At 43.0% G+C, this 288,358-nt stretch overlaps 1 protein-coding gene and 1 non-coding gene across 3 annotated transcripts; one reads left to right on the top strand and one right to left on the bottom strand.

The window, feature by feature from the left end:
• Positions 1-29,191: 29,191 nt before the first annotated feature.
• trnak-uuu (transfer RNA lysine (anticodon UUU)) lies at positions 29,192-29,269 on the top strand. Its single transcript has one exon. It is a non-coding gene; the product is annotated as a tRNA-Lys (tRNA).
• Positions 29,270-63,197: 33,928 nt separating this feature from the next.
• Positions 63,198-280,576, bottom strand: cntnap3 (contactin associated protein family member 3). Of its 2 annotated transcripts, XM_064977502.1 has the most exons (24): positions 280,367-280,576; positions 250,628-250,738; positions 232,264-232,457; positions 221,104-221,251; positions 201,781-201,990; positions 178,195-178,376; positions 175,296-175,436; positions 173,056-173,356; positions 172,700-172,849; positions 169,248-169,419; positions 154,462-154,568; positions 151,244-151,363; positions 150,467-150,664; positions 148,803-148,959; positions 144,110-144,237; positions 139,285-139,455; positions 122,302-122,523; positions 106,612-106,851; positions 91,050-91,274; positions 83,563-83,696; positions 78,086-78,173; positions 67,754-67,972; positions 66,562-66,633; positions 63,198-65,534 (listed from the first exon to the last, which is right to left on the bottom strand). In XM_064977502.1, the coding sequence occupies exons 1-24, from the start codon at positions 280,488-280,490 to the stop codon at positions 65,335-65,337; spliced, it is 4,014 nt and encodes a 1,337-aa protein (XP_064833574.1). In that variant the 5' UTR covers positions 280,491-280,576; the 3' UTR covers positions 63,198-65,334. The 2 variants fall into 2 exon arrangements, with proteins under 2 accessions (XP_064833574.1, XP_064833575.1); XM_064977503.1 differs by lacking the exon at positions 66,562-66,633.
• Positions 280,577-288,358: the final 7,782 nt, after the last annotated feature.

The raw sequence follows: 288,358 nt of genomic DNA, 5'->3' as shown, positions 1-288,358 counted from the left end.
ACGAGGAGCAAGCGGTGGCTGTGCGCTCGTGGCTCTCATTCAAGCCACTGCTCCCTCTGTTTGCAAAAAATATATGTTGTAACTTGCCACTCTGATCTTTAAGGGATAGTGCAAGATTTTGGCAATGAAACCCTTTTTTTTACTTTAACAGTGTCAGATGAACTAACTAATGGATGCCATTTTTATGTCTCTGCATGCAGTTTGAAGGAAGTTGAGCCATTGCGAACTAGCGGTAGCACTGATAGGTTTGGATTTCTGAACTTTAAATGTTATTAATGATTAGCTGTAATAGAGACCTGAGGGGTGCCATAGCCGAGGGCTACACCAGACGTTAATGGTTATCTGTAGGAGGAAAGTATATAGTGGGTGCAATTAAGCATGGGATGTACTGAGTGTAGGGAAAGTGATCACGTAGCAGGCATTGATAAAGGGAGAGAGCCATGGATTAGTGATGAAGGGGGTCAAGGTCAGGTCAGGTCACGTTAAGGGAGAAAGAAACGTTTATGGCCCGTATCACTTAGTTTTCTGCATAGCAATAAAGATGCAATGTTTGTTCAGATGTGTAGGAGGAGACTCATCATAGAGAAAGGGTTAAATATCAGTGCTTGTGTGAACAATGTCCTTGTCTAATGCAGCTGTATTGATCCTCTGGGAAGAATAAACCTGATTTGAGCTTTCATAGTGTCCGTTGAGTTTATTAGAACCGAACAGCACAATGACTGAAAGTGTTTGGTAATAGCTAGCAAGCTAGCTGTTCCAATATACTTCCAATCATTGCACTAGCTTCCTTTAAACTGCATTCAGAGACATACAAATTGTATCCATTAGTTAATCTGACTCGAGGTAAGTAGAAAAAGGACTTCCCACTATCTCTTTAAAAACACATCCCGGGGGAGCACCGCTGGTAAGTTAATCTAGGGGAAACACAAAATGTTTGACTTAGTGTGGTCTAGGAAATAGACCTATGTCAAGAGCTTTATTCTGAAAATCCTGCTGTACTCTATCCTGAGTTAATGGCACTACTTACATTGTCAACATTGTGTTCTGGTCATTTAAGGCAGTGATTTATGTTTGCTAAATTACATAATGTTTTGGGATTTTTAAATATTTTTTTCTTGTCCAGGACTGAACTTTTCAAGTTGTGGGGGAACCCTATATTATGGATTTCTTGGAAAGGCAAATAATAAAATATAATATTTTATTTTTCTGTTGAAACACCATGGTGGTGCAGATTGTTTTCTCAACAATGAATTGAATGAACATTGACATCTGTATTGTTGTTCCCTCTGCAAACATCCAGTCTCTATCTGAAAATTCTCCATATGCAGAATGACATTTTCATAGTCATTTATACGCAACAGTCTGTGGAGTCATGATAAAGTAACTGCCTATGCTTTGAAGCAGAGCACTGTGTGCCACAGGGACTCTAGACTGAAAACGGTTGACTAGTTTCCTGTGAAGACAGAAGTCACAGTCTCCTTCAGTTTGAAAAAGGAAATGCCAGTGATTACACAGCAATCTACTGCATGGCATAATCCCCTTCTGTGCTGAAATCAGTCGTGAAGTGGGGTCGAAGAAGTGACCAGAGACCTAGAAAACTAAATGAAACCATTTTCAGTGAGAGGAATGTCTTGTCTTTTACATTAATTGACACCAACGTGTATTTATTGATTTGAATAAAGGTATTTCAACCAACTGTGAATTTTCAAAACATCCTTTTGCTAATTAGTGTGGTTGATATGACTTATTCTGCATAAACAGCTAACATGCAACTACACATAAACAATATCGCACAAACACGTGTAAAAAATGCTACTTAAATATGATCCCCAATTAGAGACGATTATCAGCTGCCTCTAATTGGGAGTCATACCAATCACCAACTTAGAAAAACAAAACTAGAACCCCACAGAGAAATAATAAATTAGACTAATCCCCAGTCACGCCCTGACCTACTCTACCATAGAAAATAAGGGATCTCTATTGTCAGGACGTGACACACGTTCATCTATACAAACAATAGTACGCAAGTATAAACACCATGGGACCACACAGCCATCATACCGCTCAGGAAGGAGGCACGTTCTGTCTCCTAGAGATGAATGTACTTTGATGCGAAAAGTGCAAATAATCCCAGAACAACAGCAAAGGACCTTGTGAAGATGCTGGAGGGAACAGGTGCAAAAGTATCTATATCCACAGTAAAACGAGTCCTATATCGACATAACCTGAAAGGCCGCTCAGCAAGGAAGAAGCCTCTGCTCCAAAACCGCCATAAAAAAAAGCCAGACTACGGTTTGCAACTGCACATGGGGACAAAGATCGTACGTTTTGGAGAAATGTCCTCTGGTCTGATGAAACAAAAATAGAACTGTTTGGCCATAATGACCATCATTATGTTTGGAGGGAAAAGGGGGAGGCTTGCAAGCCGAAGAACACCATTCCAACCGTGAAGCACGAGGGTGGCAGCATCATGTGCTTTGCTGCAGGAGGGACTGGTGCACATCACAAAATAGATGGAATTATGAGGGAGGAAAATTGTGTGGATATATTGAACATCTGGAACAACATCTGAAGACATCAGTTAGAAAGTTAAAGCTTGGTCGCAAATGGGCCTTCCAAATGGACAATGACCCCAAGTATACTTCCAAAGTTGTGGCAAAATGACTTAAGGATAACAAAGTCAAGCTATTGGAGTGGCCATCTCAAAGCCCTGACCTCAATACTATAGAACATTTGCGGGCAGAACTGAAAAAGCATGTGCCGAGAAAGAAGGTCCTCAACCTGACTCAGTTACACCAGCTCTGTCAGGAGGAATGGGCCAAAATTCACCCAACTTATTGTGGGAAGGTCGTGGAAGGCGACCCGAAATGTTTGACCCTAGTTAAACAATTTAAAGGCAATGCTACCAAATCCTAATTGAGTGTATGTAAACTTCTGACTCACTGGGAATGTGATGAAAGCTGAAATAAAAGCTGAAATAAATCATTCTCCCTACTATTATTCTGACATGTCACATTCTTAAAATATAGTGGTGATCCTAACTGACCTAATACAGGGAATGTTTACTTGCACTAAATGTCAGGAATTGTGAAATACTGAGTTTAAATGTATTTGGCTAAGGTGTATGTAATCTTCTGACTTCAACTGTACCTGTATATTGTCAAGTCCTTAAATAAACTAAATTCACATAATGACTTTTACACAGCTCTTACTGCTAAACCTGAAAAGACTATGTGCTTGTGCTGTAAACTTCCAAGAAATACATTATCAACAAGCACAGACTAACAGTAACTTTTGCAATACATTAACTTTCTTCCAAAGTCTTTCACAGTCTGTCAGATTGCTTGCCCATCACATTCTGTTGCCTATAAATACTGTAATGTATAATAATCTAATGTTGAGTAATCTGCCATAGATTAAGTCTTGTTTAGCTGAGGTCAGTGACAGAGAAGAGTTCAACTGAGCTTGAAAGACTTAAAATGTCAAAGACATTGACAGTATGTTGAGAGGGGAAATAATTTGTGAATCATGAGAGAAGAAGGGATGATACTAGAACCCCCCCCCCCCCTCTCTCTCTCTTTATAAAGAGGTTTTCCAGAATGAGAAGTGGCATAATTATGCTATAATGGTCCCCTGGGCATTTCAGGGGTGACGTATAAGTGCCCTTATGGAAGAAATAGGGATAACACTGAGGAACACTTTGAATGAATTAACAATCAGTCATTATGCATACATTTCCTGAGGTGCTCAGAAGCACACTACCCAGCTAACACACCATATCCTGAGAACCATACAGCATGTTTCTTAAAGCTTGGGGATAGTTTTGTTGTCTTGTGATTATTTTGCATACATCCTTCCCATAACTGTCTGGGAATGGTGCATGATAGTTGCTTGACTTTGGAACATTCTCAGCACATTTAAGGAACTTGACAAAAAATGTATAAAAATCGTGTTATTTAATTACTTTAACAGAACGTTTACTAAAAGCTCAAACATGGTTACATTTAATCAAATGTTTGGTAATTTTCTAGGAACGTTCTCTAAATAGAGTGACATTGAGAATGTTCTCAAATAGTTCAGAGTATGTTAAGAAACAATGTTCGTGTGTGGGAATTTACTTTAGACTTTAGCATAATGTTTCCTATAGGTTTTTTTCATTTTTCTATTTAAATTATTTTTGTTAAATGGTTCAGAGAACTTTATTAAGACACAATGTTCTTCTGTAGGAATGTCAGTACTTCATCATAACATTTCCAAAAGCTTTCCTTGTGGTTCTATTTAAAGTAATGTTCTCAAATTGTTCAGAGAGCTTTAGAAATCAATTATATTCTGTGGGAATGTCAGCACTTCCCCAGAACCCCCCAATTCCCATGTTTTTTTTTAATGTCACATTTTTTATACATTCTGGGAACATTCCCCTATGGTGTCACATAAGCGATGTTCTTAAAACATTCAGAGAATGTATGGTTCTCTTTTATGTTAGTATTTGTCAATATTTTGGGAATGTTCTATATGATGGAATTCTACATTAACATGAATAAGCTCTAAATTCCTTTCTCAGAACATGATGAAGGCCTTCCAAAAAAACCTCAAGAACACTTTAGTAACGTTGTAAGGTTGCATTTACACAAGCAGCCCAATTCTGACATTTTCTTCACTAATTGGTCTTTTGACCAATCAGATCAGACCTGAAAATGATCTAATTTGAAAAGATCTGATGTGATTGGTCAAAAGACCAATTAGTGTAAAAAATGTAAGAATTGGGCTGCCGGTGTAAATGCAGCCTAAGATTGTTATTTAAAACATATACATTCAGTTTCAGGGTCATCAAAACTCTCTCTATCCTCTATCTTGTTATGGGTGTTCAGGTGTGTTGTCTGTGCCACTAATTGGCCACACCTGATATTAATCTTGTTTCCTTTTAAATGGAGTCTGTTTGAATCGACTAAAATTAACAGCTTTATATGATTGATATGATTGACTAACCAGGTTTCAACCTTTTTATACGAGTAGTACATGTCGGATAAATAATGCTGCGACAGGCCTGACGGAAACAGCAAATTTGTTGGTAAACTTTCCAAATGTTGACAAAACAAAATACGTTAGTAAAGGTGGGTTCTTTTCGTGTCAGTAAGATTAATAATGCACGGAAATGGTGATGGAAATGCCTTTATAAACAAATATTGATATAATAACCATCATATCGAAGTAAACTTGGTGTCACGCCTTGGTCATTGTATTTTGTGTTTTCGTTATATATTTGGTTAGGCCAGGGTGTGACATGGGTTTATGTATTGTATTTTCGTATTGGGGTTTGTAGTATTTGGGATTGTAGCTGATTAGGGGTGTGTGTTAAATAGGTTTGGCTGCCTGAGGTGGTTCTCAATCAGAGTCAGGTGATTCTCGTTGTCTCTGATTGGGAACCGTATTTAGGTAGCCTGGGTTTCACTTTGTATTTCGTGGGTGATTGTTCCTGTCTCTGTGTTAGTGTTCACCAGTCAGGCTGTAATAGGTTTCACGTTCCGTTTTGTTGTTTTGTATTTATTCGTTATTTCATGTATAGCTTCGTTATTTGTTTTCACTATTAAACATGAGTAACAAACACGCTGCATTTCGGTCCGACTCTCTTTCGACAAACGAAGAACGTCGTTACACTTGGTCACGTTTTGATCTGTTGTGTCGTCCTCCCACTACGACTTGTCGGGAAAGAATGCAGGTTTAGGCAACAGATCAAATGCTACATGAACTTCAGAGTGGTGAAAATGCATGTTGGGATTGACGATCCTTTCCAATAAATATCTAGGGTCTTATTCTGGAAACATTATGATTGATGCTTGGCTGCCTTTTGAAAAATAAAAATAATCTTGCTATTTTGTCTTTAATAATCTCATCATTTTGGCTATCCTACCCTATCTGTGTTTGTGAGCTCTTGGCTGGAGCGCACATGCCAACACCAGAGTGGGCATATTTGCAACACAACTTATTTTTTGAGAAAACTGACAAAACCATCTGTATTGTTGAAAATGCAATGGAAACCCATTTAACTTGTATGTTTTATTTAACTGCCAAAGTTTTGTAATGTGAACTATGTCATCATGAACAGTCTTTGATCCACAACTGGTCAATTTCATGGAAACACATCTCTGGTAGGAAAATGTGCATGTTTTTATTCACATGAAATTGGATGGAATCCTAGCTACTAATATTATTTAAGTGTCATACACCTACCTGTGCCTAGCCCACACGGGCTTGCAAGTTACTTTAAAAAATATATGTATGTGTAAAAAAATATTTCACCAAGCTCCATCCCTTGTGGCCCAGTGGACTAATTCCAGGGACAGAAAACAAGATCATAGGTTTGAATCTCACTGATGTCAATATATATACTTATACAGTAACGGTAAGGTCTAGACACTCATTCAAGGGTTTTCTTTATTTTGACTTTCTACATTGTTAGAATAATAGTGAAGACATCAAAACTTTGAAATAACACATGGAATCATGTATTAACCAAAAAAAGTGTTAAACTAATCAAAATATATTTTAGATTCTTCAAAGTTGCCACCCTTTGCCTTGATAACAGCTTTGCAAGCTCTTGACATTCAACCAGCTTCATGAGGAATGCTTTTCCAACATTCTTGAAGGATTTCCCAAATACAGTATGCTGAGCACCTGTTGGCTGCTTCTCCTTCACTCTGCAGTCCAACTCATCCCAAACTATCTCAATTAGGTTGAGGTCGAGTGATTATGGAGGCCAGGTCATCTGATGCAGCACTCCATCAGTAGTTTGACTAACCGCAAACCAGATGGGATGGCGTATCACTGCAGAATGCTGTGGAACCCATGCTGGTTATGTGTGCCTTGAATTCTAAATAAATCACTGACAATGTCACCAGCAAAGCACCCCCACACCATCACAGCTCCTCATCCATGCTTCACGATGGGAACCACATACAATGGGGCAAAAAAGTATTTAGTCACCCACCAATTGTGCAAGTTCTCCCACTTAAAAAGATTAGAGAGGCCTGTAATTTTCATCATAGGTACACTTCAACTATGACGGACAAAATGAGAGAAAAAAAACCCAGAAAATCACGTATGTGAGCTCACGTCCTGACCAACACTAAAACAAGGAAAACACAAAAGAACTATGGACAGAACGTGACAAGTTCTCATATTTCTGAGTAATATTCCTTTAATTATTATTTGATGTATGGTCTAGTGGTAAATGTTATTCACAATACACATAGCATATGCTTGGCTTCTAACTGTGCATCTCTGAGAAGGTTAACTCAATAATTTAATGCTGGGAATATATCACATTATAAAAATATTAAATATAACCTACATGGGTCTGTAGCATTTACAAGGAAATTGAGTCAGATTGAATATTATATTATTGTCGTATTCAGGGACTGATTAATGTAGGGCCTTACAATGGCTGAAGCCCCTGGGCCCATGCCTATAGACAGAAAAAAAGTGGGAACATTTGTAATTAAAAATAAATATCCAACCACAGGAGAATACTCTCAATGTTCAAAATACACCAGAGAGCATCATTTAGCCACAGAGGATCAATAGTTAATAAAAAAATAACTGTAGATTAAGTTTTATCACAAGCGCATACAGGTAACTGCCAAAATAAAGTGTCTTCATAGAGAGTTGGGTCACCACGAGCTGTCACAAGTGTTTCCTTTATTTTGGCAGTTACCGTTAAGCCTACAGTCAGGAAGGCCGCAATTTGGGCAGCATGTGCGCCAAATATACAGCTTGCTGCATTGTGGCCATAGACATATAATCCATGGAAGAGTTTTGGAACCTCTTACAATTTGACTGTTAAAGTCGTACACTAGCAATCACTGCCAGTCTGACTTTGATGTTGTGTGTCTAGTTTGTCCGTTTCTATGTATGGCCTGATATGGTTCTCAATCAGAGGCAGGTGTTAGTCATTGTCTCTGATTGTGAACCAGATTTAGGTAGCTTGTTTTGTGTCGGGGTTTGTGGGTGGTAGTTTCCTGTCTTTGTGTCATTGCACCAGATAGGACTGTTTCGGGTTTTGCCACGTTTGTTATTTTGTATTTGTGTAGTGTTCAAGTTATCGTCTTTTATTAAACATGTTGAACACGAACTACGCTGCATTTTGGTCCTCCTCTCCTTCGATGGAAGAAAACCGTTACAGAACTACTGTTCATATCCATTTAAAAGAAATCAGATGTATTACAGTTATGCAATAAGAATAGTATAGTATTTTATTAGGATGCCCAACTAGCCTCTGCCAAGGCAGTGGCTACTCTTTCTGGGGTCCAAACAGGAAACAAAACACAACTAAAACGCATAGTATACAATACAATACAAAATACAGTACAATATACAGTACACAATACAATGCAAATTACAATACATAATACAATACACAATACAATGCACAATACACAATACAAATCAAATTTAAAAAATGTAAACAAATTGTATTTGTCACATGCGCCGAATACAACCTAACTGTGAAATGCTTACTTAAAATGCAGTTTTAAGAAAATTGAGTTTCGGAAATAGTTTTTACACTGCTGCTATCTTTCCACAGTCCCCGTCATGCTGTAACGTCTTCTTTTATCTGGTTTTTGGATCAGGTTTTGTTGCTAGCTTTAGTTACCTGGAGTGGCATGGAGTTCCATCCAGTATTCCATTTATGTAATACTGTGCATTTCCCAGCCTCTGTTCTGGATCTGGGGACTGTGAAGAGACCTCTGGCTGCATACCTTGTGTTGTACCGATGAATATCTTAACTGTGTGCCAACTGCTTGAACAGACAGTTCTGTACCTTCATCACATCAACACAGCCAGGAGAGATTGGCAGGCATACCACTGACATTCGTCCTCAGTGTACATCTAAGTGCAATATGTGCTGCTCTGTTCTGAACCAACTACAATTTACCCATGTCCAATTATCAAATGGTACATACTGTACCAGAAGTCTTTAATATCAAAGGATACAACATATCCAACTACCTTTCACAGTCTTGCATCAGAATTAGACGTTCATCCATGTTTCTCAAATATCGAATTTAGAAGTTGTTGCAAATGTAAATTGTTGAAGTGTTTATGGTTAAGTTTAGGCATTAACTCTGAATGGTTAAAGGTAAGGTTAAGTTTTGGGATGGGCTTAAAGTACAAATCTCAAAAACACCTTTCTATTGCTGAATTTAAAATGGCAGACTTTGGAATCAGATGCTTATGCTCGTCCACAATCCCGAGTAAATCCCAAACCTACTTGAATGTAACAGTGCTCACTGTTGCCCCTAGTGGCCGGATTCTACATAATCACCTGACGTCCTCAGACATGGGTGGATTTCCAATACCGACTTGTATCACAGGTAACCTGGCTGAAATATCTTTAGTATATAAGTATCAAAAATACACTGTAGTGTAAAGAAACCTATACCAGGAGATATTTTGGTTGTCCCGCAGATTATTTGGAAATGTTAATCTTTCTGCTTTGTATGCCTACGCCTACCTATTGTATTGAAACCACATATTTTTGGCATTATTCACACACTCAGAATTCCTGTCTGTTTAGCTCTGTCCAGTACCTGTTAGTTTAGCTCTGTCCAGTACCTGTTAGTTTAGCTGCATCCGGTACCTGTTAGTTTAGCTGCATCCAGTACCTGTTAGTTTAGCTGCATCCAGTACCTGTTAGTTTAGCTGCATCCCGTACCTGTTAGTTTAGCTGCATCCGGTACCTGTTAGGTTAGCTGCATCCAGTACCTGTTAGTTTAGCTGCATCCAGTACCTGTTAGTTTAGCTGCATCCTGTACCTGTTAGTTTAGCTGCATCCGGTACCTGTTAGGTTAGCTGCATCCAGTACCTGTTAGTTTAGCTGCATCCAGTACCTGTTAGTTTAGCTGCATCCAGTACCTGTTAGTTTAGCTGCATCCAGTACATGTTAGTTTAGCTGCATCCAGTACCTGTTAGTTTAGCTGCATCCAGTACCTGTTAGTTTAGCTGCATCCAGTACCTGTTAGTTTAGCTCTGTTCAGTACCTGTTAGTTTAGCTGCATCCAGTACCTGTTAGTTTAGCTGCATCCAGTACCTGTTAGTTTAGCTGCATCCGGTACCTGTTAGTTTAGCTGCATCCAGTACCTGTTAATTTAGCTGCATCCAGTACCTGTTAGTTTAGCTGCATCCGGTACCTGTTAGTTTAGCTGCATCCGGTACCTGTTAGTTTAGCTGCATCCGGTACCTGTTAGTTTAGCTGCATCCAGTACCTGTTAGTTTAGCTGCATCCAGTACCTGTTAGTTTAGCTGCATCCAGTACCTGTTAGTTTAGCTGCATCCAGTACCTGTTAGTTTAGCTGCATCCGGTACCTGTTAGTTTAGATGCATCCGGTACCTGTTAGTTTAGCTGCATCCAGTACCTGTTAGTTTAGCTGCATCCGGTACCTGTTAGTTTAGCTGCATCCGGTACCTGTTAGTTTAGCTGCATCCAGTACCTGTTAGTTTAGCTGCATCCAGTACCTGTTAGTTTAGCTGCATCCAGTACCTGTTAGTTTAGCTCTGTTCAGTACCTGTTAGTTTAGCTGCATCCAGTACCTGTTAGTTTAGCTGCATCCAGTACCTGTTAGTTTAGCTGCATCCGGTACCTGTTAGTTTAGCTGCATCCAGTACCTGTTAATTTAGCTGCATCCAGTACCTGTTAGTTTAGCTGCATCCGGTACCTGTTAGTTTAGCTGCATCCGGTACCTGTTAGTTTAGCTGCATCCGGTACCTGTTAGTTTAGCTGCATCCAGTACCTGTTAGTTTAGCTACATCCAGTACCTGTTAGTTTAGCTGCATCCAGTACCTGTTAGTTTAGCTGCATCCAGTACCTGTTAGTTTAGCTGCATCCGGTACCTGTTAGTTTAGATGCATCCGGTACCTGTTAGTTTAGCTGCATCCAGTACCTGTTAGTTTAGCTGCATCCGGTACCTGTTAGTTTAGCTGCATCCGGTACCTGTTAGTTTAGCTGCATCCAGTACCTGTTAGTTTAGCTGCATCCAGTACCTGTTAGTTTAGCTGCATCCGGTACCTGTTAGTTTAGATGCATCCGGTACCTGTTAGTTTAGCTGCATCCAGTACCTGTTAGTTTAGCTGCATCCGGTACCTGTTAGTTTAGCTGCATCCGGTACCTGTTAGTTTAGCTGCATCCAGTACCTGTTAGTTTAGCTGCATCCAGTACCGGTTAGTTTAGCTGCATGCGGTACCTGTTAGTTTAGCTGCATCCGGTACCTGTTAGTTTAGCTGCATCCGGTACCTGTTAGTTTAGCTGCATCCGGTACCTGTTAGTTTAGCTGCATCCGGTACCTGTTAGTTTAGCTGCGTCCGGTACCTGTTAGTTTAGCTCTGTCCAGTACCTGTTCGTTTAGCTGCATCCAGTACCTGTTAGTTTAGCTGCATCCAGTACCTGTTAGTTTAGCTGCATCCAGTACCTGTTAGATTAGCTGCATCCAGTACCTGTTAGTTTAGCTGCATCCGGTACCTGTTAGTTTAGCTGCATCCGGTACCTGTTAGTTTAGCTCTGTCCAGTACCTGTTCGTTTAGCTGCATCCAGTACCTGTTAGTTTAGCTGCATCCAGTACCTGTTAGTTTAGCTCTGTCCAGTACCTGTTAGTTTAGCTGCATCCAGTACCTGTTAGTTTAGCTGCATCCAGTACCTGTTAGTTTAGCTGCATCCTGTACCTGTTAGTTTAGCTGCATCCGGTACCTGTTAGTTTAGCTGCGTCCGGTACCTGTTAGTTTAGCTGCATCCGGTACCTGTTAGTTTAGCTCTGTCCAGTACCTGTTCGTTTAGCTGCATCCAGTACCTGTTAGTTTAGCTGCATCCAGTACCTGTTAGTTTAGCTCTGTCCAGTACCTGTTAGTTTAGCTGCATCCAGTACCTGTTAGTTTAGCTGCATCCAGTACCTGTTAGTTTAGCTGCATCCTGTACCTGTTAGTTTAGCTGCATCCGGTACCTGTTAGTTTAGCTGCGTCCGGTACCTGTTAGTTTAGCTGCATCCGGTACCTGATAGTTTAGCTCTGTCCAGTACCTGTTCGTTTAGCTGCATCCAGTACCTGTTAGTTTAGCTGCATCCAGTACCTGTTAGTTTAGCTGCATCCAGTACCTGTTAGATTAGCTGCATCCAGTTCCTGTTAGTTTAGCTGCATCCGGTACCTGTTAGTTTAGCTGCATCCGGTACCTGTTAGTTTAGCTGCATCCGGTACCTGTTAGTTTAGCTGCATCCGGTACCTGTTAGTTTAGCTGCATCCGGTACCTGTTAGTTTAGCTGTGTCCAGTACCTGTTAGTTTAGCTGCATCCGGTACCTGTTAGTTTAGCTGCATCCAGTACCTGTTAGTTTAGCTGCATCCGGTACCTGTTAGTTTAGCTGCATCCGGTACCTGTTAGTTTAGCTGCATCCGGTACCTGTTAGTTTAGCTGCATCCAGTACCTGTTAGTTTAGCTCTGTCCAGTACCTGTTAGTTTAGCTGCATCCAGTACCTGTTAGTTTAGCTGCATCCAGTACCTGTTAGTTTAGCTGCATCCGGTACCTGTTAGTTTAGCTGCATCCGGTACCTGTTAGTTTAGCTGCGTCCGGTACCTGTTAGTTTAGCTGCATCCGGTACCTGTTAGTTTAGCTGCATCCGGTACCTGTTAGTTTAGCTGCATCCGGTTCCTGTTAGTTTAGCTGCATCCGGTACCTGTTAGTTTAGCTGCATCCGGTACCTGTTAGTTTAGCTGCATCCGGTACCTGTTAGTTTAGCTCTGTCCAGTACCTGTTAGTTTAGCTGCATCCGGTACCTGTTAGTTTAGCTGCATCCGGTACCTGTTAGTTTAGCTGCATCCAGTACCTGTTAGTTTAGCTGCATCCGGTACCTGTTAGTTTAGCTGCATCCGGTACCTGTTAGTTTAGCTGCATCCGGTACCTGTTAGTTTAGCTGCATCCGGTACCTGTTAGTTTAGCTGCATCCGGTACCTGTTAGTTTAGCTGCATCTGGTACCTGTTAGTTTAGCTGCATCCAGTACCGGTTAGTTTAGCTGCATCCGGTACCTGTTAGTTTAGCTGCATCCGGTACCTGTTAGTTTAGCTGCATCCGGTACCTGTTAGTTTAGCTCTGTCCAGTACCTGTTAGTTTAGCTGCATCCGGTTCCTGTTAGTTTAGCTGCATCCGGTACCTGTTAGTTTAGCTGCATCCAGTACCTGTTAGTTTAGCTCTGTCCAGTACCTGTTAGTTTAGCTGCATCCGGTACCTGTTAGTTTAGCTGCATCCGGTACCTGTTAGTTTAGCTGCGTCCGGTACCTGTTAGTTTAGCTGCATCCGGTACCTGTTAGTTTAGCTGCATCCGGTACCTGTTAGTTTAGCTGCATCCGGTTCCTGTTAGTTTAGCTGCATCCGGTACCTGTTAGTTTAGCTGCATCCGGTACCTGTTAGTTTAGCTCTGTCCAGTACCTGTTCGTTTAGCTGCATCCAGTACCTGTTAGTTTAGATGCATCCAGTACCTGTTAGTTTAGCTGCATCCAGTACCTGTTAGTTTAGCTGCATCCAGTACCTGTTAGTTTAGCTGCATCCGTACCTGTTAGTTTAGCTGCATCCGGTACCTGTTAGTTTAGCTGCATCCGGTACCTGTTAGTTTAGCTGCATCCGGTACCTGTTAGTTTAGCTGCATCCGGTACCTGTTAGTTTAGCTGCATCCGGTACCTGATAGATTAGCTCTGTCCAGTACCTGTTAGTTTAGCTGCATCCGGTACCTGTTAGTTTAGCTGCATCCGGTACCTGTTGGTTTAGCTGCATCCAGTACCTGTTAGTTTAGCTGCATCCGGTACCTGTTAGTTTAGCTGCATCCGGTACCTGTTAGTTTAGCTGCATCCGGTACCTGTTAGTTTAGCTGCGTCCGGTACCTGTTAGTTTAGCTGCGTCCGGTACCTGTTAGTTTAGCTCTGTCCAGTACCTGTTCGTTTAGCTGCATCCAGTACCTGTTAGTTTAGCTGCATCCGGTACCTGTTAGTTTAGCTGCATCCGGTACCTGTTAGTTTAGCTGCATCCGGTACCTGTTAGTTTAGCTGCATCCGGTACCTGTTCGTTTAGCTGCATCCGGTACCTGTTAGTTTAGCTCTGTCCAGTACCTGTTAGTTTAGCTGCATCCGGTACCTGTTAGTTTAGCTGCATCCAGTACCTGTTAGTTTAGCTGCATCCAGTACCGGTTAGTTTAGCTGCATCCGGTACCTGTTAGTTTAGCTGCATCCGGTACCTGTTAGTTTAGCTGCATCCGGTACCTGTTAGTTTAGCTCTGTCCAGTACCTGTTAGTTTAGCTGCATCCGGTACCTGTTAGTTTAGCTGCATCCGGTACCTGTTGGTTTAGCTGCATCCAGTACCTGTTAGTTTAGCTGCATCCGGTACCTGTTAGTTTAGCTGCATCCGGTACCTGTTAGTTTAGCTGCATCCGGTACCTGTTAGTTTAGCTGCGTCCGGTACCTGTTAGTTTAGCTGCGTCCGGTACCTGTTAGTTTAGCTCTGTCCAGTACCTGTTCGTTTAGCTGCATCCAGTACCTGTTAGTTTAGCTGCATCCGGTACCTGTTAGTTTAGCTGCATCCGGTACCTGTTAGTTTAGCTGCATCCGGTACCTGTTAGTTTAGCTGCATCCGGTACCTGTTAGTTTAGCTCTGTCCAGTACCTGTTAGTTTAGCTGCATCCGGTACCTGTTAGTTTAGCTGCATCCGGTACCTGTTAGTTTAGCTGCATCCAGTACCTGTTAGTTTAGCTGCATCCAGTACCTGTTAGTTTAGCTGCATCCAGTACCTGTTAGTTTAGCTGCATCCGGTACCTGTTAGTTTAGCTGCATCCGGTACCTGTTAGTTTAGCTCTGTCCAGTACCTGTTAGTTTAGCTGCATCCGGTACCTGTTAGTTTAGCTGCATCCGGTACCTGTTAGTTTAGCTGCATCCAGTACCTGTTAGTTTAGCTCTGTCCAGTACCTGTTAGTTTAGCTGCATCCGGTACCTGTTAGTTTAGCTGCATCCGGTACCTGTTAGTTTAGCTGCGTCCGGTACCTGTTAGTTTAGCTGCATCCGGTACCTGTTAGTTTAGTTGCATCCGGTACCTGTTAGTTTAGCTGCGTCCGGTACCTGTTAGTTTAGCTCTGTCCAGTACCTGTTCGTTTAGCTGCATCCAGTACCTGTTAGTTTAGCTGCATCCAGTACCTGTTAGTTTAGCTGCATCCAGTACCTGTTAGTTTAGCTGCATCCGGTACCTGTTAGTTTAGCTGCATCCGGTACCTGTTAGTTTAGCTGCATCCGGTACCTGTTAGTTTAGCTGCATCCGGTACCTGTTAGTTTAGCTCTGTCCGGTACCTGTTAGTTTAGCTGCATCCGGTACCTGTTAGTTTAGCTGCATCCGGTACCTGTTAGTTTAGCTGCATCCGGTACCTGTTAGTTTAGCTGCATCCAGTACCTGTTAGTTTAGCTCTGTCCAGTACCTGTTAGTTTAGCTGCATCCAGTACCTGTTAGTTTAGCTGCATCCAGTACCTGTTAGTTTAGCTGCATCCGGTACCTGTTAGTTTAGCTGCATCCGGTACCTGTTAGTTTAGCTGCATCCAGTACCTGTTAGTTTAGCTGCATCCTGTACCTGTTAGTTTAGCTGCATCCGGTACCTGTTAGTTTAGCTGCATCCGGTACCTGTTAGTTTAGCTGCATCCAGTACCTGTTAGTTTAGCTGCATCCGGTACCTGTTAGTTTAGCTCTGTCCAGTACCTGTTAGTTTAGCTGCATCCAGTACCTGTTAGTTTAGCTGCATCCGGTACCTGTTAGTTTAGTTGCATCCGGTACCTGTTAGTTTAGCTGCGTCCGGTACCTGTTAGTTTAGCTCTGTCCAGTACCTGTTCGTTTAGCTGCATCCAGTACCTGTTAGTTTAGCTGCATCCAGTACCTGTTAGTTTAGCTGCATCCAGTACCTGTTAGTTTAGCTGCATCCAGTACCTGTTAGTTTAGCTGCATCCGTACCTGTTAGTTTAGCTGCATCCGGTACCTGTTAGTTTAGCTGCATCCGGTACCTGTTAGTTTAGCTGCATCCGTACCTGTTAGTTTAGCTGCATCCGTACCTGTTAGTTTAGCTGCATCTGCATCCAGTACCTGTTAGTTTAGCTGCATCCGTACCTGTTAGTTTAGCTGCATCCAGTACCTGTTAGTTTAGCTGCATCCTGTTAGTTTAGCTGCTGTACCTGTTAGTTTAGCTGCATCCAGTACCTGTTAGTTTAGCTGCATCCAGTACCTGTTAGTTTAGCTGCATCCATGTTAGTTTAGCTGCATCCAGTACCTGTTAGTTTAGCTGCATCCAGTACCTGTTAGTTTAGCTGCATCCTGTACCTGTTAGTTTAGCTGCATCCGTACCTGTTAGTTTAGCTGCATCCAGTACCTGTTAGTTTAGCTGCATCCAGTACCTGTTAGTTTATCCGCCTGTTAGTTTAGCTCTGTCCAGTACCTGTTAGTTTAGCTGCATCCAGTACCTGTTAGTTTAGCTGCATCCGGTACCTGTTAGTTTAGCTGCATCCAGTACCTGTTAGTTTAGCTGCATCCAGTACCTGTTAGTTTAGCTCATCCAGTACCTGTTAGTTTAGCTGCATCCGGTACCTGTTAGTTTAGCTGCATCCGGTACCTGTTAGTTTAGCTGCAGCTGCATCCAGTACCTGTTAGTTTAGCTGCATCCAGTACCTGTTAGTTTAGCTGCATCCGTACCTGTTAGTTTAGCTGCATCCTGTTAGTTTAGCTGCATCCAGTACCTGTTAGTTTAGCTCTGTCCAGTACCTGTTAGTTTAGCTGCATCCAGTACCTGTTAGTTTAGCTGCATCCAGTACCTGTTAGTTTAGCTGCATCCATCCAGTACCTGTTAGTTTAGCTGCATCTGCATCCGTACCTGTTAGTTTAGCTGCATCCAGTACCTGTTAGTTTAGCTAGTACCTGTTAGCTGCATCCAGTACCTGTTAGTTTAGCTGCATCCGGTACCTGTTAGTTTAGCTGCATCCACCTGTTAGTTTAGCCTGTTGTTAGTTTAGCTGCATCCAGTACCTGTTAGTTTAGCCTGTCCAGTACCTGTTAGTTTAGCTGCATCCGTACCTGTTAGTTTAGCTGCATCCGTACCTGTTAGTTTAGCTGCATCCGGTACCTGTTAGTTTAGCTGCTGTCCAGTACCTGTTAGTTTAGCTGCATCCGGTACCTGTTAGTTTAGCTGCATCCGGTACCTGTTAGTTTAGCTGCATCCAGTACCTGTTAGTTTAGCTGCATCCGTACCTGTTAGTTTAGCTGCATCCGTACCTGTTAGTTTAGCTGCATCCCTGTTAGTTTACCTGTTAGTTTAGCTGCATCCAGTACCTGTTAGTTTAGCTGCATCCAGTACCTGTTAGTTTAGCCTGTTAGTTTAGCTGCATCCAGTACCTGTTAGTTTAGCTGCATCCGTACCTGTTAGTTTAGCTGCATCCCTGTACCTGTTAGTTTAGCTGCATCCGGCCTGTTATTTAGCTGCATCCGGTACCTGTTAGTTTAGCCATCCAGTACCTGTTAGTTTAGCTCTGTCCAGTACCTGTTAGTTTAGCTGCATCCAGTACCTGTTAGTTTAGCTGCATCCAGTACCTGTTAGTTTAGCTGCATCCGGTACCTGTTAGTTTAGCTGCATCCGGTACCTGTTAGTTTAGCTGCATCCAGTACCTGTTAGTTTAGCTGCATCCTGTACCTGTTAGTTTAGCTGCATCCAGTACCTGTTAGTTTAGCTGCATCCGGTACCTGTTAGTTTAGCTGCATCCAGTACCTGTTAGTTTAGCTGCATCCGTACCTGTTAGTTTAGCTGCATCCAGTACCTGTTAGTTTAGCTGCATCCAGTACCTGTTAGTTTAGCTGCATCCGTACCTGTTAGTTTAGTTGCATCCGGTACCTGTTAGTTTAGCTGTCCAGTACCTGTTAGTTTAGCTCTGTCCAGTACCTGTTAGTTTAGCTGCATCCAGTACCTGTTAGTTTAGCTGCATCCAGTACCTGTTAGTTTAGCTGCATCCAGTACCTGTTAGTTTAGCTGCATCCGGTACCTGTTAGTTTAGCTGCATCCGTACCTGTTAGTTTAGCTGCATCCGGTACCTGTTAGTTTAGCTGCATCCGTTAGTACCTGTTAGTTTAGCTCTGTCCGGTACCTGTTAGTTTAGCTGCATCCGGTACCTGTTAGTTTAGCTGCATCCGTACCTGTTAGTTTAGCTGCATCCGTACCTGTTAGTTTAGCTGCATCCAGTACCTGTTAGTTTAGCTGCATGTCCAGTACCTGTTAGTTTAGCTGCATCCAGTACCTGTTAGTTTAGCTGCATCCAGTACCTGTTAGTTTAGCTGCATCCGCCTGTTAGTTTAGCTGCATCCGGTACCTGTTAGTTTAGCTGCATCCAGTACCTGTTAGTTTAGCTGCATCCTGTACCTGTTAGTTTAGCTGCATCCGGTACCTGTTAGTTTAGCTGCATCCGGTACCTGTTAGTTTAGCTGCATCCAGTACCTGTTAGTTTAGCTGCATCCGGTACCTGTTAGTTTAGCTCTGTCCAGTACCTGTTAGTTTAGCTGCATCCAGTACCTGTTAGTTTAGCTGCATCCGGTACCTGTTAGTTTAGCTGCATCCAGTAACTGTTAGTTTAGCTGCATCCAGTACCTGTTAGTTTAGCTCTGTCCAGTACCTGTTAGTTTAGCTGCATCCGGTACCTGTTAGTTTAGCTGCATCCGTACCTGTTAGTTTAGCTGCATCCAGTACCTGTCCATCCGGTACCTGTTAGTTTAGCTGCATCCGGTACCTGTTAGTTTAGCTGCATCCGGTACCTGTTAGTTTAGCTGCATCCGTACCTGTTAGTTTAGCTGCATCCGTACCTGTTAGTTTAGCTCTGTCCAGTACCTGTTAGTTTAGCTGCATCCAGTACCTGTTAGTTTAGCTGCATCCAGTACCTGTTAGTTTAGCTGCATCCGGTACCTGTTAGTTTAGCTGCATCCGGTACCTGTTAGTTTAGCTGCATCCGTACCTGTTAGTTTAGCTGCATCCGTGTTAGTTTAGCTCTGTCCAGTACCTGTTAGTTTAGCTGCATCCGGTACCTGTTAGTTTAGCTGCATCTGGTACCTGTTAGTTTAGCTGCATCCGGTACCTGTTAGTTTAGCTGCATCCAGTACCTGTTAGTTTAGCTCTGTCCAGTACCTGTTAGTTTAGCTGCATCCAGTACCTGTTAGTTTAGCTGCATCCGGTACCTGTTAGTTTAGCTGCATCCGGTACCTGTTAGTTTAGCTGCATCCGGTACCTGTTAGTTTAGCTGCATCCGGTACCTGTTAGTTTAGCTCTGTCCTCTGTCCAGTACCTGTTAGTTTAGCTGCATCCGTTGTTAGTTTAGCTGCATCCGGTACCTGTTAGTTTAGCTGCATCCAGTACCTGTTAGTTTAGCTCTGTCCAGTACCTGTTAGTTTAGCTGCATCCAGTACCTGTTAGTTTAGCTGCATCCAGTACCTGTTAGTTTAGCTGCATCCGTGTTAGTTTAGCTGCATCCGTACCTGTTAGTTTAGCTGCATCCAGTACCTGTTAGTTTAGCTGCATCCTGTACCTGTTAGTTTAGCTGCATCCGGTACCTGTTAGTTTAGCTGCATCCAGTACCTGTTAGTTTAGCTGCATCCAGTACCGTTAGTTTAGCTGCATCCGGTACCTGTTAGTTTAGCTGCATCCGTACCTGTTAGTTTAGCTGCATCCGATACCTGTTAGTTTAGCTCTGTTCAGTACCTGTTAGTTTAGCTGCATCCAGTACCTGTTAGTTTAGCTGCATCCGGTACCTGTTAGTTTAGCTGCATCCAGTAACTGTTAGTTTAGCTGCATCCAGTACCTGTTAGTTTAGCTCTGTCCAGTACTTGTTAGTTTAGCTGCATCCATTACCTGTTAGTTTAGCTCTGTCCAGTACCTGTTAGTTTAGCTGCATCCAGTACCTGTTAGTTTAGCTGCATCCAGTACCTGGTTAGTTTAGCTGCATCCGGTACCTGTTAGTTTAGCTGCATCCGGTACCTGTTAGTTTAGCTGCATCCAGTACCTGTTAGTTTAGCTGCATCCTGTACCTGTTAGTTTAGCTGCATCCGTACCTGTTAGTTTAGCTGCATCCAGTACCTGTTAGTTTAGCTGCATCCAGTACCATCCAGTTAGTTTAGCTGCATCCGTTAGTTTACCTGTTAGTTTAGCTGCATCCGGTACCTGTTAGTTTAGCTGCATCCGGTACCTGTTAGTTTAGCTCTGTTCAGTACCTGTTAGTTTAGCTGCATCCAGTACCTGTTAGTTTAGCTGCATCCGTACCTGTTAGTTTAGCTGCATCCAGTACCTGTTAGTTTAGCTGCATCCAGTACCTGTTAGTTTAGCTGCATCCGGTACCTGTTAGTTTAGCTGCATCCGGTACCTGTTAGTTTAGCTGCATCCGGTACCTGTTAGTTTAGCTCTGTTCAGTACCTGTTAGTTTAGCTGCATCCGGTACCTGTTAGTTTAGCTGCATCCGGTACCTGTTAGTTTAGCTGCATCCGTACCTGTTAGTTTAGCTGCATCCGTACCTGTTAGTTTAGCTGCATCCAGTACCGTTAGTTTAGCTGCATCCGTACCTGTTAGTTTAGCTGCATCCGGTACCTGTTAGTTTAGCTGCATCCGATACCTGTTAGTTTAGCTCTGTTCAGTACCTGTTAGTTTAGCTGCATCCAGTACCTGTTAGTTTAGCTGCATCCGTTAGTTTAGCTACCTGTTAGTTTAGCTGCATCCAGTAACTGTTAGTTTAGCTGCATCCAGTACCTGTTAGTTTAGCTCTGTCCAGTACTTGTTAGTTTAGCTGCATCCATTACCTGTTAGTTTAGCTCTGTCCAGTACCTGTTAGTTTAGCTGCATCCAGTACCTGTTAGTTTAGCTGCATCCAGTACCTGGTTAGTTTAGCTGCATCCGTACCTGTTAGTTTAGCTGCATCCGGTACCTGTTAGTTTAGCTGCATCCTGTACCTGTTAGTTTAGCTGCATCCTGTACCTGTTAGTTTAGCTGCATCCGTACCTGTTAGTTTAGCTGCATCCAGTACCTGTTAGTTTAGCTGCATCCAGTACCTGTTAGTTTAGCTGCATCCGGTACCTGTTAGTTTAGCTGCATCCGGTACCTGTTAGTTTAGCTGCATCCGGTACCTGTTAGTTTAGCTCTGTTCAGTACCTGTTAGTTTAGCTGCATCCAGTACCTGTTAGTTTAGCTGCATCCGGTACCTGTTAGTTTAGCTGCATCCAGTACCTGTTAGTTTAGCTGCATCCAGTACCTGTTAGTTTAGCTGCATCCGGTACCTGTTAGTTTAGCTGCATCCGGTACCTGTTAGTTTCGCTGCATCCGGTACCTGTTAGTTTAGCTCTGTTCAGTACCTGTTAGTTTAGCTGCATCCGTACCTGTTAGTTTAGCTGCATCCGCCTGTTAGTTTAGCTGCATCCGGTACCTGTTAGTTTAGCTGCATCCGTACCTGTTAGTTTAGCTGCATCCGTACCTGTTAGTTTAGCTGCATCCGGTACCTGTTAGTTTAGCTGCATCCAGTACCTGTTAGTTTAGCTGCATCCTGTTAGTTTAGCTGCATCCAGTACTGTTAGTTTAGCTGCATCCAGTACCTGTTAGTTTAGCTGCATCCGGTACCTGTTAGTTTAGCTGCATCCGGTACCTGTTAGTTTAGCTGCATCCGGTACCTGTTAGTTTAGCTGCATCCAGTACCTGTTAGTTTAGCTGCATCCAGTACCGTAGTTTAGCTGCATCCGTACCTGTTAGTTTAGCTGCATCCGTACCTGTTAGTTTAGCTGCATCCGATACCTGTTAGTTTAGCTCTGTTCAGTACCTGTTAGTTTAGCTGCATCCAGTACCTGTTAGTTTAGCTGCATCCGTACCTGTTAGTTTAGCTGCATCCAGTAACTGTTAGTTTAGCTGCATCCAGTACCTGTTAGTTTAGCTCTGTCCAGTACTTGTTAGTTTAGCTGCATCCATTACCTGTTAGTTTAGCTCTGTCCAGTACCTGTTAGTTTAGCTGCATCCAGTACCTGTTAGTTTAGCTGCATCCAGTACCGGTTAGTTTAGCTGCATCCGGTACCTGTTAGTTTAGCTGCATCCGGTACCTGTTAGTTTAGCTGCATCCAGTACCTGTTAGTTTAGCTGCATCCTGTACCTGTTAGTTTAGCTGCATCCGGTACCTGTTAGTTTAGCTGCATCCAGTACCTGTTAGTTTAGCTGCATCCAGTACCGGTTAGTTTAGCTGCATCCGGTACCTGTTAGTTTAGCTGCATCCGGTACCTGTTAGTTTAGCTGCATCCGGTACCTGTTAGTTTAGCTCTGTTCAGTACCTGTTAGTTTAGCTGCATCCAGTACCTGTTAGTTTAGCTGCATCCGGTACCTGTTAGTTTAGCTGCATCCAGTACCTGTTAGTTTAGCTGCATCCAGTACCGGTTAGTTTAGCTGCATCCGGTACCTGTTAGTTTAGCTGCATCCGTACCTGTTAGTTTAGCTGCATCCGGTACCTGTTAGTTTAGCTGCATCCGGTACCTGTTAGTTTAGCTGCATCCGGTACCTGTTAGTTTAGCTGCATCCGGTACCTGTTAGTTTAGCTGCATCCGGTACCTGTTAGTTTAGCTGCATCCGGTACCTGTTAGTTTAGCTGCGTCCGGTACCTGTTAGTTTAGCTGCATCCAGTAACTGTTAGTTTAGCTGCATCCAGTACCTGTTAGTTTAGCTCTGTCCAGTACCTGTTAGTTTAGCTGCATCCGGTACCTATTAGTTTAGCTGCATCCGGTACCTGTTAGTTTAGCTGCGTCCGGTACCTGTTAGTTTAGCTGCATCCGGTACCTGTTAGTTTAGCTGCATCCGGTACCTGTTAGTTTAGCTGCGTCCGGTACCTGTTAGTTTAGCTGCGTCCGGTACCTGTTAGTTTAGCTCTGTCCAGTACCTGTTCGTTTAGCTGCATCCAGTACCTGTTAGTTTAGCTGCATCCAGTACCTGTTAGTTTAGCTGCATCCGGTACCTGTTAGTTTAGCTGCATCCGGTACCTGTTAGTTTAGCTGCATCCGGTACCTGTTAGTTTAGCTGCATCCGTACCTGTTAGTTTAGCTCTGTCCAGTACCTGTTAGTTTAGCTGCATCCGTACCTGTTAGTTTACCTGCATCCGGTACCTGTTAGTTTAGCTGCATCCGGTACCTGTTAGTTTAGCTGCATCCAGTACCTGTTAGTTTAGCTCTGTCCAGTACCTGTTAGTTTAGCTGCATCCAGTACCTGTTAGTTTAGCTGCATCCGTACCTGTTAGTTTAGCTGCATCCGGTACCTGTTAGTTTAGCTGCATCCGGTACCTGTTAGTTTAGCTGCATCCGGTACCTGTTAGTTTAGCTGCATCCAGTACCTGTTAGTTTAGCTCTGTCCAGTACATGTTAGTTTAGCTGCATCCAGTACCTGTTAGTTTAGCTGCATCCAGTACCTGTTAGTTTAGCTGCATCCGGTACCTGTTAGTTTAGCTGCATCCGGTACCTGTTAGTTTAGCTGCATCCGTACCTGTTAGTTTAGCTGCATCCGGTACCTGTTAGTTTAGCTGCATCCAGTACCTGTTAGTTTAGCTGCATCCAGTACCGGTTAGTTTAGCTGCATCCGTACCTGTTAGTTTAGCTGCATCCGTACCTGTTAGTTTAGCTGCATCCGGTACCTGTTAGTTTAGCTCTGTCCAGTACCTGTTAGTTTAGCTGCATCCAGTACCTGTTAGTTTAGCTGCATCCGGTACCTGTTAGTTTAGCTGCATCCAGTAACTGTTAGTTTAGCTGCGTCTTTTACCTGTTAGTTTAGCTCTGTCCAGTACCTGTTAGTTTAGCTGCATCCGGTACCTGTTAGTTTAGCTGCATCCTGTACCTGTTAGTTTAGCTGCATCCGGTACCTGTTAGTTTAGCTGCATCCGGTACCTGTTAGTTTAGCTGCATCCGGTACCTGTTAGTTTAGCTGCGTCCGGTACCTGTTAGTTTAGCTGCATCCGGTACCTGTTAGTTTAGCTGCGTCCGGTACCTGTTAGTTTAGCTGCATCCAGTACCTGTTAGTTTAGCTGCATCCGGTACCTGTTAGTTTAGCTGCATCCGGTACCTGTTAGTTTAGCTGCATCCGGTACCTGTTAGTTTAGCTGCATCCGGTACCTGTTAGTTTAGCTGCATCCGGTACCTGTTAGTTTAGCTCTGTCCGGTACCTGTTAGTTTAGCTGCATCCGGTACCTGTTAGTTTAGCTGCATCCGGTACCTGTTAGTTTAGCTGCATCCAGTACCTGTTAGTTTAGCTCTGTCCAGTACCTGTTAGTTTAGCTGCATCCAGTACCTGTTAGTTTAGCTGCATCCAGTACCTGTTAGTTTAGCTGCATCCGGTACCTGTTAGTTTAGCTGCATCCGGTACCTGTTAGTTTAGCTGCATCCAGTACCTGTTCGTTTAGCTGCATCCTGTACCTGTTAGTTTAGCTGCATCCGGTACCTGTTAGTTTAGCTGCATCCAGTACCTGTTAGTTTAGCTGCATCCAGTACCGGTTAGTTTAGCTGCATCCGGTACCTGTTAGTTTAGCTGCATCCGGTACCTGTTAGTTTAGCTGCATCCGGTACCTGTTAGTTTAGCTCTGTTCAGTACCTGTTAGTTTTGCTGCATCCAGTACCTGTTAGTTTAGCTGCATCCGGTACCTGTTAGTTTAGCTGCATCCAGTAACTGTTAGTTTAGCTGCATCCAGTACCTGTTAGTTTAGCTCTTTCCAGTACCTGTTAGTTTAGCTGCATCCGGTACCTGTTAGTTTAGCTGCATCCGGTACCTGTTAGTTTAGCTGCGTCCGGTACCTGTTAGTTTAGCTGCATCCGGTACCTGTTAGTTTAGCTGCATCCGGTACCTGTTAGTTTAGCTGCGTCCGGTACCTGTTAGTTTAGCTGCGTCCGGTACCTGTTAGTTTAGCTCTGTCCAGTACCTGTTCGTTTAGCTGCATCCAGTACCTGTTAGTTTAGCTGCATCCAGTACCTGTTAGTTTAGCTGCATCCGGTACCTGTTAGTGGGGTCCTGTGTGGCTCAGTCGGTAGAGCATGGCGCTTGCAACGCCAAGCGTCGTGGGTTCGATTCCCGCTGGGACCACCCATATGTAAAAGTAGTGGCCCCAGCCGACTTGTAAGTCGCTTTGGACAAAAGCGTCTGCTAAATGGGATATATTATTTATTATTATTATTTAGTTTAGCTGCATCCGGTACCTGTTAGTTTAGCTGCATCCGGTACCTGTTAGTTTAGCTGCATCCGGTACCTGTTAGTTTAGCTCTGTCCAGTACCTGTTAGTTTAGCTGCATCCGGTACCTGTTAGTTTAGCTGCATCCGGTACCTGTTAGTTTAGCTGCATCCGGTACCTGTTAGTTTAGCTGCATCCAGTACCTGTTAGTTTAGCTCTGTCCAGTACCTGTTAGTTTAGCTGCATCCAGTACCTGTTAGTTTAGCTGCATCCGGTACCTGTTAGTTTAGCTGCATCCGGTACCTGTTAGTTTAGCTGCATCCGTACCTGTTAGTTTAGCTGCATCCGGTACCTGTTAGTTTAGCTGCATCCGTACCTGTTAGTTTAGCTGCATCCGGTACCTGTTAGTTTAGCTGCATCCGGTACCTGTTAGTTTAGCTGCATCCGGTACCTGTTAGTTTAGCTGCGTCCGGTACCTGTTAGTTTAGCTGCATCCAGTAACTGTTAGTTTAGCTGCATCCAGTACCTGTTAGTTTAGCTGCATCCGGTACCTGTTAGTTTAGCTGCATCCGGTACCTGTTAGTTTAGCTGCATCCGGTACCTGTTAGTTTAGCTGCATCCGGTACCTGTTAGTTTAGCTGCATCCAGTACCGGTTAGTTTAGCTGCATCCGGTACCTGTTAGTTTAGCTGCATCCGGTACCTGTTAGTTTAGCTGCATCCGATACCTGTTAGTTTAGCTCTGTTCAGTACCTGTTAGTTTAGCTGCATCCAGTACCTGTTAGTTTAGCTGCATCCGGTACCTGTTAGTTTAGCTGCATCCAGTAACTGTTAGTTTAGCTGCATCCAGTACCTGTTAGTTTAGCTCTGTCCAGTACTTGTTAGTTTAGCTGCATCCATTACCTGTTAGTTTAGCTCTGTCCAGTACCTGTTAGTTTAGCTGCATCCAGTACCTGTTAGTTTAGCTGCATCCAGTACCGGTTAGTTTAGCTGCATCCGGTACCTGTTAGTTTAGCTGCATCCGGTACCTGTTAGTTTAGCTGCATCCAGTACCTGTTAGTTTAGCTGCATCCTGTACCTGTTAGTTTAGCTGCATCCGTACCTGTTAGTTTAGCTGCATCCAGTACCTGTTAGTTTAGCTGCATCCAGTACCGGTTAGTTTAGCTGCATCCGGTACCTGTTAGTTTAGCTGCATCCGGTACCTGTTAGTTTAGCTGCATCCGGTACCTGTTAGTTTAGCTCTGTTCAGTACCTGTTAGTTTAGCTGCATCCAGTACCTGTTAGTTTAGCTGCATCCGGTACCTGTTAGTTTAGCTGCATCCAGTACCTGTTAGTTTAGCTGCATCCAGTACCGGTTAGTTTAGCTGCATCCGGTACCTGTTAGTTTAGCTGCATCCGGTACCTGTTAGTTTAGCTGCATCCGGTACCTGTTAGTTTAGCTGCATCCGGTACCTGTTAGTTTAGCTGCATCCGGTACCTGTTAGTTTAGCTGCATCCGGTACCTGTTAGTTTAGCTGCATCCGGTACCTGTTAGTTTAGCTGCATCCGGTACCTGTTAGTTTAGCTGCGTCCGGTACCTGTTAGTTTAGCTGCATCCAGTAACTGTTAGTTTAGCTGCATCCAGTACCTGTTAGTTTAGCTCTGTCCAGTACCTGTTAGTTTAGCTGCATCCGGTACCTATTAGTTTAGCTGCATCCGTACCTGTTAGTTTAGCTGCATCCGGTACCTGTTAGTTTAGCTGCATCCGGTACCTGTTAGTTTAGCTGCATCCGGTACCTGTTAGTTTAGCTGCATCCGGTACCTGTTAGTTTAGCTGCGTCCGGTACCTGTTAGTTTAGCTCTGTCCAGTACCTGTTCGTTTAGCTGCATCCAGTACCTGTTAGTTTAGCTGCATCCAGTACCTGTTAGTTTAGCTGCATCCAGTACCTGTTAGTTTAGCTGCATCCGGTACCTGTTAGTTTAGCTGCATCCGGTACCTGTTAGTTTAGCTGCATCCGGTACCTGTTAGTTTAGCTCTGTCCAGTACCTGTTAGTTTAGCTGCATCCGGTACCTGTTAGTTTACCTGCATCCGGTACCTGTTAGTTTAGCTGCATCCGGTACCTGTTAGTTTAGCTGCATCCAGTACCTGTTAGTTTAGCTCTGTCCAGTACCTGTTAGTTTAGCTGCATCCAGTACCTGTTAGTTTAGCTGCATCCGGTACCTGTTAGTTTAGCTGCATCCGGTACCTGTTAGTTTAGCTGCATCCGGTACCTGTTAGTTTAGCTGCATCCGTACCTGTTAGTTTAGCTGCATCCAGTACCTGTTAGTTTAGCTCTGTCCAGTACATGTTAGTTTAGCTGCATCCAGTACCTGTTAGTTTAGCTGCATCCAGTACCTGTTAGTTTAGCTGCATCCGGTACCTGTTAGTTTAGCTGCATCCGGTACCTGTTAGTTTAGCTGCATCCGGTACCTGTTAGTTTAGCTGCATCCGGTACCTGTTAGTTTAGCTGCATCCAGTACCTGTTAGTTTAGCTGCATCCAGTACCGGTTAGTTTAGCTGCATCCGGTACCTGTTAGTTTAGCTGCATCCGGTACCTGTTAGTTTAGCTGCATCCGGTACCTGTTAGTTTAGCTCTGTCCAGTACCTGTTAGTTTAGCTGCATCCAGTACCTGTTAGTTTAGCTGCATCCGGTACCTGTTAGTTTAGCTGCATCCAGTAACTGTTAGTTTAGCTGCGTCTTTTACCTGTTAGTTTAGCTCTGTCCAGTACCTGTTAGTTTAGCTGCATCCGGTACCTGTTAGTTTAGCTGCATCCTGTACCTGTTAGTTTAGCTGCATCCGGTACCTGTTAGTTTAGCTGCATCCGTACCTGTTAGTTTAGCTGCATCCGGTACCTGTTAGTTTAGCTGCGTCCGGTACCTGTTAGTTTAGCTGCATCCGGTACCTGTTAGTTTAGCTGCGTCCGGTACCTGTTAGTTTAGCTGCATCCAGTACCTGTTAGTTTAGCTGCATCCGTACCTGTTAGTTTAGCTGCATCCGGTACCTGTTAGTTTAGCTGCATCCGGTACCTGTTAGTTTAGCTGCATCCGGTACCTGTTAGTTTAGCTGCATCCGTACCTGTTAGTTTAGCTCTGTCCGGTACCTGTTAGTTTAGCTGCATCCGTACCTGTTAGTTTAGCTGCATCCGTACCTGTTAGTTTAGCTGCATCCAGTACCTGTTAGTTTAGCTCTGTCCAGTACCTGTTAGTTTAGCTGCATCCAGTACCTGTTAGTTTAGCTGCATCCAGTACCTGTTAGTTTAGCTGCATCCGGTACCTGTTAGTTTAGCTGCATCCGTACCTGTTAGTTTAGCTGCATCCAGTACCTGTTCGTTTAGCTGCATCCTGTACCTGTTAGTTTAGCTGCATCCGGTACCTGTTAGTTTAGCTGCATCCAGTACCTGTTAGTTTAGCTGCATCCAGTACCGGTTAGTTTAGCTGCATCCGTACCTGTTAGTTTAGCTGCATCCGGTACCTGTTAGTTTAGCTGCATCCGGTACCTGTTAGTTTAGCTCTGTTCAGTACCTGTTAGTTTTGCTGCATCCAGTACCTGTTAGTTTAGCTGCATCCGGTACCTGTTAGTTTAGCTGCATCCAGTAACTGTTAGTTTAGCTGCATCCAGTACCTGTTAGTTTAGCTCTTTCCAGTACCTGTTAGTTTAGCTGCATCCGGTACCTGTTAGTTTAGCTGCATCCGGTACCTGTTAGTTTAGCTGCGTCCGGTACCTGTTAGTTTAGCTGCATCCGGTACCTGTTAGTTTAGCTGCATCCGGTACCTGTTAGTTTAGCTGCGTCCGGTACCTGTTAGTTTAGCTGCGTCCGGTACCTGTTAGTTTAGCTCTGTCCAGTACCTGTTCGTTTAGCTGCATCCAGTACCTGTTAGTTTAGCTGCATCCAGTACCTGTTAGTTTAGCTGCATCCGGTACCTGTTAGTGGGGTCCTGTGTGGCTCAGTCGGTAGAGCATGGCGCTTTTGCAACGCCAAGCGTCGTGGGTTCGATTCCCGCTGGGACCACCCATATGTAAAAGTAGTGGCCCCAGCCGACTTGTAAGTCGCTTTGGACAAAAGCGTCTGCTAAATGGGATATATTATTTATTATTATTATTTAGTTTAGCTGCATCCGGTACCTGTTAGTTTAGCTGCATCCGGTACCTGTTAGTTTAGCTGCATCCGGTACCTGTTAGTTTAGCTCTGTCCAGTACCTGTTAGTTTAGCTGCATCCGGTACCTGTTAGTTTAGCTGCATCCGGTACCTGTTAGTTTAGCTGCATCCGGTACCTGTTAGTTTAGCTGCATCCAGTACCTGTTAGTTTAGCTCTGTCCAGTACCTGTTAGTTTAGCTGCATCCAGTACCTGTTAGTTTAGCTGCATCCGGTACCTGTTAGTTTAGCTGCATCCGGTACCTGTTAGTTTAGCTGCATCCGGTACCTGTTAGTTTAGCTGCATCCGGTACCTGTTAGTTTAGCTGCATCCAGTACCTGTTAGTTTAGCTGCATCCAGTACCTGTTAGTTTATCTGCATCCAGTACCGGTTAGTTTAGCTGCATCCGGTACCTGTTAGTTTAGCTGCATCCGGTACCTGTTAGTTTAGCTGCATCCGGTACCTGTTAGTTTAGCTCTGTCCAGTACCTGTTAGTTTAGCTGCATCCAGTACCTGTTAGTTTAGCTGCATCCGGTACCTGTTAGTTTAGCTGCATCCAGTAACTGTTAGTTTAGCTGCATCCAGTACCTGTTAGTTTAGCTCTGTCCAGTACCTGTTAGTTTAGCTGCATCCGGTACCTGTTAGTTTAGCTGCATCCTGTACCTGTTAGTTTAGCTGCATCCGGTACCTGTTAGTTTAGCTGCATCCGGTACCTGTTAGTTTAGCTGCATCCGGTACCTGTTAGTTTAGCTGCGTCCGGTACCTGTTAGTTTAGCTGCATCCGGTACCTGTTAGTTTAGCTGCATCCGGTACCTGTTAGTTTAGCTGCGTCCGGTACCTGTTAGTTTAGCTGCATCCGGTACCTGTTAGTTTAGCTGCATCCAGTACCTGTTAGTTTAGCTGCATCCGGTACCTGTTAGTTTAGCTGCATCCAGTACCTGTTAGTTTAGCTGCATCCGGTACCTGTTAGTTTAGCTCTGTCCAGTACCTGTTAGTTTAGCTGCATCCAGTACCTGTTAGTTTAGCTCTGTCCAGTACCTTTTAGTTTAGCTGCATCCAGTACCTGTTAGTTTAGCTGCATCCAGTACCTGTTAGTTTAGCTGCATCCGGTACCTGTTAGTTTAGCTGCATCCGGTACCTGTTAGTTTAGCTGCATCCAGTACCTGTTAGTTTAGCTGCATCCTGTACCTGTTAGTTTAGCTGCATCCGGTACCTGTTAGTTTAGCTGCATCCAGTACCTGTTAGTTTAGCTGCATCCAGTACCGGTTAGTTTAGCTGCATCCGGTACCTGTTAGTTTAGCTGCATCCGGTACCTGTTAGTTTAGCTCTGTCCAGTACCTGTTCGTTTAGCTGCATCCAGTACCTGTTAGTTTAGCTGCATCCAGTAACTGTTAGTTTAGCTGCATCCAGTACCTGTTAGTTTAGCTCTGTCCAGTACCTGTTAGTTTAGCTGCATCCAGTACCTGTTAGTTTAGCTCTGTCCAGTACCTGTTAGTTTAGCTGCATCCAGTACCTGTTAGTTTAGCTGCATCCGGTACCTGTTAGTTTAGCTGCGTCCGGTACCTGTTAGTTTAGCTCTGTCCAGTACCTGTTCGTTTAGCTGCATCCAGTACCTGTTAGTTTAGCTGCATCCAGTACCTGTTAGTTTAGCTGCATCCGGTACCTGTTAGTTTAGCTGCATCCGGTACCTGTTAGTTTAGCTGCATCCGGTACCTGTTAGTTTAGCTCTGTCCAGTACCTGTTAGTTTAGCTGCATCCGGTACCTGTTAGTTTAGCTGCATCCGGTACCTGTTAGTTTAGCTGCATCCGTACCTGTTAGTTTAGCTGCATCCAGTACCTGTTAGTTTAGCTCTGTCCAGTACCTGTTAGTTTAGCTGCATCCAGTACCTGTTAGTTTAGCTGCATCCGGTACCTGTTAGTTTAGCTGCATCCGGTACCTGTTAGTTTAGCTGCATCCGGTACCTGTTAGTTTAGCTGCATCTGGTACCTGTTAGTTTAGCTGCATCCGGTACCTGTTAGTTTAGCTGCATCCGGTACCTGTTAGTTTAGCTGCATCCAGTACCTGTTAGTTTAGCTGCATCCAGTACCGGTTAGTTTAGCTGCATCCGGTACCTGTTAGTTTAGCTGCATCCGGTACCTGTTAGTTTAGCTGCATCCGGTACCTGTTAGTTTAGCTCTGTCCAGTACCTGTTAGTTTAGCTGCATCCAGTACCTGTTAGTTTAGCTGCATCCGGTACCTGTTAGTTTAGCTGCATCCAGTAACTGTTAGTTTAGCTGCATCCAGTACCTGTTAGTTTAGCTCTGTCCAGTACCTGTTAGTTTAGCTGCATCCGGTACCTGTTAGTTTAGCTGCATCCTGTACCTGTTAGTTTAGCTGCATCCGTACCTGTTAGTTTAGCTGCATCCGGTACCTGTTAGTTTAGCTGCATCCGTACCTGTTAGTTTAGCTGCGTCCGGTACCTGTTAGTTTAGCTGCATCCGTACCTGTTAGTTTAGCTGCATCCGGTACCTGTTAGTTTAGCTGCGTCCGGTACCTGTTAGTTTAGCTGCATCCGGTACCTGTTAGTTTAGCTGCATCCAGTACCTGTTAGTTTAGCTGCATCCGTACCTGTTAGTTTAGCTGCGTCCGGTACCTGTTAGTTTAGCTGCATCCGGTACCTGTTAGTTTAGCTGCATCCGTACCTGTTAGTTTAGCTGCGTCCGGTACCTGTTAGTTTAGCTGCATCCGGTACCTGTTAGTTTAGCTGCGTCCGGTACCTGTTAGTTTAGCTGCATCCAGTACCTGTTAGTTTAGCTGCATCCAGTACCTGTTAGTTTAGCTGCATCCGGTACCTGTTAGTTTAGCTGCATCCGGTACCTGTTAGTTTAGCTCTGTTCAGTACCTGTTAGTTTAGCTGCATCCAGTACCTGTTAGTTTAGCTGCATCCGGTACCTGTTAGTTTAGCTGCATCCAGTAACTGTTAGTTTAGCTGCATCCAGTACCTGTTAGTTTAGCTCTGTCCAGTACCTGTTAGTTTAGCTGCATCCAGTACCTGTTAGTTTAGCTGCATCCAGTACCTGTTAGTTTAGCTGCATCCGTACCTGTTAGTTTAGCTGCATCCGGTACCTGTTAGTTTAGCTGCATCCAGTACCTGTTAGTTTAGCTGCATCCTGTACCTGTTAGTTTAGCTGCATCCGGTACCTGTTAGTTTAGCTGCATCCAGTACCTGTTAGTTTAGCTGCATCCAGTACCGTTAGTTTAGCTGCATCCGTACCTGTTAGTTTAGCTGCATCCGGTACCTGTTAGTTTAGCTGCATCCGGTACCTGTTAGTTTAGCTCTGTTCAGTACCTGTTAGTTTAGCTGCATCCAGTACCTGTTAGTTTAGCTGCATCCGGTACCTGTTAGTTTAGCTGCATCCAGTACCTGTTAGTTTAGCTGCATCCAGTACCGGTTAGTTTAGCTGCATCCGGTACCTGTTAGTTTAGCTGCATCCGGTACCTGTTAGTTTAGCTGCATCCGGTACCTGTTAGTTTAGCTCTGTTCAGTACCTGTTAGTTTAGCTGCATCCAGTACCTGTTAGTTTAGCTACATCCAGTACCGGTTAGTTTAGCTGCATCGGGTACCTGTTAGTTTAGCTGCATCCGGTACCTGTTAGTTTAGCTGCATCCGGTACCTGTTAGTTTAGCTGCATCCAGTAACTGTTAGTTTAGCTGCATCCAGTACCTGTTAGTTTAGCTCTGTCCAGTACCTGTTAGTTTAGCTGCATCCAGTACCTGTTAGTTTAGCTGCATCCAGTACCTGTTAGTTTAGCTGCATCCGGTACCTGTTAGTTTAGCTGCATCCGGTACCTGTTAGTTTAGCTGCATCCAGTACCTGTTAGTTTAGCTGCATCCTGTACCTGTTAGTTTAGCTGCATCCGGTACCTGTTAGTTTAGCTGCATCCAGTACCTGTTAGTTTAGCTGCATCCAGTACCGGTTAGTTTAGCTGCATCCGGTACCTGTTAGTTTAGCTGCATCCGGTACCTGTTAGTTTAGCTGCATCCGATACCTGTTAGTTTAGCTCTGTTCAGTACCTGTTAGTTTAGCTGCATCCAGTACCTGTTAGTTTAGCTGCATCCGGTACCTGTTAGTTTAGCTGCATCCAGTACCTGTTAGTTTAGCTGCATCCAGTACCGGTTAGTTTAGCTGCATCCGGTACCTGTTAGTTTAGCTGCATCCGGTACCTGTTAGTTTCGCTGCATCCGGTACCTGTTAGTTTAGCTCTGTTCAGTACCTGTTAGTTTAGCTGCATCCAGTACCTGTTAGTTTAGCTACATCCAGTACCGGTTAGTTTAGCTGCATCGGGTACCTGTTAGTTTAGCTGCATCCAGTACCTGTTAGTTTAGCTGCATCCGGTACCTGTTAGTTTAGCTGCATCCAGTAACTGTTAGTTTAGCTGCATCCAGTACCTGTTAGTTTAGCTCTGTCCAGTACCTGTTAGTTTAGCTGCATCCGGTACCTGTTAGTTTAGCTGCATCCGGTACCTGTTAGTTTAGCTGCGTCCGGTACCTGTTAGTTTAGCTGCATCCGGTACCTGTTAGTTTAGCTGCATAAGGTACCTGTTAGTTTAGCTGCGTCCGGTACCTGTTAGTTTAGCTGCGTCCGGTACCTGTTAGTTTAGCTCTGTCCAGTACCTGTTCGTTTAGCTGCATCCAGTACCTGTTAGTTTAGCTGCATCCAGTACCTGTTAGTTTAGCTGCATCCGGTACCTGTTAGTTTAGCTGCATCCGGTACCTGTTAGTTTAGCTGCATCCGGTACCTGTTAGTTTAGCTGCATCCGGTACCTGTTAGTTTAGCTCTGTCCAGTACCTGTTAGTTTAGCTGCATCCGGTACCTGTTAGTTTAGCTGCATCCGGTACCTGTTAGTTTAGCTGCATCCGGTACCTGTTAGTTTAGCTGCATCCAGTACCTGTTAGTTTAGCTCTGTCCAGTACCTGTTAGTTTAGCTGCATCCAGTACCTGTTAGTTTAGCTGCATCCGGTACCTGTTAGTTTAGCTGCATCCGGTACCTGTTAGTTTAGCTGCATCCGGTACCTGTTAGTTTAGCTGCATCCGGTACCTGTTAGTTTAGCTGCATCCAGTACCTGTTAGTTTAGCTATGTCCAGTACATGTTAGTTTAGCTGCATCCAGTACCTGTTAGTTTAGCTGCATCCAGTACCTGTTAGTTTAGCTGCATCCGGTACCTGTTAGTTTAGCTGCATCCGGTACCTGTTAGTTTAGCTGCATCCGGTACCTGTTAGTTTAGCTGCATCCGTACCTGTTAGTTTAGCTGCATCCAGTACCTGTTAGTTTAGCTGCATCCAGTACCGGTTAGTTTAGCTGCATCCGGTACCTGTTAGTTTAGCTGCATCCGGTACCTGTTAGTTTAGCTGCATCCGGTACCTGTTAGTTTAGCTCTGTCCAGTACCTGTTAGTTTAGCTGCATCCAGTACCTGTTAGTTTAGCTGCATCCGGTACCTGTTAGTTTAGCTGCATCCAGTAACTGTTAGTTTAGCTGCGTCTTTTACCTGTTAGTTTAGCTCTGTCCAGTACCTGTTAGTTTAGCTGCATCCGGTACCTGTTAGTTTAGCTGCATCCTGTACCTGTTAGTTTAGCTGCATCCGGTACCTGTTAGTTTAGCTGCATCCGGTACCTGTTAGTTTAGCTGCATCCGGTACCTGTTAGTTTAGCTGCGTCCGTACCTGTTAGTTTAGCTGCATCCGTACCTGTTAGTTTAGCTGCATCCGGTACCTGTTAGTTTAGCTGCGTCCGGTACCTGTTAGTTTAGCTGCATCCGTACCTGTTAGTTTAGCTGCGTCCGGTACCTGTTAGTTTAGCTGCATCCAGTACCTGTTAGTTTAGCTGCATCCAGTACCTGTTAGTTTAGCTGCATCCAGTACCTGTTAGTTTAGCTGCATCCGGTACCTGTTAGTTTAGCTGCATCCGGTACCTGTTAGTTTAGCTGCATCCAGTACCTGTTAGTTTAGCTGCATCCTGTACCTGTTAGTTTAGCTGCATCCGGTACCTGTTAGTTTAGCTGCATCCAGTACCTGTTAGTTTAGCTGCATCCAGTACCTGTTAGTTTAGCTGCATCCAGTACCTGTTAGTTTAGCTGCATCCGGTACCTGTTAGTTTAGCTGCATCCGGTACCTGTTAGTTTAGCTGCATCCGGTACCTGTTAGTTTAGCTGCATCCGGTACCTGTTAGTTTAGCTCTGTTCAGTACCTGTTAGTTTAGCTGCATCCAGTACCTGTTAGTTTAGCTGCATCCGGTACCTGTTAGTTTAGCTGCATCCAGTAACTGTTAGTTTAGCTGCATCCAGTACCTGTTAGTTTAGCTCTGTCCAGTACCTGTTAGTTTAGCTGCATCCGGTACCTGTTAGTTTAGCTGCATCCAGTACCTGTTAGTTTAGCTGCGTCCGGTACCTGTTAGTTTAGCTGCATCCGGTACCTGTTAGTTTAACTGCATCCGGTACCTGTTAGTTTAGCTGCGTCCGGTACCTGTTAGTTTAGCTGCGTCCGGTACCTGTTAGTTTAGCTCTGTCCAGTACCTGTTCGTTTAGCTGCATCCAGTACCTGTTAGTTTAGCTGCATCCAGTACCTGTTAGTTTAGCTGCATCCGGTACCTGTTAGTTTAGCTGCATCCGGTACCTGTTAGTTTAGCTGCATCCGGTACCTGTTAGTTTAGCTGCATCCGGTACCTGTTAGTTTAGCTCTGTCCAGTACCTGTTAGTTTAGCTGCATCCGGTACCTGTTAGTTTAGCTGCATCCGGTACCTGTTAGTTTAGCTGCATCCGGTACCTGTTAGTTTAGCTGCATCCAGTACCTGTTAGTTTAGCTCTGTCCAGTACCTGTTAGTTTAGCTGCATCCAGTACCTGTTAGTTTAGCTGCATCCGGTACCTGTTAGTTTAGCTGCATCCGGTACCTGTTAGTTTAGCTGCATCCGGTACCTGTTAGTTTAGCTGCATCCGGTACCTGTTAGTTTAGCTGCATCCAGTACCTGTTAGTTTAGCTCTGTCCAGTACATGTTAGTTTAGCTGCATCCAGTACCTGTTAGTTTAGCTGCATCCAGTACCTGTTAGTTTAGCTGCATCCGGTACCTGTTAGTTTAGCTGCATCCGGTACCTGTTAGTTTAGCTGCATCCGGTACCTGTTAGTTTAGCTGCATCCGGTACCTGTTAGTTTAGCTGCATCCAGTACCTGTTAGTTTAGCTGCATCCAGTACCGGTTAGTTTAGCTGCATCCGGTACCTGTTAGTTTAGCTGCATCCGGTACCTGTTAGTTTAGCTGCATCCGTACCTGTTAGTTTAGCTCTGTCCAGTACCTGTTAGTTTAGCTGCATCCAGTACCTGTTAGTTTAGCTGCATCCGGTACCTGTTAGTTTAGCTGCATCCAGTAACTGTTAGTTTAGCTGCATCCAGTACCTGTTAGTTTAGCTCTGTCCAGTACCTGTTAGTTTAGCTGCATCCGGTACCTGTTAGTTTAGCTGCATCCTGTACCTGTTAGTTTAGCTGCATCCGGTACCTGTTAGTTTAGCTGCATCCGGTACCTGTTAGTTTAGCTGCATCCGGTACCTGTTAGTTTAGCTGCGTCCGGTACCTGTTAGTTTAGCTGCATCCGGTACCTGTTAGTTTAGCTGCATCCGGTACCTGTTAGTTTAGCTGCGTCCGGTACCTGTTAGTTTAGCTGCATCCGGTACCTGTTAGTTTAGCTGCGTCCGGTACCTGTTAGTTTAGCTGCATCCAGTACCTGTTAGTTTAGCTGCATCCAGTACCTGTTAGTTTAGCTGCATCCGGTACCTGTTAGTTTAGCTGCATCCAGTACCTGTTAGTTTAGCTGCATCCGGTACCTGTTAGTTTAGCTGCGTCCGGTACCTGTTAGTTTAGCTGCGTCCGGTACCTGTTAGTTTAGCTGCGTCCAGTACCTGTTAGTTTAGCTCTGTCCAGTACCTGTTAGTTTAGCTGCATCCAGTACCTGTTAGTTTAGCTGCATCCAGTACCTGTTAGTTTAGCTCTGTTCAGTACCTGTTAGTTTAGCTGCATCCGGTACCTGTTAGTTTAGCTGCGTCCGGTACCTGTTAGTTTAGCTGCATCCGGTACCTGTTAGTTTAGCTGCATCCAGTACCTGTTAGTTTAGCTCTGTCCAGTACCTGTCTGTTTAGCTCTGTCCAGTACCTGTTAGTTTAGCTGCATCCAGTACCTGTTAGTTTAGCTCTGTTCAGTACCTGTTAGTTTAGCTGCATCCGGTACCTGTTAGTTTAGCTGCATCCAGTACCTGTTAGTTTAGCTCTGTCCAGTACCTGTTAGTTTAGCTGCGTCCGGTACCTGTTAGTTTAGCTGCATCCGGTACCTGTTAGTTTAGCTGCGTCCAGTACCTGTTAGTTTAGCTGCGTCCGGTACCTGTTAGTTTAGCTGCGTCCGGTACCTGTTAGTTTAGCTGCATCCAGTACCTGTTAGTTTAGCTCTGTCCAGTACCTGTTAGTTTAGCTGCATCCGGTACCTGTTAGTTTAGCTCTGTCCAGTACCTGTTAGTTTAGCTGCGTCCGGTACCTGTTAGTTTAGCTGCATCCGGTACCTGTTAGTTTAGCTGCATCCAGTACCTGTTAGTTTAGCTCTGTCCAGTACCTGTTAGTTTAGCTGCATCCGGTACCTGTTAGTTTAGCTGCATCCGGTACCTGTTAGTTTAGCTGCATCCGGTGCGGTACCTGTTAGTTTAGCTGCATCCAGTACCTGTTAGTTTAGCTGCATCCAGTACCTGTTAGTTTAGCTGCATCCGGTACCTGTTAGTTTAGCTGCATCCAGTACCTGTTAGTTTAGCTGCATCCGGTACCTGTTAGTTTAGCTGCATCCAGTACCTGTTAGTTTAGCTGCATCCGGTACCTGTTAGTTTAGCTGCATCCGGTACCTGTTAGTTTAGCTGCATCCGGTACCTGTTAGTTTAGCTGCATCCGGTACCTGTTAGTTTAGCTGCATCCGGTACCTGTTAGTTTAGCTGCGTCCGGTACCTGTTAGTTTAGCTCTGTCCAGTACCTGTCTGTTTAGCTCTGTCCGGTACCTGTTAGTTTAGCTGCATTCAATACCTGTTAGTTTAGCTGCATTCAGTACCTGTCAGTTTAGCTCTGTCCAGCACCTGTCAATTTGCTGGACCTCAGCTAAACTGTCAGGTACTGGACAGAGCTAAACTGACAGGTACTGGACAGAGCTAAACTGACAGGTACTGGACAGAGCTAAACAGACAGGTACTGGACAGAGCTAAACAGACAGGTACTGGACAGAGCTAAACAGACAGGTACTGGACAGAGCTAAGCAGACAGGTACTGGACAGAGCTAAACAGACAGGTACTGGACAGAGGTAAACAGACAGGTACTGGACAGAGCTAAACAGACAGGAAAGTTAATAGTTACTAATGGGTAGAAGAAACATCACAGATTAATATCATTACTTCAGTATATTAGGAGATAGTCACAACACCTCATAAGGAGCTAGAACTACACACCTGATAAAGTTATGGAACTACACACCCATAACCCTAACCTTAGCTAACCCTTCACATAACCCTAACCCTGACCTTAACTCGAACCCATAACCCTAACCCCTAGCTAATGTTAGACACCTAGCCAACTAGCTAGAATTTGTAACATATCATACACTTAGTAATTCATAACATATTGTATGTTTAGCAAATTCATGACATATAACGAATTGTAATTCGTTACATATCGCACGAAATGGGTGATGGACATCCCCAAATTGATACATACGATTCAAAACGTAATACATCATACTAAATGGAGGGTCTCGGATTTAAGTACAGAATAATACGAAATGCTCTGAGACCAGATTCGATAAGGAGCTGGAACTACACAGCTGATAAAGAGCTGGAACTACAAACCTGATAAGTAGATTGAACTACACACTTGATAAGGAGCTGGAACTACACACCTGAAACTTCAAACCTGATAAGAAGATGGAACTACACACCTGATAAGGAGCTGGAACTACACACCTGAAACTACAAACCTGATAAGAAGATGGAACTACACACCTGATAAGGAGCTGGAACTACACACCTGAAACTACAAACCTGATAAGAAGATGGAACTACACACCTGATAAGGAGCTGGAACTACACACCTGAAACTACAAACCTGATAAGAAGATGGAACTACACACCTGATAAGGAGCTGGAACTACACACCTGAAACTACAAACCTGATAAGAAGATGGAACTACACACCTGATAAGGAGCTGGAACTACACACCTGAAACTTCAAACCTGATAAGAAGATGGAACTACACACCTGATAAGGAGCTGGAACTACACACCTGAAACTACAAACCTGATAAGGAGCTGGAACTAAACACCTGATAAGGAGCTGGAACTACACACCTGAAACTACAAACCTGATAAGTAGATGGAACTACACACCTGAAACTACAAACCTGATAAGTAGATGGAACTACACACCTGATAAGGAGCTGGAACTAAACACCTGATAAGGAGCTGGAACTACACACCTGATAAGGAGCTGGAACTAAACACCTGATAAGGAGCTGGAACTACACACCTGAAACTTCAAACCTGATAAGAAGATGGAACTACACACCTGATAAGGAGCTGGAACTACACACCTGAAACTACAAACCTGATAAGGAGCTGGAACTAAACACCTGATAAGGAGCTGGAACTACACACCTGAAACTACAAACCTGATAAGTAGATGGAACTACACACCTGAAACTACAAACCTGATAAGTAGATGGAACTACACACCTGATAAGGAGCTGGAACTAAACACCTGATAAGGATCTGGAACTAAACACCTGATAAGGAGCTGGAACTAAACACCTGATAAGGAGCTGGAGCTAAACACCTGATAAGGAGCTGGAACTACACACCTGATAAGGAGCTGGAACTAAACACCTGATAAGGAGCTGGAACTAAACACCTGATAAAGAGCTGGAACTAAACACCTGATAAGGAGCTGTTCATCAAAACAGTCTGCAAAGAAAACAATATGTCCCTTATTCAAAGACTGAAATCTGAACAAAACTCTTAAAATATTGATCAAAATGAATTAACTGTTTTTCTTCACTAAATGCTACAATGAATCACAAATATGTATACCCGTTATATCTATAGCTACCTCATCCTTCAAGATGAAGTAATTAACCACCCCAAGAGCACATAAATATGAATCCCAGCCCAGACAGGGCTGTGTCCCAAAGTGCACAACTTTTGATAGGTCTCTGGTCAAAATGAGTGCATTAAATAGGGAATATGGTGACATTTGGGACGTAGCCCTGATTAAGGGATTGGAATGTGTGACCAGGTAGAATTGGAGGAGGCATACATACGACTCTAATCAATAATTGGTCACAGTGTACTCTAACGGAAAATTGCTGTCTTGGAATGTGGAACGTAGCAGTCTTATCTGGCTCAAGGTAAACTGTGCTTAATTGCTGTTACACTTGATTATGCTCCAAATATTAGGCAGCCTAAGAAACCTGTAGTGTGGTGCATCTTAAGCAGTATGTTGTAACAGTGTATGCATAATATGCAGATTTCTGTTCACATTCCGGGATATCTCTGCTGCCAATATACTATTTATATTCCAATAGCGCTCATCCATGCAAAGTCAATTTACTCATCTGAAATCATATTGTCTTTACACGCTTAATATAGGTTACTATGGTTATGAATTAAGGAATAAAACCACATATTTCTCTGTTTTGCATATGTGACAGACCGGCTCTATTCGGTCTTAAGTAGCAAAATTTGAAATAGTGTTTTTTACATTTTTACAAGCCATGAGGCCGAAGGAATTGTCTGCAGAGCTCCGATATAGGATTATGTCGAGGCACAGATCTGGGGAAGGGTACCAAAACGTTTCTGCAGCATTGAAGGTCCCAAAGAAGACTGTGGCCTCCATCATTCTTAAATGGAAGAAGTTTGGAAATACCAAGACTCTTCTTAGAGCTGGCTGCCCAGCAAAACAGAGCAATTAGGGGAGAAGGGCCTTGGTCAAGGAGGTGACCAAGAACCCGATGGTCACTCTGAGAGAGCTCCAGATTTCCTCTGTGTTGGAAGAACCTCCCAGAAGGACAACCATCTCTGCAGCACTCTACCAATCAGGCCTGTATGGTAGAGTGGCCAGAAGGTCAAACACAGATCAAACATGTAATGTTAGCTAGCGAGTCAGCCAGCTAATGTTAGCTTGCTAGATAACAGTACGCTTTAACTTGAAAATAAAATGACTTCCTGACAAATTAGAAAAGTATAATATCTGAAAATCTAGCTAGCTAGACGATCTTACCCACATGCATGGATGGATGTTTCTCCCTCTCTGTCACGGATGCCATGGTTGCCCTTAGTTTGATGGTAATACAGAGACAGGCATTTTATACAACAGCCTTCTGTCTGTTCTCTTTTCGAGTCCCTCTACATATTTGCAATCAAATGCCATAATTTTCTCTATCTCCTTAGCTATCGTACTCTAATTCCACTGGGCATCCCACTGATTTCAAAAGTCGGTCCTTTAGAAAGTAGAGAGCAACACTTTTGCAGTTCTACTACGTGACGTCTTTCAGAAAGAAGCTTCAGAAAGGATTACCTACACATGCTGACTAGCTCATGTCATAGACAGAAGCGTGCTACATGGCAGACCAATCCCAACTCATCTCTCGACATCTCCAGTCCATCCATTACCTCAGCGAATCATGGCCAATGGAAATTAACTCTTGGAAGGAAGATAGTCAGGAGGACATATTCTTGGACGAATGGAGCAGTATATGTACCAAGGCTCAGACACAGACTGTGAATACTCGGCTAAAACTATTGCAATACAATTGGTTGATGCGAACAGATGTTACCACTGCTAAGTTAAATGTGCTTAATAGTACAATTCCAGATATATGCTACAAGTGCAATCACTCTAAAGGGATTCTGTTTCATTGTCTGTGGGACTGTGAGAAAATTCACAATTTTTGGAAGGAGGTATCACATATGATATCCCAAATAGTATCAGTAAAATTGCCTCTCCATCCCAAAGTGTTACCCTGGGGTTGTACCCAATCAATCCTCATCTAAAGAACCAAGAATAAACTCTTATAGATATGTGATTGTTGCAAGCAAGAGGCTTGATAGCTCTTGCCTGGAAAAGTGTGAACAGACCTAGTATTGCCCAATGGCATAGGGAAATGTTGTCTTGCCCAACAATGGACAAGATAACATACACGGTTAAGGGTAAACAAGACACCTTTGTAAAGGTTTGGGGACCATTTTTGGATTTTGTTGAGCAGCGTGATGTGGGTGAAATATTGGCTAATAAAGGACACTCAGGGTAGTGTGTGCATGTGGTGTGGTGGGGAGAGATATCCAATTGGCTTCTGGCGCTGTGTTTCATCTTACATTTGCACCAAATATGTTCTATCCTGTTGGATCAGACCACTGTAATTGTGGTGGTTTTATGCTTCTGTAACACTTTTGTTTTGTCTTAGATGTTTCATAACATATCTAATCTAATAGATACCATATATTTTTTTGCTGTAAACTTTTGATGTGGTTTTTGCTGTTATATTTTTTTCATGTAATATTTCTTCTTATATATGTCTTGTTAAAGAATAAAAATAAATAACTATATTGTTTAAAAATAAGATATAATGGCTAATGGGAAGGTTTTATTTTTTTCCGCGGCTAATCCAACTAGGCTCGTAATTTACCAATTCTATTCGTATTTACATATGGCATACTAGTTTGTTATTAAGGCAAATGAAAGCTTAAAAAAAACAACGTTAAAATGCCTCTCCTGTGAAGTAGTGATGCTTGACATACAGTACCAGTCAAAAGTACTCATTCAAGAATTTCTCTTTATTTGACTATTTTCTACATTGTAGAATAATAGTGAAGAAATCAAAACTATGAAATAACATGAAATCACGTAGTAACCAAAAAGGTGTTAAACAAATCAAAATAGATTTTATATATTAGATTCTTTAAAGTTGCTACCCTTTGCCTTGAAAACTGCTTTGCACACTCTTGGCATTCTTTCAGCCAGGTTCATGAGGACTGATTTTCCAACAATCTTGAAAGAGTTTCCACATATGCTGAGCACTTGTTGTCTGCTTTTCCTTCACTCTGCGGTCGAACACTTTCGAAACCATCTCAATTGTGAAGGCCAGGTCATCTGATGCAGCACTCCATCCCCATCCTTGGTCAAATAGCCCATAAAAAGCCTGGGGGTGTGTTTTGGGTCATTGTCCTGTTGAAAAACAAAATGATAGTCCCACTAAGCGCAAACCAGATGGGATGGCGTATCACTGCAGAATGCTGAAGTAGTCATGCTATGGTAGTCATGCTTATTAGGTGTGCCTTGAATTCTAAATATATCACTGACAGTGTCACCAGCAAAGCACCCCCACACCATCACACCTCCTCCTCCATGCTTCAATGTGGGAACCACACATGCAGAGATAATCCGTTCACCTACTCTGTTTCTCACAAAGACCGAGAAGGAGAGTGATGGAGTGCTGCATCAGATGACCTGCCCTTCACAATCACCCTATCTCAACCCAAATGAGATGGTTTGGGATGAGTTGGACTGCAAAGTAAAAATGCGAAGAGTGTGCAAAGCTGTATAATCAAGGCAAAGGGTGGCTACTTTGAAGAATAGAAAATATATTTTACTTTTTTTAAACACTTTTTTGGTTACTACACTTCCATTATGTTATTTCTTGTTTTGATGTCTTCACTATTATACTACAATGTAGAAAATAATACAAAATAAAGAAAAACCATAGAATGAGTAGGTGTGTCCAAACTTTTGACTCGTACTGTATATGTACATTTGAAGTCGGAAGTTCACATACACTTATATCAAAGTCATTAAAACTCATTTTTCAACCACCACAAATTTCTTGTTAACAAACTATAATTTTGGCATGTCGGTTAGGACATCTACTTTGTGTATGACATAAGTCATCTTTCCAACAATCGTTTACAAACAAATTATTTCACTGTATCACAATTCCAGTGGGTCAGAAGTTTACATACACTAAGTTGACTGTGCCTTTAAGCAGCTTTAGAATGTTATGACTTTAGAAACTTCTAATAGGCTAATTGAAATCATTTGAGTCAATTGGAGGTGTACCCGTGGATGTATTTCAAGGCCTACCTTCACACTCAGTGCCTCTTTGCTGGGAAAATCATGGGAAAATCAAAAGAAATCAGCCAAGACCTCAGAAAAAAATTGTAGACTTCCACAAGTCTGGTTCATCCTTGGGAGCAATTTCCAAAACGCCTGAAGGTACCAAGTTAATCTGTACAAACAACAGTAGGCAAGTATAAACCCCATGGGACCACGCAGCTGTCATACCGCTCAGGAAGGAGATGGGTTCTGTCTCCTAGAGATGAATGTACTTTGGTGCAAAAAGTGAAAATTAATCCCAGAACAACAGCAAAGGACCTTGTGAAGATGCTGGAGGAAACGGGTACAATGTATCTATATCCACAGTAAAACAAGCCCTACATCGACATAGCCTGAAAGGCCGCTCAGAACCTCCATAAAATGGAGACAAAGATCATACTTTTTGGAGAAATGTCCTCTGGTCTGATGAAAAAAAAATAGAACTGTTTGGCCATAATGACCATTGTTGTGTTTGGAAGAAAAAGGGGGAGGCTTGCAAGCCGAAGAACACCATCCCAACCATGAAGCACGGGGGTGGCAGCATCATGTCGTGGGGGTGCTTTGCTGCAGGAAGGACTGGTGCCCTTTGCGAAATAGATGGCTTCATGAGGAAGGAAAATTATGTGGATATATTGAAGCAACATCTGAAGACATCAGTCAGGAAGTTAAAGCTTGGTAACAAATTGGTCTTCCAAATGGACAATGACCCCAATAATACTTCCAAAGTTGTGGCAAAATGGTTTAAGGACAACAAAATCAAGCTATTGGATTGGCCATCACAAAGGCCTGACCTCAATCCTATTGAAAATCTGTGGGCAGAACTGAAAAAGAGTGTGCGAGCAAGGAGGCCAACAAACCTGACTCAGTTACACCAGCTCTGTTAAACCATTTTAAAGGCAATGCTACCAAATACTAATTGAGTGTGTGTAAACCGCTAACCCACTGGGAATGTGATGAAAGAAATATAAGCTGAAATATATCATTCTCTTTACTATTATTCTGACATTTCACATTCTTAAAATAAAGTGGTGATCCTAACTGACCTAAGACAGGGGATTGTTAATAGGATTAAATGTCAGGAATTGTGAAACACTGAGTTTAAATGTATTTGGCTAAGGTGTATGTAAACTTCCGACTTCAACTGTATAAACAATTATATACGTAAGGAGGTCCTAAGATTCTAATAGCTAAATGATCCTTGGTATGACCATTAACCTTTACCAGCACTCCACCCATGGTACAAACACAGTATTTCACCTCACAAAGTCACAATGACTGTAGTGTACCATCATCATGATTGTTTTCAGTGGAGGTTACTCAGAGTAGGAAAGGGATTTTCACACACCCTGCCATAGACATAAACAATAATTATTGTTGACTCAAAGAAAGAGAAAGACAATAGTTTAACAGATTTTAACAATTTATTTAAAAATGAAAGGGAAGCAAGAGAGAGAGAGAGAAAGGTATATTACTCATTTTTTTCCCACTCAGCTAGCAAATACAGCTAGCTACTTTAGCCTACTCAAACACCTGGCTCAAGCGGATAGGGAAGCTATTCAACGTTATAACTCTTCCAAGTCAAGGTAAGCTTTTGGTTTTATAAATGTATTTTCACCAGGGCATGCCAGTGTAACTGCTAAACTGCTTGCTGACTGTACACTGTACTGCAGGATTGTTGTGAGTTTACTAATGCATTAGCTGTAGTAGCTGCGTTATCTATTACATTTGCTTATGTGGTGACAACGATGTAGGCTGAGTGTAGTGGTTATGATATGAAGGTTTGACTTGGAAAGGTTTTTTCACCTGGTCAAAGACAGCTGATGTGTTGAGCACTGAAGTCCACAAGCGAAGGGAAAAGGTGAGAAGGTGAGAGCACGTAGCAAAATGATCATGCTGTTTGTATGTGGCTGCTATGAAAGTGAACTGTGTTTTGGTGTGATCAAGGGTGTATTCATTCCAACTGATTCTTTTGGAAAACATAAAACGGAATCAAATGGAACAAAACGGGGAAAAACAAGCCTGAACATCGTTTGCAACATTGGACTAATGATTACACCTTAGATCAGCTAGTGTGTGCAAGGTGGTACTGAATGTGTCACTGTCTGTCACCGTGATTACACACATTTTTCTCAACATGTGCACCTACGTACGTTGTAAACGTTCATTCATAGGCTAGCTAGAATGTCGGAACCTCATGATGTGTAAAGGGAAAATTTGCGTATCACGTAGTAGACTAAACCTATCGATGTTATATTGAGCTGGGTGAATAGAATATGAATGACAGTCATCCAATATGCTATAATAGAAATAAGGCCATGCTCATAAAAAATACAACCTTCCTCCCTCATTTTAAACGTCACCGACTGCCACTGATTGTATTTAACGTGCTCATGCATGACAATGTCCTAACAACAATGAAATTTATTCAAATGAACACTTTCCATGTTCAATGAAAACCCAGAGATGAGTATTACCCCTCAAAATAGAATCTGAGTGTTTGAGTTTCTTTTTCTTTTTCGGGAACCAGAATCACTGAAGGTTGGGCCTGATTAATTTACTGTAAATTGGAGTCTATAATTTCCATGCGCTTTGAGTGTATCCAGGTAATTGTGTGCCCATGTGATGTCATAGTGGTAATGCTGACTTGCATGAGATCAGCATAATTAAGTAATAATGCCCGAGAAGCCGGTGTGTGGAGGATATATTGGCACGGGTGTTGTTAGGTCCGAGACTAATATACAGGTTACCAACATATCCAAATAATTATATTTTCATAAAAAAAATTCATTTTGATGAATTTATTCGTACTATTTCGTACATAGTCCCGATACTAATCTAGGGTTGCTACCAAAGCAGGCTGGTCTTTCGTTCTATGGGTTCAGTTGCTAGAGACGCTACCAAGTCGTTCAGTCTTTTTGTTCTGTATCTATCTATGGACGCAACCCAGTCGTTTGTTCTAAATGATCCATTTCCATACTGGATGGCAACATTCTCATCCCTTGCTTGCTAGCTAACCAACTACAGCTAACTTACAGTCAAGTAAATAAAAAACAGAAAAATGCAAAGTAGTTGCATTTGAATAAGTTGTTTTCCTCTGAGATTTATTTGGATACATCCAAAACAATGAGCTAATGAGGCGCAATTTTGCGTGGCATAGAAAATGTGCTTACTCGTCAGGACACTGTTGTTTAGAGCAGAGGAGCAAGCCAACCACACAGCTAACAAAATTACTTCAAATTGATGCTGTAAAAACTGAAAAGTAGCTTCAGTTAGTTTGACCTTTTTTCCAATTTATATTTCTATGTATCCATAAAACATTTGTCAGCTGATTCATGATTTAGACTGGCTGAGAAACGCTGCCATGAACACTGTTCATTAGTATGGGACAGCTGGAGATTGAATTTTAATATTGAAACAATGTTGCAAATGTTGAAGAGACAGACAGCAAGGTTTATTCAAATGTTTGCTGTTGAAAACAAAATGTTAGTCTTAAAGAAATGTGAGATAATGCCTTGATGCTTTTTATAGTGGAGACCAAGTTTTCACATTGCTTTGCTGATGAGACAGTGGATTGCGCAGTCAGATGGAACAGTAAATAGAGTAAATAGGCATTTTAACTTCATAGATTTAGCCGGTGGAATAGACACTGGATGGAAGTCGATTTTAACCAATCAGCATTCAGGATTAGACCCAGCCGTTGTGTAATGATCAGTTACCAAGTTCTAAAGGTCTGACAATGGCACCGAGGGAACTAGTCACAGAGGCATATACAGTGGGGCAAAAAAATATTTAGTCAGCCACCAATTGTGCAAATTCTCCCACTTAAAAAGATGAGAGAAGCCTGCAATTTTCATCATAGGTACACTTAAACTATGACAGACAAAATGAAAAGAAAAAAAAATAATAATAAAATAAATCGAGAAAATCACATTGTAGGATTTTTAATGAATTTATTTGCAAATTATGGTGGAAAATAAGTATTTGGTCACTTACAAACAAGCAAGATTTCTGACTCCCACAGACCTGTAACTTTCTTTAAGAGGCTCCTCTGTCCTCCACTTGTTACCTGTATTAATGGCACCTGTTTGAACTTGTTATCAGTATAAAAGACACCTGTCCACAACCTCAAACAGTCACACTCCAAACTCCACTATGGCCAAGACCAAAGAGCTGCCAAAGGACACCAGAAACAAAATTGTAGACCTGCACCAGGCTGGGAAGACTGAATCTGCAATAGGTAAGCAGCTTGGTCTGAAGAAATCAACTGTGGGAGCAATTATTAAGAAATGGAAGACATACAAGACCACTGATAATCTGCCTCAATCTGGGGCTCCACGCAAGATCTCACCCCGTGGGGTCAAAATGATCACAAGAACGGTGAGCAAAAATCCCAGAACCACACGGGGGGACCTAGTGAATGACCTGCAGAGAGCTGGGACCAAAGTAACAAAGCCTACCATCAGTAACACACTACGCCACCAGGGACTCAAATCCTGCAGTGCCAGACGTGTCCTCCTGCTTAAGCCAGTACATGTCCAGGCCCGTCTGAAGTTTGCTAGAGAGCATTTGGATGATCCAGAAGAAGATTGGGAGAATGGTCAGATGAAACCAAAATATAACTTTTTGGTAAAAACTCAACTCGTCGTGTTTGGAGGACAAAGAAAGACAAGTTGCATCCAAAGAACACCATACCTACTGTGAAGCATGGGGTTGGAAACATCATGCTTTGGGGCTGTTTTCTGCAAAGGGACCAGGACGATTGATCCGTGTAAAGGCAAGAATGAATGGGGCCATGTATCGTGAGATTTTGAGTGAAAACTTCCTTCCATCAACAAGGGCATTGAAGATGAAACGTGGCTGGGTCTTTCAGCATGACAATGATCCCAAACACACCGCCCGGGCAACGAAGGAGTGGCTTTGTAAGAAGCATTTCAAGGTCCTGGAGTGGCCTAGCCAGTCTCCAGATCTCAACCCCATAGAAAATCTTTGGAGGGAGTTGAAAGTCCGTGTTGCCCAGCAACAGCCCCAAAACATCACTGTTCTAGAGGAGATCTACATGGAGGAATGGGCCAAAATTCCATTAACAGTGTGTGAAAACCTTGTGAAGACTTACATAAAATGTTTGACCTCTGTCATTGCCAACAAAGGATATATAACAAAGTATTGAGATAAACTTTTGTTATTGACCAAATACTTATTTTCCACCATCATTTGCAAAAAAAATCCTACCATGTGATTTTCTGGATTTTTTTTCTCATTTTGTCTGTCATAGTTGAAGTGTACCTATCATGAAAATCACAGACCTCTCTCATCTTTTTAAGTGGGAGAACTTGCACAATTGGTGACTGACTAAATACTTTTTTGCCCCACTGTACCTAGTACTGAAAGGTCAATGGTATGGTTTCATGGGCGGAGCAAAATTTACAAGTACTGCACAGAGCCAAAACTGCAGGAGAGTTAGTAGTGAGTTTTACAAGTACTGGACAGAGCTAAACTGGCAGGAGAGTAATGAGTAATGGGTTGGTAATGGGTAGGAGAAACATCAGGGATTAATATCATTACATCAGTATAGTGGAGTTAGTCACAACATCTGAAAAGCAGCTGGAACTACACATCTGATAAGTACAGGAATATACATTTGCTTAACAAGTCACATAATATGAAGCATGGACTCACTCTGTATGCAATAATAGTGTTTAACATGATTTTTTAATGACTACCTCATCTCTCCACCCCACACGTCCAATTATCTGTAAGGTTCCTCAGTCGAGCAGTGAATTTCAAACAGATTCAAGCACAAAGACCAGCGTGGTTTTCCAATGCCTCACAATTAAGGACATCTATCGGTAGACAAATAAACAACCGAAAATGAATATCCCTTTGAGCATGGTGAAGTTATTAATACACTTTGGATGGCCTATTGATACACCCTGTCACTACAAAGATACAGGTATCCTTCCTTACTCAGTTGCCGGAGAGGAAGGAAACTTCTCTGGGATTTCACCATGAGGCCAATAGTGATTTAAAACAGTTACTGAGTTTAATGGCTGTGAAAATATCAAACTGAGGATGGTTCAACAATGGGCTCCCGAGTGGCACAGTGGTGTAAGGCATTGCATCTCAGTGCAAGAGGTGTCACTACAGTACCTGGTTCTAATCCAGGCTGTATCACATCTGGCCATGATTGGGAGTCCCATAGGGTGGTGCACAATTGGCCCAGCTTCATTAGGGTTTGGCCAGGGTAAGCCGTAATTGTAAATACGAATTTGTTTTTATCTGACTTGCCTAGTTAAATAAAAAATACATTGTAGTTAATCCACAATACTAACCTAGATGACAGAGTGAAAAGAAGGAACACCTTACAGAATACAAATATTCCAAAACATGCATCATGTTTGCAATAAGGCACTAAGGTAATACTGCAAAAAAATGTGGAAAAGCAATTCACTTTTTGTCCTGAATACAACGTGTTATATTTAGGGGCAAATCAAATACAGCACATTACTGAGTGATGGGTGATGGACATCCACAAATTAATACATACAATATGAAATGTAACATATCACTGAAAGTGTCTCAGATTTACATACAGAATAATACAAAATGCTCAGAGAACAGATGGGATTAGGAGCTGGAACTCACACCTGCAAGCTGTGCTCATCAAAACAGTCTGCAAAGGACACATTGTACCACACATATGTCCCTTCTCCAAAAACTGAACAAACCTCTTACGATATTGATCAACATTCTACACTAAATGCTTCAATGAATCACAAACATTCATATCCATTGTATCTGTATCTACATCTTCCCTCAAGGTAAAATAATTAACCACCCCAAGAGCACAGAAATATGAACGCCAGACCTGGACTGGGTCCCAAATGAATGTACTACTTCATGTACTACTTTTGATAGGTCTCTGGTCAAAACGAGTGCATAAAATAGTGAATATGGTGACATTTGGGACGTAGCCCTGATTAAGGGATTGGAATGTGTGACCAGGTAGAATTGGAGGAGGCATACATACGACTCTAATCAATGATTGGTCACAGTGTACTCTAACGGAAAATTGCCTCCCCGGAATGTGGACCCTAGCAGTGTTATCTGGCTCAAGGTAGTCTTCGCTTAATTGCTGATACAGTAGATTATGCTCCAAATATTAGGCAGCCTAAGCAACCTGAAGTGAGGTGCATCTTAAGCAGTAAGCTTTAACTGTGTATGCATAATACAGATTTCTGTTCACATTCCTGGTTATCACTGCTGCCAAAGCCAATATAACATTTATATTCCAATAGCTCTCATCCATCCGTTTTACATATATTCATGTGAAGTCACCTTGTCTTCAAACGCTTAATGGTGTTAACCTGTTACATCTATGGGGGCGCTATTTCATTATTGGATAAAAAACGTGACCGTTTTAAGCTCAATATTTTGTCACAAAAAGATGCTCGACTATGCATATAATTGACAGCTTTGGAAAGGGAACACTCTGACGTTTCCAAAACTGCAAATATATTGTCTGTGAGTGCCCAGAACTGATGCTACAGGCGAAACCAAGATGAAACTTCAAACAGGAAATGAGCAGGATTTTTGAGGCTCTGTTTTTCATTGTCTCCTTATATGGCTGTGAATGCGCAAGGAATGAGCCTGCCCGATCTATCGTTTCCCCAAGGTGTCTGCAGCATTGTGAGGTATTTGTAGGCATATCATTGGAAGATTGACCATAAGAGACTACATTTGCCAGGTGTCCTCCGTCGAAATTGGTCCGTCATCTTCAACTGCACGTCTTTTTCCAAGCGATTCACAGGAGAAAGTAGACATTCACGAACGATATATCAATGAAGAGATATGTGAAAAACACCTTGAGGATTGATTCTAAACAGCGTTTGCCGTGTTTCAGTCGATATTATGGAGTTAATTTGGAAAACAGTTCGCCGTTTTGATGACTGAATTTTCTCTTCTTTTTTGGTACCCAAACGTGATGTACAAAACGGAGCGATTTCTCCTACACAAAGAATCTTTCAGGAAAAACTGAACATTTGCTATGTAACTGAGAGTCTCCTCATTGAAAACATCCGAAGTTCTTCAAAGGTAAATTATTTTATTTGAATCCTTTTCTGGTTTTTGTGCAAATGTTGCCCGCTAAATGCTACGCTAAATGCTACGCTAGCTATCAATACTCTTACACAAATGCTTGTTTTGCTATGGTTCAAAAGCATATTTTGAAAATCTGAGATGACAGTGTTGTTAAGAAAAGGCTAAGCTTGAGAGCTAGCACATTAATTTCCTTTCATTTGCGATTTTCATAAATAGTTAACGTTACGTTATGCTAATGAGCTTGAGGCTATAACTGGATACAGTTTTTTTTCATAGCCAAACGTCAACAAAACAGAGCGATTTGTTCTACGCAAATAATATTTTTTGAAAAACGGAACATTTGCTATCTAACTGAGAGTCTCCTCATTGAAAACATCTGAAGTTCTTCAAAGGTAAATGATTTTATTTGAATGATTTTCTTGTTTTTGTGAAAATGTTGCTGGCTGAATTCTAGGCTTATAGCTATCTGAATTCTAGGCTTATAGCTATGCTAGCTATCAATACTCTTACACAAATGCTTGTTTAGCTATGGTTGAAAAGCATATTTTGAAAATCTGAGATGACAGTGTTGTTAACAAACGTCTAAGCTTGAGAGCAAATATATTTATTTCATTTCATTTGCGATTTTCATGAATAGTTAACGTTGCGTTATGCTAATGAGCTTGAGGCTATAAATAGGATCCCGGATCCGGGATTGCTCGACGCAAGAAGTTAAGAATTTACTAAAATTCAGAAGAGAGGACCAGACTTGAATGCAACACTTAACTGGTTACCTTGAACGCAGCTCCCTACTAACTCAACAAGCACCAGCTGCTACTAACTTCCAATCAGCTTCCACACCTGATGCAACTGATGGCTGCTCCGGAAGTGGCTCACCTACCCTCTCTGCCAGCAACAGCCGATCTCTCTCAGCATACTGCTTCCTCTACCCCCCCCATATGCTCCGTCTCTGCCGTAGGTGCAACTTTTCCAGTTGCCCGCTCTGGCCTCCCGGCTCCCTTGCCAGCTCGATCTTCACAGCCTTTGGATCCTCTTGACCCCAGGTCTCACTTGTGCTTCTCTGGCAACAGCTCACCCTCTTTCTCTGTCAGTGTTGACCGCTTTCCTTCAGGTCTTATTGACCTCCTGGCTTCCTTGCCTGCTCCTTCTTCATAGCCTCTGGCTCCCCTCCCCCATGCTGGCCCCATCTCAATCCAGTGATTCACCCTCTATCTGCCAGTGTTGACCACTTTCACTCAGGCCCCGCTGCAACCACTGCAATGTCTCCTCTGCTCTCTGCCAACAACGAATCCTCACATCCCCCACCTACTCAGCCAGTTATGTGCGCACTACCACCACAGCAGTGCGGCCCCTGGCCTTCCCAGCTGCAACCCTGTCCCAGTTCAGTGAACCAACTGCTTCGCGGTTCATCATAACTGCTGGCCGTCTGGCCCTGGCTACAGCCACCAGAAGCTCTCCCCACCTCAGAACCCGCTGGCCCATGTCTGTGACACACAGTGGTGGATCATCCCCTCTGCCAGTGACGACTTCTCTTTTCATCGCTGGTCCCATAACTGCAATCCATGCAGTGCATCACCTTACATCCCTACCAGCCATGAAATCCCAGACAGTTACGTGCCAACTAATCCTGCAGCGGTTTGGCACCTGGTTTTACCAGCTGAGACCCTCTCCTCGATCAGTGAACCCTCTGCCTCTGTTCAAGTCTTCAACTGCCCGCCACAGCCCAGCCGTGCCAATATCCCCCAATCTCCTTTTTCATCCTCTCTGTATGCATCCAGATGCTGAGGTTATTTCTCCATCGCAGTCTCTACGCTGGGATTTGTTTATTTTGGTGTTATTTGGCTTCCTGCAATGTTCTGAGTTTATATTCTCATTTTCTACCTACATCCCTTCTCAGTATATCAGACCGACATCGCCATCCTCGACAAAGATACCTTCAACATCACACAGGAAACTGACCAGTTTGGCAGAACCTCAAGTATACCTGTTCTGGCTAACTTCTAGCTAACATCTGCCCTTACCAACCACTCACCTACTTCCTACAGCTCAGACAATTTCAACATCTGATCCACTGTTCATCACCAAATGTGGTTTTATCGCCTCCCCAATGGATCCATTCCCATCTGAGACAAATATGATCACTGTATGGCTATCCTGTTGGTCAATTCTCCGGACACTACTTCCACATCGGTGCTGCATCCATGGAATCTCGACACAGCGTCCCAGACCATACCATACAATTCCTTGCACGCTGGTCCTCTCAAGCTTATCATCCAATAGCGCACAAAGTGTTCTTCAATGGAAGCTTTGAGAACCTTTTCACAAGTGAGTTCCAAATCAAACTTTTTATTTTATTTATGCAGAACATTTCAAACAGGGAATGCAATGCAGTGTGCTTAACAGGAACAAACTATGAAAATAAAAGCTGAAATATTTACTACACAACAAACACAAGATAAAATAATGACAAATTGAACAACTTAAAAACACCCAAAGGAAAAGCAAAGCTACAAATCTTAAGATGTTTTGTAAATATGTCCAGTTTCGGCCCCACTCAGGTTCTCTGGCAGGGGGCATAATAACTCAAGGCTGCCTCTTGGTCCTGTGGGGTAGTTAAAAGGCCAGTGCCAGATGACCTGAGAGAACAGTAGCAGACCCAAAATGTAACCTTGTGGAAGGCCACATGATATGTATTTTCTGAGGTCCTAAACCAATCTTAAAACTGGACCGGCGATGCCAACCCACCTCTCCAGTTTGTCCCGATGGACATGATGGTCAACAGTGTTAAATGCAGCACTTTTTAAATCTCAGAGGACAAGGACAGAGAGCTATTTGGTATCAAAGCTGTTTGTTATCTAAGAACATTTACCACTTTAAGTAAGGCTGTCGCTTGGCTGTGATGGGCACAGAAATCAGATTGGAATTTTTCTGAAATACAGTTGGCACTTAAATCATTTAGCTGTTTGAACCCCGATTTCTCCAGACTTGTGCTTAAGAATGGAAGGTTGGCGATTATTCAGCTTTAAGCAATGTTCGACCAATCTAGATTACTTTTCTTCAGAAGGGATTTCACCATAGCATTTTTTTGTACAGTGGGGAAAGTGCCTGTGAACAGGGAATGATAAACAACATTTTGCACTTCAGATATGTAATTAACCCCTTTGAAGGTGGTGGGGATAGGATAGAGAAGGCAGGTAGAAAGCTTAAGTTGTGATACCACTTTCCTGAGCATGTCTGTGTCAACCAGGGAAAATTAAATCCATAGTGCCTGTGTGGTAGGCTAGGGCACATAGCAAACCTTTCATCGGGTCTTGCTTGACTGATACCCAGCCTAGTGTTGGTTATCTTATCTATGCAATATGCAGCAAACTCATCATATTTAGATGTGGAGGAAAGTTTGTGAGGGTAGGCTTTATCAGGCCATCCATGGTTGAGAAGAGCACTCTTGAATTAGTCTGATTAATAATGATCAAGTCAGACATCAACATCAGGAGAGCACACATGCTCATCTCTCAGAACCTGCATTAACTCAAGCAGTGTCCTCTAGTCCCTGCCTCCTATCACGGACATAATTTACCTCACACACTGAATCCTACCCATCCAGCCAAAAGAGGATCGGCTTCCTAGCTGAACCTGGTTCCTCAAAGTTCTCTTCCTTCAAGGGAGTTTTTTTTCTTGCCACAGTCACTTCTTCTTGCTCTCCTGGGGTCTACACGCTGTACTACCTCAACTGTATTGCCAACCATTCAGCACCTGCAGTCCAGAATGCCTCACTTCCTCTCCAGGGTCAGAGTAACTTGGTCTTCTCTTCTTGGGGATTGGCACCGCATCTGCCTCATGCACAAATTCATGTTGGTCCTATGACCAGAAAATGTGAAATATTCCTCTAATAAAATGGACAAGACACCCTGCTAATAATAATACAAATGCAGGGCTATCGATCAACTTGGCTACTTATCCATTGCAACTGCAGCGCGAGTGGAAGCAGGGAGAAGTGTTTCTAATGTTGTAAGAGTCTTGAATAAAAACTGTGACAATGCTGAATAAAAACTTAGACATGAACTCAATAAAAACAGCTGTTTGCTGTATTCTATTCGTCTCTCTCTCTGGTCATGGTTTTAAAAGTTACGAAATCTCACAGGCTAGGGGTTATGGAAGCTGTAGGAACAGTGATATGAGCTATCCGAGTAGGCACACTAGATGTCATTTATGTAGAATAGCCTGGTCAATTTTCTAGGAATGCTTTAGAGATTGACCAGTCAGTTGGTGACCACTGGATTAGTGTCCGACCTGAGATTAAAAGGTTGGGAGTAAGATCCCCAACTGAGTCATACCAAAGACTGTAAAAATGTGACCTGGTGCTCCTCTGCTTGGCACTCAGTATTACGGAGATAGATTGGGGGTAGGGCCCTGCAATAGACTAGCATCTTGTCCAGGGGCTGTACTTGTGCAGCAAGCTGCATCACACTACAGAAACACTAGATATGTTCCTGCTCCTATTGGCTCTTCCGATTGCAGAAGCTAAGGCTTGTGCAAGGCTACTTAGTATACCTATTCTAGCCTTTGTCTTCAATTCAGTGCCTTTGAACATTGAATTAACTACTGTATAATATTCTTTGTGTTCACAGTTGGCAATGCATATAGTAGTTGGTCCTACCAATAGAAGTCTTAATGCCATAGGGAAATTCATATAGATCAAAGAGTACTATTAAATATTTGTAGCCATAGAAATGCTGGGTAACTATTCTGTGATGCTGATGACAGATCATTTAAAGAGGGTTGTATTCTGGGAAATGAGTCCTCGGGGGAGGGTTGATCCCATGGGTTCAAGATTTTATATATAATTCAAATGCAAATCTCATATCAATTGGCTGTTCAATAACAGTAAGTACCGGTGGCTTAGTAATATTTTTGTAGGGGAGAGAGCAATTTTGTAATAATACAATGTTTAATACCCTCAAACACCAAGTTAGATATAGGCTACCTAATTTCAAAATCACTGTTCATCAATGCCAATCGTGAATTATAATTATAATTTTTAAATCCAGAAATGTTTTACTTATTTTCCACCACAATTTGCAAATAGATTCATTGAAAATCCTACAATGAGATTTTCTGGATTTTGTTCTCATTTTGTCTGTCATAGTTGAAGTGTACCTATGATGAAAATTACAGGCCTCTCTCATCTTTTTAAGTGGGAGAACTGGTGGCCCAATTGGTGGCTGACTAAATACTTTTTTGCCCCACCATATCAGTTGTTTTGCATGGGCTTTGTCTCAATTGATCCACCGATGTCAGCCAGATGTCAGCCAGATGTCAGCCATCTGCATCTGTGGTGAAGGGTAGCAAAGCTGCAGCGGTGTGTCAAACCATGAGACATACACAAATAATCAGTCCTATCGCCAAAACGTCTAGCGTTTCTGAGCAGAAAGATGAGACGCTCACGAACACCATGGTGTTCTCCGTTTTGCTCTACACGCTGTGAAGACTCCCTTACTCTTCGCCAATGTACACGATGGCACGTTGCTCTGAGACTTAATTTGATCATTCTAGCGCACGCATGGGACATCCTTGCCTTAATGGTGCTGACTTTCTGGTCTAACTCTTCATCTGACATACCAGAATAGCATTCCCTGACAGACATATCTATTTTCATCCTTATGAAAAAAGGCTAACGGTTACACTGTCATGAAATATGATTATATATCGACTATAAAACAAATAGGACATGGCCTGCTTATGAGTTGCCATGAAAGAAAGTTTGGTTAATTCAACTGAAAATGACAAGAACAGGCATTTCTAGCTAAATGCTTTTGGTAAGCTTGAGAATAAAAATGGCATGATTTATCATTCTACGGTGTTTATATGTGTAATATAGTAGAATGTTATGAACCGACACTGAATCGTAGGAGCTAACTACCTGCTATGTAAAAGTTGGATGGAAGAACGCCCAGTGCTGCTTACCTGAGATGCCATCATCACACAGTCCTTCTTCGTAGGTGCCCGCTATGACTTCCTTTGTGTTGGAAAAAAATTGCTTTCAGAAAAAGTATTTTTCATTGAAAATAAAGAAGTTTTGCTCTCGACAAAAACACACAAATGGACCTCCATAGCATATAACAATTTGCCTGTGATTAACCAGACCGTCATACAAACTTGCTCTGCTGAATTCTGGACGCATAACTGAAGGTGCTGTCATAACCTGCCACCACACCCACAAGCGAGCCACTCAGGCACAATATGACGTGTGGAAGAGGGCGAAGAACAAGTTGGGAGTAACAACAATTTTTTTGCAAGTTGGGGAGGGGGGCTAATAGCCGAACAATAGACTATTCAACCTTTAGTACAGACCAGTCTCAACGTCAACAGTGAAGAGGCAACTGGCCTTCTAGGCAGAGTTGCAAAGAAAAAGACATATCTCAGACTGGCCAATAAAAAGACAAGATTAAGATGGGCAAAAGAACACAGACACTGGACATAGGAACCCTGCTAGAAGGCCATCATCCTGTTGTCGCCTCTTCACTGTTGACGTTGAGACGTGTGTTTTGCGGGTACTATTTAATGAAGCTGCCAGTTGAGGACTTGTGAGGCATCTGTTTGTCAAACTAGACACTTTAATGTACTTGTCCTCTTGCTCAGTTGTGCACCAGGGCCTCCCACTCCTCTTTCTATTCTGGTTAGAGCCAGTTTGCGCTGTTCTGTGAAGGGAGTAGTACACAGCGGTGTACGAGATCTTCAGTTTCTGGAAATTTCTTGAATGGAATAACCTTCATTTCTCAGAACAAGAACAACATTTCTCAGACATGTTTCAGAAGAAATGTCTTTGCTTCCTGCCATTTTGAGCCTGTAATCGAACCCACAAATGCTGATGCTCCAGATACTCAACTAGTCTAAAGAAGGCCAGTTTTATTGCTTCTTTAATCAGGACAACAGTTTTCAGATGTGCTAACATAAGAGTTTTCTAATGATCAATTAGCCTTTCAAAATCATAAACTTGGATCAGCTAACACAACATTCCATTGGAACACAAGAGTTGTGGTTGCTTATAATGGGCCTCTGTACACCTATGTAGATATTCTATAAAGAATCTGCCATTTTCAGTTACAATAGTCATTTACAACATTAACGATAACTACACTGTACAGTGGCTTGCGAAAGTATTCATCCCCCTAGGCATTTTTAGTATTTTGTTGCCTTACAACCTGGAATGAAAATAATTTTTTGGGGGGGTTATCATTTGATTTACACTCCCTGCTTACCACTGTGAAGATGCAATTTTTTTAAATTGTGAAACAAACAAGGAATAAGAAAAACAAGGAACACTTGAGCGTGCCTAAGTATTCACCCCCCCCCAAAGTCAATACCTTGTAGAGCCACCTTTTGCAGCAATTACAGCTGCAAGTCTCTTGGGGTATGTCTCTATAAGCTTGGCACATCTAGCCACTGGGATTTTTGCCCATTCTTCAAGGCAAAACCGCTCCAGCTCCTTCAAGTTGGATGGGTTCCGCTGGTGTTCAGAAATCTTTAAGTCATACCACAGATTCTCAATTGGATTGAGGTCTGGGCTTTGACTAGGGCCATCCAATACATTTAAATGTTTCCCCTTAAACCACTCGAGTGTTGCTTTAGCAGCATGCTTAGGGTCATTATCCTGCTGGAAGGTGAACCTCCGCCCCAGTCTTGGGGGGATGAGAGGTGTTGGGTTTGCGCCAGACATAGTGTTTTCCATGATGGCCAAAAAGCTCTCATCACCCCGAGTACCTTCTTCCATATGTTTGGAGAGTCTCCCACATTTTTTTCTTGAAGCAATGGCTTTTTTTTCTGGCCACTTCCATTAAGCCTAGCTGTGTGGAGTGTACTGCTTAAAGTGGTCCTATGGACAGATATTCCAATCTCCGCTGTGGAGTTTACAGCTCCTTTGTTATTGATCTTTGGTCTCTTTGTTGCTTCTCTGATTAATGCTCTCCTTGCCTGGTCTGTGCGTTTTGGTGGGTGGCCCTCTCTTGGCAGGTTTGTTGTGGTGCCATATTCTATCCATTTTTTTAATAATGGATTTAATGGTGCTTCTTGGGATGTTCAAAGTTTCTGATATTTTTTTTATAACCCAACCCTGATCTGTACTTCTCCACAACTTTGTCCCTAACCTGTTTGGAGAGCTCCTCGGTCTTCATGGTGCTTGGTGGTGCCCCTTGCTCAGTTGTGTTGCAGACTCTGGGGCCTTACAGAACAGGTGTGTGTGTGTATGTATATGTGTGTATGTATATGTGTGTATGTATATGTGTGTATGTATATGTGTGTATGTATATGTGTGTATGTATATGTGTGTATATATATATATATATATACTGAAATCATGTGACACTTACATTGCACACAGGTGGACTTTATTTAAATAATTATGTGACTTCTGAAGGTAATTGGTAGCAACAGATCATATTTAGGGGCTTCATAGCAAAGGGGGTGAATACGTATGCATGCACCACTTTTCCGTTTGTCATTTTTTTTAATTTGTTTTTAAATAAGTTATTTTTTTTTTTCATTTCACTTCACCAATTTGGACTGTTTTGTGTATGTCCATTACATGAAACACAAATACAAATCCATTTAAATTACAGGTTGTAATGTAACAAAATAGGAAGAATGCCAAGGGGATGAATACTTTTGCAAGACACTGTATTTCTGATCAATTAGATGTTATTTTATGGACATAAAATGTGCTTTTCTTTCAAAAACAAGGACATTTCTAAGTGACCTCATACTTTTGAACGATGGTGCTTATATATAAATAAATATATATATATATATATATAAAACAATTGGCTAATTAAAATAAACTGAATAGCAACTATAAGGCGTTAGCAATAGGCTAATATGATAAACATAGCACACAATATATACAGGGCCAACTAGGTAATAAGTTAGCATGCTAGACTAGCAGGCTGGAAAAGGCCATGGGAGCCGTTATCTTAGATTGCATAACAACAACACTGGCCGGCTGCCATCTTAGGCCAATGGCAGGAATGGCAATCAGATAGTTACATACTAGCTTACAGTACAACCAGACATAAAGTTCCCAGAGTGCTCCTCACTCTGCTACTCCTTGATGAAGACTGTCCTGCCACCCCAATGGTGGAACCAGCTTCTCCCTGAAGCTAGAACAGCAGAGTCCCTGCCCATCTTCGCAAAAACTTGTGAAACACTACCTCTTCAAAGGGTATCTTAAATAATCCCCCTTCTTCACCTTGACCCCCCCCCCCAATACATTTTTTTATGTAAAACTGAACCTCCCCTACCCCTTCTAGTTCTGACTTTGCTGATAGCTACTTTGAGGAAATGTATACTTACTATGTGGTGTACCTACTATGTTGTCCCACCTAGCTAGAAGATGAAGGCACTAACTGTAAGTTGCTTTGGATAAGAGCATCTGCTAAATGACTAAAATGCAAAACGTAACAATGAGATTTATTCAATTGAGCACTTTCCATGTTTGATGAAAACCCAGAGATAAATATTGCCCCTCAAATACAATCTGAGTGTTTGAGTTCATAGATTTATTTTCGAGAACCATACTGACTGAAGATTGGGCATGATTGATTTACTGTGAATTGGGGTCTGTAATTTCCAATACGATTTGAGTGTGCCCTGGTGATTGTGTGCCTGATGTGGTGGTGGTCAGCATAATGAGCAGATAAGGAAGTTCTAAAGGTCTGACTATGGCTCTGAGGGAACTAGTGACAGAGACATATACCTAGTACTGAAAGGTCAATGGTATGGTTTCTTTGCAAATCAAAAGATTTAAATTGGGGTATTTCTTTATCCTAACAGCTGCCCTATATGCAAAGAGAAGACCCACCAAATCCGCCTACATATCGTGTTTCTGAATTTGGAAGCAAAGTGCTTCACCGTTTTTTATCAATGAGCTGCTTCCTTTGGCACACAGTTTCTTGCATATCAATAAAAGAGCTGATTTTCCTGCAATTGTAAAGATCAGCGCTGTACATGAGGATATACTGAACATATGCCAACACTATCTGTGTTTTCCTCTGAACAGACCCATCTGACTGGCCCTCAGTTTGTTCCTGGAGTCTAGCTCTCAGCATGTGGACTGGGTGACAAAGTCAAGCATTTAGCCATCTGTTCTTGGTTATTGTCTGCAGTGTCAGGCCAATAACCCAGCATTCAGCAGCAGATGTATGGGCGGGCCACAAAGCCTGGGAAATGTAATCTCACTGCTCAAAAGTGTGAATTGTTACAGAATGGATAAGAAAAAAATCTGTGAGGAGAATGAAGCCAAGATTTTTCCATCTGTGTGACACACCAGACAGGTATATGGGCAGAGCTAAAGTAGCGGGTCAAATTTAGAAGGATAATTCCTTGAACAATGAGAGATCCTGTTGAAATGCTTCTCAGAATAATGTTGCATTGTCATATCTTTTCTTGCATGGACATATACATTTTTGGAATCGATTTTACATACATAAAGACAAACACCAACATAAACAAATCTTAAGCCTTGTGCCATAGGTTTCTCAATATTTAATTCAATGCATCTCGCCATAAAGTTACACAGAATGAGTTCCATTATGGACAGTGGACAGGAGTTTGATATTGAATGGAAGCATTAGTAGTGACAGAAGTGGTGGATGGTTTCAATTGTCAACACTTCCTTTACAATCCTTTACACATATATGGTGTATCATGATTTGTCTATAGTGCATCAAAAACATGTTTCTCATTCAACACTATTCAATAACTGATCAATTTGAATTTTATTGAACAGGATATACTTGTTAATCAAAACAACCTGAATATAATGAAAACAGTCACTGACGTTATACTGTTAATCACCAATAAGCATCATTCCATTATAGTTTCATTGAGTAGTGTTCAGTTCAATCCCAATTTGTTCTTAACTGACTTGCCTCGTTAAATATTTAAATATTGTGCAGCGTCATTTCTGTGACTCTGAGGGCTGTAGAAAAACCTCCGTATGGTCACCTGTCTCCAACCAACATATAGTAGATCCATACAATGATTACAATGGGAACATCTCATCTGACCAGGAAAAAAAGCAATGTGGAAGAAAAGAATGTCGTAGAAATGGTCAAAAGTCTTCCATTTAAAGTACTAGCTATGTTCTCCAGGGTTCCAACGAACACAGAGAGCAGAGCAGTGTTTGTGTGATGAACAGCAACTGATGACGACAATCCTCTCCTCTTTACCTTCCTGATCTAGTCTGTACTGTTGTTTGAACTGAATGAAGACACGCTGACAGATAGACAGGTTGACATTCATCAGATCCATCTCCTCTTCTCTGACTCTGTCAGCGTGTCTCAGATGAACTTCCTCTGATTATCATTCTGCTTCCTATGAATCACCAATCCCACCAAACCTGTCTGTCTGTCTGACAAACCAAACTGCGTATTCTCATAAAGATTAGCACCTTGTGAAAGGAAGGTTGTGATTAGCCAGAGTGTTTTAGAGTGAGCCTAATGTTGTGAGTTCCGTTCAAAGCTTTTCTGAGAATTCGGTCTGTCAAAGTGTTCTAGCTGTGGGTGGTAAGGAAGCAGTGTTTCAAAGAAAACCGTTAAATGGCTATGCTTTTATTTTTTATCAAGGATAATGCAGAGCAAGCACACAAAATTACAGGTTATGCTTGCCACAGAACTTTCTGAAGTACAGTGAAGTAAAAAAACAAAAAACATTTGGAACATAATACTGTATTTACATAAGTTTTGTCAGTGGGATGTTCGATTCGATATGTTTGTTCAATACATGTTCTCATGTATTTTGGTCAACAGATTTTGAGATATTATTACTGTAATACACAGTACAGTATATACTGTGTGTGCTGTAGAGGTAATCTCTATGGCTAAGACATCTAAATCTCTCAATAAAGCAATTGCATCATCATAATACCAAAATACTTTCAACTCAATAATCCAAACATGTATTGTATCATCTTCATAACCGTACTGCAAGTACACACAGTATAAATCCATCCAGGCATTATTATTATATTTTCAGTACTGTACCACCGGAGAGGAATATTAGACAGCGATTGTTATAAAGACATGAATTAATTCAACATTTACATTTTCAAAGAATATTTACACCCCCATGAATGACAGTATCAACACCTTTCAAAGTCTATCATCTACACTTGTGTCATATTACCAGTACAAACAGTGTGTACAAAAAACAGTAAACAATATGTGGTCATCACTAGTTACTACAGCCACAAAGTCTTCAACCCAGTCTATTGCTACAATTTCTCTCAAATATGATTCTCTCAAACCTAACACAATCCGTACCTACACTGCTAACCTTATGCCTAAACCTAACCTTAAATTAACACCGAAAAGCAAACTTTAGTTTCCATTATTGTTTACGATATAGCCAATTTGGTTTTGTGGCTGTGGTAACTACTTGAAACCACAATACATGGATGCATTTACAGATTATTTGTTGTCTTCTTCAAATCTTGGTCAGCCATCTTGTTTTGACAGTTGCTGATGGTCTTTTACTGCATGTACTGTGTGTGTAATGTACTGTGAACATAATTAACGTCTCTAGGGCTTGGCAAGGCTTGTCCTTCCTTAATCAGATTCATTGGATTAGTCCAACATAGAGAAGGTTGAGATGTGGATAGTTGGACTTATATGAAATACTCCTTTTGGTTTTCACTTAGTATGTTCTGTGAGTTGGGCTCGCTGTGGAAAGGGTATTCAGGACTGTCGGCCTCAGGTTTGATTCCCTGGGGTTCTTGGGTGTGGAATGTCTCTTTCCGTCGATACAGGAACCTTGCCATTATTGCCAACGCACACAGAATCACAGATATCACCACAGCAATCACACCTGCAAAAAGGAGTACAAAACATTAAGTCAGGAAACAACAAAACAGCACTCATTTGAAAACAGAAAGAAACTTTAACAGAGTGCTTTTTTAAGACGGAAAACACTGAAGACTTCTAACGTGAAACCAATTAACATCATTTCACATAGTGACATCTCTATGGGTTTCCTTTTTCAGAAGCAAAAATAGAGAAAGCACAGTGGCTTTCAGAACACATTAACTCCTTTCTCAGCATTCTCAAGTTTAGTTCTGCGACATTTTGTCTACGGCATAGAAGCCTTAAGATAAATAATATGCCAATTTCTCTTGTGGGTATTTCATTGCTATTACCCAGCCTGCCTAATTTCCGTTGCTAATCTAAACTCTAAAAGGCATTACACACAAGCTTCTAAAAGCTGTAAATTCATCTCTGTACAAGGCACAGCACAAAGATCTCCAGTTCAATTCTCACAAACGTAGCAGGCATTAATTTCATAAACCTTAGCTACAGTCCTTGTACACTGCAATGCTATGTACGGTGCATTTCATTATCAAGAGAAAATGATACATCTTATTGGGAAACCAGAACACACCCGGACTCAATTTAATGGTAAATTACAATGGTTCTAAAATGAAAATATATTTGAAGATAGCTGTAAAACTTCCTTAATCAGCAAATAATTTCTTTAAACGTTGAATTAGTTTTGGTGTCCTTTGTGCATTTGGCACTGAGTACGCCTGTATAAGGAGGACTTTAAACTACTTTCTATGTTCCAGCAACTGAACCAACTGGAACCTAATCAACCACCGCTTCAAAGCTTTGTGATGTGATGCTGCAAACATGCCATATCTTATGTTGAAATATTGTATATATTTATTTAACTTTTATTTATCCAGGTTTGTCTCATTCAGAAAAACATATATTTTGCAATTGAGAAGTTTTGAACAGGATCATTTCTTGTCTGACATGTTGTTTTACTGAATACAATATAAGTATGGTTTATTATGACACTATAACAGTGAAACACATGAGAAACATGTTCCCGTTACCTCCAATCAATGCAGAGTCACTCTTGATTGCATTGACTATAAGCTCACCAGTACCTACTGTACCTAAATGATCTACAGTGGAGAGAGACAGAGATTGAGAGAGAGAGAGAGAGAGACAGAAAGACAGAGAGCGAGCAAGAGAAACACAGACAGAAAGAGAGATAGAGAGAGAGAGAGAGAGAGAGAGAGAGAGAGAGAGAGAGAGAGAGAGAGAGAAAGACAGAGAGCGAGCAAGAGAAACACAGACAAAGAGAGAGACACAGAAAGAGAGAGACCGAAAGACAGAGAGAGGGAGGGAAACAGACAGAAAGAGAGAGATACACAGAAATAGTGAGAGAGGCAGCAGAAAGAGAGAGAGGCAGCAGAAAGAGAAAGATACACAGAAAGAGAGAGAGGCAGCAGAAAGAGAAAGATACACAGAAAGAGAGAGGCAGCAGAAAGAGAAAGATACACAGAAAGAGAGGCAGCAGAAAGAGAAAGATACACAGAAAGAGAGAGAGGCAGCAGAAAGAGAAAGATACACAGAAAGAGAGAGAGGCAGCAGAAAGAGAAAGATACACAGAAAGAGAGAGAGGCAGCAGAAAGAGAAAGATACACAGAAAGAGAGCAGCAGAAAGAGAAAGATACACAGAAAGAGAGAGAGGCAGCAGAAAGAGAAGGATACACAGAGGAGTAGAAAGAGAAAGAGAAAGATACACAGAAAGAGAGAGAGTCAGCAGAAAGAGAAAGATACACAGAGGAGTAGAAAGAGAAAGAGAGAAGAGAAAAGAAAGGGACAGAAGAGAGAGAGAGAGTCAGTAACATCAAGGGTCATCAGTCCATGCAGGATTCATTTAACACTACGCCCTCAGTCCTAAACCGCATGAGGACCACAGAAGTAATATTATGCAAATGAGAAATGCCTCTCATCCAAATGAATGAACTCATCTGTCACAATGTAATCACTTTCATTCTCATCTAATTAACAAGGAAGATGGTGTATGTATTAAATGGGCCCTTGATAAAGTATGAAAAAGCAGTTTGGAACAAAGTGTAGATTCTCAAGTGGAATTAAAGAAAAACAAAAGGCACTCAAGCAGAAGAGAGAGCGAGAGAGAGAGAGAGAGAAAGAGATGGAAAAGGGGTGACCATAAGTCCCCGCTATTACCACAGACTCCGCCCATCATAGGGAACTTGACACCTCCCCTCTTACCTGATAGGGAGTGTGTAGTTTCAGCTGGGTAGGGATTGGCTGGAGATGAGGAGCCACAGGTGGACTCTGCTAGGGATCCAATCACTATAACTGGGCTGGTGTTGGGGTAAAGCAGCGCTGCCTTCAGTGGGGCTACGGAGTTAAACTGGACCACCGACAGACAGCCACTGAAACCTTGGGAGTTCAGCCTGGCAATCTCTGGATCCAGCTCACCAGACTCTAAACACAAACGCACACACACACCCATGCACACAACCAAAAACACAGAAACAGTCAGTGAGATCAGAGGTAAGTCAAATCATTACGTACTGTAATGGATAATGGTATATATTAAAATAGATCCCCTACATCAGGGGTGTCAAACTCAATCCATGGATGGCCTATTGTCTGTTGGTTTTAGTTTTTTCCCTTTCAATAAAGACCTAGTCAACCAGGTGATGGGAGTGCTTACTAATTAGTGATCTTACTTCATCAATCAAGTACAAGGGAGGAGCAAAAATCCGCAGATACTCGGCCCCCCACTAATGTGCAGTATACTGATCAGTCTAAGGTAAAAGAAGTAGGATTCATTGCTCTCAGAGTAATATTGATTGATTAGGCAGAAAGTTCAGCTCACAATAAACAAAGTAGATAATGAGAGACCCCAGTAACACTGCATCCATTTGAAAGTAGATAATGAGAGACCCCAGTAACACTGCTTCCATTTGAAAGTAGATAATGAGAGACCCCAGTAACACTGCTTCCATTTGAAAGTAGATAATGAGAGACCCCAGTAACACTGCATCCATTTGAAAGTAGATAATGAGAGACCCCAGTAACACTGCTTCCATTTGAAAGTAGATAATGAGAGACCCCAGTAACACTGCTTCCATTTGAAAGTAGATAATGAGAGACCCCAGTAACACTGCTTCCATTTGAAAGTAGATAATGAGAGACCCCAGTAACACTGCTTCCATTTGAAAGTAGATAATGAGAGACCCCAGTAACACTGCTTCCATTTGACTGGCTAATATCCAGTAAAACCCTACATTTGCCAGGGTATCTGCCTCACTGGCTCTTCAGAATGATCAAGTGACTATGCATTTAATGGTATGAATTTGCATGGTTATCAGTACCCTTGAGCAAGTCAGTTAACCCACTCTTCACCGAGCGCCCGAAGATATGGATGTCGATTAAGACAGACACATTTCAGTTGAAGGCATGCAGATGTACAACTGACTAGGTATCCCCCTTTCCCCTTTCTTAAAGAAGTCAGTGAGCCGATGGCATTGTACTGCATCACACAAGCTACTGTATCCTGACTGTAACTTTCCCTTCTTGCAACAGGAGAGCTATTCCTCCTCAGTCAGGCCTCATCTCTCTGTCTCTCTCTGTCTCTGTCTCTCTCTGTCTCTCTCTGTCTCTCTCTGTCTCTCTCTCTCTCTCTGTCTCTCTCTCTCTGTCTCTCTCTCTGTCTCTCTCTCTCTGTCTCTCTCTGTCTCTCTCTGTCTCTGTCTCTCTCTGTCTCTCTCTGTCTCTGTCTCTCTCTGTCTCTCTCTGTCTCTCTCTCTCTGTCTCTCTCTGTCTCTCTCTGTCTGTCTCTGTCTCTCTCTGTCTCTCTCTGTCTCTCTCTGTCTCTCTGTCTCTCTCTGTCTCTCTGTCTCTCTCTGTCTCTCTCTGTCTCTCTCTGTCTCTCTCTGTCTCTGTCTCTCTCTGTCTCTCAATTCAATTCAATTCAATTCAAGGGGCTTTATTGGCATGGGAAACATGTGTTAACATTGCCAAAGCAAGTAAGGTATATAATATGTAAAGTGAAATAAACAATAAAAATTAACAGTAGACATCACACATACAGAAGTTTCAAAACAATAAAGACATTACAAATGTCATATTATATATATATATATATACAGTGTTTTTACAATGTGCAAATGGTAAAGGACACAAGATAAAATAAATAAGCATAGATATGTGTTGAATTTACAATGGTGCGTGTTCTTCACTGGTTGCCCTTTTCTCGTGGCAACAGGTCACAAATCTTGCTGCTCTGATGGCACACTGTGGAATTTCACCCAGTAGATATGGGAGTTTTTCAAAATTGGATTTGTTTTCGAATTCTTTGTGGATCTGTGTAATCTGAGGGAAATATGTCTCTCTAATATGGTCATACATTGGGCAGGAGGTTAGGAAGTGCAGCTCAGTTTCCACCTCATTTTGTGGGCAGTGAGCACATAGCCTGTCTTCTCTTGAGAGCCATGTCTGCCTACGTCGGCCTTTCTCAATAGCAAGGCTATGCTCGCTGAGTCTGTACATAGTCAAAGCTTTCCTTAATTTTGGGTCAGTCACAGTGGTCAGGTATTCTGCCGCTGTGTACTCTCTGTGTAGGGCCAAATAGCATTCTAGTTTGCTCTGTTTTTTTGTTAATTCTTTCCAGTGTGTCAAGTAATTATCTTTTTGTTTTCTCATGATTTGGTTGGGTCTAATTGTGCTGCTGTCATGGGGCTCTGTAGGGTGTGTTTGTGAGCAGAGCCCCAGGACCAGCTTGCTTAGGGGACTCTTCTCCAGGTTCATCTCTCTGTAGGTGATGGCTTTGTTGTGGAAGGTTTGGGAATCGCTTCCTTTTAGTTGGTTATAGAATTTAACTGCTCTTTTCTGGATTTTGATAATTAGTGGGTATCGGCCTAATTCTGCTCTGCATGCATTATTTGGTGTTCTACGTTGTACACTGAGGATATTTTTGCAGAATTCTGCGTGCAGAGTCTCAATTTGGTGTTTGTCCCATTTTGTGAAGTCTTGGTTGGTGAGCGGACCCCAGACCTCACAACCATAAAGGGCAATGGGCTCTATGACTGATTCAAGTATTTTTAGCCAAATCCTAATTGGTATGTTGAAATTTATGTTCCTTTTGATGGCATAGAATGCCCTTCTTGCCTTGTCTCTCAGATCGTTCACAGCTTTGTGGAAGTTACCTGTGGCGCTGATGTTTAGGCCAAGGTATGTATAGTTTTTTGTGTGCTCTAGGGCAACAGTGTCTAGATGGAATTTGTATTTGTGGTCCTGGTGACTGGACCTTTTTGGAACACCATTATTTTGGTCTTACTGAGATTTACTGTCAGGGCCCAGGTCTGACAGAATCTGTGCATAAGATCTAGGTGCTGCTGTAGGCCCTCCTTGGTTGGTGACAGAAGCACCAGATCATCAGCAAACAGCAGACATTTGACTTCAGATTCTAGTAGGGTGAGGCCGGGTGCTGCAGACTTTTCTAGTGCCCGCGCCAGTTCGTTGATATATATGTTGAAGAGGGTGGGGCTTAAGCTGCATCCCTGTCTAACCCCACGACCCTGTGTGAAGAAATGTGTGTGTTTTTTGCCAATTTTAACCGCACACTTGTTGTTTGTGTACATGGATTTTATGATGTCGTATGTTTTACCCCCAACACCACTTTCCAACAGTTTGTATAGCAGACCCTCATGCCAAATTGAGTCGAAGGCTTTTTTGAAATCAACAAAGCATGAGAAGACTTTGCCTTTGTTTTGGTTTGTTTGGTTGTCAATTAGGGTGTGCAGGGTGAATACATGGTCTGTTGTACGGTAATTTGGTAAAAAGCCAATTTGACATTTGCTCAGTACATTGTTTTCATTGAGGAAGTGTACGAGTCTGCTGTTAATGATAATGCAGAGGATTTTCCCAAGGTTACTGTTGACGCATATTCCACGGTAGTTATTGGGGTCAAATTTGTCTCCATTTTTGTGGATTGGGGTGATCAGTCCTTGGTTCCAAATATTGGGGAAGATGCCAGAGCTAAGGATGATGTTAAAGAGTTTTAGTATAGCCAATTGGAATTTGTTGTCTGTATATTTGATCATTTCATTGAGGATACCATCAACACCACAGGCCTTTTTGGGTTTGAGGGTTTTTATTTTGTCCTGTAACTCATTCAATGTTATTGGAGAATCCAGTGGGTTCTGGTAGTCTTTAATAGTTGATTCTAAGATCTGTATTTGATCATGTATATGTTTTTGCTCTTTATTCTTTGTTATAGAGCCAAAAAGATTGGAGAAGTGGTTTACCCATATATCTCCATTTTGGATAGATAATTCTTCGTGTTGTTGTTTGTTTAGTGTTTTCCAATTTTCCCAGAAGTGGTTAGAGTCTATGGATTCTTCAATTACATTGAGCTGATTTCTGACATGCTGTTCCTTCTTTTTCCGTAGTGTATTTCTGTATTGTTTTAGTGATTCACCATAGTGAAGGCGTAGACTCAGGTTTTCCGGGTCTCTATGTTTTTGGTTGGACAGGTTTCTCAATTTCTTTCTTAGAATTTTGCATTCTTCATCAAACCATTTGTCATTGTTGTTAATTTTCTTCGGTTTTCTATTTGAGATTTTTAGATTTGATAGGGAAGCTGAGAGGTCAAATATACTGTTAAGATTTTCTACTGCCAAGTTTACACCTTCACTATTACAGTGGAACGTTTTATCCAGGAAATTGCCTAAAAGGGATTGAATTTGTTGTTGCCTAATTGTTTTTTGGTAGGTTTCCAAACTGCATTCCTTCCATCTATAGCATTTCTTAATGTTACTCAGTTCCTTTGGCTTTGATGCCTCATGATTGAGTATTGCTCTGTTTAGGTAGACTGTGATTTTGCTGTGGTCTGATAGGGGTGTCAGTGGGCTGACTGTGAACGCTCTGAGAGACTCTGGGTTGAGGTCAGTGATAAAGTAGTCTACAGTACTACTGCCAAGAGATGAGCTATAGGTGTACCTACCATAGGAGTCCCCTCGAAGCCTACCATTGACTATGTACATACCCAGCGTGCGACAGAGCTGCAGGAGTTGTGACCCGTTTTTGTTCGTTATGTTGTCATAGTTGTGCCTAGGGGGCACACGGTGGAGGGAATGCTGTCACCTCCAGGCAGGTGTTTGTCCCCCTGTGTGCTGAGGGTGTCAGGTTCTTGTCCGGTTCTGGCATTTAGGTCACCACAGACTAGTACATGTCCCTGGGCCTGGAAATGATTGATTTCCCCTCCAGGATGGAGAAGCTGTCTTCATTAAAATATGGGGATTCTAGTGGGGGATATAGGTAGCACACAGGAGGACATTTTTCTCTGTTAGGATAATTTCCTTTTGAATTTCTAGCCAAATGTAGAATGTTCCTGTTTTGATTAATTTAATGGAGTGAGTTAGGTCTGTTCTATACCAAATTAGCATACCCCCTGAGTCCCTTCCCTGTTTCACACCTGGTAGTTTGGTGGATGGGACTACCAGCTCTCTGTAACCTAGAGGGCATCCAGTGGGTCTGTCTCCTCTATACCAGGTTTCTTGCAGGATGACAATGTCTGTATTACCGATTTCTTTGGTGAAGTCCGGGTTTCTGCTCTTCAGGCCAAAGGCAGATGACCTCAGGCCTTGGATATTCCAGGATGAAATAGTAAAGGCTTTTGTTCCATAAAGTGTCCAATGTTGTTGGTCGTGGTTTGGCCTCAGGCCAGTAAGTGTGAGCAGAGCCTGCTGAGCATCTGGTACATGCCATTGGCTTGGGCGAGTGTGAGAGTGGGGGTTGGGACTGTTTGCCCGCTCACTACCTGGGCGTATGTGTGGCTTCCATGTTGAGGCCCTCTTTGCGGGGGTGGGGTGCATGGGGTGGGCAGGAGTGGCATAGGTCTGATCTGAGGGGGCCTAAATGGGGTGTGGGCATGATTGACGTGGGGGGTGTTGATTGGTTGGAGTAGGGGTGTGGATGTGTCTGGGTGTGCGGTGGTCTGGATGTAATTCCTCTTGGCGTGGGTCCTCTATGTGTAGGTCCAGGGGGGTCCTGCAGGTCTGGGAGGGTGTCTCGCTGGTCTGGGTGGGGTGTCTATTGATCTGTTGCTCCTGTGTGAAGTGTTGGGGATACGTTTGAGAGCGATGTCCTTTAGAGTTCGGGCAAAGATGGGCACTGCTGCCTTGTAGAGGTGGACCTGGTCATAGAGGCTGTTCAAGTCCAGGGTGGAGTGGTGGGCCAGGAAAACGTTTGGTTTTGAGGCACAGTCACGGGAAATACTTGCGTTTACCCGCTGTATTGTGGCAGGGTGGAAGTCTTTTCGTGGTAGCAGGGTGGAGATAACCACTTGTGCGTTGGGGAAAGTAGAAGAAGCCTTTTCAATCACTCCCTTCAGTGCTGTGGCCACTCTTTCCTGCTGGGCCCTCAGGTCGTTTGTGCCTGTGTGTATTATTATGTGGCTAGGTGAGCCTAGTTTGGCCTCAGACAGAAGGTCTATGGCGCTCTGGGTGTTTGGACACCAGAGTTTAGACACACTGTGTTTGGGAAAAAAGTTTTTTTTTTTTCTTCTATATATTTCCCATTTGAGTCCATAAGTAGTACAATCTGTGTCTTGTGTTTGTCCTCAGTGGGTGTGGGGGTTGTCAGAAGGGCTATCAGGGTGGCTGACAGGGGGGGTGCTCAGAGGGGGTGAGAGCCGCTGGGCTTGGGGTTCTTCATTTGTCTGTTCTGCTGTGATGTCGAGATTTTTGTTGGGTGATGAGGTGGGCTGTTCTTCTGGCTTCTCTGTGGGGGTGGCCACCTCTCTAGTGGGTTGTTCTCTGTCACACGCCATCCCCCTCAACCTCTCCTCCATCCCCCTCAACCTTTCCTCCATCCCCCTCACCTTCTCCTCCATCCCCCTCAACCTCTCCTCCACCAGCAGTCTGATACTCTCCTCTAGGGCTCTGTTCTGCTCCTCTTTCTCCTGTTGTATTTGTCTCACCACTGTCCAAAGTGCAGATATGTCTCTGTCCACCTCCAGCTCTCCTGGTCTGGTTAAGGGGCTGTTGTTGTGCTGGGCTGTTGTCTGGGTCTGTGCTGACTGAAGTGTGATCACCTGCTGTTCCAGCTCCACCTGCCTTATCTCCAGCTGGGTGAATTTGTCTTTCATTTCAATGAGGGAGTGGTAATCTGTGCTGGGAGGTTGACTCTCCGCTGGGGGTTGCTCGTCTGTGGGGTTACATAGTGAAGAGGTCTGGTCTGACCCACTCGGTGTGGGGGTATCTTTATCAAGGGAGAGCTTCTCCTGCTGGGCTAATTCTTTGATTAGGTGAAAGTCTCTCTGTCTCTGTCTCTCTCTGTCTCTCTCTGTCTCTCTCTCTCTGTCTCTCTCTGTCTCTCTCTCTCTGTCTCTCTCTGTCTCTGTCTCTGTCTCTCTCTCTCTGTCTCTCTCTGTCTCTGTCTCTCTCTGTCTCTGTCTCTCTCTGTCTCTCTCTGTCTCTCTCTCTCTGTCTCTCTCTGTCTCTGTCTCTGTCTCTCTCTCTCTGTCTCTCTCTGTCTCTGTCTCTCTCTGTCTCTCTCTGTCTCTCTCTCTCTGTCTCTCTCTGTCTCTCTCTGTCTCTCTCTGTCTCTCTCTGTCTCTCTCTCTCTGTCTCTCTCTGTCTCTCTCTGTCTCTGTCTCTGTCTCTCTCTCTCTGTCTCTCTCTGTCTCTGTCTCTCTCTGTCTCTCTCTCTCTGTCTCTCTCTGTCTCTCTCTGTCTCTCTCTGTCTCTGTCTCTCTCTGTCTCTGTCTCTCTCTGTCTCTCTCTCTCTCTCTCTCTGTCTCTCTCTCTCTGTCTCTCTCTGTCTCTCTCTGTCTCTGTCGCTCTCTCTCTGTCTCTCTCTGTCTCTCTCTGTCTCTGTCTCTCTCTGTCTCTGTCTCTCTCTGTCTCTCTCTGTCTCTCTCTGTCTCTCTCTGTCTCTGTCTCTCTCTGTCTCTGTCTCTGTCTCTCTCTGACTCTCTGTCTCTCTCTGTCTCTGTCTCTGTCTCTGTCTCTCTCTGACTCTCTGTCTCTCTCTGTCTCTGTCTCTCTCTGTCTCTGTCTCTCTCTCTCTGTCTCTCTCTCTCTGTCTCTCTCTCTCTGTCTCTCTCTGTCTCTCTCTCTCTGTCTCTCTCTCTCTGTCTCTCTCTGTCTCTCTGTCTCTCTCTGTCTCTGTCTCTCTCTGTCTCTGTCTCTGTCTCTCTGTCTTTCTCTCTCTGTCTCTCTCTGTCTCTGTCTCTGTCTGTCTCTGTCTCTCTCTCTGTCTCTCTGTCTCTCTCTGTCTCTCTCTGTCTCTGTCTCTCTCTGTCTCTCTGTCTCTCTGTGTCTCTCTGTCTCTCTCTGTCTCTCTCTGTCTCTGTCTCTCTCTGTCTCTCTCTGTCTCTCTCTGTCTCTCTCTGTCTCTCTTCAATTTTAATTTAGAGGCTTTATTGGAATGGGAAACATATGTTAACATTACCAAAGCAAGTGAAGTAGATAATAAACAAAAGTGAAATAAACAAGAAAAATTAACATTAAACATTACTCACAAAAGTTCCAAAAGAATAAAGGCATTTCAAATGTCATTTTGTTTGCAAATAGTTCAAGTACAAAGGGGAAAATAAATAAACATAAATATGGGTTGTATTTACAATGGCGTTCGTTCTTTACTGGTTGCCCTTTTCTTGTGGCAACAGGTTACAAATATTGCTACTGTGACGGCACACTGTGGTATTTCACCCAGTAGATGTTGGAGTTTATCAACATTGGGTTTGTTTTCGAATTCTTTGTGGAATATTTGTGTAATCTGAGGGAAATATGTGTCTCTAATATGGTCATACATTTGGCAGGAGGTGCAGCTCATTTTCCACCTCATTTTGTGGGCATTGTGCACATAGCCTGTCTTTTGAGAGCCAGGCCTGCCTACGGCAGCCTTTTCAATAGCAAGTCTCACTCTCACTCTCTCTCTCTCACACACACACACACACACACACACACACACACACACACACACACACACACACACACACACACACACACACACACACACACACACACACACACACACACACACACACACACACACACACACACACACACAGACACACAGACACACAGACACACACACACACACACACACACATTACATTTCAATTTGTTAGCGTGATTGATGACAGGCGTCGCTGGGAATGACACAGAATCCACTTTCATGCCAGCTCTTTGATCCTGATATGACACACATACTGTGGCGGGGTTAGAAAAGAGAGTATGGGGAGGACCCGGTCACGCTTTAACATGGTCCATGGCATCTGAGATTACATTCCACTACCACAGAGCAGTTTGTTTGTGTGTATGTGCCGGATGACCGGAGAGCCAGAGGGCAGACCCCTTAGCCTCACAAGTCATTATACCCTACAGCTACTGGATTAGTCTGACTTTATACTAATAGAGCTTTTGGATTAGTCTGACTTTATACTAATGGAGCTTTTGGATGAGTCTGACTTTATACTAATGGAGCTTTTGGATTTGTCTGACTTTATACTAATGAAGCTGTTGGATTAGCCTGACTTTAGACCAATGCGCTGTTGGATTAGTCTGACTTTAGACCAATGGAGCTGTTGGATTAGTCTAACTTCAGATTAATGGAGCTGTTGAATTTGTCTGACTTTAGACCAATGGAGCTGTTGGATTAGTCTGACTTTAGACAAACAGAGCTGTTGGATTAGTCTGACTTTAGACCAATGGAGCTTTGACTTTAGACCTATGGAGCTTTTGGATTAGTCTGACTTTACAATAATGGAGCTTTTGGGTTAGTCTGACTTTAAACTAATGGAGTTTTTTAAAAGTTCCTGAATAAATCAATAACAATATCACAGTAGCTACTGTTTAACTTGTTATTGTGACATTCTTGACATTGTTACATATGGATAGACATGGATTTGCATCTGAAATGAGTAGCAGTGCATTGTGTATTTTTGTATACAGGCATAGTATGGGAGTATTATTTCCACTTGACATGGAATATTTTGTTAATTATATTGTATCAGAATCTACTGTACAACTGTAACTGCTGTATTTCATGTGTCTGTTTCCTTTAATCATTCCTCATTACAACTGAAAGCAGGCCTCCTATTTTAAAACAAAGACATTAGCAATAGGCCTTCATAAAGTGGCCTATTTCCAAAGCAGGGGATAGACAATAATTACACATAAAGACGATATTATTCAGATTTTAAGTAAACAGACACACAACAACGCTCCGATGATAACATGTCATGTCGAACTGTGATTACCTGAGTGAACAAAAAAATAAACATAATAATTGATAATTATTACATACGTATGGGAGCAATTCTATCTCTATTTGAGCTAAAGAAGCTCTGTCATCATATTTTCATTTGAACAATCTTTATGTCTTTTCAACAAGCTTTATGTTATTTTAACAAGCTTTATGTAAAAGCTTCAGACAGGAGGGATCCTCACAAGCTCTCCAGTTCTGTGATTGAAACATACAGCGAAACACCTCTGAGCTCTATATTAAATCACAATTTCTTTGCAAGTTTTAACTTAAACGACCTTCTTCGTCATTTGAATGGAGTCTTCTATAACTCACCATGCACTTTCCCCAGGACAACTGACTTGATAGCATTGAATTCTGCATCAGATGTGAGATTGAAGTCTTCCCTTTCGTGCTGGTCAATCTGAAACAAATTGCAGAACAGGACCTGTAAACACTTTGTCGAATGGTCAAATTGGGGATTTAAAAAAGGACAATTAACACTTTCAGATGATGGAGAATGCACTCTTTCATGTAGACTGTTTAATTAAATCCTGCTCTTCAAAGTACTTTAAACACATTATCACTTGGCTGTTTAGTATCTGTCATTCAACTAAAAAAGGAAAGTAGTGAAATAGCTTGGAAAGGTTTTCTCGTTCAAATCAAATCAAAGTTTATTTGTCACGTGCGCCGAATACAACAGCTGTAAACCTTACAGTGAAATGCCTACTTACAGGCTCTAACCAATGGTGTGAAAAAAAGGTATGTGTGTGTGTGTGTGTGTGTGTGTGTGTGTGTGTGTGTGTGTGTGTGTGTGTGTGTGTGTGTGTGTGTGTGTGTGTGTGTGTGTGTGTGTAGGTCAGTAAAGAAATAAAACAACAGTAAAAATACATTTGAAAAAAGAGTAGCAGGGCTATATACAGACACCTGTTAGTCAGGCTTATTGAGGTTGTATGTACATGTAGGTATCGTTAAAGTGACTATGCATATATGATGAACAGAGAGTAGCAGAAGCGTAAAAAGAGGGGTTGGCGGGTGGTGGGACACAATGCAGATAGCCCGGTAAGCCAATGTGCGGGAGCACTGGTTTGTCGGGCCAATCTAGGTAGTATGAACATGAATGTATAGTTAAAGTGACTATGCAAATAAGACAAACAGAGAGTAGCAGTAGCGTAAAAGAGGGCTTGGGTGGGGGGGGGGGGGGGTACACAATCCAAATAGTCTGGGTAACCATTTGGTTACCTGTTCAGGAGTCTTATGGCTTTGGGGGTAAAAACTGTTGAGAAGCCTTTTTGTCCTAGACTTAGCACTCCGGTACCGCTTGCCATGCGGTGGTAGAGGGAACAGTCTATGACTGGGGTGGCTGGGGTCTTTAACAATTTTTAGGGCCTTCCTCTGACACCACCTTGTGTAGAGGTCCTGGATGGCAGGCAGCTTTTGCCCCAGTGATGTACTGGGCCGTACGCACTACTCTCTGAAGTGCCTTGCGGTCGGAGGCCGAGCAATTGCCGTACCAGGCAGTGATGCAACTGGTCAGGATGCTTTCAACGTTGCAGCTGTAGAACCTTTTGAGGATCTCAGTTTAGTTTCTTGAGGGGGAATAGGCTTTATCGTGCCCTCTTCACGGCTGTCTTGGTATGTTTGGACCAATCTAGTTTGTTGTTGATGTGGATAACAAGGAATTTGAAGCTCTCAACCTGCTCCACTCCAGCCCCGTCGATGAGAATGGGGACGTGCTCGGTGCTCCTCTTCCTGTAGTCCACAATCATCTCCTTAGTCTTGGTGATCAGGCCTACCACTCTTGTGTCGTCAGCAACCTAAATGATGGTGTTGGAGTCGTGCCTGGCCATCTAGTCGTGGGTGAACAGGGAGTACAGGAGGGGACTGAGCACGCACCCCTGGGGAGCTCCAGTGTTGAGGATCAGCGTGGCAGATGTGTTGCTACCTATCCTCACCACCTGGGGGGAAGTCCAGGACCGAGTTGCAGAGGGAGGTGTTTAGTGCCAGGATCCTTAGCTTGGTGATGAGCTTTGAGGGCACTATGGTGTTGAACGCTGAGCTGTAGTCAATGAACAGCATTCTCACATAGGTGTTCCTTTTTTCCAGGTGGGAAAGGACATTGTGGAGTGCAATAGAGATTGCATCATCTGTGGATCTGTTTGGGCGATATGCAAATTGGAGTGGGTCTAGGGTTTCTGGGATAATGGTGTTGATGTGAGCCATTACCAGCCTTTCAAAGCACTTCATGGCTACAGACGTGAGTTCTACGGGTCTGTAGTCATTTTGGCATGTTGCCTTTGTGTTCTTGGGGACAGGGACTATGGTGGTCTGCTTGAAGCATGTTGTTATTGCAGACTCAATCAGGGACATGTTTAAAATGTCAGTGAAGACACCTACCAGTTGGTCAGCACATGCCCGGAGCACACGTCCTGGTAATCCGTCTAGTCCCGCAGACTTGTGTATGTTGACTTGTTTAAAGGTCTTACTCACGTCGGCTATGGAGAGCGTGATCACACAGCCGTCCAGAACAGCTGATGCTCTCATGCATGCCTCAGTGTTGCTTGCATAGAAGTGATTTAGCTCGTCTGGTATGCTCGTGTCACTGGGCAGCTCGCGGCTGTGCTTCCCTTTGTAGTCTGTAATAGTTTACAAGCCCTGCCACACCCGACGAGCGTCGGACCTGGTGTAGTATGATTCAATCTTAGCCCTGTATTGACGATTTGCCTGTTTGATGATTCGTCGCAGGGCATAGCGGGATTTCTTGTAAGCTTCCGGGTTAGAGTCCCGCACCTTGAAAGCGGCAGCTCTACCCTTTAGCTCAGTGCGAATGTTGCCTGTTATCCATGGCTTCTGGTTGGGGAATGTACGTACAGTCACTGTGGGGACGACGTCCTCAATGCACTTATTGATAAAGCCAGTGACTGATGTGGTGTATTCCTAAATGTCATCGGAAGAATCCCGGAACATGTTCCAGTCTGTGATAGCAAAGCAGTCCTGTAGTTTAGCATCTGCTTCATGTGACCATTTTTTTATAGGCCGAGTCACTGGTGCTTCCTACTTTAATTTTTGCTTGTAAGCAGGAATCAGGAGGATAGAGTTGTGGTTGGTTTACCAAATGGAGGGCAAGGGAGTGCTTTGTACGTGTCTCTGTGTGTGGAGTACAGGTGATCTAGATTTTTTTCCCCCTCTGGTTTCATGTTTAACATGTTGATGGAGATTTGGTAGAACTGATTTAAGTTTCCCTGCGTTAAAGTCTCCGGTCACTGGGTGAATGGTTTCCTGTTTGCTTATTTCCTTATACAGCTGACTGAGAGTGGTCTTAATGCCAGCATCTGTCTGTGGTGGTATATAAACAGCCACGAAAAGTATAGCTGAGAACTCTCTAGGCAAGTAGTGTGGCCTGCAGTTAACACAATATACTCAAATTCAGGCGAGCAAAATCTAGAGACTTCCTTAGATTTCGTGCACCAGCTGTTGTTTACAAATATGCACATCAACTGAAAAGTGTCTACTGCATTTAACCCAATCCCTCTGAATCATATTGCTGTCCTGTCTGAGTATTCAAAATGTAACAAGTACTTTTGGAAGTCAGGGAAAATGTATGGAGTAAAAAGTACATATTTTCTTTAGGAATGTAGTGAAGTAAAAGGAAAAGTTGTCAAAAATATAGATAGTAAAGTAAAGTACAGATACCCCCAAAAACTACTTAAGTAATATTTCAGATAGCCTAATGGTTAGAGCGTTGGGCCAGTAACCGAAAGGTTGCTGGATAGAATCCCCAAGCTGACAAGGTAAAAATCTGTCGTTCAACCCTGAGCAAGGCAGTTAACCTAATGTTCCCTGGGTGCTGTGGATGTCAATTAGGGCAGCCCCCCCAACCGCTCTGATTTCAGTTGAAGGCATTCAGTTGTACAACTGACTAGGTATCCCTTTTGATGTATTTTACTTAGTTACTCTACACCACTGGGTGTGCGTTATCATATTCCTTTTACTAGACTAGTCAGACTAGTACATGTTGGGTGGTTGGAAACATGGAAGTAAACACCTCTAAGTGTGCGGTCCACTAAGTGATTACTATGGAAGGGAAGTGCATTAAAATTGTCCAACATATTGGACTCACCCACTTCTCTAAGAGGTTTATAAATGGGGTGTCTAAATTTGGGCGTTTGTATGGCCTTGCTGTTACAGTTGGGTTGCTGTATTGTAGTTCAAATCCACAAAGAAGGGTTAATACAGGATGATCCCAAGCGAAATAGACTTTACCTTGCTTCAGCAAATACCCAGCAAGCCATGACCTTCCATTTGTATTGCAGAGCACTTAGTTAAGAACATTACACTGTAATTAAAAATAGCTACGGGTGATGCGGTGGGGTTAATATCATGTTAACTAGTGGCAGTTTCAGATCACATCAGGGCAATGCTAAACAGGAATTCAGAATGATCTAAATAATAGATTTTACTATATGGGGTAAAAAACGCAACTTGCTTTCCATGTGTCTGTCGAAGAATGGCTGAAAAGAAGAATGTCGACCACCTTTGTTGTTACAATTCTTGAAATATGTGTTCAGTCTCCTCACAGATTTCAGTCCATTAAAACTAAAACTTTATTGATTTCTCTCTACTGTTCTCTTGTTTGCCATCCTATTCCTTTAATTATTTAGAATCATTCATGTTGCCTGAAATGTCTCTGAATTGTGAATGAGTGGGCCTACTTAACGACTGAGAGTTGGAATGTGTCTGTGCAATCTGAGTAAGTACAGCTCTGGAGCAATGCCTGGGTTTGTGTCCTGCTGTGCAAAGGGCTTGGACTTGATGATAGATACATATGTAGGATCTTAATTTGATGACCCTGTGGCAGGAGAACATTCCTGCAATGCAGGAAAAACTTGTAGTGTTTTGAGGTTTAAAAAGTATTCTGATGTTTTTCATCAATGACCATTACACATAATCTGAATAATTATTTCCTGTTGCTGTAGGATTATTTCCCTGATATCGCAAACTGGCTCAAATTAAGATCCAACATCTGTAGGGTTGGCTTCTCATGTGAGGTTAGCAAAGAACTTGGACTCCATGATAGATACAGAGTCCCAAGAGGTAGAACTACACTATAGAAAGAACCTGCATCACTCTTTATCCACTATCCTCAAGTGGTATCACATCTCACTGTATATTTAAATCTGTTGGGAGTAATGTTACTTTCCTTTTGAATTAGTTTTACTCACCATGATAAATATCCCACACTGCTAACATGTATACACGTACATGTACAGCTCAGCAGGTTAGTTACATTACATATAGGCCTACTTGACTTTAAATACCCCTTGCTGACATTCAAGGCAGTGATTCTCAATATTTTTATTTTATGCTACACCCAATTACGTTTTTTTCTGCCTGCAGAACCTCCTCATGTGCAACCAATTTTTAGGCCTATGTTTTTATTACTATTCCCAAGTGCCCCTTGTGGATAGGCCAGGTATCCCCAGGGCTACAAGTACCTAAGGAAGAGATCCACTGCACCAAGGTAACTGCTCAGCTTTACTTCATTTTGAATGAGAATAAATGACCTGAACAGTGGCAGAAAAAATTACCTGCACAGTGACAGAAAAAATTACCTGCACAGTGACAGAAAAAATTACCTGCACAGTGACAGAAAAAGTTACCTGAGCCGTGACAGAATAAGTTACCTGAATGCTGACAGAATAAGTTACCTGAACATGGACAGAATAAGTTACTTGAATAGGGACAGAATAAGTTAAATAAGTTACCTGAACAGTGACATAATAAATTCCCTGAACGGTGAGGGAATAAATTACCTGAACACTGACAGTCTCTGAAAGCCTTCTGATGGAGACTCTGTGAAGTTGTCCGTTGGCCAGGTTCCTAACGCTGGTCCTGAACACCTCAGCATCTCTACTGTTCTGCAGCTTGTATTTAACATCCAGGCAACCTTTGAGAGATATAGAGACAACTGTAATACCAGGTAACTTTCAGAAACATTATGGGACAGTTGTCCAGAAACAGATTAAACAGACTCCTGCACTGAAAACATTCTTAACTGATATTCTCATTTGAAAGCCCATTTTAGTCCAGGACTAAAGTTAACTGAAACTCCCATAGAGATGAAACTTGAACAATAATCAACACCATTTAAATGCAGACAGCCACTGAACAATCTCACTTCTACATGTGCAGCATTCACAATGAACCCAGAAAATATATATATATATATATATATTTTTTTACATCAGTACAGATGTAGGATCTTAAATTGAGCCAATTTGTACAACAGGAGAATAATCCTGCAGCAACAGGGTATGGGAATTATTATGTTGATTATAATTAACTGACATTTTATGCTAGGGCAAAAACAAAAATGTGCAGCCTTGTGGTCCCCAGGACTGAGTTTTGAAAACCCTGTACTAAGCGGATTAATCTTTAATTCCCTATCAATAACAGAGATAATAAATCAAATTAATGTTCATAATTTGCAGGGAATTATGTATCTGAGGGGCTCTGAGTAATACACGGTTGTGTTTGTATTGTCAGTCAGCACCAAACTAATCATTCACATTCAGATGAATGGACAAATTGGAAATGTATTACATCGCTTAAAAAACACATTCTCACTGATGCTGCAGCACACAAATTATTACTTCATACAAAGGTGTCTTTTTTTATCATTAAGCCAACATGAAAGCCCTTCATGATAATTACAATAACATTCTTCATGGAGGGATTGGGGGTACAAATAATATACTGAACGAAAATACAAAAGCAACATGTAAAGTGTTGATATCATGTTTCAGGAGCTGAAATAAAAGATCCAAGAAATTATTCATACGCACAAAAATGTATTTATGTCAAATTTTGTGCACATATTTGTTTACCTCCCTGTTAGTGAGAATTTTTCCTTTGCCAAGATAATCCATCCACCTGACAGGTGAAGCATATCAAGAAGCTGATTAAATGGCATGGTCATTACACAGGTTCACCTTGTGCGGGGGACAATAAAAGGCCACGCTTAAATGTTTCGTCACACAATGCCGCAGATGTCTCAAGTTGAGGGAGTGTGCAATTGGAATGCTAACTGCAGGAATGTTCACCAGAGCTTTTGCCAGAGAATTGAATGTTCATTTCTCTACCATAAGACACCTCCAATGCCGTTTTAGAGAATTTGGCAATATGTCCAACCGGCCTCCCAAGCACAGATCATGTGTAACCATGCCAGCCCAGAACCTCCACATCTGGCCTCTTCACTTGCGAGATCGTCTGAGACCGGCCACCCGGACAGCTGATGAAACTGTGGGTTTCCACAACTGAAGAATCTCTGCACGAACTGTCAGAAACCATCTCAGGCTAGCTCATCTGCGGGCTCGTTGTCCTCACCAGGGTCTTGTCAGTCACTGTCTGTAATTAAATAGTGTGGATTATTGTTGAAGTTGACCTGACTGCAGATCGGCATTTTAACCAACTTCAGTGGGAAAATGCTCACCTTTGATGGCCACTGGCAGGCTGGAGAAGTGTAAGAGGTTGGCACGCTCTTCACGGATGAATCCGTTTCAACTGTACCGAGCAGATGGCAGAGAGCGTTTATGGCGTTGTGTGGGCGAGTGGTTTGGTGATGTCAACGTTGTGAACAGAGTGCCCCATGGTGAGGGTCGGTTATGATATAGGCAGGCATAAGCTATGCACAACGAACACAATTGCATTTTATCAATGACAAATTGAATGCACAGAGATATCGTGGCAAGGCCCATTGTAGTGCCATTCATCCGCCGCATCACCTCACGTTTCAGCATGGTAATGCCCGGCCCCATGTCGCAAAGATCTGTACACAATTCCTGGAAGCTAAAAATGTCCCAGTTCTTCCATGGCCTGCATAGTCACCACTGAGCTTGTTTGGGATGCTCTGGATCGATGTGTACGACAGCGTGTTCCAGATCCCACCAATATCAAGCAACTTTGCACAGCATTGAAGAGGAGTGGGACAACATTCCACAGGCCACAATCAGCAGCCTGTTCAACTCTATGCGAAGGGGATGTGTCGCGCTGCATGGGGTAAATGGTGGTCACAACAGATAGTGACTGATTGTCCGATCCACGGCCTTACCTTTCTATCTGTGACCAACAGATGCATAGCTGTATACACAGTCATGTGAAATCCATTGATTAGGGCCTAATGAATGTATTTCAATTGACTGATTTCCTTATATGAACTGTAACTCAATAAAATATTTGACATTGTTGCATGTTACATTTATATGTTTGTTCAGTGTTAATAAAACATGAACTAGTTACACACATCCATGTGAAAGAAAATCATATCTGAGAGGGTAAGAGTGTTAACACACATCCATGTGAAAGAAAATCATATCTGAGAGGGTAAGAGTGTTAACACACATCCATGTGAAAGAAAATCATATCTGAGAGGGTAAGAGTGTTAACACACATCCATGTGAAAGAAAATCATATTTGAGAGGGTAAGAGTGTTAACACACATCCATGTGAAAGAAAATCATATTTGAGAGGGTAAGAGTGTTAACACACATCCATGTGAAAGAAAATCATATTTGAGAGGGTAAGAGTGTTAACACACATCCATGTGAAAGAAAATCATATTTGAGAGGGTAAGAGTGTTAACACACATCCATGTGAAAGAAAATCATATCTGAGAGGGTAAGAGTGTTAACACACATCCATGTGAAAGAAAATCATATTTGAGAGGGTAAGAGTGTTAACACACATCCATGTGAAAGAAAATCATATTTGAGAGGGTAAGAGTGTTAACACACATCCATGTGAAAGAAAATCATATCTGAGAGGGTAAGAGTGTTAACACACATCCATGTGAAAGAAAATCATATTTGAGAGGGTAAGAGTGTTAACACACATCCATGTGAAAGAAAATCATATTTGAGAGGGTAAGAGTGTTAACACACATCCATGTGAAAGAAAATCATATTTGAGAGGGTAAGAGTGTTAACACACATCCATGTGAAAGAAAATCATATCTGAGAGGGTAAGAGTGTTAACACACATCCATGTGAAAGAAAATCATATTTGAGAGGGTAAGAGTGTTAAATAGACATTAAAATGATTTGTGCCATAGGACAAATTAAACAACTATTTTATAAATGAGGGAGAGGGCCCATTCTTCGATTAAAGCAGAGGGCCATCATATCAGAAAGTCTACAATTACTGAGGCACTGTAAGGTACAGGAGTATTTGAGCCATTTTATGATTTGTGCCCTAGGTAAAAGAAACTCTTATGTAAGTGGAAAGGGCCCATTCCTATTTTCAAGTAGAGGACCATCACATTAGATTACTGTCACACATTGACATGGGCAGAGTGTAGACTATCTGCCAGTGGGGCGTCGCTGACCACTCGGAGAAGAAGCTATCCAGGGTTTCCGAGAACAACCGCTCACTGAGCTCTAATTGGACGATCGTTCAGGAAGAAGTGCGTTAACTAACTGGATGACTGTACACTCCACAGTAACACACTTGGCAGTCCATCACACTTCTCAGGACCATCAAAAAAATGTATCAGAAGCAACCTTTTTGAATTGCACATTCATTAGACATACAGCATAGCAGTGGAGGCTGGTGAGGGGAGGCCGCCTTATATTGATGGCTGGAATTAAGTGAGCCATCCCCTCCCTCACCAGCCTCCACTGCAGTACAGTACATGGTAATGTAGAGGCAGTCTTACTGCAACTTCTATACAGTAGAGAATATCAAACTTCTTAAACACCCACTACACTTTGAGTTTATTTAACCTCTGCAGTTAGTTTTTGAACATGTTGTAGCTAACCGTATCTACTTAACCCTTGCATGGTGTTCATGTTTTTGTTATTCACCCAATGTTCGCGGGTTATTTTTGATAAAATGTGATTTTTGTAAACAAAAATCTATTATAATCAAGACACGGGTGGAATAAATCATGTTCATCTCGAACAAATATAAATAAAACATGGTTTTCATCACTATTGATGTTTATTGTTTTGAACTGAACAAATTGGAAGAACAAATTTTACATTCAGTATTTTATGGAAATGATAAATGAGCCCCGGTCTACAACACATGAGGGACAGAGGTTTACTGTGTGTGTGTTGTAAATGTATTTATTGCACTTGATGCATGTGTCATTGTCTTCCTGTCCTTCTTGGGTCCACACAACGCTTCATCTTGTTGGTACTGGCTGCAATCTAGAATGATAAAAACACTTAGTTCAGGAATTTTACTAACATCTCAACTCACTCACATATATAGTTATAGCAGGCCAAGGTAGGAGAGTCAGACACACACACATGCAACAACATCACTCACACTTACTTCTGGTATTGAAGTTGTTGGTCCTGTGGGTTGGGCAGATGGGGCACCAGCATCCTCCTCACAATGGCTGCAGAAGCTGGGGTCCTTGGGATATGTTGCCTCATCTGAATTTAAGGTCTTACCAATGCCTTGCCCAGCCGTCTCCTGTAGAACTTCCCTCTGTTCCAATCTGGGTTCAATGCCATCCAGTTGACAAACGCGTTGTACGCCGAGATGTCCAAGATGTTGAAGAATATGACAAGTGCCCAGCATAGGGTTCTTCTTTTGCAGCTGTAGCCAGTCACCAGCTTTTTGAAATTGTCCACCCCTCCTTTTGTGGCATTATGATTTCTGATTTTATGTTCCTGGCCACAGATTCTCCCATCGATATGCAGCGTACTCATGAGTACCACATTTTTGCCTTTCTTTGGCATGTAGGACACGAGGGACGTGTCGGCCGTGAACACAAACTTAGAGGAATTGATAGGCCTGTTACATGTATTCAACAGCTGAGTTGGGAGCTCTGACTTGTTTTTTCGTACTGTTCCTACCATCGTCAGCTTCCTCGAGGAGCTCCTGTCCCAGCTTGTGCGAAGTAAAAAAGTTATTGCATGTAATGTTATGGCCACGGAGTCCCTGTTACGTCCAGGACAAACTGCATCCCTTGGTTCTTCTCAGGGGCTCCTACATCTAGCTTCCCTGTTCTTAACTGACTTGCCTAGATAAATAAAGGTTAAATAAAAAATGTATAAAACAATACACTTGCAAGTTCCACGCATATGAGGAAGCAGCATCACAGGCAGCCCAGATCTTGAATCCATATTTTCCGGGTTTAAACAGTTTGCACTGCCTGAAGAGGCAGCGGCCTCTAAATGGCATAAGCTGCTCATCAACAGTAACGTTGGGCCCAGGGTTGTAAAACAGGGGAAGGCGGTCCACCTACTTGTCCCACACTGACCTGATTGCAGCTATCTTGTCTCTCTGCCACCGAGCAGGTCTGGTGTCTTGATTATCGAAGCGCATAATCCTGGAAATATTGTGGAAGTTTTCCAGAGACATTGTTGCATGGAAAGGTTCTGTGCCAGTTTCTGCATCCCGCAGGGATTCTGTGGATTCCCCGCTGGATCTGAAACCACCAGCAAGGATAAGAACCCCAAAGTATGCATGTAAATGAGTTTGGTCCATCTCCTTCAATTTCTCTCCAAAAACACCAGTCCAGAATGATTTTCTGGATGGTGTCTCGGATGAACAGTTCAAAAGAAGACTTTATGTCCTGCACATTAGTAACCATCATCCGCATCGGCCCTGGTTGCATCCTTATCACATTGGCAGCCATGCAGGGTGGCTCACTCCTTAGGCAGGCAGACCATTCAATTTCACAATTTTTTGACATCCATATTTCTCCTCCTGCACGCTGTTGATGAGCTGGTTGCTGACGGGCTGGTCCTGGGGCTGGCTGAGGGTCAATCTCATCCTCTTCTTCAAGCTCACTGTCAGACTCTGAATTGACAGGGACATTAGCTTCTCAGTCTGCAAAAAAATTCTAAGACCTCTCTGAGTAGAGATTATTTTTTCCATACTGATTGATTGTTGTAAGGAGCCACAATTGCAAAGCTATTTATTTTTTGTGTCCCTCCCCCAATTTGAACCTGGTTGGGTCAGTGTGGGAAAACACTTTCTTAAAAAAAAAATGTATTTAAATAATGTATTGTAATAACATTGTGCAGGTTCCCGCAAGACATTGTGTAGTTTCACACACTACAAAGGGTACAGAGTCTGAGAAAAGCGGCAGACAGGCAGGGAGACAGACATGCAGGGAGACAGACAGGTTCTTGGTGCTATGTTGAAACAGCAGGGCCAGGGAGGAGGACGACAGAGTGAAGGCACACAGCAAAACTTTGTTTAATTTTTACTTGCTTTCACCTACACACACACTTTTCTACACTTTTATTATGAACACCACATACGTAAAATAAATGTTTAGGGGCGTGCACAGTATGCACTTAATACAAATGTGTTGTTTTACATGTTCTTCACAGAAAATGAGCCAAGGTCAATGAGTCTCAAGTCTCAAATAATGAATTGTGTCATTTTTATTTGAGTAAACATTGAAAATGGGTCCCACAGACCCGAGCACCAGACAAGGGTTAAAGGAATTTACTGTGTAGCTGGAGACACTAGTAGTAGCCTAGCTACCAGGCAAAATATATTCATTTTATATTCAAACTCTCCTCATTAATATCACATCTAACACAGGACAAACGGAAGATCCAAATCAAATCAAAAAGAGGCCTGGCAAGTTGATAAACTGTCCCTTTGTATTTAGATATGTTGACTATATTTACTATCAAGAAAGATATATTTTGCACTTTCTTACTCTTACTGAGATATCTTGCATATGCTCTCTTAGAACAACCGACAATGCCACACATGTTACTGTGGATGAATTAAGAGGCAGTGGTGTCTGACAAGCCTGGTGTCTACAGGGACTTGGAGACTCAAATTAATCCAAATGAATCTGCTAGTGGAGGAAAATGAGCAGCGAGATGAGGACCTGCTCAGTTCAGCAGCTGTTTCCAACCATGCTCTCTCTATCCCCCCATCTCTTCCCCATCCCCCCTATTTCTATCCCCCCCTCTCTCCCAACCCTCTTCAGCCCACGCCCCTCTCTCCTCTACCAACCCTCCATCTCTCTATCTCCTCTCTCACTCCCCAAACCCTCTCCCCACCCCCTCTCCATCTCCCATCTTCCCCCACCCCTCTCTATCTCCTCCCTCTCTCTCCCAACCCTCTCCCCACCCCCACCCCCTCAACATCTCCCCCTCTCCCAAACCTCTTCCCCCCCACCCCCTCTCTCTATCTCCTCCCTCTCTCTCCCCCAACACCCCCCCTCGCTCTTACAGTCATTGTTAATAACCTGTCTAAATATAGTAATACGACATAACTAATATCACAGGTTGGATTTTGAAATCCCTCCGCCTCTTACCATTCCTATTGAGCAGCACAGCCAGGTACTCTCTATAGTAGGAGCTGACGTAGAGGAGCAGCGCGGGACTCTGGGAGCTACGGAAGCTGAATGACACATTCTCTCCCCGTAGCTTGAGGTCAGAGTAAATGGAGGAGGACTGGGTGCTGATGTTCCTGTTCAGCTCATACGGCTCCTTGAATGTGTACTGGACCGATGTCCCAGGTTTGAAGTCAGCCGAGACCTCTGGAGGACAAGGAAGTAAAATAGGGGGGGGGGGTTCTGGGTTGAATTGAATGGTTTTGCTGTTACTCTTATGTGGATGATGTTAAAAACATTTGTTGGTCTGATGTGATTAATAAGGAGCATCCAGACGCTGCACTTAATGAATTTATGAAATTGATTCTTCCAAGTATTGATAAACATGCACCTTAAGAAACTGACTGTTAGAACTTGAGAAATTATGTAACTAAACTCAACAAAAAGAAGAAGAAACTGTATTATGAAGCAAAGATCAATGATATAATGAATGATGAAAAAAAAACTTTGGAGTACTTTAAATGTAATTATGGGCAGAAAGACCAATTCAACTCCATCTTTCATCGAATCAAATGGCTTACTAATAAAAAAATGGTTACTTCATTAGCAAAATGGGAGGAAATGCCAACAACGAACAGTGAGCCATTCTACTCATGAATAAAACAAATAATAATGAAAGAAAAGCATTGCAAGTTAAAATGTTGTAAGGTTAGGTGGACAGGTGGAAAAATATTGTTATCGATCAATAATGACAAACCTCCTGCCATTGACAACTTCGATGGAAAGCTACTGTGAATGGTAGATGACTCTATAGCCACTCCTATCTGTCATATCTTTCATCTGAGCCTAGAGGAAAATCTTTGTCCTCAGGTCTTGAAGGAAGCCAAAGTCATGACGCTACCCAAGAGTGGTAAAACAACCTTTATTGGTTCTTACAGCAGACCTATCACCTTGCTGCCAGCTATTAGCAAATTGTTGGGTAAATTAGTGTTTGACCAAATACAATGCTAATTCTCTGGTAACAAATTAACAACAGACTTCTAGCATGCTTATAGACAAGGGCACTCATCATGTCCTGCACTGACACAAATGACTGATGATTGGCTGAAAGAAATTGATAATAATATGGTTTTGGGCGCTGTACTGTTCGATTTCAGTGCATCCTTTGATATTATTGACCATAACCTGCGATGAGAAAACTTGTGTTATGTATTTTCAACCCCATGCCATATCATGGATTCAGAGCTACAATTGAAGTCGAAAGTTTACACACACTTAGGTTAGAGTCATTAAAACTCATTTTTCAACCACTCCACAAATTTCTTGTCAATAAACTATAGTTTTGGCAAGTCGGTTAGGACATCTACTTTGTGCATGACAAATAATTTTTCCAACAATTGTTTACAGACAGATTATTTCACTTATAATTCACTGTATCACAATATTTCCAGTGGGTCAGAAGTTTACATACACTAAGTTAACTTTGGCTTTAAACAGCTTGGAAAAATCCTGAAAAATATGTCATGGCTTTAGAAGCTTCTGATAGGCTAATTGCCATAATTTGAGTCAATTGGAGGTGTACCTGTGGACGTATTTCAAGGCCTACCTTCAAACTCAGTGCCTCTTTGCTTGACATCATGGAAAAAGCTAAAGAAATAAGCCAATACCTCAGAAAAATAATTGTAGACCTCCACAAGTCTGTTTCATCATTGGGAGCAATTTCCAAACGACTGAAGGTACCACGTTCGTCTGTACAAACAATAGTTCGCAAGTATAAGCACCATGGGAACACGCAGCCGTCATACCGCTCAGGAAGGAGACGCTTTCTGTCTCCTAGAGATGAATGTACTTTGGTGTGAAAAGTGCAAATCAATCCCAGAACAACAGCAAAGGACCTTGTGAGGATGGTGGAGGAAACAGGTACACTTCACAAAATAGATGGAGTCATGAGGAAGGAAAAATATGTGCATATATTGAAGCAACATCTTGAGACATCAGTCAGGAAGTTAAAGCATGGTCGCAAATGGGTCTTCCAAATGGACAATGACCCCAACCATACTTCCAAAGTTGTGGCAAAATGGCTTAAGGACAACAAAGTCAAGGTATTGGATTGGCCATTAAACAAAGCCCTGACCTCAATCCCAAGGAAAATGTGTGGTCAGCACTGAAAAAGAGTGTGCAAGCAAGGAGGCCTACAACAAACCTGAGTCAGTTACACCAGCTCTGTCAGGAGGAATGGGCCAAAATTCACCCAACTTATTGTGGGAAGCTTGTGGAAGGCTACCCTAAATTTTTGACCCAAGTTAAGCAATTGAAAAGCAATGCTACCAAATACTAATTGAGTATATGTAAACTTCTGACCCACTGGGAATGTGATGAAATAAATAAAAGCTAAAATAAATTATTGTCCTGACATTTCAAATTCTTAAAATAAAGTGGTGATCCTAACTGACCTAAAACAGGGAATATTTACGAGGATTAAAACCTCTTGATGCTATGGGGGCGCTATTTCATTTTTGGATAAAAAGACGTGCCCGTTTTAAGCGCAATATTTTGTCACAAAAAGATGCTCGGCTATGCATATAATTGATAGCTTTGGAAAGAAAACACTCTGACCTTTCCAGAACTGCAAAGATATTATCTGTGGGTGCCCTAGAACGGGAGCTACAGGCAAAACCAAGATGAAACGGCATCCAGGAAACCAGCAGGATTATGAGGCTCCGTTTTCCATTGTCTCCTTATATGGCTGTGAATGCGAGAGGAATGAGCCTGCCCTTTCTGTCGTTTCCCCAAGGTGTCTGCAGTATTGTGACGTATTTGTAGGCATATCATTGGAAGATTGACCATAAGAGACTACATTTTCCAGGGGTCCGCCCGGTGTCCTCCGTCGAAATTGGTGCGTCTTTTTCAGCTGCTGGTATTTTTCCATGCGATTCTGAGGGGAAAGCAGGCTTCCACGAACTGCATATCAATGAAGAGATATGTGAAAAAACACCTTGAGGATTGATTCCAAACAACGTTTGCCATGTTTCGGTCGATATTATGGAGTTAATTCGGAAAAAGTTTGACATTTTGGTGACTGAATTTTCGGTTAGTTTCGGTAGATTTCTCCTACACAAAGATTCTTTCAAGAAAAACTGAACATTTGCTATGTAACTGAGAGTCTCCTCATTGAAAACATCCGAAGCTCTTCAAAGGTAAATGATTTTATTTATTTGGTTATCTGGTTTTTGTGAAAATGTTGCGTGCTAAATGCTACTCAAAATGCTAAGCTAGCTTAGCATACTCTTACACAAATTATTGATTTGCTATGGTTCAAAAGCATATTTTGAAAATCTGAGATGACAGTGTTGTTAAGAAAAGGCTAAGCTTGAGAGCAGACGCATTATTTTCATTTTATTCGCGATTTTCAGAAATCGTTAACGTTGCGTTATGCTAATGAGCCTGAGGCTTTATTCACGATCCCGGATCCGGGGTGGGGAGTATCAAGAAGTTAAATAGGGGGCAGTATTTTCACTTTGGATGAATTGCGTGCCCATAGTGAACTGCATCCTACTCTGTCCTAGATTACTAATATATGATTACCTCTTCAAGGAATACCTAGGATAGGATAAGTAATCCTTCTCACCCCCCCCTTAATGACTTAGATGCACTATTGTAAAGTGGCTGTTCCACTGGATGTCAGAAGGTGAATTCACCAATTTGTAAGTCGCTCTGGATAAGAGCGTCTGCTAAATGACTTAAATGTAAATGTAAATGTATTGGATAGAAAACACTCTGAAGTTTCTAAAACTGTTTGAATTATGTCTGTGAGTATAACAGAACTCATAGGGCAGGCAATCTTCCAAACACAAAGTGAAATTCTGAATGTGGGTCTAATTTCAAGTCAGTTCCTCTTCACTTCCAAACAAGATAGGGATCTGTTAGTACTTCCTACGCCTTCCACTAGATGTCCTCATTCCGCAGAACGTGGAATGGAGCCTCTGGTGTGAACTTTGACCGAATGGGAGGGGAATGAGTCACTGTCCTGGCAGAATGCAATTTCCCTTTTGCGCATTTGTCTGTTGATATCACCATCGTTCCATTTGGCTGCAGATGAAAACGTATGCTCCGGTTGGAACGTTATTGGATATATATGAAAATAACATCCTGAAGATTGATTCTCTACTTAGTTTGACCAGTTTATTCGACCTGGACTATAACTTTTTGAAGTTTTCGTCCGAGTTCGTCTGGACCAGCGTCAGCTTTTGGGCACGTGAGCTGAAAGTGGTAGCAAATACAGCTAATTGGACACGAGTAATGGACATAATGGAACAAAACAACGATTTATTGTGGAACTAGGACTCCTTGCACTGCATTCTGATGAAATATCATCAAAGGTAAGGGAATATTTATGATGTAATTTCGTATTTCTGTTGACTCCAACATGGCGGAGAAATATATTTACGTCTTAGCGCCGTCTCAGATTATTGCATGGTAGGCTTTTTTCGTAACGTTTTTAAAAAATCTGACACGGCGGTTGCATTAAGAACCAGCGTATCTTTAATTATATGTAAAACATGTATCTTTCGTCAAAGTTTATGATGAGTATTTCTGTTATCTGGCGTAGCTCTCTGTAATTACTCTGGATATTTTGGAGGCATTTCTGAACATGGCGACAATGTAAACCGATATGTGGATATAAATATGCATATTATCGAACAAAACATCAATGTATTGTGTAACATGATGTCATATGAGCGTCATCTGATGAAGATTATCAAAGGTTAGTGACTCATTTTATCTCCAATTCTGCTTTTGGGACTCTATCTGTGGCCGGGAAAAATGGCTGTGTTTTTTGAGGGATTTGGTGGTGATCTAACATAAATATATGTTGTGTTTTTGCTGTAAAACATTTTAAAAATCGGACATGATGGGTAGATTAACAAGATGTTTATCTTTCACTTGCTGTATTGGACTTGTTAATGTGTGAAAGTTAAATATCTCTAAATAATATTTTTTCAGCTGAATGGGGGAGGGGGGGGGGGTCCCCTAGGGGAACGCTAGCCATAACAGGTTTACTTCTATGTGGTACCCCCTTTTTCTCAATTTCCGCCTAAAGACATACCCTAATCTGACTGCCTGTAGCTCTGGCCGAGAGGCAGGGATATGCATATTCTTGGTATCATTTAAAAGGAAACACTCTGAGTTTTGTGGAAATGTGAATTGACTGTAGGAGAATATAACACAATAGATCTGGTAGAAGAAAATACAAGGAAATAAACATAAGTTTTCTGTTTTTTATTGTTGCTGCATCATATTTCAAATGACCAAGAACATCCAAACATACAGATAGGATGCTGTGGATGATTTGAATGAAGCACATAAGATGGCAACAATAGCTGAGCAAAGGTTGGACAGATAACTTCAAAAATGAGCGAGCTACATGACATTGAGCATGAAGTCACCCAGGTGTCCCACACAAATGTACCCAAATGTACCCAAGTGGCCGAATTGTTACAGTGATACATTTTGAAGGAAAGAAATATATACAAAATACATAAATGCTATTCTAACACATCTCCCATATATATAGATATATATATATTATATATATACAGTGGGGCAAAACAGTATTTAGTCAACCACCAATTGTGCAGGTTCTCCCACTTAAAAAGATGAGAGAGGCCTGTAATTTTGATCATAGGTACACTTCAACTATGACAGACAAAATGAGAGAAAAACCCCAGAGAATCACATTGTAGGATTTAGAATTTATTTGCAAATTATGGTGGAAAATAAGTATTTGGTCACCTACAAACAAGCAAGATTTCTGGCTCTCACAGACCTGTAACTTCTTCTTTAACCTCTTACACTTATGGTGGCGCTATTTCATTTTTGGAAGAAAAACGTTCCCGTTTTAAACAAGATATTTTGTCACAAAAAGATGCTCGACTATGCATATAATTGCTACTGTTCGAAAGAAAACACTCTGACGTGTCCAGAAATACAAATATCTTCTCTGTGCGTGCCCTAGAACGTGAGCTTCAGGCAAAACCAAGATGACTTGGCATCCAGGAAATGACAAGGATTTTTGAGGCTCTGTCTTTCATGATCTCCTTATATGGCTGTGAACGCAAGAGGAATGAGTCTGCCCTTTCTGTCGTTTCCCAAGGTGTCTGCAGCATTGTGACGTATTTGTAGGCAGATCGTTGGAAGATTGACCATAAGAGACCACATTTACCACGTGTCCGCCCGGTGTCCTGCGCCGAAATTGGTGCGCAAAGTCACCTGCCAGTATTTTTCCATGGGGCAGAGAGAGAGAAGCAAGCTTCCAAGAACTGCATGTCAATGAAGAGATATGTGAAAAAACACCTTGAGGATTGATTCCAAACAACGTTTGCCATGTTTCGGTCGATATTATGTAGTTAATCCGGAAAAAGTTTCACGTTGTAGGTGACTGCATTTTCGGTTCGTTTCGGTAGCCAGGCGCAATGTAGAAAACGGAACGATTTCTCCTACACACAGACGCTTTCAGGAAACACTGCGCATTTGGTATGTGGCTGGGAGTCTCCTCATTGAAAACATCAGAAGCTCTTCAAAGGTAAATGATTTTATTTATTTGGTTATCTGGCTTTTGTGAAAATGTTGCGTGCTACATGCTACACAAAATGCTATGCTAGCTTTGCATACTCTTACACAAATTAGTCAATTTCTATGGTTCAAAAGCATATTTTGAAAATCTGAGATGACAGTGTTGTTAAGAAAAGGCTAAGCTTGAGAGCAAACGCATTATTTTAATTTTATTTGCGATTTTCAGAAATCGTTAACGTTGCGTTATGCTAATGAGCCTGAGGCTTAGTCACAATCCCGGATCCGGGATGGGGAGTTTCAAGAGGTTAAGAGGCTCCTCTGTCCTCCACTCGTTAACTGTTTGAACTTGTTATCAGACGATACAAAAGATAGGTTGAACATACTGGTAATAGGGGTTGCAACGATGGCGGCAAATAATTTTAGAAAGAGACGGTCCAGATTGTCTAGCCCAGCTGATTTGTATAGGTCCAGGTTTTGCAGCTCTTTCAGAACATCTGCTATCTGGATTTGGGTGAAGGAGAAGCTGGTTAACCTCCACATCACCCGAGGAACAGAGGAGGAGTAGGATTAGGGTACGCCAAAGGCTATCAAAACTGGTTGTCTAGTGCGTTGGGGACAGAGAATAAAAGGAGCAGATTTCTGGGCATGGTAGAATAGATTCAGGGCATAATGTACAGACGGGTATGGTGGTGTGAGGGTACAGTGGAGGTAAACCCAGGTGCTGAGTGATGATAAGAGAGGTTGCATCTCTGGACAGGCTAGTTATGCTGGGTGAGGTCACCATATGTGTGGGAGATGGGACAAAGGAGGTATCTGAGGCATGTTGAGTGGGACTAGGGGCTCCGCAGTAAACTAAGACAACAATAACTATCCTAAACAACAGTATACAAGGCATATTGACATTTGAGAGAGACATAAAGCGAGGCATAAAGCAATCACAGGTGTTGATTGGGATAGCTAGTTAAGGCACCAATGGGTAAGACAACAGCTGATCAGCTAAGACAACAACAACAGGTAAAATGGCGATGAATGGGCAGAGAGGGTCGGTTAACTACACACATGGCCTGAGTTGGGGCCGACAGATTAACAAAAAATAAACTAAATTAAGTACCGTGATTAATGAACAGTCCGGCAGGCATCAGCTATGTAGCCAAGTGATCATAGGGTCCAGTGAACAGCAATAGATGGAACAGGGAAGCCGTGGGGTAGTCGTTACTACACTAGAACGCGGGACACACAGAGTTTAAAGTTAGCAGGCTTGGGTAAATAGAAGCGTCTGCTCTGACATCCGGCAAAGGCCGGTTGAGGCACAGCGGATGGAGTTAAGTCGGCGGACCAGTCGTGGTGGTATGGCGGGGTGCCATGTCGATAAAGGGTCCAGACCAGATGGCGAAAGAGGTAATTGTAGTTGTAGTAATTTAGCTTGCTAGCCGGGAGATGTGCCTGAGATTAGCCTCAAGGTTAATTGGTGCTAGCTTCGGGGCAGGGGCGTTAGCCACTATAGCCACTTGGTAGCAGCTAGCTAGCAGTGATGATCCGATGCAAAGGTCCAGAGCTTACGGCAAGGATCCAGTGGAGTAGTGAATTCTAGCCATGTTGGGATAGAGTCCGGAAGGCATCGGCTGAGTAGCTGGGTGAACACAGAGTAGGCCGGGAGGTGGGTCTGGCTCAGGGCTAGCTTCGGGGCTGGGTCACTCGGTGGCAGCTAGCTAGCGGTGATGATCAGGAGTAATGCTCCAGGGTTTACGGCAGGAATCCGGCGTTGTTGTGGAGAAAACAGTCTGAGGCTGGCAAGTATTATCCTGGCAACAAAAAAAAACAGCTGGTGTCTGTGCAGAAGGAAAGGCCGCTAGCAGTGGCTAACAATGGCTAAAATAGCTAGTAGCTAATGGCTAGTCTCTGATGGAGGTTCTGGCTATTAGGTCTAAAACAATAGCGGATCCGTGTCACATTGGGTGAGGCGGGTTACCGGAAGGTATATTTAATTTAAAAATGGAAAAGAGATTGAAAAGAGATTTTTCAGTTTTTGATTTGTTAAAAAAGTTTGAAATATCCAATAAATGTCGTTCCACTTCATGATTGTGTCCCACTTGTTGTTGATTCTTCACAAAAAAATACAGTTTTATATCTTTATGTTTGAAGCCTGAAATGTGGCAAAAGGTCGCAAAGTTCAATGGGGCCGAATACTTTCGCAAGGCACTGTATACAAAAAAATGAAAAAAATACAAAAGTCCACGAGAGGACAACACTGCTACGCCATCTTGGATTTAAAATCCCCCATATGGTGGGAGCAATTAAGTTTGGAATGTACTGAATGTAGGGAAAGCAATCACGTGGCAGGCATAGATAAGGGGAGAGAGCCATGGATTAGTGATTAAGGGTTTGAGGTCAGGTCAGGTCACGTTAAGGGAGAAAGAAAAGTTTATGGCCCGTATCACTTAGTGTCCTGCCTAGCCGTAATGATGCAATGTTTGTTCAGATGGTTGGAGGAGACTCAGCCTAGGAGAAAATGTTAAATATCAGTGCTTTTGTGAAAATGTCTTTGTCTAATGCAGCTGTATTGATCCTCTGGGAAGAATTCAATTGGTTTAAGCTTTCATAGTGTCCATCAAGTTTTTACTCTGAGAATTAGAACCATGCGGATGATTCAACCATGCATGCATCTGCAACCACAGCTAATGAAGTCACTGAAATTATTAACAAACAGTTGCAGTCTGTTTTGGAATGAGTGGCCAGTAAAAAACTGGTTCTGAACATCTTTAAAACTAAGATAATTATATTTGGTACAAATAGTTCCCTAAGTTCTTGACCTTAGCTGAATCTGGTAATGAATGAATGGTATGGCTAAACAAGTTGAGGAGACCAAATTACTTGGTGTCACCTTAGATTGTAAACTTCCATGGACAAAACATATAGATTCAATGGTTGTAAAGATAGGGAGTGTCACGCCCTGACCTTAGAGTGACTTTTTCATTCTCTATTGGCCAGTGATGATCCATGGCCCGGAGCCTCCAGTGATGATCCATGGCTCGGAGCCTCCAGTGATGATCCATGGCCCGGAGCCTCCAGTGATGATCCATGTCCCGGAGCCTCCAGTGATGATCCATGGCCTGATGCCTCCAGTGATGATCCAAGGTCCAGAGTCTCCAGCTACGGTCTGCAGTCCAGAGCCTCCAATGACGGTCGGCAGTCCAGAGCCTCCAGCGACGGTCGGCAGTCCAGAGCCTCCAGCGACGGTCGGCAGTCCAGAGCCTCCAGCGACGGTCGGCAGTCCAGAGCCTCCAGCGACGGTCTGCAGTCCAGATCCTCCAATGACGGTCGGCAGTCCAGATCCTCCAATGACGGTCAGCAGTCCAGAGCCTCCAATGACGGTCGGCAGTCCGGAGCCTCCAGCGACGGTCGGCAGTCCGGAGCCGCCAGCGACGGTCCCCAGTCCGGAGCCTCAAGCGACGGTCCCCAGTCCGGAGCCTCAAGCGATGGTCCCCAGTCCGGAGCCTTAAGCGACGGTCCCCAGTCTGGAGCCTCAAGCAACGGTCCCCAGTCCGGAGCCTCCAGCGACGGTCCCCAGTCCGGAGCCTCCAGCGACTGTTCCCAGTCCGGAGCCTCCAGAGACGATCTACGGTCCGGAGTCCGCGACAACGATCTACGGTCCGGAGCCCGTGACGACGATCTACGGTCCGGAGTTCCCGGCGACGATCCCCGCACCAGAGGCGCCACCGAAGTGTCACGCCCTGATCTTAGAGGGCCTTTTTTATTCTCTATTTGGTTAAGTCAGGGTGTGACTTGGGTGGACAAATCTATGTTTCGATTTCTTTGTTGGCCTAGCATGGTTCCCAATCAGAGGCAGCTGTTTGTCGTTGTCTCTGAATGGTGATCAAACTTAGGCAGCCCTTTATCCCACCTTAGATTGTGGGATCTTGTTTTTGTGTAGCTGCCTGTGAGCAGCCCAGAACGTCACATTTCGCTTTTCTTCTGTATTTGTTTTGGTGAGTTTCATTGATTAAAACATGTGGAACTCTAAGTACACTGCACCTTGGTCCACTCATTGCAACGCACGTGACAGGGAGAGGTCTTTCCGTAATAAAGAGATGCTCTTCTTTATTGATACCATACTCCACAAAGCAAATCCTGCAGGCTCTAGTTGTATCTTATCTTGATTATTATCCCGTATTCCTGTATGGTCAAATGCAGCAAAGAAATACCTAGTTCAGCTGCAGCTGACCCAGAACAGAGTGACACGTCTTGCTCTTGATTGTAATCAGAGGGCTAATATTAATACAATGCATGCCCGTTTGTCTTGGCTAAGAGTTGAGGAAAGACTGACTGCGTCACTTTTATGAGAAACATTAATGTGCTGGGAATTCCAAATTGTTTGCATAGTAAACTTACACACAGCACTGCCACACACACTTACCCAACCAGACATACCACCAGGGATATTTTCACAGTCTCCAGGTCCAGAACAAATTCAAGGAAACGTACAGTATTAAACAGCCAAGAGTGCATGGAACCCCCTTCCATCTTATATAGCACAAGTGAAACGCAAACCTGGTTTCAAAAACAAATAAAGCAACACTTCGCGGCACAACACCTCTCCCCTTGTGACCTACTTGTGTGTCAGTACTGACATGTACAGTATCAGTCAAAAGTTTGGACACCAAATCATTCACACATTTTTCTTTATTTATACTATTTTCTAAATTGTAGAATAATAGTGAAGACATCAAAACCATGAAATAACACATATGGAATCATGTAGTAACCAAAGTGTTAAACAAATCAAAATAATTCTTCAAAGTAGCCACCCTTTGCCTTGATGACAGCTTTGCACACTCTTGGCATTCTCTGAACCAGTCCAACTCCTCCCAAACCATTTCAATTGGGTTGAGGTCGTGTGATTGTGGAGGCCACGTCATCTGATGCAGCACTCCATCACTGTCCTTGGTCAAATAGCCCTTACATAGCCTGGAGGTGTGTTTTGGGTCATTGTCCTGTTGAAATACAAATAATAGTCCCACTAAGTGCAAACCAGATGGGATGGTTATTGCTGCCAAATGCTGTGGTAGCAATGCTGATTAAGTGTGCCTTGAATTCTAAATAAATCAGTGTCACCAGCAAAGTACACCCACGCCATCAACCTCTTCCTCCATGCTTCACGGTGGGAACAATACATGCAGAGGTCATCCGTTCACCTACTCTACGTCTTACAAAGACACGGCGGTTGGAACCAAAAATCTCAAATTTGGACTCATCAAACCAAAGGACAGATTTCTATCGGTCTAATGTCCATTGCTCGTGTTTCTTGGCCCAATCAAGTTTTCTTATTGGTGTCCTTTAGTTTTGCAGCAATTCAACCATGAAGGCCTGATTCACGCAGTCTCCTCTGAACAGTTCATGTTGAGATGTGTCTGTTACTTGAACCCTGTGAAGTATTTATTTGGGCTGCAATCTGAGGTGCAGTTATCTCTAATGAACTTATGGTGTACAGCTGAGCTAACTGCTTAGATTTGTTCAACAATTTTTGGTTACTACATGATTCCATATGTCTTATTTCATCATTTTTAAATCTTCAGTTATTATTCTACAAAGTAGAAAAGAGTAAAATAAAGAAAAACCCTGGAATGAGAAGGTGTGTCCAAACTCTTGACTGATACTGTATGTAAATTGTCAATTATTTGGTCTGTAATGCATTTTTGTTATATGTCGGACCCCAGTAAGACTAGCTGTCTGCATTGGCATCAGCTAATGAGGATCCTACTAAAGCAAATCAAATAGCAATCAATGGTATTGTGTCTTTCACTTTGCTTTGTATTTTTGTCAAAGATTTTGTCAACTCTGTTAACATTCTGTCCTTGCGTTAACTATTATTAAGCCAATGCAGAGTTTTGAACATGTATTTAAAACGTCAATATATTTAATAACCCACTTCTTTGTTCTTCTATAAAATGTTCTTCTTACAGACATAATTAACACTATTATGACCTTGTTACTTACAGAACAATACACTCTTTAACTGACAAGAGCTAGCCTGTGGAGTAGTAGAGCATCTATAACAAGAACACTAATTAAGAACAGTCTTCAAGTGTTGTGACCAGCGGCTTGGCATGCGGTAAAGAGGTCAATGGAACTCGACCCCAAAATGTGGAAATGCCATGGAAATGTGTGGGGGAAATGGCCATGAGGGAAATATCACTTATCTCCTCAATGCCTCCCAGTAAAATTTGCTTACATTTAGGCTATTGTTTATATGTCTATTTCACGCTATGTTGAGGTAGAAATCGGAGTACAATGCTTGTATGGGTGTCAACCCCAATACATGTTCATGTCATCGTTACCAATCAACTGCATAATAGTTAAAACGACTTTGACTACCATCAATGATTTCCGTATGCTAGCTTTACTAACCAGTTTATGAGAACGGGTTTTAGCATTTAGCAGTCACTTCTTTTAAACCTGAAAAAGTGACAACTTCTAAATGCTATGCAGTGAAAACAGCCAAATATATCCAAATTGGACTTACACTACATGGCTAAAAGTATGTGGACACCCCTTCAAATGAGTGGATTCAGCTATTTCAGCCATGCCTGTTTCTGACAGGTGTATAAAATCTAGCACACTTCCATGCAATCTCCATGGACAAACATTGGAAGTAGAATGGCCCTTACTGAAGAGCTCAGTTAGATTCAACGTGGCACCGTCATAGGTCACCACCTTTCCAACAAGTCAGTTCGTCAAATTTATGCCCTGTTTGAGCTGCCCTGGTCAATTGTAGGTTTGTTATTGTGAAGTGGAAATGTCTAGGAGCAACAATGTTTCAGCCGTGGAGTGGTAGCCCACACAAGCTCACAGAACGGGATGAGTGCAGCATGTGTGGCACGTAAAAATATCTGTCCTCGGTTGCAACACTCACTACCGAGTTCCAAACTGCCTCTGGAAGCAACTACAGCACAAAAACTGCTAGTCTGGTTCTTCATGAAATGGGTTTCCATGGCCGAGCAGCCACACAGAGGCCTAAGATCACTATGCGCAATGCCAAGTGTCGGGTGGAATGGTGTGAAGCTCGCCGCCATTGGACTCGGGAGCAGTGGAAACACGTTCTCTGAAGTGATGAATCACACTTCAACATCCGGCAGTCTGGTTGACCAATCTGCCACAATGGATAGTGACAACTGTAAAGTTTGGTTGAGGAGGAATAATGGTCTGGGGCAGTTTGCATGGTTCGGGCTAGGCCCTTTAATTCCAGTGAAGGGAAATCGTAATGCTACAGCATACAATGACATTCTAGACAATTCTCTGCTTCCAACTTTGTGGCAACAGTTTGGGGGCGGCCCTTTTCGGTTTCAGCATGATAATGCCACTGAGCACACAGCGATGTCCATAAAGAAATGGTTTGTTGAGATGGTGTGGAAGAACTTGACTGGCCTGCACAGAGCCCTGACCTCAACTCCCTCAAACACCTTTGTGACGAATTGGAACGCCGACAGCGAACCAGGCCTAATCGCCCAACATTGTTGGCTGAAGCAAGTCCCTGCAGCAATGTTCTAACATCTAGTGAAAAGCATTCCCAGAAGAGTAGAGGCCTTTATAGCAGCAAACTGCATACGCCCATGATTTTGGAATGAGATGTTCGATGAGCAGCGCCGACAGCGAACCAGGCCTAATCGCCCAACATTGTTGGCTGAAGCAAGTCCCTGCAGCAATGTTCTAACATCTAGTGAAAAGCATTCCCAGAAGAGTAGAGGCCTTTATAGCAGCAAACTGCATACGCCCATGATTTTGGAATGAGATGTTCGATGAGCAGGTGTCCACATACTTTTGGCTATGTAGTGTAAGTAACCACATTGTGGGCCTGTTACAATGCATACATCATGACAGATTTGACGAATATCGTCTTTGTTAGAAGAGATTTGAATGTGCTCAAGTCTGGTCAATGGAACCTCTGTATTCCGTTGACTACGTTACCACATCTACTGTTTCAGTCAGCACTGCCACCAATAACTACTGACCGCTTCTACCAGGAAGTGGTCCAAGTCATTCTTATTAATTATTCAACACATCCAATTTTCCAGCCTGCGTCATACAGTTGACCTGCTGATGGCGATGACTCAGAGACATCAAAAGGTGTACAGAAAACACTCCTATATTATTAAGCTCTTGATGTAGCTAACTCACACAGCTGGTAAGTGCATGTTAAGTCGTGTTTTAACTCAAGCTCACTAAGAGGGTCCTCAGAAATACTATGGATTCTTCACTTTTTGATAGTCATCGTTTACTATGTAAAAATTCTAAATGGCTGTTCTGGAAAGAATCGGAGCCTCTAGAACATTTCAGAGGGTTGCTAGGGGACCTTTTTACCAAATAATGTGTTTTTTTATGATTGTGTTTTGCTTTTCGTGTACTGTTGTGTATAATAACGTGCTGTCTTATTGTGTATGTGACTGTGTAGTTTAACGTGTTTATTGTATTTTGATGTGTATTGTGGTGCTATACAGGGCTCATCTGGAAAAGAGACCTTGGTCTCAGCATAATAAAGGTTAAATAAAATGCCCACTCCTTGGTAGGAAGCTACTAAGGGTCAAAATCAAATGACTACAAAAAATGTAGCTATAAATATGTTCTGCAGAGCTAACCGTATGTTAGCCTTCCAATAAAGGAATTAAAAACAGTAGGCTAAACCTCATTTGTTTAATATGGTTATATTTTTTAAAATGTTTATTTAACCTTTATTTGACTAGGCATGTCAGTTAAGATACTGTAACCATGGCGATGGTTTAGAATAGATTGTAGTGTAATAACATATAAACATGTCTTCTGGTGTTGTGTTAGATTGTAGTGTAATAACATATAAACATGTCCTCTGGTGTTGTGTTGACTGCATCAACATGAACACCACATCCTCTCACGTGGCTGATGAGATCATCACCAGAACATCAGAGCTTAGAGGTCGATGTGATGCTCATGGTCTATTTACCTCTCTGGCAGAAGGGGCCTGCATAGGCTGAGAGGCCACAGTCGCAGGAGAAGCCGTTGTACATCTCCACGCACCTCCCTTGGTTCTGGCACAGCTCCCCGTAGCTGCTGCAGTGTCCCGGGCAGCCCGGCCTCACCCCGGGCGTGATCTTGGCCCTCTCCTCCAGGTCCAGTGTCCTCCCGTTCAGCTGCAGCGAGCGGATACACCCCAGGAAGCCTTTCATTCTGGAGGCTGTGCCACCTGTCAAACCCAACACAGCACACAGTAAAAACCCATTGTTCCTGTTTCTCTATCTGAAATTCCAAGGGTAGTGGAAGTAAGATCTCCTATAGGTTATGTACAGTACATACAAACTTCTGTATCTCCTGCCAACACACAAAGCAGAGCAGTCAACCGCTTTGTTCCCATTTCTTTATGCTACTTTCTCTATTTCTTCTTAGTCTGTGTGACGGGGCACGTACAAGAGCTATGTGACACGTCACCCAGCCACCCTGTGACGGGGCACGTACCAGAGCTATGTGACACATCACCCAGCCGCCCTGTGATGGGCCACGTACCAGAGCTATGTGACACGTCACCCAGCTGCCCTGTGATGGGGCACGTACCAGAGCTATGTGACACGTCACCCAGCCGCCCTGTGACGGGGCACGTACCAGAGCTATGTGACACATCACCCAGCCGCCCTGTGACGGGGCACGTACCAGAGCTATGTGACACATCACCCAGCCGCCCTGTGACGGGGCACGTACCAGATCTATGTGACACGTTACCCTGCCGCCCTGTGACGGGGCACGTACCAGAGCTATGTGACACGTCACCCAGCCGCCCTGTGACGGGGCACGTACCAGAGCTATGTGACACGTCACCCAGCCGCCCTGTGACGGGGCACGTACCAGAGCTATGTGACACGTCACCCAGCCGCCCTGTGACGGGGCACGTACCAGAGCTATGTGACACGTCACCCAGCCGCCCTGTGACGGGGCACGTACCAGAGCTATGTGACACGTCACCCAGCCGCCCTGTGACGGGCCACGTACCAGAGCTATGTGACACGTCACCCAGCCGCCCTGTGACGGGGCACGTACCAGAGCTATGTGACACGTCACCCAGCCGCCCTGTGACGGGCCACGTACCAGAGCTATGTGACACGTCACCCAGCCGCCCTGTGACGGGGCACGTACCAGAGCTATGTGACACGTCACCCAGCCGCCCTGTGACGGGGCACGTACCAGAGCTATGTGACACGTCACCCATCCGCCCTGTGACGGGGCACGTACCAGAGCTATGTGACACGTCACCCAGCCGCCCTGTGACGGGGCACGTACCAGAAAACACATTCAGAGAGCTGACTTTTATCAGCTGTCTGTCTGTTGCCACTGCTCTGGCTGCTAACCTCCCTCTCCTCCTTGTCTTTTCTTTCTCTTCTCTGGAATCTCCCCATACTTCAGAGCTGGCTGTTCATATTGTTCTTGGAGTTCAGGCAGGGCTTTTCACAACAAAGAATCAATGAGCCTCTCCCCCTGCAAAGCAAGACTCTGGGTCTGTCGGAGTTCTCTTCGAACTGAAAAACGTTTTTTTGTTTTGTTTACAAAGCAGTAACACAATGTTGAAGCATTTCCTAGGCAGGCTGTCAAATCTTTAGTCAAATATAATGTAAGAAATCTTTCCTTTCAGGGACCGTTGAATAAAATGTCACTTTCTCATTGTAGACTAACTGATGCTGCAACTGAAAAACATTTTTTTAAACAAATTCTTATTTACAATGACAGCCTGGCAAGTGTGCTACATTGTTAAAGCATTTCTTATGTATGTGTCAAATAAAATATTATTGAATACTCTTATGCTACAATAGTAACTGTTGAGTTGGAATAAACTGTAATTTGGTCATTGCAGAGCGGACTTTGGGTAACTGCCCGATGGGATATAATCAAGTTTGGGTAATTGTACATCAGAATAGGCTCATGATTCTGAAGTACTGAGGTGTAGAGAGAGTATAGAGAGAGTGTAGAGAGAGCGAGAGCGAGAGAGAGAGAGTGCGAGAGAGAGAGAATTATCAAATATACAGACAACAAATTCCAATTGGCTATACTAAAACTCTTCAACATCAGCCTTAGCTCTAGCATCTTTCCCAATATTTGGAACCAAGGACTGATCACCACAATCCACAAAGGTGGAGACAAATTTGACCCCAATAACTACCGTGGGATATGCGTCAACAGCAACCTTGGCAAAATCCTCTGCATTATCAGCAGACTCGTACATTTCCTCATTGAAAACAACGTACTGAGCAAATGTCAAATTGGCTTTTTACCAAATTACCGTTCAACAGACCATGTATTCACCCTGCACACCCTAATTGACAACAAAACAAAACAAAGGAAAAGTCTTCTCATGCTTTGTTGATTTCAAGACTCAATTTGGCATGAGGGTCTGCTATACAAATTGATGGAAAGTGGTTTTGGGGGTAAAACATAAGACATTATAAAATCCATGTACACAAACAACAAGTGTGCAGTTAAAGTTGGCAAAAAAAACACACACATTTCTTCCCACGGGGCTGTGGGGTGAGACAGGGATGCAGCTTAAGCCCCACCCTCTTCAACATATATATCAACGAATTGGCGCGGGCACTAGAAAGGTCTGCACCACCCAGCCTCACCCTACTAGAATCTGAAGTCAAATGTCTATTGTTTGCTGATGATCTGGTGCTTCTGTTACCAACCAAGGAGGGCCTACAGCAGCACCTAGATATTCTGCACAGATTCTGCCAGACCTGGGCCAGGCGCCAGGGCCACAAATACAAATTCCATCTAGACACCATTGCCATAGAGCACACAAAAAAACTATACATAGTGTGGCCTAAACATCAGCGCCACAGGTAACCACAAAGCTGAGAACGATCTGAGAGACAAGGCCAGAAGGGCATTCTATGCCATCAAAATGAACATAAAATTCAACATACCAATTAGGATCTGGCTAAAAATACATGAATCAGTCATAGAGCCCATTGCCCTTTATGGTTGTGTGGTCTGGGGTCCGCTCACCAACCAAGATTTCACAAAATGGAACAAACACCAAATTGAGACTCTGCATGCAGAATTCTGCAAAAGTATCCTCCGTGTACAATGTAGAACACCAAATAATGCATGCAAAGCAGAATTAGGCTGATACCCACTAATTATCAAAATCAAGAAAAGAGAAGTTAAATTCTACAACCACCTAAAAGGAAGCGATTCCCAAACCTTTCATAACAAAGCTATCACCTACAGAGAGATGAACCTGGAAAAGAGTCCCCTAAGCAAGCTGGTCCTGGGGCTCTGTTCATAAACACAAACACACCCCACAGAGCCCCAGGACAGCAGCACAATTAGACCCAATAAAATCATGAGAAAAAAAAAAGATAATCACTTGACACATTGGAAAGAATTAACAAAAAAAGAGCAAATGCTATTTGGCCCTAAACAGAGAGTACACAGTGGCAGAATACCTGACCACTGACCACTGTGACTGACCCAAACTTAAGGAAAGCTTTGATTATATATATAGACTCAGTGAGCATAGCCTCGCCATTGAGAGAGGCCGCCGTAGGCAGACATGGCTCTCAAGAGCAGACAGGCTATGTGCACAGGCTATGTGCACACTGTCCACAAAATGAGGTGGAAACTGGGATGCACTTCCTAACCTCCTGTCCAATGTATGACCGTATTAGAGACACATATTTCCCTCAGATTACACAGATCCACAAAGAATTCGAAAACAAGCCCAATTTGGATAAACTCCCATATCTACTGGGTGAAATTACACCCAGTGTGCCATCACAGAAACTTCTGTATGTGTAATGTTTACTGTTAATTTCTATTGTTTATTTCACTTTTGTATATTATCTACCTCACTTGCTTTGGCAATGTTAACACATGTTTCCCGTGCCAATAAAGCCCCTTGAATTTAATTGAATTGAGAGTGTGTAGAGAGAGAGAGAGAGAGAGAGAGAGAGAGAGAGAGTGTGTAGAGAGAGAGAGTGTAGAGAGAGAGAGTAGAGAGAGAGAGAGTAGAGAGAGAGGGTGTAGAGAGAGAGTGTAGAGAGAGAGAGAGAGTGTAGGGAGAGAGAGAGATATGACCATATGAGGGAAATTAGAAATGAGAAAAATTAGGGAAATTAGAAATGAGAGAAATTAGGAAAATTGGAGAGAGATAGAGACATGATCAGATGAGCTCCTGCATTTTTCAGCATTTTCTTTAAAAAAAGACAGATTTAGACAGAATTCCCTCGACAACATAACCTTCACTTCAAATCAAAACTCAAAACCTACAACCTGATTTTGGATGGAATTACAGAATCACCTGGAAGATTTACAACTACCAAGGATTATTATTCTATACAGCAAATTCTCTGGAAAACAACAGAAACCTGAAAACACCATCCAACCTCAAACTGAGTGAGTAATGTTTAGTCTGAAACTGTTTTTTATTTCAAAAAGCCAAGAAGAAAAATACACTACATTACTTTATAAGGACTGAATGCTAAATGAAGACTACCAAACTTGATACAACTTCAACTAGCACTGACGCGTCAAGTGAGAGGTGTCAAAGATCTTTAGCACAACAATGGCAGGGGGGTCAAGCAGTCTACTCCAACCAAATGCAGAGGCCTTAGAAGCTGCCTCCTGCTGTTCAGAGGTAATTAAAATACACTACCCTGTGTATGTAAAGAATGATAAGGCAAGAAAAGATTAGAAAATGAAGCTCCTTATGAAAAATCAAGCAACATTTTTTGCTGACTATTACAAAAATGGGAACATCAGCAACCTCATCTTCCACACAAACCATCCCCTGGCATGGCACAGTGCTACATTAGCACACTACCCTTTTGTTAAGAGAGGGGGGGTTAACGAGGCGTGGAAACCCCACAGACGAACCACCCCCAGCGGAAAGTCAACCTCCCAGCACAGAGACCTACCCTCTCATTGAAATGAAGGATACATTTACCCAGCTGGAGGTAAGGCAGGTGGAGCTGGAACAGCAGGTGATTACACGCCAGTCACCACAGACCCAGACAACGGTCCAGCACAACAACACTCTCCTTACAAGACCCTGAGTGCTGGAGGTGGAGAGAGACATATCTGCACTCTTTACAGTGGTGAGACAACTTCAACAGGAGAAAGAGCAGGAGCAGGAGAAGAACAGAGCACTAGAGGAGAGGATGAGACTGCTGGAGGAGAAGTTGAGGGGGGTGGCGGGTGACAGAGAACAACCCACTAGAGAGGTTGCCACCCCAGCAGAGAAGCCAGCAGAACAGCCCACCTCATCACCCGACAAAAGTCTCAACACCACAGCAGAACAGTCCACACCAGACCCTGACCATAGCGTCGACATCACAGCAGAACAGACAAATGAAGAACCCCAAGCCCAGCGGCTCTCAACCCCTCTGAGCACCCCCCCTGTCAGCCACCCTGATAGCCCTTCTGACAACCCCCCCCTCCCACACCCACTGAGGACATACACAATAAACAGATTGTTCTCCTTATGGACTCAAATGGGAAATACATACAAGAACAAAACATTTTTCCCCAAACACAATGTGTCTAAACTCTGGTGTCCAAACACCCCCTAGAACTTCTGTCTGAGGACCAACTAGCCACATAATAATACACACAGGCACAAACGACCCGAGAGCACAGCAGGAAAGGGTGGCCACAGCACTTAAGGGAGTGATTGAAAAAGCTTTTTCTACTTTCCCCAACACACAAGTGGTTATCTCCACCCTGCTACCACGACAATACTTCCACCCTGCCACAATACAGCGGGTAAACACAAGTATTTCCCATGACTGGCCCACCACTCCACCCTGGACTTGAACAGCCTTTATGACGAGTTCCACATATACAACGCAGCAGTGCCCACCACTCCACCCTGAACTTGAACAGCCTTTATGACCAGGTCTACATATACAACGCAGCAGTGCCCACCACTCCACCCTGAACTTGAACAGCCTTTTTGACAAGGTCCACCTATACAAGGCAGCAGTGCCCACCACTCCACCCTGAACTTGAACAGCCTTTTTGACAAGGTCCACTTATACAAGGCAGCAGTGCCCACCACTCCACCCTGAACTTGAACAGCCTTTATGACAAGGTCCACCTATACAAGGCAGTAGTGCCCACCACTCCACCCTGAACTTGAACAGCCTTTATGACCAGGTCTACATATACAAGGCAGCAGTGCCCGCCACTCCACCCTGAACTTGAACAGCCTTTATGACAAGGTCCACTTATACAAGGCAGCAGTGCCCACCACTCCACCCTGAACTTGAACAGCCTTTATGACAAGGTCCACCTATACAAGGCAGCAGTGCCCACCACTCCACCCTGAACTTGAACAGCCTTTATGACAAGGTCCACCTATACAAGGCAGCAGTGCCCACCACTCCACCCTGAACTTGAACAGCCTTTATGACCAGGTCCACATATACAAGGCAGCAGTGCCCACCACTCCACCCTGAACTTGAACAGCCTTTATGACAAGGTCCACCTATACAAGGCAGCAGTGCCCACCACTCCACCCTGAACTTGAACAGCCTTTATGACGAGTTCCACATATACAAGGCAGCAGTGCCCACCACTCCACCCTGAACTTGAACAGCCTTTATGACAAGGTCCACCTATACAAGGCAGCAGTGCCCACCACTCCACCCTGAACTTGAACAGCCTTTATGACAAGGTCCACCTATACAAGGCAGCAGTGCCCACCACTCCACCCTGAACTTGAACAGCCTTTATGACGAGTTCCACATATACAAGGCAGCAGTGCCCACCACTCCACCCTGAACTTGAACAGCCTTTTTGACAAGGTCCACCTATACAAGGCAGCAGTGCCCACCACTCCACCCTGAACTTGAACAGCCTTTATGACGAGTTCCACATATACAAGGCAGCAGTGCCCACCACTCCACCCTGAACTTGAACAGCCTTTTTGACAAGGTCCACCTATACAAGGCAGCAGTGCCCATCTTTCACCTTTATTTAACCAGGTAGGCTAGTTGAGAACAAGTTCTCATTTACAACTGCGACCTGGCCAAGATAAAGCATAGCAGTGTGAACAGACAGCAACACAGAGTTACACATGGAGTAAACAATTAACAAGTCAATAACACAGTAGGAAAAAAAAGAAAGAGTCCATACACTTTGTATGCAAAAGGCATGAGGAGGTAGGCGAATAATTACAATTTAGCAGAATAACACTGGAGTGATAAATGGTCAGATGGTCATGTGCAGGTAGAGATACTGGTGTGCAAAAGAGCAGAAAAGTAAATTAATAAAAACAGTTTGGGGATGAGGTAGGTAAATTGGTGGGCTATTTACCGATGGACTAAAGGACATCACTCTCAAACGTAGCCCCAACACTTCACCCAGGAGCAACAGATCAATAGACACAACGCCCAGACCAGCAAGATACCCTCCCAGACCTGCGGGACCCCCCCCCCCCTCTGGACCTACACATAGAGGACCCACACCCAGACCACAGCACCACCAGCCACATCCCCACCCCAACCAATCAACACCCCCCCACATCAACCATGCCCACACCACATTTAGGCCCCCTCAGATCAGACCTATACCCCGCCTGCCCACCCCATGCACCTCACCCCCGCAAAGAGGGCCTCAACATGGAAGTCACACATACGCCAAGGCAGTGAGCGGGCAAACAGGCCCAAACCCCACTCTTACACTCGCCCAAGCCAATGGCATGTACCAGATGCTCAGCAGGCTTTGCTCACACTTACTGGCCTGAGGCCAAACCACAAGACCAACAACATTGGACACTTCATGGAACACAAAGCCTTCACTATATCATCCTGGAATATCCAAGGCCTGAGGTCATCTGCCTTTGGCCTAAAGAGCAGGAACCCGGACTTCATCAAAGACATCGGTAATACAGACCTTGTCATCCTGCAAGCAACCTGGTATAGAGGAGACGGACCCACTGGTTGCCCTCTAGGTTACAGAGAGCTGGTAGTCCCATCCACCAAACTACCAGGTGTGAAACAGGGAAGGGACTCAGGGGGTATGCTAATTTGGTATAGAGCAGACCTAACTCACTCCATTAAATTAATCAAAACAGGAACATTTTACATTTGGCTAGAAATTCAAAAGGAAATTATCTCATTAGAGAAAAATGTCCTCCTGTGTGCTACCTATATCATTCCACTAGAATCCCCATACTTTAATGAAGACAGCTTCTCCATCCTGGAGGGGCAAATTAATCATTTCCAAGCCCTGGGACATGTACTAGTCTGTGGCGACCTAAATGCCAGAACCGGACAAGAACCTGACACCCTCAGCACACAGGGGGACAAACACCTGCCAGCAGGTGACAGCATTTCCTCCCCCATATGCCCTCCTAGGCACAACTATGACAACATAACCAACAAAAACAGGTCACAACTCCTGCAGCTCTGTCGCACGCTGGGTATGTACATAATCAATGGTAGGCTTCGAGGGGACTCCTATGGTAGGTACACCTATAGCTCACCTCTTGGCAGTAGTACTGTAGACTACTTTATCACTGACCTCAACCCAGAGTCTCTCAGAGCTCAGAGCGTTCACAGTCAGCCCACTGACACCCCTATCAGACCACAGCAAAATCACAGTCTACTTGAACAGAGCAATACTCAATCATGAGGCATCAAAGCCAAAGGAACTGAGTAACATTAAGAAATATATTGCAATGGAATGCTGTATTTCACAATTTCACAAAATGTCACAATTTCTTGGCTTGCAATGTCTCGCAACTTCAGTAAAGCTGGGCCCATCGACCATCAATGAATAGGCTAGGATATTCTACATGCAACAGAACGAAGACCGAATACACACTTGCATCATTAGCGAAGAGAAAGAGCAGGAGAGCCAACTGAACTGTGATTTAAATTTTGTAGTGAAAAAAACAAAAAAAACATTGTTTTTCCATCACAGATTTTTCTTGAAGTTAAGGATACCAAATTCCCTACACGCCTTGTCACCAGATCTCAACCAAATGTAACACTTATGGGAGAGTCTGGAGCAGCGCCTGAGACAGAGTTTTCCACCACCATCAACAAAACACCAAATGATGGAATTTCTTGTGGAAGAATGGTGTTGCATCCCTCCAATAGAGTTCCAGACACATGTAGAATCTATGCCAAGGTGCATTGAAAGTGTTCTAGCTCGTAGTGGCCCAACGCCCTATAAAGACACTTTATGTTGCTGTAGTGAGGTGCGTACTGGCGGCAGAGAAGTCAGGCACAGGAGAGCGAAAACTGATTTACAACGGTGTTGTTTAATATCCATAAAGCACCGGCAACAGAACAACACAATAAATGGGTCAAACAAAACCCGGTAAATACCAGCATACCGTTGCATAAGCACTACAAGAAACAATTACCGACAAGGACATGGGGGGAACAGAGGGTCAAATACACAAATCCGAACAAGGAGAGAGACCAACTTCGGCGGAAGTCGTGACAGTTGCGGTTTCCTTCATTTTGGCAGTTTGGCTAACTGTAGTTGGTGTGTTCATCTCCTGGCATGCCATTATAACATTATAGCAGCAATGAACATGGCATAGTATACAGCCAGTAGAAGGTATTAGCATAACATCATATTAGGCTGGTAGCCTAGTGGTTAGAGAGTTGGGCCAGTAAGCTAAAGGTTGCTGGATTGAATCCATGAGCTGACAAAGGTCAAAATCTGTCATTCTGTCCCTGAACAAGGCAGTTAACCCACTGTTCCTAGGCCTTGTCATTGTAAATAAGAATTTGTTCTTAACTGTCTGGTTAAAAAAAAGGTTAAAATAAATAAAAAAACACAGTATGTACAGGTCAACAAGAGTTAGTGAGGTTCGCAGTATTGGCTAACGTAGCACACAGTATTATAGCAATGTATATATACACTGCTCAAAAAAATAAAGGGAACACTAAAATAACACATCCTATATCGAAATGAATGAAATATTCTTATTAAATACTTTTTTCTTTACATAGTTGAATGTGCTGACAACAAAATCACACAAAAATTATCAATGGAAATCAAATTTATCAACCCATGGAGGTCTGGATTTGGAGCCACACTCAAAATTAAAGTGGAAAACCACACTACATGCTGATCCAACTTTGATGTAATGTCTATTAAAACAAGTCAAAATGAGGCTCGGTAGTGTGTCTGGCCTCCACGTGCCTGTATGACCTCCCTACAATGCCTGGGCATGCTCCTGATGAGGTGGCGGATGGTCTCCTGAGGGATCTCCTCCCAGACCTTGACTAAAGCATCCGCCAACTCCTGGACAGTCTGTGGTGCAATGTGGCGTTGGTGGATGGAGCGAGACATGATGTCCCAGTATCATTGCCTTCCTCTTGCAGGAACTGCTGACACACTCCAGCCACATGAGGTCTAGCATTGTCTTGCATTAGGAGGAACCCGAGGCCAACCGCAACAGAATATGGTCTCACAAGGGGTCTGAGGATCTCATCTCGGTACCTAATGGCAGTCAGGATACCTCTGGCGAGCACATGGAGGTGATGTGCGGTCCCCCAAAGAAATGCCACCCCACACCATGACTGACCCACCGCCAAACCGGTCATGCTGGAGGATGTTGCAGGCAGCAGAACGTTCTCCACGGCATCTCCAGACTGTCACTTCTGTTCCATGTGCTCAGTGTGAACCTGCTTTCATCTGTGAAGAGCACAGGGCGCCAGTGGCGAATTTGCCAATCTTGGTGTTCTCTGGCAAATGCCAAACGTCCTGCACGGTGTTGGGCTGTAAGCACAACCCCCACTTGTGGACGTCGGGCCCTCATACCACCCTCATGGAGTCTGTTTCTGAGCAGACACATGCACATTTGTGGCCTGCTGGAGATCATTTTGCAGGGCTCTGGCAGTGCTCCTCCTGCTCCTCCTTGCACAAAGGCGGAGGTAGCGGTCCTGCTGCTGGGTTGTTGCCCTCCTACGGCCTCCTCCACGTCTCCTGATATCCTGGCCTGTCTCCTGGTAGCACCTCCATGCTCTGGAAACTACGCTGACAGACACAGCAAACCTTCTTGCCACAGCTCGCTTTGATGTGTCATTCTGGATGAGCTGCACTACCTGAGCCACGTGTGTGGGTTGTAGACTCCGTCTCATGCTACCACTGGAGTGAAAGCACCGCCAGCATTCAAAAGTGACCAAAACATCAGCCAAGAAGCATAGGAACTGAGAAGTGGTCTGTGGTCACCACCTGCAGAACCACTCCTTTATTGGGGGTGTTTTGCTAATTGCCTATAATTTCCACCTGTTGTCTATTCCATTTGCACAACAGCATGTGAAATGTATTGTCAATCAGTGTTGCTTCCTAAGTGGAAAGTTTGATTTCACAGAAGTGTGATTGACTTGGAGATACATTGTGTTATTTTAGTGTTCCCTTTATTTTTTTGAGCAGTGTATATATATACCGTGGGGAGAACAAGTATTTGATACACTGCCGATTTTGCAGGTTTTACTACTTACAAAGCATGTAGAGGTCTGTCATTTTTTATCATAGGTACACTTCAACTGTGAGAGACAGAATCTAAAACAAAAATCCAGAAAATCACATTGTATGATTTTTAAGTAATTAATTTGCATTTTATTGCATGACATAAGTATTTGATCACCTACCAACCAGTAAGAATTCCAGCTCTCACAGACCTGTTAGTTTTTCTTTAAGAAGCCCTCCTGTTCTCCACTCATTACCTGTATTAACTGCACCTGTTTGAACTCGTTACCTGTATAAAAGACACCTGTCCACACACTCAATCAAACAGACTCCAAACTCTCCACAAAGGCCTTGACCAGAAGGCTGTGTAAGGACATCAGGGATAAAATTGTAGACCTGCACAAGGCTGGGATGGGCTACAGGACAATAGGCAAGCAGCTTGGTGAGAAGGCTACAACTGTTGGGGCAATTATTAGAAAATGGAAGAAGTTCAAGATGACGGTCAATCACCCTCGGTCTGGGGCTCCATGCAAGATCTCACCTCGTGGGGCATCAATGATCATAAGGAAGGTGAAGGATCAGCCCAGAACTACACGGCAGGACCTGGTCAATGACCTGAAGAGAGCTGGGACCACAGTCTCAAAGAAAGCCATTAGTAACACACTATGCCGTCATGGATTACAATCCTGCAGCGCACGCAAGGTCCCCCTGCTCAAGCCAGCGCATGTCCAGGCCCGTCTGAAGTTTGCCAATGACCGTCTGGATGATCCAGAGGAGGAATGGGAGAAGGTCATGTGGTCTGATGAGACAAAAATAGAGCGTTTTGGTCTAAACTCCACTCGCCGTGTTTGGAGGAAGAAGAAGGATGAGTACAACCCCAAGAACACCATCCCAACCGTGAAGCATGGAGGTGGAAACATCATTCTTCAGGGATGCTTTTCTGCAAAGGGGACAGGACGACTGCATCGTATTGAGCGGAGGATGGATGGAGCCATGTATCGTGAGATCTTAGCCAACAAACTCCTTCCCTCAGTAAGAGCATTGAAGATGGGTCGTGGCTGGGTCTTCCAGCATGACAACGACCCGAAACACACAGCCAGGGAAACTAAGGAGTGGCTCCGTAAGAAGCATCTCAAGGCCTAGCCAGTCTCCAGACCTGAACCTAATAGAAAATCTTTGGAGGGAGCTGAAAGTCCGTATTGCCTAGCGACAGCCCCGAAACCTGAAGGATCGGGAGAAGGTCTGTATGGAGGAGTGGGACAAAATCCCTGCTGCAGTGTGCTCAAACCTGGTCAAGAACTACAGGAAACATATGATCTCTGTAATTGCAAACAAAGGTTTCTGTACCAAATATTAAGTTCTGCTTTTCTGATGTATCAAATACTTATGTCATGCAATAAAATGCAAATTAATTACTTAAAAATCATACAATGTGATTTTCTGGATTTTTGTTTTCTGTCTCTTGCAGTTGAAGTGTACCTATGATAAATATTAGACCTCTACATGTTTTGTAAGTAGAAAAACCTGCAAAATCGGCAGTGTATCAAATACTTGTTCTCCCCACTGTATATACAATAGCAGCTATAAGGTGTTAGCAATAGGAAAATAAGATAAACATAGCACAAAATATATATAGGGTCAACTAGCATAGGTAATAAGTTAGCATGCTAGGCTAGGCTAGCAGGTTGGATCAAGCCATAGGGGCTGATATCTTAAGGCCTATGGCATGAATGGCTATCAAATAGTTACATAAAAACTTACAGTATAACCAGACATAAAGTGCCCTATCCCAGTGCAGTGCACTTACATAGGTCAGAGACGCACTAACACTACAGTGTGTTGGGAGAGTCCAGGGCTGCAGGATAATTGGTCCGTGGGTTGTGGCCCAGATGTAGGGCAGAGATTTATGAGAGAGCTCCTCACTCTGCCACTGCATGCTGAAGACTATCCTGGCACCCCAATGGTGGAACTAGATTCCCCCTGAAGCTAAGGCTGCAGAGTCCCTACCCCCCAGCTCTGACTTTGATGATAACTACTTTGAGGAAAGGTGTACTTACTATGCCTGTGGTATGTGGTTGTCCCACCTAGCTATGTTAAGACGAAGGCACTAACTGTATGTTGCTCTGGATAAGAGCGTCTTCTAAATTACTAAAATGTCAAATGTAAAAAAGTGAGACTGAGCCCAGACTGGGTTGGACTGTGCTTTTATACATGTCCCGGTCCCACCTGCCTATTGGATAGATGCCCTGAGGTCACTGCATGTGGCATGTAACTAAAGAGCCCCAGAGGGGACACAGAGTAGCCTGTAAACAATGGGGATCCTTCCCCACCTCTGCGCTCTGCAGGGTCAGGGAGTCAGGCTTAAGGTGTCCGCTTGCTTCCCAACCGAAACAGTTCGGTAGAGTTTGTGCATATATTATGACAAAAAAATGATGTTTTTGTTTTTTTGGACTCCCATGAGGGTTTTTGAGATTGTTCAGACACATCCATTTTTTTCTGGAGGCAAGACGGACTTCAGAGCCGAAGTCTATGCACCTTTGTCGGAGATTGGTCAACAGTAAGGATTTTTCAATAAAGTCTTTGTTGTCATTCATCGAGAGAAGACTCGTTTTAATGCATATTTTTTATAAAAAAATACTGCACAAAACATCTTAGTTAGATGTAAAAAAAAAACCGTCAAAACAGATGACAGATTTCTTAGAAAAATGTTGACTATTTTGAGGAAGTGTATACTGGCTACGACACACTAGCAGAACTTAAGCATGCTGACACCTTGTTGGGGGTAGGTAGGCTACTTTTTTTAAGAGTTAGAGAGGGCTGGAAGTGTTCAGGAGAGGGGCTGAAAGCGTTTTCTACATATACATTCTGAATATAAATCACAAAATGTGTATTTATCAAACCGTGACACATAATACCAATAGAGGCCAACTTCCTATGAACCCCAGGACAATCTGTAGGTTTTACATAGAGTATGGTCCCTCACAAGCACTGTAAGGGATTACTGGCTAACGACATCCAACATATCAATATTCATTCTCTCATTCTGACTCTGCCTGCATCCACTGTTTGTTCGTTTTTCCAGCAAAGTGGATGTTTGTGGATATAACAGACCGAAAGAAGCATCCTCAATATTTGCTTGTAGATAAAGTGTTATACAACAGCCTGTTTTTCCTAGTGTTTTTCCTAGTGTTTTCCTGTCTTTAAATCATTGGAATAGTCTGGGGCAAAAACAGACTGAAAACCAGCACAATGGTACTGATAGGCTCTATATGGCAAAGAATTTTCCCAATATAGATGTCTGACGTAGGTACAGAATAGATTTATTAAACCTAGCTTCAAGCAAATGCATATCAATGGACAGATGGCCTGAGAGTAAGGTTGTTTGAGAATGCTGCTTCTTAAGGGTGGTGCATCCACTGCATCTTACTGTTGGAAGCAGGGCCTTCTCGTTCTCTTATTAACTTACCTCTTGAACTATGCTGTACTGATCAAAACATTTAAAAAAGGAGAGAAATGTCACAATATTTCAAACACCAATTCCATCTGGAATTACCCCTACCTATATTTGCAAGCTATGGATTCAAAGTCTCTGTTCACCACCGGCAGGGGAAACAGAGAAAACAGAAAACGGCCACAAATGGCTTAATTTCTCTGAATTGCTCTCTGGCACACTCCTGAAGGAGGGAGTGGAGACAAACAGGAAGAATCTCAGGGTGCCCCAACTCAAAGGCTGTTCCCCAACTGGGATCCTATTCCCTATGTAGAGCAATACTTTTGACCAGGGGCCATAGGGCTCCGGTCAAAAGTAGTGCACTATATAGGGAATAGGGTAGCTTTTGGAAAGCCGACAAAAACGGCATTATTACAAATGACAGACGTGGATAGAGCTGGTGAATGTAGGAAGCCTAGCACCTCTCACTGAGCCATTTATATCTCGCATGCTTATTCCTATTAATGGCAGACCTGAGTTCAAATGCTATTGAAATTCCCTTCAAATACTTTATCTGTGTGTGCATGAGCCTGCCTATATGAACTGATATAGTAGTCCCACAATTGCAAACCCCGCCCAACAGGCACTCCCAGGGCAGGCTAGATCAAACACTTAAAGTATTTGAAGGATTTCAAATAGTATTTGAACACGGGTCTGGTTTATTTCTGTCTCAAATGAGGGAGGGATAGGTAGTGGTCTGAAGCAGCAGTGTTTTCCTACCTACAAATAACTGGCTGTTGAGCTGCAGATGGATGTGACCATCGGCGGGAGCCTTCTGTGTGGCGTTGGGGAAAGCGTCCACACGCAGCGAAGCCTCTTTTACATTCCGCTCCGCTCGAACACGGTGCCACCTGTCGTCATTTAGTGCCACATCGCCTGTCTCCACCCGCACTTCAAAGGGGCCGTTGCCCACGTCAAACGAGAAGACAACCTCTGTCGGCGCTGTAGGGGGAGGGAAGGAGGAAAGGAGGAGAGCGGATTGCGGAGGGAAGGAGGGATGGAAGGAAGGAAGGAGAAAGAGATGGTTATACACACCAGATATGTAGCATTTGGATAGGCGGGTAATTATCCCAAAATGCAGAGTGCCAAATTTTTATTTTTTTACCTCCAGACATCTAGTTAATTTTCCTCCCCTTGTCTTCTGACATTTTCTTTCCAATCTTGTCTATAAAAATACTCATCTGACTCATGTAACTTTCACTGCTCGTACAAAATCACATTTACACTTTTTCAGTTGTATGTCTGACACAACTGTGAAGCTTTTTTGATGGTTGCTGTGACCTTGAGTATCAACAGGAATAGAGAAAGATGAGGGGTTGTCATGCCGATACCAGTACAAAGTGGCCTGACAACATTGTGTTCCAGTTATTTTCCCCCAGATCTATCTCACACACTACATCAAAAACGTCCACTGCTGGCCTGGCACTAAACTACACTATACAGTAGCTAGCTACAGGTAACTGCCAAAATAAATGATAGACCAAAGTCTTAAAAGGGAGTTGGGCCACCATGAGCCAGAACAGCATCAATGCCCCTTGGCATAGATTCTACAAGTGTCTGAAACTCTATCGGAGGGATGCGACACCATTCTTCCACATCAATTTCCATCATTTGGTGTTTTGTTGACGGTGGTGGAAAACACCACCTCAGGTGCCGCTCCAGAACCTCCCATAAGTGTTCAGTTGAGTTGAAATCGAATGGCAGATGGCCATGGCGTATGGTTTACATTGCTTTCATGCTCATCAAACCATTCAATGACCACATGTCATTGTCATCCTATGGGGGCATAGCCATGGTAGCCAAAATATTGGCCTGCCCAGCATTTTTATATATGAACCTAAGCATGGTGGGATGTTAAACTTTAGACCGTCCCCTCGCCCATACCCGGGTGCGAACCAGGGACTGTCTGCACACATCAACAACTGACACCCATGAAGCATCGTTACCCATCGCTCCACAAAAGCCACGGCCCTTGCAGAGCAAGGGGAACCACTACTTCAAGGTCTCAGAGCAAGTGACGTCACCGATTGAAACGCTAACTAGCCGTTTCACATCCGTTACATAGAGAATCATTGTACCATCTAAACCGCTGTGAAATATATTTTCAGCTGTTTGAAGCTCGTGTACAAAAACGGGAAGCATAGAAATAACACATAGAACAGATCTTACGCTTCTAAGACTTCCTTTCAATGAGAATGACAGATCGATAACTCACATTTCTATGTGAATTTGGTCAGGTTCCACATAGTTACATATTGCCGCTTTAATTGATTTTAACTCAGGGATCACACCTATGTGGAAGCACCTGCTTTCAATATACATTTTATCCCTCATTTACTCAAGTGTTTCCATCATTTTGGTAGTTACCTGTATGTACAGTATTTTATTCCCTGAAAACATTTATCATGCATTTTCTGTTTCATTTTGTCACGCCCTGACCATAGAAAGCCTTTATTTTCTATGGTGGAGTAGGTCAGGGTGTGACTGGGGGTGTTCTAGTTCATTATTTCTATGTGTAGTCTAGTTTTTGTATTTCTATGTTGGCCTGGTATGGTTCCCAATCAGAGGCAGCTGTCTATTGTTGTCTCTGATTGGGGATCATATTTAGGTAGCCTTTTCCCAACTGTTGTTTGTGGGATCTTGTTTTTGTATTGTTGCTTTTGATCCCTACAAGGCTGTACGTTTGTTTGTTTCTCTTTATTATTTGTGTTCCTGGTTCACATTCTAATACATTTTGATGAACCCAAATCACGCTGCTCCTAGGTCTACCCATTTTGACAAACTTTTTTTTATTTTTTTTATTTTTTTATTTCACCTTTATTTAACCAGGTAGGCTAGTTGAGAACAAGTTCTCATTTGCAACTGCGACCTGGCCAAGATAAAGCATAGCAGTTTGAACAGACAACAGAGTTACACATGGAGTAAACAATTAACAAGTCAATAACACAAGTAGAAAAAAAGAGAGTCTTTATACATTGTGTGCAAAAGGCATGAGGAGGTAGGCAAATAATTACAATTTTGCAGATTAACACTGGAGTGATAAATGATCAGATGGTCATGTACAGGTAGAGATATTGGTGTGCAAAAGAGCAGAAAAGTAAATAAATATAAACAGTATGGGGATGAGGTAGGTAAAATTGGGTAGGCTATTTACCGATAGACGATATACAGCAGCAGTGATTGGTTAGCTGCTCAGATAGCAGATGTTTGAAGTTGGTGAGGGAGATAAAAGTCTCCAACTTCAGCGATTTTTGCAATTCGTTCCTGTCACAGGCAGCAGAGAACTGGAACGAAAGGCGGCCAAATGAGGTGTTGGCTATAGGGATGATCAGTGAGATACACCTGCTGGAGCGTGTGCTACGGGTGGGTGTTGCCATCGTGACCAGTGAACTGAGATAAGGCGGAGCTTTACCTAGCATGGACTTGTATATGACCTGGAGCCAGTGGGTCTGGTGACGAATATGTAGCGAGGGCCAGCCGACTAGAGCATACAGGTCGCAGTGGTGGGTGGTATAAGGTGCTTTAGTAACAAAACGGATGGCACTGTTATAAACCAGCATCCAGTTTGCTGAGTAGACTGTTGGAAGCTATTTTGTAGATGACATCGCCGAAGTCGAGGATCGGTAGGATAGTCAGTTTTACTAGGGTAAGTTTGGCGGCGTGAGTGAAGGAGGCTTTGTTGCGGAATAGAAAACCGACTCTAGATTTGATTTTAGATTGGAGATGTTTGATATGAGTCTGGAAGGAGAGTTTACAGTCTAGCCAGACACTTAGGTACTTATAGATGTCCACATATTCTAGGTCGGAACCATCCAGGGTGGTGATGCTAGTCGGGCGTGCGGGTGCAGGCAGCGAACGGTTGAAAAGCATGCATTTGGTTTTACTAGCGTTTAAGAGCAGTTGGAGGCCGCGGAAGGAGTGTTGTATGGCATTGAAGCTCATTTGGAGGTTAGATAGCACAGTGTCCAAGGACGGGCCGGAAGTATACAGAATGGTGTCGTCTGCGTGGAACGTTACACATTTAGTTTATATGTTTATACAAAGGTCTTCCTAACTGCCCATCTTGTCTGAATGGATCATTTTAATTAATTAAAGTTGTAAAGTTGGGAGGCGGCTTGCTTTAGCTCTTTAAAAATATTTTTGAGGTAGTGGAAGAAGTTTAAAAAGTTGTACATTACTATATAAAGAAAAACAATTACATATGGTCAAAGTTATATTTACTAAAATAATTGGTCTGATTATTTTGATAGACTACTATAATACTATTTGTCTACATGTAGTCGGGTGTGCAACTTTGGGCACTTTTTACAATTTATTTATAACACTTTTTGAATACATTTGTACATGAACTTGTATTGAATATTATTTTAAGTGATTTTGAAGGTTTTCCTAATCTTAATAATTCAACACAACGCCTGAATGTATAAACTTGCCTTTGTGACAGCTGAAAACATGTATTTATCATAAAAAAAATAGATTTTTCCAAAGGGAGCAGTCCGTGTACATGCACTCTTTCTTCAGGTTCTGATAGCACAAAGACTCAATAAGGTTCTCAATGTTGCTGCAGCTGATCACTTTGTGATACCGTAGTTTGTCCGCCATGGACTGGAGGTTGGTGCGGGTTTTGCAGAGGTGTGTGTCCCTATCCTGGCCAGTGGGCTTGACAACCCAAAAAGGACATCTTTTGCAGAATTCAGTGTAGGACATTTTAATCTCTGAATATTCCCTCTTAAAATTCTGATAAAGGTTCTGAATTGTGCCATTCAAGAGGCACTTCTGCTTTTTCTTCTTGTTCCTCATTAGTGTGCCCTTTTTCCCTGTTGGTGCTCTACTGTTGGCATCACGTTCATAGAATCTAGTGATTTTCTCTTCTGTGGCTGTGCTAATTATGTTACACTGCATTTTCCTGGGGTATTGAAGACTTGTTAGCCTGTTTTCATTTGCCCTTTGACCAGACCATACTTTCTCAGGATGTTGCCTCTGAGCATTTTTGAAGCTACTTGTTTGTCCAGTTGAATTGCTATGGTTAGAGATTCCAAAACCCTTCTATGGATTATATGGCAACAACACAACAAACCAAATGTTATTTGTCACATGAGCCGGATACAACAGGTGTACATTAGAACTTAAAGTGAAATGTTTACTTTCAAGCCCTTAACCAACCATGCAGTTAGAAAATATAAAAAATAATAATAATAATTAAAGAGCAGCAGTAAATAACAATAGTGGGGCTATATACAGGGGGTACCGGTACAGAGTCAATGTGTCGAGGTAATTGAGGTAATATGTACACGTTGGTGGAGTTATTAAAGTGACTATGCATAGATAATAATAATAATAAAGAGGAGCAATGCAACTGTTCTGGGTAGCCATTTGATTAGATGTTCAGGAGTCCTATGGCTTGGGGGTAGAAGCTGTTTAGAAGACTCTTGGACCTAGACTTGGCGCTCCGCTACCACTTATCATGCAATAGCAAAGAGAACAGTCTATGACTAGGGTGGCTGGAGTCTTTGACAATTTTTAGGGCCTTCCTCTGACACTGCCTGGTATAGAGGTCCTGGGTGGCAGGAAGCTCGGCCCCGCTGATGTACTGCGCACTACCCTCTGTAGTGCCTTGCCGTCGGAGGCCAAGCAGGTGCCATACCAGGCAGTGGTGCAACCAGTCATGCTCTCGATGGTGCAGCTGTAGAAACTTTTGGGAATCTGAGTACCCATGCCAAATCTTTTCAGTCTCCTGAGGAGAAATAGGTTTTGTTGTGCCCTCTTCATGACTGGCTTTGTTGTGCTTGGACCATGTTAGTTTGTTGGTGATGTGAACACCAAGGAACTTGAAGCTCTCAACCTGCTCCACTACAGCAACGTCGATGAGAATGGGGACGTGCTCGGTCCTCCTTTTCCTGTAGTCCACAATTATCTCCTTTGTCTTGATCACGTTGTTGTCCTTGCACCACATGGTCAGGTCTCTGACCTACTCCTTATAGGCTGTCTCATCATTGTCGGTGATCAGGCCTACCACTTGTGTCATCGGCAAACATAATGATGGTGTTGGAGCCGTGCCTGGCTGTACAGTCATGAGTGAACAGGGAGTACAGGTGGGGACTGAGCACGCACCCCTGAGGAGCCCCTGTGTAGAGGATCAGCATGGCAGATGTGTTGTTACCTACCCTTACCACCAGGGGACGGCCCATCAGGAAGTCCAGGATACAGTTGCAGGGGGAGGTGTTTAGACCCAGTTGCAGGGGGAGGTGTTTAGACCCAGGGTCCTTAGCTTAGTGATGAGCGTTGAGGGCACTATGGTGTTTAATTTCATGGCCACAGACATGAGTGCCAGGGGTCTGTAGTCATTTCGGCAGGTTAACTTAGTGTTCTTGGGCACAGGGACCATGGTGTTCTACTTGAAACATGTTGGTATTACATACTCAGACAGGGAGAGGTTGAAAATGTCAGTGAAGACACTTGCCAGTTGGTCCTGGAGTACACGTCCTGGTAATCAGTCTGGCCATGCGGCCTTGTGAATGTTGATCTGTTTAAAGGTCTTACTCACATCGGCTGCGTAGGGCATGATCACACTGTCATCCAGAAAAGTTGATGTTCTCATGCATGTTTCAGTGTTACTTGCCTCGAAGTGAGCATAGAAGTTATCTAGTAGGCTCATGTCACTGGGCAGCTCTCAGCTGTGCTTCCCTTTGTAGTCAGTAATGATTTGCAAGCCTGCTACATCCGACGAGCGTCGGAGCTGGTGTAGTACGATTCGATCTTAGTCCTGTATTGAAGCTTTGCCTGTTCGTCGGAGGGCATAGCGGGATTTCTTATAAGCTTCCAGGTTAGAGTCCTGCTCCCTGAAAGCGGCAGCTCTACCCTTCAGCTCGCTGTGAATGTTGCCTGTAATCCATGGCTTCTGGTCGGGGTATGTACGTACAGTCACTGTGGGGACGACTTCACCGATGCACTTATTGATGAAGCCAGTGACTGATGTGGTGTACTCCTCAATGCCATTGGCAGAATCCCAGAATATATTCCAGTCTGTGCTAGCAAAACAGTCCTGTTGTTTAGCATCTGCTTCATTTGACCACTTTTTTATAGACCAAGTCACTGGTGCTTCTTGCTTTAATTTTAGCTTGTAAGCAGGAATAAGGAGGATAGAATTAATGGTCAGATTTGCCAAATGGAGGGCTAGGGAGAGCTTTGTACACGTCTCTTTGTGTGCAGTAAAGGTGGTCTAGAAATGTTTCCCTCTGGTTGCACATTTAACATCCCTGCATTAAAGTCCCCGGCCACTAGGAGTGGCGCCTCTGGATGAGTGTTTTCCTGTTTGCTTATGGCGGTACACAGCTCATTGAGTGTGGTTTTAGTGCCAAAATCAGTCTGACAGTTAAGAAAAATACAGATGAAAACTCTCTTGGTTAATAGTGTGGTCTACAGCTTATCATGAGATACTCTACCTCAGGCGAGCAAAACCTTGAGACTTCCTTAGATATCGTGCACCAGCTGTTGTTTACAAACATACATAGGCCCCTGCCCCATGTTTAACCAGAGTCTAACAAATTCTTTGTCCAATTCGAGATGAATAATCGCTGTTCTGATTTCCAGAAGCTCTTTGAAGTCATAAGAGATGGTAGCAGCAACATGATGTACAAAATGAGTTACAAACAATGCGAAAAAACAAACAAAATGGCACGATTGGTTAAGAGCCAATGAAACAGCAGCCATCTTTCACAACAAGCTGTTCAGAAGGAGTGATAGGAGTGGGAAAAAGGTGCTCATGCAGTAATAAAATAAAAACGTCACCTCTCAAAGCCTACTTCTTAACTCTTAACTCTTCTTTTATTTTGATTTCAACAAAAATTAAAATGTGCCCATGTATTGATGTTTCAGCATTCTCTCAACTAAGAGTTAAGTGGATGAGTAATATCTACCATCTTAGTATGGATGAAGCCTGACCTGGAATATGAACCTAACTGAAGCTGGCTAGCTGTATAATATCCTGAGTAGATTTAGCTTGCTTCATAGTATACCATTCTGATCTTGTCCACATTCTGACTGTGCCCACATTTTCCCGAAATATGTCTACACATGGTATTAAAATGTGTCTCATACTCATACTCCACTGTGTCCGCATTGTGACCAGATCTCCTGGTCCATCCCTGTATGTAAATTATTTAGATATTCTTTTAAAATAAAATAAATAAATAAATATTAAGACACATATTGATTCCATCAGTCAATAGTGCCACCTGTCAGTGATTTTAGAAAGTGGAATACCAGAGAAGTAGACCATGATTTCATACCCTTTCAATTGATGTCTAAAGTGCTGGAAAAGTGGTCAAATTAGAAGCAGATATTGTTGTTCTGATTCGAATAGCAGAGAATAAAAGGAAATTTTCATACGCTCTAACTTTTTGTCTAATTTGTTGGGAAATTGGTAAAAATGTCAGTTATTTATAAAAAGATAGAGAAAATGATGCGATAAAACCGCAATATTTTGATTCGTATGTGTTATTTTTGTACAGATTTGATTATCAGAGACATAGAGGACCTTCCAATACTTTTTGTCTAACACACACACACACACACACACACACACACACACACACACACACACACACACACACACACACACACACACACACACACACACACACACACACACACACACAACATCACTGTGCATTGGGCCCTGTCTGTGTAGGGATGAGCATTTTTTTATAGCATGATTTGTTTTGAATGGCCAGCACTGTAAGAAATAATATGTGAATTTATCTATATGCCAACAGATATGCATAATTTATCATAACTATTACAGATAACAAATCTTAATAGCTAAATTGCCCCATATACATTACCGGTCAAAAGTTTTAGAACACCTTTTCATTCAATGGTTTTCTTTATTTTTACTATTACATTGTAGAATAATAGTGAAGACTTCAAAACTATGTTATAACACATATGGAACCATGCAGTAACCAAAAAGCATATGTGGGAAATCCTTTAAGAATGTTGGGAAAGCATTCCAGGTGAAGCTGGTTGAGAGAATGCCAAGAGTGTGCAAAGCTGTCATCAAGGCAAAGTGTGGCTATTTGAAGAATCTCAAATACAAAATTAATTTTTATTTGTTTAACACTATTTTGGTTACCACATGATTCCATATGTGTTATTTCATAGTTTTGATGTCTTCACTATTAATCTACTATGTAGAAAATAGTAAAAAATAAAGAAAAACCCTGATTAGGTGATTAGGTGTTTAGAATGATTAGGTGATTAGAATGATTAGGTGTTTTTGACCGGTAGTGTATAATGATATATACATATATGTATATATAAAACAAGCAAGTGCCATTCCTTCTAGAGGTCGACCGATTATGATTTTTCAACGCCGATACCGATTATTGGAGGACCAAAAAAGCCGATACCGATTAATCGGCCAGTTTAAAAAAAATTAAAAAATTGTTTTTGTAATAATGACAATTACAACAATACTGAATGAACACTTATTTTAACGTAATATAATACATCAATAAAATCAATTTAGCATCAAGTAAATAATGAAAAATGTTCAATTTGGTTTAAATAATGCAAAAACAAAGTGTTGGAGAAGAAAGTAAAAGTGCAATATGTGCTATGTAAGAAAGCTAACGTTTCAGTTCCTTGCTCAGAACATGAGAACATATGAAAGCTGGTGGTTCCTTTTAACATGAGTCTTCAATATTCCCAGGTAAGAAGTTTTAGGTTGAAGTTATTATAGGAATTATAGGACTATTTCCCTCTATACCATTTGTATTTCATTAACCTTTGACTACTGGATGTTCTTATAGGCACTTTAGTATTGCCAGTGTAACAGTATAGCTTCCATCCCTCTAGTTAGTGTGTGCTAACTAGCTAGCCATTTCACTTTCGGTTACACCTCATCTCGGGAGTTGATAGGCTTCAAGTCATAAACAGCGCAATGCTTGACACACAACGAAGAGCTGCTGGCAAAACGCACGAAAGTGCTGTTTTAATTCATGTTTATGCGCCTGCTTCTGCCTACCACCGCTCTGTCAGATACGTGTATGCTTGTATGCTCAGTCAGATTATATGCAACGCAGGACACGCTAGATAATATCTAGTAATATCATCAACCATGTGTAGTTAACTAGTGATTATGATTGATTGTTTTTTATAAGATAAGTTGAATGCTAGCTAGCAACTTACTTTGGCTTACTGCATTCGCGTAATAGGCAGACTCCTTGTGGAGTGCAACGAGAGAGAGGCAGGTCGTTATTGCGTTGGACTAGTTAACTGTAAGGTTGCATGATTGGATCCCCCGAGCTGACAAGGTGAAACTCTGTCGTTCTGCCAATAAACAAGGCAGTTAACCCACCGTTCCTAGGCCGTCATTGAAAATAAGAATGTGTTCTTAACTGACTTGCCTGGTTAAATAAAGTTTTTTTTTTTTAAATGGCAAATCGGCGCCCAGAAATACCGATTTCCGATTGTTATGAAAACTTGAAATCGGCCCTAATTAATCGGCCGTTCCGATTAATCGGTCGACCTCTAATTCCTTCCACCTACCCAAGGATGTCAGTGTACAAACATTGGTTAAAAACCTAACTGAGGAACTAAATTAAACCTTGTGTAAAACCCTAGATGGAGTTGCACCCATAAAACCTAAAAACATTTGTCATAAGAAACTAAACTATACAGAAAATACCTGATCCCTGAAGCAAGCTTCCAGAAAATTGGAACGGAAATGGCGCTGCACCAATCTGGAAGTCTTCCTAGCTTGGAAAGACAGTACCGTGCAGTATCAAAGAGCCCTCCCTCACTGCTGCTCGGTCATCCTATTTTTACAACTTAATTGAGGAGAATAGAAACAATCCAAAATGTATTTTTGATACTGTCGCAAAGCTAACTAAAAAGCAGCATTCCCCAAGAGAGGATGGCTTTCACCTCAGCAGTGATAAATTCATGAACTTCTTTGACGAAAAGATCATGATCATTAGAAAGCAAATTATCCTCTTTAAATCTGCGTATTTCTCCAAAGCTCAGTCGTCTTGAGTCTGCACAACACTGCCAGGACCTAGGATCAAGGGAGACACTCAAGTTTTTTAATACTGTATCTCTTGACACATTGATGAAAATAGTCATGGCCTCTAAACCTTCAAGCTGCATACTGGAGCCTATTCCAACTAATCTACTGAAAGAGATGCTTCCTGGGCCCTCCTATGTTGAACATAATAAACGGCTCTCTATCCACCGGATGTGTACCAAACTCACTAAAAGTGGCAGTAATAAAGCCTCTCTTGAAAAAGCCAAACCTTGACCCAGAAAATATTTGAAAAACTATTGGCCTGCATTGAATCTCCCATTCCGCAAAAAAAAAAAAATGCAAAAGCTGTTGCGCAGCAACTCACTGCCTTCCTGAAGACAAACTATGTATATGAAACACTAGTCTGGTTTTAAACCATATCATAGCACTGAGACTGCACTCGTGAATGTGGTAAAGGACCTTTTAATTGGGATAGGGGGCAGCATTTTCACTTTTGGATGAATAGCGTGCCCAGAGTGAACTGCCTCCTACTCTGTCCCAGATGCTAATATATGCATATTATTATTAGTATTAGTATTGGATAGAAAACACTCTGAATTTTCCAAAACTGTTTGAATGATGCCTGTGAGTATAACAGAACTCATATGGCAGGCGAAAACCTGAGAAAAATCCAACCGGGAAGTGGGCCATCTGAGGTTTGTAGTTTTTCAAAGCTTGGCCTACGGAATACACATTGAGATATGGATAAAGTTGCACTTCCTACGGCTTCCACTAGATGTCAACCGTCTTTAGAAACTTGAAAGAGGATTATACTATAAAGGAGGGGCTCATGAGACCTCTGAGGCAGTGTTCTGGCAGAGTGCCTTGGTCTCATGACGCTCGCTCCCGACAGAGTTACCTCTCATTCCAGTGCATTTCTTCAGACAAAGGAATTCTCCGGTTGGAACATTATTGATGTTTACTGTTAAAAACATCCTAAAGATTGATTCCATACATTGTTTGACATGTTTCTAAAGGACTGTAACAGAACTTTTTGTCTGGATGAAGTGCCAGCGCCTCATGAAGATGGATTACTGGGCTGAACACATGAACAACAAGTGGCTTTTTGGATAAAAATTATGGACTTTATGGAACACATCAGTCATTTATTGTCGAACTAGGATTCCTGGGAGTGCCTTCTGTTGAAGATCATCAAAGGTAAGTGAAAATGTATGGTGTTGTTTCTAACTTCTGTTGACTCCAAAATTGCGGATATTCCTCTGGCTGTTTTGGGTTCTGAGAGCTGTTCTCAGATTATGTTTTCCCGTAAAGTTTTTTTGAAATGTGACACAGCGGTTGCATTAAGGAGAAGTCTATCTTTAATTATGTGAATAACAATTGTATCTTTTATCAATGTTATTATGAGTATTTCTGCAAAATCACCGGATGTTTTGGAATCAAAACATTAATGCACGTAACGCGCCAATGTAAACTAAGATTTTTGGATATAAATATGCACATTATCGAACAAAACATACATGTATTATGTAACATGATGTCCTGCGAGTGTCATTTGATGAAGATCATCAAAGGTTAGTGATGAACTTGATCTATATTTCTGCTTTTTGTGACTCCTCTCTTTGGCTGGAAAAATGGCTGTGTGTTTTTTTGACTTGGCTATGACCTAACAATCATATGTTTTGCTTTCGCTGTAAAGCATTTTTTAAATCGGACACGATGGGTAGATTAACAAGATGTTTATCTTTCATTTGCTGTATTGGACTTGTTAATGTGTGAAAGTTACATATTTCAAAATATTTTTGAATTTTGCGTGCTGCCTTTTCAGTGGAATGTTGTGGAGGGGTTCCGCTAGCATATCACCTGCCCTAGATAGATTAATGGAGTCAGACCAAGGCTCTGCATCTGTCCTCCTGCTCCTAGACCTTAGTGCTGCTTTTGATACCATCGATCACCACATTCTTTTGAAGAGATTGTAATTCCAAATGGTCTACACGGACAAGTTCTGGCCTGGTTTAGATCTTATCTGTTGGAAAGATATGAGTTTGTCTCTGTGGATGGTTTGTCCTCTGACAAATAAACTGTACATTTGAGTGAGTTGAGTCACTGACGTGATCATCCTGTCTGGGTTGGCAGCCCCCTCAGGTTCGTACGGTGAAGGAGATATTCGTGGGCTATACTTGGCCTTGTCTCTGGGTAGTAAGTTGGTGGTTTGAAGATATCCCTGTAATGGTGTGGGGGCTGTGCTTTGGAAAAGTGGGTGGGGTTATATCCTGCCTGGTTAGCCCTATCTGTATTTATGCTACAATAGTTTTTGTCGGGGGCTAGGATCAGTCTGTTATATCTGTAGTATTTCTCCTGTCTTATCCGGTATCCTGGGTGAATTTAAGTATGCTCCCTCTAACTCTTTCTCTCTCTCTCTTTTCTCTCTCTCTTCTCTCAGAGGACATGAGACCTAGGACCATGCCTCAGGACTACCTGGCCTGATAACTCATTGCTGTTCCCAGTTCACCTGGTCGTGCTGCTGCTCCAGTTTCAACTGTTCTGCCGGCGGCTATGGAACCCTGACCTGTTCACTGGACATGCTACCTTGTCCCGAACCTGCAGTTTTTGACTCTCTCTCTCTCTACTGCACCTGCTGTCTCTAACGCTGAATGAAAAGCCAACTGACAAAAGCCAACTGACATTTATTCCTGAGGTGCACCCTCTACAACCACTGTGATTATTATTATTTGACCCTGCTGGTCATCTATGAACATTTGAACATCTTGGCCATGTACTGTTATAATCTCCACAGGGGACAGCCAGAAGAGGACTGGCCACCCCTCAGAGCCTGGTTCCTCTCTAGGTTTCTTCCTAGGTTCCTGCCTTTCATGGGAGTTTTTCCTACCTACCATGCTCCTACATCTGCATTGCTTGCTGTTCGGGGATTTAGGCTGGGTTTCTGGACAGCACTTTGTGACATCAGCTGATGTAAAAAGGGCTTTATAAATACATTTGAATGATTTCAAACGTATTTATTGAAACCGTAATATCAATTTGTTATGTTATATACTGGAACACAAACGTCAAAATCTTCCACTCTATTACAGCTGACTTCATCCATTCTTTTACAAATGAAATCATCCACTTACAACTGAAAAACTCATATGAAAGCCCCCAGGGGCTCTCGGAGAGTGAGAATATGTGTAAAGTCTGGTATGATGAAAGCATATAAAATTGAAATTATTGATAAAGCCATAGAATGAATTATTGGTTTGCACTTTGAACATAGGGTGTCAGATTATTGTTTTGTTGTGTTTTCATGCTATTTTCCACATGAACAGGGGTAGAGATGTATCCTCCTTCTAATGTCATTTGTTAAGTCAAGTATACCTACATACAGAAGCAGATGCTATTTACATATGTGGGGATCTTAACAGTCGAATTGAGAGGTTACATGACTAAATACAGTTGAAGTCGGAAGTTAAAAAAGGTGTAGACCTCCACAAGTCTGGTTCATCCTTGGGAGCAATTTCCAAACGCCTGAAGGTACCACGTTCATGTGTACAAACAATAGTACCCAAGTATAAACACCATGGGACCACTCAGCCGTCGTACCGCTCAGGAAGGAGACACGATCTGTCTCCTAGAGATGAACGTACTATGGTGCTAAAAGTGCAAATCAATCCCAGAACAACAGCAAAGGACCTTGTGAAGGTGCTGGAGGAAACAGGTACAAAAGTATCTACATCCACAGTAAAACTAGTCCTATATCAATATAACCTGAAAGGCCGCTCAGCAAGGAAGAAGCCACTGCTCCAAAACCACCATAAGAAAGCCAGACTACATTTTGCAACTGCACATAGGGACACATATCGTACATTTTGGAGAAATGTCCTCTTGTCTGATGAAACAAAAATAAAACTGTTTGGCCATAATGACCATCGTTATGGTTGGAGGAAAAAGGGGGAGGCTTGCAAGCCGAAGAACACCCCCAACCATGAAGCACGGGGGTGGCAGCATCATGTTATGGGGGTGCTTTGCTGCTGGAGGGACTGGTGCACTTCACAAAATAGATGGCATCATGAGGATGGAAAATTATGTGGATATATGAAAGCAACATTTCAAGACATGAGTCAGGAAATTAAAGCTTGGTCGCAAATGGGTTTTCCAAATGAACAATGACCCCAAGCATACTTCCAAAGTTGTGGCAAAATGGCTTAAGGACAACAAAGTCAAGGTATTAGAGTGGTCATTACAAAGCCCTGACCTCAATCCTATAGAACATTTGTGGGCAGACCTGAAAAACAGTGTACGATCAAGGAGGCCTACAAACCTGACTCAGTTAAACCAGCTCTGTCAGGAGGAATGGGCCAAAATTCACCCAACTTATTGTGGGAAGTTTGTGGAAGGCTACCCAAAATGTTTGACCCAAGTTAAACAAGTTAAAGGCAATGCTACTAAATACTAATTGAGTCTATGTAAACTTCTGACCCACTGGGAATGTGATGAAAGAAATAAAAAATGAAATAAATCATTCTCTCTATTATTCTGACATTTCACATTCTTACAATAAAGTGGTGATCCTAACTGACCTAAGACAGGGAATTTTTAATAGGATTAAATGTCAGGAATTGTGAAATACTGAGTTCAAATGTATTTGGCTAAGGTGTATGTAAACTTCTGACTTCAACTGTACATGATATTGATGATATTAAATTGAGTGTTGCTTTGGATGACTCTGTTAATCATCATGGGGAAACCCTATTAGAATTCCTTCAGGACTCTAAAATGTGTATCATTAAAGGAAGGATAATCCCCTTAAGAGATAACTTTACATCCATATCTGGCAAAGGAAAAGCTGTGGTGGACTATATACTTACCTCCACGACTGTCTAGAAACTTGTTTGGATTTTAAGGTGTTACCCTCTAAACAAATGTTGGAAGACTGTGGGTAATGGTGGAAGACTGTGGATAATGTTGGAAGACTGTGGATAATGGTGGAAGACTGTGGATGTTTTAACTAAATTGGAGAAAAATGTACACTTCCTGATAATTCCCTTTTATTTATGATCTTTTCTGTTGGCCACAAACTTTCCCAACCAAATATAACTGTGCATCACTCAGGGCAAAATATACTGTACATACACCACATAAGCCTAAATTTAAGAAAATAAATGTGCCAAATGACCTCCTGTGTCATTGAAATGGCATGTAGAGCTCTGGTGGAACTCTGCAAAGATGCCAAGAAACCAAATTTGATTTAGATGTGTGGTATGAAAAATGTTGTGATGTCATATATTCTGAAATGGGAAAACAATTATGAAAATAGAAATACACCGCCAAGCCCAGGACATTTTACAAGCTGAATAAGGCTTGTTGGAATGACGAGTTAAGAGACCTATGGTCTATAATGTACTTATATTTACAGTGTAAAGATAGAAATACAAGAGAACCATGTAGGAAGGAGTTTTCGAACAAACAGCATGTGTTTGATAAAAGACTGCACCTATTCAAACTGAGATATCAGAGAAGGCAGTTATTACGCCATGAGGAGATACAGACTAGAAATCCTCAACCATTTTGGAGGGAAATTAAACAAGGTAGGACAAAAACTACTTAAGAACATTATAATGGAAGTCAGGGAAGAGCTAGGTGGGGCTGAACTCTGATGTTACACAGGTACTTAAGAGTGGGAGAAGTGGTTTGGTAGTTTGTTCTCAGGTAACAAAAAGTTAAGTCTATAGTGAATCCCATTCCCAAATCTTCAAAAAAAAATCCTGAAAGTACCACTGAACTATAGAGGCGTATTTTATTAAGTTCGGTCTATAAATTATATTCATGCATCCTCAACAATAGGCTAATGACCTTTTTGGAGGATCAAAACATTCTGGTGTATGAACAAAATGTATTTCGTAAATCTGGAGCCTGTATAGATCATATCTTCTCGGTCTGTACAATAATCAGAAATAGATTACACAAAAAGAAGCCTACTTTTGCATGTTTCACTGATTTCCAGAAAGCTTTTGATTTTGTAAATAGAGATATTTTAGCCTATAGTTTGTTTAAGACAGGGGTTGATGGGAAATGTTATCTTACAAAGTAACAATTGCTTGTGTGTGTGTGTGTGTGTGTGTGTGTGTGTGTGTGTGTGTGTGTGTGTGTGTGTGTGTGTGTGTGTGTGTGTGTGTGTGTGTGTGTGTGTGTGTGTGTGTGTGTGTGTGTGTGTGTGTGTGTGTGTGTGTGTGTGTGTGTGTGTGTGTGTGTGTGTTAATGAATATCGTACAGATTATCACAGACTTTGTTTTCTTTGTTTATAAATTCTTTGACAAAATAAATTCAACAGTTAAATATTGGAGTAAGATATGATGATGAAATGCCAAGTACATTTTTATATGCTGGTTATATTAACATGAACATGTTATTATGTGCAGTCAATTGGTGTAAAAGATGGAGATTTTCATCCACTCTATTTCAGTTTACTTCATCCACCCTATTACAGTTGACTTCATCCACCCTATTACAGCTGATATCATCCACCCTATTACAGCTGACTTCATACACTCTACTTATAGCTGAGCTCATCCACTCTATTACAGCCAACTTCATCCATTCTATTACAACTCACTTCATCCACTCTAATTACAGCAGACTTTATCGACTCTATTACAGCCGACTTCCTCCATTCTACTTACAGCTGAGTTCCACCCGTATGAAGTCTTTGATGCCCAGGTTTTCCAGGAAGACTCCTGAAGCAGCGGTGGTTTTGAACAGGAAGGAGATGTCTGCACTCAGCTCTCCGTGGAACGTGGGGAAGTGCAGATATGACGTCTCTTTGTTGAAGAACGCTGCGTTCCAGAAGTTCTCTGAGGAAATTATGGAAATCCATATATTTACCATTTACATGTACATACATTTTGGTCGTTTAACATACTCTTATCCAGAATGACTTAGTCAGTGCATTCAGCTAAGGTAAGTAAGACAACCACAAATCACATAGGTGTGACAACCATAACAAGGTGCTGATTGAGAAAAATGGTGCTTATTGTAAACTAAGGTCTAAATAGACTGAGAACAAAATAAGAAGTGGCTTCGAGAGTATATGTCCTCAACTTGTTTCGTTCTCAGTTCATAATAATGATCTGTTGATGAGACTGTCAGGCACATGAACAGGCCAACTGTTTCTTCTAATTCATCTTAATTATATTCCACCTCTGCTTCCCCCGTTTATGTCTAATTTACTAAGATAAATATTTCAGGTAACCAAGGATGCAATTAGGAATAAAAAAGAGATTGGGACTCTTGATTCATCATTGCCTGATTAACAACTACCTACCGCCATCAGCATAAGTGCATAAAAGAGAGAACATTGTTTTTGTAACCATTCTGCTAATGTGGTACAGATAATTAGGTTATGTGCATAATCAGAGTGATTAACATGATGATTGATGGAGAGGAAGAGAATGTTGCATTAGCATCAAACAGGTATGGGAAAAGAAATGACTGTGCTGAAGACTCAGAGTGTAACGCTTGTCTTCTTCCGATGAGGAGTAAGAGATATCGGACCAATTTGCAGCGTGTGTCACGCCCTGGTCGAAATATATTATGTTTATTCTTCATTTATTCGGTCAGGCCAGGGTGTGACATGGGTTATTGTGGTGTGTTTTTGTCTTGGGGTTTTGTGGGATGTCTAGCGTTAGTCTATGGCTGCCTGAGGCGGTTCTCAATCAGAGTCAGGTGATTATCGTTGTCTCTGATTGGGAACCATATTTAGGCAGCCATATTCTTTGTGTGTTTCGTGGGTGATTGTCCTTAGTGTCCTTGTTCCTGTATCTGTGTTAGTTTACACTAGTATAGGCTGTTTCGGTTTTCGTTACGTTCTTTGTTTTGTAGTGTTTGTATTTTAGATTCGTGTTACGTTTTGTTCATTAAACATGGATCGCAATCTACACTCTGCATTTTGGTCTGACTCTCTTTCACCGCATGAAGACCGTTACAGAATCACCCACCACAAACGGACCAAGCAGCGTGTCAACAGGCAGGAACCACAGGAGAAACAGCAAAGGCAGCAACAGCGGTGCAATGAGGATCGGACATGGGATGATATATTGGATGGCAAGGGTTGTTACACATGGGAGGAGATCCTGGCGGGAAGGGATCGCCTTCCATGGGAACAGGTGGAGGCAGCGAGGAGAGCAGAGGCAGCAGGAGAGAAGAGCCGGCGATATGAGGGAACACGGTTGGCAAGGAAGCCCGAGAGTCAGCCCCAAAAATTTCTTGGGGGGGGGGGGCTGACAGGGAGTATGGCTACGCCAGGTAGGAGACCTGCGCAAACTTCCTGTGCTTACCGGGGGGCTAAAGAGACCAGGCAGGAACCGTGTTATGCTGTGGAGCGCACGGTGTCTCCAGTGCGGGTGCATAGCCCGGTGCGGTATATACCAGCTCCTCGTATTGGCCGGGCTAGAGTGGGCATCGAGCCAGGTAAAGTTGGGCAGGCTCGGTGCTCAAGAGCTCCAGTGCGCCTGCACAGTCCGGTCTATCCTGTGCCAACTCCACACACCAGCCCTCCGGTGGCAGCTCCCCGCACCAGGCTTCCTGTGCGTGTCCTCGGCCCAGTACCACCAGTGCCAGCATCACGCATCAGACCTACTGTGCGCCTCGCCTGTTCAGCACTATCGGAGCCTTTCTCCTCTCCAGCGCTGACGGAGTCTCCTGCCTGTTCAGCGCTGTCGGAGCCTTTCTCCTCTCCTGCGCTGCTGGAGTCTCCCGCCTGTTCAGCGCAGCCAGAGCCTCCCTCCTCTCCTGCGCTGCTGGAGTCTCCTGCCTGTTCAGCGCAGCCAGAGCTGCCAGCCTGCATGGAGCAGCCATAGCTGCCAGCCTGCATGGAGCAGCCAGAGCTGCCAGCCTGCATGGAGCAGCCAGACCTGTCAGTCTGCATGAAGCAGCCAGAGCTGCCAGTCTGTATGGAGCAGCCAGAGCGGCCAGTCTGCATGAAGCAGCCAGAGCTGCCAGTCTGCAAGGAGCCGCCAGTCTGCCCAGCACCGCCAGTGCCGCCAAGTCTACCCAGCGCCGCCAGTCTGCCCAGAGCCGCCAGTCTGCTAGGGGCCGCCAGTCTGCCCAGTGCCGCCAGTCTGCCCAGCGCCGCCAGTGCCGCCAGTCTGCCCAATGCCGCCAGTCTGCCCAGCGCCGCCAGTCTTCCCATTGCCGCCAGTCTGCCCAGTGCTGCCAGTCTGCCCAGAACCGCCAGTCAGCCAGGATCTGCCGGAACCACCAGTCAGCCAGGATCTGCAGGAACCGCCAGTCAGCCAGGATCTGCCGGAACCGCCAGTCAGCCAGGATCTGCTGGAACCGCCAGTCAGCCAGGATCTGCCGGATCCGCCAATCAGCCAGGCTCTTCCAGATCTGCCAGTCAGCCAGACTCTTCCAGATCTGCTAGTCAGCCAGACTCTTCCAGATCTGCTAGTCAACCAGACTCTTCCAGATCTGCCAGTCAACCAGACTCTTCCAGATCTGCTAGTCAACCAGACCCTTCCAGATCTGCCAGTCAACCAGACTCTTCCAGATCCGCCAGTCAACCAGACTCTTCCAGATCCGCCAGTCAGCCAGGATCTGCCGGAACCGCCAGTCAGCCAGGCTCTTCCAGATCTGCCAGTCAGCCAGACTCTTCCAGATCTGCTAGTCAACCAGACTCTTCCAGATCTGCCAGTCAACCAGACTCTTCCCGATCCGCCAGTCAACCAGACTCTTCCAGATCCGCCAGCCAGCCAGGATCTGCCGGAGCCAACTACCTGCCTGAGCTTCCTCTCAGTCCCGAGCTTCCCCTCAGTGCTGAGCTGCCCCTGAGTGCTGAGCTGCCCCTGTCCCGAGCTACCCCTCTGTCCCGAGCAGCCCCTCTGTCACGAGCTGCCCCTCAGTCCCGAGCTGCCCCTCAATCCCGAGCTGCCCCTCAGTCCCGAGCTGCCCCTCAGTCTCGAGCTGCCCCTCAGTCCCGAGCTGCCCATCTGTCCCGAGCTGCCCCTCAGTCCCGAGCTGACCCTCAGTCCAGTTGGGTTCTGGGTGAGGACTACTAGGCCATGGTCGGCGGCGAAGGTGGACAATCCTAGGACGCGAGGAGGGGGGACTAAGACATTTATAGAGTGGGTTCCACGTCCCGCGCCGGAGCCGGAGCCGCCACCATGGACAGACGCCCACCCGGACCCTCCCTATTGTTTTGATGTGCGTCCGGGAGTCCGCACCTTAGGGGGGGGGGGATCTGTCACGCCCTGGTCGAAATATATTATGTTTATTCTTCATTTATTCGGTCAGGCCAGGGTGTGACATGGGTTATTGTGGTGTGTTTTTGTCTTGGGGTTTTGTGGGATGTCTAGCGTTAGTCTATAGCTGCCTGAGGCGGTTCTCAATCAGAGTCAGGTGATTATCGTTGTCTTTAATTGGGAACCATATTTAGGCAGCCGTATTCTTTGTGTGTTTCGTGGGTGATTGTCCTTAGTGTCCTTGTTCCTGTATCTGTGTTAGTTTACATTAGTATAGGCTGTTTCGGTTTTCGTTACGTTCTTTGTTTTGTAGTGTTTGTATTTTAGATTCGTGTTACGTTTTGTTCATTAAACATGGATCGCAATCTACACGCTGCATTTTGGTCCGACTCTCTTTCACCGCATGAAGACCATTACAGCGTGGTAAGTGTCCATTTTAATACTGTATGTAAAACTGAACACTGCAAAATACAAAATAACAAAGTGAAAGAATAAACGAAAATCGAAACAAACTAAACAGTCCCGTGTGGCACAAACACTAACACGGAAAAGAATCACCCACAACTCAAAAGTGAAACCAGGCTACCTAAGTATGGTTCTCAATCAGGGACAATGATATACAGCTGCCTCTGATTGAGAACCATACCAGGCCAAACACAGAAATCCCAAATCATAGAAAAAGGAACATAAACAACACACCCAACTCACGTCCTGACCATACTAAACAAAGACAACCAAAGAACTAAAGTCAGAAAGTGACCCAGAGTAAGAGTAGCTTGTAAAGTCTACAGTGCTCAGGTCATTTATCTGCATTTGTTTGAATCACAGCCTGTGTGCATTGTAAATACTCCATGTCCATATAGAAATAATGGAGTGATAGATTGACTGATATATCAAAGCGAGCACACAGTACTCAGTAAAACCTAGTCAGTTTATTGAAGGAGGGTCAGTAATGGATTAAATAATGGACTGATTTAGTAGAACGATTAATTGACTTGATCCTTACTTTCTAACCCAGAGTAAGGCACTGTGTGCCAAAACTTTGTTGGTACCCAATAAATAATTAGGAATATAAAGGGTTCCAAAGAGTTCTTCGGCTGTACACATTGATTTCAGGTACAACCGTTTTGGGTTCCATATAGAAGCCTCTGTGGAAATGGTGAATAAGCTGAATAACCCGTTTAGGTTCTAGATACAGTAGCACTTTTTTCTAAGAATGTAGATTGAGTGTGAGACTATCTTTACAATGTCATAATTTGATACTTACTGTCGCCATGACACTTGAGTGGTCCGACTTTATAGGCTGCCTCTGATCCAGGTCTCTGTATATCCCCAACAACCACCCATCTGACCGGCAGATTCTCCTTATGGGTGAGCAGACCAGAGTCAGTCGCCCTGGGTTACATAAAACAGAGGAAGGATGCATTAAAACAACAGAAGAACAAAGGACCAGATCAAAATCAGTGTATATTGGCCTATGTTGCTTTCTTCAATTGATCCTAATTAACAGCCATCCTGAGTATTTGATTTTTGGTTAGTTTATGAAGCACAGTAAAGGTAGGTTGTCTTTGTGTCTGGATTCACAGTGTGACAGTAATAGCAGGCAGCTGGTCTGGTTCCTCTCGATAATCTCTCTAATATGTATAGCTATCGATGAGAGACATGGTATAGGGTGGAGGTGTATAGCTTCAGTTCTCCAGAGCTAACAGGATACACCATTTGTTGCATTTCAATGGCAAGTTGATTACTTGGGCTACCAGGTGTGTGGAATCTATAGCCAATCAATATGAGAGCGAGTGAAAGCGAGAAGCAGGATGGGAGCCTTCGAGAACTGGAGTTGTGCACTGCTGGTGTTGTAAGAAATACACGTACAGAGATGTAGGATGATTGTTATTTTTATACAATAGAGTTGTAAGTACAGTATACTTCTGCTGCATCTTTGGAGATGTAGGCATTTGACTCATACTCCTAGAATATAACCATTCCTTCTGGCCAGCTACTTCCTGTTCTGATTATTGCTTAATCAAATACCACTAGGGCACAAACAATCACAACAGGAAATAGAAAAGAAAATTGTGCCAATTTTAACAACCTCCATCCAGATGATGTTTACTCTAGCTGATGTTTATGTTCTTGTAGTCTTATTACTGTTGTGGGGGCTATAAAAATGTCATGAAAACAAATACAAATGCCGGTGAGAGAACAAGTCCCTTTCTGAATATGATAAAAAATTGAAAGGTGAATCAGTCAGTAGAGAATCACACTGAGTGTTGAGTACAGCAGATGGTATACTATAGCATGTTGGGGCAGAGATCCAGACATTACCTAGGGAAGGGTGGACAAAAAGGAGCTGAAGAATAGTGGGGATTGGTGTTCAGAAGATGAGGAAGAAAGAAGTAATATATATAGAGAGATTTTTAACCTTTATTTAAACAGGCAAGTCAGTTGAGAACAAATTCTTAATTTCAATGACAGCCTAGGAACAGTGGGTTAAGTGCCTGTTCAGGGGCAGAATGACAGATTTGTACCTTGTCAGCTCAGGAGTTTGAACTTGTAACCTTCCGGTTACTAGTCCAACACTCTAACTACTAGGCTACCCTGCCGCTCTTTATAAAGAAAGAGGGAAACAGACAGAGAAAGTGAGAGAAAGAAGAGAGCAGATACAGTGGGGAGAACAAATATTTGATACATGGTCAATTTTGCAGGTTTTCCTACCTACAAAGCGTGTAGAAGTCTATAATTTTATCATAGGTATACTTCAACTGTGAGAGACGGAATCTAAAACAAAAATCCAGAAACTCACATTGTATGATTTTTCAGTAATTTATTTGCATTTTATTGCATGACATAAGTATTTGATCACCTACCAACCAGTACGAATTCTGGCTCTCACAGACCGGTTAGTTTTTCTTTAAGAAGCCCTCCTGTTCTCCACTCATTACCTGTATTAACTGCACCTGTTTGAACTCGTTACCTGTATAAAAGACACCTGTCCACACACGCAATCAAACATACTCCAACTTCTCCACAATGGCCAAGACCAGAGAGCTGTGTAAGGACATCAGGGATAAAATTGTAGACCTGCACAAGGCTGGGATGGGCTACAGGACAATAGGCAAGCAGCTTGGTGAGAAGGCAACAACTGTTGGCGCAATTATCAGAAAATGGAAGAAGTTCAAGTTGAAGGTCAATCACCCTCGGTCTAGGGCTCCATGCAAGATCACACCTTGTGGGGCATCAATGATCATGAGGAAGGTGAAGTATCAGCCCAGAACTACACGGCAGGACCTGGTCAATGACCTTAAGAGAGCTGGGACCACAGTCTCAAAGAAAACCATTAGTAACACACTACGCCGTCATGGATTAAAATCCTGCAGAGCACACAAGGTCCCCCTGCTCAAGCCAGCGCATGTCCAGGCCCGTCTGAAGTTTGCCAATTACCATCTGGATGATCCAGAGGAGGAATGGGAGAAGGTCGTGTGGTCTGATGAGACAAAAATAGTGCTTTTTGGTCTAAACTCCACTCACGGGGTGTTTGGAGGAAGAAGAGGATGAGTACAACCCCAAGAACACCATCGCAACCGTGAAGCATGGAGGAGGAAACATCATTCTTCGGGGATGCTTTTCTGCAAAGGGGAGTGGACGACTGCACCGTATTGAGGGGAGGATGGATGGGGCCATATATCGCGAGATCTTGGCCAACAACCTCCTTCCCTCCGTAAGAGCATTGAAGATGGGTCGTGGCTGGGTCTTCCAGCATCACAACGAACCGAAACACACGGCCAGGTCAACTAAGGAGTGGCTCCGTAAGAAGCATCTCAAGTTCCTGGAGTGGCCTAGCCAGTCTCCAGACATGAACCCAATAGAAAATCTATGGAGGGAGCTGAAAGTCCGTATTGCCCAGCGACAGTCCCGAAACCTGAAGGATCAGGAAAATGTCTGTATGGAGGAGGGGGCCAAAGGCCCTGCTGCAGTGTGTGCAAACCTGGTCAGGAACTACAGGAAACGTATGATCTCTGTAATTGCAAACAAAGGTTTCTGTACCAAATATTAAGTTCTGCTTTTCTGATGTATCAAATACTTATGTCATGCAATAAAATGCAAATTAATTACTTCAAAATCATACAATGTGATTTCTGGATTTTTGTTTTAGATTCCGTCTCTCACAGTTGAAGTGTACCTATGATAAATATTACAGACCTCTACATGCTTTGTCAGTAGGAAAATCTGCAAAATCGGCAGTGTATCAAATACTTGTTCTCCCCACGGTATATATATATAGAGAGAAAGAGGGGAGCAGATAGATTGAGGGAAATACAGTGCCTTGCGAAAGTATTCGGCCCCCTTGAACTTTGCGACCTTTTGCCACATTTCAGGCTTCAAACATAAAGATATAAAACTGTATGTTTTGTGAAGAATCAACAACAAGTGGGACACAATCAAGAAGTGGAACGACATTTATTGGATATTTCAAACTTTTTTAACAAATCAAAAACTGAAAAATTGGGTGTGCAAAATTATTCAGCCCCCTTAAGTTAATACTTTGTAGTGCCACCTTTTGCTGCGATTACAGCTGTAAGTTGCTTGGGGTATGTCTCTATCAGTTTTGCACATCGAGAGACTGAATTTTTTTCCCATTCCTCCTTGCAAAACAGCTCAAGCTCAATGAGGTTGGATGGAGAGCATTTGTGAACAGTAGTTTTCAGTTCTTTCCACAGATTCTCGATTGGATTCAGGTCTGGACTTTGACTTGGCCATTCTAACACCTGGATATGTTTATTTTTGAACCATTCCATTGTAGATTTTGCTTTATGTTTTGGATCATTGTCTTGTTGGAAGACAAATCTCCGTCCCAGTCTCAGGTCTTTTGCAGACTCCATCAGGTTTTCTTCCAGAATGGTCCTGTATTTGGCTCCATCCATCTTCCCATCAATTTGAACCATCTTCCCTGTCCCTGCTGAAGAAAAGCAGGCCCAAACCATGATGCTGCCACCACCATTTTTGACAGTGGGGATGGTGTGTTCATTGTGATGAGCTGTGTTGCTTTTACGCCAAACATAACGTTTTGCATTGTTGCCAAAAAGTTCAATTTTGGTTTCATCTGACCAGAGCACCTTCTTCCACATGTTTGGTGTGTCTCCCAGGTGGCTTGTGGCAAACTTTAAACGACACTTTTTATGGATATCTTTAAGAAATGGCTTTCTTCTTGCCACTTCCATAAATGCCAGATTTATGCAATATATGACTGATTGTTGTCCTATGGACAGAGTCTCCCACCTCAGCTGTAGATCTCTGCAGTTCATCCAGAGTGATCATGGGCCTCTTGGCTGCATCTCTGATCAGTCTTCTCCTTGTATGAGCTGAAAGTTTAGAGGGACGGCCAGGTCTTGGTAGATTTGCAGTGGTCTGATACTCCTTCCATTTCAATATTATCGCTTGCACAGTGCTCCTTGGGATGTTTAAAGCTTGGGAAATATTTTTGTATCCAAATCTGGCTTTGAACTTCTTCACAACAGTATCTCGGACCTGCCTGGTGTGTTCCTTGTTCTTCATGATGTTCTCTGCGCTTTTAACGTACCTCTGAGACTATCACAGTGCAGGTGCATTTATACGGAGACTTGATTACACACAGGTGGATTGTATTTATCATCATTAGTAATTTAGGTCAACATTGGACCATTCAGAGATCCTCACTGAACTTCTGGAGAGAGTTTGCTGCACTGAAAGTAAAGGGGCTGAATAATTTTGCACGCCCAATTTTTCAGTTTTTGATTTGTTAAAAAAGTTTGAAATATCCAATAAATGTCGTTCCACTTCATGATTGTGTCCCACTTGTTGTTGATTCTTCACAAAAAAATACAGTTTTATATCTTTATGTTTGAAGCCTGAAATGTGGCAAAAGGTCGCAAAGTTCAAAGTTTCGCAAGGCACTGTATATAGAGAATGTGATGGTATTGTACCATTCTTTGCGGTCAGCGTCACAGTTGCAGTAGTGGTCTGAGTCGATGCAGTTCCCCTGAAGACCGCAGCCACACTGCTGGCTCCCTGGTACCGCCCCACCCCAGTATGTCTGGGGCTCATCTGTACGACCCACCCACCAGGTGAACGGAGATCCATCTGAGATAAAGACACACACACACACACACACACACTTTGAAGGTGTCGGATTCTGGAGTAAACTTTGAACATTGTTATACTCAGAGAATAGGAACATTAGTTACACAAGAGACATGAGGGGTGCCATAATGAGGGGCTGAGTGCATGGAAAACAATTGCATGTGACAGTACTGATAAGTGGAGAAACCGTTGAAGGCTCATATCACTTAGTTCCCTGCTTAGCAAGAATGATGCAATGTTTGGAGATAAGGAGGAGACTCCACCCAAAGTGGGGTATGAATACCAACACGGGGGAAGCTATTTATTTGTCTGAATACAGTTGTGTCGACCCTTTGGGAAGAATAAAACTTGGTCAAGCTTATCTAGTGTCCGTGAGTTATTTACTCTGAAAAATGTTAACCTAACAAAGGGGTGTGTTCAAAAATACTACAGACTCCCAAACTCCTGTTCATTTATTTACTATGTAGGGCATGAGATGTTTGGGTAAAAGTGTAAAAACAGATCAGACAAGATGTGTTTTACCTAAAGATCAATTTGGTGCTATTTGCAATGAGGACACTAATGACATATAACAGAGACACGTTCCACAAAAAGACTGTAGCAAGAGGAGAGAGAGTGCTTAATTGAGAATGGTTTCAGTCACCACTTTCCCCCAAAAAACAGGCCAGACTCCAGAGTGCTGCCTTGAAAGAGAAAAGAAAGTCATTCTCATTGATTCCTTCTTCCATCACTCGTCTGATCACGTTGTAGCGGTATTTATTAGAGAGGGGTAAAGAAAGTGCTCTTAAAGTGGCAGTGCACGGTGAAGGCTCCGTGCAGATTTTGCCACAACGTTCCCCCACCTGAAGCAGGCTGTCTGGTTTTAAACAGAAACATATCCCTCATTATTCTTCATTTGACATTTTCCAGCATTATTTATTTAGCTTGACATTGTTTTCCTCTTCCCTCAGTCAGCCTCTACAGTAACGAGACAGCTAATGGACAGCAATTACACTGTGAAGCTGTGAGTTGCCTTGTTTCATGTTCATTTGCAGGTTTAAAAGAGTCATTACAAATTAATATCATATGGCAAACACCAACGACACACCAATCAACGAAAAAACAAATCACCTAAATGCTAACTCACTCAGTGCATGTACCATAACACATCCAGAAATGATGAATATTCTAGTATAACAATATGACGGGTAGGCCTACATAGAACAACCCCAGCCCTAAAACCTAAATTAATTTGCAACAATGAGCACAATAATCAATTTGTGACATCTGCTTAAGCTCTGCGGGTGGAGAGCAGCACTCCCTCTCACAGGGTGTCTCCCAAATGGTACCCTATTCCCTAAATAATTCACTACTTTTGCCGGCTTTGGTCAAAAGTAGTACACTATATAGGGAATAGAGTGCCATTTGGGATGTGTACACTGACACACAGTTGACTGAGTGAGCAGGTTTTTAATCATCCTGACCTTTATGGCTGGCTGGGATCAATACTGTTAATAAAATGATTCACCTGGTGTGTTTAAGAGGAGTGACTTTCTGCAGTGGTAGAGGACTTCCTGCTCGCAGTGCTCTGCCTGGGTAATTATGGCCCAGAGCTGTTCCGCGTCGGCAGAATAGTTCAAATAGGCTAAATGCTGATTTATCCCAGATGAGGCCTTTAATTTGGTTAGCTCCGTGTTATTGTGTTGGATCACCAGCCATGTTTTATCTGGAGGAGAAGAGAGAGAGAACAGAGGGAAATCCTAGGATCATTCTAAATAATTATGAAAATGTTAATGATAGCAGACACAGTGTGAAAATGGGGATGGGGTGGGTGGGAAGACGAGATGTTTCCGATAGCAGCTGGTGCCAGCCCTGAAGGATGGACATCCTGTCAGAAGATCTGGGATCCCAGCCACAGCTCACAGCTCAGTTACTTACCGAGAGCCATCAACAGCCCCCTAAACGAGGTGTCTATCTGTTTCCGTCAGTGAGAGAAATAACTAAACTGCCACTGGCGGGCAATAAGGAAGTACCATATGCCAGATTGTTGGTGGCACTTTAACTGAACCCTACTTCTCTGTCATAACAGATTTGCATTAGGCAATAGTAAAAACTAAGTGGAGATTATTTGTCACACTGCCACCAGTGGTTATGTATGCAGGGAAACCCTAACTATCCATGCAGTGGTATAATGTAATAGGGAAACCATAGCTTGTCATCCAGTGGTTTAATTAGCGTGTGTGTGCGTGTGTGTGCGCGTGTGTGTGTGCGTGTGTGTGTGCGTGCGTGTGTGTGTGTGGTTTACCTGTCATGTTGCAGTAGATCAGCTGTGACTTTATCGGACCACTTCCGTCCACATCTATGTAATACAGGCCTGATGTGTTACCCTGGTGTTTATACGCTTCACATGACTTCTCATAGACAGCTGAGTAGGAGAAAATATACACAAGCACTTAGGTTACCTACTGCCAGTGTGAAGTACTTATGTAAAAATGCTTTAAAGTACACCTTAAGTCGTTTTGGGGGGTAGCTGTACTTTACTTTACTATTGATATTGTTTTACAACTTTTACTTTTATTTCACTTACATTCCTAAAAAAATAATCTAATTTTACTCAATTTTCCCTCACACCCAAAAGTACTTGTTATATTTTCAATGATAAGCAGGACAGGAAAATGATCTAATTCACATACTTATCAAGAGAACATCCCTAGTCATCCCTACTGCCTCTGATCTGGTGGTCTCACTAAACACAAATGCTTCATTTGTAAAAATGTCTGAGTGTTGGAGTGTGGCCCTGGCTATCCTTAGAATAAAATTTAAAAAATAACATGGTGCCGTGTAGTTTGCTTATTGATATAAAGAACATTAAATGATTTATACATTTACTTTTGATACTTAAGTATATTTTAGCAATTACATTTACTTTTTCTACTTGTAAGTATATTTAAAACCAAATAGTTTTACTCAAGTAGTATTTTACTGGGTGACTTTACTTTTACTCAAGAATAACATTCGCTGCTTTTCCCCCCCTGCTGAAATTAGTACTGACTGAAATAATGAACTGAAACAAATACAGCCACCAACAGACACATGTGCAAGAATTCCAATTAAATGTACATTACACAGCAACAACTTTTAGAGCAAACACTGCCATGTTTCCACTAGATGTGAAAGTAAGTATGATAAGTTAAGAACTTGAGACCTGGCATGTGGTCTATATGTAAATTTCCAAATCAAGTCTTTAACACCACTTCCTGAAAGAACACAATTGTTTATAATTTATGCTGTTTATGAAGATTTTGACATCTAGGATTGCTTTGGAGGAAAATATTTAAATGTTTCAGCTGAGGAGCATACTTAATGCCTTTGGGTGGCAAGGGCTGTCCATTGATACTTTATAATGTATTCACATTTCTAAATGAATAACTAACTCACAGAATATACGTATACCAAACACAAAATGCATCTTTTGTAAATAATGTCTGAATATTGGAGTGTGCCCCTGGCTATCTGCAAAAATTTTAAAAAACAAGGCAAATGTGCTGTCTGCTTTGCTAAATAATAGGAATTTTAAATGAATCATACTTTTACTATTGATACTTAAGTGTATTTAAAACCCAAAACTTTTTGACTTTACTCGAGTAGTAATTCACTGCCTGACTTTCACTTTTACTTGAGTAACTTTCTATTTATGTATCTATACTTTTACTCAAGTGTGACAATTGGGTACTTCTTTCACCACTGGGTGTTCTTAATGTTTTGTATACTCAGTGTACATAACATATACATACAGTACTAAAAGCAAATCAAATTAACGTTCATATTCTAATCTATGACACCAAGGCACATTGGGTGTGCAAACAGAACACACACATACACAAAGCAAACAACACAAACATTTATATTCCAAGACACTAAGCCATGTTGGGGTGTGCCAGACAAGAAGGCTCCACTGACGCAGAGCAGCGAAAGGCGTTCTTTGTTTTGGCCACTCAACTCTCTCCACTCTGATTTACAGTAGCTTTGTGTGCCAACAGCCTGTTCTGTTGATGTAATGTGTGTGTTTGAGCCAGCAGTCTGTTCTGTTGTTGCGGAGGTTGTTACATTATTGATGTGCTAACCATCATTATTTGAAAGGAGACGCACAGAAAACCATTGCATTCTAGATTAAAGGGTGCTAGCTGGTGTCCCTAAGGAATGCAGGCCCCATCACTGCAGATGTTGCTGTTTCTTTGACTCTGTCCATAATGGCTAACTATTCCCTGTATAGTACACTACTTTTGACCAGAGCCTTTGGAGCCCTGGTCAAAAGAAGTGCACTTTATAGGGAATAGGAATGCTATTTCAGATGCACCCCATGTGTATACCAGTCTATATTATTCTGAATAGCCATTGGTTAATGGCTAGTGGGCATGTCTGACTGATAAATAATTAATACAAGGCCATATCAATAACAACATTAACAGGAGGTTGAATTCAGTGTATTCCCTTTCACTGTTACCCTGAGTAGGATTCCTCAGTTAATTCTTTGTTCCTGTCAAGAACAGACACACCTGCAGCTAATCAAGGGCTTGTTAATGTGTATAAGTGCTGGGCAGGAACAGAAATGTGCACCTCTGTGGGTTCCCCTGAACATGACTATGAAACCCTGCTGTAACTAGAACACATTGACCTGGCATAATACAAACCCTCATAAAATAAAGAATAGGTACAATGATGAATGCTCCTGGTTTTTTTGTGCACCATTTTGACCCAAAAGTCATTGTCTGGCAATTTGTACCAAGTACCATGCAAGTCATTGGATGTGCGTACACAACGTATGAAACAATACAAACCCTCCCCTCTTGTCAGAAAATAATAACTAACAACCTCTAATAGTTTAGTCACACAGTATATCTCCATTCTCGTAAATATCTTATTTCCTCCTCACCTGAAACACTTCCTGTGATGAATCTAAGTTTAATTCCAATTTAATTATATAGACAAAGAAAATCACCAGTCCTTTTCCAGTCTCCACCAGCACTTCAATTTCAACGCAACTCAAGTGTGAATGTGTTAAATGGTGAGGCGATTATGTTTGACTGACAAGTCGCTTAATTTAACGTGCAAATCTTCCACACAATTTATGATGACACTGAGCGGACTTAGAGAGACAGAGCGAGAGAAGCTCTCACATCATTAAAGGCTTTGTCCTAATCCTTATCAATGGTGAGGCTTTGTCAAACGGGTCGGGCACTGCAGCAGGCTATTGCTGCATCAGAGATAAGACGCTTGACCTTGAATCCAACTTGCTGTGCCTCTGTGCATGTTTAAGGAACAAACACAATATCTTCTCGACAGTATGTCTGTTTAGTCTGTTTAGTTCTGCGCTAGCTTTACAGTTATGATATACGCCTTCTGCTTCGAGCGCTTACTAATCGCATGCAAGCAAGCACACACACAGGTTTTGAAAGAATTCTTCAGTTATAAAAACAACACTGTGGTTTTAAGATTTTTAAGAAACAAACAAGGTCTCCTTACAGCTGTGACATGTTGCTCCACTGTAGCCCGTGTTCGAACAGTTGCAATGGAAGGTACTCCAAGACTGGGTGCATCTCCCCCCGTGTTCACAATGGCTTGGAGAGCATCTGAAAAGAGAAGAGAGATTTATCCCCCACAGGTTTCTGAAGGGCAGAAATCTTTCTGTTCCTTTTTATACCTCTGAAATATACATTTAGCTCAATTTTAAATGACTTCACCAATCAGTGAGGATAGAGCATTCACTCCATCTGAACTCCTGAGTGGCGCAGCGGTCAAGGCACTGCATCTCAGTGCAAGAGGTGTCCTTACAGGCCCTGGTTCAAATCCAGGCTGTATCACATCTGGCCTTGAATTGGAGTCCCATAGTGCGGTGCACAATTGGCCCAGTGGAATCCAGGTTTGGCTGGGGTAGGCCGTCATTGTAAGTAAGATTTTGTTTTTAACTGACTTGCCAAGTTAAATAAAGGTTACATTTAAATAGAGCAGCTTGCTGTGGAGCGGGTAAGCAATTTAATCTGTACAGGAAAGTCATTTAGAGCAACTTGTATTTTGCCGTAATAGCATGGTTTAATCATACTGAAAGACAAACCCACACACACTGTGCTGCCAGTCACAGTGTAGGGTGTGAGATGTAACTGAAAATATGATGGTGAGGAGAGAGTGAAAGAGGATGGAGGAAGCTTGCCTTGAGGCACTGGGCATCTTGTTATAATGTGCATTATCAGAATTCGGCCCCAAAAATTATACCTACGGAGGAGCGGCTTCTATGGAGAAACTCTGAATATGTTTGAACTTCCGAGTTGGTTTAACGTTGGACCAGCTCACAAGGTTGTGTGTGCAGGACTAGCTAACAATGTTGTGTGTGCAGAGCAGCACTAAAATTCAAAACACATCTTACCTATTTGTAGTAAATAAATCCAATGGGAAATGTGACTAGTATTTATTTATTTATTTTTATTTCACCTTTATTTAACCAGGTAGGCAAGTTGAGAACAAGTTCTCATTTACAATTGCGACCTGGCCAGGATAAAGCAAAGCAGTTCGACACATACAACGACACAGAGTTACACATGGAGTAAAACAAACATACAGTCAATAATACAGTATAAACAAGTCTATATACGATGTGAACAAATGAGGTGAGATAAGGGAAGTAAAGGCAAAAAAAGGCCATGGTGGCAAAGTAAATACAATATAGCAAGTAAAACACTGGAATGGTAGATTTGCAATGGAAGAATGTGCAAAGTAGAAATAAAAATAATGGGGTGCAAAGGAGCAAAATAAATAAATTAATTAAATACAGTAGGGAAAGAGGTAGTTGTTTGGGCTAAAATATAGGTGGGCTATGTACAGGTGCAGTAATCTGTGAGCTGCTCTGACAGTTGGTGCTTAAAGCTAGTGAGGGAGAGAAGTGTTTCCAGTTTCAGTGCTTTTTGTAGTTCGTTCCAGTCATTGGCAGCAGAGAACTGGAAGGAGAGGCGGCCAAAGAAAGAATTGGTTTTGGGGGTGCCGGAGCATGCCGGAGTCGCCTCTTCACTGTTGACGTTGAGACTGGTGTTTTGCAGGTGCTATTTAATGAATCTGTCAGTTGAGGACTTCTGAGGTCTGATTCTCAAACTAGACACTAATGTACTTGTCCTCTTGCTCAGTTGTGCACCAGGGCCTCCTACTCCTCTTTCTATTCTGGTTAAAGCCAGTTTGTGCTGTTCTGTGAAGGGAGTCGTACACAGCGTGGTACGAGATCTTCAATTTTTTGGCAATTGCTCGCATGGAATAGCCTTCATTTCTCAGAAAAATAATAGACTGACGAGCTTCAGGAGAAAGTTCTTTGTTTCTGGCCATTTTGAGACTGTAATCGAATCCACCAATGCTGATGTTCCAGAATATCATCTAGTCTAAAGATGGACAATTTTATTGTTTATTTAAATCAGCACAACTATTTTCAGCTGTGCTAACATAATTGCAAAAGGGCTTACTGTCACGACGACCGCCGGTCTACTAGCTGCCACCGATCACCTTTTCCTTTTCTGTTTGTTACGTCTTATTGGTTGCACCTGTTTCTTGTTTGAGTTTTAGTTCAGGACTATATAAGCCTGTTAGGCCCGCCTGCTTTTGTGCGGTCTTGTTTTCTGTTAGTCTAGGTTGGTTGCGTGTTGTGTTCCCTGTCTGTTTGTGCCCAGTTTTGGGTTGGACACTTTGTCTTCGCCTGTTGTTTTTGGCGTTAATTGTGGATTCCGCAATAAAGTTCAGTTTCCCACATTTTCTTCTGCTCTCTGCACTTGACTCCGCACCCACCACTCTAGGCTGTGTGACACTTTCTAATGATCAATTAGCCTTTTAACTTTTTATGGCTGGGGGCAGTATTGAGTAGCTTGGATGAATAAGGTGCCTAAAGTAAACGGCCTGCTCCTCAGTCTCAGTTGCATATATATGCACATTATTATTAGTATTGGGTAGAAAACACTCTAAAGTTTTTAAAACTGTTTGAATGATGTCTGTGAGTATAACATAACTCATATGGCAGGCAAAATCCTGAGTTGAAATCAAAAAGGAAGTCAGAAATCTGAGCTTTGTATGTATTTACCAGAGTCCCCAATGAAATCCCCTTGAGATATTAATGACGTTGCACTGCCTAGGGGTTCCACTAGATGTCAACCATCAATAGAATTTATAATGCGACTTCTATGATGTTGTGGGAGTGAATGATAGCAGAATCAGTCAGGTGTCTGGTAGTCAGCCATTTTCTGATCATGCTTATTCCACGTGGTAGTCACTTGCGTTCTATTGCTCACGAAGACAAGAAGGAGTACGCCGGTTGGAACTTTATTGAAGCTATATGTTAACATCCTAATGATTGATTCTGTACTTATTTTGAAATGTTTCTTCGACCTGTAATATCACGTTTTGAAGTATCTATCCGATATAACGCTGACCAGAATTAGCGTTTGGATATGTATACCAAACTGGCTAACAAAAGAAGGTATTTGGACATAAATAACAGACATTTTCGAACAAAACAAACACTTATTGTGGGGATTCCTGGAGTGCTTTCTGATGTAGATCATCAAAGGTAAGGGAATATTTATCATGTAATTTCTTGTTTATGTTGACGCCATTTTTGCGGCTATGGTGTTTTTACTTCTAAGCGCCGTCTCAGATTATTGCATTTTTTTTTTTTAAATCTGACTCAGCGGTTGCATTAAGGAGAGGTATATCTATAATTCCATGTGTATCATTTGTATTATCATCTACATTTATGATGAGTATTTCTGTTGAATGATGTGGCTATGCAAAATCACTGGATGTTTTTGGAACTAGTGAATGTAACGGGCCAATGTAAACTCAGATTTTCTGAGTGTCTGATTTTCTGTGTATTTTTAGTGAGTTGTTGGTGACCTAACAATCGTTTGTGGTGCTTTACACGGAAATCCTATTTGAAATCGGACACTGTGGTGGGATTAACAACAAGACGACCTTGAAAGCGATATAAAATACATGTATGTTTGAGGAATTTTAATTATAAGATTTCTGTTCTTTTGAATATGGCGCCCTGTACTTTCACTGGATGTTGTTATATCTCAGAAATAAGAAGTTAAAATGATAAACTTGGATTAGCTAACACAACGCGCAATTAGAACACAGGAGTGTTGGTTGCTGATAATGGGCTTCTGTACGCCTATGTAGATATTCCATAAGAAATTAAGCCATTTCCAGCTGCAATAGTCATTTACAACATTAACAATGTCTACACTGCATTTCTAAGTGACTTAAACCTTTGAACGGTAGTGTATATTCTAATAATCTATTAACAGTATCTTGTAACTAAAAGGCCACCCGTATATTCTGGACGTATATTTTTGTGTGTGGAGATGATGCATCCCTTTTTGCAGCCTATGTTACCATATCTGTGTGTGCATTTTGGATCTGCTCTAAATGCAGCATCGTACAGATTGAGACCTTTCTGACATGAACGGAATGGCATAATGTCAGACTGGAGAATCAACACTGTTCTCTACTCTACGATAAGGTTTTACATGGCATGTGTGTCACGAGTTACTAGTAGTGGAAGGTAGGAGTCAGGCGCAGAGAGCAGAGGGTTCAATGATTTGTATAATTTAATTCTCCGGAGAAAACGGTCACGCCAAACACAGGGCGCATACACACTGACCAACCCAAAACACAGGGTAAACGATCCAGAGAACAAAACCACATCCACAATCAACAGTGAACACAAAATAATCCCGCACAAGCCTAAGATATGTCTGCATGTCTGGCAGACATATCAGTGTGGATGACGGATCACCACCTCAAGCTGAACCTCGGCAAGACGGAGCTGCTCTTCCTCCCGGGGAAGGACTGCCCGTTCCATGATCTCGCCATCACGGTTGACAACTCCATTGTGTCCTCCTCCCAGAGCGCTAAGAACCTTGGCGTGATCCTGGACAACACCCTGTCGTTCTCAACCAACATCAAGGCGGTGGCCCGTTCCTGTAGGTTCATGCTCTACAACATCCGCAGAGTACGACCCTGCCTCACACAGGAAGCGGCGCAAGTCCTAATCCAGGCACTTGTCATCTCCCGTCTGGATTACTGCAACTCGCTGTTGGCTGGGCTCCCTGCCTGTGCCATTAAACCCCTACAACTCATCCAGAACGCCGCAGCCCGTCTGGTGTTCAACCTTCCCAAGTTCTCTCACGTCACCCCGCCCCTCTGCTCTCTCCACTGGCTTCCAGTTGAAGCTCGCATCCGCTACAAGACCATGGTGCTTGCCTACGGAGCTGTGAGGGGAACGGCACCGACGACCGCCCGAACATGCAGGGGAGCCACCTTCGTGACAGTACCCCCCCCCGACACGCGGCTCCCGCAGCTGGCCTCGAGGGGGACACGGGGGGTTAGGCGCCGGGCGATCCGGGTGGAGGCGGTGGAAGTCCCTCAGAAGTGAAGGGTCCAAAATGTCCCCCACCGGTACCCAGCACCTCTCCTCCGGACTGTACCCCTCCCAGTCTACGAGGTACTGTAGGCCCCTCACTCGGCGTCTCAAGTCCAGAATAGCGCGTACTGTGTACGCCGGGCACCCCTCAATGTCCAGAGGGTGCGGAGGGACCTCAGGCACCTCACCTTCTTGCAGGGGACCAGCCAACACTGGCCTGAGGAGAGACACATGAAACGAGAGGTTAATACGATAGTAAGTAGGAAGCTGTAACCTATAACACTTTGAATGACCCTACACACTGCGGCCCCAGCTTCCGGAAGGGCAGGCGGAGGGGCAGGTTTCGGGTCGAGAGCCAGACCCGGTCCCCTGCTGCGAACCCGGGTGCCTCACTGCGGTGCTGGTCAGCGCTCTTCTTCTGCCGGCCACTAGCCTGTTTTAAAGATTCCTGGATGGCTCTCCAGGCGTCCTTCGAGCGCTGCACCCATTGCTCCACCGCAGGAGCCTCGGTCTGGCTCTGATGCCATGGAGCCAGGACTGGCTGGTAGCCCAACATGCACTGGAAGGAAGACATGTTAATAGAGGAGTGGCGAAGGGAGTTCTGAGCGAGCTCCGCCCATGGGACGTACCTCGCCCACTCACCAGGCCAGTTCCGGCGATACGACAGCAGAAACCTACCCGCATCCTCTTTTACTCTCTCCACCTGCCCATTACTCTCAGGGTGGAAACCAGAGGTCAGGCTGACCGAGACCCCCAGCCGTTCCATAAACGCCCTCCAAACTCTGGACGTGAACTGGGGACCCTGATCAGAAACGATGTCCTCAGGCACCCCGTAGTGCCGGAAGACATGGGTAAATAGGGTCTCCGCAGTCTGCAGGGCCGTAGGGAGACCAGGCAACGGGATGAGACGGCGGGACTTAGAAAACCTATCCACAACGACCGGGATCGTGGTACTTCCCTGAGACGGGGCAAGGTCGGTGAGAAAGTCCACCGACAAGTGCGACCACAGCCGTTGTGGAATGGGGAGGGGCTGTAACTTCCCTCTAGGCAGGTGTCGAGGAGCCTTGCTCTGAGCGCACACCGAGCAGGAGGAGACATAAAACCTCACGTACTTAGCCAATGTGGGCCACCAGTACCTCCCCCTAAGACTCCACACTGTCCTCTCGATGCCAGGATGACCCGAGGAGGGTAGTGTATGGGCCCATCGAATCAACTTATCATGGACACCAAGCAGCACGTACCAAACCCCTGCTGGACTCTGAGGGGGTGCTGGTTCCATCCGTGCCGCCCACTTGATCTCCGCGTCCACCTCCCATACCATCGGTATAGGAGGTGGACATGAAGCTGGGAGGAGTCATGAAGCTGGAAGGATGGGAGTCGACTCGATGGACCGCTCCTCGGTATCACAGAGGCGGGACAGCGTGTCGGCCTTAGTATCTTGGGAGCCTGGCCGATGTGATATCGTGAACCGGAAACAGGTAAAGAACATGGCGCACCTAGCATGACGCAGATTCAATCTCCTTGCTACCCGGTTATACTCGAGATTACGATGGTCAGTCCAGATGAGAAAAGGGTGCTTAGCCCCCTCAAGCCAATGTCTCCACACCTTCAGAGCCTTGACTAAAGCTAACAACTCTCGGTTCCCCCTGTCATAGTTCTGCTCCGCCGGACCGAGCTTCTTCGGAAAAAAAGCGCAGGGGCGGACCTTTGGTAGCGTGCCCGAGCGCTGTGATAGCACGGTTCCCACCCCAGCATGGCTCCCAACCCAGCCTTGGACGCGTCCACCTCCATTATGAACGCCAAAGAGTGGTCCGGATGCGCCAGCACGGGTGAGTCGGTGAACAGCCCCTTCTTTGCCCGCCACTGCTGACCACCGCAAACGTGCCGGTTCCACCTTCAGCAGTGAGGTAATGGGAGCAGCCACCTGACCAAAACCCCGGATAAACCTCCGGTAGTAATTGGCAAACCCTAAAAAACGCTGCACCTCCTTTACCATGGTCGGAGTCGGCCAATTACGCACGGCTGTAACGCGGTCACACTCCATCACCACCCCAGAGGTGGAAATGCGATAATCCAGGAAGGAAACGGCTTGTTTGGAGAACACACATCTCAGCCTTGACGTACAGGTCATGCTCCAGCAGTCGCCTAAGTACCTTACGCACCAGAGACACGTGCGCGGCGCAGGTGGTGGAATAGATCAGTATGTCATCGATCTACACTACCACCTCCTACCCGTGCAGGTCTCTGAAAACTGCTGGAGAATTCTTCAACCCATACTGCATGATGAGGTACTCATAATGGCCAGATGTGGTACTAAATGTGGTCTTCCACTCATCCCCTCCCCGGATATGCACCAGGTTATATGCGCTCCTAAAGTCCAATTTTGTGAAGAAATGCGCCCCGTGAAATGTCTCCACCGCCGTGGCGATGAGAGGTAGCGGGTAACTAAACCCCACTGTGATTAAATTTAGACCTCTATAATCAATGCACGGACGCAGACCTCCCTCCTTCTTCACAAAAAAGAAACTTGAGGAGACGGGTGACGTGGAGGGCCGAATGTACCCCTGTCCCAGAGATTCAGTGACGCATGTCTCCATAGTCACTGTTTCCTCCTGGGACAACGGGGTACATGTGACTCCCTGGAAGTGCAGCGTTCTCCAGGAGGTTTATCGCGCAGTCCCCTCAATGATGGGGTGGTATTTGGGTGATAGCCAAATCGGCATATTCAGAGGGAATGCGCACAGTGGAATCTTGGTCTGGACTCTCCACCCTTGTCACACCAATGGAAACTCCTTTGCACCTGCCTGAACACTCCTCTGACCACCCTCGAAGAGCCCCCTGTCTCCGTGAAATCACCAGATTGTGATGAGCCAGCCAGGGAATTCCCAGCACCACTGGAAACGCAGGTGAATCAAAAAGGAAGAGACTAATCCGCTCCATATGATTCCCCTGAGTTACCATGTCCAGTGGAACCATGGCCTCCCTGACCAGCCCTGACCCTAATGGTCGGCTATCTAAGGCGTGCACAGGAAAAGGTTGGTCTAACGACACCAGGGGAATCCCTAGCCTTAACACGAGTCCACGATCCATGAAGTTCCCAGCTGCGCCTGAATCGACTAGCGCCTTATGCTGTAGAGAGGAAGAAAACCCAGAAAAATAAATTAGCAAAAACATATGGTGTACAGAAAGCTCTGGGTGAGTCTGGTGCTGACTCGCCTGGGGTGAACGAGGAGTGCTCTGCCTGCCATCCCGACTCCCATGGGGATTGGAGCAGGAGGGCCTGGAGGGGGAATCAACAGGGCCCGTTCTGGACGCCCGCGGGCAGCCAGCAGGTTGTCTAGTCGAATGGACATGTCGATCAGTTCATCGAGGGTGGTGTCCCGACACGCCATGCGGATGTCCTCCCAGAGGCTACAACGATAGTGGTCCATCGTTCCACCCCGCTTCTGCAGCTAAGGTCCGGAACTCCAGTGCGCGCTCCTCGTCTCCTGTCTCAGGTGGAACAGCCATTCACCTGCCGCTCAGCCCTCTGGCGGGTGGTCGAACATGGCCCGAAAACGGCGGGTGAACTCGCCGAGTCTGGACCATTCCACACTGCGTTGGCTCCTTCGGTGGGAGTCGTGACAATGTGAAGGAGGCAATCCTGCCTGCCATTCTCATCAGCAGAATGATGTTTATTGTCATAAGTTTTGTCCTGGAGGCAGAACTGAGCAATTTCCCCCTTAGATAGGCCAAATGCAAAGTCAAAATTGCCTATATTGTAAAAATGTATGAAAACAAAAATGTTCTTTTTAACCTTAATTTAAGGTTAGGGTTAGGCATTAGGGTTAGCAGTGTAGTTAAGGTTAGGATTAAGGTTAAAAATCTGTTTTTATGTCTTTGTGGCTGTGCCAGCTAGTGATCACTCTGCAGAGCTGCCTCCAGAACAAGATTCATTACGAAAACAGTAACCTGCTCCCCATCATCCCCAGCCCAACCTGAGACAACTCCAGCCCAACCTGAGACACATCCAGCCCAGCCTGAGACACATCCGTCTGCCTGACCTGCTGGCACTGATCCCAGAACAGCCACTGAGCTGAATCACAGGATTTCACAGGCTGCCTCACACACTCTCACTGCTGCCTCATACACAGAGACACTCTCTTTCTCAATCTCTCTCAAACACTTTCTCTTTCACTGCAGCCTGATGTTCACATGGGCAGCTTTCTCCTCATTCAATATCTCCCTCCAAGAGAGCAGAGGATGGAAAGCTAAGCCTGCCATGAGTCATGTAAAGATGGACCTGACAACTTCATACACCTGCTAACAGGTTCACATATAACAAACAGGATGCACTGAGCTAGAAACTCTTATTACGTACCTTGATCCTGTTCAACACACGCACACACTGAAACAGAGGTTCAGGTGCATGCATTTCGGGATACACACACACACACACACACACACACACAATATCCCTTTCTTTTCTCCACACTATTGTACCATATTCTATGGATCATATTAGTATTCTAATTCCTAATTATGTTACGGATGGCCTTGGTCCCCTAATCTTCCACACAGTGCAACTCCATTTTGTAAATACTGGAATGGGATCAATTCAGCGAGACACCACTGCTGTGTATCACCGAACTGGATATCACCGCACTGTATATCATCACAGTGTTTCCATCCAATTCTACTCAACATGACTCCAAGTCATTACAGTTCACCGCCAAGTCACTGAACCCCCCGGTAAAGACTATTACCGAGAAAAGCTAGCTAGAATGTCCTAAAAAGAGCATCAAAGAGCTACAAAGTAAATAACCTCATTCCCCGGAACAGCATGATGGGACAGAGTAAACTTTGTTTTTCTCGTGGTAGTGTCTGCAGTGTGTGTGTGTGTGTGAGTGTGAGTGAGAGTGAGAGTGAGAGTGAGAGAGACGCAAAAACTTCTGACCCACTGGGAATGTGATGAAAGAAATAAAAGCTGAAAAAAATAATTCTCTACTATTTTTGTGACATTACACATTTTTTATATGAAGTGGTGATCCTAACTGACCTAAAACAGGGAATTTTTACTAGGATTAAATGTCAGGAATTGTGAAAAACGAAGTTTAAATGTATTTGACTAAGGTGTAAGTAAACTTCCGACTTATTTTTTTCATACACCTTTTTTTGCCAATAAAGCCGGTTTTAAATTGAGATTTAGAGAGCACCTGCTTGAGAACACCTGCGTGTTTGCACCTGCGTGAGAGCACCTGCGTGAGAGCACCTGCTCCAGGGCTGTATGCCACAGCTCACAGACAGGGTGACAGAAGGCTGGGGCAGCTAGGTACCCTCAGCTACCCATAACCCCCTCTCTCTCTGGGCCCTGATGCCGCCTCCCGCCCAACCCTTGGCAGGCTAAGCCACGTGCATTGTGATCCCAATTACAGAGGGGTGATAAATATAGCCGTGTCACGACGTGGGAAAGTCACCGGCTGAGAGACAGGCAAAGCAGGCCCGGAGAAACAATGGTGAAGGTTACAGTGTTGTTTTCTTAGTTGCCATTCGCTGGTGTTGTCTGAACTGTAGTGTTTTCAAGGGTTGGCTGAGCCTGACAGGGGCCCTGCAGGAGACAGGTGAGACAGGTCTTCAGGTCCCCTCCCCTAAGCCTGGAGACCAAAGGTGGCCCAACGTCACATTATGAGAGACGGACCCCATGTCATCAAAGCGACCTCAGGAAGAGATACTGGTGCATCCTGGTGGTGGGGTGTGTGTGTGTGTGGGGGGGGGATCACTGCAGGCTGACAGAGGCTAAACTCACTGGTCCAACACTCCTCACTGCAGCAAAATACAGCCAGATCTGGGTTCAAATCCTATTCGCTAACTTTCAAATACTATAGCTGCCCTTTATGAAGTGTGCCAGGTGAAAGAAAATAACAAAACTATTTAAACCCAGGTTTGGATAGGATACAGCAAATGTCTTACAAAACTCACTGCTGCAGCCATAGATAGCCTGGATATACAATGCTGTAGCCTACAGTACATCTCTATGGGTGTGCTGCAGAGCCAAGGGGAAAACAAAGTATTGTTGCAGCACAGCACAGCCAGGAGCTTAAATGCAGGGTGTGAATTACTGTACATGAATGGCAGTAAGAGCGAATGCTATGGTGGATTATACGTAATTAGCTAGACATCAGTAAGAGTGGTAAAACTACACATTAGAATGGAAGTAGTTGTCACTACATTGTAAATATAGTTAAGTGTGACAATGATAGGGTGGAAATCTCAAGTGATTAATATGGAGCAGAATGTTAATCCTAATGTTGATTACGATCTAAAGATAATCATTCTGTTCGCCTTGTATAGGAGCGGCATAATCATATCTCTGTTTCTTCTTGTCTAAGGTGAGGTGGCTATGCACCTGATTGACCTGGTTATTTTCTCTGTTCCTGAGCTACTTGGCCTCTCGATAAATTCCGGTAGCTAGCTAACAGAGAGAGAGAGAGTGGACTAAAATCACTCCATTATAAATGATTCAATCCCCCACTCCAGGGCTAAGCTACCAGCTTTGTGCTATTGCCTTACTCCCTTTGCCGTGCACACACACACAAACAGGTGTCTTGAGGTAATGGAGTGTGCTGGTAGCCTGCCTGATGTGCACTGGCAGTGTCATTTCATTCATACAAAATGCACTGTTTATGCCCCGTTTATTTATCCCAAGATCACTTTCAACACCCTGCCTGAAGCTGAGGCTCCACACAGAGCACAGGGCCATTGAGGGAGCTAAACGCAGTGTTTTCCCTCCAGCTTCCACCAACGCACAAAGGCAGGCGTGAGCAGGCAGACACACACACACACACAAGCCTCAAAAATTAACTCGCTCTCTCCCCCTGTCTCTAGCTCTCAAACACTCTCTCACACACACACCTCGCCAAGGGAGAGACTTTTTACTTTTCACTTTCTTCATCCCCCCGATAGCAGCAGAGCAACAGCACCACACACACAGGTATTCATATTCACAGAGTGGAAGATTGAAGTGACGTAACAGCGGGGGGCGGTTGAATAAAAGCCCAAGATGTGGTTGATTAGAATATTACCTAGTCAACAGGCTTGTCAAACACCATTTTCCTCTGTATTCAGTCAACCACATCTTGGGGCCAGGTTTCTGGACCGAGATTAAGATTTCCCCTGGAATGATAAACACGCTGAAAATGTCCATTAAAAACCCATAGAGTTGATTGACACACTGGAGATCCCTATCAAAATCCATCAGTTTATACTAGAGATATGTGACAGAGCTAAAGTCCAGCGGTGTTTGTCAGAACATGAGACTTCCCGAAAATCGGTCTTCGCATGAAAACGTCCGAACGGTTTCACCTATAAACTACCATTCAATAAAAAGGGGAGACTCTCACGAACACGACGATGTTCTCCTTTTTGCTCACGGGACTTGTCTGAAGGTAACAAGTACTGCTTTATTTAAACCTTAGATATTTTTTTTGTGGGTTTGAAATTGACTCAACCATTTTTTGGGGGGTTGGTTGACTCATTTTATTTCTGGGTCTCTCTCTCTCTCTTTTCTCTCTCTCTCTCTCTCCAACTGACACACATGCACACTCGCGTGCATACACACACCACAATAACATCGGAAATGGAGTCACAAGATGAAACCGTTATTTCCGCTTGCTGTGAATGTTTTAGCTATGCGATTCTGTCCAGTTAAAAACTGAATTACCCCAAATCCTCTTCGTTTTACCTTTAACTAAGAACTAATTCTTATTTACAATGACAGCAGGTTAACAGCCTTGTTCAAGGGCAGAGGAACAGATTTTTAGCTTGTCAGCTCAGGGATTTGATCAAGCAACCTTTGGGTTACTGGCCCAACACACTAACAACCAGGCTACCTGCTGCACCTCTATGGCTACATGTGGCGTGTAACTAACCCAATAAGGAATCCTGTAGCAAACACACCACTATATCAGGTTTTCATTTGGAGTGGTACATGAAAATACAGTGTAATGTCCTCTTTGCATTGTATTTTGATCCCATTCTGGTCCCATGTGGATCAGTTGGTAGAGCATGGATTTGATTCCCATGGAGGACCAGTACGAATGAAAATTTATGCACTGACTACTGTAAATCTCTGTGGATAAGGAAGTCTGTTAAATGACTCAAATGTAGATGTATAATTAATTTTTGCATCACCACCAAGGGTTGGTGGCTAGAAGGACAGTGGTATGGCTTGTTTGCAGTGCAGGCAACACATTCTTTCCAATACAACACAATCTGAATACGCCAATCAACTATACAACTAAACTCATTTTAAAAGGGAATCTCAAAGTTCAAAGCATCTGCTTCAAGTGAGCCATAAAGTCTCCAGACCATCAGAGACAGAAGCAGATCCAAATTAAATAATAGGATCAGGTCCAGATATTCAATTAAAACCAGTGAAGCAGGAGAAATGTGTCTCTCTGACGACAAGCTACAACCAGTACAGACAGATTGTTTGCTGAGACTGTGTGAATTTGTATGTGCGTGTGCTTGTGTGCGTGTGGTCACAAGGAGAGTTGATAATTGTCACAATAATAGTGTTCCTATTTGAGCGTGGAGAAAGCCGACAGTAAAACATTAGCTCCGCTCCTCGTGAGTGGCTTTGACTCGCTGTCTCTCACATATCAGATACAATCTGAAAAATATGGCCGGTAAGAACTATGGCGAAGATAAAGATTACAATGTCTCCATCCCAAATGGCACCCCATTCCCCATATAGTGCCCGGGCCAGGGCCCGTGGTCAAAAGTAGTTTACTACAGAATATAGGGGAAAGGGAGCCATTTGGAATGCACCCAATAACAATACTGATAGATGGTGATGACAGTGGTGATGATAAGTGAAAATGGAAGATGAAAGTGATGATGACTTTGATGATAATGGCCGTAACAAAGATGACAATATAAGAGGAATGCGATGGGAGACCAAACAGTGAGCCATTTAAAATCAAGGAGAAACGAGAGAAGAGAGCGGCATTAGAAAAACAAACCATGCCCTCTAAACTAAAAACTACAGCATAGAGTTGACAGGGCAGCAGCAGCAATGCAGCAGCAATAATAGAATTGTAACAAATCAGTCTCTGCAGGGAACATCATATTGGTTATTTCCAAACCACGGCCTCCACTGAACAAGACGTCTACATTTCATATAGGACCAATCTTTCTGTCGCTGATTCCTCATCTCTGGGACTCCACAGGGTGGTGTAATATCCCCCTTTCACTTCGCACTGTTGTATTGTCAAAATAGCACACCTTACCTTAGAAATGTTTTCACTTCATATAAAAGGTAGATGTGAAAACAATCAAGAAAAGTGTCGGGGAAGATAAGCGTTCGAGTGACAAGCAAACAATGCACATAGACTTCTCTCTACCAGGTAACGCAGTGGATAAGGGCATTGGGCCAGTAACTGAAAGGTTGCTGTTTCAAATGCCTGAGCAGACTAGGTGAAAAAAATCTGCTGATATGGCCTTGAGAATGACATGTAACCCTAATTGCTCCTCCTCTGTATGTTGCTCTTGTTAAGAAAGTCTGCTAAAGGACTTCAATGTAAAATGTACTCAACACTGCATTACATGAAGTTACACAGGCAGTCGGTAGCCTAGTGGTCAAGAGGTAGGTCCAGTAACCAAAAAGTTGCTGGTTTAGAATCCCCGAGCAAGGCTCTTAACCCTAATTCCTCCTGTAAATTGCTCTGGATAAGAGTGTTTCCTAAAAATGACTCAAAATTAAGTTAAATCGGGAGCTTTCATAATACCTTTAGTTCATCCAATAGTCCACACACCCAGGTTGTCCTTGTACCAGTTATATCTGGCTAAGTTTGTGTGTGAACTGTTTTGTACTGACCTGTCGATGATTCCACACATGTCGATTTGGAGATCACTGTAGTTTCCTATTAGCATCTGTTGTACCTTGATGAGATCCACAGCATTGTTATCCACATGGATGTGTCTCATACAGCCTTGGAACACGTTGAAGGGGTTTCTGCACTCCTGGTTATTCTCACTGTCCGGGCAACCTGTATTAGACCAAACGACAGCCATAAATCAACGCCCATTTACAAGTAGGCATTACAAAAGACAGGTGGTCAATAAAAACAGGCCAAAGCCATTACACCATGATCAAGGATTACAAAGATGTGTTGTATCTCATACAGTAGCGAAGAAGAGTACAGCTTGTATATTCAGGGTATACAATATAAGAAGAATATTCAGAGCACAGCTTGTATATTCAGAGGACAGCTTGTATATTCAAAGGGCAGCTTGTAGATTCAGAGTATAGCTTGTATATTCAGAGGACAGCTTGTATATTCAAAGGACAGCTTGTATATTCAGAGTATAGCTTGTATATTCAGAGGTCAGCTTGTATATTCTGTGTATAGCTTGTATATTCTGTGTATAGCTTGTATATTCAGAGTATAGCTTGTATATTCAGAGGACAGCTTGTATATTCAAAGGACAGCTTGTATATTCAGAGTATAGCTTGTATATTCAGAGGACAGCTTGTATATTCAGAGGACAGCTTGTATATTCAGAGGACAGCTTGTATATTCAGAGGACAGCTTGTATATTCAGAGGACAGCTTGTATATTCAGAGGACAGCTTGTATATTCAAAGGACAGCTTGTATATTCAGAGGACAGCTTGTATATTCAGAGGACAGCTTGTATATTCAGAGGTCAGCTTGTATATTCAGAGGTCAGCTTGTATATTCAGAGATCAGCTTGTATATTCAGAGATCAGCTTGTATATTCAGAGATCAGCTTGTATATTCAGAGATCAGCTTGTATATTCAGAGATCAGCTTGTATATTCAGAGGTCAGCTTGTATATTCAGAGATCAGCTTGTATATTCAGAGATCAGCTTGTATATTCTGTGTATAGCTTGTATCGTCGTCTGACAGCTTGTTTCGTCAGAGTATAGCTTGTACAGTATATACGCTGAGTATACAAAAGATCACGCATTAGGAACACCTTCCTAATATTGTGTTGTACCTCCCCCCTTTTCCCCTCAGATCAGCCTCAATTTGTCGGGGTATGGACTCTACAAGGTGTCGAAAGCGTTCCACAGGGATGCTTCCCCATGTTGACTCCAATGCTTCCCACAGTTGTGTCAAGTTGGCTGGATGTCCTTTTTTGGTGGACCATTCTTGATACACACGGGAAACTGTTCAGTGTGAAAAACCCAGCAGCGTTGCAGTTCTTGACAGAAACCGGTGCACTTGACAACTACTACCGTTCAAAGGCATTTCAAAATTTTGTCTTGCCCATTCACCCTCTGAATGGGAAAAACATATGCTCCCGAGTGGCGCAGTTGTCTAAGGCATTGCATCTCTGTGCTCGAGGTGTCACTGCAGACCCTGGTTCGATCCCAGGCTGTATCACAACTGGTTGTGATCGGGGGTCCCATAGGGTGGTGCTCAATTGCCCCACTGTCACCCAGGTTGTGGAAGGGGTAGGCCGTCATTGTAAAATAAGAATTTCTTCTTAACTGACTTGCCATGTTAAATATAAAAAAAATAATTCTCAAAGCTTACAAAGACTTCTTTAACCTCTCTCCTCCCTTTCATCTATAGTTGAGATCAATAAGAGATAATAGTTTTCACCCGGATTCACCTATGCCAGCGAAAGTGGAAAAAATGTGGAAAAAGTCAATGGGTCTTGTGCAAGACACGTGACCCTAATTGCTCCTGCTCTGTATGTTGCTCTGGTTAAGAAAGTCTGCTAAAGGACTTCGATGTATAATCTACCAAACTCAACACCGAAGTTACATGAAGTGACACAGGCAGCAGGTAGCCTAGCGGTCAAGAGGTAGGTCCAGTAACTGAAAAGTTAACCCTAATTGCTCCAGTAAGTCGCCCTAGATAAGAGAATTTCCTAAAAATGACTCAAAATTAAGTTAAATCAAGAGCTTTCATAATACCATTAGTTCATCCAATAGTCCACACACCCAGGTTGTCCTTGTACCAGTTATATCTGGCTAAGTTTGTGTGTGAACTGAGGAAGATGTAGCATTAGTGACACTGACACTCGGTTATCCAGAAATTCCTGTTACAAGATTCCTGGAATCAGGAGGGAATAAACAGGAAATCGGAGAATTCTTAAACCAGGATTTCTGTAAAACATGGGAATTTTGGGAATGTTGTGCAACCCTAGTAACAATCCTATCAGGGAATGGTGTTTTGTACTGACCTGTCGATGATTCCACACATGTCGATTTGGAGCTCGCTGTAGTATCGATCTCCAAATCAATATACAGTTCCGAATGCATTGTATATTCAGAGTATATGTTGTATGTTCCAGAGTGAAGGCCAAGTGTTGAACACAGGAGATTTTCAGTGTGTGTGGGCTGTGGACACAAACTGGTGCTGCCTGGCTCTCTGCTAAAGGTAGTTAAATGATGTGACAAGCCTTCCAAAAAGATTTTGCTGAGGGGAAGAAGGGAGAGGGGGACAGAGAGACAAACACAGAATCCAAACAAAGAAACAATGCTCTGAGGGAAGCTAAAGTGGAGGAGGAGAGTTCCCACAGTCTGGTTAAGAAGCTCTATGCTTCTCTGCACTAAGCCCTGAGATCAAACACTACTGGTCCAAAACAAATCTTGATACACATATGCACCAACAGTTACCCTTGCCTATCTAACTGCAATTAGGATTAGTCTCTGGAAAGCCAAGTAGTATTTATGATTAGGGCGAAGAGTTTTTCCTGGTCATGTGACACAGTCAGAAAAGAACCTGAGGTCCAATGTACACAAAACATTAGGAACACCTGCTCTTTCCAGGACATAGACTGACCAGGTGAATCCAGGTGAAAGCTATGGTCCCTTATTGATGTCACCTGTTAAATGCATTTCAACCAGTGTAGATGAAGGGGAGGAGACATGTTAAAGAAGGTTTCTTAAGCCTTGAGACAATTGAGACATGAATTGTGTATGTGTGCCATTCAGAGGGTGAATGGGCAAGAGAAAATATTTAAGTGCCTTTGAACGGGGTATGGTAGTAGGTGCCAGGCACACCGGTTTGAGTGCGTCAAGAACTGTAACGCTGCTGGGTTTTCCACACTCAACAGTTTCCTTTGTGTATCAAGAATGGTCCACGACTCAAAGGATAACTTGACACAACTGTGGGAGGCATTGGAGTCAACATGGGCCAGCATACCTGTGGAACGCTTTTGACACCTTGTAGTCCATGGCCAGACAAATTGAGGCTGTTCTGAGGGCAAAAGAGGGTGCAACTCAATATTAGGAAGGTGTTCCTAATGTTTTGTACACTCAGTGTATGATGGATGTTGTTTTCTCTCACCTCCAAAGAAGAGGTTGTTTCCTGATACCACGGGGAAAGATGGGCTGGCATGAGCCGTGGAGTCTTCCTCTTTATCCACAGTGATGGTCAGATGACCTCTCCTTGCAGTTAGGTCTACTGAATGCCACTGGCCATCGTTCAGACCAAATCCTATGGACAGAAAGGAAACGAGTGTATTAGCTACCTATAATATAGGACATTATCCTGCTCAACTCAATATTTTGCATAACAGTCTTAAGGTGCAATAAGGATGTTTTTGTTTTTCCAGTGATTAGCTATTTAGGGTAATGAGATTGTGTTATTCTCAGAGATCAAAACTTCACAAAACAACAACCGTATGTTACTGTTGATCTGACCTGCAGTTACGTCCACTAGGATTGAGTATCTTCCAGCCTTGTGTATCTGCAGCCTGACTCTGGCTTCACTCAGGTAGAGCCACAGGCTTCCCGCCTGCTGCTGGAGGTCAAAGGTTAACAGAAGGCCCGCTCTATTCCAGGTCCGGAACTGCAGGCTGATCGCCACGCCAACCGCCGCCACGGCAACCCCGCCGCCATCTCTCTGCTGCTGCGCTGCCCCTGGCAACTGGAGAAAACTCTGCGCGCCGGCGAACGTCACGGGGACAGAGACTGGCTCAGCACATGTAAAGGTCACATTGCCCTAAAAAAAAAGTGTGTATATATATATACGTATATAGATATGTGTAATGTAATGGGAAAAACCTAAATATGAATTAGTCCTCAGCAAGACGGTGAAATCAAGCTAAGGGACATCTGACCTGAGTCTATTGCGAATGGCATTAGAAGAGGTCCATCGAATCAGCAAAATGTCCAGCAGGAGGACATTCATAATACATATCATAATGAGAGTCCTCAACCTTATAGGGACCTGAGGTATATGATCTCAGGACATTAGCAGAGCAAACAAAGACGATTGCTGTCATGCTAGCCAGGTTAAACCAGACTGAATTCTGCACTCAACCATTGTTTTGCTTCAATGAAACAATGGTGAGCCCAGGATTCAGTCTGGATTAAGCTAGTAATAACATGGACCATCTTAATCAGGCTAGTCAAATGCAACATACTGAAGTTATGACTGAAATCATACTGTGTGTCTGTCTGGGAGTAGGGTCCAGCCATCTAATGTGTTGACCATTGTTGTTGGATGGTGGTTGTATAGTACTGATGGTTTCATGGTCTGCTGCTGGGCAAAAATGGTGTATTACAGTACTGTCTAGCTCAAAGTGATATCACAGCAGTATCTTTAGTATGACTAGTATGACTGTCACGCCCTGACCTTAGAGATCTTTATTTATTCTCTATGTTTGGTTAGGTCACGGTGTGACTCAGGTGGGAGAATCTATTTCTTCTATTTCTTTGTTGTTTTTGCCGAGTGTGGTTACAAATCAGAGACAGCTGTCTATCGTTGTCTCTGATTGGGGATCATATATCAGTTGTCATTTTCCGTTTGGGTTTTGTGGGGTGTTGTTTTCCGTTTAGTATAATGTGCCTGACGGAACTGTTCGCTTTTGTTTTTGTAGTAGTTATTTTTGTTTGAGTGATTCTTGACAAAGATCATGAACACTTTCCATGCTGCGCTTTGGTCCACTCTTCCTTTCGACGACGAGCGGTACAATGACATTGTTATACAGTAACTACAACAGAGAAACAGTTGTTTGCAGCAGCAGTGAAAGTGATATACTGCAACAGTGTGCTTACAGTATGCTACTGTAGTGAGCAGAAACTTTAGCCACTGAAAAATAACAAAGAAATATGTCCTCAAAGTATACTCCAGAGACTGACGTCACTTTCATTTCCCTAGCATCTTTATTACATTTAAACATGTGGTCATATCTCATTTCTGGCTACTGGTATTCTCTGTGTTAGATGTGTGGGTGTTTATTCATTTCAGTTTTCCCGCATTAATTATTTCTGCTTATTCCTCCATTCGCTACTTCATTTTGGAGCAGTTAAGGTAATCATTTACAAGACGGTAAAATGTGTTTAGGAGAGAGCTAAACACCATCTAGAGGGATTCAGACTCTCTGTTCAATGTAACCCCTCATTAATGGACCAATCAACAGGAAAATAACCCATTTGTATTGAGGTGATTCTGTTACATAGAGGAGCAGCTAGATGCAGGGAGGTCTGATTTTCCAGCAGTTCACACAGACACAAGGTGCACTATGGGATTTATAGTATCTCTGTTTCCTTTTAAATACTTTTGTACTTTTGCGACTATTCCACCTGTTCAATTTTGCTCAATCAAGCTCAGCTAATGTATTTGAAAGAAAACAAATACTATTTGAATCCAGGTCAGCAGATAAATCCCAGATAGTTCCAGGTTAGCCTAGTTAAATAAAGGTTAAATTAATAAACAATAGAAATAATAAACCTATCACCAACCACCTACAGTTCAACAGGCTGAGGTAGCAAACCCGGAGGATGGCTAAGGGCTGAAACAAGTTGGTTTTAGAATTCTTTTATCAACCTCCAAGAGTTGTTACATTTTCTATTCAATTCAGTTTGCTACTTAATTCATGCACTTTGGTTGGAGAGTGATGTAGAGGTGATGTGTTCCCTCCCCTTTGCAAACGTACCGTGATGGAGACCTGCTGTTGCTGTTTGGCCAGATCTATCACGTTCACATCGTTCCAGAGCAGGTTCTCAAGGCACCCATGGAAGTTCCTCCTGGACATAACCCTCTGACTTCCATGGCACTGGACACCACCATAGCTAATCTTGTGAAAGAACATCAAGCCAAAGTTAATATTCCAACATGTTCTTACCTATATCATGATATGGGAATTAGATATAGTAACACCTTCAACAAGTGGTGATAGACCAAATGAGATTGGAAATCATTCATTGATGGCATATGTTTAGGAAGGAATAAAAAGGTAACGTAGAGTAGAGCAGGACAGAGCAGAGTTGAGTAGACGAGAAGAGCAGAGTAGAGTAGAGAAGAAGAAAATGGCAGAGTAGAGTAGAAGAAAAGAACAGAGTAGAGTAGAGTAGAGCAGGACAGAGTACATTATAGGAAAAGAGTAGAGCAGAGTAGAGTAGAGAAAAAGAAAAGAGCAGAGTAGAAGAGAGTAGAAGAGTAGAGCAAAATTGAGTAGAAGAGAAGAGTAGAGGAGAAGAGCAGAGTATAACAGGTTAGAGTAGAAGAAAATAGCAGAGTAGATCAGAAGAGAAAATCAAAGTAGAGTAGAACAGAATAGAAGAGCGAAGCAGAGTAGAGTAGAGCAGAGCAGAGCAGAGTAGAGTAGGGTAGAGCAGAAGAGCAGAGCAGAAGAGCAGATTAGAAGAAAAGAACAGAGTAGAGTAGAGTAGAGTAGAGTAGAGTAGAGTAGAGTAGAGCAGAATAGTAGAGTAGAGTAGAGCAGAATAGTAGAGTAGAGTAGAGCAGGACAGAGTACAGTAGAGGAAAAGAGTAGAGCAGAGTAGAGAAAAAGAAAAGAGCAGAGTAGAAGATTAGAGCAAAATTGAGTAGAAGAGAAGAGTTGAGGAGAAGAGCAGAGTAGAGCAGGTTAGAGTAGAAGAAAATAGCAGAGTAGAGTAGAGCAGAGTAGAAGAGCGAAGTAGAGTAGAGCAGAGCAGAGTAGAGTAGAGTAGAGTAGAGCAGAGTAGAAGAGCAGAGTAGAGCAGAGTAGAAGAAAATAGAAGAGAAGAGCAGAGGAGAAGGAAAGAGCAGAGCAGAGCAGGGTAGAGTAGAGCAGAAGAGTAGGGTAGAAGAGTATAGCAGAGTAGAGCAGAGTAGAAGAGCGGAGTAGAGCAGAGCAGAGTAGAGCAGAAGAGGAGAGTAGAAGAGAAGAGTAGAAGGGCAGAGTAGAGATGAAGAAAATAGAAGAGTAGAGCAGAGTAGAAGGAAAGAGCAGAGTAGGATAGAGTAGAGCAGAAGAGTAGAGTAGAGCAGAACTAGAGTAGATTAGAGTAGAATAGGACAGAGTAGAGTAGACAAGAGTAGAATAGAAAATCAGAGTAGAGTAGAATAGAATAGCAGAGTAGAGTAGAAGAAAAGAGTAGAGCAGAGTAGAGTAGAGAAGAAGAAAAGAGCAGCGTAGAAGAGTTGAGTAGAAGGGCATGGCAAAGTTGAGTAGAAGAAAAGAGTAGAGGAGAAGAGCAGAGTAGAGCATGGTAGAGTAGCAGAAAATTGCTGAGTCTATCAGAAGAGAAAAGCAAAGTAGAGTAGAGCAGAGTAGAAGAGTGAAGTAGAGTAGAGCAGAGTAGAGTAGAGTAGAAGAGCAGAGTAGAAGAGCAGAGTAGAAGGGCAGAGTTAAAGAAAAGAGCAGAAAAGTAGAGTAGAGCAGAGTAAAGTAGAAGAAAAGAGCAGAAGAGCAGAGCTGAGAAGGATAGAAGAGCAGAGTAGAGATTTTTATTAAACCAGTTAAATTGACTGAGAACATATTCTCATTGACAGCAACAATCTGGAGAATAGTTACAGGGGAGAGGGCATGAATGAGCCAATTGAAAACTGGGGATGATTAGGTGGCCATGACGGTATGAGGGCCAGATTGGGAATTTAGCCAGGACAATGGGTTAACATCCCTACAATAAGTGCCATGGGATCTTCGGTGACCACAGAAAGTCAGGATACCCGTTTACCGTCCCATCTGAAAGACAGCACCCTACACAGGGCAATGTCCCCAATCACTGCCCTGGGGAATTTGGATATTTTTTCAGACCAGAGGAAAGGTTGCCTCCTACTGGCCATCCAACAAATTCTGGTCTCCCATCCAGGACCAACCCTGCTTAGCTTCAGAAGCAAGTCAGCAGTGGGATGCAGGGTGGTATGCTGCTGGCTATGAACTAGAGCAGAGCAGAAGAGAAGAGTAGAGCAGAAGAGACGAGTAGAGTAGAATAGTAAAGCAGAGCAGAGTAGAGCAGAAGAGAAGAGTATGGCAGAGCAGAACAGAATAGAGCAGAGTAGCATAGAGCAGAGCGCAGAAGAGTAGATTAAATCAATTATCCCAATCTGTGTATTCAGGTAGGGACTACAATGACAATGTACATAAATGTCCCAATAGGACTCATGTAGATTGTGACCAGAAGCTCAACTGTGTTTCAATTTCAATAGAAAAGTATTTCTATAGGCCATTTATTAAAACAGTCTAGAAATATTGTATGGAGGTTGGGTTAATCTTATTCATTAGCGGCCTTTAATGAATCCCTCTTGGAGAGAATTCAATGGCATAATCAACACCAGTGCTACAAAGCTATATTTATTTTGAGTGTGTGTCTCCTATGTGTTTAATTCGTACAGTATCTATGAACGCATCGGTTAGAGACAAATGGAGGGTAATATTTGAAAGAACAAGCATGCAGGAATGGTTGTGTGTGTGTGTGTGTGTGTGTGTGTGTGTGTGTGTGTGTGTGTGTGTGTGTGTGTGTGTGTGTGTGTGTGTGTGTGTGTGTGTGTGTGTGTGTGTGTGTGTGTGTGTGTGTGTGTGTGTGTGTGTGTGCAATTATTTGAGAAACAGGTCACAGGCAACACACCTCGTTTATCTCGGAAGGACTGAGTTCTGCAGGAACCTGGATTTGCTGAGAGCTTTTGTCCACAGTGAAGTTGAGGTGGCCACTAAAGCGCTCGATGGCTACGTGGTGCCAGTGCTGGTCATCTAGAAGACTACCCAGTGACACAACCATGTGGCTCTCAGGACCAGGAGAGACACTTTTATCTGGAATACAACAGAGACACAGAAAGAAAACCATACATTAATCACAGAGGAAAATGTGTTCTGGTAATAGTCTGATAGAAGTGTTTTCCTTTCTAGGACAGGCAATGCTAGAATAAGGAAATGCTGTACGTTTCAAGCAGTGGAGACTGGTGAGGCGAGTATGGCTCATAGAATACATTAAAAAAAAATCTAATTCCAAAATCATGGGCATTAATATGGAGTTGGTCCCCGTTTGCTGTGATAACACCCTCCTCTCTTCTGGGAAGGCTTTCCTCTAGATGTTGGAACATTGCTGTGATAACACCCTCCTCTCTTCTGGGAAGACTTTCCTCTAGATGTTGGAACATTGCTGTGATAACACCCTCCTCTCCTCTGGGAAGGCTTTCCTCTAGATGTTGTAACATTGCTGTGATAACACCCTCCTCTCTTCTGGGAAGGCTTTCCTCTAGATGTTGGAACATTGCTGTGATAACACCCTCCTCTCTTCTGGGAAGGCTTTCCTCTAGATGTTGGAACATTGCTGCTATAACACCCTCCTCTCTTCTGGGAAGGCTTTCCTCTAGATGTTGGAACATTGCTGTGATAACACCCTCCTCTCTTCTGGGAAGGCTTTCCTCTAGATGTTGGAACATTGCTGCTATAACACCCTCCTCTCTTCTGGGAAGGCTTTCCTCTAGATGTTGGAACATTGCTGCGGGGAAGTTCTTCCATTCATCCATGAGAGCATTAGTGAGGTTGGGCACTGATGTTGGGTGGTTAGGCCTGGCTCGCAGCCAGCATTCCAATTCATCCCAAAGGTGTTTGATGGGGTTGAAGTCAGGGCTCTGTGCAAGCCAGTCAAGTTCTTCCACAACGATCGACAAACCATTTCTGTATGGACCTCGCTTTGTGCACTGGGGATTGCTATGCTGAAACGGGAAAGGGACTTCCCCAAAATGTTGCCACAACGTTGGAGGCACAGAATCGTTTAGAATATCAGTGTATGCTGTGCCGTTAAGATTTCCCTTCACTGGAACTAAGGGGCCTTGCCCAAACCATGAAAAACAGCCCAAACCATTATTCCTCATCCAGCAAACTTTACAGATGGCACTATGCATTCGGGCAGGTAGCATTCTCCTGGCACCCGCCAAACCCAGATTCGTCTGTCAGGTCCCGCAGATGGCGAAGCGTGATTCATCACTTCAGAGAATACATTTCCACTGAGTCCAATGGCAGCAAGCTTTACACCACTCCAGCCGATGCTTGGCATTGCGCATGGTGATCTTAGGCTTGTGTGCGGCTGCTCGGCCATGGAAGCCCATTTCATGAAGCTCCCGACGAACAGTTATTGTGCTGAAGTTGCTTCCAGAGGCAGTTTGGAACTCGGCAGTGAGTGTTGTAATCGACACACGCTTCAGCACTCGGCGGTCCCGTTCTGTGAGCTTGTGTTGCCTACCACTTCACGGCTGAGCAGTTATCGCTCCTAGACGTTTCCACTTCACAACAACAGCACTTACAGTTGACTGGGGCAGCTCGAGCAGGGCAGATATTTGACGAACTGAGCTCTTCAGTAAGGCCATTCTCCTGCCTGTAATTGTCTTTGGAGATTGCATGGCTGTGTGCTAAATTGTATACACCTGTCAGCAAAGGGTGTTGCTGAAATATCTGCATCAACTCATTTGAAGGGGTGTCCACATACATTTGTATATATACATGTATAGTGGAGTTATGACTGGAATGGAATGGTATATTACACATGGAAACCATATTTTTTGATGTGTTTGATACCATTCCATTAATTCCATTCCAACCATTACTGTGAGATCGCCACCACTGGTTTCCAGTGTTTAGGTCACTACATACTAAATCATTCAAGAGACACAAACATCAGTAAGAGAGATGCCAGTCAACTACTCAATATATCAATCCACATGGCATCATCTGTGCAATCAACTGAAAATGCTGACAAAACCGGCTCAGCACCTGATTCTGCGTCTGCACTCACGCACGTGTTGATTTTGTTTATCCCCACCAGAAGCGTTCATGACACGTAAGTTAAAATACCAAAACCAACTGTGAACCAAACATACTGAAGAAAAATATAAATGCAATATGAAACAGTTTCAAAGTTCATATAAGGAAATCAGTCAATTGAAATAAATTCATTAGGCCCTAATCTATGGGCTTCACATGACTGTGTATACAGCTATGCATCTGTTGGTCACAGATACCTTTAAAAAAAAAGGTAGGGCCGTGGATCGGAAAATCAGTCACTAGTCACTTTAGCAGGGGTGCAGCCATGGGTGGGCCTTGGAGGGCATAGGCCCACCCACTGCGGAGCCAGGCCCAGCCAATCAGAAGTAGTTTATTCCTAAAAAAGGGCTTTATTACAGACACAAATACTCCTCAGTTTCATCAGCTGTCTGGATGGCTGGTCTCAGACGATCCTGCAGTTGAAGAAGCCGGATGTGGAGGTCCTGGATTGCTGTGGTTACATGTGGTCTGCGGTTATGAGGCTGGTTGGACGTACAGCCAAATGTTCTAAAACAATGTTGGAGGTGGCTTTTGGTAGAGAAATTAACATTAAATTATATGGCAAAAGCTCTGGTGGACATTCCTGCAGTCAGGATTTCACCCTCCCTCAAAACCTTAGACATCTGTGGCACTGTCTTGTGTGACAAAACTGCACATTTTAGAGTGGCCTTTTATTATCCCCAGCACAAGGTGCACCTGTGTAATGATCATGCTGTTTAATCTGCTTCTTGAAAAGCCACACCTGTCAGGTGGATGGATTACTTTGGCAAAGGAGAAATGCTCAATAACAGGGATGTAAACAGATTTGTGTAGAGATTTTTGAGAAATAAGCTTCTTGTGCGTATGATACATGGGACCAACACAACATGTTGTGTTTACATTTTTTTTGTCCTGGAAAATAAACATTGTGTTGTTGTTTAACCTGAAATGCATATGGTCCTTTTTTTTATGTTGCTGGATCTTTGTATAATTTTGACCCATGTTGAGTCATACAAAATCCTGTGTCCTCCACTCTGACAATTAATCCACAGATAAAAAGGGGAAACCTAGTGCATTCTTCTTCTTCTTCTGATTTTATATGGCAGTTGGCAACCAACTATATGGAGTATTACCACCATGAAATGGACTGGAGTGTGACACTCGTTCATCTTTCAATCACCCATGTGGGTATATTCTCCTAAAAAAAATGAGGAGATGGCAGAGGCGGGACTTGCAGCACGCCAAACATGTAAAATAGAACCACGTTCTATTTTAGCACCTGGCTAGGCAGAAGCCCATTGATGGGCATCAGAAGTTTCGACGAAATGATTGAATAGCATATACAGTATTTGTAAATTAATTTTGCAACGCTTGCACATGCAACGCATGCGGTGTGGTAGGCATGTAGTGACTTAGTGAAAAAACCTTTATCACAATCCATGACTTAATGGCCCATGCCAAAAAGTGAAAATTAAGATACATGAGTGTGCTGCCTTTGAGAAGAGAGACGTCATAAGGTTGTCTTGAAGGCTCAGTGTTTTAATGTTTTAAACTACAGTAGCTTTTTAACTGTATTTCTGGCATGAGACTCGGGATATCTAGCACTCTATTCCCTACATAGTGCACTACCTTTGAAGTAGAGCACTATATAGCAAATAGGGTGCCACTTGGGACACACACAGCCACATTGAGAACCCATGAACTTCACAGTCATTTAATTCTTGTTGGGGACTGTCTTTTATAGTATACCATACCAACCATACTGGCTAAAGAACGAAGCCCAATAAGTAATTATGCATCATTTAAAAAACTGAAACTTGTAAAAGATAGCAGGACATAATTCATTATATAGTATGAACTCTAGCAGGTCCATCTTTACAGTCTGCAACCTCACAACATGTTGGGTGAATTTTGTTGTCTTGCAGTAAATAACAAACCTGGGTTCAAATACTATTTTAAATATTTCAAATACTTTAAGCATTTGCTTTAGCCTGCCTGGAGTGCTAGATGGGTGGGGTTCTGAGGTTTTGGGACTTTACTATTGGTTCCATTGTACCAGGCAAGCTCAATCAAGCTTCAAATAGTATTTGAACCCAGGTCTGGAAAAGAAGCAGTGCAGTACTGTGGTGCCAGGGATGAAGGAATGAGTGAAGCAAATGCACTCCGTAATTAAATATGTATTAGACATTCTTCGGAGAAGCTGGTTACAGCGGAGATCTGCATCCCAAATGGCACCCTAATCCCTACATAGTGCACTACTTTTGATCAGAATTTTAAAGAGCCCTGGTCAAAAGTAGTGAACTATATAGGGAATAGTCATTTGGGACGTACATAGAGGCTACAACATCATTAAGAGAGAGAGACTTCTGCAAATGATGAATGTGTGTCACTTCAACACATCAATTATGTAGAGGTTATTTGTATGATGTCAGATTAGTTGACAAGAGAGATGGGATGAGACACGATTAAGAGGCCTTGAGGTCGAGCTTCACAAACAAATAAATATCCATCTGTTGGTATTGATTAACTGAGCTCTCTTCGTGGCAGAGGCAATTTGGCCCATACCTAATGCGTTCCAAATGGCACCCTATTCCCCAGGGTCAAGGGTCAAAATTAGGGACAGTATACAGGTGTAGGATCTCACCTAATTTCAGTTTGTGACAAAACAAGCAATGTGTAGAGAATTATTGTACCATCTAAACCGCTGTTAAATATCTTTTCAATAATAATTATTCTTATAATTTTTTTAAGCTAGTGTACATGGAAGTAAAGGACTGAAAAACAAAATGGGACGCATAGAAATTGCACACATAGAACATATCTAGACTTGCTTTCAATGAGCATGACAGATCTATAACTCACATTTATATGTGAATTTGGTCACATCACCAACAAAAAATTACATATTGCAGCTTTAATTATCTGCATAATAATTCACATTTTCCCGTTGCTGCAACATTATTTTACTGCTGGAGCAAACCGGCCCAAATTAAGATCCTACATCTTTAGGGAATATGAGACTTGAGAAGCAGACCTAATCCCCATGGGCAGATGTGAGGGAGAAGTCTCATGGCAGAGTTCGAGTCTCAGAGAGACATTATTTGTGCTAGTGTCAAACTTTCAGAACTCTCCGTTTGATCGATCTTTCAGAGGGTTTTGTTTTTTTGTTTTTTTGAGGGGGGCAGTAGCAGTAGATCAGCTTTAGTATTAGAAATAGATTGTGGCTTCCATCAATGTAATTGTCTGCATAATTTATAATCTGCCATACATCCTTCAGGTACACTCAACCCCTCTCATATATCTCTGAAGACCATCCAGTTTTGATTTCTATTTGCCATATATTTTTAACTGTGCTGTACCAAAAAAGTACTGAACCATATACGGACACAGTACATTTTACATTTTTTATTTTATGATGCAAGTCAGTTAAGAACAAATTCTTATTTTCAATGATGGCCTGGGAACAGTGGGTTAACTGCCTGTTCAGGGGCAGAATGACAGATTTGTACCTTGTCAGCTCAGGGGTTTGAACTCGCAACCTTCCGGTTACTAGTCCAACGCTCTAACCACTAGGCTACACTGCCGCCCCAACATCTTGTCGTTTTTAGTCCCATCCAGTTTTTCTATTTGCCATATATTTTTCAACAGTACTGCGATGTTTAAAAACATTTCTGAAACTTTCTATTCTCAGTTTCTACAGATTGTAAATTAAAGATTAAACATTTTTGCTAAGAGTGTTATATTATTCTTCACATCAAAATCTGCAGAGCTGGGATGGTTGTATCCCCCATATATAGTATAATCATTGAAATTCAGAAACTCAAAGGTGTTTTGGTGTATCAGTTCATAAACCATGTGTCATGGAATCGGTACATCAGAAATCTTTTCACAACTATTTTGCAAATCTATATGGCACAACTGTCCATTTTTTGTTCCTTAAATGAAACTTGTATACTTTTTTTAATCACATTTAAAAAAAAAAAAATTTTAACCAATTTTGGTCTTTACTGTTCTATACATTATAATAAAATAACCCAAAGTGAGAGGTTGTAATCTAAATAAAGGGAAAAAGGCCATTCTTGAACATGGGTTGAGACATTTTTACTAATCTGCTAGAGAATCAGTTTGTATTTATGTATAACTTTTGTATGACTGATGCCTTTAGCGAGAGGTCTAATGCTTTAATATTTAATCATTTCTGTGCTATTCATTATATAAATAGGCCTGTTTAATTTTGTCTGGATTGCAGTCCCAAATAAAAGTGAATATGTTTTGCTCATATCTTTAAAAAATAGGTAAACTGGGATATGACTTAATAAGGATGATTTTTCCACAAATATTTCCCTTTCCATGGTAGCAAGATCTTATCTATTTTTGCAAACTTTCGATGAAAATGTATTGCGTGAGATAGTACATTTATTTTTTTCAGATATGAATACTATTTCCACTTCACGGTCAGACCATTTTATTGGTAAACTACACAGTAATGTAAAAGTTATGTTTTTTAGTGATCCAATACGTAATATTTGATGGCCCTCAAATCCACTTATCATAATTTTGTTTAATCCAGAGGTTAGAAAATGATCTATATTCTCTATGAGGCTGTGGGGTTATTCTAATTGTGGATTTCAAAGGAAATAAATTACCAGCGTACAATGACACCTTTCGCAGTTGCATTCGGAAAGTACTCAGACCCCTACACCTTTGTTACGTTACTGCCTAATTCTAAAACTGATCAATCTACAACAATACCCCATAATAACAAAGCAAAAATACGTTGAGAAATCTTTACTAATTTATTACAAATAAAACCTGAAATATCACATTTACATAAGTATTCAGACCCTTTACTTGCTGAAGCACCTTTGGCAGCGATTACAGCCTTAAGCCTCCTTGGGTATGACCCTACAAACTTGGCACACCTGACTTTGTGGAGTTTTTCCCATTCTTCTCTGCAGATCCTCTCAAACTCTGTCAGATTGGATGGGGAGCATCGCTGCACAGCTATGTTCAGGTCTCCCCAGAGATGTTCGATTGGGTTCAAGTCCGGGCTCTGGCTGGGCCACTCAAGGACATTCAGCGACTGTTGGATTGGCTGTGTGCTTAGGGTCGTTGTCTTGTTGTAAGGTGAACCTTCACCCCGGTCTGAAGTTCTGAGTGCTCTGGAGCAAGTTATCATGAAGGATCTATCTGTATTTTACTCCGTTCATCTTTCACTCAATCCTGACTAGTCTTTCAGTCCTGGCCGCTGAAAAATATCCCCACAGCATGATGCCGCCACCACCATGCTTCACCGTAGGGATGGTATTGGCCAGGTGATTAGCGGTGACTGGTTTCCTCCAGACGTGATGCTTGGCATTCAGGCCAAAGAGTTCAATCTTGAGAATCTAGTTTCTCATGGTCTAAGAGTCCTTTAGGTGCCTATTGGAAAACTCCAAGTGGGCTGTCATGTGCCTTTTACTGAGGAGTGGCTTACATCTGGCCACTCTACAATAAAGGCCTGATTGGTAGAGTGCTGCAGAGATGGTGTCCTTCTGGAAGGTTCTCTTATCTCCACAGAGGAACTCTGGAGCTCTGTCAGAGTGACCATCATGTTCTTGGTCACCTCCCTGACCAAGGCCATTCTCCCCAAATTGCTCAGCTTGCCCAGCAGTCAGCTCTAGGAAGAGTCTTGGTGGTTCCAAACTTTTTCCATTTAAGAACCATGGAGGCCACTGTGTTCTTGGGGGCCTTCAATGCTGCAGACATTTTTAAGTACCCTTGTGCCTCGACACAATCTTGTCTCGGAGCTTCTACGGACAATTCTTTCTACCTCATGGCTTGGTTTTTACTCTGACCTGCATTGTCAACTGTGGCACCTTAGGTAGACAAGTGTATCATTACAAATAATTTTTAATCAATTGAATTTATCACAATCTCCAATCAAGTTGGAGAAACATCTCAAGGATGATCAATGAAAAAAAGGATGCACCAGAGCTCAATTTCAACTCTCTTATTAAAGGGTCTGAATACTTATGCATATAAGGTATCTGTTTTACATTTTTAACATATTTGCAAAAAAAATGTAAAGCCTTGTTTACGCTTTGTCGTTATGGGGTATTGTGTGTAGATTGAGGAAAAAATGTATTTAATCAATTTTAGAAGAAGGCTGTAACGTAACAAAATATGGAAAAAGTGAAGTGGTCTGAATACTTTCCAAATGCACTGTACACCATATACACACACTCACTCACACTATATTGACACTTTAACACAAAACCCACACACATGCACACACACACGCACACACTTTTACACTCATCATTTGATCCTGCTACTCTGTTCTTTATTTTACTCTTCTTATAATCAATCCTGGTGCCTGGTCACTTTACCCTGCCTCCATGTACATATCTACCTCAAATACCTCATACCTCTGCACATTGATGTGGTACTCCCTATATATATTTTATTCCTTTCATGGTAAAGTCTACACCAGTTGTATTCGGCGCATGTGACAAATAAAATTTTATTGACTTTTGACCAAGGCCCATTTGAGACGTAACACATACATAAACCATGCTGGTGAAATTCTGCCTAGGTACAGTGATGCTAAAGGAGCCCGTTTGGAAATAGAAAAATAGATGAGCACACAGTAAAGTACAGCAACTCTATATCATCCACACAAACTCATTTGTCTAAATGGCCGTCTGAAAACTGCCATTTTACGTACGTCTGCTGTTGACCAGCAGAAATGCAGAGATCTTATTTAAAGGGGAAACCATGAAAGCCATAGCTCTTCCTAAGGTTGGGTAGTGAATGCCTTGTGTCTCTGCACAATCTGTCTCATATAATCTCACTATATTTGATGGAGAATAAACTGGAGTACTCATGGGGACAATCTGAAAACAGCATAACTTAATTGTATTGCACATGTTACTGTCGTTTGCTACAACTTTAAATCAGATTACCAATGATGGCAAAAAATATATTATCTAGATACAGGCCGTTTAAATTATTTCAACATGTCATACTCAAATTGCTGTGATCGTAAACACTTGCTCTAAAACACTACATATACATAACCTACAATCAATTGTGCGAAAAAAGCTGGAGAAAAAAACAGCTATCCAGCTACAGTACATGGCAAGGAATACACCTTGTGCTTAGTTCAGTGAACCATAAAAATGTAATAGGTCAACATATAATCATTGACCAACTTAAAGTCATTAAGAATGATGGAGAAGCATGTTGAAATGTTCTGACTGATACTTTGACTGTGATATTATGACTGTACTTTCAGAGGAAAACTAATCACGTTATATTGATTATAATAAAACGTCTGGTTCGAACCCTGATTGGCTGACAGCCGTGGTATATCAGACATTATAATCTGGGTTGGTCGAGCCCTGAATGATGTAAGATGGAGCCGGAGAGGATGGCTGCCGTTACAAGGCGACAGGGCCAGACTGATTACCAGGATGTGTACTCAGAGAATGCACTGACCAACTGGCAAGTGTCTTCAATTACATTTTCAACCTCTCCCTGTCTGAGTCTGTAATACCAACATGTTCCAAGCAGACCACCATAGTCTCTGTGCCCAAGAACACTAAGGTAACCTGCCTAAATTAATACCGACCCGTAACACTCACGTCAGTAGCCATGAGGTTTTTTGAAACCGGACCAAACAGATCCACAGATGATACAATCTCTATTGCACTGTACACTGCCCATTCCCACCTGGACAAAAGGAACACCTATGTGAGAATGCTATTCATTGACTACAACTCAGCATTCAACACCATAGTGCCCTCATAGCTCATCACTAAGCTAAGGACCCTGGGACTAAACACCTCCCTCTGCAACTAGATCCTGGACTTCCTGACGGGCCACCCCCAGATGGTAAGGGTAGGTAACAACACATCCGCCACTCTGATCCTTAACACGGGGGCCCCTCAGGGGTGCGTGATCAGTCCCCTCCTGTACTCCCTGTTCACTCATGACTACACGGCCAGGCATGACTCCCACACCATCATTAAGTTTGCCGATTACATAACAGTGGTAGGACTGAACACCAACAACGACGAGACAGCATATAGGGAGGAGGCCAAAGACCTGGCCATGTGGTGCTAGGAAAACAACCTCTCCCTCAACGTGATCAAGACTAAGGACATGATCGTGTACTACAGGAAAGGGAGGACCGAGCACGCCCCCATTCTCATCAACGTGGCTGTAGTGGAGCTGTAGTGGTCACAGCGCTACCACTCACATGGTCCAAGCACACCAAGACAGCCGTGAAGAGGGTACATCAAAACCTATTCCCCTTAGGAGACTGAAAAGATTTGCCATTGGTCCTCAGATCCTCAAAAGGTTCTTCAGTTGCACCATCGAGAGTATCCTGACTTGAGGTTGACCGATTATGATTTTTCAACGCCGATACGATACCGATTATTGGAGGACTAAAAAAGCTGATGCCGATTAATCAGACGATTTTATTTATTTATTTATTTGCAATAATGACAATTACAACAATACTGAATGAACATTTTATTTTAACTTAATATAATACATCAATCAAATCCATTTAGACTCAAATAAATAATGAAACATGTTCAATTTGGTTTAAATAATGCAAAAACCAAGTGTTGCAGAAGAAAGTAAAAGTGCAATATGTGCCATGTAAAAAAGCTAACGTTTAAGTTCCTTGCTCAGAACATGAGAACATTTGAAAGCTGGTGGTTCCTTTGAAAATGATTCTGCAATATACCCAGGTAAGAAGTTTTAGGTTGAGGTTATTATAGGAATTATAGGACTATTTATCTCTATACCATTTGTATTTCATATAACTTTGACTATTGGATGTTCTTATAGGCACTTTAGCATTGCCAGTGTAACAGTATAGCTTCCGTCCCTCTCCTCGCCCCTACCTGGGCTCGAACCAGCAACACATTGACAACAGCCACCCTTGAAGCGTCGTTACCCATCGCTCCACAAAAGCAGCAGCCCTTGCAGAGCAACGACTCCAAGTCTCAGAGCGAGTGACGTTTGAAACGCTATTAGCGCGCAACCCGCTAACTAGCTAGCCATTTCACATCGGTTACACCCGCCTAATCTCAGGAGTAAATAGGCTTGAAGTCATAAACAGGGCAATGTTCGAAGTATTGCGAAGAGCTGCTGGCAAACGCACGAAAGTGCTGTTTGAATGAATGCTTATGAGTCTGCTGCTGCCTACCACCGCTCAGTCAGACTGCTCTATCAAATATCAAATCAGACTTAATTATAACATAATAGCACACCGAAATATGAGCCTCAGGTCATTAATATGGTCAAATCTGGAAACCATAATTTAGAAAATAAAACGTTTATTCTTTCAGTGAAATACGGAGCCGTTCCGTATTTTATCTAACGGGTGGCATTCATAAGTTTAAATATTCCAGTTACATTGCACAACCTTCAATGTTATATCATAATTACGTAAAATTCTGGCAAATTAGTTCGCAATGAGCCAGGTGGCCCAAACTGTTGCATATATCCTGACTCTGCGTGATATGAACGCAAGAGAAGTGACACAAATTCCCTAGTTTAATATTGCCTGCAAACATGAATTTATTGTAACTAAATATGCAGGTTTAAAAATGTATACTTCTGTGTATTGATTTTGAAACTCCCCATCCCGGATCCGGGATTGTGACTAAGCCTCAGGCTCATTAGCATAACGCAACGTTAACGATTTCTGAAAATCACAAATAAAATTAAAATAATGCGTTTGCTCTCAAGCTTAGCCTTTTCTTAACAACACTGTCATCTCAGATTTTCAAAATATGCTTTTGAACCATAGAAATTGACTAATTTGTGTAAGAGTATGCAAAGCTAGCATAGCATTTTGTGTAGCATGTAGCACGCAACATTTTCACAAAAGCCAGATAACCAAATAAATAAAATCATTTACCTTTGAAGAGCTTCTGATGTTTTCAATGAGGAGACTCCCAGCCACATACCAGATGCGCAGTGTTTCCTGAAAGCGTCTGTGTGTAGGAGAAATCGTTCCGTTTTCTACATTGCGCCTGGCTACCGAAACGAACCGAAAATGCAGTCACCTACAACGTGAAACTTTTTCCGGATTAACTACATAATATCGACCGAAACATGGCAAACGTTGTTTGGAATCAATCCTCAAGGTGTTTTTTCACATATCTCTTCATTGACATGCAGTTCGTGGAAGCTTGCTTCTCTCTCTGTGTCCCATGGAAAAATACTGGCAGGTGACTTTTGCGCACCAATTTCGGCGCAGGACACCGGGCGGACACGTGGTAAATGTGGTCTCTTATGGTCAATCTTCCAATGATCTGCCTACAAATACGTCACAATGCTGCAGACACCTTGGGGAAACGACAGAAAGGGCAGACTCATTCCTCTTGCGTTCACAGCCATATAAGGAGATCATGAAAGACAGAGCCTCAAAAATCCTTGTCATTTCCTGGATGCCATGTCATCTTGGTTTTGCCTGAAGCTCACGTTAAAGGGCACGCACAGAGAAGATATTTGTATTTCTGGACACGTCAGAGTGTTTTCTTTCGAACAGTAGCAATTATATGCATAGTCGAGCATCTTTTTGTGACAAAATATCTTGTTTAAAACGGGAACGTTTTTCTTCCAAAAATGAAATAGCGCCACCATATGTGTAAGAGGTTTTAAGAAAGACATTGATGTTTATGGTTAGGTACATTCGTGCAACGATTGTGCTTTTTTCGCAAATGCAATTTTGTTAAATCATCCCCCTTTTGGCGAAGTTGGCTGTCTTTGTAAGGAAGAAATAGTCTTCACAGTTTGCAACGAGGCAGGCGGCCCAAACTGCTGCATATACACTGACTCTGTTGCACAGAACACAAGAGAAGTGAAACAATATCCCTAGTTAAAAGAAATTCATGTTAGCAGGCAATATTAACTAAATATGCAGGTTTAAAAATATATGCTTGTGTATTAATTTTAAGAAATATGGTTAGGTAGACATTGGTGCAACGACAGTGCTTTTTTCGCTAATGTGCTTGTTAAAATCACCCGTTTGGTGAAGTAGGCTATGATTCAATGATAAATTAACAGGCATCGATTATATGCAATGTAGGACAATCTAGATAAACTAGTAATATCATCAATCATGTGTAGTTTACTAGTGATTATGTTAAGATTGATTGTTTTTTATAAGATACGTTTAATGCTAGCTATCACATTAACTTGGCTCCGTGCTGCAGTCGCATAACAGGTAGTCAGCCTGCCGTGGAGGCAGTCTCCTCGTGGAGTGCAATATAATCAGCTATGATCAGTGTCCAAAAATGCCGATTACCGATTGTTATGAAAACTTGAAATCGGCCCTAATTAATGTGCCATTCCGATGAATCGGTCGACCTCCAATCCTGACTGGTTGCATCACTGCCTGGTATGGCAACTGCTCGGCCTCCGACCGCAAGGCACTACAGAGGGTTGTGTGTACGGTCCAGTACATCACTGGGGCCAAGCTTTCTGCCATCCAGGACCTCTTTACCATGTCAGAGGAAGGCCCTAAAAATTACACTTGCCAGCTGGTCAAACTAGCCACCCTAGTCTGTTCTCTCTGCTACCGCATGGCAAGTGGTACCAGAGCGCCAAGTCTAGGTCCAAGAGGCTTCTAAACAGCTTCTAACCCCAATCCATAAGACTACCGAACATCTAATCAAATGCCTACCCAGAATACTTGCATTGCCCCCCCCTTTACGCTGCTGCTACTCTCTGTTATTATCTATACATAAGTCACTTTAATAACTCCACCCACATGTATATATTTCCTCAATTACCTAGACTAACCTGTGCCCCCACACATAGACCCTGTACTGGTACCCCCTGTATATAGCCTCAGTATTGTTATTTTACTGCTGCTCTTTAATTATTTGTTACTTTATTTTTATTTATTTTTTCTTAGAACTGCGTTGTTGATTAAGGGCTTGTAATTACCACAAGCCCGTTCTCCTCAATTAAGGTGCCACCAACCTCTTGTGTGGCTGACATAATCTCAACTCAGTTGGATACAGTTATCAACCCACTTCCAGAATGCACTGGAGAAGGTCACATTGACCCTCATGTATTTGCATCCAATAAATATTACAGTTGACAGTTAAGACTTGGAGTGAAATATGAGCCAATGGTTCACAATATAAACAGGCATTTTGATTAATGTAAACTACAGAGGGAATGGAATGGTTTTGGATACCGGAAATAAATCTTGGCAATCCATTTATTTCATTCATTTCCACATACAGGCAGCAAAGTTGCTGCAAACAGCTTGTGTCTGTCTGTCTGCTCCTTGGAGGGTGAACAGCCTAGGTTTTTCAATGTGAGCACTGCAGCCATATTGATTGCATAGGCTTGCCTCATGAAAAGCCTTGGGCCAAAGCTTTGTTGCGACTGTGTGTACATACAGTATGGCTGTGCATGTACATATACTGTATTTGCGTGTTTGGATAGATGTATGGGCAATAATGGTGTATGTGGAGGAATGGTATTGTGATTTTCCTCAATAATAGGTGTATAGGTTATGTGTAGAGAATTCAATATTTATCAATTTTCACAACAAAGCCATATGTATTTGTTTGTGTGCGTACTTGTTGTTTACGTATTCGTGTGAGTTTGTGAGCATGCACGTGCATACATGTTTGAATGTAACTGACAGAGCAGATACAGGGGGTGGCATTTGCATAGTGCTATAGCAGTTCTCCATGTTCTCTATAGAGGGTTCCTGCCAGAGCCTGTATAGTCACGGCTTTAAAGTACAGTGTGCCCCTATAGCAACGTAAATCTGTCCTTTCCCCAATCCTCAGAGAAGCAGAGGAAGAATGGCCTGCCACCCCTCCCTCACACAGCCATTACAAGACCCTGCCACCCTCCCTCACTCTCCCTCACACAGCCATGATAAGCCCCTCTTACAAATGGAACTCACTGATTACCTCAAAGAGGAAGACCAGGACTGCGTCCCAAATAGCACCCTATTCTCTATATACTATAGTGTACTACTTGGTCTAAATAAGTGCACTACATAAGGGAATAGGGTGCCATCTAGGACTCACCAAGGAGAATAGCGTTTAATTTAAGGCTAGCCATCACAGTAACACAAACTGCACAGAGAAAGCTTCTTGACAGGGGAATGACAAGAGTTACAAGGCAATAGTAAACTGCAGAGAGGTCAATCCCCCCAGATAACCATCTCTGTCTACTCTACATTGTTATGGTCATATTGTGACATCCATCAACGTTGAAGGTACAAGAGGTACAGTATGCTGGTTACTGTTGCTTTCCAGGCACTTTTACTATCCTGTATAGAGGACTCAATGTCAATGCTGTCCTGTATTGGGACTGTTTCTTATCAGGATTTGACTTGATTCTTGAGTAAATGGCTGCTTAATTATAGCTTCAGGTCTAATACACAGTCAGAGAGGTAATGACCTAAATTATGCAGATAATTCAACCTTGCATTAAAACCGAGGAAGAGTCACACTAATTCAATAGACACAACATTACATTCATGTGAGAGAGAAGAGAAAGACTGAGTGAAAGAGACAGACAGAGCTTACATTGGTAAATTACAGCATGAAACAAATTGGAAAGGGAGGGAGAGAGGGGGAAGGAGAGAGAGGAGAGAGAGGGAAGGAGAGAGGGGGGAAGAGGGGGAAGGAGAGAGAGGAGAGATGGGGAAGGAGAGAGAGGAGAGAGGGGGAAGGAGAGAGAGGAGAGAGGGGGAAGGAGAGAGGGGGAAGAGGGGGAAGGAGAGAGAGGAGAGAGGGGGAAGGAGAGAGAGGAGAGAGGGGGAAGGAGAGAGGGGGGAAGAGGGGGAAGGAGAGAGGGGAGAGAGGATATATGTAAAAAGAATTTAAAAAACTGATAAATAATATACGCTATTTAGCAAACACTTTTATCCAAAGTGACTTACAATCATGCATGCATACATTTTATGTATGGGCCTTTTTGGGAATTGAACCCACTATCCTTCTGTTGCAAGGGCCATGCTCTACCAACTGAGCTACAGATGATAAATAACAAGGTAACCAACTGAAATCCATTTTACCTCATTTCTACCAGCATATGTGCACCTAAAAAAAACTCTGGACAACCTTCACTCCATACACAAAGCTCTCTGTTGCCCTTTATTTGGCAAATTTGACCATAACTCTATTCTCCTGATTCCTTCTTCCAAGCAAAATCTCAAACAGGAAGTACCAGTGACACAATCAATTTGGATGTGGTCAGATGACGCGGATGCTAAGCTTACATGACTGTTTCGTTAGCACAGACTACAGAATATGTTCCAAGATGAATCCGATGGTATTGAGGAGTTTAACACATCAGTCAACGGCTTCATTAATAAGTGCATCGATGACGTCTTCCCCACAGTGACGCTACGTACATATCCAACCAGAATCCATGGATTACAGGCAACATCTGCACTGAGTTAAAAGCTAGAGCTGCTGCTTTCAAGGAGCGGGACACCAATCCGGACATTTATAAGAAATCCCGCTATGCCCTCCAACAAACCATCAAACATGAAAAGCATCAATACAGGACTAAAATCGAATCCTACTACACCGACTCTGATGCTTGCAGGATGTGGCAGGGCTTGCAAAATATCATGGATTACAAAGGGAAACCCAGCTGAAAGCCTACCAGACAACTTAAAGCCTACCAGACAACTTAAATACCTTCTACGCTCGCTTTGAGACAAGCAACACTGAACCATGCGTGACAGCACCAGCTGTTCCGGACAACAGTATGATCACGCTCTTCATTGCAGATGTGAGTAAAACCTTTAAACAGCTTAACATTCATAAGGCTGCAGAGCCAGACAGGTTACCAGGACGCATACTCAAAACAGCTGGCAAGTGTCTTCAATGACATTTTCAATCTTTCCCTGACCCAGTCTGTAATACCTAAGTTTCAAGCAAACCATGCCCAAGATAACCAAGGTAACCTGTCTAAATGACTACTGCCCCATAGCACTCACATCTGTAGCCATGAAATGCTTCAAACGGCTGGTCATATCTGAGATCAACCATGATCCCAGAAACCCTGCACCCACTCCAATTCGCATACTGCCCCAACATGTCCACAGATGAAGCAATCTCAATCGCACTCCACACTGCCCTTTCCCACCTGGACAAAAGGAACACCTAGGTGAGAATGATGTTCATTGACTACAGCTCAGCGTTCAAAACCATAGTGCTCTCAATGCTCATCATTAAGCTAAGGACCCTGGAACAATTCGCTCTGCAACTGTATCCTGGACTTCTTGACGGGCTGCCCCCAGGTATTGAGGTTAGGCAGCAACACATCCACCATGCTGACCCACAACATGGGAGCACCTCAGGGGTGTGTGCTCTGTCCCCTCCTGTACTCCCTGTTCACCCACGACTGTGTGGCCACGCACAAATCCAACACCATCATTAAGTTTGCAGACGACACGACGGTGGTAGGCCTAATCTCCAACGACGATGAGACAGCCTTTAAGGAAGAGGTCAAATATCTGGCAGTGTAGTGCCAGTACAACATCCTCTCCCTCAATATCGGCCAGACAAAGGAGCTGATCTGGACTACAGGAAATGGAGAGCGAACACGCCCCTATTCACATCGACAGGGCTGTAGTGGAGTGGGTCGAGAGTTTAAAATTCCTCGGTGTCCACACCACTAAGGTCCTATCATGGTCCAGTCATACCAACACAGTTGTGAAGAGGTACGCATCTTCCCCCTCAGGAGAATGAAAAGATTTTGCATGGGCCCTAAGATCCTAAAAATGTTCTACAACTGCACCATTGAGAGCATCTTGACTGGCTGCATCACCACTTGGTATAGCAACTGCTCGGCATCCAACCGGAAGGTGCTACAGAGGGCAGTACCTCACTGGGGGCGAACTCCCTGCCTTCCAGGACCTCTATACCAGGCGTTGTCAGAGGAAGTGGTTAAAAATTGTCAACGACTCCAGCCACCCAAGTAATAGACTGTTCTTTCTGCTACCGCAGGGCAAGTGGTACCAGAGTACCATAAGACTGCTGAACAGTTCATCAAAAGGCTACCCAGACTATTTACATTGACGCCCTTTATTATTACATTTTTCATGCAGAATGTACACTCACTAAACTTCACCCACACACTCACACATACTATTCTGACACTCCAACACACATACATTAAATATGATCACTCACACACTCACACTCTTCACACACGCTGATGCTACTTTGTTAATGAATTATCCTGATTGCCTAGTTAATTTTACCACTACAGTACCTACATGTACATACCGTATTAACTCAATGACCTCAACTACCTGGTACTCCTGCACATTGACTCTGTACTGGTACCCCTGCACATTGACTCTGTACTGGTACCCCTGCACATTGACTCTGTACTGGTACCCCTGCACATTGACTCTGTACTGATACCCCTACACATTGACTCTGTACTGGTACCCCTGCACATTGACTCTGTACTGGTACCCCTGCACATTGACTCTGTACTGGTACCCCTGCACATTGACTCTGTACTGGTACCCCTGCACATTGACTCTGTACTGGTACCCCTGCACATTGACTCTGTACTGGTACCCCTGCACATTGACTCTGTACTGGTACCCCTGCACATTGACTCTGTACTGGTACCCCTGCACATTGACTCTGTACTGGTACCCCTGCACATTGACTCTGTACTGGTACCCCTGCACATTGACTCTGTACTGGTACCCCTGCACATTGACTCTGTACTGGTACCCCTGCACATTGACTCTGTACTGGTACCCCTGCACATTGACTCTGTACTGGTACCCCTGCACATTGACTCTGTACTGGTACCCCTGCACATTGACTCTGTACTGGTACCCCTGCACATTGACTCTGTACTGGTACCCCTGCACATTGACTCTGTACTGGTACCCCTGCACATTGACTCTGTACTGGTACCCCTGCACATTGACTCTGTACTGGTACCCCTGCACATTGACTCTGTACTGGTACCCCTGCACATTGACTCTGTACTGGTACCCCTGCACATTGACTCTGTACTGGTACCCCTGCACATTGACTCTGTACTGGTACCCCTACACATTGACTCTGTACTGGTACTCCTAGAACATAGCCTCATTATTGTTTTTATTGTGTTAGTATTTCCTTTTTTATTTGTCAAATATTTTTCATACTATTTAACTCTGCAGTGTTGGGAATGGGCTTTTAAGTTAGCATTTCACAGTAAAGTCTACACCTGTTGTATTCAGCGCATGTGACCAACAACATTTGATTTTGATTTGAAGAGGGAAAGAGAAATAAAGAGGCAGAGGGAAGGAGAGAAAGGGTGATGAGGGAGAGCGTCCCGACAAACGCTTTGATTGAGGCAGAGCCACAGTTCTTTTGTCAGCGCCAGTCCATATGAAGATAAACAGAATGACATAATCTCTCGTCCATCATGACAACGGATGGTTTTCATTTTCTCCCTCTGAGCTTTCCTTTAAAAATGACAGCACTAACGATGGTTTACTGTCGGCTAGTTGTCTATCAGCGTCATTCAATCACATTGTGTAGAAGAGAACAGCTATTGCAGGGAAAACTGGAGCTGCTGTTGAGGAACGTCAGTGTATTGGAGAGGTCTAGCTAGAGCCATGCATATGGAATGGCTCTAAGGTAGACAGACATGGCAGTGCCTAGAGTCGAGGCCCTAGTGGGAAAACCTAATCTGCCTAGCGAAATGCCTATAAGCGTTATGATTGGAAATTCTATACATGTAGAAACCCCAGTTCTTGCCATCAATGGAAAAACCTGGTTAAATATATAAATGTTAAATAAAAAATGGATATAAACTCTCATAAACTGAGTTTTTGAAATATGCAGAAGATGATCAGACAAGGAGAATGGTCTATCCAGGTTCATCACTACTACCAAAAACTAAATGTTTAAAACTGGCCACTCAAATAGTTTGTGTACTCACAAGTTACAACCCTCTTCAGTGTGACCTTACTCATCATGTAGTGTAAAATGTTATACTGTAGCCTATGGCCATTTGGATTGATTAAGTGCAGCAGACAATTTTGATCCCTTCAACTAGTTTGATAAACTATGATTGTTTTTGCCTTTTATTCTGTTTTGGCACAGGTTCAGTCTGTCACCTGCTGTTTTAATTTCCTCTTCTTATTATGTTGACAATCACGTTATTCCAGTGACAAATTGTGGGGTTTTCATTTCATTCAACTAATAATGAATAGCAGAGCATCCCACAGTAAAAACCCTTTATTGGGTTTTGGATTGGATAACCTAAGTAACCGACTACAGAATACAGCAAACTGCAGATTCCAGCAATAAGGTATCCTTAAATCATTCAGTAGTTATTTATTTATTTTTTATTTTTTTATTTCACCTTTATTTAACCAGGTAGGCTAGTTGAGAACAAGTTCTCATTTGCAACTGCAACCTGGCCAAGATAAAGCATAGCAGTGTGAACAGACAACACAGAGTTACACATGGAGTAAACAATAAACAAGTCAATAGCACAGTAGAAAAAAAAGAAAAAAAGAGTCTATATACATTGTGTGCAAAAGGAATGAGGAGGTAGGCAAATAATTACAATTTTGCAGATTAACACTGGAGTGATAAATGATCAGATGGTCATGTACAGGTAAAGATGTTGGTGTGCAAAAGAGCAGAAAAGTAAATAAATATAAACAGTATGGGGATGAGGTAGGTAAATTGGGTGGGCTATTTACCGATAGACTATGTACAGCTGCAGCGATCGGTTAGCTGCTCAGATAGCAGATGTTTGAAGTTGGTGAGGGAGATAAAAGTCTCCAACTTCAGCGATTTTTGCAATTCGTTCCAGTCACAGGCAGCAGAGAACTGGAACGAAAGGCGGCCAAATGAGGTGTTGGCTTTAGGGATGATCAGTGAGATACACCTGCAGGAGCGCGTGCTATGGGTGGGTGTTGCCATCATGACCAGTGAACTGAGATAAGGCGGAGCTTTACCTAGCATGGACTTGTATATGACCTGGAGCCAGTGGGTCTGGCGACGAATATGTAGCGAGGGCCAGCCGACTAGAGCATACAGGTTGCAGTGGGGGTGGTTTAAGGTGCTTTAGTAACAAAAAGGATGGCACTGTGATAAACTGCATCCAGTTTGCTGAGTAGAGTATTAGAAGCTATTTTGTAGATGACATCGCCGAAGTCAAGGATCGGTAGGATAGTCAGTTTTACTAGGGTAAGTTTGGCGGCGTGAGTGAAGGAGGCTTTGTTGCTGAATAGAAAGCTGACTCTAGATTTGATTTTAGATTGGAAATGTTTGATATGAGTCTGGAAGGAGAGTTTACAGTCTCGCCAGACACCTAGGTACTTATAGATGTCCACATATTCTAGGTTGGAACCATCCAGGGTGGTGATGCTAGTCGGGCATGCGGGTGCAGGCAGCGAACGGTTGAAAAGCATGCATTTGGTTTTACTAGTGTTTAAGAGCAGTTGGAGGCCACGGAAGGAGTGTTGTATGGCATTGAAGCTCGTTTGGAGGTTAGATAGCACAGTGTCCAAGGATGGGCCGGAAGTATACAGAATGGTGTCGTCTGCGTAGAGGTGGATCAGGGAATCGCCCGCAGCAAGAGCAACATCATTGATATATACAGAGAAAAGAGTCGGCCCGATAATTGAACCCTGTGGCACCACCATAGAGACTGCCAGAGGACCGGACAGCATGCCCTCCGATTTGACACACTGAACTCTGTCTGCAAAGTAGTTGGTCAACCAGGCAAGGCAGTCATCAGAAAAACCGAGGCTACTGAGTCTGCCGATAAGAATATGGTGATTGACAGAGTCGAAAGCCTTGGCAAGGTCGATGAAGACGGCTGCACAGTACTGTCTTTTATCGATGGCGGTTATGATATCGTTTAGTACCTTGAGCGTGACTGAGGTGCACCCGTGACCGGCTCGGAAACCAGATTGCACAGCGGAGAAGGTACGGTGGGATTCGAGATGGTCAGTGACCTGTTTGTTGACTTGGCTTTCGAAGACCTTAGATAGGCAGGGCAGGATGGATATAGGTCTGTAACAGTTTGGGTCCAGGGTGTCTCCCCCTTTGAAGAGGGGGATGACTGCGGCAGCTTTCCAATCCTTGGGGATCTCAGACGATATGAAAGAGAGGTTGAACAGGCTAGGGGTTGTGACAATGGCGACGGATAGTTTCAGAAATAGAGGGTCCAGATTGTCAAGCCCAGCTGATTTGTACGGGTCCAGGTTTTGCAGCTCGTTCAGAACATCTGCTATCTAGATTTGGGTAAAGGAGAACCTGGAGAGGCTTGGGCGAGTAGCTGCAGGGGGGGGGGGGGGGGCGGAGCTGTTGGCCGAGGTTGGAGTAGCCAGGAGGAAGGCATGGCCAGCCGTTGAGAAATGCTTGTTGAAGTTTTCGATAATCATGGATTTATCGGTGGTGACCGTGTTACCGAGCCTCAGTGCATTGGGCAGCTGGGAGGAGGTGCTCTTGTTCTCCATGGACTTCACAGTGTCCCAGAACTTTTTGGAGTTGGAGCTACAGGATACACATTTCTGCCAGAAGAAGCTGGCCTTTGCTTTCCTGACTGACTGTGTGAATTGGTTCCTGACTTCCCTGAACAGTTGCATATCGCTGGGACTATTCAATGCTATTGCAGTCCGCCACAGGATGTTTTTGTGCTGGTCGAGGGCAGTCAGGTCTAGAGTGAACCAAGGGCTATATCTGTTCTTAGTTCTGCATTTTTTGAACGGAGCATGCTTATCTAAAATGGTGAGGACGTTACTTTTAAGGAATGACCAGGCATCCTCAACTGATGGGATGAGGTCAATGTCCTTCCAGGATACCCGGGCCATTCTGCCATTGCAGAATTTATTATGGTCCTAAGTTATCGTAAGTGTCTCAATAATTATGTGTAGGTCTGCTGTGTATTAGACATGTTTAGTGTGCTGATAGTACAGTGTATGTGTGTGGTGTTTGTGTGTGGGTGTGGGTGTGCTCCGTGTGCTGATAGTGCTTAGTGGATATCTACTGTACTAACCTCCCTGTGAAGATAGAGAGGTGTTTCTCTCTCTACCCTAGTGGTATGCAACAGACAGATGGTCCTGCTAAGAGGTGCACCATATGTTGATGCCTTGGACAGTCTGGCAAGCTGAGAACATAACACCACCTGAAGTTTAGCCCCACTTATGCCTGGTAAACATGAAACTTTCTTTCCCTGTCTGCTGTGCATCGTAGTAAGTATAGTAGTTGATGTAACATTTTTACTATGGTAGGCTATTCCCCTAAAACACTGTGTCAGCTCCAAACACATTCTATACTGTGAAAACTATTTATCGTAAAAAAGTATAGTGAACGTCATAAAGGACATGCGAGATAAATGGATTTTATTGTACTAGAGGCCACTGTACCTTTTCTGAGATGGAGTAAAAGTTTTCCTTTGTGTAACTCCAGCGTGATGGTGTGATCACCTTGTCCCTCTGTGTGTATCAAGGTCCCAGAGTTCTGCAGGGTTTTGAAGTTCAGAGAGATGGTGTCTTTGGCTGTTTGACTTGATGTTGGGTTAGGGCTGAACCTGTAGACCAAGCAGCTGCTGCCGTCAAACCTTGCCACGTCAGACTCTGCAAACAACACATTTACAAGTAAAGATTATACAGTAGAGTATGGTAGTACAATCCAACACTGCAAACTTTACATTTAATTGTTTATATTTTAGCAGACGCTCTTATCTAGAGCGACTTACAGTATTGGGTCCATACATTTTCATAGTGGTCCCCCTTAGGACTCAAACCCACAACCCTGGCATTGCAAGTGCCATTGCAAGCGCCATTCTCTACCAACTGAGCTATAAGGGACTACGTTACGATAGTAGAAGTTAAAATCACAACCCTCATCTTCAGCAGGAAAACAAATGCATACATTCTATTCAGAAACCCAGTGGGAAACACTTGTTGAAATAACATCAGCTGTAATGCTGGTTGTAATGAGCCAATTTCAACCAGATTTGACCACTGGGATACTGAAGAGAATAGTAGAGACGTTATTCACACTCAGTGGCAGCCATTCATTGCGTTCAGTGTTTTTATTAGCAATTAGATGTGCATTATAGGCTCCAGTGTGTGCTGGTTGAGTGAGATTTAGAACCGAAGCTAATTTCTCCTTACTTAACTGCCTCTAATGAGGCAGGGTAGCCTTGGTCCGTCACACATCAAACCACTTCCATCACTAGATCAGTCTTTTTCATGATTATGATTGAAGAGCTGTGATTAAAGACTAAAGAAGACTTTAATGTGAGAGTACTGACCTTTTATCTTATGCTTTTACCTTATTGATATTGTTTGCAATGCATTGTAAATTGAATATGACATACTTAAGCATATGTCATTTTGGGATTACAGGCCTATTTCCCTGGCATTTACTTTCACGATTACAAATTACATTGTTAAATGGTCATTACAGAATAATAATACCTATAGCACAGGTAGCAGTCACTGAGGGTTAAAACCTAAACCCTTCAGAATGCTGTTCCATAGCCAAAAGCCAGTTAAATAAGTATAAACAAACCGTGGGCAATAATCGTTTTAAGAGTAAAACTGTCTGCTCTTATGTATAATCATTCAAAACACAATATAAAACATCAGAACACATCCACTCTGTCCTCGCTTATCCACAATTTAATACATTTCCTCCCAATAGTGCTGCATACAAAAAGAACACAAAACTATTCATATATTTGTTTAATATACATCATAAATCACCGCTCTACAATGGAGGACTGATTAAAAAACAAACAATCCAGGGACAGGTTGTTGGACTGAGGGAGAAACAGAGCCACAGTGTGAGACATAACAGATATGGATGTCTGTGTGAGACAAGCTCGCTGTAAACAGAAATGACAACAGTGATGAAAAAGAAAATAAATGGATCTTTTGCATATTGTTTGTTGGCTCATCCACAGAAAAGAGCATGCAGTTAGTACACGTACAGTCCTTCCCTAGCATTGTTTAATACTGGACATATGCAACAACGTCAATACAACCAGATTACAGTATTCTCATTGTAATAATGCAAAGACGGAAAACTTTGATGTGGGTGGGGACCATGAAAAATCTGAACTCATCATGAGGGGCTGCTGTGGCTGATGAGGGGCCGCAGTCAGAGCCGGCCCTAGCCTTTTAGGGGCCCTAAGTATTTTTTGGATTTGTTTCAGAGTTTAATTCCTGCTAATCTGCACATTTTGCTATTGGGCATAGAGAAAATGTTGCAGTTTTAAAATAAGTTTGGTGCAATTCTACACCTTTTGCCATGGGGCAGAGAGAAGATTTTGCACTTGTCTAACTAATGTCATGCAATTTTTTTTAAATTCAAAGGGGCAGAAAGAAAATGGTGCAGTTTTACAGCTAAAGTCCTGCAATTCCACACATTTTACCATATAGGGTGGAGAGAAAGGTTTCCAGTTTTTAATATGATATCTGAGTGAAACAGTCTAACAAAATAATGTACACACACAATATTCGGAAAGTATTCAGAACCTTATTACATCCTTATTCTAAAATGGATCAAAATGTTTGTTTTCGTCATCAATCTACATACAATACCCCATAATGAAAAACAGGTTTAGAATTTTTGCAAATGAAAAAAAAGAATAATAATGAAATAAATCACAATGTTGAATCAATTTTGGCAGCGATTACAGCCTCAAGTCTTCTTGTGTATGACGCTATAAGCTTGGCACACCTGTATTTGGGGAGGTTCTTCCATTCTTCTCTGCAGATCCTCTCAAACTCTCTCAGGTTGGATAGGGAGCGTCCCTGCACAGTTATTTTCAGGTCTCTTCAGAGATGTTCGATCGGGTTCAAGTCCAGGCTCTAGCTGGGCCACTCAAGGATATTCAGAGACTTGTGTCGAAGCCACTCCTGCCTTGCCTTGGCTTGGCTTAGGGTCATTTTCCTGTTGGTAATTGAACCTTCACCCCAGTCTGAGGTCCAGAGCGCTCTGGAGCAGGTTATCATCAAGGGTATCTTTACTTTGCTGTGTTCATCTTTCCCTCAATCCTGACTAGTCTCCACATCATGATGCTTCCACCACCATGCTACAGTTCAGGGGACGATGCCAGGTTTCCTCCAGACTTGGCATTCAGGGCAAATCTTGTTTCCCATTATCTGAGAGTCCCCTAGGTGCCAATTGGCAAACTCCAAGTAGGCTGTAACGTACCTTTTACTGAGAAGTGGCTTCTATCTGGCCACTCTACAATAAAGGCCTGATTGGTGGAGTGCTGCAGAGATGGTTATCCTTCTGGAAGTTGCTCTCGTCTCCACAGAGGATTTCCCCAGATTTCTCAGTTTGGATGAGCGGACAGCTCTAGGAAGAGTCTTGGTGGTTCCAAACTTTTTCCATTTAAGAATGATGGAGGTCACTGTGTTCTTGGGGACCTTAAATGCTGCAGAAATGTTTTGGTACCCTTCCCCAGATCTGTGGTTAGACACAATCCTGTTTTGGGGCTATATGGACAGTTCCTTCATCCTCATGGTTTGGTTTTTGCTCTGACATTCACTGTCAACTGTGGGACCTTAGGTGTGTCCCTTTCCAAATCATGTCCAATCAATTGAATTTACCACAGGTGGACTCCACAATCAAGTTGTAGAAACATCTGAAGGATGATCAATGGAAACAAGATGCACCTTAGCTCAATTTTCGAGTCTCATAGTGTACAAAAGGCTGTGAAGTATTTGTAGATAATCATGTCAGAGCTGTAGCTACGCCAGGCTGTTACGGACAGCAGCTTCTCTTCTCCACTTGAGCAGAGAACCCTTTTCATCATTTATGTAAGGGACTAGAGTTGTTTTTATTAGTGGTTATACCTAGCCAGATCCTCTGTTGATGGAGTGGCTAAACACCCCTACACATCTCATATCATGTCTGTTAGGTCTGGGTAAGATATGTATGTAAGAGAGAGTTAAGATAGTCAAGTTAAGTATTGAGACTTTCTTAGGAGTGAATTAACATAGTGAATTCAGGGGTGGCAGTAGAAAAGTCTGAAGTATTTGTAGGTAATCATTTCAATAATGTTAGTTCATCATATCAGAGCTGGAGCTCCGCCCACCAGCGAAGTGGAGCAGAGCATACCGTGTTATCTCCAGCTCAGAGAAGGTCAGCTCGTGAGTAATCAAGTGAGAGAAAGTTCCAGCCATCCTTGTGTTTTCCCACCAGTTAGCTTTCATTGTGTTAGCCATGTTAGTACATATTTCATATATTGTCTGAAGATGCACTCTGTGAAGATAATGTCATATTTATGGTTATGCTAATTAGTAGTTTCAACTGCGAGCTAGCAATTGTGAGCTGGCTACCTCTGTTTTGGTTATTATATCATTAACCCTATATTGGTATAAGATAATGTCCCCCAGTGCATTGCCATATCTCGGACTGGCCAATAAAAATAAAAGATTAGGATGGGCAAAAGAACACAGAAACTGGACAGAGATATGGCTTTTTCTTTGCAACTCTGACTAGAAGGCCAGCATCCGTAGTCGCCTCTTCACTGTTGACGTTGAGACTGGTGTTTTGTGGGTACTATTTAATGAAGCTGCCAGTTGAGGACCTGTGAGGCATCTGTTTCTCAAACTAGACACTAATGTACTTGTGCTCTTGCTCAGTTGTGCACTGGGGCCTCCCACTCCTCTTTCTATTCTGGTTAGGGCCGGTTTGTGCTGTTCTGTGAAGGGAGTGGTACACCGCGTTGTACGAGATCTTCAGTGTCTTGGCAATTTCTCGCATGGAATAGCCTTCATTTCTCAGAACAAGAATAGACTGATGAGTTTCAGAAGAAAATACTTTGTTTCAGGCATTTTCAATCAAATCCACAAATGCTGATGCTCCAGATACTCAACTAGTCTGAAGAAGGCCAGTTTTTATTGCTTATTTAATCAGAACAACAGTTTCCAGCTCAAAAAGTACTACACCGGCTCCAACGCTCGTCAGATGTGGCAGGGCTTGCAAACTATTACAGACTACAAAGGGAAGCACAGGCGAGACCTGCTAAGTGACAAAAGCCAACCAGACAAGTTAAATTACTTATATGCTTGCTTCGAGGCAAGTAGCACAAACATGCATGAAAGCATCAGCTGTTCCGGAAGACTGTGTGATCAAGTTCTTCGCAGCCGATGTGAGTAAGACCTTTAAAAAGGCCAACATTCACAAGGCCGCAGGGCCAGACGGATTACCAGGACGTGCACTACGAGCATGCGCTGACCAACTGGCAAGGGTCTTCAATTACATTTTCAACATGTCTGTAATTCCAATATGTTTCAAGCAGACAACCATAGTCCATATGCCCAAGAACACTAAGGTAACCTGCCTAAATGACTACCGACCCGTGCACTCACGTCTACAGCCATGAAGTGCTTTGAAAGGTTGGCCATGGATCACATCAACACCATTATCCAGAACCTTAGACCCACTCCAATTTGCATACTGCCTACTCAGATCTACAGATGATGCAATCTCTATTGCACTCCACACTGCCCTTTCCCACCTGGACAAAAGGAACACCTATGTGAGAATACTATTCGATGACTACAGCTCAGCGTTCAACACCATACTGTCCTCAAAGCTTATCACTAAGCTAAGGACCCTGGGACTAAACACCTCCCTCTGCAGCTGGATCCTGGACCTCCTGACGGGCCGCCCCCAGGTGGTAAGGGTAGGTAACAACACATCCCCCACTCTGATCCTCAACACGGTGGTCACTCAGGGGTGCGGGCTCCGTCCTTCCTGTACTCCCTGTTCACTCATGACTGCACGGCCAGGCATGAATCCAATACCATCATTAAGTTTGCCAACGACACAACAGTGGTAGGCCTGATCACAGACAACGACGAGACATCCTACAAGGAGAACATCAGAGACTGGCTGTGTGGTGCCAGGACAACAAACACTCCCTCAATGTGATCAAAACAAAGGAGATGATTGTGGACTACAGGAAAAGGAGGACTGAGCACATCCCCATTCTCATCGACTGGGCGGTAGTGGAGCAGGTTGAGAGCTTCAAGTTCCTTGGTGTCCACAGCACACCAAGATATTCGTGACGAGAGCACGACAAAACCTATTCCCCCTCAGGAGACTGAAAAGATTTGGCATGGGTCCTCAGATCCTCAAAAGGCTCTACAACTGCACCATCGAGAGCATCCTGACTGGTAGCATCACTTCCTGGTATGGCAACTGCTCGGCCTCCTATCACAAGGAACTACAGAGGGTAGTGTGTATGGCCCAGTACATCACTGGGGCCAAGCTTCCTGCCATCCCGGACCTCTATACCAGGCGGTGTCAGAGGAAGGCCCTAGAAATTGTCTAAGAAAATTTGTTCTCTCTGATACCGTATGGCAAGTGGTACCGGAGCGCCAAGTCTAGGTCCAAGAAGCTTCTAAACAGCTTCTATCCCCAAGCCATAAGACTCCTGAACATCTAATCAAATGTCTTCCGAGGACAATTTGCATTTGCTTCCCCTTTACACCGCTGCTACTCTGTTATTATCTATGCATAGTCACTTTAATAACTCTAGCTACATATACATATTACCTCAATTACCTTGACTAACCGGTGCCCCCAAACACTAAATCTGTACCGGTGCCCCCTGTTTATAGCATCGCTATTGTTATTTTACTGCTGCTCTTTAACCTTTTTGGGACAGCGGGCAGCATTTTCGCTTTTGGATGAATAGCGTGCCCAGAGTGAACTGCCTCCTACTCTGTCCCAGATGCTAATATATGCATATTATTAGTAGTATTGGCTAGAAAACACTCCGAAGTTTCAAAACTGTTTGAAAGATGTCTGTGAGTATAACAGAACTCACATGGCAGGCGAAAACCTGAGACAAATCCACCAGGAAGTGGGAACTCTGAGGTTTGTTGTTTTTCAAAGCTTGGCCTACCGAATACACAGTGTCTAAGTAGTCAAGTTGCACTTCCTACAGCTTCCACTAGATGTCAACCGTCTTTAGAAACTTGTTTGAGGATTCTACTATAAAGTAGGGGCTCATGAGACATGTTTGAATCAGTGGTCTGGCAGAGTGCCTTGGTCTCATGATGCGCAGTCACGAGAGAGTTAGCTCTCGTTCCAGTGCTTTTCTGAAGACATAGAATTCTCCGGTTGGAACCTTATTGATTTTATTATTTTTTTTATTTTTTATTTTTTACTTCACCTTTATTTAACCAGGTAGGCTAGTTGAGAACAAGTTCTCATTTGCAACTGTGACCTGGCCAAGATAAAGCATAGCAGTGTAAACAGACAACACAGAGTTACACATGGAGTAAACAATTAACAAGTCAATAACACAGTAGAAAAAAGGGAGTCTATATACATTGTGTGCAAAAGGCATGAGGTAGACAAATAATTACAGTTTTGCAGATTAACACTGGAGTGATAATTGATCAGATAGTCATGTACAGGTACAGATATTGGTGTGCAAAAGAGCAGAAAAGTAAATAAATAAAAACAGTATGGGGATGAGGTAGGTAAAATGAGGTGATGTTTATGGGACATATAGGAGTGCCAACAAAGAAGCTCGTCAAAGGTAATGAATGTTTTATATTTTATTTCTGCGTTTTGTGTAGCGCCGGCTACGCTAATTCTTTTGTTTACGACCCCTTCTGGTATTTTGGGGTGTTGCATGCTATCAGATAATAGCTTCTCATTTTACAAATCTGACTCGTTGGCTAGATTCACAACGAGTGTAGCTTGAATTGAGTACCCTGCATGTGAGTTTTAATGAACGTTTGAGTTTTAATGAGTGCTATTAGCATTTGGCGTAGCGCATTTGCATTTATTGTTGGCAAGGTGGGACGATTGCGTCTCGGGTGGGCCAGAGAGGTCTTTTTTTTCCGATTAAATTGTATACCCAAAATGTCCATTTATGAAGACCGTCAGATCCAGGAAAAACACAGTTTTTAAACGCAACGTTTTTTTTTTAAATTAAAAAAGTTGCCTATAAACTTTGACAAAACACTTCAAACTACTTTTGTAATTCAACTTTAGATATTAGTAAATGTTAATACGTGATCGAATTCATCACGGGGCGATCTGTATTCAATAGCATTAAGTCTTCAGACGATGGTCGATATTCTCTCTACCAAAACTTCCTTTGTGATGCAGTGATGACAGGAAGTGACTCTTCTTCGTTGAACCAAGGAATAACGTCACACCAATTGCCAAGACTGGAGACATCGTGTGGAAGCTGTAGGAATTGTCAACTGGGAGCCATCTATTTTCTCTCCCCATAGACAATACAGGCAACTGGCGCATTGATATTTTCTTTCTTTTGGGTGATCAGTTTTCCTTGGGATTTTCCCCGAGACACACGTTCTGTTATAGTCACAGACGTGGTTTAACCAGTTTTAGAAACTTCAGAGTGTTTTCTATCCACACATACTAATTATATGCATATACTATATTCCTGGCATGAGTAGCAGGACGTTGAAATGTTGCGCGATTTTTAACAAAATGTTGAAAAAAGTAGCCCTAGCTCTAACAGGTTGACTCCAACCTAAGTGTATGTAAACTTTCAACTTCAACTGTATGACTGCACTGCTGGTTAGGGCTTGTAAGTAATCATTTCACTGTAAGGTCTACATCTGTTGTATTCAGAGCATGTGATAAAGAAAATGATTTGATTACACTGTATTTCACTATTTAGAGGTATTCAAGTTAATTGTGCCATTTTATCCTGTACTGAAGATGGTGATATACACGTGCTGCAGCACCTCTTTATTCTCAAATTAGTGCAGTCGCAGTCACGTTGTATTGCGCTATATGGTCCTGTATACAGTGGGGAGAGCAAGTATTTGATACACTGCCGATTTTGCAGGTTTTCCTACTTACAAAGCATATAGAAGTCTGTAATTTTTATCATAGGTACACTTCAACTGTGAGGCAGAATCTAAAACAAAAATTCAGAAAATCCCATTGTATGATTTTTAAGTAATTAATTTGCATTTTATTGCATGACATAAGTATTTGGTACATTAGAAAAGCAGAACTTAATATTTGGTACAGAAACCTTTGTTTGCAATTACAAGGATCATACATTTCATGTAGTTCTTGACCAGGTGTGCACACACTGCAGCAGGGATTTTGGCCCACTCCTCCATACAGACCATCTCCAGATCCTTCAGGTTTCGGGGCTGTCGCTGGGCAATATGGACTTTCAGCTCCCTCCAAAGAGTTTCTATTGGGTTCAGGTCTGGAGACTGGCTAGGCCATTCCAGGACATTGAGATGCTTCTTACGGAGCCACTCCTTAGTTTCCCTGGCTGTGTGTTTCGGGTCGATGTCATGCTGGAAGACCCAGCCACGACCCATCTTCAATGCTCTTACTGAGGGAAGGAGGTTGTTGGCCAAGATCTCGCGATACATGGCCCCATCCATCCTCCCCTCAATACGGTGCAGTCATCCTGTCCCCTTTGCAGAAAAGCATCCCCAAAGAATGATGTTTCCACCTCCATGCTTCACGGTTGGGATGATGTTCTTGGGGTTGTACTCATCCTCTTTTTCCTCCAAACACGGCGAGTGGAGTTTAGACCAAAAAGCTCATTTTTTGTCTCATCATACCACATGACCTTCTCCCATTCCTCCTCTGGATCATCCAGATGGTCATTGGCAAACTTCAGACTGGCCTGGACATGCGCTGGCTTGAGCAGGGGGACGTTGCATGCGCTGCAGGATTTTAATCCATGACGGCGTAGTGTGTTTCTAATGGTTTTCTTTGAGACTGTGGTCCCAGCTCTCTTCAGGTCATTGACCAGGTCCTGCCGTGTAGTTCTGGGCTGATCCCTCACCTTCCTCATGATCATTGATGCCCCACGAGGTGAGATCTTGCATGGAGCCCCAGACCGAGGGTGATTGACCGTCATCTTGAACTTCTTCCATTTTCTAATAATTGCGCCAACAGTTGTTACCTTCTCACCTAGCTGCTTGCCTATTGTCCTGTATGTCAGGATTTGGCCAGGGTTGTTCCGGTTTTTGGTCACTAGATGCCCCCATTGTGCTTTTTGACCTTTTGCTTTCCCTTGATCCCCATTATTATTTGCACCTGTGCCTCGTTTACCCTGATTGTATTTAAACCCTTAGTTTCCCTCAGTTCTTTGCTCTGTGTTTGTATGTTAGCACCCAGCCCTAGTATTCTGTGTACTCTTGTTGATCCCGGTGGACGCTCTTGTGGAATTCTGTTTTTTGTTCTTGTTTATTTATTTTTGAGTATCTTTTGAGGCTTTTTATGCTTTACCTACCACCTTGTGGATTTACCTTTTTGTCTTGGAGGATTACCTTGTGGATTACCTTGTTCTTGTGGAATTCCTTTTGAGGTTGTGGAGTTACATGTTTTCCTGAAGGACTTCATTTTTTACTTTATTAAATACACCGTCTCAAGTACTGCTGTGTCTGCCTCATCTTTGGGGTTCTGTTGACTATTCGTGGCTCAGTTGGTTAAGTGACTGTTTCTCACTCCGGGGACCCAGGTTCGCAACCGGGTCCTAACAGAAACACAGAGCCAAGAATGAACCCAGAGGCAGCCAGTTCCCAGGACCTTGTTGCCATGCTGTCCCACCACCAGGAGACTGTCCAACGCCACGAAGCCGCCCTGGTTCAGCAAGAGGCCTTAATGGCTAGACGTTCTCATCTTCTGTCGGAGATGCTGACTTCCATAAAGCAGATATCTGATCGACTTACCCCGGCAACAGTTCCCGTCCCAGTACCTCAGATTCACGTACCCATGGCAGTTAACCCCCTGGCTGAACCTTGTCTTCCACCTCCTCAACGGTTCTCAGGTGATCCAAGTGCTTGTAAAGGGTTTCTCACCCAATGTTCTCTCTCCTTCGAGCTGCAACCCTTGTCTTTTCCCACCGACCGGTCTAAGATCGCATATATCATCACCCTGCTGTCAGAAAAAGCCCTGGCCTGGGCTACTGCTGTGTGGGATGCCCATAGTTCCTGCTGTGCCAGCTACTCTGCCTTTGCTGAGGAATTCAAACGAGTGTTTCAAGGCCCAAGCAGTGGCCCTGACTCAGCCAAACAGCTCCTGACTCTCCACCAAGGTCGGCGCAGCGTGACGGACTATGCCATCCAGTTCCGCACGGTGGCAGCAGCGAGTGGCTGGAACAACGAGGCGCTCACGGTGTGCTTTCTGAAAGGCCTTTCTGACACTATCCAAGATGAACTGGCCACTCGGGAACCACCGGACAATCTCGAGTCCCTGATCAAGTTGGCCTCACGCATTGACCAGCGTCTGAGAGAGAGAGAACTCAACCGTAGACCTCTAGCCCCTATCAGTCCCAGCTCCGAGTCCCCACCTTTATCCTCGCTGGCTCCACCGGAACCCATGCAGATTGGACGCATCTCCCAGGCTGAGAGAGACCGCCGGATGAGGGAGCGACGCTGTCTATATTGCGGCAAACCGGGCCATTTCCGTTCCACGTGTCCCGGGCTCCAGGGAAACGCTCTGTCCCGTACAGACCGGGAGGAACTGTAACGGGAAACATAACCTCCTCCCATCCGTCCAACTCCCGTCTGCTCATTCCAGTCACCCTTTGCTGGGACAACCACAAGCTTCACCTTCAAGCCTTGGTAGACTCTGGAGCCGCAGGTAACTTCATGGATGGTGTCTGGGCGAAGGAGAATGGCGTTCCCTCTGAACCTCTAAGTGACCCAATGAGGGTTACTACATTGGATGGAAGCCCTTTGGGATCTGGACTTGTCACTCATGTCACTACCTCCTTGCGACTTTCAGTTTCACAACACCAGGAATTGATGAACTTTCATTTGATCTCCTGTTCCAAATTCCCTCTCGTCCTTGGATACCCCTGGCTTCACAGCCATAACCCTCACATCGACTGGTCTGTGGGCACTATCAAGCAGTGGGGTCCTACGTGCCAAGCTACTTGTATTTTTCCGAATTCCCCGAGTTCTACTCCCGAGTCTTTAGAATCCATCGACCTGACCCGAGTTCCCGAGTGTTACCATGACCTCAAACTGGTGTTTAGCAAACAGAGGGCCACCATGCTACCACCCCATAGACCTTATGATTGCCCCATCGACCTGTTTCCGGGCACTTGCCCCCCCAGGGGTCGGATCTTTTCCCTATCTCCACCCGAACGAGCTGCTATGGATACCTACATCAAGGACGCTCTGGAAGCAGGCCTCATGCGTCCATCCACCTCCCCGGCGGGAGCAGGGTTTTTCTTTGTGGCCAAGAAAGACGGTGGATTACGTCCCTGCATCGACTACCGGGGACTCAATGCCATAACCGTCCGTAACCGTTACCCGCTACCCCTTATGGCCACAGCCTTCGAGCTGCTCCAGGAAGCAGTTGTTTTCACTAAGCTTGACCTGCGGAACGCATACCATCTTGTGCGGATCAGACCTGGTGACGAGTGGAAGACCGCTTTCAACACGCCTACTGGTCACTATGAATACTTGGTGATGCCCTTCGGCCTGACCAACGCCCCAGCGGTGTTCCAAGCGCTCATAAACGATGTGCTTAGGGATATGCTTAACATATTTGTTTTCGTTTACTTGGATGACATCCTCATCTTTTCGAGCTCCCTTCAAGAACACACAAAGCATGTCAGACAAGTACTCAAACGCCTCCTAGACAACCATCTGTACGTTAAGCCGGAAAAATGTGAATTCCATTCATCCCGAGTACAATTCCTGGGATTTGTAGTGGAACCCGGTCGAGTCCAAATGGACCCCAGGAAGGTAGGGGCGGTAGCGGATTGGCCCACTCCCAAATCCATTAAGGAAGTTCAGCATTTCCTGGGCTTCACAAACTTTTACCGCAAGTTCATCAAGAACTTCAGCTTGGTGGCAGCCCCTCTCTCAGCTTTAACCAAGGGTGGCAATGCAAGGTTTTTGTGGGGAAGAGAAGCTGAGACGGCCTTCCAAGGACTCAAGCAGCGCGTCCTCTCTGCTCCCATCCTGATACTACCGACTACGGATGAACCGTTTGTGGTGGAGGTAGACGCATCAGAGGTTGGTGTTGGAGCTGTCCTGTCTCAGAGGGGTGAAGACAAGAAGCTTCATCCGTGCGCTTTCTTCTCACACCGGCTTACCCCAGCTGAGAGGAACTACGATGTGGGGGATCGTGAACTCCTAGCGGTTAAGATGGCATTGAAGGAATGGAGACACTGGCTCGAGGGGGCTTCTCACCCGTTTCAAGTGCTTACGGACCACAAAAATCTGGAGTATATCCAGCAGGCGAAGCGGTTGAACTCTAGACAAGCTAGATGGTCTCTCTTCTTCAGTCGATTCCAGTTTATCCTCACCTATCGGCCCGGGTCGAAGAATCTCAAACCGGATGCCCTGTCCCGAGTCTACGCTCCTGCCATTCGAGATGACACGGACATGCCTGTCCTTCCTGCTGCTAAGATCGTCGCTCCGATCTCGTGGCAAGTTGAGGATACCGTGAGACGAGCTCAAGCTATCGAACCGGACCCGAAAGGAGGTCCTGCCAATCGGTTGTTTGTCCCCAAGGCAGTGAGGACTCAGGTCCTTCTGTGGGGGCACTCCTCTCGCCTCACCTGTCACCTGGGCGTAGGTCGCACCTTGGAGTTCATCCAGCGTAAGTTCTGGTGGCCTACCATAAGAGAAGACGTTGCCACTTTCGTCAATGCCTGCCCCGTGTGCTGCCAGGGCAAATCTTCTCACCTCCGCCCTCAAGGACTCCTTCACCCTTTACCTGTTCCCCACAGACCCTGGTCCCATATCTCATTGGACTTTATTACTGGCCTTCCTCCATCCCATGGCAATACTAGTATCCTAGTCATAATCGACAGGTTTTCAAAGGCGGCCAGGTTCGTCCCTCTGACTAAGTTACCTTCTGCCAAGGAAACGGCTGAGTTGGTAATTAATCATGTGTTTCGAGTCTTCGGCATTCCTCAAGATATGGTTTCTGACAGAGGTCCCCAGTTCGCCTCAAGGTTTTGGAAGGCCTTCTGCCAACTCATGGGAGCTTCTGCCAGTCTATCTTCAGGGTACCATCCGGAGTCCAACGGCCAAACAGAGAGGATGAATCAAGAGCTGGAAACCACCCTCCGATGTATGACTCGTAACAACCCGTCCGCATGGTCGTCCTTTATTGTTTGGGCCGAATACCTTGCGCTCCTCCTCCAATGGTATGTCCCCGCACGAGTGTCAGTTTGGCTATGCCCCTCCATTGTTCCCGGACCAGGAGGCAGAAGTCAGAGTGCCTTCAGCCTTGAAGTTCGTCAGACGCTGTCGGCTTATGTGGAGGAAGACCCGTCTTAATCTTATGCGTTCCTCACAGAGGTACCAACAACAAGCCAACAGACGTCGCCGTCCCGGGCCTACCCACAAGAGACTTACCACTACGGGTGGAGTCTCGCAAGCTGTCCCAAAGATACATCGGTCCCTTTAAGGTTGCCAGGAGAGTTAACCCAGTTTCTTATCGCCTACACTTACCCAGATCCCTTAAGATTAATCCCACGTTTCACATTTCCTTATTAAAACCTGTTGTTTTTTCTCCCCTTGTCCCGGCAGACAGACCTCCCCCTCCGCCTCGTGTCATTGGAGGCCAGCCGGCTTATACCGTCCATCGGATACTGGATTCCCGCCGGGTGCAGCGGTCCTGGCAGTATCTGGTGGACTGGGAAGGCTACGGTCCCGAGGAGCGCTCCTGGGTTCCTGCCAAAGACATACTGGACCCTGACCTCATTCGTCAGTTCAGGGCCCTCCACCCCGAGAGAGCTGGTAGGAACGTCAGGAGCCGTTCCTAGGGGGATTCTGTCAGGATTTGGCCAGGGTTGTTCCGGTTTTTGGTCACTAGATGCCCCCATTGTGCTTTTTGACCTTTTGCTTTCCCTTGATCCCCATTATTATTTGCACCTGTGCCTCGTTTACCCTGATTGTATTTAAACCCTTAGTTTCCCTCAGTTCTTTGCTCTGTGTTTGTATGTTAGCACCCAGCCCTAGTATTCTGTGTACTCTTGTTGATCCCGGTGGACGCTCTTGTGGAATTCTGTTTTTTGTTCTTGTTTATTTATTTTTGAGTATCTTTTGAGGCTTTTTATGCTTTACCTACCACCTTGTGGATTTACCTTTTTGTCTTGGAGGATTACCTTGTGGATTACCTTGTTCTTGTGGAATTCCTTTTGAGGTTGTGGAGTTACATGTTTTCCTGAAGGACTTCATTTTTTACTTTTTCTCTATGAGTGCTGAGTTTGTACAGCCTACTTCGGCTCCCCGCAAACCCCGCTTACCTCCTCCGGAGCATTACTTTGGGGATCCTGGTACCTGCCGGGGTTCTCATACTCAATGCTCCATTATTTTTGAGCTACAGTCATCTTCGTTCCCTTCGGACCGATCTAAGATAGCATATATTATTACATTAATGTCGGGAAGGGCGCTCTCCTGGGCGATGGCTGTTTGGGAGCAACATTCTGTCGTTTGTCATCATCTGGAGGATTTCATGGCAGAGGTGAGGAAGGTGTTCAATTCTCCGGTATCCGGGAGAGAGGTTGTCCCTAAACGTCTTGAATTACATCAAGATTCCCATCGTGTGGCAGACTACGCTGTTGATTGTTGCACATTGGCCCCCGAGAGTGCCTGGAATCCTGAGTCACTTTTTCGATACCTTCCTTCACGGACTATCTGAGGTGATAAAGGATGAGCTAGCTGCTTGTGAATTGTCGGTGGACTTTGATTCCCTCGTTGCCCTCACCATTAGAATTGATGGGCGGCTAAGGGAATGCAGGAGTGAGAGGAGATCTGGCCTGGGTCACACTCGTTCATCCACATTGGCTCGCTCATCGTCGAAGGTATTTGGAAGTCCTCAAAGGATATTTTTCATAGAGGATCTGAAGCCACCCGAGCTTCCTCGAGAATCATCGATGACGGGTGAGTCTGACACACCAGAACCTAGGCAACTGGGAAGGGCTAGGTTATCACCTAGGGAACATTCCTGCAGGCTAAGCTCCAATTGCTGTCTGTATTGTGGAGCTGTAGGACATTATATAGCCACCTGCCCAGTTAAGAGACCAGACACCTTAGTAGGTACAAGCACTCTGGTAAGTCAGAGGGTTCCCAGTCAAAGTCCCATTACCCATACTCCTTTTTCTGTGAGCTTGCTGTGGGGAGACCAGTCTAAGTCTCTCCGGGTGCTTATTGACTCTGGGGCAGATTAGGGTTTTATGGACGCTACCCTGGTATCAGAACTGGGTATCAATACTCAACTCCTCTCTGTTCCCATGGATGCCAGGGCACTGGATCGGTCGCGCCATTGGTAGAGTCACGCACAGCAGAATTGCCCTAAATATGCGGGTATCTGGAAACCACAGTGAGTCAATTCAGCTCCTCCTCATTGAGTCTCCCCACATACCTGTTGTTTTCGTTTTTACTTGGCTCGGATATTGACTGGACTACGGTTCCATTCTGTTGGGTTGGAGCCCATTTTGCCATTCAAAGGCGGCGCAGCCATCCCCGAAACGTCTGTCTCCAAGATCAAGTACGGCGTTGGATCTCTCTGCCGTGCCCGGAGAGTATCATGACCTCCTGGAGGTTTTCAGCAAAGCTTGTGCTACCTCCCTTCCTCCACATCATCTCTATGATTGTGCTATTGACCTCCTTCTGGGCACCACACCACCTCGAGGCCAGCTCTATTCCCTGTCCGGATCTGAGACTAAGGCCATGGAGGAGTACATTGAGGACTCACTGGCTGTTGGGAGCATTCGTCCTTCTGCCTATCCTGCCGCCGCAGGATTCTTCTTTGTGGGGAAAAAGGACAAGACCCTGCATCCATGTAAAGATTACCAGGGTCTCAACAATATATATATATTTTTTAATCGGTACCCTCTACCACTCCTCTCCCCAGCTTTTGAACCTCTCCAGGGAAGTGTGAGTTCCACCGCTCCACTATCTCCTTTCTAGGATACATTATAGCTGAGGGGAATGTACAGATGGATCCAGAGAAGGTGAGGGTGGTGGTGGATTGGCCACAGCCCACGTCCAGGGTGCAGCTCCAATGGTTACTGGGTTTTGCTCATTTCTATCGCAGTTTCATTCGGGGCCACAGCAACCTGGCGGCTCCCCTCTCTGCACTCACCTCTCCCGAGGTACCATTCACATGGTCTCCAGCAGCGGACAAGGCCTTTGGGGATCTTAAGCAGCAATTCACTACTGCTTCTATCCTCATCCAACCGGACCCAACTTGTCAGTTTGTGGTGGAAGTTGATGCTTCTGACGTGGGAGTAGGGGCCGTTCTTTCCCAGCTATCCGTCCAGGACCAAAAGCGTCTTCCCTGTGCCTTCATGTCCCATCATTTCAATTCTGCGGAATGGAACGATGATGTTGAAAACCGGGAACTCCTAGCTATGAAGATGGCTCTGGAGGAGTGGAGACAAAGGCGGGAAGGGGCGGAACATCCATTCCTGGTATGGACGGATCATTAAAATGTAGAATACCTTTGTACTGCCAAGCTCCTCAACCCAAGGCAAGAAGGGCTTGGGCTCTGCTATTTAGCAAGTTCAATTTCACCATCTCCTACCGACCAAGGTCAAAGAACGTGAAGCCGGGCACTCTTTCCCGTCTATACAGTTCCACTGCCACTCCCTCTGAATTTGAGACAATCCTCCCTGCCTCTTGTTTGGAGGCTTCTGTTGTTTCAGGAATTGAGGCTCTGGTTCGCAGGGCACAGTGTTCCCAGACGGACCCTGGGGGGGAGGTCCAACTAACTGACTGTTTGTTCCTGATTCGGTCCGGTCTCAGGTCCTGGAATGGGCTCACTCCTCCAGGCTTACCTGTCATCCTGGTACTCGTCGAACATGGGCTTTCCTCCATCAACGGTCCTGGTGGCCGACCATGGTTCCTGATGTCTCTGCCTTTGTCGCCGCATGCATGGTGCGCACAAAGCAAGACTCCGCGGCAAGCTCTCTCTGGCCCCCTACAGCCACTCCCTGTCCCTCATCGCTCCTGGTCCCATATTTCCCTGGATTCTGTCACTGGGCTTTCCCCGTCAGATGGAAACACCACCATCCTGACGGTGGTTGACAGATTCTCCAAGGCCACCTATTTCCATCCCTCTTCCGAAGTTACCTTCAGCCAAGGAGACGGTCCAGCTTATGGTGCAGCATGTCTTCCGAATCCATGGCTCCCGGATGGCATTGTCTCAGACCAAGGTCCTCAGTTCTCGTCACAATTCTGGAAGACGTTCTGCACTCTTATCGGGTCGTCAGCCAGCCTGTCCTCTGGGTTTCATCCCCAATCTAACGGCCAGTCGGAGCGAGCAAATCAAGATATGGAGACGGCACTCCGTTGTCTTGTTGCCAGTAACCCCACCACCTGGAGTTGGCAACTGGTATGGGTGGAATATGTCAGGAACACTCTCCCCTGCTCGGCTACTGGACTATCCCCCTTTGAATGCTCCATAGGGTATCAGCCCCCGCTCTTTCCAGAGCAAGAAGTGGAGGTCAACATACATTCAGCAGAGATGTTTGTCCGCCGCAATCGGTGTACCTGGAGAAGAGCTCGGGCGGTTCTTCTCAAGACTACCTCCAGGTATCGTTGACAAGCGGAACACCACTGGACTCTGGCTCCTCGCTATTGGGTCAGGCAGAGGGTATGGTTGTCCACTCTGGACCTACCCCTCCGGGTAGAATCCCGTAAACTTTCCCCCCGTTTCATTGGTCCTTTCCCCATTTCTAGAGTCATTAGTCCCACTGCTGTTCATATGTTGTTGCCCCGTACCCTCTGTGTTCACCCTACTTTTCATGTTTCCAGGATTAAGCCCTTGTCTCACAGTCCTCTGTCTTCTGTTTCTAGGCCCATCCTTCCCCACCCGGGTATTCGATGGCCAGCCAGCGTATACGGTGAGACGCATCCTGAGGGTTCGACCACGGGGCAGGGGTTTCCAGTACCTGGTTGACTGGGAGGGTTATGGCCCGGAGGAGAGGTGCTTGGTTCCTGCTAAAGACATCCTTGACCCAGTTCTCATCGCCAATTTTCACTGCCGGTACCTCGGTCAGCCAGGTATGCACCCAGGTAGGACACCAAGTGGTGCCCCTAGGGGGGGTTACTGTCATGCCCTGATCTGTGTCACCTGTCCTTGTGATTGTCTCCACTCCCTCCAGGTGTCGCTTATTTTCCCCAGTGTATTTATCACTGTGTTACCTGTCTTTGTGCCAGTTCGTCTTGTCTTTTTCAAGTCAACCAGCACGTTTTTCCCGTGCTCCTGCTTTGCTATTCTCACTTTTGCTAGTCCTCCCGGTTTTGACACTTGCCTGTTTGTTGGACTTCGTACCCGCCTGCCTGCCCTGACCTCGAGCTTGCCTGCCACTCTATACCTCCTGGACTCTGATCCGGTTTTGACCCTTGGCCTGTCCACGACCATTCTCTTGCCTACCCTTTTTGGAACTTATACATATCAAATACTCAAACCATCTGCCTCCCGTGTCTGCATCTGGGTCTGGCCCTGAGCCCTCAAACATTTCTAAAAATCACTTTTCATTTTGTCATTATGGGGCATTGTGTGTAGATTGATAGTTTTTTTTCTTCATTCAATCAATTTTAGAATAAGGCTGTAACGTAACAAAATGTGGAAAAAGTCAAAGGGTCTGAATACTGAATGCATTATATATACTGTATATAGGGGGAAAATTGATCTGGGGGACTTTAGGGAGTTGCCCATATCTGTTAAGAGGTAATGATGTCCGGTCAAACTCCACTGGTTGTACTTACTGTAAGGGCATCCATAGGCTTCCAGTCTCAGACCTATCCTCCCGTTGGGGTTCCAATCTAGAGGAAGTAACCGCAGGAACCTGGCGAAGACTGGCTGCTGCAGTTTAAACTGCACCACACTGTCTGCATTACTGTTCCCTGTGAACGCCTGGAACACACAGAGGGGACAGTATAATTATCTGCCTGATTTACACATTATACTCACATTATTTGGATGTTACATATCATTGGAGTCTACCTAGAGGCGAACTCCTCATAATAATGTTTGGAACGGAGCAAATGGAATGGCATCAAAAACACATGGAAACCATTTGTTTGATGTATTTGATATCATTCTCCCAATTCCGGTCCAGCCATTACCACGAGCCCGTCCATCCCAATTAAGAGGTCACCAACCTCCTGTGCTGCAAATCTATTAGCCATATATACTCCTATATCCTCCACACACTCCTTCCGTGGCCTACAACTGCTCTTATATGCTAGTAAAACTAAATGCATGCTCTTCAACCGATTGCACGCACCTGCCAGCCCGCCTAGCATCACTACTCTGGACGGTTCTGACTTAGAATATGTGGGCAACTACAAATACCTAGGTGTCTGGTTAGACTGTAAACTCTCCTTCCAGACTCACATTAAGCATCTCCAATCCAAAATTAAATCTATAATAGGCTTCCTATTTCGCAACAAAGCCTCCTTCACTCATGCTGCCAAACATACCCTCATAAAACTGACTATCCTACCAATCCTGGACTTTGGCGATGTCATTTACAAAATAGCCTCCAACACTCTACTCAGCAAATTGGATGTATCACAGTGCCATCCATTTTGTCAACAAAGCCACATATACTACCCACCACTGCGACCTGTATACTCTCGTTGGCTAACCCTCGCTACATATTCGTGGCGAAACCCACTGGCTCCAGGTCTATAAGTCTTTGCTAGGTAAAGACCCGCCTTCTCAGCTCACTGATAACCATAGTAACACCCACACATACACACACTACCTCAACCCCATACTGTTATTTATTTTTTTGCTCTTTTGCACCTCAGTATCTCTACTTGCACATCATCATCTGCACATCTTTCACTCCAGTGCTAATTCTAAATTGTAATTACTTCGCCACTATGGCCTATTTTTTTGCCTTACCTCCCTAACCTTACTACATTTGCACACACTGCACAGATTTTTCTATTGTGTTATTGACTATACGTTTGTTTATCCCATGTGTAACTCTGTTGTTATTTTTGTCGCACTGCTTTGCTTTATCTTGGCCAGTTCTAAGTTGTAAATGAGAACTTGTTCTCAACTGGCCTACCTGGTTAAATAAAGGTCAAATAAAAAATACAATCCTGTTGTGTAGATTATAGAGGTACGTTTGGGAAACCCACTGTTCAACTTGTTTCTGTGTATGACAGCCAAGCCAGTACTTTCCTCGCAGGAGCATACAGTTGAAGTCGGAAGTTTACATACACCTTAGCCAAATAGATTTAAATTCAGTTATTCACAATTCCTGACATTTAATCCTAGTAATTTAATCTTAAAATTCCCTGTTTTAGGTCAGTTAGGATCATCACTTTATTTTAAGAATGTGAAATGTCAGAATTATAGTAGAGAGAATGATTTATTTCAGCTTTTATTAATTTCATAACTGAGTCATGTTTGTAGGCCTCTTTGCTCGCACTCACTTTTTCAGTTCTGCCCAAAAAATTTCTATAGGATAGAGGTCAGAGTTTTGTGATGGCCACTCCAATACCTTGACTTTGTTGTCCGTAAGCCATTTTGCCACAACTTTGGAAGTATGTGTCACGACTCCTTCCGAAGGTGGCACCCCTTCCTGTTCGGGTGGCGCTCGGCGGTCGTCGTCACCGGCCTACTAGCTGCCACTGATCCTTTTTCCCCTTTCTGTTTATTGGTTTCACCTGTTTGTGTTTTAGGCTGATTAGTCAGGCTTTATTTACCAGTAAGCCCGCCTGCTCTTTGTGCGGGATTGTTTTGTGTAACTTGTGTGCACGTCTGTGGGTTGTGCGTTTCCCATTTCGTGGGTTTTGCTGGACAGTTTAAGTCCCCGTGTTTGGGGCATTTGATTGTTGTGGGCCCTGTGTTTTCGTGGGGTTTGCTTATGTTCGTCGTTTTATGCATTAAATATAGCTCTACCCTGAACTTTCTGCGCCTGACTTCTCACCCACTACACACAGTACGTTACAGTATGCTTGGGGTCATTGTCCATTTGGAAGACTCATTTGCGACCAAGCTTTAACTTCCTGACTGATGTCTTGAGATGTTGCTTCAATATATCCACATCATTTTCCTTCCTCATGAAGCCATCTATTTATTGAAGTGCATCAGTCCCTCCTGCAGCAAAGCACCCCCACAACATGATGCTGCCACCCCCGTGCTTCATGGTTGGGATGGTGTTCTTTGGTTGGGATGGTGTTCTTTGGCTTGCAAGTTCCCCCCTCCCCCTTCTTCCTCCAAACATAACAACGGTCATACTTTTTTTGGAGAAATGTCCTCTGGTCTGATGAAACAAAAATATAGCTATTTGGCCAAATTAAGGGGGGGGGGTGAGAAGGATTACTTTATCCTATCCTAGGTATTCCCACCTCTTCAAGGAATACCTAGGATAGGATAAAGTAATCCTTCTCACCCCCCCTAATTGATTTAGATGCACTATTGTAAAGTGGCTGTTCCACTGGATGTCAGAAGGTGAATTCACCAATTTGTAAGTCGCTCTGGATAAGAGCGTCTGCTAAATGACTTAAATGTAAATGTAATTATGGCCAAATAGTTATATTTTTGTTTCATCAGACCAGAGGACATTTCTCCAAAAACTACGATCTTTGTCCCATGTGCAGTTGCAAACCATAGTCTGGCTTTTTTGTCGGTTTTGGAGCAGTGGCTTCTTCCTTGCTGAGTGGCCTTTCAGGTTATGTTGATATAGGACTCGGTTTACTGTGGATATGGATACAGAAGCTAGGATATGCATATGGTAGCATTGGATAGAGAACATTCAGAAGTTTCTAAAACTATTAAAATATTGTTTGTGAGTATAACAGAATTGATACGGCAGGCAACAACCCGAGGAGAATCCACCCGGAATATTTTTTTGGGGGGTCACAGTCCTTTCAAATACTTGTCTATGGGATATTCAAAGTAATTCCTCTCAGATTGCAGTTCCTATGGCTTCCACTAGATGTCAAGTCTTTAGAAACGGTTTCAGGCTTGTTTTTTTTAAATGAGTTAGAAGTTGTAGTTTTTCAAGGTGGCTCTCATTTGGACTGTAGTCTTGTGGCGCCCGTGGATGGGGGCGCGTACTTCGTTATTTATGTCCGGAATTGAACATACTACATTCTGTCTTAAATTTGATCGTTTATTTACATAGTGTACCTGAGGCTTGATTAGAAACGTTGTTTGACTTGTTAGGACACAGTTTATTGCTAACTTTTCGGATTCCTTTGTCTGCATGATCAACGAGTGGAACGGGTGGATTACTGAAAAAAACGCACCAACTAAAATGACTTTTTGGGATATAAAGAAAGACTTTATCGAACAAAACGACAATTTGTTGTGTAGCTGGCACCCTTGGGATTGCAAACAGAGGAAGATCTTCAAAGGTAAGTGATTTATTTTATCGCTATTTCAGATTTTTGTGATGCCTCTGTGGTTTGGAAGATGTTTTTAATGCTGGCGGAAGGGGGCGCTGTCTTCAGGTAATCTTATGGTATGCTTTCGCCATAAAGCCTTTTTGAAATATTACAAAGCGGTTGGATTAACAAGAAGTTATGCTTTTAAACAATGTAAGACACTTGTATTTTCATGAATGTTCAATATTAAAAATTTTGAATTTTGCACTCTGCAATTTCCCCGGATGTTGTCGAGGTGGGTCGCTAGCGTCCCACTTAGCCGAAAGAGGTTTTAAAGGAACAGTAAACTTAGTGTATGTAAACTTCTGACCCACTGGAATTACAATACAGTGAATTATAAGTGAAATAATCTGTCTGTAAACAATTGTTGGAAAAATTACTTGTATCATGCACAAAGTAGATGTTCTAACCGACTTGCCAAAACTATAGTTTATTAACAAGAAATGTGTGGAGGGGTTGAAAAATGAGTTTTAATGACTCCAACCTAAGTGTATGTAAACTTCCGACTTCAACTGTATCTGGAATGGAATGCGCCCCTCTGGTGTTGTGCCCATCCCTCTCCCCTCCTTGAAATGAAATATAGCGAGCAACAAGCACGTCGCAAACAATGTTCCGCTAAGGTAGATATTCGATGTGACATTTTTTCTTTACGTTTCTCTTAGCGACCAATGACCATGCATTGCATTGCATGAAGCTGGCCCAACGAAACAAGCCAGTTAAAGTAGATTAGTTTGCAGAGACAACTAGGATATTTTGCAGAATTTATCAGTAGCTAGGTTTCCATCTAATTGGCGACAGATTTTCATGCGAATATTCTAGAATCTGCATGAAGAAAATGTGCATTTTCCCACCAGTGGTGTTTCCACCAAATGAACTTGTTGAGGATAACATAATCAGCGCGTGAGTAAGTAGTGCACACAACATGTACTTTTCCACTTATGCTTTAGTGTACCAAATACAAATCTAAAGTTCAATGTGCTTCCATCGCATTTACAACTCTTCCAATAGTTTTGCCACAACAACTGTTGCATTGAATAGCAAATGTGCCTAATCTGGTTCTGGCATCTGCACTCTTGCCAACATCTTGCAGATACAGTGCATGTAGGCTGTGCAGGTTGGCTAATCTACATGAGATTATTATGGATAAGAGCGAGAACATTTTTAATTGTCAAATGGCAATCAAGCATCAATCATCTTGTCACCAGAATAAGACACATAATATTTATTGGAAAGCATCATCAAGCTCATCACTGTGCACTTTCACCACCCTGTGGAGTTCGTAATTTATTTCATCTGTAGCCTAATAAACTGCATAGTTTCACGAGTTGTAGTTGGAGAAGAACGCACCATATCACGTGACTCCAAGTTTACTTTGATATGATGGTTGTTATATCAATATTTGCGCATACAGACGTTTTCACCACCAATTCCTGCATTTCCTTCCACCCGCCATGTGGAACAGACAAATTATGTTGGCATTTATGAAATTACACCGTTTCCATCACCTGTCGTGATTTTATTTTATACGATATGACTTTACACGCATAAAAACTGTGAATGTAAATGTGGTTAATGCTGTGCACGTTTCATATAAATGGTGCACTGTGCAATGTCTGCATCATCGAACAAACAGTTGCTAGCATTGACCTTTAACTCACCATTGTAAAAACGTTTTTAAAAATACATTTGAAAAAGTTGGTGTATTAGTGACATGGCATTGCATTAAACTGGCCAAATGAAACAAGCAAGTTGAATAGATTTCACCTAAATAACTATGATATTTAATAACTCAACAGCTATATGCACCAGTGTATATGCACGCTATTCATTCATTGGTGTGCATCAGTGAAAAATCAGAGTAGGTTGCATTTCAATTGAACCTCAACTGCCCCCTGGAAATAAAAAAAATAAAAAATAATCATAATATGGAAATAGAGCTACTAAGGTTTTGTTGTGGTGGTGTGATGTAATCCATGCACTCATTGGAATCTACATCATATTTAACTGGTTGACTCAATGAACAAGCTAGATCTGGCTACTGTAATGAACACAAGGGGAGACAGAGAGCTGGTTTCAAGCGCAGGGCGCACAAGGTGTTTATTGCAAAGAACCACAGGAGGAGGCAGGAAGCTGGGTCCAGGGGCAGGCAGAAGGTCATACATAGGGGTTCCAAAAGGGCAACAGTACAGACAAGGAAAAGGCTAGTAATGTCGTTTGGGAGATCAGGCAATAGGTAGAGAACAGGAAATCTGATAGGCTAAAGTACAGGCAGGTCAAAAGGCGTCGTTAGTGAGGCAGGCAAAAACTCTCATACATGGGAGGAGTAATTCACAGGAAACCCAGCGCTCTGAAAGCAATGTGTCACAAAACAAACAATACCTCACAGTGATGGGGTGCAAAGAACTGAACTAAAGTGTGTGTGATAGTGACATACAGGTGTGTGAACAGGTGATTAGAATGCAGGTGATTAGGATCTGGAGTGAGCTGCATTCAGGGGATCTAGGTGTCTGAGAGTGTGAGCTAGAAAGTGGGCTGGAAAGTGAGCTGCGTCCAGGGGGTGTGAGTTGGAAGCAGACGTTACAGCTACCTAATCTCGCCTACCAGCCAGCTTGCTCTCGGTCTGGATGTTTGGTTTCAGAGCACATCAGAACAAGACTTGGTAGTCTATGGCAGGAGCAGAGAAAATAGACACTAGACACCCCTTTTAATGGGCTGATCCCTGTCCATCACCAGGCATGTAGCACCTCCCCTCTTTGTGGATTTCAATGCGCAAGCATGGCAAGTAATGGGTCAAACAAAGAAGTGAGTTTGGGAAATTATGCTTCAACATTTTGTTTTGCACATATACATTTTCTATGCCCGAATTCAGAATCAATTGGGCCCTCGAAAAATAATGTGGTCGCTGTGATAGAACATTTACTTTGATTGGCGATCTCAGCAATTTTTCAATGTCCCATCTCATACAGTTGTAGCAGGCTTTCTCCCTCTCCATTTTAAATATAGGCTCAGTGAAATGACATTGCCACAAGCAGCACCGGAGATATTGAGATGAACTAGATGCAACACAGTCACACATTAACACTCTTCTTGTTGTGGAAATTGACCCACTAAGCTGTTTACTTTCGACTTCTATGTCATATCGCTGAGTGTACCTTTAACCACACACCTTTCAAGTCTCACTTTGGGGCACAGTGTTACCAGACTCTATACGGCAGAAATTCGAGCCTGGGGACGAGGTGACTAGCTACGTGCACAATCATATTCACAGTGTGAGGGAGTGAGTAGTGAGTCTCAGCCTAGTCAGTCTCCACATGCCACCGCCAGGTAAAATAAATGGTCCAGATATTCGCCTTTTTTTGGGCATCATCCTAAAAGAAAAGTAAGTTAGTAGCACGCACATCGCCCCTAGGAAATTCTGTCCCACTGAGCTGAAACTTCTGTCCCACTGAGCTGTGGACATTGCACAGCTCAGGCTGAGTGGAAGACAGTAGATCAGAGGGGGGATGGAAACTGTCATTCTATACAGCAGGCCAGGTATAGCACTTATTTGGTTATGTCATTTAAAATATTGAAAGAATCATGTAGGGAAAGGGGGATACCTAGTCAGTTCAAATGTGAAATGTGTCTTCTGCATTTAACCCAACCCCTCTGCAACAGAGAGCTGCGGAGAGCTGACTTAAATCGACATCCACGTCATCGGCGCCTGGGGAACAATGGGTTAACTGCCTTTCTCAGGGGCAGAACAACAGATTTTTACCTTGTCAGCTTAGGGATTCGATCCAGCAACCTTTCGGTTACTGGTCTAACACTCCTACCCGCCAGGTTACCTGCCACCCCATGTATACCCGCAGTAGCGTGCCGTGGGCCTGGGGCCTGGGCCTTCAGTGAAGTCCTACACAGTCCCACCCGAATTAATCCACCTCTTATTACCATCATTATGGTGCCATGGCTCTAGACACTATACATTTAGACAGAAACGCAGTATAACCAGGAGTTGCGTCACCTTGAAATTGACATTTTTATTCAGAGAATTGCAGGGGAAGAGTACAATACCTTTTCATTGTGCAGCTTCGTTGCCCTGCGCGCTTGTTCGTTGAACTGTAGATCCACTCGGGTGTCCCCAAAAGTTTTCAAAAGCACCATTGCTTGTAAGTGCCCAGCCGTACTTTGGTGTCTCGTTGCTGCCTTGGTTAGACAACTCAAGTTTGCAAAGCCAGTGTGGCTCCAAACACCAAATCGATCACTTGCAAATAATAGGCATTCCCAGCAGTACAGTTTGCAGTGCTTCTCGGAGCCTGTGAGCAATTGATAGCGCTCGTAGTTGGAACTTTGAAAGTGGCAAACAAACCCCTTTCCCACCTGTGACAGGCTTTGTAGCGTCGGCGTCGACCTCTCCTGACAATGTCTAACTTTTCTTGAAAAGTTTGTCTTGAGAATGGCGTTATAATTATATCCTCGACCAAATCGATATCTTCTCCTTCCGCAATTGTGGGTTGAAAAAACAGCTTAGTAGTACGCAAATTACTGTCTCTGTCTAGCTCACAGCATGTCCTTGCCTGCTGTGATTGGGTGCTAGAGAGGCAAGCAACCGTAAGAAGGGGTCAGTGCATGCAGGAGCAGCGGCAGGGTTGGTATAGAGGTGAGTGAGAGGAGAGTTATTCTCAAAAAATGAAAAAAAGTAGTCTCACAAAACTGGAGTCCCTTTCAAGGTGTATAAACAATATTGTACTGATGTATGAAGGTGGCAAAATGCCGGCATGTGATGATCAACCTCTCCACAACACCAATCACGTCTACAAATCATATTTGTTTTACCCTGCATCATTATAATACAACTGTCTTCATCTTCTGTGTCTTCTTAATATTTGCAGTGAATTACCTTCATTAATGATGGTGACGACTTACCCTTTCACTTATACTTCCATGCATAGTGTTTTCAGAATACCCTTACATATACCCCTCAAAGTGCCCCTGAAGAGAGGCATATAATAAGTCATGTCAAACTGTTTCCGGGGGAGGACCCATGGACCCCCCTCTAACCGCCCCACCACCACAATCGTGTCCCTAGTGTAGTCATTTCTAAAATACTTTATTGCTACAGTATGTTGAAAAATTCATTTTGTATTGCCAAGAATAGTATAGTAAAGTTATTACATAACTAACTTTGCCTCATAAGACTGAGGAGAACACATAGCCGCATTGATGAAGTGGGTTCTGAAGAATGGTTTAAGTAAAAGATAAACAGATTAATAAGAAATGTAATACTGAAGCTCTCTTTCTCATGTTTTGCTGGCAAACACTTAGATCTACTCTATGAATAATGAGCGTAGTTAACCTCTCTGATCCTAACTTATGTGGCTAATAAGACATGGAAATATTACTGTGTCCTATTATTGGTCCTCTCTTCCAGCTCTCTGGCTGCGTCCCAAATGTATGGGTGTGGACCCTGGCCAAAAGTAGTGCACTAAATAGGGAATAGGGTGGTATTTGGGACACAGACCCTGTCTCTCTTTAAGAAAGGTTAATAATGGGGTCATCACCCTGGAAGTGCCCTACTCACTATTCCATCCTCCCATTAAAGTTGACACTGGTTGGCGGTTCAAACTCCAAAATAATGGTGAAATACCTAATTAACAGAATTTGCTAACTATTATTGTGAGATCAATAGGAGCCAGTCCAGTAGCTCCTTCTCATGTTGGCTAGGGGAGACCATACTATACCTTATGTTGGGTTGACATGAGAGGTGTGGTTGCACACTGTATAGATAGAAGCCAGCTCCCTTTTACACTGGCTAGCATCAGTTGGCCCTAAAGATGCGGTTACAGCAATGTGTGTGGCCAGCAGCAATCGATAACCACATGACTTATTCAGTACCCATCCTGAGCCTTTCTCATAAGAGTAATGGGGACTGTTTCCCCCTCCAGTCACCTGCCTATTGTAAAGGAAATCAATGGAACCCACTTCAACTGAAACTTAAAATGAAAAGTGAGGTCTGAGGTCTGAGGTGGCATTGGAATTTTCAAAAATGAAGAGCTGTGTGCGATACTACAATGATTAAAATATATATATATATTTTTACCTAAGCATTTTATGTCTGTCTTGGAGTGAAATGTACTTTCTTATCATTGTTGCATAATTTGAAAGGGTGAGAAGCATCTTCAGTGTCTTTAAAGCAGGTTGACGTTTATTGGAATGAGTGTTGTCCTGGAGGCAGAACTGAGATTCCTCTAGATAGGCCAACTGCAAAGGCAAAATTTGCTATATTGGCAAAATTCCTGAAAACAAAAATGTGCTTTTTGGTCTTAATTTAAGTTTAGGGTTTGGCATTAGGGTTAGCAGTGTGGTTAAGGTTAGGGTTAAGGTTAAGGTTAGGTTTAAAATCTGATTTTATGACTTTGTGGCTATGCCAGCTAGTGACCACGCTGCAGAGCTGTCTCTAGAACAAGATTCATAATGAAAAATGCTAACTTGCGTCTTTAAAGAGGGAGGATGAGCCAGGCGTCTGGTGAAGTGGAGCATTAAGCCCAACAAATTGCACTGCCTCCCTGCTGAGGAAGCTCAGTATGCTGCATCTCATTTGTGTGTGTGTGTGTGTGTGTGTGTGTGTGTGTGTGTGTGTGTGTGTGTGTGTGTGTGTGTGTGTGTGTGTGTGTGTGTGTGTGTGTGTGTGATAAAGCTCATGAAGCAGCATCTCATTTGCTCCTGGAGTGAGGTGTCCCTTTGAAATATACCCAGAGCAAATCTCTCCATTGCCTGCCCCCTGTCTGAAAAGCCTTTGCTCATGGAGAGAGAAAGAGTGAACAACACTCATCCCTAAAACTTAAACTTACTAAACCCTGTCTGAGGAAACAAAAAAAACACACTAGGACTTTTGACCAATACTGATGCTAGACTGCTACTGTCATCGACTGTCATCGACTAACTAGGAAGACTAGCATCTGGAGTTTAAAAATCCTTAAAAATGTTTTTAGGAATATGTGCAGACACTTTATGCTAAGTACTTTTTATAATATGCATAGTCAAACTGCGAGTAGATGAGAGTACTGTAGTTGTGAAATACATTAATTTAATTGACAATCTTTCTAATTTTCTCCTCCTCATGTCAGCTAAAATGATCAGAATGTTATTTATTACAGAAAGCAAGTAACAAGGATGGTAACACTAAAAAGCAGCTACATCTAATAATTACCTCAGTCAACAGTACAGAGCTAAGCTGAGCTGTTCCTGCCTTCCGGTGTTTCATCTATTATTCATTGATAGTGAAAGGACTCTTATGAGTCTATTTGTGAGTTGGCTACATGGTGTACTGGTCTGCATCTGAAATGACTCCCTATATAGTGTGCTACATTTGACCAGGGCCCTTGTCTAGGCTCTGCCGCAAGCTTCCACCTCGCCACAACGTGAGCCTGGGAGCCGAGGGTAGCCCTGGTAAAACGTAGCACACTCTACAGGGAAAAGGGTGCCAATATGTGCCATTTTATACACAGCCATTATGGTTTTGTCCCACTGACTTACCCGGATGTTGTCCTCCTGGCGGTACTGTTTCCAGTTGCAGCCCGTGTCGCTGAACATGAGGAGGAAGAAGGAGACCCAGTCTGAGCTGCCATAGCGACCCTGCGTGGCCACGGCTGTGATCTCTGTCCGCTCCCCCAGGTCCACCTCCAACCATTGGTACTTACTAGACTCCACAGGAGCCCAGCCTCCAGCACCTGCAGGAAATACCGCACAGAGATACCACATATTGTAACTCTTTGGGAAGGTTTCTCTGACACAGATTAAGCCTAATAGTGAACTAAAGAGCATTTTCAATGGAGATTATCCAACATGTAATTTATTGTTAATAATAATAATAATCTATTAATAGATTGTTGCTCAGCATTGTGCCTCTCAAAATAAAGTGTTACCGTGAACCATTTAAGAGGAGCACATGCGTAAGACATAATCAGTGTACACATACAGTACAGTGTACAGTACATGATCAGTACAGTGTATATCCTCAGTGGGAATGAAGCAGTACAGTGTATAACCTCAGTGGGAATGAAGCAGTACAGTGTATATCCTCAGTGGGATTGAAGCAGTACAGTGTATATCCTCAGTGGGAATGAAGCAGTATAGTGCATAACCTCAGTGGGAATGAAGCAGTACAGTGTATATCCTCAGTGGGAATGAAGCAGTAGAGTGCATAACCTCAGTGGGAATGAAGCAGTACAGTGTATATCCTCAGTGGGATTGAAGCAGTACAGTGTATATCCTCAGTGGGAATGAAGCAGTACAGTGTATATCCTCAGTGGGAATGAAGCAGTACAGTGTATATCATCAATGGGAATGAAGCAGTAGAGTGCATAACCTCAGTGGGAATGAAGCAGTGCAGTGTATATCCTCAGTGGGATTGAAGCAGTACAGTGTATATCCTCAGTGGGAATGAAGCAGTAGAGTGCATAACCTCAGTGGGAATGAAGCAGTACAGTGTATATCCTCAGTGGGAATGAAGCAGTACAGTGTATATCCTCAGTGGGAATGAAGCAGTACAGTGTATATCCTCAGTGGGAATGAAGCAGTACAGTGTATATCCTCAGTGGGAATGAAGCAGTATAGTGCATATCATCAATGGGAATGAAGCAGTAGAGTGCATAACCTCAGTGGGAATGAAGCAGTACAGTGTATATCCTCAGTGGGATTGAAGCAGTACAGTGTATATCCTCAGTGGGAATGAAGCAGAAGAGTGCATAACCTCAGTGGGAATGAAGCAGTACAGTGTATATCCTCAGTGGGATTGAAGCAGTACAGTGTATATCCTCAGTGGGAATGAAGCAGTAGAGTGCATAACCTCAGTGGGAATGAAGCAGTACAGTGTATATCCTCAGTGGGAATAAAGCAGTACAGTGTATATCCTCAGTGGGAATGAAGCAGTAGAGTGCATAACCTCAGTGGGAATGAAGCAGTAGAGTGCATAACCTCAGTGGGAATGAAGCAGTACAGTGTATATCCTCAGTGGGAATGAAGCAGTATAGTGCATATCATCAATGGGAATGAAGCAGTACAGTGTATATCCTCAGTGGGAATGAAGCAGTATAGTGCATATCATCAATGGGAATGAAGCAGTAGAGTGCATAACCTCAGTGGGAATGAAGCAGCCTTGCACTGCAAGACCTAACCTGAAAACATCTACATCCATTACAGAACTGGTGGCAAAACGAGGATGCATGATCCGCCAGCAGTTACTGTGCACACAGTAATACTTGAGAAATGTGTCATTGACATTCAGGGCCATTTTGTGAGCAGGAGTCACTCTCCATTGTATGATAAAGAAGAGCAGTTTCGATCATGCAACTAGTTAAAATGTGCAGAAAGTGTCCAAGTCTCTCACATTAAAGTAACCACTCAAACTGGAGCTCTACATGGTCATGACTGCAGTAGTTTATATAGTCAATCCCCTAAACAGACACTTGTCAAGTGCAGTACCATTAGCTGCTTTTTGCGGGGAAGATTTTACTTGCAATGACTGTGATATATGATGGTTGTCTTACCTACCTTAGTTGAATGTACCGACTAAGTGGCTTTAGAAAAGAGCGTCTGGTGAATTACCAAACGTTCATGTTAATGTAGATAGAAGAAAAATAGAGCAATCTGATCAAAAGAGTGACCTATTCCATGAAACATCACAACAGGTTGTGGAACAGGAACAGGCATTTGGCTTCTGCAAGACCCAGGAGGAGGGAGAGAGGGAAGCCAGCCGGATAGAGACATGAGGAGGAGGGAGAGAGGGAAGCCAGTCGGATAGAGACATGAGGAGGAGGGAGAGAGGGAAGCCAGCCGGATAGAGACATGAGGAGGAGGGAGAGAGGGAAGCCAGTCGGATAGAGACATGAGGAGGAGGGAGAGAGGGAAGCCAGTCGGATAGAGACATGAGGAGGAGGGAGAGAGGGAAGCCAGCCGGATAGAGACATGAGGAGGAGGGAGAGAGGGAAGCCAGCCGGATAGAGACATGAGGAGGAGGGAGAGAGGGAAGCCAGCCGGATAGAGACATGAGGAGGAGGGAGAGAGGGAAGCCAGTCGGATAGAGACATGAGGAGGAGGGAGAGAGGGAAGCCAGACGGATAGAGACATGAGGAGGAGGGAGAGAGGGAAGCCAGTCGGATAGAGACATGAGGAGGAGGGAGAGAGGGAAGCCAGCCGGATAGAGACATGAGGAGGAGGGAGAGAGGGAAGCCAGCAGGATAGAGACATGAGGAGGAGGGAGAGAGGGAAGCCAGCCGGATAGAGACATGAGGAGGAGGGAGAGAGGGAAGCCAGCCGGATAGAGACATGAGGAGGAGGGAGAGAGGGAAGCCAGCCGGATAGAGACATGAGGAGGAGGGAGAGAGGGAAGCCAGCCGGATAGAGACATGAGGAGGAGGGAGAGAGGGAAGCCAGTCGGATAGAGACATGAGGAGGAGGGAGAGAGGGAAGCCAGCCGGATAGAGACATGAGGAGGAGGGAGAGAGGGAAGCCAGTCGGATAGAGACATGAGGAGGAGGGAGAGAGGGAAGCCAGTCGGATAGAGACATGAGGAGGAGGGAGAGAGGGAAGCCAGCCGGATAGAGACATGAGGAGGAGGGAGAGAGGGAAGCCAGCCGGATAGAGACATGAGGAGGAGGGAGAGAGGGAAGCCAGTCGGATAGAGACATGAGGAGGAGGGAGAGAGGGAAGCCAGTCGGATAGAGACATGAGGAGGAGGGAGAGAGGGAAGCCAGTCGGATAGAGACATGAGGAGGAGGGAGAGAGGGAAGCCAGTCGGATAGAGACATGAGGAGGAGGGAGAGAGGGAAGCCAGCCGGATAGAGACATGAGGAGGAGGGAGAGAGGGAAGCCAGTCGGATAGAGACATGAGGAGGAGGGAGAGAGGGAAGCCAGTCGGATAGAGACATGAGGAGGAGGGAGAGAGGGAAGCCAGTCGGATAGAGACATGAGGAGTAGGGAGAGAGGGAAGCCAGTCGGATAGAGACATGAGGAGGAGGGAGAGAGGGAAGCCAGTCGGATAGAGACATGAGGAGGAGGGAGAGAGGGAAGCCAGTCGGATAGAGACATGAGGAGGAGGGAGAGAGGGAAGCCAGTCGGATAGAGACATGAGGAGGAGGGAGAGAGGGAAGCCAGTCGGATAGAGACATGAGGAGAATGGGAGAGAGGGAAGCCAGTCGGATAGAGACATGAGGAGAAGTGATGAAATGGCACTCTGTAGAATGGAGACGCCGCCATGAGAAAAGAGGTATGACAGGATGAGAAGTGTGCTAATGTCTGTGAGAGAAGGGAAGCATAAAGTGCTGAGTCGGGCCAAAGTGCAGCCTCAGAGCCCCGGACGCCAGATGGACAGAACGAGAGCAGAGCTGTCTAGAGGAGGTGCCCAGGCTTCCAGCAGGGTCGGCACAAAGACAGAACACAAGACAGCTAGAGGGCCTAGCACAGAAATGACAAGAGCTGCCAATAGAAACACCCCAATAAGCTGCAGCATGCCTTACTCTATACAGAGAGAGAACACACAGAGCCTTTTAAGTACCCAACACAAAGACACCGAGGTTAAAGACTATTTAACATTTGGTACCAAGTTGATGTCATCTAACTAAGCTGACGCAAATAGTCTTCAGGAACCCCACAGGGACTTAGGGACCAGATTCCACTGATTCTCCACCCTTAATATTCCTACTTTACCGTTTATATAACCGTCTGTTGGTTGTACTCACACTACTGTCTGGTCTGGTCCGGGTTAAGGCAACAAGCTCCCCGTAATAGTTGGCATTTAGGACACGAGGCAGTGAAAGGCCTGGTTTAATAAGTACTTAACTTTAGTAGCAGACAGACATTGCCATTGACACAACGATGAGAGGGAGAGCGAACACGTTGACCTTTGTTCATTACTGGTGATGGAATAGAGAGCAGAGAGAGCATGTAGGGGAGACAAAGAGGAGCAGAATTCACAATACCAGGAGGGTATCCAGCTCTGAAGACTCTGGCCTTGGTCAAAAGTAGTGCACGACATAGGGAAAAAAGTAAAGCACTATAATAAGAGGGTGCCATTTGGGATGCACACCAGAGACAGAATAAAGGGGTGTTTTTTTTCAAGCAATTAATACATTCATATTTTTATTCTGTCTTGAAAATGGGCAATTATTAGCTACCACGGGAAGGCTAATGGCTGCTAATGGTTGCTGGGAAGGCCTGTATGGGGCTGCGTTCCAAATGGAACCCTATTCCATATTTAGTGCAATCAATGGACCAGGGCTCAAAGGTAGTGCACTAGATAGGGAATATGATGCCATTTGGGACATATCCCTGGATTCCTATTGTGTTCTCCCTCTCTGTCTGCAATGCTGTCTGTTCAAATCAAGGAAATCTCCTCTGATCTTCTCTTTAGTCCCTGACTGGAACGAACAGGGCTGCTTCTTTTCCCACTGTGCATGGTTATTAGGGTTAATGTAGGGTCAGGAACATGGTCATTATACCACCGCTGTGCTGCTGCCCATTCAAATAAACACATCATATACAGTGTATTCAGACATTCATATTCCTTAACTTATTCCACATTTGTTGGTGTTACAGCATGAATTCAAAATGGATTAAAAAATCATTTTTTTAAATCACTCGCCTACACACAATACCCCATAATGAGAAAGTGACAACATGTTTTTAGAAACTTTTGCAAATGTATTTAAAATGAAATAGAGAGATCTCATTTGCACAATTATCCACATGCCTTTGCTATGACATTCCAAATTGATTTATAGATTGTTGAAAGTTTCCAAGAGCACAGTGGTCTCCATCATTGGGAAATTGAAAAAAATATCTAACTACCCAGATTCTGCCTAGAGCTGGCTGTCCGACCAAACTGAGCAACCGGGCAAGAAGGACCTTGACCAGGGAGGTGACCAAAAACCTAATGACCACTTTGACAGAACTACAGAGTTCCTTGGCTGAGATGGGAGAACCTGCCACAAGGACAACAGCACTTCACCAATCTGGGCTTTAAGGGAGAGTGTCCAGATGGAAGCCTACCCTGAGAAAAAGGCACATGACAGCGTGCCTGGAAAAAGAAACATGAAAGACCCTGAGATAAGGCTAAATATTCTGTGGTCTGATCAGACAAATGTAGCTCTTTGGCATGAATGTAAAACACTGTCTGGAGAAAACCAGGGACAGCTCTTCACCCGTCTAACACCATCCCTACCTTGAAGCATAAGGGTGGCAGCATCATGCTATGGGGATGCTTTTCAGCGGCAGGGACTGGGAGACTGGTAAGGATAGAGGGAACAATGATCTGGAGCCAAATACAGGCAAATCCTTAATCAGAACCTGCTTCAGTGGCAAATTACCTTAGACTAGGGCAAAGGTTACCGTTCCAACAGCACAATGACCCCAAGCATACAGCCAAAGCAACGCTGGAATGGCTTCAGAACAACAATGGGAAAGTACTTGAGCGGCACAGCCAAAGCCAGACTTAAATCCCATTGCAAATCTGTGGATAGACTTGAACATCACTGTTCACCACCACCCCACATCTAACTTAAAACCTGTTAGAGATAGGGGGCAGTATTTCTCCTTTGGATGAATTGTGTGCCCATTAGTGAACTGCATCAAAATCTGTCCTAAATTGCTAATATATGCATATTATTATTATTATTGGATAGAAACGACTCTGAAGTTTCTAAAACCGTTTGAATTATGTCTATGAGTATAACAGAACTCACAGGGCAGGCAATCTTCCAAACTAGTTTTGGAATCCTGAAAGTTGGGGCAACTTTGACGTCATCGCCCCCTCCCTTCCCAACAAGTTATGGATCTGGAAACACTTCCTATGTCTTCCACTAGATGTCCTCATTCAGTAGAAAGTGTAATGGAGCATTTGCTGTGAACTTTGATCTAATGGGAAGGAAAGTAGTAAGTGTCGCAAACAATTTCCATTTTGTTGAGGCGCGCTTGCGTTTGAGTGCTTCGGCTGTTCCAATCAGCCCCAGATGAAAATGAATGGTCCGGTTGGAATGCTATTGGATCTATATGATTATAACATCCTGAAGATTGATTCTGCACTTAGTTTGACCAGTTTCGTCGACCTGTAATATGTAATTTGGAAGTTTTGATGCAAAGTTATCCTGGACCAGAAGTCATTTTTTGGGCATTTGAGCTGAAAGTGGTAGCAAATGCTGCTACTTGGACACTAGAATTGAACATTATGAAACCAAACGATTTATTGTTGAACTAGGACTCCTTGCACTACATTCTGATGGAAGATCATCAAAGGTAAGGGAATATTTATGTTGTAATTTTGTATTTCTGTTGACTCTAACATGGCGGAGAAATATTGTTACGTCTGAGCGCCGTCTCAGATTATTGCAATGTTAGGCTTTTTCCGTAACGTTAAAAAAAATGTGACACAGCGGTTGCATTAAGAACCAGTGTATCTTTTTAATTATATGTAGAACATGTAACTTCAGTCAAAGTTTATGATGAGTATTTCTGTTATCTGGCGTAGCTTTCTATAATTCCTCCGGATATTTTGGAGAATTTTCTTTACATGGCGTCAATGTAAACCGAGATTTATGGATATAAAATGCATATTATCGAACAAAACATAAATGTACTGTGTAACATGACTGTCATCTGATGAAGATTTTCAAGAGGTTAGTGATTGATTTTTTTTATCCTGCTTTTGTCATTTTATCTTTTGCTGTACAAAATGGCTACATTTTTTCTTTGTTTTGGTGGTGGTCTAACATAAATATATGTTGTGTTTTCGCCGTAAAACATTTTAAAAATCTGACACGCTGGGTAGATGAACAAGGTGTTTATCTTTCATTTGAGGTATTGGACTTGTTAATGTGTGGAGGTTAAATATTTCTAAGAATATTTTTGCATTCCCTGCTCCACCGTTTCAGCTGAATGGGGGGGGGGGGGGTGGAGTTCCTGTAGGGGAACCCATGGCCTCAAGAGGTTTTAACAATGCTTCAGAAAATCTGCATAAAAGAATGGGAGAAAAAAAACAAATCCAGCTGTGCAAAGCTGATAGAGACATACCCAAGACGACTCAAAGCTGCAATCACCGCCAAAGTATTGATTCAGGGGTGTGAATACTTATTTACATTTGATATTTCTGCATTTGATTTTCAATAAATTTGCAAAAATGTCTAAAAACACGTTTTCACTTTGTTATTAGGGGTATTGTGTGTAGATGGGTGAGAAAACAAATATATTTAAACCATTTTTAATTCAGGCTGTAACAGAACAACATTTGGAATAAGTCAACTGGTATGAATATTTTCTGAAGGCACTGTATCTGACTAAAAGTCTGAAAATATTAACATTATCAGTGGCATCTAATCACTTGTCCATAATCAACACTGACTATGAGTTTTTCGTAGGCAACAGTTTTTTTGTGTTTTTTTCAGTGACAAATTGTGGTAAATTTCTCTAATGCCATATCTTCTACCCAGCATATCTACTACCCAGTTGAAATAATGTCATCACAACCTTGTAAACTGGTTAAAATTATGTTATGATTTCAACCAGCTTTGCCTTGTCAGAAGTGCCCCACAGAGAGAGCCATGGTTGGTTACCACACTGAGTGGAATCACACAGTACTGCAAACACTTTCATTTTCAAAGGTTCTACAAAATACAACTTTTCTTTTCTTCACAGATCAGTGGTGAATTCCATCACGAGTCACCAATGTAGCTGTAGGGTTTCTAAATTGAATAATCCCTTTACTCTCTGTTCCAATAAATCTCTACCCTCTGTCTTTAGATTTGGTCATATTGTGTATGAAAGGCCTTCCAACCAGGAAGATAAAATCACTCAGACTTTTCTCCTCTTCCTGTCATGGGGTGCATCCAAAATGGCACCCTATTCCAGGTATCATCCACTAGATTGAGCCGCAGGACCCTTTTCTTCTTGAGCGGATGGACAGGAGGCTGGAACATAATTATAACATCATTTGTAGACTGTAAATGTATCCACAAGAAGCCCAAACAGATGTAATACTTGACTAAAACACAATTTCCACCTTGCTTACATGTATTTTTTTCTAAGTGTTATTTAACTAGGCAAGTCAGTTAAGAAGAATTTCTTATTTTCAATGATGGCCTGGGAACAGTGGGTTAACTGCCTTGTTCAGGGGCAGAACGACAGATTTTTACCTTGTCAGCTCAGGGATTTGATCTTACAACCTTTCGTTTACTAGTCAAACGCTCTAACCTCTAGGCTACCTGCCGTCCTCTATATGACCACAAATATATTTATTAATACGTTGAAACATGTTTCTGGTGTTTTTAAAGACTTTCGTGTCCAACAATTAATTAATTAATAACTTTTGGTTAACAAATATATATATATATTTTAAATATTATTGGCACCTAGTTCAATATTTTGTCCACCCTCCCCTTGCGAGGGTAAAGGCACTTGTATCATGTTTACTGAGATTGGAGAACACATTGGGAGGGATCTTAGACCATTCCTCCATACAGAATCTTTCCAGATCCTTGATGTCCTTCGGTCTGTGCTTGTGGACTGCCCTGTTCAAATCTCGAGACTGAGATGGCCATTGATAATGTTGATTTTGTGGTCAATTAACCGTTTTCTTTGTGGATGTTGATGTGTGCTTGGGGTCATTGACTTGCTGGAAGATCCACTCGGGGTGAGATCTTGCATGGAACCCCAGATCGAGGGAGATTATCAGTGGTCTTGTATGTCTTCCATTTCCTAATAATTGATCCCACAGTTGATTTCTTCAAACCAAGCTGCTTACCTATTGCAGATTCAGTCTTCCCAGCCTGGTGCAGGTCTACAATTTTGTTTCTGGTGTCCTTTGACAGCTCTTTGGTCTTGGCCATAGTGGAGTTTGGAGTGTGACTGTTTGAGGTTGTGGACAGGTGTCTTTTATACTGATAACAAGTTCAAACAGGTGCCATTAATACAGGTAACAAGTGGAGGACAGAGGAGCCTCTTAAAGCAGAAGTTACAGGTCTGTGAGAGCCAGCAATCTTGCTTGTTTGTAGGTGACCAAATACTTATTTTCCACAATAATCTGCAAATAAATTCATTAAAAATCCTACAATGTAATTTTCTGGATGTTCTTTTCTCATTTTGTCTGTCATAGTTGAAGTGTACCTATGATGAAAATTACAGGCCTCTCTCATCTTTTTAAGTGGGAGAACTTGCACAATTGGTGGCTGACTAAATACTTTTTTGCCCCACTATATATTATATTTAAAACAAAATATAAAACACCATTACATATCTACAATACAAAATGTATAATACCACCATAGAACAATATTACAATGTAGGTGTGTGCAGTGTTTGCATCTGTTACCTGATGTAGAATAGAGTTCCATGTAGTCATGGCTCTACACTATGTAGCACTGAGCACCATAGTCTGTTCTGGACTTGGGGATTGTGAAGGGAAATCTAGTGACATGTCTTGTATGGTATGCATGGGTGTCAAAGCTGTGTGCTAGTAGTGTTAAACCTCTTTAAAACAGACAGCTCAGTGCATTCAGCTTGTCAACACTTCTTACAAAAACAAGTAGTGATGAAGTAAATCTCTCCTACACTTTGAGCCATGAGAGATTGACATGCATATCATTAATGTTAGGTACTGTACCAGTGTACATTTAAGGGCCAGCTGTGCTGCTCTGTTCTGAGCCACTTGTAATTTTCCTACATCCTTTGTGGCACCTGACCACACGACTGAAAAGTAGTCCAGGTGAGACAAAACTAGGGCCCGTAGGACCTGCCTTGTTGATAGTGTTGTTAAGAAGGCAGAGCAGCGCTTTATTGTGGACAGACTTTTCCCCATCTTAGCTAATGTTGTATCTACATGTTTTGACCATGATAGTTTACAATCCAGGGTTACTGCAGGCAGTTTAGTCACCTCAATTTGCTCAATTTTCACATTATTCATTATAAAATGTAGTTGAGGTTAGGGATTAGTGAATTAGTTGTCCCAAATAAAATGCTTTTAGTTTTTTTAATATTTAGGACTAACTTATTCCTTGGTACCCATTCTGAAACGAACTTTGTTAATTGTTGCAGTCATTTCAGTCGCTGTAGTAGTTGACATGTATAGTGTTAAACAGATAAGATGACGCCGACAGAAAGGGCTGCCTCGCTTCTAGTCCTTAGGAAACTCTGCAGTATTTCATGGACTTGGGTATTATTTCATACATTGTTAACCCAGAAAATCTTAAGTGTTATTACACACAGTTGGGAAGAACTATTGAATATCAGAGCAACAGGGCAGCCTGAGGCGGCAGGGTAGCCTAGTGGTTAGAGCGTTGGACTAGTAACCGGAAGATTGCATGTTCAAACCCCCGAGCTGACAAGGTACATCAGGACACCTACAGCACTTGAAGGCCAAAAATATAATCAAGGACAACAACCACCCGCGCCACTGCCTGTTCACCCCGCTACCATCCAGAAGACAAAGTTAGTATAGGTGCATCAAAGCTGGGACCGAGAGACTGAAAAACACCTTCTATCTCTAGGCCATCAGACTGTCAAACAGCCATCACAAACAGAGAGGCTGCAGCCTACACAGACTGAAATTATTGGCCACTTAATAAATGGTTCACTAGCCACTAATAATGTTTACATATCTTGCGTTACTCATCTCATATGTACAGTTGAAGTCGGAAGATTACATATACCTTAGCCAAATACAATTAAACTCAGTTTCACACTTCCTGACATTTAAATCCTAGTAAAAATTCCCTGTCCTCGGTCAGTTAGGATCACCACTTTATTTTAAGAATGTGAAATGTCAGAATAATAGTAGAGAGAATGATTTATTTCAGCTTTTGTTTCTTTAATCACATTCCCAGTGGGTCAGAAGTTTACATAAATTCAATTAGTATTTGGTAGCATTACCTTTAAATTGTTTAACTTGGATCAAACGTTTTGGGTAGCCTTCCACAAGCTTCCCCACAATAAGTCAGGTGAATTTTGGCCCATTCCTCTTGACAGAGCTGTTGTAACTGAGTCAGGTTTGAAGGCCTCCTTGCTCGCACACACTTTTTCAATTCTGCCCACGAATTTTCTATAGGATTGAGGTCAGGGCTTAGTGATGGCCACTCCAATACCTTGACTTTGTTGCCCTTAAGCCATTTTGCCACAACTTTGGAAGTATGCTTGGGGTCATTGTCCATGTGGAAGACTCATTTGTGACCAAGCTTTAACTTCCTGACTGATGTCTTGAGATGTTTCTTAATTATATCCACATAATTTCCCACCTCATGATGCCATCTATTTTGTGAAGTGCACCAGTCCCTCCTGCAGCAAAGCACCCCCACAACATGATGCTGCCACCCCGTGCTTCACGGTTGGGATGGTGTTCTTCGGCTTGCAAGCGTCCCCCTTTTTTCCTCCAAACATAACGATGGTCATTATGGCCAAACAGTTCTAGTTTTGTTTCCTCAGACCAGAGGACACTACTCCAAAAAGTACGATCTTTGTCCCCATGTGCATTTGCAAACCGTAGTCTGGCTTTTTTATGGTGGTTTTTGGAGCAGTGGCTTCTTACTTGCTGAGTGGCCTTTCAGGTTATGTCAATATAGAACTTGTTTTACTGTGGATATAGATATGTTTGTACCTGTTTCCTCCAGCATCTTCACAAGGTCCTTTGCTGTTGTTCTGGGATTGATTTGCACTTTTCGCAAAACAAAGACCAAAGTTTTATTTTACCATAATTCATCTTTCTTTCATAGTGTAGTTTCTTATTTTTATTCAGTTTAGTCACATGGTCTCTCAATTTGCTGTATGTTTGCCAATCGGTTGTGCTGCCAGACTTATTTGCCATACCTTTTGCCTCATACCTCTAAAGCATAACATTTTTCAATTCCTCATTAATCCAAGGGGATTTAACAGTTTTTACAGTCATTTTCTTAATGGGTGCATGCTTATTAGTAACTGGAATAAGCAATTTCATAAATGTGTCAAGACCAGTGTCTGGTTTCTCCTCAATTCACACCACAGAGCAGCAAATATTCTTTACATCATCTACATAAGAATCACTATAGAACTATACTGTATGACCTCTTATACAGTATATTAGACCCAGCCTGATCACACATATTGTGATCACTACATACGATGATTTGGATACTACTTTAAAGCAAATTTCTGCCGCATTAATAAAGACTCACGTGTTGATGATTTCATTCTTGTACTGTTTGTAACTACCCTGGTAGGTTGACTAATAACCTGAACCAGGTTTCATGCACTGGTCACAGTTTGAAGCTTTTTCTTGAGTGGGCAGCTTGATGAAAGCACCCCAAAAATATACCATCCAGCATTTCACACATATTATTCAGATACTGACTGTTAGCACTTGGTCTATAGCAGTTTCCCACAAGAATGGAGTTTAGGTGAGGCAGATGAACCTTTTTTTTATCTAGGCAAGTCATTTAAGAACAAATTCTTATTCTCAATGATGGCCTAGGAACAGTGTGTTAACTGCCTTGTTCAGGGGCAGAACAACAGATTTGTACCTTGTCAGCTCAGGGATTTGATCTCGCAACCTTTCGGTTTACTAGTCCAACACTCTAACCACTAGGCTACACTGCAGCCCCAGTATTTAACACTATTTAACAAGGGTGCCAATAATTCTGGATGTAACTGTAAATCATTCTTGCCTGGACTACCATGTGTTGCCCTGTCTATTTTAGATGGGAGATTGGGAAATTGTGGTCGACACGACTTTGGCGAGTCATACCAGATTTCCAGCAAAGAGCAGATGCGTGTCTAATGAACGGACTACTCACTCATCAATAGTGTACTGTTTTTCCACTTGCTAGTGAATGAATAAGGAATAGAGACCTGTTTAGAGTGTGGGGCTTTGAGTGACACCAACCGTCTAATAATGGCCATATGAATAACATGGCGGATCAGAGGGAAAGCACCGGAATTTGGGAGGACTTTCTGATAGGACATTCCAAGCTGGCATCTGGCTGAGCTGCCAGTTCAGGTAAATGTTCACTAGACCAAAATGGCCACTAGTTCTCTCCAAAGACATGGAGAGACAAATCAGACCATGAAACCAGAGGACAGTGGAACAAATAGATCAATATGTGATTAGCCAAAAGTTCTTTATAGAGTTCATTTCAATGAATGGTCTCCACTTAGTTGAATTTCACTTCAAGAAAAGGAATTAGCCAGCCAAATTGTAATTTCAAAGCATATTTCAATATAATTGTATAACTGTCAGTATCACAAAAATGAAAAGAGAAACCATTTAAATGTTAAATACTGATATTAACATTTAGCAAAGGGATGAATGGAAGTTGTCCGAATTGCTCCTCCACAATCGAAAATGAGACAGAGTAACTCATAATTAGAATCAAACACAGTTTTGTGTATTCAAAGGGATACCTCAGTGTCAGAGACAGTAAATGGTGATAGAGGGTGGGAATAAGAAAGTGAAAAAGAGAAAGATAACTAGAAAGAAGAGAGGGTGTAATAGGTTATTAAAAAGAAGGGGGATAGTGAAAGAAGAAGTGAGAGAGAGAGAGAAACAGGGTTGAATTAAGTAAACTCATTTTGTTTCATTGGAGGATAGAACAAGGGAGCGTAAAAGAGAAAATAAAAGTTAGTGTGTTCACAACCCGGCCTACCATAATGCTTCACAACCCGGCCTACCATAATGCTGCACAACCCGGCCTACCATAATGCTGCACAACCCGGGATACCGTAATGCTTCACAACCCGGCCTACCATAATGCTTCACAACCCGGGATACCATAATGCTTCTGAACCCGGGATACCATAATGCTTCACAACCCGGCCTACCATAATGCTTCACAACCCGGGATACCATAATGCTTCACAACCCGGCCTACCATAATGCTGCACAACCCGGGATACCATAATGCTTCACAACCCGGGTTACCATAATGCTTCACAACCCGGGATACCATAATGCTTCACAACCCGGGTTACCATAATGCTTCACAACCCGGCCTACCATAATGCTTCACAACCCGGCCTACCATAATGCTTCACAACCCGGCCTACCATAATGCTTCACAACCCGGGATACCATAATGCTTCACAACCCGGGATACCATAATGCTTCACAACCCGGGATACCATAATGCTTCACAACCCGGGTTACCATAATGCTTCACAACCCGGCCTACCATAATGCTTCACAACCCGGCCTACCATAATGCTTCACAATCCGGCCTACCATAATGCTTCACATCCCGGGATACCGTAATGCTTCACAACCCGGGCTACCATAATGCTTCTCAACCCGGGCTACCATAATGCTTCTCAACCCGGCCTACCATAATGCTTCAGTACCTGGGCTACCATAATGCTTCTAAAACCGGGCTACCATAATGCTTCACAACCCGGGATACCATAATACTTCAGAATATGGCCTACCATAATGGTTCAAAACCTGGTTTTCCATAATGCATTATTGTACCCCTAGGCAGGTGGTTTAACCAGACCTTGACTGGATCTCAATGGGTCTTTCATGTTTCTCCACATTGGATTACATGGACATGGTCACATATCTGATCACAGCATGTGTCGACAGAATGTGTAGAATGGTGGGGTCTGAAAAGCATTCTAATTCCAGACTGACTAGAGGGGTGAACCCATAGAATTACATAATAGGATCTCTGTAGATGACCATCTAACTCTCCGGACAGTCTGAGGACAAACAATATAACTTGCAAGGATCAGACAATGTGCCATTTTGATTTTGATGTTCTTATACAATGACTTTACTGACTATACATTGTATACAATCATATCACCACCTGTATCACCTGTTCTCATGTTGCTGCTTTCTGATTACAATCGATAAACGGCAATATTTAATTCACTATTTCAATCAACTTAGTTGTCAGATCACGAAATACCATTCTCAGTAAACAAGCCTGGTGAGAAGATACAATACCAGCAGGACTGAACAGATCTTAATTTGAACAAGTTTGCTACAGCAGGAAAATAATCATGCAGCAACAGCAAATGCGAATTACTATGTGGATTATAATTAATTAACATTTTTGTAGTGGTTGATACATTTTTCGATAGAGCATATCAAGTCTGAAATTTCAAAGTGGAAATTACTATCTTTAGAAGCTTAAAAGAGTGATCAAGTTAAGATTCTACATCTGTATTAAAGCTTTTGATAGTTACCACTGTTCATTTTGTCAGTAAATTGAATCAGTAATGTGAATATCCTCTGAGAAACACTAGCTAGAGGATGCTAAGTGTTAACATGTGCAGGCAGATTTGTAAATTAGATGGTTTCATTCATTTATTCATAGATTTCTTCTTAGAACAGCTGGGATTATGTCGTCTCGTGCCCTGCCATGTAAAAAAAAAAGCAATTTGAGAGTCACCGTATTCTCGTCTTCGTAGGATAAATTATGCAGCATCACCGTCAACCCTCTGGGATGCCATGTTGTTAGATCCTCTTCCATTCACAGAAAGGACAGAGAGTGAGCTTGAAATCAGTCAAAGGTCAAATAGAAGAGAGGTTTTTGAGAGGCATCTTTGCAGTGTCCTGTAAACAATCAATTACAGTTCTGTACTCCATCACTAGAAATGTTCACCCACAGAGCAAAGCTGGTTGCAATTACATCATTACAGCCAGAAATCTGGTTCCAATTATGGAGCTTTCTGATTGTAATGTAATTTAATCCTATACACTCGTACCTGTACACAGGTTGAAAATGTCTGATTTGGTCAGTGATAAATGGCTAAATTGGTATGCAGTTGCTGTACAGTAACATGCTATACATGAACTCTGAGCTCTGGCTCTGTACTTCACAACTCTGTATGGGTTTTGACTGACAGCCGCTCTGAACTTGAGCACCTTGAATGACAAGAAGTTTACCAAATCCCTCCTGCTAATTGGGCAATTTTTGCAAATTTGATGTTGTCTGAGTGAGGGAAAAGCTGTAAATTAAGAGAGAATGTTGCTGAGGCACACACACCTGAATGCACTCATTACTTAATTATATGCGTACCAAAATGATCTGTTTCTCTGAATTGCCTTGTGAAAGTCTAACACTGTAATATCATATTTTATATCTTAGCTAGTAATGTTGGCAACAGAACAAGCTTTCAAATGATGCTCACCTCACCCAGATTGAATTTTATTTGGGACCATTTTTGGATTGCGTAAACAACAACAGTAATTGTGTGATGCAGGGCTGTGTTCCAACCAAAACAACTACAATTGTGTTTGCTCTAGTTTCTCAACGGCACAGCTAGAAGAGCTAAAAGAAAAAACACCTTATACAGTAGTTGAATTTTCTTTGAGTCATAAAAGTGGATTGAAATGACTTAGGAACTGCACACTCAAACTTTGACTCAAACTTTTTTTGTCATATGTTGCACATACGCTACATGTTCTAGGAATATTCTTATCATGTTACCGAATGTATCCGGAGTATTTTAAGATTTCATTATCAACCAATGTGGCAAAAAGTACAGTAAATGTACAACACACTAAATCAACAGTGCAATGTTTGGATTCAGTCTTGTGTCAGGTGAACTGTTGTGTCCTCATATTTGGTCTGATCATTTCCCCATAATGTCCAAACTGTTCCCTTTTTAATTGCTACCATGGTTATGCATATGCTTTATACATATTTCTTCTGTAAGAAAAACATTTTAATTTAGCACAATCCATATAGGCCAAATCCCACATGTGTAAAGGGTTTTAAGCAATCTTCTACCTCTGGTGCAGACATTAACTGATATCTAAAACAAGTAACCTGACTGACACTGCTTCATCATGATCAAACACAGAGAAATATACCAAACAGATGATACCATAGAGTTTTAGACACCTATCGATCCACCCAGATCAATTCAGATGGGAATAGTGAAAAACCTGTGTGCTTACTGCTACAGCCATCAAAGACAGCATGGAAGCAGCATCCAACAAGCTGTTTGCTTTGGACTCACAGTCCAAAAATAAATCATTCACACAGACCCTCTTATGTGGCTTCTAAAAATCCCTGCTTTTCCCAAATGATTTTCTGCTTTCAAACTAGAAACAAAATAGATAAACTCTCCCCGTTTTAAAACATTCAAACAAAGAACCACCGTGATAGCATTTCCCTGTCAGCAAGGCAAGCAAACCCTATATCAGCATCCAGCATACCATCCAATCCCCTCTTGATTTTTTTGGTTTGGATGAATTGCCATTCAGATGGTAATGGTGGGCGACCTTGCATTGGAGCTTGTGATGTAGAACTCCAATATCTACCTACAGTGGGTGACCAGCTGGGTACGCTACTCTGAAGGGATGTGGTAACAACAGCATCTCTCTCTCTCTCTCAAAGTAAATCATCTGGATCCTGCGCTACTGCTGCTGAATCCTGCCTATGATGTTCTTTATGCACAGTCCTGTGGGGAACCCAACCCTATTCTCCCTCTCCGCAATAATCAGCTGAGCCTCAACACCACAGAGTACGGCTGGAACACAGCCTCCCAATAACAGTGGGGGATACTACAATCAATACAGTGTCCATATCAGACTCTTTTCTCAAGCCAAACAATGCCTTAGTATTTTTCCCATCCTTTACTCCAACTTGAAATGGGGAATGGATGAGGTCAATGTGTGTGAAGCATTGCAAAAAGCCATTGGGACTACACAACCTGTTTCCTCAGAACTACTGCAGCAGAATGGTACACTCTTAGCACCTTTTTTCTATCTTGAACCTAAAATGGTTCTTCCATGAAGAACAATTTTCCACAGAGGGCTCTACTTGGAACCCACAAGGTTTCTACCTGGAATCAAAAAGGGTTCTCCTATGGGGACAGCTAAAGACCCCTTTTGGAGCCATTTATTTTTCAATAGTGTATGTATCAAAAGTCCAGTACTCACCATCTCTCCTGTTGACTTTAGCAAAGCCGGGCCCATGGCTGTTGGATAACTGTGAGGAGCTTCTGAAGGAGGATTGGGGCAGGTTGGACACCAGTGGGCCATCACAGCTGTCTATCAAGCAAACATGAAACACAAAGCAAAGGATTAGTCTTTGAGCTCTGGACTAGTAGTAACTCAGCATAGTACCCCCAAAAAACATTATCAAGGAGGAATAATGCTTAAAGTGAGTTGACACAATATTGTAAGCCACGATAGAAACACCATCGACACACATTCTAATGACATCACTGTAAAATAACTACACAATGCTTATTAAAATAACTACACTGTTATGTTCCAACACTACTAATGTGTGCTCTGACTTTTTTGGAAGAGATAAAAACACAAAGACCAAAACAATATCTCAAAACATGTTACAGAGTGACTTGAACTCAACTGTAATATGTTGTAAAACCAAAGTATTGATAAACCAAATTAGGAAAATATTTCAACCATACGAGATCAACTCAAAAGAGTCAAACACTGCAAAAGTAGGGTGTTCTTGTCACAATGAAGAAGCCCATGTGTCAAGGATTACCACTAAGGACCATGTCATACTATTCAAATAGGAGCTGCACTTTGCAGTACTTTCACTAGATGAGAAGAGAAGATAATCATTGACCACCTCTAACATGGCCCCCCTGTGATCAAGCATTTTTGCCCTGATGATGTCAGATTGGGTATTGTATTGCAGTTATATCTGTTAGAACCACCTCAGTAATAAAACGAGCTGGTGACTCATGTTGTTTAGATCCAGAGCCTCTCAGAGACCTGTTCATGCTCCACACACTTTTATGATTATGACTGTTATGACTGGAGGTTTAGATTGCATTAAAAACCCGCACACACGCATACACATTGGCATGCACGTACGCATATGACCAAATGCTCACACACATGCTGGGGGTGCGTGATTACATGCACAAGCAAACAAATGCACACACACACACAGAGATACAATTGGCTTATCTCTTATGACATTAACAGAACAATAAGAAACAAATATTACAGAACCGTGCTAGGGGCAAATAAGCTTTAATGCTTGTTTTAGGTGTGTTTTAAATTGGTCATACCATGGATCATTTAGCTATTTAATTTAGAATTGTAGGACACCTGTAGGTATCCCCAAAAATAATGAAAACATTATTTGATAACATACTGAATTTTGGCCTTTACTACTATAGCCCATAGAAATGCATTGAATAACACATTCATGAATGGCAAATCAGAGAGTCAAAAAAGAAATCATGAGGAATAAGGTTTTAAAGCGTCTGTCCTATATCTAGAAGAGATCACAGGGAATAAGGTTTTGAAGTGCCTGTCCTATATCTAGAAGAGATCACAGGGAATAAGGTTTTGAAGCATCTGTCCCATATCTAGAAGAGATCACATGGAATAAGGTTTTAAAGCGTCTGTCCCATATCTAGAAGAGATCACAGGGAATAAGGTTTTAAAGTGTCTGTCCTATATCTAGAAGAGATCACAGGGAATAAGGTTTTGAAGCGTCTGTCCTATATCTAGAAGAGATCAAAGGGAATACGGTTTTGAAGTGCCTGTCCTATATCTAGGAGAAATCACAAGGAATAAGGTTTTGAAGCGCCTGTCCCATATCTAGGAGAAATCACAGGGAATAAGGTTTTAAAGCGTCTGTCCTATATCTAGAAGAGATCACAAGGAATAAGGTTTTGAAGTGCTTGTCCCATATTTAGGAGAAATCACAAGGAATACGGTTTTGAAGTGCCTGTCCCATATCTAGGAGAAATCACAAGGAATACGGTTTTCAAGTGCCTGTCCTATATTTAAGAGAAATCACAAGGAATAAGGTTTTGAAGTGCCTGTCCTATAGCTAGGAGAAATCACAAGGAATAAGGTTTTGAAGTGCTTGTCCCATATTTAGGAGAAATCACAAGGAATACGGTTTTGAAGCGCCTGTCCTATATCTAGGAGAAATCACAAGGAATAAGGTTTTGAAGCGCCTGTCCTATATCTAGGAGAAATCACAGGGAATAAGGTTTTGAAGTGCCTGTCCCATATCTAGGAGAAATCACAAGGAATAAGGTTTTGAAGTGCCTGTCCCATATCTAGGAGAGATCACAAGGAATACGGTTTTGAAGTGTCTGTCCTATATCTAGGAGAAATCACAAGGAATAAGGTTTTGAAGCGCCTGTCCTATATCTAGGAGAAATCACAGGGAATAAGGTTTTGAAGTGCCTGTCCCATATCTAGGAGAAATCACAAGGAATACGGTTTTGAAGCGTCTGTCCTATATCTAGGAGAAATCACAGGGAATAAGGTTTTGAAGTGCCTGTCCTATATCTAGGAGAAATCACAAGGAATAAGGTTTTGAAGCGCCTGTCCTATATCTAGGAGAAATCACAAGGAATAAGGTTTTGAAGTGTCTGTCCCATATCTAGGAGAAATCACAATGAATACAGTTTTGAAGTGTCTGTCTTGAATCTAGGAGAAATCACAAGGAATACGGTTTTGAAGTGTCTGTCCCATATCTAGGAGAAATCACAAGGAATAAGGTTTTGAAGTGTCTGTCCTATATCTAGGAGAAATCACAAGGAATAAGGTTTTGAAGTGTCTGTCCTATATCTAGGAGAAATCACAATGAATAAGGTTTTGAAGTGTCTGTCCTATATCTAGGAGATATAAGAAAGATCAGAAAGAGTTTGTTGGCACAAAATGACCTCCATACCTCCAGCACGCACCCCTGAGCCCCATGCAAAAACAGATATCTAAACTAACTTTGATGAGGATTTTTGTATTATGTTAATCATACAGCTTGCAAACCTCTCATTAGTAGTTCGCACACACTCTCATCGTGACCAACCTACAATCACTATCTCCCTGAGTGTACGTGAGGTTGTTTGTTGAGTATTCAGTGTGAAAAGCATTTCAATTATAGTGTTTGAGGGTGAGAAGTGCACTCCAAAAAGAGAGCAGAGGAGTAAAAGCTGAGTTGATCATCACTAATGACATGAGACTCGTTGAAAACTACTTGACAGAAAGAACAGTGTTTGAAAAAACTATTTAAAAAAAAATGGTGTTCAAAGTTAGGCATTTCACTGCCTTTCGCCACATCTCTGACTGACTCTGTGTTCAGCCATGCACAGACATCATGGTGCGGTGGAGGAAACTGGAGGTTAATGCTGAATAGCTGTGCGGCACACATCCACTGAACCTCGACAATAAACTCACCTTTCCTCGTGTTAGAGCCACCTTTGCAAAACAGACTTACAGGTACCATAGCTCATTTCTCTATCTCTAAACCAGGGGTGTCAAACTTATTTCAAGGAGGTCATAGTGTCTGCAGGTTTTTTGATTTTCCTTTCAATTAAGACCTAGACATCCAGGTGTGGGGAGTTCCGTATGAATTAGTGACCTTAATTCATCAATCAAGTACATGATCGAGCAAAACCCCGCAGACACTCAGCCCTCCATGGAATGAGTTTAACACCTGCGCTCTAAACCATAGAAATCCCACGTAAAAAAGACAACAATACTTACATCCTAAGGTATTGCTTTATTTATTTTTTTAGAGACATAATATATGTACTAAAAGCTAGATTCTCTACGCTGCTACATAATAGTACTTTTTTTTCTATTTTTATTGAATTATAAAACATACAATACACCTGCAGTGTATTCTCCTTCGCTCAACATTTACATGACATTTTTGACATTTAGCAGATGTTCCCATCCAGAATGACCAACAGGAGCAACCCGGGTCAAGTGCCCCGCTCAAGGGCACATCGACAAATCAAATAAATGACAAAATTGTCAAATGGCAAAATACATCCGGTGTAGACTTTAATGTGAAATGCTTGTTTACGATGCAGTGTTTCAAAATACAAACACAATCGTCACACAAGTGGAATCAAAGTAAAGACACAAGAATAGATCTATATACAGGGAGTACCACATCAATGTGCAGAGGTACGAGATATTTGAGGTAGATATGTACATGGAGGCAGGGTAAAGTGACCAGGCACCAGGGTAACCTTCCACTCATCTCCAGTTACACATTCCAACCCTCACCTATCTCTGCTGACCACCCCCTTTGGATTTTTATGCGCCATATATCTTTTAACTATGCTGTGATGTTTAACATATAATTTAAAAAGATAAATACTTTTTCTAAGAGTAATAATATATTAGCGATTGACTTACCAGATCTCTCCAGATCTCCCAACAACACTATTTCTAGAGTCAATTTTAGATTAATGGTATGCTTTTTCAGCCACTCCTGAACCAGAGACCAGAAGCTACCCGAGGGCAATACCAATAGTACTATCTTAGAAAATGATGATATATTGTGTGTGTCCTGAAAACCCATAGGGCTTTGGTCAAAATTAGTGCACTAAATAGGGAATAGGGTTGGGATGAAATCATTAACTCATTCCAAAGTATTCTTCTCAAGGAGGGTCAGTGGCCTCAGAACCCATCAGAAGTGTTTAATCAGTATTGATAAAAGACAGATCCTTGGCAGGAGCTACAGGCAATAGAGTGAGACAGGCCACCCTCTCCTCTCCTCTCCTCTCCTCTCCTCTCCTCTCCTCTCCTCTCCTCTCCTCTCCTCTCCTCTCCTCTCCTCTCCTCTCCTCTCCTCTCCTCTCCTCCTCCGCTTCCCTCCCTTCCCTTCCCTTCCCCTCCTCTCCTCTCCTCTCCTCTCCTCCTCTGCATCCCTCCCTTCCCTTCCCCTCCCCTCCCCTCTACTGTGTCCCATTTCACATTTTGCTGAAATAAGTCCAGATGATGGAAGTGGAGAATGAATACGGATGAAGATGATGCATCACCTTCACAAACAACAACTAGAAATAGAGTATGGCTAAGGCGCTGGACTGAACTCCAGACTGAGTTCAATACAATTCACTATATGTCTTCTGGATGTATTAAAAAATTCAGACCATGCTGCATTCAGCATAAATAATAGTCTAATGAGGCCAATAACATGCTTGTTTGTGAACTGGAACTATGGCATGGAACACTAACAGTCATCCTCAATCCAAACTAAACACCAGTTCTGTTCTTGTGTTCCATTCTGCACAACTTGGTTCCACAGTATATTGACCCATGGGGCCTATAGTCTTTCAGCTCTCCAGACAGATTGAAGAGCAGAACTGTAGCAGCACACCCAACCTAATGTGCTAACTCCATGTAGTGACATTGTAGGGGTGCTTCAGTCCCTGTTTTAATTAGCTTGTTCCTTTGGCAGGGAATGAATTGGCCAGATTGAGAGAGAGTGAGAGACAGATTGGGCTTGTGGCCAGCTAGCACAATGTAGTTGACTATGTGTGCTTCCTAAATGGCATCCTATTGCCTATATAATGCCCCATAGGCTCTGGTCAAACGTAGAGCACTATATAGGGAATAGGATGCCATTTGGGACACGTGGCATAACATTTACACCAACTGCCACAGGAAGTAGAGCAGCTAGAAGCTTCTGTAGAGTTAAACACGTGCAGCACCAACCTCCACAGGGAAAGACGTGTCCCAAATAATAAACTAACGTACTAGAGCTTGTTTTTTGTGTTTGATATTGGCCCCGATAGATAATGTGCCCATCTACTGGTGGATCTACAGTAATACAAAATGCCAGAAGTTAATTCCTAATAAAATACGCCTGAATATGAACCAAACTCGATGCAGAAACTTTGTGAATGACCAAAGTGAATCAGGAATATGAACAAATAACTTTGGTCCAGTTGCCTCTCCTTGTTCGGGCGGTGCTCGGCGGTCGACGTCACCGGTCTTCTAGCCATCATTGATCCATTTTTTCATTTTCCATTGGTTTTGTCTTCCTACACACCTGGTTTCAATCCCATTCATTACCTGTTGTGTATTTAACCCTCTGTTTCCCCTCATGTCTTTGTCAGAGATTATTTGTATTTCAGTGTTGTATATATTTTTGTATTAGTGTGCGTCGGGGCCTCGTACACGTTTTTGTTATTTGTTACATTTAGTGTTTGGAGGATGTTTCGTTCATTGTTATTAAATATCTCCATTACACTCAGTTTGTTTCTCCTGCGCCTGACTTCCCTGCCACCTATACACAACTCTAACATCCAGTCTAGGTCTGACCTAAGTGAATCAAGAATATGGATAGATAACTTGTGCCCATCTAGGGCTATTGAAGACAAATTGTGTGTATCTTTTGAAGAAGAAAGAACTGAATGACTTGTATCTTCCTTCGCAGCATGTGAGACCAGGATGTGAGTGAGCATTATGTAATGTACTACAGGGCCTGCAAACTGCCTTGTAGCTTGATCTGATCTGTGATTGACTGCTATTACCCAAAAGAAAGTCCTGGCTCACCAGAGCAACACTATCCGATCATTGAGTTATTGTGATGGTATGATAGGTGCAGCCCTCATAGGGCATCATGCTGTTTCTGTCTGTGGCTACGGAACCCTGACCTGTTTCACTCTCTCTCTGCCTGCGGCTACGGAACCCTGGCGTCTCTCTATCGCTGTCTCTCTGTCGCTGTCTCCCTGTTTCTGTCTGTCTGTCTCAAACTCTGAATGCTCGACTATGAAAAGCCAACTGACATTTACTCCTAAGGTGTTGAACTGTTGAACCCTCTATAACCACTGTGGTTAATTATTTGACCCTGCTGGTCATCTATGAATGTTTGAACGTCTTGAAGAACGATCTGGCTTTCATGCTCATATACTCTTGCCTTTCAAGGGAGTTTTTCCTGTTAATCACTGTGCTTTTATCTGCATTGCTTGCTCTTTGGGGTTTTAGACTGGGTATCTGTATAGAACTGTGTGACAACTGCTGATGTACAGTACCAGTCAATTTTTATTATTATTATTATTATTTTAGTATTTTCGACATTGTATAATAATAATGAAGACATCAAAACTATGAAATAACACATGGGAATCATGTAGTAACCAAAAAAGTGTTAAACAAATCAAAATATATGTTTTCTTCAAAGTAGCCACCCTTTGCATTTGATGACAGCTTTGCACACTCTTGGCATTCTCTCAACCAGCTTCGCCTGGAATGCTTTTCCAACAGACTTGAAGGACTTCCCACATGTGCTAAGCACTTGTTGGCTGCTTTGCCTTCACTCTGCGGTCCAACTCATCCCAAACCATCTCAATTGGTTTGAGGTCGGGTGATTGTGGCCAGGTCATTTGATGCAGCACTCCATCACTCTCCTTCTTGGTCAAATAGCCCTTACACAGCCTGGAGGTGTGTTGGGTCATTGTCCTGTTGAAAAACAAATGACAGTCCACTAAGGGCAAACCAGATGGGATTGCGTATCACTGCAGAATGCTGTGGTAGCCATGCTGGTTAAGTGTGCCTTTCGGGTTTTTCTCAGTTTAAAAAAAAAACTTATTTGGAATGCAATTTCTGAGGCTGGTAACTCTAATGAACAGCAGAGGTAACTCTGAGTCTTCCTTTCCTGTGGCAGTTCTCATGAGAGACAGTCACTTATTTTTCTTAAAACTGTATTGTTGTTTAAGGGCTTGTAAGTAAGCATTCCTGAACAGCAAATCAAATGGCTACCCAGACTATTTTCACTGTAAGGTCTACACACCTGTTGTATTCGGCACATGTGACAAATCAAATTTGATTTAATTTTGCGACTGCACTCGAAGAAACTTTCAAACTTATGGAAATTTTCCAGATGACGAACTATCGTTTATCTTTGCTTATTTGAGCTGTTCTTGCCATAATATGGACTTGGTATTTTACTTAATAGGGCAATCTTCTGTATACCACACCTACCTTGTCACAACACAACTGATTGTCTCAAACACATTAACAAGGATAGAAATTCCACAAAATAACTTTTAACAAGGTACACCTGTTCATTGAAATGCATTCCAGGGGACTACTTCATAAAGCTGGTTGAGAGAATGCAAAGCTGTCATCATGGCAAAGGGTGGCTACTTTGAAGAAAACATATATTTTGATTTGTTTAACACTTTTTTGGTTACTACATGATTCCATATGTGTTATTTCATAGTTTTGATGTCTTCACTATTATTCTACAATGTCAAAAATAGTCAAAATAAAGAAAAACCTTTGACTGGTACTGTAAAAAGGGCTTTAAAAATACATTTGATTGATTGATCGATCATTCCCCACTTCTCCAATCTATAGTGGAACATGCTGTGTTGAATAGGCACTATGTTATGCAGCAGTCACAGGCGGGTATTGAATGAACATGTGCTCACAGCCCAAGGTTATTATATAAAACTAAAACTGAAATAAAACAAAATGTGGTTTTCAAACTTTTTTTCTAATGGGGTTTTCAAGCTTCTGAATCTGCTGGGTCACATTGAGGTTGACTTTCATTTAACGGTACACTCGGCGAGATGACGTTGTCATGAGCAGCACTGCTGATCTAGTTAAACAATGCAGCAAGACGATAGCTGATTACGCTAGTAAGAAAAACAATGTATCAATTGGATAACTAATGCTCAGCTAGCCAGACAAACTATCCCCATCTCTAAAATGACCTGACAACAATCAACCCTCTCATTTGTGCTTTACATTAAAACCATAGCATCCTGGGTTGACTGCAGCCAAGATAAATGTAATCAGTGATGACAATGATCAAAGGGAGGACGCTGTGGCAATGTAGCCGTTAAAAACTCTTTATCCTGAATCTGTCAGTCTGCCAGTCTTAACTTCTCTTTACAATAACACACAGACACAGAGTTGAGACAAGCTGACGGCAACACTGCAAGGCTGTCACTCCCCTGACTGGGTTCAAACACGTTTATTACTAGAGCAAAGGCACCACTAGGAACAGTCACTGATTCCAACACTTTCCCGTGCGACCATGCTAATGCAGATTTCATCTAGAATCCTTCAGGCAACTTCACTTATGCTAATAGCTCCCAAGACTGTTGTGAACACAAGCAAGTAATTAATGGGTAATCTAATGCTGCTTGAAAAACATAAACTAAGATGATCTATAACCCAGAAACAAGACTAAGGATTTGTCCCAAATGACACTCTGTTCCCTATAGTGCACTAGGCCCGGGTCAAACGCAGTGCACTATAAACAGAATACGGTGCCATTAGGGACAGACCCTAAGATGTTTTCAACCATTGCTGCAGCCAGCTGGGTCCTCTCCTATTCACTACTCACCTCTCCTCTCCTATTCTCTACTCCCCTTTCCCCTCCTATTCAGTCCCCTCCTCACCTATTCTGTCCTCTCCTCACCTATTCTGTCCTTTCCTCACCTATTCTGTCCTCTCCTCACCTATTCTGTCCTTTCCTCACCTATTCTGACCTTTCCTCCCCTATTATGTCCTCTCCTGTCCTCTCCTCTCCTCCTCTGTGAAGGGCCTGGACATGAAGAAAACTGAAAGATAAAATGTAAAATGGACGTGTTCTATGCATTCACTTCTCCAACTACAGCTCTAAGGTCTACATTTTACATAGGCCTGGAGCGTCCACGGGACTATGGTGTGTGGGTGGATAGTGTACTTTCGCCACAATGGGCATAAAAGTGACTGATTTATCGCCACCCAGCCCTGTTCCAGGGGATAGGCATACTGTAAGTCTATCCATCAAGACACACTAAGCACGCCTGCTTTAAAAAGTCCTCCTTTGATAATTACATTCCCTCTGTGTTTTCCCCCACGTGGCTGATACAAATATCCTTCTGCAGGGTTGGAGAAAAATGCAATTAGCAGACCTGGGTTCAAATACTATTTCACATCATTTCAAATACTATATGCTAGCTGTGCTTGTTTGAGCTTTGCCTGGTGCAACGGAAACAATAAAAAAGTCCTAAAACGTGTCACTCCAAACCCCGCCCACCTGACACTCCAGGCAGGCTGAAGCCTGTCAAGCCGGTCAATGTTTTTGAAAGATTTCAAGTACTATTTTAACCCAGGTGTGCCAATGAGGGGCTCTTTCAACAGTCAAGCCTCATAACACGAAACAGTCAATGCACACTCCATATCAGGTGTGGAACCGAACGTTCAGTACAATAAAGGGGGAAATGCCATTACTTTCCAACAACATTTGTCACGTTTCTTCCTAGAGGTGTCATAATTCACTCAAGCTACACTTTTTAAAGTGTTGTTTTTTTAAGTGTCGCTAATGCACTTTACAGTCATCCATTTGACTTGATGTGTTGTAACTACGTCGTGTCAATGTGTGTGTGTTTTTTCAGTGTTGAGATATGCCTGTGTACTTACTGATAATCACCAGAGACGCAGACAGACACAGATGCTGCTGCTACACTTCTGGACCCCTTCACACATAACGGATGACTATCTTCTCTGAGTTACTCAGCACTCAGCAGCAACATCAATACACACATGTTGTAAATACAGCTTGTTTTAACAGTGCTAAATTAGCCTTGTCAAAAAATATAACATGTGGAATATGACTGACAATCAGAGTGGCAGCCTGTACTCCATTAAATCATAACGGGGCCCCAAATGGCACCCTTTTCTTCGTATAGAGTGCACTACTTTTATCCAAAGCACTATGGGCCCTGGTCAAAAAGAGTGCACTATAGTTGGTAACAGGGTGCCATTTGGGATGCAGACATATTATTCTACTGCTAAGGAGGAGTAAAATGGAGTGAGTAATTAGGCTCATAGCTAGAAAATGATGATTATTATTTATTTTAGAAGACCCGGTCCCCTGGCTGTGCTATTCCCATAGACATATGGCTATTCCACTCTGTACGGGTGTACTAGCACACAGCTAATGGGGAATGGAGAAGGCATGTGTTGAGGAGGTTTCGGGGTCTCTTTGGAGTGAACGCGGGTAGTAATACAATTATAGACAACACTCAATTATAGACTACACTCAAATACAAACACCTATGAATACACGTACATGCACATTGAACACACACACACATACACAAGCTTCTAACCTGCCAATAAGCTTGTGGGTGACTGTCAATCAATGGATGATGGTCTACCAATCTACCCTTGGTATAGTACTGTAGCCCTCTTCCCCTTACATCTGGTTTCTTTGTAGTCAGGGGACAGAGAGGTAACTGAGTCTCTGTTGAACCAACGCACTGCTTCCATCTGTAGCCTTGATCACTGCTTAGCTTTGAGCTTATGAAGATGCCGATGGAAAACCTCTTCAGAAGGTCAGACTAACTCTTCCTCCCAGTCATGTTAACAAAGTAAGTATTTTGGTGAGCCTGAGTTAACTTATAAAATATTTAGGTGCCTGCCCTCCTAGCTTGGCTTGGAGTGTTCAGATACTGTATAGAATACTCAGAGTTGAACAGCTGAGGGGAGAAGAGAAGAGAACAGAGCTGAAAGAAGAGGGTTACTTCGGTTCTGACCCACATTTGTCACTGGTTCAGCCTCTCTGACTGGCCTACCCAAAGGAAACCACTGGGGAGTGAAATGGAAGAGCTCAGAATGTCCCAGAAGAGCTGGGAGTTGGAGGGTGTCAACAAGACAAGATTATCCTAATATCTCTTCCCCTCTGACCGATTCTTCGAATATCTCCTCCCTCTAACCGATTATCGTAATATCTTTTCCCCTCTCAATGAATCTCCTAATCTCTACTCCCCCTTACCGATTATCGTAATATCTCCTCCCCTCTGACCGATTATCGTAGCATCTCCTCCCCTCTGACCAATTATCCCATTACCAACTTCCTCACTCACCAACTACCTCACTCTCCAACTACCTCACTCTCCAACTACCTCACTCTCCAACTACCTGAGCCTCCAACTAAGGTTTATGAAATGCAATAAGGAAACATTTCTATGGTTCTCCTATATTGCTACTTTTCTTCCACTACACTTCTCCTGACTGTAGCCATTATAAACTAAAGCCTGAATAAAAAATGATTGAAAAAAGATAGCAGGAACCTGTGATTCTTATCATTACTTTGATGATGCATTGTCAATGCTGTAATCATTGCTAACAGTGGACAACAACAACAAAAACAACAGCTAACAACAGATTGATTCAGATTGACAGATTATTCAGAGCACTGCAACACAGGTCTGTTATAGTGTTACAACGGTTCTTTTTAGAAACTACATCAACTGCTGCAACTTTCATACTATAAGCTAGTACTGGACAGCTGTTGGGTGCATGGTAGCCAATTGCTGAATGGTAGAACACCTGTGCTATTTCCTTGTAAGTGTCCAAAATGGCACCCTATACCCTTCAGTGAACTATTTTTGACCAGAGCTCTATGGGCCCTGTCACTGATCAAAAATAAAGGACTGAATAGGAAATAGGGAATAGGGTGCCATTTGGGATGCATACCCTGTCAAATGTCACAGCTGTGATTTGACCTGACATACATGAGGCAAAATTGAAAATAATATTGCATATTGAGAAATAAATGCAGGTGTTGTTGTGGATGATGACTGTATGAATGTTAAACAACTGCAGCATAATCTGTATCAGCAAGGTTGACTATTCTAGTTATTACAGCAAAGTAGGACTGAAGCTAAAAGAGGCTGAGAGAACAATTGGGCAAAACCTATAAAGAGAACCACCATGACAGATTTCTGGTCCAGTACCAACTCATCTACGATGATGACAGGGCTGTGTGATGAATGCGTCCATTTTGAAGGTGCCAGGCTTTTGAAGAATTTGGCCTTGAGCTAATACAGAATGGCCTGGGTCAGATCCAAAGTTAGATGAACTGCCGTTTTCTGTCAATTTCCTACTTAAATACTGCTCTCTGGATTAATAAATCTAGATTCATAACTGCCAGAGCCAGACTCAAGTTCACACAGTAAACATTTTTTTTTTAATACGACCAGCGCTACCCGCCGCTAACTTTGTGTAACCTTGACTTCATAAGATCTCATTCATGGCTCGACTTCCCCAAGACACATTTCATAAATGACAGTAAAGAAGAAATATGAGGGTGATTTATCCTCTCCTCGCTATCTGCTTTCCCCTTCCCTCATGCAGCCTCCGTGAGACGCCACCCTTCTCATGAATCATGATGGACAGTGGGCTTTGCAGGGAAATACCTACGCCACACAGACAGTTGCACCAAATTGATTTTATTCACTGGTTTATGTTCTTCTCAAAACAAACAACCAGCTCATTGAAAAGTAATACATTCCGAAGAGGCAGGGAGCTGTGTGCTGCATATGAAGCACTGAAGCACCCGGTCAGTCGGTTTACTGGCCAAATATACATAATTACCAACCCAGGAACATTCTTTTACTTGATTATTAATCTTATTGTCTGTGGGAATAGTGGAGGAGGGAGGTCATTGTCTGACTCTGAAGTCTAAGGTTCCAAATTGAACCCTACTCCATATTTTTTGCCCAGAGCCCTACACTCTTAGAAAAAAAGGTGCTATCTGGAATCTAAAATGGTTCTTTGGCTGTCCCCATAGGATAACCCTTTGAAGAACTATTTTGGTTGTAGGTAGAACCTTTTTGGGTTCAATGAAGAACCCTTTCCACAGAGGGTTCTACATGGAACCAAAAAGGTTGTTTGTTTTTTTTACCCTTTTTTTCTGAGAGTGTATGGGCAAAAGTGCCGCATTATATAGGGGATAGAGTAGCATTTGGGATGTGGACAAGTCTAATTTAGAGGCATAAAACGTTTCCCCACAGCCTCAATCACCTGCCAAACTCTCTGCTTGTTCCTAAACACCTTTGGGACACATACAGCTGACTCACAGCCAAAGAGGTCATCTCTTTCAACTGTTCCCTCCTGCCCCAGCTAGTCAACTGTATTTGATTCTGTATAGTCTTACTAAAAAGCCTACTGAAGTCACACAGTAATGACTTAGATGAGAATACTGCATATTGTCAGTGTGAGTATAGTCTCTACCCACAGGCGCTGTGTCTCTTTGGGCCCTGGTCATAAGTAGTGCACTACATAAGGATTAGGGCTCTGGTCAAAAGTAGTGCACTACATAAGGATTAGGGCTCTGGTCTAAAGTAGTGCACTACATAAGGAATAGGGCTCTGGTCAAAAGTAGTGCACAACATAAGGAATAAGGTGCCAATAGGCGCCATCATTCTTGCAAGACTAGTGTGAGTGTGACTCACTATCTGTGTACACACCCAGGGTAGGGGACTGAGGTGTCATGGTGTTATCTGCCATTAGGCCATGATTAGAAGGAGCGCTCCACTGACTCCAGATCAGCTGTGAGAGAAGATAAAAGCCCTGAGAGGACTGGTAATATGCCTAGTACCTCAGGAGAGAGAGAGAGAGAGAGAGAGAGAGAGAGAGAGAGAGAGAGAGAGAGAGAGCGAGAGAGAGAGAGAACAGAACAGCCTCAGTTCTTGGGGCATGGACTCTGCAATTTGTCAAAAGCATTCCACAGGGATGCTGGCCCATGTTGACTTCAATGCTTCCCACAGTTGTGTCAAGTTGGCTGGATGTCTTATAGATTGTGAACCATACTTGATTCACACGGGAAACTGTTGAGCATGAAAAACCCAGCAGTGTTGCAGTTATAGACACAAACTGGTGTGCCTGGCACCTACTACTATAACCCATTCAAAGGCACTTAAATATTTTGTCTTTCCCATTCACCCTCTAAATGGAACACATACACAATCCACGTCTCAATTGTATCAAGGCTTAAAACTCCTTTTTCAACCTGTCTCCTCCCCTTCATCTACACTGATTGATGTAGAATTGCGCCAGGAGGGGATTGCTGATGTTTTACGTGCTCCTAATTAACTGCTAGATTGTTCGTTTTTTAGGGTTGTTTGTAACTTATTTTTTTACTTAACTTCTCTAGGGTGGGGGGCAGCATTTGGAATTTTGGATGAAAAGCATGCCCAAATTAAACTGCCTTCTACTCCGGCCCAGAAGATAGGATATGCATATAATTAGTAGATTTGGATAGAAAACACTGAAGTTTCCAAAACTGTTAAAATAATGTGTGTGAGTATAACAGAACTGATTTGGCAGGCAAACACACCAAGACAGTCATGAAGAGGGCACGACAACACCTTTTCCCCCTCAGGAGACTGAAAAGATTTGGCCCCAGATCCTAAAAAAGTTCTACATCTCCATCATTGAGAGTATCCTGACTGGTTGCATCACTGCCTGGTATGGCAACTGCACAGCATCTGCACAGTACTGCACAGTAAGGCGCTACAGAGGGTGTGTTAGGCCCAGTACCCAACTCGGGCCAAGCTTCCTGCCATCCAGGAATCTATATACTCGGAGGAAAGCCCAAACATTTTTCAGAGACTCCAGTCACCCAAGTCATAGACTGTTTTCTCTGCTACTGCACGGCAAGCGGTACCGGAGTGACAAGTCTAGGACCAAAAGGCTCCTTAACAGCTTCTACCCCCAAGCCATAAGACTGCTGAACAACTCATAAATGGCCACCAGACTATTTACATTAATACCCAACCCAACCCAACCCCATTTGTTTTGTACACTGTTACTACTCACTGTTTATTATCTGTGCATAGTCACTTCACCCCTACCTACATGTACAAATGACCTTGACTAACCTGTAGCCTGGCACATTGACTCAATATCAGTACACCCTGTATATAGACTCGTTATTGTTATTATATTGTTTTACTTTTGATTATTTTTTACTTTAGTTTCTTTGGTAAATGTTTTCTTAACTCTTTCTTGAACTGCACTGTTGGTTAAGGGCTTGGAAGTAAGCATTTCACGGTAAGGTCTGCATGTTGTATTCAACGCATGTGATAAATAAAATGTGACATCAATAAGGGATCACATCTTTCACCTGGATTCACCTGGTCAGTCTATGTCATGGAAAGATACAGTATACACGGGGTCATATTCAAATACCCAACTGAATTTGTGCATCAACCTAATTCAATTTTCATGCTGTATGAAAAAGAAGCAATTCACGTAGCTGTGTGTTGAGCTCTTAATTGTAAAGGACTCTGTGTACACACATATAAAACAAGTTAAAATGAGTCACGAGGAGCGATCTATAAACAGTCAACTGTAGGTCTCCAGCTGAGAACTACTAAGGTTCTTCCCCTGGCTACAGTGACTACGGTGGCTGCCTCTCTCTCTCTCTAGTCTTGAGAGTTGGACCAAAGCGCTGCGTAGCTCCGATTAAGCCTGATGCTCTCAGACCCTCAACCGATAAGAGGATAGCCTTGGAATAATTCAGGGATACTCTAATCTTTATACAATACACATTATACTGTACAGTACCCCCCCCCCTCCCCATAAGGAGCATAGCCAGGGAAACCTTCAACTGATATTGGCGGTCAAGGTAAGATGCTCTCATGAGATAGCCTCAGAATATTTTATAGATAGGCATCTACGCATGTAGGATGTTATTTTGAGCCAGTTTGCTACAGTAGGAAAATAGTCCTGCATTAATAGTAAATGTCAATTATCATGTGGATTATAATGAATTTCAATTTTTGTAGGGGTTGATACATTTCACGTAGGGGAAAACCAAATATTACATGTCAAAGTTCTCCTGCAACAGGGTGATCAAATGAAGATCCTACATCTGTATTTTTTCATCCAACCATGAGCAGCATAAACAAGTAGACCTTAACCTGACTGTGGAGGTTGAGGGCGAGGGCAGACACTCTCATGAAATAGCCTCAGAATATATTATGGATATGCATACTTACACAGCACACAGGACAGCACAGCCTCACACACCACATAACTAGGTAGACCATAACCTGACATTGGAGGTCGAGGGCACACCCTCATCGAAAGTACAATATGCGATACCTACAAGAATGTAACCCACAATCTTGGCATTACCGGCACCGTACTCTTACCAACGGAGCCGCAACGGACCGGAACCTGACATTGGAGGGCAGGCAGACCCTCTCATGAAAAGTAATAAACTGACTTCTCAGACAAGCAGTTAGTGTATGATGAGTCAGCAAGTTGTTTGATTATACATGCTGCCAACTGGCCAACAAATCAAATATCAAGTCCTGTTCTCCAAAGATACAGATGCACTGAAGCAGCTTGGAATACAGTGAACAGCACCAGCCAAGCATGATGTGATAGGAGGAAACATATACTGCCATGTTAGAATAGAAAAATGCAGTTATGTAATTGAGGTTTGACTTCTTAATAGGCTTAAATCAAAGTATTGAAATTGTATAATTTTCTATGGCAATCACATCAAGTAAAAACAAAAATGTTTACATCTCTGGGTGAAAAACAACTCAAGTCAGCTAGGCAGCATCTGTAGATTTTAAAATATATATCCGTTGGTTTGCTGTCATTTGGTAACATATACATTATGAATAGTAGGTGGCAGGTAGCCTAGCGTTTAGAGCATTGGGCCAGTAATTGAAAGGTCACTGGTTTGAATACCTGAGCCGACAAGGTGAAACATCTGTTGATGTGGCAGTTAACCCTAATTTGCTCCAGAGGTGCGGTACCACTATGGCTGACCATTTAAAAGAATATTCTCCAATGAGACTGTTTAGTCTCATCGCCACAACAGGCTCAGGAGAGACGAAGGTCGAGAGCCATGCGTCCTAAGAAACACAACCCAACCAAGCCGCACTGCTTCTTAACATAGCGCGCATCCAACCCGGAAGCCAGCCACTGTCGGAGGAAACACCGTACACCTAGCGACCTGGTCAGTGTGCACTGTGCCCGACCCGCCACTGGAGTCACTATGAGACAAGGATATCCCTACTGGCAAAACCCTCCTAACGTGGACGACGCTAGGCCAATTGTGTGTCGCCCCAAGTCGCTGCCGGCTGTGACAGAGCCTGGGCTCGAACCCAGAGTCTCTGGTGGCACAGCAAGCAATGTGATGCAGTGCCTTAGACCACTGCGCCACCCGGGAGGCCGTAAAGTAACACATTTCACTACACCTATCTTGTAAATGTGACAATAAAAAAACTGGAAAACGTCCCTTGACAAAGCGTCTGAAACAGGACGGCCATTGTCTTCTCTTTAAATGTGCTGTATATGTATTTATGTCACAGTTGTTCACCCTGACAGTGATGGTCTGTGTGTGTGTGTGTGTGTGTGTGTGTGTGTGTGTGTGTGTGTGTGTGTGTGTGTGTGTGTGTGTGTGTGTGTGTGTGTGTGTGTGTGTGTGTGTGTGTGTGTGTGTGTGTGTGTGTGTGTGTCTGGATAGAGAGAATCAGGCAGGGTCTGTGACACTGTGGCTCTAACCGTATCCCCGAACGGCACCTTGTTTCCTATATAATGCATTACTCTTGACCGGAGTCCTATGAGCCCTGGTCAAAAGTAGTGCACATTATATAGGGAATAGGGTGCCTTTTGGGATGCAAATGACTCTGACTCAGGGATGCACTCAGAATGGCAAGCAGCCAGGGGCATCAATGAAAAAATGGGCCGATGTTATAAATGCCAGGGCTGATTTCTGGTCCCAGTCCACCCCTGCAAGCAGTAAAGCAGTGGAGGAGTGGAGGGCCAGGGGCTTGCAAAATGTACAGCCATCTGCTCAAATTACAATACATATGTATCTCATTACCAACCACCATACCCTTCTCTCTCTCAATGCTTATCTGTAGCTCTCTCTCTCTGCTTATCTGTAGCTCTCTCTCTCTCTCTCTCTCTGCTTATCTGTAGCTTTCTATATATCTCTCTCCCTACATCTCTCTCTTTCCACTTTTATGTATCTCTCCCCCTCTCTCTCTTTCTACCTCTGTCTCTCTTTCTCTCTCTACCTCCATATCTTTCTTTCTCTCTCTCGCTAGCTCTCTCACTCATTCTCTCTTTCTACTTCTGTTTCTCTTTCTCTCTCTACATCTGTATCTTTCTTTCTCTCTCATCTCTCTCTTTATGTCTCACTCTCTCTCTCAATTCAATTCAATTTCAATTCAATTTAAGGGCTTTATTGACATGAGAAACATATGTTATCATTGCAAAAGCAAGTGAAGTAGATAATAGACAAAGGTGAAATAAACAAAACAAAATAACAGTAAACATTACACTCACAAATGTTCCAAAATAATAAAGATATTTCAAATGTCCTATTATGTGCAAATACTACAAAATATGGGTTGTATTTACAATGGTGTTTGCTCTTCACTGGTTGCCCTTTTCTTTTGGCAACAGGTCATAAATCTTGTTGCTGTGATGGCACACTGTGGTTTTTCACCCAATAGATATGGGAGTTTACCAAAATTTGGTTTGTTTTCAAATTCTTTGTGGATCTGTGTAATCTGGGGGAAATATGTGTCTCTAATATGGTCATACATTTGGCAGGAGATTAGGAAGTGCAGCTCAGTTTCCACTTATTTTTGTGCACAGTGCGCACAAAGCCTGCTCATGAGAGCCAGGTCTGCCTATGGCGGCCTTTCTCAATAGCAAGGCTATGTTCACTGAGTGTGTACATAGTCAATGCTTTTCATAAGTTTGGGTCAGTGACAGTGGTCAGGTATTCTGCTACTGTGTACTCTCTGTTTAGTGTCAAAAATCATTCTAGTTTGCACAGTTTTTTATGAATTATTTCCAATGTGACAAGTAATTATCTTTTTGTTTTCTTGTGACTTGGTTGGGTCTAATTGTGAAATAAAATTGTAGACCTCCACAAGTCTGATTCATCCTTTGGAGGAATTTCCAAATGCCTGAATGTACATCGTTCATCTGTACAAACAATAGTACGCAAGTATAAACACCATGGGACCACTCAGCCGTCATAGGAAGGAGACGTGTTCTGTCTCCTAGAGATGTGTCACGCCTTGGTCTTAGTATTTTGTGTTTTAGTAAATTAGTTGGTCAGGCCAGGGTGTGACATGGGTTTATGTTATTGTGTTGTGGTGTTGGGGTTTTTGTAGGCATTGGGATTGTGGTTGATTAGGGGTGTGTTTAGTTTAGGTTTGGCTGCCTGAGGCAGTTCTCAATCAGAGTCAGGTGATTCTTGTTGTCTCTGATGGGGAACCGTATTTAGGTAGCCTGGGTTTCAATGTGTATTTCGTGGGTGATTGTTCCTGTCTCTGTGTAGTTTCACCAGATAGGCTGTAATTAGATTTCACGTTCCGTTTGTTGTTTTGTATTTTGTAATAGTTATTTCATGTATCGCGATCCTTCATTAAAGATCATGAATAACCACCACGCTGCATTTCGGTCCGACTCTCTTGCAACAAACGAAGAACGCCGTAACAGAATCACCCACCTCACACGGACCGAGTGGCGTGGGAACAGGCAGCTGGAGCAGCGAAGGGAGGACGTTATGGACAGCAGAGGCTTGGAGTATACGACGTGGGAAGAAATAGACAGGTGGGCGGCCGACCCAGAGAGAGTACCGGAGCCCGCCTGGGATTCGCTGGAGCAGTGCGAAGAGGGCTATAGGAGAATGGAGTCGAAAAGCATGGAGCTGCCAGTCTGCATGGAGCTGCCAGTCTGCAAGGAGCTGCCAGTCTGCAAGGAGCTGCCAATCTGCATGGAGCTGCCAGTCTGCATGGAGCTGCCAGTCTGCAAGGAGCTGCCAGTCTGCAAGGAGCTGCCAGTCTGCATGGAGCTGCCAGTCTGCATGGAGCTGCCAGTCTGCAAGGAGCTGCCAGTCTGCAAGGAGCTGCCAGTCTGCAAGGAGCTGCCAGTTTGCAAGAAGCCGCCAGAGCTGCCAGTCAGCATGAAGCAGCCAGAGCCGTCAGTCTGCCAGGATCCGCCAGTCAGCCAGACTCTTCCAGATCTGCCAGTCACCCAGACTCTTCCAGATCTGCCAGTCAGCCAGAATCTTCCAGATCCGCCAGTCAGCCAGACTCTTCCAGATCCGCCAGTCAGCCAGACTCTTCCAGATCCGCCAGTCAGCAGACTCAGATCCGCCAGTCAGCCAGACTCCAGATTCCCAGATCCCAGATCCGCCAGTCAGCCAGACTCTTCCAGATCCGCAAGTCAGCCAGACTCTTCCAGATCCGCCAGTCAGCCAGACTCTTCCAGATCCGCCAGTCAGCCAGAGTCTTCCAGATCCGTCAGTCAGCCAGACTCTTCCAGATCTGCCAGTCAACCAGACTCTTCCAGATCTGCCAGTCAGCCAGACTCTTCCAGATCTGCCAGTCAGCCAGACTCTTCCAGATCTGCCAGTCAGCCAGACTCTTCCAGATCCGCCAGTCAGCCAGACTCTTCCAGATCTGCCAGTCGACCAGACTCTTCCAGATCTGCCAGTCGACCAGACCCTTCCAGATCTGCCAGTCGACCAGACTCTTCCAGATCTGCCAGTCGACCAGACCCTTCCAGATCTGCCAGTCGACCAGACTCTTCCAGATCTGCCAGTCGACCAGACTCTGCCAGATCCGCCAGTCAGCCAGGATCTGCCAGAACTGCCAGCCAGCCAGGATCTGCCGGATTCAACTGCCTGGTTGGGCTTCCTCACAGTGCTGGGCTTCCTCTCAGTGCTGGGCTTCCTCTCAGTGCTGGGCTTCCTCTGTTCCAAGCTGCCCCTCTGTCCCGAGCTGCCCCTCTGTCCCAAGCTGCCCCTCTGTCTCGAGCTGCCCTTCTGTCCCGAGCTGCCCCTCTGTCTCGAGCTACCCCTCAGTCCAGTGGGGTTCTGGGTGAGGACAACTAGGCCATGGTCGGCGGCGAGGGTGGATTATCCCAGGACGCGTAGGGGAGGAACTATGACATTAATGGAGTGGGGTCCACGTCCCGAGCCGGAACCGCCACCATGGACAGACGCCCACCCGGACCTTCCCTATGGTTTTGAGGTGCGTCCGGGAGTCCGCACCTTAGGGGGGGGGGGGTTCTATCATGCCTTGGTATAGTATTTTGTGTTTTAGTTAATTAGTTGGTCAGGCCAGGGTGTGACATGGGTTTATGTTATTGTGTTGTGGTATTGGGGTTTTTGTAGGCATTGGGATTGTGGTTGATTAGGGGTGTGTTTAGTTTAGGTTTGGCTGCCTGAGGCGGTTCTCAATCAGAGTCAGGTGATTCTTGTTGTCTCTGATGGGGAACCGTATTTAGGTAGCCTGGGTTTCACTGTGTATTTTGTGGGTGATTGTTCCTGTCTCTGTGTAGTTTCACCAGATAGGCTGTAATTAGATTTCACGTTCTGTTTGTATTTTGTATTTTGTAATAGTTATTTCATGTATCGCGATTCTTCATTAAAGATCATGAGTAACCACCACGCTGCATTTCGGTCCGACTCTCTTGCAACAAACGAAGAACGCCGTTACAAGATGAACGTACTTTGGTGTGAAACATGCAAATCAATTCCAGAACAACAGCAAAGGACCTTGTGACGATACTGAAGGAAACAGGTACAAAAGTATCTATATTCACAGTAAAACGAGTCCTATATCGACATAACCTGAAAGGCCGCTCAGCAAGGAAGAAGCCACTGCTCCAAAACTGCCATTAAAAAGCCAGACTATGGTTTGTAACTGCACATGGAGAAATGTCCTCTGGTCTGATGACTCAAAAATAGAACTGTTTGGCCATGATGACCATCGTTATGTTTGGAGGAGAAATGGGGAGGCTTGCAAGCCGAAGAACATCATCCCAACCATGAATGCCTACAAACCTGACTCAGTTACACCAGCTCTGTCAGGAGGAATGGGCCAAACGTATCGTGGGAAGCTTGTGGAAGGCTACGCAAAACATTTCACCCAAGTTAAACAATTTAAAGGCAATGCTACCAAATACTAATTGAGTGTATGTAAACTTCTGACCCACTGGGAATGTGATGAAAGAAATAAAAGTTTAAATAAATCATTCTTTCTACTATTATTCTGACATTTCACATTCTTAAAATATAGTGGTGATCCTAAATGACCTAAGACAGGGAGTTTTTACCATGATTAAATGTCAGGAATTGTGAAAAACTGAGTTTAAATGTATTTGGCTAAGGTGTATGTAAACTTCAGACTTCAACTAAATATGTTGAAGAGGGTGGGGCTTAAGTTGCATCCCTGTCGCACCCCACGGACCTTTGGAAAAAATGCTGTTTTTTTAAGAATTTTAACAGCACTTTTGTTGTTTGTGTTCATGGATTTTATAATGTTGTATGTTTTTCCCCCAACACCACTTTCCATCGATTTGTATAGCAGATCCTCATTTTTCTTTTTTTTTGTCAGTTAGGGTGTGCAGGGTGAATACGTGGTCTGTCGTATGGTAATTTAGTAAAAAGCCAATTTGACATTTGCTCAGTACATTGTTTTCACTGAGGAAATGTATGAGTCTGCTGTTAATGATAATGCAGAGGATTTTCCCAAGGTTGCTGTTGAAGCATATCCCACGGTAGTTTTTTTATTCAAATTTGTCTTCACTTCTGTGGATTGGGGTGATCAGTCCTTGGTTCTAAATATTGGGGACGATGCCAGAGCTAAGGATGATGTTAAAGTTTTTAAGTATAGCCAATTGCAATTTGTGGTCTGCATATTTTATAATTTCATTGAGGATACCATCAACACCACATGCATTTTGGGGTTGAAGGGTTTTGTATTTTGTTCTGTAGTTCATTCAATGTAATTGGAGAATCCAGTGGGTGCTGGTATTCTTTAATAGATGATTCTAAGATTTGTATTTGATCATGTATATGTTTTTGCTGTTTGAACTTTGTATAGGGCCAAAAAGATTGGGGAAGTGGTTTACCCACACATTTCCATTTTGGATAGATAACTCTTGGTGTTGTTGTTTGTTTGGTGTTTTCCAATGTTCCCAGAAGTAGTTAGAGTCTATGGATTCTTCAATTACATTGAGCGGATTTCTGACGTGCTGTTTCTTCTTTTTCCATAGTGCATTTCTGTATTGTTTTAGTAATTCACCATAGTGAAGGCGTAGACTCAAGTTTTCTGGGTCTTCATGTTTTTGGTTGGATAAGTTTCTAAATTTCTTTCATAGGCTTTTTGCATTCTTCATCAAACCATTTGTCATTGTTGTTCATTTTCTTCGGTTTTCTGTTTGAAATTTTTAGATTAGCTAGGGAAGCTGAGCGGTCAAATATACTGTTTAGGTTTTCTACTGCCAAGTTTACACCTTCACTCTTACCATGTTTTGTCCAGGAAGTTGTCTAAAATGGGATTGAATTTGTTGTGCATAATTGTTTTTTGGTAGGTTTCCACACTACTTTCCTTCCATCTATCGCATTTCTTAATATTATTCAGTTCCTTTGGCTTTGATGCCTCATGATTGAGAATTGCTCTGTTCAAGGAGACTGTTATTATGCTGTGATCTGATAAGGGTGTCATTGGGCTGACTGTGAACGCTCTGAGAGACTATAGGTTGAGGTCAGTGATAAAGTAATCTACAGTACTACTGACAAGAGATGAGCTATAGTAGGAGTCCACTCAAAGCCTACCATGGAGAAATGTCACATGAACAAGTGTACAATAATGCTTTGTTACTGATCCGATATGGTGATTTATCTGAACTGAACACACTGTCCTCTCTCATCCAATCATGTTGCAGTGTTCTGCTCCTCTAAACAAGAGCGTCATTTATTTATAGTGGCTCCTAAGAACACTAGAATGCTGGAAGCAACTCTTGTTCCTTCCAGATTTATAACTTCTGACCCTGACTCTTGGGGGTGAAATCAACCATAGTGTCACGCCCTGGTCTTAGTATTTTGTGTTTTCTTTATTATTTTGGTCAGGCCAGGGTGTGACATGGGTTATTTATGTAGTGTGTTTTATCTAGGTTTTTTTGTAGGTTATGGGATTGTGGTTAGTGGGGTTGTCCATAAAAGTATATGGTTGCCTGGAGTGGTTCTCAATCAGAGGCAGGTGTTTATCGTTGTCTCTGATTGGGAACCATATTTTGGCAGCATATTCTTTGAGTGTTTTGTGGGTGATTGTTCCTGTCTCTGTGTTTGTTTGCACCAGATAGGGCTGTTTCGGTTTGTCACGATACGTTTAGTGTTTTGTATTGTTCGTGTTTATCTTTAATTAAAGATGTATCGAAATAACCACGCTGCAGTTTGGTCCTCCTCTCTTTCGACACAAGAAAACCGTAACACATAGGCGTTCTCCTGTCCTCTCTCCTTGTGTTAAATATTAAAAAGAAAGCTATTGAATGAATGACAAATTACATTTTGTTTTCGTGTAAAATTGCCAGTTGGCAACCCATCCCTTATGGGATTAATTGACACACATTACAATAATTCACTGATAATTTAGTGATAATTCTTCTTCCAGTGTTCTCTGCAGTGTGTATTGCATAAAGAGGGAAAAATATATATTAATAGTAAATAATATATAATATATATAATATAATATAATATAAACTAATTATATCCCTGGAGCAGTAAACATATATATATACAGTCGTGGCCAAAAGTTTTGAGAACGACACAAATATTAATTTTCACAAAGTCTGCTGCCTCAGTTTAAATTCTGGCAATTTGCATATACTCCAGAATGTTATGAAGAGTGATCAGATGAATTGCAATTAATTGCAAAGTCCCTCTTTGCCATGCAAATGAACTGAATCTCCAAAAAACATTTCCCCTGCATTTCAGCCCTGCCACAAAAGGACCAGCTGACATCATGTCAGTGATTCTCTCGTTAACACAGGTGTGAGTGTTGACAAGAACACGGCTGGAGATCACTCTGTCATGCTGATTGAGTTTGAATAACAGACTGGAAGCTTAAAAAGGAGGGTGGTACTTGGAATCATTGTTCTTCCACTGTCAACAATGGTTACCTGCAAGGAAACACGTGACATTCATCATTGCTTTGCACAAAAAGGGCTTCACAGGCAAGGATATTGCTGCCAGTAAGATTGTACCTAAATCAACAATTTATCGGATCATCAAGAACTTCAAGGAGAGCGGTTCAATTGTGGTGAAGAAGACTTCAGGGCGCCCAAGAAAGTCCAGCAAGCGCCAGGACCGCCTCCTAAAGTTGATTCAACTGCAGGATCAGGACACCACCAGTACAGAGCTTGCTCAGGAATGGCAGCAGGCAGGTGTGAGTGCATCTGCATGCACAGTGATGTGAAGACTTTTGCAGGATGGTCTGGTGTCAAGAAGGGCAGCAAAGAAGCCACTTCTCTCCCCGAAAAACATCAGGGACAGACTGATATTCTGCAAAAGGTACAGGGATTGGATTGCTGACGACTGGGGTAAAGTCATTTTCTCTGATGAATCCCCTTTCCGATTGTTTGGGGCATCAGGAAAAAAGCTTGTCCGGAGAAGACAAGGTGAGCGCTACCATCAGTCCTGTGTCATGCCAACAGTAAAGCATCCTGTGACCATTCATGTGTGGGGTTGCTTCTCAGGCAAGGGAGTGGGCTCACTCACAATTTTGCCTAAGAACACAGCCATGAATAATGAATGGTACCAACACATCCTCCGAGAGCAACTTCTCCCAACCATCCAGGAGAAGTTTGGTGACAAACAATACCTTTTCCAGCATGATGGAGCACCTTGCCAAAAGGCAAAAGTGATAACTAAGTTGCTCGGGGAAAAAAACATTGATATTTTGGGTCCATAGCCAGGAAACTCCCCAGATCTTAATCCCATTGAGAATTTGTGGTCAATCCTCAAGAGGCGGGTGGACAAACAAAACCCCACAAAAAAATCCACAAATTCTGACAAACTCCAAGCATTGATTATGCAAGAATGGGCTGCCATCAGTCTGGTTGTGGCCCAGAAGTTAATTAACAGCATGCCAGGGCGGATTGCAGAGGTCTTGAAAAAGAAGGGTCAACACTGCAAATATTGACTCTTTGCATCAACTTCATGTAATTGTCGATAAAAGCCTTTGACACTTATGAAACGCTTGTAATTATACGTCAGTATTCCATAGTAACATCTGACAAAAATATCTAAAGACACTGAGGCAGCAGACTTTGTGAAAATTAATATTTCTGTCATTCTCAAAACTTTTGACCACGACTGTACATATGCAGCATGTGACAGAGCTGCAGGAATTGTGAGCAGTTTTGTTGGTTATATTGTCATAGTTAGGGGGGCATATGGGGGAGGGAATTCTGTCACCTCCAGGTAGGTGTTTGTCCCCCTGTGTGCTGAGGGTGTCAGGTTCTTGTCCAGTTCTGGCATGTAGGTAGCCACAGACTAGTACATGTCCCTGGGCCTGGAAATGGTTGATTTCCCCCTCCAGGATGGGGAAGCTGTCTTCATTAAAGTATGGGGATTCCAGTGGGGGAGATATAGGTAGCACGCAGGATGACATTTTTCTGTGTTGAAATAATTTCCTTTTGAATTTCTAGCCAAATGTAAAAGTGAGTGAGTTAGGTGTGCTGTATACCACATTAAAATACCCCAAGAGTCTATTCCCTGTTTCACACATGGTAGTTTGGTGGATGGGACTACCAGCTCTCTATAACCTAGAGGGAAACCAGTGGGTCCATCTCCTCTATACCTCCCTCTCTCTATCTCTATATCTATGTTTATCTTTCTCTCTCTCTACCTCTGTCTCTATCTCTATGTCTTTCTCTCTCCCTCTGTCTCTCTCGCTCTCTCTCCCTACATCTTTCTCTCTCTCCCTCTGCCGCTTTATCTCTCTCTCTCTCTCTCTACCTCTACCTCTCTCTACCTCTCTGACTCTCTCTCGCTCTACCTCTGTCTCTTCCTCTCTGTATCTTCCTTTCTGTCTCTTCCCCTCTGTCTCTCTCTCTACCTCTATCTCTCTCTACCTCTATGACTCTCTAAAAGGTCCTCAGTGATGTCACCATTGCCCTTGATTCTAAGCAATGTTGTGCTGCTATTTTTATTGACTTGGCCAAAGCTTTTGATACAGTAGACCATTCCATTCTTGTGGGCCGGCTAAGGAGTATTGAGGTCTCTGAGGGGTCTTTGGCCTGGTTCGCTAACTATCTCTCTCAAAGAGCACAGTGTATTATGTCAGAACATCTGCTATCTCAGCCACTACCTGTCACCAAGGGTGTACCTCGAGGCTCGATCCTAGGCCCCACGCTCTTTTCAATTTACATCTACAACATAGCTCAGCCAGTAGGAAGCTTTCTCATCCATTTATATGCAGATGATACAGTCTTATACTCAGCTGGCCCCTCCCTGGATTTTGTGTTAAACACTCACAACAAAGCTTTATTTGTGTCCAACAAGCTTTCTCTGCCCTTAACTTTGTTCTGAACACCTCCAAAACATAGGTCATATGGTTTGGTAAGAAGAATTCCCCTCTCCCCACAGGTGTGATTACTACCTCTGAGGGTTTAGAGCTTGAGGTAGTCACCTCATATAAGTACTTGGGAGTATGGCTAGACGGTACACTGTCTTTCTCTCAGCACATATCAAAGCTGCAGGTCACCCATCTTTTCAGTTCGCTGCAGCTAGCGACTGGAACAAGCTGCAACAAACACAGGACAGTTTTATCTCAATCTCTTCATTCAAAGACTAAATCATGGACACTCTTACTCTTACTCTTACAGTTGTGGCTGCTTTGCATGATGTATTGTTGTGTCTACCTTCTTGCCCATTGTGCTGTTGTCTGTGCCCAATAATGTTTGTACAATGTTTTGTGCTGCTACCATGTTGTGCTGCTGCCATGTTGTGTTGCTACCATTTTGTTGTCATGTTGTGTTGCTACCATGTTGCGTTGTCATGTGTTGCTGCCATGCTATGTTGTTGTCTTAGGTCTCTCTTTATGTAATGTTGTGTTGTCACTCTTGTCATGATGTGTGTTGTGTCCTATATTTTATTTTATTTATTTTTATTTTTAATCCCAGCCCCCATCCCCGCAGGCCTTTTGCCTTTTGGGAAGCATTCATTGTAAATACAAATGTGTTCTTAAATCACTTGCCTAGTTAAATAAAGGTTAAATAAAAATATATTAAAATGCTTCTCTCTACCTCTCTCTACCTATACAACTCTCTCTCTCTCTCTCTACCTCTCTACCTCTCGCTCTCTCTTTCAGCCTCTTCCTCTCTGGCTCTCTCTATATATACACTTCTGTCTCTCTCTTCATGTTGTACACACACACACGCTCACGCACATACAAACACACACACACGGACACGCACACACACACACACACACACACACACACACACACACACACACACACACACACACACACACACACACACACACACACACACACACATGTATATGTATATATATATATATATGTACACACACGCATACCATTCCATGGGACCCCGTTGAAAATAAGCTTGTTCAGGAGATTACGCAGTATGTGGGAAATTAAGAAAAGAACACATGCATTGTCCTTTTGAACGTTGGTTAATGCAACCTATGATCGACTATATACGCAGTGGCCAAGCTTCTAATAGGCTACTCTTTATAATACTGTATCTTCAAGTGCATAATTGTATCATTTGTCGCATTTGGTGTAGCAAATACATATTTGCGGGGACAAGCACTGATACCATAACCATTACACTTAACCGCAGGGTTATAACCTAATAATAACAGCTGCTAAAAATATATGACACTGATATTCCCTGCACTGCAAACTCTGACAGCTCAATGCATGTTTCCTTTTGACACGCTGGATGGGCTTGCTGCGCATTTCTGTCAAGTCAGAACATCATCATGTATGGCGGGTGTCCACATGGCTAAAGGGAAAGCTCTGTTTAATCCATAACAGGCAAAATAATACTCTGAAAAACATATTCAACCACTCGGCGCAAGAGGTATAACACATTAACTTCAACGCCCAAACGAATACACATCAATAATGTCACCGCTGACTGTGGTAATTTGTCAACAAAAAGTTGCCTAAAGGTTTATATTCCCATACTGCAAGTAACAAATAAACCACTCTATTAAATCACTCAGATTATATAGAAAGCAGAGAAAAAAACTTGTTTTAATAAACGCAATAGAGCAAATTCCACGCCATCCCTCTCCGCTTAAGTTGCAGGAATCTTGTTGCGTGTGCTCACCTTTTCCAATTGCCCCATGTGAACACCAGAGAAGGACGGCGAGCTGTAAAATCATTCCAATGTGTCTTCTGGTCCTCAAATCCATGTTCAAAACGAAATGATGCTGCCGGAGGAGAGCGACCATTCCTGTCCTCCTCTAGCTTGGTAAATAATTCGCGTGTGCCTCTCTCTGTGCTGCCTGCCTGTGCGTCCGCTCTGTGAAGCGCTCTGCTCACGCCATGCGACTGGTTCCGACTCGAGGAGGAACAGTTGAGAGAGAGCTGAGAGAGAAATAGACACACCTCTACAGCCCAGCCTCTGATCAGTATCACATATTTTAAAGTGCCCATTATTAAGCACAGACTTCAGGACCAATAAACTATCAATTCTTGGACTTAATGTTGTCTGCTATCAACTAACATTTTTTAACATTTAGCCTGTGTCATGATTAGTTTAACTCTATATAGTTATTTGTGAGAAGGGTAGGCCGTCGCGGTGGCAGTGAGGAGCGGTGGCAGTGAGGAGCGAGGGAGACTGATATATCATCGAATAAATTAATATTGGCCCCAACTTTACAATACTTACAAAATAACAAACCGGACGATGAACATGCCTTGCATGGGATAGCACCTACCCAGCCAACCACTTACTGTACCTGTTTAGCCTGTGGCGACAAGAGAAAACGATGGGTTTTGAAGTAACTGTCCGGTGAAAATGGCACTTTTAAAAGCTCATAATCTGTTAACTCATACCCAAATAATGATGTTGACTCACCATATAATTGTATTTGTGTCCAAAGTATACATTTTGGGGGGGGGGACTTAAAATAATGCTTGCTATTTCCTCAAAATAAGCAGCTTTTTAATGTACTTAATTACAATAGCATTGGACTAGTAACTGAAAGGTTGCAAGTTCAAATCCCCGAGCTGACAAGGTACAAAATCTGTCGTTCTGCCCCTGAACAGGCAGTTAACCCACTGTTCCTAGGCCGTCATTGAAAATAAGAATTTGTTCTTAACTGACTAGCCTAGTAAAATATAGGTAAAAAAAAAATAAAAAATTGGACAGCTATTTTAAATCACTGGTTTAAACACCTACACCAGTAGAAATGTACTTTTTCGAGATTTAAGACCATGGACAGAGCTTCACTAGAGGTTTACGTCAATTAAGTAATTGTTTAGTTCAAAGTATGATATATTTGGACTTGAAGTAGCAAATCCACGTAATGTCTATTCTATTATACACATTCTTTTCAACCTACTTTTTGTTTCAGGGCTGGGTTTTATTTGAATGCTACACCCCATCAGCATGACATTGTTTATTCATCAGAAACAGATGCACAGTTATTCCTCTTCATGACCGAGATGAGCCAAACAGCCTGGCGTCAACTAGGCCACCTGTGCCATTGAGCAAATCAAAATAGGGGTGCAAACTTGTTACAAACTTTTGCTAGACAATTATCATAATCCATTGAATAATTTTTCAATTGTCACTTACTTTTTAACTAGTCTGTATACATTTTGTTTATGCATGACCAAATTATAAATCGTATAAATATGTGATATGATAGCATTTTGCAAACCCGTTCCCCTTTTGCCCCAAGATGAATGGTTTTGACCACAAGTGTTGCTTCACTACACACTCCACTGCTTTGGTAGGTGTAACCTTAGCTAAAACTACAAGTGTCTATACATATAATGGAAAGGCAGACGGAAAGAAAATTCAAGGAACTTATAGTTACATGTCATTTGCGGCGTCCTTGATCATGAGCAAGCCTATCATTTCACTTCCCGTGGGAGAACCATGGGCACTGACTGATTTGGCTTTGCCATATTGAAACCGAAGCCTCCAAGCAGCCTACCTACCAAAGGTTTCACCGTGTACATTAACATGTAGAAAAACACATATCATTCATAAGTTATCCATGTTACAGTAGCTTCAATTAGTTATCCATGTTACTGTAGCTTCATCTTATTCTTTCGAACCATATATATGGTGGATTCGTGGCCGCAATTTTTGGAAGACGCCAAAACTTTGGAGATAACAATAAATGTCAAGTCAAAGATTGGCTCTGTGCCATGATGCATGGTCTGCAGCCTAAAACCAACATGCTAGCTGAGCCATTCAGGATGCCCCCCCCCCATGCTAGCATTTAACAGTTGTTGTTTTTTTTACAAAGTCTGCCAATACTTGAGGCACACGCACACACACACACACACACTCTTACAAAAAAAACACACAAAAAATCACAAGTTTATTTTTCACCACTTCTAGCTGCGTTGAGGAAAAGCAGCAGAGAGATGCAGGATGCTATGTTGCTGGAATGGATGTTCCAAAACTTGCAACTGGAGAAAAAAAGCATCGATAGCAAATGCCAGGGTAACATAACCAAAGATAGGGAAAATTACAGGAAAGAGGAAGGCGTTTTATTTAACCATGATATCTCCCCCAAAAATTATATATTATATACTATATTGCCTTCACTTACAATTCATTTGTTCTCACATGTGGAAATTATTTCCAATATTTTGCTATGCAATCAATATTTTTGGTTTTATGTTTTGCTTTCAATATGATTATTTTTGTTTGCAATATTATGAATTTTGTTCTTCACTTCAGAAGTTTTTCTTGATATTAATGGCACAAAAGTAAGTCACTCACTAGAGGATTGCACCATGTAATAACACTATTACTTGATTAAAGGATTTTTAAGTGCCAATCCTTAATTGAGCAATTAACAAAGTGTGCTCCCTGCCACAGTTTCAGTAAAAAGTTGAGGGATTTGGCTGGAGAAATGCAACCACTCTCAAATCCTTAGTCTACAGTATGCTATGGATGCAAGTACTGACCATCCATGATATCAAAAACATGTTTTTAGACTATACAGTGGTTGTTTACATTTACTTTGGGAACAAACACTGGAGTAAAACAAGTTTATATTTTTAATTCTGAGGGGTACAACAGTTGAACTAAGCTCACAAGGTATTTAAATACATTATATTCTTCAAGAATCAATGGGTTCATATCACACAAAAGAAATGCATTAATGTCAACATAATCACTCTCATCTGCTAAACCCGCTGGTGGGAGAGATGTTATCATGTTGCATTTATAGGGTAATAACTGTTGTTAGGTTCCCCAATAAGAAACCAAAAATCGTTGCTCAATAGAAAAAGGGCATTAACAAATGAGCCACTGACAACCAAAACGAAACAGGTGGGGTTTTAACTTCTTGGATATAGGGGGCGCTGTTTTAATTTTTGGATGAAAAACGTTCCCGTTTTAAACAAGTTATTTTGTCACGAAAAGATGCTTGACTATGCATATAATTGACAGCTTTGGGAAGAAAACACTGACGTTTCCAAAACTGCAAAGATATTGTCTGTGAGTACCACAGAACTGATGTTACAGGCGAAACCCAGATAAAAATCCAATCAGGAAGTGACGCATTTTTTGAAACCACCTTATGCCAATGACTCCTTATATGGCTTTTTTCCCCAAGGTGTCTGCAGTATTGTGATGTCTTTTTAGGCATTTCTGTTGGAGAATGGCTGTAAGAGACCATATAGGGCGAGTGGACGCATGGTGTCTCCCGGAGAAAACCTTGCGTAAAATACTAAGGTAGCCATTTTTCCAATCGTTTCTTATGAGAAACCAACTGCCTCCATGGATATATTATTGAATACATATGTTAAAAACACCTTGAGGATGGATCCTAAACAACGTTTGCCATGTTTCTGTAGATATTATGGAGCAAATTTTGAAAAAAGTTCGGCGTTATAGTTTAAGTATTTTCGGTCGATTTCTCAGCCATGCAGGATGAACAAACGTGACGTATTTCGCCGACAAAAATATTATTTTTGGAAAAAAGGAACATTTGCTATCTAACTGGGAGTCTCCTGAGTCAAAGCATCTGAAGGTCTTCAAAGGTAAATTATTTAATTTGGTTGCTTTTCTTATTTTTTTGTGAAAATGTTGCCTGCTGCCAGCACAGCCTAGCATAGCATTATGCCATGCTAAACTTACACAAATGCTTGTCTAGCGTTGGCTGTAACGCATATTTTGAAAATCTGAGATGACAGTGTTGTTAACAAAAGGCTAAGCTTGTGTTTGAATATATTTATTTAATTTCATTTGCGATTTTCATGAATAGGAAACGTTGCGTTATGGTAATGCGCTTGAGGCTATGATTACGCTCCCGGATACGGGATTGCTCGTCGCTAGAGGGCATGGGTTCTGAAAGGCATCCACAGGGGGCCTACTGAGTGGTGGCCAAGCAACCTGCCACATACAGTGCATAGAGGAACTCTGGAGCTCTGTCAGAGTGACCATTGGGTTCTTGGTCACCTCCCTGACCAAGGCCCTTCTCCCCTGATTGCTCAGATTGGACGGGCGGCCAGCTCTAGGAAGAGCGTTGGTGGTTCCAAACCTCTTCCATTTAAGAATGATGGAGGCCACTGTGTTATTGGGGACCTTCAATGCTGCAGACATTTTTTTGGTACCATCCCCAGATCTGTGCCTCGACACAATCCTAAGCCCGTAATCATGTTAAAGTCACTGGCTTGCTGCTACATAGCTCATCCCTCATTGGAGAAAGACCTCCAGTACATACTGTTGTAGAAGGTATGCCAGAAGAGGATGTGCGGGCTATATTGTAGCTGTGGGAATCTGCCTTTGAGCCAACCGCCAAGGACACATACAGTACATAGGCCTTATACCAACAGACACAACAACAACAACACGCTGGTTTGTTGGCATGAAAGCAATTTGAAATTTGTAGTATTGCATGTTCCTTCACCCATGGAACCATTTAGAGATATCCTTCACATGATCCACAGCTCATTTGTGAAAAGGGTAAAAGAGCTTGCATCCGAAACATTTGAATTCAAAATACACAAAGGAGTAACACTGACTCATAACGCTTTTATATACTAGCTAATTATTAACCGATATGGTGAGAGGAGAAATAATAATGACTGTTTATGCCCTGCTATTGTTTTAATTTGGATTTTATTTTTGTACCCAAATATACTTTATTTTGTGTTAAGACAAAGACAACAAGGAATTGTAGACCTTTTGTACTGAGGGCACTACCCGTGAGACGGATTTCACACAAGCATGCGCACACGCACTAACCACAAGGATCACACCCCAGTGCACCGCTGACAGACTACACTTAGATGAACCACTGGGCTATTTAATGGCCGTATCAGATGTCCTGTCAGGTAAAAAGGCTTTTAAACACAAGAGTCTGACTGACTGACAGGGAGAACCTGAGCTTCAAAGGGTTTCCAGCCATTTGCTGCACACACTACGGACTGTATTCTGTCAATGGAAACGTATCACTGTGTGTTGAGTGACATGTGCCTCCACAATACCCAAAAGCCTTTATATTGACCAGCTTTGTACATTTAAGGACAAAGCTTTCCTTTTACTATTTTGTGAGAAATCACTACTTGGCAATGAATGTTTATATCTCTTGTTTAGAAATGTAGCTCCATCCATTTATTTGGGACTATGTTAAGATAGATGCATCTTGAAAATGTCCTAAATTCCACTCTTTTGAGTGAACCCCTTGTTTCCCCATGGTTGCATCCAAAATGGCACCCTCTTCCCTACATAGTGCACTACTTCTGACCAGAGCCTGTTAGTAGTGCATTATAGGGAAGAGGGTACCATTTTGGACGTACACACTATTTCTAAAGTTGGGTAACCCAAAAGGTTTGATTTTTCCAGCAACATATTGTAGCTGTCTTGGGAAAACCACTCTACTCAAGTGTAGACTTATTTATTTACAGCTTATTTACAGCTCAATACACATTTAATTTTCTATTTCTCACCCCAGATAAAATCCAAACCTATACTAGTCTCCTGTGTTGACAATGTCCAGGAAATTTCAAAGATATTGGGTCTCGGCCTTTTGGGTATTGTGTTGTTGTGTTGCTACCAATATTTGCGAAAGCGTTCATAATTGTTTGCCCGTAGTTGATTATGTTCTAATGAATCGCTACTGCAAATGCTAAAGTGATTCAAACATTAAGGCTCATTTGTAAAACCAGCAGTGTCCAATCTCTCTATTGATATCTGTTTCTATTTGCATGCCGTAAGACACACTGTGAATGCATCACAGTGTATAATTGCAATGCACTCATACAAACGTTAATGGAGATGATTCCTACTCACACAGTCAGCGTCAAAGAGTCACCGGTGGAATTACATTTCACAGAAGTGAGTCCAGTAACACTGCCTACCCGCTGAGCTGCCTTTGTTGAGGCATCACCGTTGTTGTTTTTCGCTTTCAAATGTCCATTTCCCATGGTAACTCCCTATCCCACAGAACAGAGATGTTGAAAAGAGCACTATAAAAGAGAGATGCCAGGAGAATGTGAATGAGTAAAGTGCTCTGTGTATAAGAGTGGGCAAGATGGAGGGTTATAGTGTTCGATATAAGCGCACCTTTAGTTCCAGGGGTGCTAGGAATTGAGGCTATGTGGTTTTCGTAACAAGGAGTATAGAGTGGTTTCAGTCATTAAACGCAATAGAATGGAAGGAAAAACGGTTTTGTTCTTTAAAAGAAGTTGGACAACAAAGACAGCACATCTCTAAAATAGCATGGAGATATCTCTGGGAGCATACAGTAGCTAATGCATATGTATACATCCAAATGTCTTTGATCTTCATTTTGTGTGCCTGGCTACAGTAATCTCTATACTCATTTACATTTCACACAAGTTTTCTAAATGTAAACTTGGGAACAGTTTGCATATGAAATTGAATATTCATACTCATTCAGAAAACATTTACTCAGGATTTGTTTGTAGTTTCCTGCATCACAATCTCATTCAATAGAACATAGTTATGCGTTACATAAGCTGTTCAGCTCTGCTATGTGGACAAAACGTGCATTTAGCGGATGCTCTTAACGAGAGCAACTTACAGTAGTGAGTGCATACATTTTCTTTTCTCATATTTGAGCCCCATGGAAATCAAACTCACAACCCTACTGTAGCATTGCAAGCACCATTCTCTACCAATTGAACCACACGGTGCCACAACATCCCCAGCATACAAATTCATATGAAATAGAGCAGTACTCTATACAGTACTTGCAATCTTTGACGAATCTAGCAGTAATCCAGCCTGCTGGTAATTTTGTAAAAATAGTCATAATCTTGCTTGGAGTGCCAAAATGCAAATGAGACGTCTGTTTCCTCCATGCAAAACATTTTATTGGAACCTTCCTTATTCAGTGTGCTGTAAATAGACAAAATATGATATGATTGGGTTTAACTCCTTTGTGTGTGATGAATTCAATTGTTTCCGATGTAAGGCCTTCTCACACATGAAACGTGAAATCATGTGAAGTAAATCAACAATGGTAAAACAGTTAGACTCATTCAGTGTGCTGCTGTAACATTCTCAAGTACAAACATTTGAAGGAGTTCTTCATTATGGAAAAATTAAGCCGACATTAGGCTCATGCAGTGTAGAGGCGCTAGTTTTGCTATTAGTTAGTTAGCTTATTGCCTACAGTAAATTAGTCGTTTGGCTTGGCAGCTGTTCTAAAGCGCTGTACTGCTTTCTACCTTGTCTCTTTTTGCATTTATTCTGCTTTATATTCCTTCCCTGTTCCAGCTGGTCTCTGTTGTGTAGTGTTTTATTCTGTATTGTTGTGTTGTGTTTTGTTGTGTAGTGTTGTGTTTTGTTGTGTAGTGTTGTTTAGTGATGTGTTGGTAGTGTTGTGTAGTGTAGTGTTGTGTTGTGCATTTACAGTGCCTTGCGAAAGTATTCGGCCCCCTTGAACTTTGCGACCTTTTGCCACATTTCAGGCTTCAAAAATAAAGATATAAAACTGTATTTTTTTGTGAAGAATCAACAACAAGTGGGACACAATCATGAAGTGGAACGACATGTATTGGATATTTCAAAATTTTTAACAAATCAAAAACTGAAAAATTGGGCGTGCAAAATTATTCAGCCCCTTTACTTTCAGTGCCTATGGAGCCCGGAGGA

The sequence above is a fragment of the Oncorhynchus masou genome, chromosome 11 (genome assembly GCF_036934945.1).
Source record: "Oncorhynchus masou masou isolate Uvic2021 chromosome 11, UVic_Omas_1.1, whole genome shotgun sequence".
In the NCBI taxonomy this organism is placed as follows: Eukaryota; Metazoa; Chordata; class Actinopteri; order Salmoniformes; family Salmonidae; genus Oncorhynchus; species Oncorhynchus masou.
Note: the sequence above shows the minus strand (reverse complement) of the source record. Positions and strands in the feature narration are given on the sequence as shown.

Bases quoted from the DNA above. Each gene is read 5' to 3' on its own strand.
- cntnap3 (XM_064977502.1), bottom strand. From the start codon at position 280,490: ATGGTCGCTCTCCTCCGGCAGCATCATTTCGTTTTGAACATGGATTTG. The intron at 172,850-173,055 runs GTCAGATCAACA...TTCTGTCCATAG, and splicing joins CCTAGTGGACGTAACTGCAG to GATTTGGTCTGAACGATGGC. The intron at 66,634-67,753 runs GTAAGAGGGGAG...TCTCCACTGTAG, and splicing joins AACTACACACTCCCTATCAG to ATCATTTAGGTACAGTAGGT.